We start from the raw sequence: 228999 nt of genomic DNA, 5'->3' as shown, positions 1-228999 counted from the left end.
TAAAATGTTTCATTTTTAGTCAAAAAAAATCTCATTACACTTAAAACAAGACTTATCACTGAAAAAAAACAACAATTTTCACCTGTTTCAAGTAGATTTTCACTTAAAATAAGTAGAAAAATCTGCCAGTGGAGATTTTTTTGCTTGTATGAGAAGATACATCTTGTCCCACTGGCATAATATTTTTCTTATTTCTAGTTAAAATGTCTAATTTTTAGTCAAAAAAAATCTCATTACACTTAAAACAAGACATATCAATGGAAAAAACAACAATTTTCACCTGTTTCAAGTAGATTTTCACTTAAATTAAGTAAAACAATCTAGTGGAACAATATTTTTTTTGCTTGTAATGAGAAGATAAATCTTGTCCCACTGGCAGATTTTTCTACTTATTTCAAGTGAAAATTTACTTGAAACAGGTGAAAATTGTCAAATAAGTAATTTTTCTGGTATTGACTCTTGTTTTAAGTGTAATGAGATTTTTTGACTAAAAAAAAAAGAGAGACATTTTAACTAGAAATAAAACAAATATTCCTGGTAAGATTGTGAGTTTTTGCAGTGCAGGAACAGGCTTGGAGGTGTCTTGGTTAACTGCGTGGCCTGCAGAGGCGCGCGGGTGCAGCGGCCACCCAGGTGGAGGCTGAAGTCTGATTTATGGTTCCGCGTTAAATCGACGCAGAGCCTACGCCGTAGGGTTACGCCGTAGCCTGTGCGTTGGGGTAAAAGCGGGACCATAAATCCGCCTTGAGCCGGCGCGCCGCCGGCAGCAAAAACACAACAATGAGCCATGTGACAAAGTTTGAGAAGCCGTTCAGTAAACAGAAAAAAGGCTTTTATTTGAACCCGTGTCAAGCCATGAATAAAAACTCATGTGACGAGTCATGTTATTTAAGTATTTTCCAGCGTCACATTAGATTCCTTTATATGCTGGTTTGCATTTCCACGCATTCCCAGACGAATTTGTTGAACATGCACTGTAAACAACGTATCCTTGATGTCGTTTTCTTAAATAGTGGAGAAAATCTGAATTTAAAGGTTCAGAAAATTCCTGTTTCACTCTTGAAAAAGTCTGGGCAGCCTGGCTTCTGTCCGGAATTTGTTGAAAATGGACTGTAAACAACATATCCTTGATGTGGTTTATTTTCTTTAACAGTAGGGAAAAATCTGAATTTAAAGGTTCAGGGTTCAAGTCCTGTTTGACTCCTGAAAAATTCTGGGCAGCCTTGCTTCTGTCCGGAGGTGCATCCAGTACAGTTGTCTGTACTGGATGTACTGTACTGGATGAAAACTACCCAACAAACTCAGAGGAATTTGTTGAGTTTTTTTTTTTTTTAAGAGAAAAAAAGATGGGTTTGAGAGTTTGTACAGGGGCTTTTGCTAAGAAGTCTGTGGAGGCGCAGATGCTTGACATCAAGTGATCAAGAAATGTGGTTTGTTCATTATTAGACAATCAATCATATCCCATGATTGTTTAATATTCCTCAGTACCACCAAGTGCAACTGGATTGGAGGAAAAACTGAGATAATTGTAAAGGATACCAAGGATTCATCATTTTCTAACTCAAAGTATTAAAATATCCATTTCACATTCGGAAAGTGGAATCTGGGGAAGTCAGAGAAACCTCTCATCTCCAATATCAGGATCCAACATGGCGGTTACTTGCGTCAACAAAGTAAACAGTTTCACTCTTTACAACAGTTCTGTCTCATGCTCTTCATGTTAAATCAGGCATAGCCTACACACAATAACAGTTTTGTTGATGTTGTTTTTTATGAGTGGACGTGTTGCTACACACTAGTAAGGGCTGACTGCCGTACAACATCTTTATGAAGTAGCATAGCTAGTAATGGCTAATGCTGGAAACCAGTCGGATGTTTGGAAACGTTCATTTTCTGACTTAAACTGGAACGTCATCATAGAGAAAGGATCTGAGGCATAAATGATACAGGATTAGTTAAGGTTTCATTTATCAGTTCATCACTGTGTCAAGACATTTTTAAATGTCTTTATTTTTCACTTCTTTTCCCTGTTCAACTGCAAATTCCCGACTGCCTTTTCCATCTCCCTAATGCTTGTACTCTTCAGAAAACCTGAAATATTTTCTATGTGCCAAGAAAAATAAAATAAAACACAAACTCATAATCACTTCTACCGCAATTGGCCGTCAAAGACATGTCTGATAGCAGTTTAAGTTTTGAAACATGTACAACTAACAAAGGGGTCGGTCCAGACCTTTGGTACCATCACTGTGTGCTGGGTTTATGGTCACATTTCAAGCTTTATGGGATTAAACCTGCTCTGTAATGACAGGAGGGCCCTTAAATTACCCAACCAAAGAGATTCAGATGGGACTGGTACCGAACCAAGACTGCATCCACAGGCTGTTATTTACAATCAGTGTCCATTTTCCAAGGCATTTTCTGGGAAATCGCTAATGAATTTGAGACAAAGACAAAACGCCGCCCATTTTTTTGTTTCTTGCATCCAATTCATGAACTAACTAACTAAATAAATACAGATAAAATATAAAAATTATTTCAGAACAGGCTTGGTGACAGCCTGGGGTTATTCCATGTTTTATATAAACTGTATATAATCATGAGGGACCAGGAGTGTGGGCAGTGGGCAAAATCAGAAATACATTCAGCATTGGGAATTGGCTCACAAAACACTGGGCATCTTTTTTTCTTAGTTTTTGTGAAGCACCCAGTGCCCTGCTGCGGGCGGTTTTACGTGAAAAGAGACGCTGCACAAGAGCCTTAAAATTGGGACACGCTCCTGGTAAAGCTGATAAAATTGAGAAAAAGCAGCATTTACAATACAGGTAACAATGAGACACGTAGGATGAGGAGCGTGAGCGAAAAGACTGGAACATTATCAGGATGTGCAGGATAACGGCATCTGGAACCGGCAGTACCGCAGGGAAACTAAAATAAAATACGAGCACAAAAACTTTCAGCAGTCAGGATTCCAAGAGAGATGCTCGGTGTTGTTTATTCAAACATTTCGGAAGTCAAATAAATGCATATTTTACCAGTGGAACTAGAAGTCAGATATAAAAGAGCATACACGATGAACCAATAATGAAGGGCAGCACAAAGGCCCCTTGTCTGTTTCACATGGAGGTGTAGTTTGTGTGTGAATGCTGCGGTAACCACGGCAACATAAACAAGATCATGCAGGAAAATTCATACCAAGTGGGAGGGACTCCAGACGTGGAAAAATGAAGTGTTTTCCCACAATTACAGCAACACGGGAAAAAAAAAAAATCATACAAAAAATAAAAATAAAACCATTTGCAGAAACACAAAAAAGATCTTAATTCAAAGCAAAGGTCATAACTAAAGTTAATAAAACATCACAGGTGCAGCTTTATTTCTGTACCCTGTTTTCTGTGAAACAACTGGTGCCAGGTGTTATATTTAATACATTTAAAAACATCCACAAGTGATGCAAAGAGTGATGACATGAAGGACCTTTGTTGAGGAAACTTCAAACTAAAGCAGTTTGTTTCACGTTGAACTTTCTAGTCCATCAATGGTTCCATCAAAGACAACTAGTACTGTAAGTTAAAAAGTTAAAGATGTCTTCAGCATGTGTCCTGTATAGAGGCCTAATGAGGCGAATCCTTATGAAAGGAGAGATAAAAACTACACCTCTGCTGTAGTTACCTACGGCCTCCCGTGTGTTCTGGTAAAATCACCCTGTTTCACATCTTAATATTCACTTTTTTCTCATTCGAGCTTTAACTAACGCCACCTGGTCTCTCGTTCTCCTCCGTTGTCACCGTCTACATGTCAGTCGTGTGAAGTCGTGCAGAGCCAGAACGTCCTCCTATATCTGTGGCCGTTCCCCTCAGGAGAGATTGACTCCACCGACTGAATTCAGATGAGTCGGATGCAGGAAAAGGCTGACCCCGTCTCGTCTATCCTCCCGGAGAAAGCGGGCAAACACGGCTCTCTGGCTGCCTCGCCGGATTTTTCAAGCAGCCACCACACACTATCAGAGGTGACAGCACGGGACTTTCGAGAAAACCAGATGACCGGCTTCATCTGCGAGACGGAAATCTCTAGGGACAACGCGAGTCGATGGTGCACGGGGGGCTGAAAAAGCAGGAGTATTGTGAGATTTTCAACGACGAGGCTCTGAACACCACGCATCTAATCAGGCACACTGACCTTTCTGCCAGATTCATAAAATATTCATTGCCACTGAACATATTATAGGATGCACACCCTACCCGCGTTGCCCTTTATGAAAAATAATCAGGTTCTCTGTAGGAACATGAAAAACTTTCTATTTGATCTGATATGATGGGAGTTTAAATCCATTTTCCCTCTGTGCAGTATATGCTGTCCTCGTGTGTCTCATTAAAACCCGCGGGGCAAGGAGGTGAGATGAGACGGAGGTGAATCTCCATCTCATCTAGAGCTGCACATGAGGTTTTAGTTCCAAACCTCTTCTGTTAATCGGAGTCAACTGCCCAGTGTTTTCAGAGACAAACCGCATCTGACAAAGTGTACGTGTGGTGTGGTTAATTAACTGTTTGGTGGCTGCCGACAGCTCAATCCCACGGTGTGAATAAAAACACGAGCACAACGCCGCAGTCGGTGGAGAGATTGAGCTTTTACTACAACAAAGGGTAAGTAATTGACGACATTTGCTAAATAAAGCAACAGCTTGTTTGTGGGTTTCTGAGAAAGGCAACAGTGTCGTCTGCTTGTAAAGCAGCACAAAGGAGGTTTTTCATGTTTAAATATCAGTTTCAGTTTGATTCAAATGAATATTTGATTAGTTCTAAGAAATGCTGTGCAGCTCTCTTTTGTCTCCCATCCTCCTTTTTCCTGGAAAAAGCTTTTTTGTCATGTCTGAGCTACATAATAAAAGGATGTAGACAAAAGGAAGGTCAGCACTGCAAGCTCCGCCGCTGCAGAACAGAACTCACGCTGCCACCTAGAGTTTGGTGGCGGAATTACAGAGCGACAGAAATAACAACGGACTACTATAAACATCATGGGCAGGCTACGTGTGTGGTGGATACGTAGAAACCATATATCAATCAACTACAACTTGGACATCTTCCTATATAAAAGCAACCTAACCTCAACCGCTATGAAGACTGTGTATATTTTCCATCTACAGCTGCATAGCTTTAGTTGTACAGCTGTCCCAAACAGGGACTGTGGATTGTCTTTGTTGTGGTTTCATACGCTGGACAATTTTCATAGTCCGGATCTGGTTCGGACTCAAACATGTACGGCTGGATTTCTGGACTTGTGTGATCTCTCCAAACTTTTTTGCTTATTGTAATTTGGTTTGGAGCGCTGCATTTGGTTCCCCGCCGGCCCAACCCCTAATCCCTACAAGATGCCATAATTCAACCAATTAAAAACACTTAAAACAGCATAATCTCGTTGTGAGGTGTGGCGTTAGTCATAATATTTCTTCTTTGACGTTCCAAAGTAATTGCAAGGTGGAACGGCGATGGGTGCGTGATTTACAAGTACTTAACACGAGCCAAAACGAGCTGAAAATGAACATGCGGCGTTCACTTTAAGCTTAAACTGAAAGATATTTTTTTTAGCTGGCTCTTATTTTTACAGATTCAGTAAACATTTCTTTTTCCGTTTTCTGAGGCAATTTTTCCAACACCCGGCCTGTAAAATATAAATAAAACGTTGATGTTGCATAAACAAATGATCATTATTCCGCTAGGGGCCACAGGCGTTAGAGATTTTTGCCAGCCCTGGCTGTTATGAAGACGCTCTGATGTCCACCAGCGCTCCGAGTCCTAATTATGCGTGGCTCCTTCCAGCTGGCCGGCGATGACTTCCCGTCCGCTCCTCTGCGGTGGCCTTCCCACCAGCATGTTGTTCTTTGGTGAGCAGCTCTCCGGCTCCATAGTAATCACCTGCACCGAGTACCCGTGAGTCTCTGCTGCCCACGAGCGATCCAAGTCCACCAAGCCCATACACTGCTTACCTGCAATGAGACCAACACAGAAATACCATCACTGTTCATCTATAATTCTGATTTAAATTCCGAAACAATTCAGATTTTAAATAATGAAAGCACAGAGGTGTCAGTGAATGATTTGATGAGAGTAAAAATCACAGTCGCAGTTCAGACCGGTGTTTGATCTGCTGCCCAGTATTTGGGAGGCAGATGAAGTCAAATGTCAAGCCTGCTTCTTTGTTTTATCTGTTATCTGTTCACGCCGCTTCTGCTCACAAATTTGAACTAATACGAGGAACGCAACGCATCAGTCAGGCTCTAATTTAGCTGCATCCTTTGCTGTGCCACTGGGCTGTTTTGACATTCAGGTTATGTTAATTTGGCTTCTCCCTGTTTATTCTCAGCTTTCATGTGTATCAGAACTCTACGGGAGCCACTTATTCATCAGCTCCTCGCGGATTATCTCACCTCTCCATAAGGTCTTCTTTTTTAAACACAGACTTTCAGCCTCTTTATGCAATTTTACAGTTTGGCAGCAGGTTGCAGTCACGCTGAATGTGAGATTTGGGCTCTCGCGCTGTCTCGGCAGTCACAGTCTGACTAGCAGGCTTAAAGAAATGGTGGTAAGAAAAAAGTGTTCATGAAAGAGCAGTAAAATGACAGAGAGCAGAAAGTACGGCGTGACAGGTGGTGTTAGGTGCACATGAAAAAGCTTCAGAGTGACGAGGCATTTGGGAGACTGCGCGGGTTCCGAGGGACGCTTTGATAAGCTGGAGAGCCATCAAGGTGATGAGAGTCCTCAGCATAATGAAGAGCTGTACGGAGGGGTGCAGGGGGCTTCGGCACAAAAAGAAAACCGGGGTTTTCACACCGACACCAATGTGGCAGCTGTTCACCGCAGCTGTTTTGTCACTTTACAATTTCATAAATTAACATGGTTTTAAAACATATCTCAAACGTCCGCCGTACTTTTTCAAACACTTTGTGAAATGGCTTTTTCTTCCCACACAGTGAACCAACCCATTCACTGCGTGGGAAGAAAAAGTCATTTCACAACGGTATTTAAAGCCTGATGTACCCGTTGCCGACGTTGTAGGCTGGTTCGGGTCAAACTGTCATCGTCACCCAGTCTTTATGTGTGAACAACTAAAAGACTAGTCAAAGATCCATCACCAACACATCTGTAAAGCGCATTAATACTTCTACGTCAAAGCTGCGCCGTAGCTACAGCGCAAGTGTAAACCTGACAGCAAAGACTGTGTAGTTCCTTTTAGAAAGAGTGCCTTTAGCCAAGCCACTTTTTCTGTTTGTGCTTCCCACACCTGGAATTCAATACCAAACACAATACGTGAACTCCCGAATCTGTCCTCTTTTACCAAACATCTTAAAGCTTGGCTATTGGAAGAACAACACTGTTGCCACAACCGTGCCTAAAACATGTATATTTGTTTAATGTCAGCTAATTGTTGGGGTACCATCTGCAACTTTTACTGAGTACACACATAAACATCACTGCTCTATTATCATTACTACAACTCCCTCTTCCTCCACTAATATTTTCGCTATTTTTTTATATCTTCATTGACTTTTTAAGTATTAGGGCTATGTGCAAGGCAAGACGCACTTTATATTCCTAAAATGGGTACTCCCAGTACCATAAAACTGTCATTGCTGGTATTTAATCAATGTAATATGTACTGAGTATTGTGCATTTAAAGCGACACTACGTAACTTTTCCACCTTAATATCATATTTCCAGAGTCATTGTGATGGTACATCAACTTCCAACAGGTTTAATGACACCTCTGTCATGGTCTGAGGGAGTCTGTATCGCCTTCACTGGCACTATGTAACTTTGAGGAGCATGGTAGGAACCCTGCCACACTAAAAAACTACAAATCGTTACGACTTTGACTGCTTTACGGCATACGTCACTTCCCCCTCCTTCCCGATTCGCAGTCGAGACGAAAATGGGCGGGGCGTGGAGCGCAGAGCTCCACAGAAGCTGGTAACCCGTTGCTGCTGCAGCAGCTCAACACAACAGACGTGGGGAAAAGATCCTAATGGTTTAACTTTTCAACGGTTTCCTGCTCGGAGGCAGAACCACGGAGACCGAGTATCTGACATAACAAAGTAAAAGAGTGAAAGAGTCGTCGGCTCGCTTTGGATCGCGGCGGTAACGACCAAACACCGGCTTCCACACAGTAAAGCCTGAATTATGGTTCTGCGTTAAATCGACGCACAACTACGGCGTAGGGTATGTGGCGACACTCAACGTACGGTGCGTGTCGCCGCGTAACCTACGCCGTAGGCTCTGCGTCGATTTAACGCAGAACCATAAATCAGCCTTAAACCACAAACACTCACACAGACCGGGTCGGATTAAAACACGGGTTTTATTCCCCACTTCGCCAACTAAACGCAGTTGCTGGCCAGCTCTCTGCGGTGCAATTAACCCCAATCTTCAGATAAAACTAGTTTGTTGAGGAAAAAATATTAACTCTTATTTGTAGCTGCAGAGGAAAAAAATAATCTCACGAGGAAAACAAAAATAATCACGCCTCGGAGCCTCACCATAATATAGCAGTCAAAAAAAAGAAAAGAGAAGTAAGAAGGATACAAAACGAGTACTGTATGTTGTACTATTATACAAATTTATTGAAACACATGGGTCTTCAGAAGGGATTTCATATGGATCCAGACCGTTAATAATCATTATTTTCTCCATATACTGCTCCCTGGCTTCCTTGTTTAAGGTATGTGGTAAATTCCAGTTCCTTTCCAGCAGTTTAACATCTTTTTTTTTGCGTTCTGTCTGTTACATCCATGGTCTGTTCACTTGGTGAAACAGAAAAGCATCCCGTCTCCTCTCATCAAAACAAATGCAGCGACGGGACAGGAGTTTTCCGGCAGTACGCGCTGGTGCTCATGGGAAACGTAGTGTTCTTTCTGGTAAAACAATACCGCTTTTGTCCAAAAGATGCCGCCAAACTCAGAAAAGCTCAAAGTTACGTTGTGCTGCTTTAAAATAGCACTTTATATTTACTGTGCAATCGGGCAATCTGCAATATAATTACGCACCTAACACTTTAACACTCCAGCACTCTGCACTTTAATCAGCCCTTTGATATCTAATTTTAGCATTTAATATTACTGAAATTCGTATGGTCCCCCGACCCTTGGCCTGTATGTTTCATGATCCACTATACTTTTCACTGTTTTTGCTTTTCTTTTCCTTTTCTGACCTATTGTGTTTTTAAGGACACGCTTTCTCTCTTGTAATTGCTCCTCCTGCCTACTGGCCATGGAAGCTAACTGTTCTACTTGTCGTTACTGTTGTTTTATTGATTTTATTATTTTATGTTGTTGACATTAACCTGCCGAAGGGACTAAAGATGAAAATTAGCCGTTGGCTATAATCTTGCATATTTACATGTATATGTTCATTAATATGTATTGTCCCTGTTATAAATAAAATAAACACAAACTCAAACTCAAAGTCTGACGTGAACTTTTCTTCAAATATAGCTACGTGTTGCATTTATGTGGACAGTAGGAAACGTGATTGGTGGAATTTCTCTTCTTCTTTTTCAAATTTCCGGGCGCTGTTTCATCTTGGCCGTTTTCCATTTGGATAGAACTGAAAAAATGACTGATGCTCAACATTTATCAGCTCCAACTTGCATAAAAAAACACGTTATTTGCTCCGCTGCTATTTCTGAGCGACATACAGGAAGTAAGCAGGAGTAAACTCGGCACTGCGAGCTCGGACGCTGCAGAAAAAGAAGCCACACTCCCATCTAGTAGTTGGTGGTGTAATTAAACGTGTGGCAAACAAAAATACAGCAAAATGGACGCTAGAGACACGAAGGGTATCCATGACAACGGAGAGTTGTTTGCACAAGGAAGCAGCAGAGTGAGCTATCCAAACAACACTAATGATCGAATAAAGATCCCCAGTGCAGATGAGTTAGAGAGGAGACGTCAAGGATGAAGAGGATTACGAAAAGGAAAAAGTTCTGACCGGTTTTCTTCCCCCCTTGATCATCATGAGGAGGATAAGATCCCGGGAGCTTTGACAGGTGAGTTTTTATCACTGATGGGAGACAGCGAGAGTATCATTTCATGCGAGTTGTGGGTGCATGAACACATTCTGGACTCCAGTATCTCTCCCCATGGACCTCTGATGGATACAGATGGACTAAATCTTCAGACAGACCAACAGCAGTGAGGTGGGAGTGCTCGCAGCGCTTGTTAACGATGGATCATGTTATTCTGGACATGCTACTGTGAAGGAGAACCTCTGCAACTCCAGATGGTGAACCGTTGACTTTAATAGCATAATGAGAGAGTTCCCTCCTGTTATTTGCACATGCTGAATGTGCTGTCATCACTTCAGCTGTTGCCAAGCGAAACACAACACTAATGCACTAACGATGAACTCTGGAGAGTTCAACCATGCCTACTATCTGACACTTTCTCACCTTGTTCTTATTGTAATTTACTTTCTAACAATATCATTTCACTCTGGAGATGAATTAGGTGTAATTAGATTAGATTACATTCAATTTGTTATGATTGGATTCAATTCAACTATTGTGGGTACATAAAACCATTTATTTATATATATAACACAACAACCCACCACCAGGTTACTATAGAAACGCAGTGTCGTGCCAGGATCTTCCATTTTTGTGTACCTATTTATATGATAATTAAATAATGACACAGCTGTGGTTAAAGGAGGAGGACGGCGTGAGGCAGGGCGTGTCCTCTCCGGGTAATATGACAAAGGTGAATCCTCGGAGTCAAAACAAGTCAGAAGATGTTTTATTCAGCGTGTCGGCTGTATGCTCTGGAATCAAATGAAAGTTAACAGCTACCTGAAAGCAACCTTTGAATTCATCCAACCTTTAATCGGAAATAATTAAAGACAGCGAGTCATCCGAGTGCTACAGGTATATAGAGGAAACTTACATGTTTTCCTTCAAGTTCAACACTTAAAGTTTACTTTTAAGTAACTTTCTATCAATAGGCTTTTTTTGAAGCTTTTATATAATGAAATGAACATTCTCATTTGGTTGAACAGTTGTGCTGGAACATCTATACGTGACTTATTTATCATATAATTGGAAAGGTTATTTTAGCTGGTTTTACCTTGAAAGGGCCAGCCATTGCAACTTATGTTAAAATAAAACCATGTTAACTTTTATTTGAACGCTCCGGAACACTAATAACTTTTCCACCAATCACATGAGGCTGGTGAGAAGAACAAAGTGGCTGGTAGGTTTTCCACATCAACCTGCCATTGTAGCAGGTGAATAAACAAAAAAAAAAGTTAATTTCTAACCCTGCAATGTACCACTGGCAGCTAATTTGTCATTCCTTAACCTATAACCTTTCCTTTGCAGTTTGCTGTTAACTCCGGAGAGCAACAGTGTTTTGCAATATGATACCTGATGAAGAGGTCCCTCCAGAGAAGCCGCAGCTGTCTGGAACAGACTTGTGTCTAGAGAAATGCCTTCTTTTTTTTTTGCATCCAACGTGAAATGAAATCATTTTCACCTCATCTATTGAATTCTTGGTGGGACACAGAAGGCGGCATTATCTGTCTCTCAAGGCCCATAGTGCCGCTCCCTGTCACGCCTGTAGCCTACTAACAGAAGGAAATAAAACACTTTTTCTTTGCTCCACTTCAGTTCAAATGACCCCTATCTCTGCGTCTGAAAACATTTTCTTCCTCTGCTCCTCTGCGCTTATTAACATCCGCCACGTCCACAGCTACACGTGCAGGTTGCTCCTTCAAACCTCTTCATATGATGGTCCCTGGACAGGGATTTATGCTGCTAAATGAGCTGGGGGAGCGTGCTGCCAAAAATAGTTTAAACTACCTTGTTACAACCAAAAACGTAATAACTGCCAATAATGTAATAATTTTGGCCATTTCAAATGTAATAAAGCCAATAGTGTAATAATGTGCCAATAATGTAAGTTGTATTACATTATTGGCAGTTATTACGTTATTGGTTGTAACAAGGAGGAACAGTTTTTATTTATTTTTTTCATGTTTTTGCTGTATGTATATTATATATTGCAGTTCAGATTTTTTGATTGGAAATAAACAGTAATAAAAACAAGAAGAAGAAGAGAGTTAACCAGTCAACAAATAGATCACTACTGAAACCAGCTGTTGGAGATCTAAAATTAATGCTCTGCAGGGTTCATATGTCTAACTTTGTTTTTCATGTTTGAAAATTAAAAACTACATCAACACATTGAGCTTACAGGCCCCATGTTGGCTAAAGTGACGTTTCAAAGTTGTTGTTGTTGTTTTTTTGTTTTTTTACAGTAATGATAAAGTAGCTGTGTAGATGTTTGTATTGCTCCATATTTTGTGAATATGAGTGAAAGCTACTTTTCATTTGAGAAGGAACAGTTTTAATTTATTTTGATTGTTCATGTTCTATCCTGTGTATTGTACACTGCAGTTCAGATTTTGGGATTGGAAATAAATAATAATGCAAGTCCAGGAAGATATATGGTGAATTAATTTGACACCTCAACACCCTCAACAAATGTTATGGTATATGCATGATGGTACACATGAAAAATTGCCTGTTTAGACAAGAACATCTATGAATATCTATTTGGCTAAAGAGGGGAAAGACCACACAATTATGAGAGAGAGAGAGGGACATATCTCTAGCTGCTGCTGTCATATTTATGTGTTATTACATTATCGGCACCAGTTATTACATTTTGAAAGGTTTTTTTTAATGCCAGGCCAATAACGTAATAACCAGCCAATAATGTAATGCCTTATTACATTATCGGCAAAAAGTTATTACGTTATTGGCTCAAAAGTTTTATTACATTATAGGCACATTATTACTCTATTGGCTTTATTACATTTGAAATGGCCAAAATGATTACGTTATTGGCAGTTATTACGTTATTGGCCGTTATTACGTTTTTGGTTGTAACATACCTCTCTATGTAAAGCTAATCTTATCACAATAGGGCTTCGGTGTTTCATTGTAGAAGCCGTAACTTCTTTTGAATGGGAGTCCACCACCAGAGGCCTTCGGTGGTGCTGCACCTCCACACTGTCTTCACTTTTTACAGCGAGTGACTCTTTTACACGCAGCCTCTGCCTTTAGGCTGAACATGCAGCGGGAGACATAGAAGACAATCTGTTGCAACAAGGAGGACAAGCAGTGCGCCCGATGACAAATCCATCAAGTTGTTTGGAAGTACCCAGAAATGCTGCGTCGAGCATGCTTCTGGGAACTCTTGAATAACTGAATAACATTAGCAACTCTTATTTTACTGAGTGTCTGAAAATGTTGGCACAGAACACATAATAATACACATGATGAGTATAAGGACGGAGATTGTAAACCGTACCGATGAGACGCCTCTCCGGCGAAAGCTGCACAGCAGTTTGGTCTGCGAAGCGGCATAGGATCATATGTTCCTGGAACAATAGCATAGGGAGAGTGTGAGAGCTGTTTGCTGCCTTTGGCAATATGTTTCTGGACGGCATATGTCCAGGCTCAGACCCAAATGTCTTTGCACCTGCAATTGCAATTAAAACACAATCAATTATATCAGACATTTAAATGAACTCCGTGAAACCGCGCTGAGATGAAGCCAACCTCATCCGGGATTGACTGAAAGGAAGAAAACCATTCTTAGCACATCACATGTCAAAATATTGAGTGTAGTAAACTCAGCAATCATCCCATCAGAGCAAATGAGCTCAAAAGGAGGCCACATATCATCGTTAACGTAGTGGTTAGTGAGATGCACAGCGGAGGAACACGGCTTTACAATCCCACTAAGGTGTTTGGCATTGATGGAACGAGCTTGAAAACGAAAACGGTTCTTTTTGATGCATCATAAAATCTGTCAGCTCCAAAAAAGTTTGACATCATCTCATATGATAATTTTTCTAAAGAGAGTCAAAGTCAGTGCTCCCGAACGTCTGGTAACATTAGCAGCCAGACTTTAACAAGCCTCCAGTGATATCTTCCATTTCGTTTCGATTCCAGCAGTAACCGCTCTGCCTGTCAGTCATTACAGTCGACAAACAGGAATCCCCACCTGCGCTCCTTTATTTATCATTCTTTTTAATATGCGGATCTACAAGGTAATTTTTTGTTACGGTTAGGTGCTACATAGAAAAAAAAACCCAGAAACTGATGTTCCCTCTCTGAAACACGTACGTCCCCGACAGCTCTCCAAACAAACCACATGAACTCGTGTAATTTATGTCCGAGCAAAGGACAAGCTCTTCCGTTCCGGTTCCACCTTGTTGTGGCTCGTGTACCGAGCGACTCGGGAGAGCGGTAAGTCATCTTCTAACCTGCCTCGGCTTTAATTGATCCCATTCTTCACTCTGCGGGGTGGACGCTGAATGCAAGGCCACAGAGCAGGTCCTTAAAGCTAGCGGTGAGCACCAATACCTCACACCATTAGCCCCTTCACACCGGCGCCGCTTTTCAGTTGACTCTCAGTCGATTTAATTACTTTAGTCGCGGCAGGACAACGACGCTTCGGCTGTAAAACAATGCAACGCAGCCTATATTTCTCCGAGTGTTGCCAGGGAGCACAAATGGTGAGATTTTCCACACAGAAGTTCAAGTAAGCAGCAGATTCCAAACATGGTTGTTGAAAGAAAAACAAATGGAAAAGCACAGAAGATTTAGAGCTTAGGCTTGAAGAGGTAGACAGTGTTTCCTCCTCCTGCTGCATAGCTCTATGTTTACCTTCTCACTTCTAGACCTTTATTATGAGACCTTCGTTTAAAAGGTTAACAATTCCCCGTTGCCCTATGAATGATAAACATCTTTTGTGCCTCTCAAGCCATGCAAATCTGTGCATCTTACACGCCCGCAAAGGAAAAGTGGTTAGAGGTGGTCCGATGTTGTGACATGTCAACTCGCGGTTGCTATGGTTAGGGCCTGCAGCTACTTCTGCACGGATTTTCCCCGGGGGCACTGACAGGCCCCATACATCACCGCGGGATAGGCCCTCCCAGAGTGAAATAGTGCGTCTGTGCTGAGCGATAAGGAGCGAGCAGCTGGAAGATGGGAGCATTTCCTCGTAAAGGACTGAGACGGTGCACACTGTTCACAGACAGTGAAGTTCAGAGTTCTCATTACTTTTGTTTTACTGTGAGAGAGGTAGGAGAGCAGTTTTTAACCCCAAATTCAATAACCCTGAGGTGTTTGGGGAAATGTGTTGCAACACCTAAACTATCAGACTTAAAACACAGTAAAAGCAATTAATTAATTACAGGCATATATAGCACATTATGTTTTTTAATCGCTTAATCTGTTTTTTAATCTCTAATTTTACCTTTTCTGTTTGCAAGTTGCCTTTATTATGAAATCTGTGTTTGTGCGGTGGAAGTGGACATTGATTGGCTGTCCCTGTGTTTGGGCTGGTTTAACAACGCTGGACAGGCATGTGAGTAGCGGAGAAGTGAAAATGGAGGAGCAGGTGAAAGTTGCAGGTCCAGTGACAATAATGTAATGAAGTTAAGGGAAAACACCTCAAATTGAGGGCTTTTCTCAACATTTTTTAGGTGAGATTAAAAAAGAGATTAATTAGATTAATTAATTACAGATGTTAATTAATTAATTAATCTAAATTTTTTAAACCGCTTGACAGCACTAATATACAGAGCCGTCTGGGAGATTTGCGAGGCCCTGTGCGAAATGGCTCGGGGGGGCCCTCGCACGTGAGCGTAGCGAGTGCGCGCGAAATTTTGGGGTTTTTTGGGTCGGATCGGGTGTCTATATGCGCAATTTTAACTCTCCAATTAGAAAAATACTGGATACCTTCCCCTGCCTCATCATCATTTGACTTGCCTCGACGCGGGGCCCCACGGCTGCTTGAGACCCGGTCGGATTGGTGATTTTTGTGACAAATTTATCAAACGAGCCTTTCAGAGAGGCATTAAACTCTTCCATTTTCTTTAGTTTTTTTCTTTTTTCATCCCCTGATGGAAATGTCCTGAATCTGTCTCGTTCTCTCGACATTGTGTGACAGTTTGTTCCAACTCCACCCGTCTGGATCAGAGCAGCTTGTGTCAATGCGCTTGGTCTGATCAGTTGTATTGAACAACAGACACATCATTGCACATATATTTTATTGATATGCACAGACTAGTACACATTTAGGTCTGTAATGGAATGTGACTGTTGATATTTATAAGGGAAAAAACGAAAACAAAAAACGAAAAAAAAAAATTTTTTTTTTTTTTTTTTTTTCAAAAACGGCCCATAGCGCGAGGCCCCTTGGGGCGCGAGGCCCCGTGCGGTCGCACGATTCGCACACCCCTTGCGGCGGCTCTGCTAATATATATATATATATATATATATATATATATATATATATATATATATATATATATATATATATATATATATATATATATATATATATATAGCCTCCTGCAGATCTCTGTGACCGTGAACAGGAATACGTAGGTATAGTTGATGGATGGATGGATGGATGGATGGATGGATGGATGGATACAACCACACCCAGCTGTGTTTCTCCTTGTAAATCTACTGCTCATTTGTCTCAGCAGCATCTGGCTTCTGTATTTGCTGTTGATAAATGCAGCATGAGAGAACCTTCACTTGTCAACAGGTCATTGAAATGTTCTTTAGGCATGTGAAACTATGAGTTATAAACTAACGACCTCAGATTGTGATATACTGCACTTGTAGTGGTATCTTAAAGAGGAAATGAATGGAGAGGAAAAATCAGAAGACCCTATACCCTATATATATATATATATATATATATATATATATATATATATATATATATATATATATATATATATACATACATACACACATATTATATATAAATAGGTATTAGTATTCAGTACTTGAAAACTTAAAAGCATACCTTATGTGTCAAAGTCTCCTGGAACCTTTTGCTGTAAAAATGGGTAGAAACACAAGAAATTATGTTAAAGTAGAGTCATTCAAAGTAAGACATAAAATGTATAAAGTACAGTGGGGGCGGGCTGTGTGTGATGACTCAGACAGGAGTGCCCAAGTGCTCAAAGCAACCAAGGTGGCTGCAGAAAGGCTAACAGCATGTTGGAACCGTCCCTCATGAGCGTTCCTACTGCACTGCACACCATTAGGACATCTTGTGTTGATCCTACTCTGGCCTTCGCTTTGTCACATACTTATCTTCTCCGGCCTAACCTGTGGCATCCGGGGACAGTTTCTTTTGTGCCTGCTGGTACTGTACCATTTCCAAGATTATCAATGTTCAATTCAGAGTAGCCAGACTCATTACATTTGTTTCGAAGAAGAAAATAATCAGGTTGGCTGGCCAGGCTATATTTTATTGCCGTAAAAATGTACTTATCATTTTCGACTGGTTACATAATTCCATTACGAGATGCCTACAACTCTGATTCTGATTCCTCTGAGGGAATAACAGGCTCTCCTCTGGAATATTCCTGCATTTAGCATCAACCACAATTCAATAACTTTTCCCAAGCCTTTTCAATGACACGCGGTCCCACAGCGTGATGGTGCCGCCGCCATGCTTCACTATGGGGATGGTGCTCACAGAATGATAAGCGGTGTTGGCTTTTTACAAGTAGCAGCAGTTTCCTCCCCCCAAACAAATCAATTCCCATCTGCAATTTGAACAATATTGTGCAGGTCTGTTACATAACATTCCAACAACAGATCCTTTACATTTAAAAGAAGCCAAGGGGATGAATATAAGGTACTGTATTAGGCATTGAATGTCACGCTTGATCAGGCCCGTGGGCCCGTGGGCGTGTGTGTGTGTGCGTGCGTGCGTGCGTGCGTGCGTGCGTGTGTGTGTGTGATTGTGTGCATGTGGGGGTGTATTTTGAAGCAGAAAAATATCTTTACAAATGGAGTGAGAACATAAGAGAAAGGCCGACGGCATGAAGTATCTGTGAGATAAATCGCACTCTCTGGGAACGAAGGTCTCTCATTAGTTCTGTTATGGCATGAAAACAAAGTCCGTTTGCCTGTGAAGGCTAGAAGTGGCTTAGTTTGGTTAATAGTTGATGTTAATTAAAAATCAACAAGAGGCAGGTCACGGGTAAGTGGCCAGTCAGGTCTCAGGGAGGAAGGTAGAATGTTTAACTTGGAAGTTTGAGATGTTAATTAAATGGGCAGTTAAGTTTGGCCGCTCATAAACACCTGGGAACTGCCTTGGAATGTCTCCACCTGAGGAATGCCCACACCAGTACCTGGAACATGGCCTTAGGGTAAAATATTAAGTGTCGAGACTGACGGAGTCAAGTGTGGAGGTCCTTCAGACATACTGCCCTGTAGAAACACCACCTCTCCTCCATTTCAGCTGCAAAGTCTTATTTCTGTCATTCTTCAATTTTTCATGAAGTGTTATAAGAGGAGTGACGAGTCAAGTTAAAACGAATGAAGAAAAAGTAAAAAAGTTTGTGAAAACTTTTAAATATTTATACTGTAGACTGGGATTGTCCCAGAGGCACAGCTTAAAAAAAAAAAAAGCTTTAATATAAGGCTTCTTAAGTTCTGCCTCACTAGTGGGGAGTTTGGGGTTTAGGAGCTGCTGTCGGACCATCCGTTTGTCTGAGCTGCTGAAATCAAGGGTTAGATAGATCAGTGTCTCCCAACCTGGGGTCCGGGCCCCCCCTGGGGGGGCGGCAGAGATCTATGGGGGGGCGCGAAACTTTGTCTGCTTTGAGGATATGCAGTTGTAAAAATTATATTTGCGCACGTTAAATAAATAAAAAATAATAACACACCTAATGGAATACTGTAATCCAAGTCTGTATAAACCCACGTAGTAATTTATAATGACCAAAATATATTTCTAAGTTATTTAGCAGGATAAAAACTTAATAACTTATTATTATATCATTATTCAACATTTAATCATACTACTACTCCGACAGGTTGTTAAAGGAAAAATGTTAAAAATGTTTGCGCTCATATTAAAAGAGACATTTTTCAGAAATTATTTTATGTCCTTGCAATTATTTTCTGTGTGTATTTTATACATTGGTGACACAAAATGAAGGTGAGAAAGACAAAGTCATATGTATACAGGGTAAACCAAAGAGAAATGTATCACAAAAACATCATTAATATTCATTTTTTCAATTAAAGATTTGTAACGAATCACTTTACTCTTTTGGTGCTAGTACGTACGGGTCGGGGGGCCCGGCTGGTCTTAGACAGAAGTAGGGGGGGCTCCAAGTAAAAAAGGATGAAGCAGAGGACGTGGTTGGAGAGGATGAAACAGAAGCAGAGAGGCCGAGTCTGTCCCGGCTGTGACGGGACTCATCCCGGGCATCGTGGGAGCCCTGCCTTAGTCATTTTACATTCACCCAAGTTGGAACGCTATTACACGCACCGATGCCCCTTGGCACGAAAACCCTTTGCATTATATTGATTCTTCTACTGGAAGCGATTTAATTATCATCATCCATCCATTTGCTAAATCAGCTCAAGCTGATGCAATGAAGCACGTCTGAATTATCCTGACCAAAAAGGTGCAGCCCACGTTGTATCAGACTCCTCAATCACCTCAACCTCAATGGGAGCCTACATTCATACTCACAGGCACAACACATGTAGTCCAACAACTAAAGTGGTTCGTGGAGGAGGAGTGTAGAGGAACCTGAAGCACCGGAGGGAACCTGAGTAATTAAAAAGATAAAGCATGCGTGGACTTCTATTTAAGCTGTACTCGCTGGGTCCCGTGTATGTGGGCCACGCTGGTTCCACAGATCTCCTTCAGACAGACGGACTCATGACTCTCAGGGTTTGGTTCAGACGTGATCACAAAGAGGATGGTAATTGTGATGATGGGTCCGGGGCACCAGCTGCAGTTATGCCACTCCTCAGTTCTGAAGAAGAGGCTGAGCTACTAGGAAAATGTAATTTATCAGTTGATTTTAAATCCATAGTCTTTCATATGGCCATGAACTCATGAAAGAAAGAGCAGGATTTTGATTTTGGCAGCTGGGCTTCATCTGGTGACAACTTTGGAGATTCAGGAGGTCAGGGCAAACTTGTTGGTCCTCCACGTCGAGAGGAACCAGCAGATGTGGAAGCTCCCTTGCTTCTTCACTTCAAATAAGATATTTTCCCTCAAGGCACACCACCCCATTTCAGCTGCTTGCTGACACTAATTTCTGTAAATTTCTAATGTTAAAATTAAGTTTGAGACCTTTAAAGAAAATAGCCAGTGAATGGAAAGGAAAAAATAATCATTGCAAGGTCCTCGAGGACCACAAACACTGAACTAAAGCTTTTCATTTTCTCTTTCAAAGGATCACATTAGCAGCAGAATCATTTGGGCATGTACAGTTAATTATCCCTTGGAAGACGTGTTACACATCAAAACATCAGGAATAATTCATTTCTGATGCTCCAAACAGATTTTCCCACTACTCTATTCGTAATATTCCCGAGTGTCTCATCACCGAACAGCCCGTTCTCGGGTTCTGACAGCGGTACAGAAAATGTGATGGATGGACCCCGCTGAGACGGTGATGTGACACTGCTGTCTCTCATTGTCAGCGGCGCCGATGAGAGACAAGAACTGAACAAAAAGTGGCAAAGAGACGGATTAGGTGCGTGTTACGGGGGAAAAGGAGAGAGAATTAGTGTGAAAATGATGGAAAGCCGGAGCCGTGGAGTGAAACTCGCTAACAGAACGGGAGAGAGAGAGAGGAGAAGCAGTCCTCCTTTGACAGGAAACTAACTAGGTCAAAAAACAACATGTCAAGAAGCAGAAGCCTAGACGGGTGACACTGGCGTGAGGAGCGGTGAACAGGTACAAACCTCTTGGGGAAGGTGAACTTGACTGCGTTCTGGATGAAGCCATAGCAACAGGGACTAATGACGAAGGCGGCTCCTGCCTGGATGCAATGCTCCAACACCATATCTGTCGCAACGCCACATGCATGGAGGGCAACCTGGGTTGAGACATTAAAACCATAGTGTGTTATATTTATCTCATGCAATCTAAACGTTCCTTTAGAAAACCATCCTCGTTCACGACTGCAAGACTGAAACTGAGAGCAGTCGAAAGCTTCCACACAGTCCTATCGATTCATTCGTAATAGCCGTTGCGATTAAGTACATCTCGGGGAGTGAAAGCAAACAAAATGTATAAGTGCTTTGGGAGCGGAGGCACGGATGCATCAGGATTCCCAGTGTGTGGGTAAGCTGTGCATGGTGATAAACACCTAGTTACACATTAGCGAGGCTGAGGCGAGTCAGAAAGACCTGACAGGGTAGGATGTCTCTCTTCCAACAATCCTTCTTACCTATTTGAAATAAATCAAATCCTCTGTGTATTATGAATTGTTGAAGGCAATAAGTTTAATATACAAGGTGGCACTAGTTGATTTGCTCTCAAGCGCAGAGGAGCTAAATGGATTATCCGTTAATGGGTTAAATATAATTTAGCACCGACATTGTGAAGCGACGATGGTCTCTAAGCTTCTCTGAAATCAACCTCGTGGAACTCGAGCAGCCACAACCATTTTCTATTCTTTTTTTCCCGAGAAGTTGGCATCCGTGAGGCAGAGCTGGCTGCACGTTGCTTTGACGGGAGTCTCACAGAAGAGGAGGTTCAGAGCCGATCAGGGAAAGATTAGGCCAACTGGCTGGAGTTTGGCTCGTGGGGACGAGATGACGCAGGCGCGGCTAAATCCACTCGTGAAGTCGCCGGGATTTTGAGGCGGGGGCTGCGTTCAAACTGTTCACGGAAGCTGCATCTCTAAATACACCATCTCAGCTGTGCTATGAAATGTGTTTGCAGAGCTTTACGTTTAAGAAAGCAGAATCAGTTGCTTGCACATTCAAACAACTTTCCTGTGAAAAAAGCGCCAGATTACCAGCAGAAACCCCTTTAAGCAGCACAGCATACAAACCAGGGTGGAAAAATACTTGAAAAATGTCTTTTTAATGGGAGATAATGACTAGAGCTTCTCCAACAAACATCCCAGGACATCTAGCATGCTGAAAACCTTCAAACAATTGAATTATATTAAAGTTTTTCTTCATAAATGGAATCAAAGAGGAGGTGCAACAAGCTTTCTGTAATTTGAGCTGATGAATTTACTGTTTTTACTCATTGTATTTGGTGACGTGTTCAATGATCAAAATGTTAATTCTTCAGACTTTTTAAACTTCAGATGCCCGCTAGATGCAACCTCACTCACTTTTCCAGGGTTCAGTGTTACATCCAGGGTCGCACTGTTGGAGAACAAATGGTCTCTAATCCCAACACCATGGAAACAAAACACTCAGTAATTCAGTACATGACATCAGTTAGTAACATTTGTTAGCAACTATTTGAGACGTGTTTATTCATGCCACTGGGAAAAAGCTCAGAAATAGCAGGTTTGAAACCGTATTTAATCGGAGGAGAAGCTGTGGAAGGTTGTTGGATGTTACAAGCCCTTCATCTAAAGGAAAGAATCCAGGAAACAAACAAATGCCGTCCGTTTTATTTACCTGCTTCGTGTTTTACATTAGTCATGCGAGGCTTGCTCCTCACGATGCTGCATAACCTTTGGCCTCAGTTTACCACAAACATGAAACCATTCAAGCAAAAGAAATGCAAACGAGCAAAAATAAGTGCGATAAACAACAATGCTGCACTGCTGTTTGTCTCTATAAAGCAGCATTAATAAAAGATTGCCAGAGCCAAATATGTTTGATGTCACTAATTAAATATGCATAATGAAAAAGCTAATTTGCAATCATTTGACATATTCTGCTAAGTATTACCACTGCAGAGCCTGGAAGAAGAAATCTTTAATTAATATGCTCCAACCATGACTTATTACATCCTTACTACATTCATTATTAAGATGTGTTATCAAGAGTGAGACTGCTGTTTCCATGTCAATTTTTCTCTCAATAATCACATCACGTGAATAACGAGGCCTCATTATTCACCCTTATTGAAGTAATCATTTTCCTATCCTAGTTTGTCAGAGCCTGACACGAGACAAATTCCTGCAATGCTTCCTCGTGATAATCAACCCTACCCTTCCAGGGAAATATTACCTGATGATGAAAAAAAAAAACGAAGAAACCAAAACTGAATGTCAGCAGAAGTCATCTGCAGTTCTGTTTAGTATTTATTATTAGACTTGCTACAGTTTACAAATACACAAAAATAGAGAGCATGCTCCAGTGAAATGTAATTAAAAGGAATCATTACATGAAGCCTTTCACTGGGGAAGATTAGAAACGAAAACACACGCACGTACACACACACACGCCAAACATCCTTAATGGAATTAGTATTGGAATTACATTCTATAAAGCCTTATAGCTCTTGATCAGTACTGGTTTTTGCATAATGCTTAAGGTAATATAACAAAGTTGTCTTTTTTTTACCCAAGGACAAAGAGATCAACTGACAGAATCGATTGCAAACAACCAGACCCTAAAGCAAAACCAGTAATAGCTCTTGAGCCAATAAAATCCCAACAAACTTCGAGCTCCCCAACTTTTGCTGCCACCCCACTGCCGTCTCTTGGCTCGATTTTATCGGATCGGAGAAAAGATGAGAGCTCAGTACACTTTGTGTAAAAGTTGGTACAAAAAGGCCCCAAAAAAAGAAGCAGTTTTGAGTAAACAATATACCTGCCTGCAGCACATACTGTAGCAGCGTAGCGTAGTATTTGGAGCAACGACCTCTGTAACATGGACTGTAAATTTAGACTCAACAATGTCATTCCACTTCAAGAAGCGCAAATGGACCGCAGCTATTTTGAGCTTGGTGGGTATGGCTGTAGGGGCATAGGCTAAGTTGCTTATACTATACTTTCCATGATGGTCATAGTGCCGTAAAGCTGCACAGTACAGAGACCACCGAGATGGGAATCTAAAATTACGCTGGCTGGTTTTTGCCGATAGCAGGGACGTGAGATGGTGAAAGTTAGAGCAAATATTCCTTCAGATGAAATTCCAACTGATATTTTTAACGTGAACTAAAGTCTTCTGTGGTGCTTCAAGCAATCGTGTATAGGTAGGAACTTTGTGAGTGTACAAAAATGGCGCTTTCACACTAGTACCTACTCAGCGTGACTCGACTTGCCACGCCCTGGTTTTGCACTTTTACACTACGGGTCCAGGTGGGTGGAGGCGGGTGGAGGCGTGCCGAGTTGCTGAGTTGTTCTGTATCTATTCTGCCGAGGTTCTAAGCGTGCTGAGTCGGCCCTGGATCTGACGTCATCACAATACACGTCACCGATTGGTCGGGGGGCCGTCAGACGTTTGAGTCAGGAAGCGGGAGTCAGCGAAAGAGCGACTCGCGGCTTCTTGTTCATTTTATTCGACCAGCAATGGCAGCGCAAAAGTCTGTTTCATGATCCAACTCTGAGGTGCAGATGTTCATAAACCTGGTGGCTGAGGAGAGGATTAAAAGGGATCTAGACGGGCGATAAGGAACGACCAGATCTACCAGGCACCCGGTGACTTCTCAGCCGCTCGCGGCTCCCAGCTGACTTTTCAGTAGCGCAGAGACAATCAAACAAAAAAAAAAAGCTTGAAGCTTCTCTCACTCTCATTTTTCAACTTGATATCGAACACAAGCCACATACCCAGCAGCACATCTTTCATCTCCTCCAGGTTCTACATCTTTAGTAGGGGTGGGTTAAAAATATCGATATATCGATATTTTATCGATATACATGTGTAGGAACGATTATCGATACATAAATCCAAGTATCGATTTAAAAAAATTTATTTATTTATTTATTTATTTTTTTTTTAAATCACGATTTTTTTCCCTCCCGTTTTATCACCCAGTGCTCCTTGCTAAATCAGTCCTGGGAATGGCTCCCTCTACCAACCCCGGGAGGCCCTACACTGAGCTCAAGTCTCCTCCTTAACCTGAGGAGTGAGCAGGCCGCTTCTTTCCACCAGTCAGGGTGAGGCTTCTCTGGCCGGACATAGCGATGGAAGGATCACGTTATTCCATTATTGTAATTAGAATATCGATATCGTATCGGAAATTGTATCGTCTTGGGACCTAGTGTATCGGAATCGTATCGTATCGGGAGGTCAGTGATGATACCCAGCTCTAATCTTTAGTGTTGTTGTCTTCTCCGTTTAGATCACACAATCAAATACGTCACAGCAGCTTCGCTCCAACCCGCCCACTCCTCATCTGGGTATTTAAAAACAAACGAGGACAAGGCGAGTGGAGACGAGCCGAGGCGCGCTGAGTAGGTACTAGTATAAAAGCGCCAAAAGTGGCTAAAAAAGGCCGGTTTGTACAGGAATCTCCTTCTGGCCGATGACCCTTTGTTATAAATCCGTACAAGTTGAAAGCTGTCAAGTGCTTAATGCTGGCTGTTTCTGAAGGGCCTTCATCATACTAATAAACAACTGATCAGATTACTTCCCTCTCATTACACAAGTAAGCCTCATCCATTTTCTCCACCGGCTGTAGCCGTGAGTTGATTGAGGACGCCGCCAACACGGTAATTGCAATTTTGCTTCAATTCATATTGTTGTGGTTCCTAGCAAAAGTCCCCCCCCCCTGCCATCTAATGACATACTCGGGGCTCTTTCAACACCTTTAAGACTTCGATCATACAAGATTATCGGGGAAGACTAGACACTGACCCAGTTGAGGAACTCTGCAGCATAATTACCTTGAATCAACCCTATCTCATACATACTGTATCTAGTGATGGGAGACTTGTTCAGAAAATGGTAGATGTGCAAGAGGAAGAATGACCTAAGTCTTTGGCAGTACAGGGGAGGACATGCCTGCTACATACGCATGTCATTTCATTGTATATTCATTTATCATACAAAGAGAATCCACTTCTGACTAGACAGCTGCATGTTGTTGAAAAGAATAAATTGCGCGGTTTGTGTCTTGTGCTAAGTGGAACAGGTCTCAGAGGAGTAATGATGCTGGAACAAAAGCTCTTTCTAATTACAGCAGGTACATATATATTCATGTTTGTCCCAGAGAAAGTTCAAGACTATGAGAACAGCTGGCTCTTTTGAGAGTGGGCTGCTTGCGACACACAAAAGCACATTTTCAACACACTTATGGTAAGACATCAGCTTGAGACACAGCTCGTATGTAACATCAAACCAAGAGTGAGAATAGTAAAGCTGTTAGGGGAAAAAAGAAACACGTGTATGGAAATAGAGGCTTAAAAAGACTACATAAGGTGAGAAAAAGAAAAAAAAATACTTTAAATCCATGGTTTTGTTATGTTTGTGCGCTCTAAATCCATATTCCAACGCTGACAGTTCATTTGCTCTGAATTTAAAGCGACTGTCATTTTAGGAGGTCAAGAGAAGTGTGAAGATGATTTGGGAGATTTAAAAAGAGCCGGGGAGGGTTTCGGCTTTGTCGAGTGCTACTTAATTTGCCAGGGTACTGAAGTGTATTTTTCCTGTTGTCACAGCTGCGCAGAATAAAACAAATGACTAAGAAATAACTTGGAGCTTAACAAACACAACAGGAAGAAGTACTGAAAATTAGGAATGGGCGATATTTTACCGTTCACGATAAACCCTCAAAAAAATTCCCCACAGTAAGAATTTGTCATGTCACGGTTAAAACGATAAATTGAGGAAATGAGAAAGAAAGAAAGAAAGAAAGAAAGAAAGAAAGAAAGAAAGAAAGAAAGAAAGAAATGAGCCAGAAAGAAAGAAAGAAAGAAAGAAAGAAAGAAAGAAAGAAAGAAAGAAAGAAAGAAAGAAATGAGCCAGAAAGAAAGAAAGAAAGAAAGAAAGAAAGAAATGAGCCAGAAAGAAAGAAAGAAAGAAAGAAAGAAAGAAAGAAAGAAAGAAAGAAAGAAAGAAAGAAAGAAAGAAAGAAAGAAAGAAAGAAAGAAAGAAAGAAAGAAAGAAAGAAAGAAAGAAAGAAAGAAAGAAGTGAAATTGTGACATTGTAAGTCAAATCTAAAAAATCCTGAATGCCGTTAGAAATCGCTATCAACTTCTAATGGGAGTAGGAATGATTTTAAATGTTTTTCTAATGATAATGCCCACTAAAAACATTCAATAAGAGCATAAATCATCCCAACACGCCTTCCGCAGAGGAAGCTGAGTCTGTGGGCTGAGCAGGGATCTTGAGTTCTCACGGTATCGTGAAGCAGCAGGGATGAGCATCGGCACCTACACATGTGAGACCGTGGTTCTCGGTCAGAAAAGGGTGGAACGTCAGGAGTGAGGTGCAAGCTTTAAGTGGAGGAGCCTCAGTAGTTTGGGATTATTTTCACGAGTGTTGGAAGATGGAGCAGGGAATTGACAGGTGGATCGGTGCAGCATCTTCAGTGGAGTGGATTCTCTATCAGTCTGTTACGATGAAGAGAGAGCTGATCTAAAAAGATGAGACTGTTTGCAAGATCAAAAGAGCTGAAATGAGTTTCCTCCACATGTCGGCTGGACTCTCTTTAGAGTGCTAGAGATAAGCTGAGAAGTTGAGTCATCCGTGAAGGACTCGGACGAGAGTCCCTGCTCCTCCATGAGGAGAGGAGTGAGTTGAGGTGGTTTGGGGATCTGGTTGTCTCTGGATGCCTCCGTGAGGTGGTTTTTTGGTCATATCCAACTGGGAGGAGGCCCTGAGGCAAACCCAGGACATGCTGGAGAGATTATATCTGCGTTTCTCACATGCAGATATAATTTAATAATAATTAAAATTGAATTTAATAAATAATTAATAATTGGCGGCATCTTTTGGACAAAATCGGTAGTGTTTTACCAGAAAGAACACTACGTTTCCCATGAGCACCAGCACGTACTGCCGGAAAACTCCTGTCCCGTCGCGTGCATTTGTTTTGAGAGAAGACGGGACGCTTTTCTGTTTCCCCAAGTGAACAGACGGAACGCAAAAAAAAAGATGTTAAACTGCTGGAAAGGGACTGGAATTTACCGGGATACCTTAAACAAGGAAGCCTGGGAGCGGTATATGGAGAAAATAATGATTATTAACGGTCTGGATCCATATGAAATCCCTACTAAAGAATGAAGCTCCTCGTCGGAGCTCCACTCTTTAGAAAGGATTTACTGCCGCAGTTCTGCACAACCCACATCTTAGGCTACCTTGTTTAGGAGTGTTTGGCAGCTGCTTTGGTAAATGTTTGACTCGCCATGTGTTTCAATAAATTTGTATAATAGTACAACATACAGTACATGTTTTGTATCCCTCTTACTTCTCTTTTCTTTTTTTTGACTGCTATATTATGTTGAAGAGGCTCCGAGGCGTGAGCAATATTTTAGTTTTCCTTGTGAGATTATTTTTTTCCTCTGCAGCTACAAATAAGAGTTAATATTTTTTCCTCAACAAACTAGTTTTATCTGAAGATTGTTGTTAATTGCACCGCAGAGAGCTGGCCAGCAACTGCGTTTAGCTGGCGAAGTGGGGAATAAAACCCGTGTTTTGATCCGACCCGGTCTGTGTGAGTGTTTGTGGTACTGTGTGGAAGGTTGTTTGGTCGTTACAGCCGCAATCCAAACTTTGTTATATCAGATACTTGGCCTCCGTGGTTCTGCCTCCGAGCAGGAAACCGATGAAAAGTTAAACCATTAGCGATCTTTTCCCCACGTCTGTTGTGTGGAGCTGCTGCAGCCACAACGCAGCAACGGGTTACCAGCTTCTGCGGAGCTCTGAGCTCCACGCCCCACCCATTTTCGTCTCGACTGCGAATCGGGAAGGAGGGGGAAGTGACGTATGCCGTAAAACAGTCAAGGCCGTAAAGATTTGTAGTTTTTTAGTGTGGCAGGGTTCCTACCATGCTCCTCAAAGTTACATAGTGCCAGTGAAGGCGATACAGACCCCTCAGACCATGACAGAGGTGTCATTAAACCTGTTGGAAGTTGATGTACCATCACAATGACTCTGGAAATATGATATTATGGTGGAAAAGTTACGTAGTGTCGCTTTAAGGGGTCTCCTTAATCGTGACGATAAAGGAGATTGTCAACAATTTTCTGGGCAAATGTTTTTCTGGGTCTCAAACAATTAGAGATAAAAGTCACGACAGGGAAGATCGGAGCACTAAAAGGGTTCGGATTAATAATAATAAAAAAGTTCCTGTTGAAAAGGCCAATCCTCTTCGTTCTGACCAAAATAATTACACGTTGGCCTTTTCAGTTTCTGTACAGAGGAAAGGCGGTGAATGTGATGTGTCTCTCCATGTAATGTGTGGTCGCGTTCTTGTTAAATATGGAAATGTGTCCGGAAATGTTTCGGTGAAGCTGAATAGACTGTGGGTGTCTGGGGTCTTGACCACACAGTGATGCATGATGACAGATTTCTTTTTTTCCAAACATCATGTTAGCTTTAAATTGCTTAAGTATGAAGAGTGAATTGTTTTCATATATCGCGACAGTGTCAGCTCAAGAAACCCATCTTGCATCATAACCCAACAAGATGACGATTAGTGGTAATGCAAAAACACTAAAAACATTAAATAAAGGAGAAGTATAATTATCGTTTTTTCATGGCTGATACAATTTCTTTAGGTCTTGATTAAAGGTATGTGACATTTTTTGGCCAACATATCACTGACATATTGTCATTAATCTAGATTTAACCAACAAACACAGATTTTACATCATCCAAAGGATCTGTGGGAGAATCCAAATAAAATCAAAACATTTCCACCCAAATGCAAAAAAAAGTCAGTGAACAAATAAGCCCCAGGAAAATAAGCCAAGCCAAGTTATTCCCAGCATGTCAACAACCATGCTGATGCTGGTGTTATCTTGCAGCTCTGTGTGTGTACTGCCTTTCTTGCTTTTTACAAAAACTATTTTAAATTGTCAAACCCATCTGTGAATGATCACCCAAAAACTGCAACAAAGTGGTGCTTAACCATGTTAACCATGTATGTTCTGTATCTGTGACAAGATGCTTACCCCAACGTGGAACGGTCCAGTGAAGTAATCTAAATTTGCCTGAATGAAGCCGAGGTTTTTCAAACCAAGCTCGGCACTTCGATTCTGGGCCCTGACCAGGGATTCCTCTTTGTTCTCTATGAGGATGACCTTGAATAAGAACAAAAGAAACTCACAGAAGGTGTGTTTTTTTCAAAGGATCAAAATAAGCAATGCACAATACGGTCAATGCACAATACAGAGAAAAAGACAAAGCAGATTAAGAGAGTTACAATGAGGAGAAAAAACTGTGAACTAAAACTCAAAGTGCAATTTTAATCTGCTTTCTTTCCTTTAGTCAGAAAACCCCACAGACACAGAGACAAATACACTCGCAAACATCTCCATGCACGCTTTACCTGGCAGTCTGGAAGTGTGTGAGCCAGAACGATCCCCACGTGGCCCTGAGAAACAGCATAAAGAAAATCAGAGAGACTGGAAATGCACCACAGGACAACAACACACATCAAAGTGTTATATGACCATGGCAGTCCTTTCAAAAGGACCTTTCAACTCTGCAGCACCTTTGTGAATGGAAGGCTCAGTCTGCCTGAAAGCACAGCCAAACGACCAAAGACGTTTAACAGACAGAGAAGAGTTTGAGAGCATGTGAAGACTTTTTCATTTCAGCTGGTCGCTAATGGAGCAGCAATCTGCTGTGGCCATGGTCAGACGGGCCGACGTGCAGTGACGGCGTAATGGATGAACTTCAGTTACCGTTCCGCTGCAGAAATCCACAATGGTGTCTCCTGGTCTGGCTAGCTCTGTAACCATGGCAACCAAGTTATTCAGCTGTTGCATCTTCCTGATGGCACGGATATTTGACATTTTCCCTGAAAAGGAAAAGAAGAAAGTACAGTATTATTGTTATTAAGTATATAAAAACAATACGTTTTTTTTTTTTTATTATTATTAATTTATGTTATTTGTGAAAGGGGCAGATCAGATAAGATTCTTCTTCTTTCTGCTCCCTTTTCATTCATAAGTTAGGAACATTTGTATTTGTGTTTGTATTAAATTGTTTTGTTTTTTGAATGAAATAAAGAATAAAATGAATGAAAATGAAATGAAACAAGAACAACAAAAAAAACAACCGTTGTTTTCCCAAATAATTAATGTTAAAAATCTCATGAAGCATTTAAAAAAATAAAAAATAAATAAAAAAATCAGAAAGAGAGCCCACAGGGTTTTATCCATCTATTAATTCATCTTTCGCTTATCCATGTGCAGGTGGTGGGGGCAGCAGTGTGGGCTGAGGACGCAGAGCTGCAGGACTTCAGGTGCTCCAAGGCCAGACAACATACTGCATAGAATCTTTCCAGCATGTCCTGAGTCTGGTTTAAAGCCTCCAGGGTGTCCTGGGTCTGCCTCAAGGACCCATTTTAATAAACCATTTCCCCAAGGAGGCTACCAGGAAGCATCCTAATCACATGCAGAGGTGGACAGAGTACTCGACCCCAGTACTTGAGTAAGAGTACAAATACTACTGGTCAAAATTTACTCCGTTACGAGTAAAAGTAGCTCAGTCAAAATATTACTCGATTAAGAGTAGAAAAGTACTTGCTTTTAAAAGGTACGGTACTTAAGTATCCAAAAGTAAATGCTTTTAAATTTACTTTAAGTAAAAGTAAGAGTAAGAGTAAGAGTAAATTTCTTATTTTCCACGTCAGTAAATTACTATATTTTATATTTTACATCGATCGACTTGTAAACGGAGTCTCTAAACTTTCTGGTACAGAGTCCAGACTTATGCATCTATATAGATACATAAATGTAAAAAAACAGAAAATAGTTCAAATCACGATCTACAACCATTTACTATAATGGTTATTGCACCAAGATGGTAAACGGCTCAACGCTCTCCACTTTCTCACCAGTGTGAATCTAATTGATAGCCAGGGACTGCAAACAACCTCTCAGCATAAAAAGGCGGCTTCCAAGCCCGAATCAAACTGAACTTTCTGCTTCTGTGTCAGTAGTGTGCAGTCCATTAACTCAGAGCGTACAGCGGACCCTCTGCATCCTCCGTCTCCTGGCGCACCGTGACGGCAGCGAGCCGTTGATGTGCAGCCTGGAAGCCATTTCTGCTTCATAAAATTTAGACTGATGAGACATTTACAGCAGGGTCACATGCTGATATTCAAGAACACAAATCCAACACTCCCCTGCTTTGTTTAAGACAACAGAAGAGCAGATATGCAAGATGATAATCTAATTTATGTTTTCGCTCCGAGCTATTACTGAGATGGTCAGACGACAATCAAGAGGTGGCAGATGAATTTTAATTTGAACAAGCAGCTCCAAGGTATCGACTCTGCTCTGTATTGGGCAGAGTAATACACATGGGCTGAGACATTTTCTTTATGTGCAAGACTCCACTGAGGCCTTGGTACGGAGGTTTTGTGACGCTTTTGAATGCTTTAAATTTTAAATTGCAGAGTCAAAGAGGATTGTGATAAAATCCAACAGTAAAGAAGATGGAATTTACTTAAAATATGCACCATCAGTGGTTTCATGAGTCTCTTAAAGCCATGGCATTCAGTTATTTGGACACTGGTCACGTTTGTGGTGAGGTTCCTCACTTTTCCTTCAGACCTGCTGTAAGGGAGATTGGACTCTCAATCGAGTGAGGCATAATAATAAACGTCATATGACCTTTATGTGCACGCTTTGCTGTGTTTAACAAAACAGCAAAGGATGGACTCACTTGAAAATATAACCAGAAGATTCAAGTTTCAGCTCAAGTGCTGAAACTGACCCATATTCTTCTTAAAAAAAAAAAGCTGTGGAGGTTACCGTCTTCGCTCCCAAGACACCATTCTTGCAAATGTGCCTGAAATTCAAACTGAGATGTTGGAAAAATGTATTTAAAACGTGTTGACCTCCACACTTGGAATGATGTCCAAAATCACCAGAAACGGATGATCTGGTCTTTTTTTTTTTGCATAGATTTCAACAAAACGTAAATATTATAATGAGTTTTATGTGTTTATGATATATTATTCTTAGCTGAGGCCCATCTTGATCAAGGAAACTCAAGAGTTTTTCCCTGTTTAAACAAAACCTGCTACATTAAAAGAATAAAACGTTTACAAATGTTTACGGGTAGATTTTTCGGGACCAGGGCCAGGCCGAGTTTCTTCATTATCAGGAAGAGCCCTGTAATGTGGCCTTCAGGAACCTTTACGGGTCCAAAAAATGGCCCTGTAGTAGGAGAGGGACGTCTTTGGGCCGAGAGGGGCTACCTGGTGGGGGGTTTCTGCTGATTCAAGAAATTACATTTAGCCCTCTCACGTGAACTTCAATCATGTGACCACAAATCATTTAATCATTTGATCAGAGACTTTCTAGGAGTATATTTAATGCAGTTAGAGTACCTGAAAAAAACGATGGATGGACCAATCAGGTCTTGCTGGCATATTACACCAATATAGTGGTCCGGCGGGGGGGGGGGGGGTTCTTTTAATATCAATCGCGACGATTGCGGTGTCAGGGCCGGTTTTTGCTATGGGCAATATGTGCGACTGCCCAGGGTGCAATCCACGTGAGGGCGCACGAGCGCTCTCAGAAAAAGAAAAAAAAAAATCCCTCTACTGCTTTCACATAGAAAGCAGCAGATTGCGCCACTCCTACCGCCGGGTAGGGCACAGACTCGGCGCAGAGCCTCCACCACCTTCTCTCCTATTGGACACAACTTTCTCTCTTCTCCCTTCTCCATTCTCTTCTATTGGACGCGCCAAGATATCGTCACAGCACACACAGCACAGCGGCATGGTGAAATAAAAAAAAAAGTTCAATTCGACAGGCAGGCGCGGCGCAAACGTAAAAGGGGCTGCCCCTTTCACGGAGGGCGCAAAATGGTGGCAGTTGCCGGCTTTCCCATTCATTGTGTATGTGCTACCGCGGCGCAAGAGTGGACTTATTCATTTATTTAGTAGCCAGGACCGCCTCTGTGCGGTGTAGCTATGTTTAAAAAAAGAAAGAAAGAAAAGGATCTGTTGTTTACGCGTTTCTTCTTCCTTTCATTCCCTCTGCTGGCCGTTTACCGCCACCGGTTATTTTTCAGTCAAAGGTTCTTGTGTGGCGCTACAGTGTAATGGAAACACGCCGGCTGAAGGGGCCGAAGTGACAGTCGGCCCCGTGAGAGGTTCCTGTCGAGCAGATTTACCCTGAATTCCTGCTAGTGGAAACGCACCTAATCTGTACACACGTTGTTCAGTTTCGCACCAAAACAAGGTAATAATGGGACAAATCCTGAGGGTTTATCCACTGGGGAACATGCATATCATATCTACTCCAAATTCCCAAACTTTGGAGTATACGCAATAGATGCATAGTTCTTTGGATGCACATTTGATAAAAATCTAGTGCTGATGAACAATTCATCTACAGTGAGTAGCGATTTATCTCGTGAAGCAATGACAGCATTGTGAAAATCCTGCAGCGACAAAGCTAACATTAATCGCTGGTGTCAGAAAGGACACCACTGCTTCTTGAACTATGGAAAGTGTCTGGGACACTCTGGGGGGTCACATTTATGAGTTAGTGGCCCAGAGAGCTTCGGATCAGAAAAGAAGAGGGAGAATAAGGGACACTGCTACTGTGTTGATCTTCCTCTGTGTATTCCCCATCATCCCACTGCCAAACATGGAGGCACTTCTGTTAATAAACGGGTTCAGGTTCATTTCATTTCTTAGACCTTCTGTCTATGAAGTGAATCATGTAAAAACAAAAATCATGTGAAAAATGACTAAAACAACTGCTGTACCTGAATAAAGCCTGACGGACTAAAACAGGACTGTTTTAAAGAAAATTGTTTCAAAAAAGCTTGAGAACTCAAAAGACAACTAATCAAAAACCATATTATTTTCACTGAGCTCCAAAAGACAAGAAATTAATTCATAAGATGACTTTCTTCTGCCTAGTTAGTAACTGCCAGCAACTACTTTCTACCCCTGCTGAAACACTGCACCGTTAACAAGAGCTGTCGGCAGGTGGACTTTAAACTTCCTTCTTCTGTCATTATTACTCAAGTGTTTCAGCAGTCAAGCAGGTGCTACTACACAGCATTAGGTAATACATGTAGCGTTAGAGAAAATAAATCAAATGGAGACTTGTGGAGAGAAGATGCAGAAAATATTAATCAACTATTTGCAGTCATTCTTTGTTTTGTTTTTTTACTGTTTATAAACACCAGTGATCTGAAAAGGAACAAACGCCTGAGTTCCACAGGCAAAACAGACTGCATGCATGAGCATATTAAGGCATCCTTTCCGGACCCATTTCCATATCTCAGCCAGTATTAATACAACCTTTAAATGCGCAGCACATATGCAATTCCCAAAACCACCCTCTGAAAGTGGAAGCGGTCCTGAGCCTCCCATGAGAAGATGAATATTTCACCTACATTTACAAATCACTTCTCTGTGTATATGCGTCCAACACAAACATGGATGGGTTGTTTTTTTTTTTTTTGAGAAATGATAATCATAATAAGAGTCATAATAAGAGTATGCCTCCATTTCTGACTTGCTGTATGAGGAGATTGAGGATTTGGCCTAGAAAAAAAATGCTCAGATAAATATGAGAGTATTGTACACAAAGTACAATGACCCAATTCTAAGGCTTTTTTTGTCCCTCTTATTTTAAAACCTCTGGCCCCATTGGTTTTATTTGATATTTATATTATACCCTGCCGCGTCTTACACACACACACACACACACACACATCACTACAAAGCATGCACTTCAAATGTGTGCATAACTGCAGTGAGTACAGAGGTATCCTCACCACTATCTTTAGATTTTTATAATTTTTTTTTCACACAACCTGTCTTTTCTTGTTGCACAGAGCAGCGTGTCTGAGCCTCACCAGCTGTATAACTTCCCTTCACAGAAATTCTCTGTCATCCACTGTCAACTTCACCTGTACAAAACATACTCAACCAATCACAACGGGGTGGGGGCGGGGTTTATGTGATGACTCACACAGCAGCATCACAGAGCCGCTAACAACCAAGACGACTGCAGAGTTGATCAATAACATTCATTTATTTTAAGAAAAAAAGTTTTAAGAACAAAAACAATTTAATTTGTGAGATTTTCAAGAAATTTAGACTCGCATGTATTGGTTAAAGTGCCCCTAATATTTGTTAGATTTGTTTATGTGTCTTTTTCAGTTGCTTTGGTGTTAACCCGCCCCCCCCTGCAAAATATACCGATGCTGGTGGATAATGTCAGAAGGTGCTCAGATTCTATCCACCACCCCACCAAAATGCCAGAGAGACTTTCTGTGTCAAAGAGACACTTTTCTTCAATAGGTAGAATCGGGTTTCGACATCTCTTAAAGCTCTGTGAGGAGAGAAACATGCTGTGGCAGCGTCTTCCGGGGACATTGAAGAGCCATTAGCCTGTGCATCCTCAGCTCAAAGGCGTCTGACACTGCTGCCGGAGCTGGCAGTGAGCCACGACCTCTCCTTTTCTCCCCGATGCTGTAGAGCTGCCCGTGACTTTATCAGGAAGGTTCAATCGCACAGATTAGGATGTACAGACACAACAGTGGGACAGGTGGGATCTGCAAGATCTGACAGCCATTGCTCTGTCCAGGACACGTAGGTTTCTAAAAGCAACTGCAAGCACAATTGGAATGAGATTAAAATTAAGATTATTAAACAAAGTACTTAAAGGGGACATACAATACATCCGGAAAGTATTCACAGCGCTTCACTTTTTCCACATTTTGCTATGTTACAGCCTTATTCTTAATTTGATTGAATTCTTTTAATACATTTTTGCAAATTTAATAAAAATAAAAAACAAAGAAATCATATGTACATAAGTATTCACAGCCTTTGCTCAATACTTTGTTGATGCACCTTTGGCAGCAATTACAGCCTCAAGTCTTTTTGAATATAATGCCACAAACTTGGCACACCTATCATTGGGCAGTTTTGCCCATTCCTCTTTGCAGCAGCTCTCAAGGTCCATAGGGTTGGATGGGAAGCGTGGGTGCACAGCCATTTTCAGATATCTCCAGAGATCGGATTCAAGTCTGGGCTCTGACTGGGCCACTCAAGGACATTCACAGAGATGCCCTGAAGCCACTGCTTTGAAATCTTGGCTGTGGGCTTAGGGTCGTTGTCCTGCTGAAAGATGAACCGTTGCCCCAGTCTGAGGTCAAGAGCGCTCTGGAGCAGGTTTTCATTCAGGATGTCTCTGTACATTGCTGCATTCATCTTTCCCTCTATCCTGACTAGTCGCCCATTTCCTGCCGCTGAAAAACATCCCCACAGCATGATGCTGCCACCACCATGCTTCACTGTAGGGTTGGTATTGGCCTGGTGATGAGCGCTAAGGAGTGGCTTCCGTCTGGCCACTCTACCATACAGGCCTGATTGGTGAACTGCTGCAGAGATGGTTGTCCTTCTGGAAGGTTCTCCTCTCTCCACAGAGGAACGCTGGAGCTCTGACAGGGTGACCATAGGGTTCTTGGTCACCTCCCTAACTCGGGCCTTTCTCCCCCGATCACTCAGTTTAGACGGCCGGCCAGCTCTAGGAAGAGTCCTGGTGGTTCCAAACCTTTTCCATTTACGGATGATGGAGGCCACTGTGCTCATTGGAATCATTGGAAAGCAGCAGAAATTTTTCTGTACCCTTCCCCAGATTTGTGCCTCGAGACAATCCTGTCTTGGAGGTCTACAGACAAGTCCTTGCAAGACCATTTGCAAGACATGCACTGTCCACTGTGGGACCATATAGACAGATGTGTGGCTTTCCAAATCATGTCCAATCAACTGAATTTACCAAAGGTGGACTCCAATTAAGCTGTAGAAACATCTCAAGGCTGATCAGTGGAAACAGCATGCGCCTTAGCTCAATTTTGAGCTTTATGGCAAAGGCTGTGAATACATATATGATTTCTTAGTTTTTTATTTTTATATATAACACTGGCTATGATTAAGACAATGATATCACGTCTTCAACAGTCCTTGTCATGCTACAAAGCAAAGAAAGTAATAGGCAGTTTATACTAATCCAGTGTTGGTTGAATGCTGCAAATTTCTGATTTTGCCACAGAAACCTGACAGCATCTGCTGGCAACTCTGCAACTCGTTCAGTGCAGATCGGCTGAAGGAGTTGGTAGCCACAACTACTGTAACTCTGATTATATACAGGGCATTACCGTCGGCTTCCCAGGCATCGTGGCGCTGTGCAGTACATGGAAAAGGTTTCAAAATGGCTCTTCGGGAAACCCATGGGTCACGACGCTGATGCTTCGCTCATTCTTTTCTACAGTTCATGGGACATCTGAGGGATGCTACCTGGACTGCTTCTGGTAGCAGCATCCTCCTTAAAATGAAGGAGCTTCACTTTGGATCCTTAAAAGTTGACGAACCAGATCACTACCTATTACTCGGTCACCTATGTTGACCCACAGGCAAACCTGACCAGCCTAAGCCACCTAGCAGCAAGTTAACCATAGGTCCAAACAGAGTAAGACAAGTTTATTTTCATAGCACAATTCAACAAGGTGATTCAAAGTGCTTTGCAGATATTAAAGCCCCGTTTCGACCAAGCAGTTCGGTACAGTCCTGTACAGTATTTTGTGTCTTTCCATTATAAAATGGTCCCATAAAACCGAACCGAACCGTACCATTTCTGGGCCGCAGTTGTTTGTAGGTCCATAGAAAAATGGTATAGTACGGTAAAGGCAGAGCAATTGGCGTCACATGATACAATCCGTTGATTGGCAGAAAACGCCGCTACCAATGACAAAAGCAAGCGCGAAGCTAGTGCGAGCACTTGTAGACACTCTTCGCTGCCCACAATCTCTCAAACAGCGTGGCATGGATTGTACATACAAAGTACCAGAAGCCAAGCATAACACAAACACGTTGCTGGATGACCTCAATTGTCACTGTTGGTAGCTTCTCTATGGGAGCTTTGCTTTTGTTGTCGTTGCACTACTATGACGCCACACTAGGTGTTTGGTCTACACCCCACATGCGCCCTGACTCGGCGGTCTGACATGCAGTGGAAATGCTCACCTGAATTGACTGGACCATTTTAAGCCATACTGAACCATAACCGACCGTATCGAACCACTTGGTGAAAACGGGGCTTCAGACATTGTCACATTGTAGAGAATTAAAAAAAAGAAGCACAATTTAAAATTGGAACAAAATGAAAGAAAGAAAAAAATTACAAAAAGGAATTAAAATATGATCAAGTTTTGAAAACTCAAGCTTAAAAATAACAGTGCAGAGTTGGAGCTTTATTCAAATACAGCTGAGAACAGGTGTGTCTTCAACCTGGATTTAAATAAAATTAGAATTTAAAGTGTATCCGCGGATCTGAGGCTTTCTGGCAGTTTGTTCCAGACGTGTGGAGCATAGAAGCTGAACGCGGCTTCTCCGTGTCTGGTTTCTGTTCAGTTCAGTTTCTGTGGAATTTTGACCGAAGCATGTCACAAATATTTGTCGAGATCTAGGGGATCTCTTATCTATTTATACCGCATTTTAATTAATTAATTTGGATCTCTAGTTGTTTGGGAAAATAATCGCTAACTCACTTTATTTCCATACTGTGAACGTACATCCAAAGGTCCGTGTACAGCTCATGATTTCTTTGATGCTCTTGTTTATAGAGAGAAGACGTTTCTTTTCAAGACTAGTTGGAAGGCTGGTCATTTGTAGCTCTTCCTGCATTTTCCACAACTTCATGTAAAACACAAGAGAGCTGCTGAGCTTGAGAAATGTACAAAACAAACCTCCTGGCTGATGCTATGTGTTTCACTACCTCCACGAAAATAAATCCTGAGAAGTGGAAAGTGTCTTCATTATTTATCTTTGAAGATGGTGCCCAGGAGGAATAGTTTTATTTAAAAATATACAAAACACACACACACACACACACAGAAACTCCTCATTTGAAGTGTTGGCTGGTTATATTACTCTTGATATAAATGCAAATGTTTTCAGCATTAACAACAGAGTTATTTTGCCTTTGTTCACCGCCTCAGTAGATTTCAAATAAAACAGTCGAGGTTTTTTTTCTTCATTTATTTTTTCAAATCATAGACTTTGAGCTTTAATGTATGATGTTCCACAAAAATATATTTACCATTAAGGACTTACAGCCAATAATACCTCTATTTTCGTATCCAAGTATTTGGATAAAGTTCAATAATTGCAAATATAATAATTTTTCATGCTTGGATGAAAATGCTTTATACTTTAAAGTTTAAAGTCTGGGCCTATAAACATCACAAAATAGACTACACCACCAAGTTTCCTCCCTGCCAGACCTTCACAGCAGCCACGTTCGTCTGCTGCTCGTTGGTGGGGCCTGTCTGCCTTCAGCTTGGCTTCAATGAAAAAAAATCAATGGAAATTTGGCTGAGATCAAGTAACAGACTTAAAGGAGCTTGAGGCCGGATTGTGGCAAGATTTATGAAAAAAATCCGTATACATTTTAAGTTTTCTAGTAATAATGTCAGATGAAGCGTTCCAAACCCAAAAGAATGAGCCCTCTAGTGCAGGGGTTCTTAACCTTTCTGACCTTGGGGCCCAATTTTTTCAGTACAGAGTGGCCCAGGGCCCATTAAATATAAACACTGTATAGCAGGGGTATTCAACTAAAACTTTAAGAGGTCCATTTAGAGAAAATGTACTCAAGCGAAGGTCCAGAACATCATTATATATATATATATATATATATATATATATATATATATATATATATATATATATATATATATATATATTAAAAAAAGTACATATTTGCCAATTAACATGTTTAACTTGAATTAAACATATTTTTTTCTCTTAAAAATAAAGTAGATTTTATTTTATTTTTCAAATGCTATCTTATTTTATTTCTCTACCAGCAGTTTGAATTTCCCCTTTTCTTTTTTAATTGTCTCAACACATTTTTATACTAAATTAATATAAACACATCTTAACAATTTAACAGTTTTGCAGTTTTTCTTTCTTCCCCTCTTATAATCTTATGCCCCCACTTTCTGTTGTTCAGTGAGAGAACTGAGCTCTAACTTCTCCTGTCAGGACTTTAAATCTGGGCTGGATGGTGTCAGGTTATCATGAGAAGGTGCTCATTGATGAGCCTGAAACGATATTTAGTTTTAATTATGTTCACTGTGGAGAAAGCTGCTTCACAGCTGTATCTGGACCCAAACATGGGCAGGATGTTTTAAGATGGTCAGTTTATTTTCTGTGACTTCAGTTCAGACTTGAGTGGATATGTTTGATGAAAAACTTTGTGTTTTGTTTCAGTGGCGTTTCACTTTCGCACTTTGAACGCCACAGTCTCTGAACGTATGAGACACTGGTTTTGTCCCAGTGGGAAGACTGAACAGGATGAATTTGTCCATGCCGGGTTGCATATTTAAAAATACAGCGAGGACAAAACTTAGTTTGATTTTACTTTAAGTTATTTACATTAATAAGTTGTCAGGACTCAGTGTGTCGAGTTCATCCGAGCCTGATCAGCTGCGACGGGCACAGCCCGCACCGCAGCTCTCTGGTCGCGCTGCAGCAGTTACTTTCCGATGCTTTTTCGAAAGCCCGAACAGTCCAGTCCAGCAGACACGACAGCCCACGCATCTACATCTACCATCCTTCAGCAGTAACGACGGAGCCCGCCGCCCGAGCGGCAGTCTCAGTCGCGCTCCCCGGCCGCGGGGACGCCCCGGGATAGATGATCACGCCGCGCTCGCTCGCTCTGGGCGCAGACCCAATTAATCGATCCCTGATCCTGGCGGATCTAAACCTACTCTGTGCAAAATGAAGGATTTTCTCTGTAAAGACACACCATTTCTCTTACTATTACACGTACAGCTAGCTGAGTGTCTTCTTCTCCTCATTTGGTTGGGAGTTGCTATGCAGTCCCGCGGCCCTCGCGGCCCACACGTACAAAACTGAATTATTTTTGGCGGCCCACTAGATGGCGCTCGCGGCCCAAGTGTGGGCCGCGGCCCTATGGTTAAGAATCACTGCTCTAGTGTATCTCTCCGTTGCCTTGAACAGGCTGTGTGCTGCAAAATGTGCTGCAATTCGGTCCCGAATTTCCCGCGCTGGGCTGCGGATGTGACGTCACATGACGCTGCATGTGCGTTCTCCCCGTTCTCCCGTGCCGGCTTCACTGTTGGCTGCAGTACCCCCAACGGCCGTCGTGGTGAAGGGTGGCGCTAGAGAGTCTCATTTCTTAAAATATCGGATAAACCATTCAGAAAAAGATCGCTAACTAGCGGCCGCGGGGGGTACTGCACCGCGACCAAATGGAGAGACGGAGAAGTCTGAAGGGTTCAGCACGGCGTCACGGCTGCGGCGTGTGCTCTGCGTTGGTGTGACGCAGAAGCATATTTCAGCCTTTAGTCAGTGAAGAATGTTTACCTTCAACAGTCTTCAGTTGCTTTGGAGTACGGTATGTTGCAAGGAGCTAATGGTTGGGCATTCGTTCCTGCTTGGGTCATTTTGACCCAAGCATAAGCGCCTTGCAGGGTTTAAGGTCATTATCCATGTGAAATGTGAAGCACCTTCCTTTGACTTTTGCAGAATTTGGCTGAATGGGAGTAATCGTGAACACCTACACGGATGTTTGTGTTTTTTGGTACTCCTGTCGAAAGTCACATCATCAATAAACACCAGTGAACCCGTTCCAGTGGCACTCAGACTCACACATACGTACCATAACACTGCCTCCACCGTGTTGGACACATAACACGGTCTGCTTTGGATCACAAGGTCTTTCTTTCCTTCTATATACCTTTTATTTCCCATCATTCTTATATTAGTTTATCTTGGTTTCATTCGTCCGAAGGATGCCATTTCAGAACATCTGCTTTTTTAGATGTTTTCTGGCAACTTCTGATCCGGATTTCCTGCTCTTGAACATTACCATGGTTTGTACCTCGGTTGGAAACCAACAAACATCTGTCAAACAGCTGCTAAATGCCATTTCAACACCTAATACGAACATCAGACCTTTTATCTGCTTTTTTGTCTTGACAGGAGAACAGATCGCACCCGGCCAATTAACTTATTTTTGGACATTTTGAAAATTGAGGTACTTCACTTAAAATGTTTTGTTCCCAAAAAGCTACACTTTGATCACATCTTGATTGTTTGATTTTATTTCCATTTTGCTGGTGTATAAAGACAAAATCTTGAAAAAAAAAAAACAGTTTTGTCCAATTAATTTTGCTCTTTTCTGTCACTAATTCTTTTATATGATCAATTAACAGTTTTTTTTAATGTTATATCATTTACTACCAATGGAAATCTAATATTTGTCATACATTTTACTCGGCAGAAAAAAATGCCTTGGCATTGTGTGCCTCCATGGGAAGGCAACTTAAATTGATTCCACTGTATATTAAAAAAGTTTGGGAAAAGAGAAACGGCAAAGTGTCATGGATCATATTCTTCAAATTCTGACTTCTGCAGCTCTTTTAGTCACTTTAGGAATAATTAAATCCAGCCCAAGCACCGCTAAGTATGCCAGTGGATCAGGTTGGCTGCCTTTGTCCTCTGTCCAGTGAATCAATAACATTGTTTTATTGTCTTGGCTGTTGCTCAGAGCGATCTGCTGTGTGTCGTGAAACTGAAATTATTTTTTAATCATTCTCCTGGGGGTTAGAAATATTAAACTGGCAGTAAACCAGAAGCCGAATCTGTTAAAATACCAGAGCTCTGCAGCTGCTCGGTGTTGTTCTAACCACTGAAGATAATATCGAATTCTTACAAGTGGTCTCTCTCTGTCATACAATATACAACAACAAAAGGAGGGTCTTTTGCATCCCTAATTCCTCTCACACCATGAAACATGAGAGACTGCTTTATATGTGACACTGGAAAAGACTAACCTGCTCATATCCTGAGTACTATGCAGTTCACACACCTGGGATTTTACCAAGACATCAATAACAAATAAGTAGTGCTGCTGACCACATAGTTAGTAAGAAAGTCAGAAGAAAGAAAGTAATTTAGAAAGTTTCTCACTTACAGCAAGCAGAAATATATTAGAGCTTTTCTCATATAAAACGATATAAAATGTGTAACAGTTTGCCAAGTAAAAATCAATTGTATATTATTTCGACATCTATATTGTTTATCATCAAAAGCAGGATTAGTTAAGGGCGGTACTTTTTGTTTTTAAAAACTCTGAACAGAACCGTTTCCAGAGCTGTTTAAATGTTCAGCGTGAGCTACACTGGTGATACAGTCAGGGTTAACGTTTTAACATGTCTCTCAGAACCGTCAGAATCATTATTCTCTCTTTTCTAGACATCCTTCGGTCAAAATGCCATTCGGAGTAGAACTGAAGAGCAATCAGAGTGGGAAGACCTCCACCGGTGATTGAGCCAGACACTGTAAAGTTCTGGGGTTTAGCCTGCTTACATCTCTACCGAGGGGGATCAAGAGGTAGCACCTGGAAGATTTTTTAAGAGAAAAAATCTAAACAACAAACAAACACTTTAAATAATAACGTCTGGTGAATTTTGTTGTTACTAATGGACAAATGTGAGACTAACTGTTAGGACTCAGCCTGAGAGTATGGTTACTGTTTCATGGAGTTTTCAGATTATCAGAGTGGTTTACCTGTTGAGAGTTTTTGCGTTGTTTTTCTTTTTTGTGGATTACCTGTTGAGACGTTTTTCGTTGTTTGTTCCCTGCCATTTAAGGAGGCAGTTTTTGTTATTCGGATTTTTCCGCTCCCTTAGTTGTACAATAAACTACGCCATGTTTTTTGGCTGAACTCGAACTCTGTCTGGTGTCGTGCACTTGGGGTCAGAGACAAACCCTAACACCCTAACCCTGAACATATTCCACCATGTGGGCTTATCCCTACCCTCCACTGTACTTCTGTAGACCCGAAACACTATAAGATTCCATTACATTACTATGTTATTTTTTCCCCCAAAATGCTTGAAGATTCCTATAATTCTTCGTGTTAGGGAAGTCTGAACACCGCCACCATCTGAGTTTTCTGCAGCCACTTTTGTTCCAGCTCACACAATCAGCTGTGAAATCACCAACCTGAGACGACGTCCAGCAGTTCACAGGTCGAGTCTCTGGATGGTGGTGTTATAAAATACTTTTTAATATCCTAATACCCAAGCTTTCAATATCCTGTTTCAGCTATCCAGGGCAACTTGATAACAGCGTTGAGCGCTGAGAGACTCACAGAGGTCAGTAGCCTTTTCAAAAAGTATGGCTGTTGGTAAAGTTGTATTATAGCGCCAAATTTCAGGCTGTGGTGCCCTAATCACGATGCAGGATGCTTGAATTTTTGAATATCCATGAACACAGTGGAACATATTCCCTTTTTAAGAGACAAGTATACCATTGTTTTCCTAAGAAAGGGCTTTTGGGACTTCAGCCTCAAAGTTACCCCCTCCCTCCACTCCTGCCCTCAAACACAGAACATACCTGCTTTTGACATTTTGTTGAAAATCATCTGGATCTGCATTAAATATGATTGTGTTCTCACAGCACTCATGTTCCATCTAAAGCTTCTCGAAATCTAACTTAGTTTATTGCTGGAGAGACAAACAGGCGCACAAAGCAGACAATTGTATACCTACTGAGAGATAATCCTGAGAGCTACAGCACCGCAGAACATAACTACAATTACGTTTTGAGATATTCAGAGAGGTTTGAGGCAAAACATTGAGAAGTAACTTGCTGTAATCTTCTTGCATTGACTTGAAAGGAAAAAAAAAACAACATTTGCCACAGTGAGAGCTTCCATTGTTGTCACAGTTATAACAGCAACAGTCGTTGTTGCCTTAGATTACGATGACAAGAAAAACAAAAGGTAATAAAGTCAAACAAAAGGGAAACAAACTTCTCACTGTGCATCCTTGAGCAGCTTTGGTGTGTCTGTCAAAACACGACCTGACATCGCTGTAGGCGTGAGGTCTGTATAATTACGGAACTCCACCGGTCCTTCTGACAGGTCACGACACATATCCAATTTGTCTATGCTGTTGTGTTTCAAAAAGAAACACAACGCCTCCAAATACACCCAATTACTGCATTTTTCTGATGCATGTGTAGAGTATCACATCCAAACATGCTTGAAAATAATCTAAATGCCAGTTTAGGCCTGAATATTTTCCAGCAGTTTAAAGCTTACCCATTCATCTCTGTTTTAAATATCTTCGGTATCAAAAAATGTGAATACTGCTAATGACTTTATAAAAATTAGAGCAATAAACTTTTGGCTAACAATGTGAAACCCTTGTTTTTAAAGACAACATGTCTAATATTGATTTGTGGAAGCTTTCTGGCCTCGATTTAGTTTCTCTGACGTCCAGCAACGCGGCTCCTAGCCCCATCAATTTATTGTAACAACATTCACATAGGGATCAAAACACAACTGATTGTGAAAAATATTGTGTGGTGAGAGAGTTAAAACCCAAATCACGACAAGCTTGTGATTATTTAATTTTTTTGTCCCAACAGCTATCAAGGCAAAATTGGAATTTGGCATCAAAAGTGGACTTTTGATATTTTAGTATTGCTGCCAAAAAACTAATCCTGTTTTGGCTGCCATTCTTTCTTCCAGTTAAATGTCAACTCGCGGTCAGCGTCTGGAACACTTCACTGTTTCAAGTGCGAGTTGCCTAAAAAAAATATCTTGTGCTTTATAACTTATGCTTATACTTCACTTTCAATATAGTATATTGGTGAACTCAGAAAGTAAGTGATGAGATTTTTTCAAAGCATCACTGGGTACATTTTTCACCTAAAAATGACAGTTTCAGTATCCCTGCGATGTTTCATTGACTTATATTGGGATGAATGGAACCCCTTTCACTTAGTAACTTAGTGGCTCAGCCCGAAAACTAGTGTTTTTCTGTGTTGGTTCCTGTATTGCTGGGAGGAGATAATGTGCTAAGCATGCTTCGTTCTCTGCCAGGTTTAGATTTTAGAAAAGAAATTCAGCTGACTGGCTGTTCTTTGTCCATTCCAATAATGGCTGTAGAAGTGTTCGTACACACTTGTTAGCCAGATGTTTGTGTTTTTGTTCGGTTATTGTTCTTTTTCACTGTTGCACTGTGTTTGCATAGTTTGACCAAAACATGACTTAAAAATTCCAAGAGGTTTGTAAAGATTTTAGATGGAGAATGTAAAATAAAACTCTATTTCATCTCCCATACTGGACCTCTAAGCCATTTCTAAAATCCAAATAACCATTTACCCACAGCCTCCGCAGGTTTACGTAATGTTGACATACAAGTTGAAGCCCACATCTAGTGTTTTATTTTGAAAATTGATTATATGGTGATCTTGCATCTGAATTCCTGTCAGTTCAGTCTGTTGCGAGTGCATTGATGCAGTTTAGCTGCAAATGAGTATCAAAAACAGACTTGATGCAAATCTTTATCACAGCATAGCAGAGCTTTGCTTTTGGGATGCTTCAAGGAGCACATTCACACCACCTCCGTTTGGTCTGTTTGAGTTTCGGGCCAAGATTGTTGCCGTGTGTCTCCATTATCTGGGACAGCACTGCCAAAGTGGCCTTCAGGAACATTTATGGGTCGAAAAACATCCCTGTAGTAGGAGAGGTACTCAGTTGGCCAACAGGATCAGCAGAGAACCCATTTCTAAATGTCTAAATAACATTAAGCATGCTCACATTAAACATCGATCATGAGACCGTAACACATTTTGCTAGGAGTACATTTGATGAAGTTGGAGACTACAAGAAAAAAACAATAGATGTTGGCGAGTCGGTTCTTGTCTTGTTGGCATATTAATGCCAATATAGAGGTCTGGTGGGGGGGGGGGGGCTTCTTTCATCTCCATCACTACGACCACGGTGAATGTAAAAAAAAAGATGCATCCATTATTAATCTGTTTATTCTTCTCTTTATTCTTTTTCATCTCCTTTTATGCTGCGGGTCATTTGCGAAGAGCAAAAAATGTGCATTATCTCCACTTCGTGGTCGGCTGTGCTATTTTTTCAGTCTGATGGGCTGCCTGATGGGGCTGAGAAGGGGGTCCGCCCTGTAGGAGGGTCCTGTCTGGTGGGTCTACCCTGAACTCCTGGTGGTGGAAAAGCATATTTAAGGTGCATTCACATCAACCCTGTTTGGTCTGCTTTAAACAGACGAGAGTTTGTTTGTTCTGAAAGTCTGGTTCATTTCGAGTGGTGTGAGTGCGCAATTGAACTCTGATGCGAATAATAGAAGCAAACTTGGGTCCCACTAAAAACGTAGGTTTGGTCCAGTTCAAACAAAACATGTGTATGAAGCAGAGTACAATAAAGGGCATTGTGGGTAAACACAACCCAAACAACGCCTGGGTGGAGCATTAGATTGGAGAAATGGCTTGTGCTCCGACGTGTAGTGAGGACAAGGTAAAAGTTCTGATAGAAGTATGGTCAGATTAAAGTATATCACCATTGCTGGTAGTCATTCACAAGAACAATGACATTTGCAAACTAGTGGGCAAGTAGCACTGCATCCACCAATCTAATGCGTTGATTTACCTATCTGAAAAGGAGCGGTAAGAATTAATACTTATTTAATCCCACCCCTTATCAATGAGTTAAGTATATACTATCATTAGGCTTCCTTATCAATATTGAATTATTTATTTAAAAAATTGTAACACTTCATCAGTTATATATACATATATACACCCTTTCATAGACACGTGCGTTCCTGCAGACAAAGACAGAGTGCTTTGATTCCAGATCAAGTCATTCAAGTGGTGTAGATCAGGGGTTCTTAACCTTTCTGACCTTGGGGCCCAATTTTTTCAGTACAGAGTGGCCCGGGGCCCGTTAAATATTAACACTGTATAGCAGGGGTATTCAACTTTAAGAGGTCCATTTAGAGATAATTTACTCAAGCGAAGGTCCAGAACATCATAATATATATATATATATATATATATATATATATATATATATATATATATATATATATATTCAAGTAGCCTCATAGTTGTATCAACATCTGCATCTGACTGTTATATTAAAAAAGTACATATTTGCCCATTAACATGTGTAACTTCAATTACACATATTTTTTTCTCTTAAAAATAAAATAGATTTTATTTTATTTTTCAAATGCTATCTTATTTTATTTCTTTACCAGCAGTTTGAATTTCCCCTTTTCTTTGTTAATTGTCTCAACACATTTTTATAATAAATGAATATAAACACATCTTAACAATTTAACAGTTTTGCAGTTTTTCTTTCTTCCCCTCTAATATTCTTATGCCCCCACTTTCTGTCATTCAGTGAGAGAACTGAGCTCTAATTTCTCCTGCCAGAACTTAAATCTGGGCTGGATGGTGTCAGGTTCTCATATGCATGATAAGGTGCTCATTGATGAGCCTGGAACGATATTTAGTTTTATTTAGCTTCTCATCTCTGTAAGAGTCAAGCTAATTACTTACTAAGTAATTTACTAAGTTCTATTTACATTAATAAGTTGTCAGGACTGCGCGTGTCGGATTTAATCCGAGCCTGATCAGCTAAGACGGGCAGACCCCGCAGCTCTCTGGCCGCTGCAGCCGTGTCACTTTCCGATGCTTTTGCGAGACCGAACAACAGTCCAGCCCACACATCTACATCTACAATCCTTCAGCAGTAACGACGGAGCCGCGGCCCGAGCAGCACCGACCTCCCCGGCCGCGGGGACGCGTCAGGATAAATGATCCCGCCGCGCGCGCTCGCTCGCTCTGGGCGCAGACCCAAGTAATCGATCCCTGATCCTGGCGGATCTAAACCTACTCTGTGCAAAATGAAGGATTTTCTCTATAAATAAACACCATTTATCTTACTATTACACGTACAGCTAGCTGAGGGTCTTCTTCTCCTCATTTGGTTGGGAGTTGCTATGCAGTCCCGCGGCCCCCGCGGCCCACACGTACAAAACTGATTTTTTTTCGCGGCCCACTAGATGGCGCTCGCGGCCCAAGTGTGGGCCGCGGCCCTATGGTTAAGAATCACTGGTGTAGATGTTAACCTTGACAGCCTCTGCAATTCACTTGTTTTCACTATACGAGCCCACTGGATTTTTCATGGAAGATGAAGGCATAGTCATTCTTTCAATCACATCCCTAGTTTAGTTTTCGAAGGACGATGCAGAAACTGAAAAATGAATGAGGTTTCTCTGTAAGTCTACATTGTGAAAACTTAACAATAATAGACTGCACAGCTCTTGAGAATAAGCTATTTCACAGAATACTGTGACCAAATTTAAAGCTTCAGTTGTATCACTGCTTACTTCAATGTCATGCCCCAACAAAAATGGAGGCAGTTATCTAAATCTGACTGCATTTGACACTTTACATGGTTGCTTCTCTGATAATGAAGGTAACCAATAAAACTATGACAGTACCTTGGTATAGTTTGGTATCAAGTTGGGTTTTTTTCTATTTGCACTTTACATATAGCAACCGACTAGTTTTTGAGTAGGGGCTGTACAAATAAGGCTATCTGGAAACACAGGGTGATTGTGACCCCACTGCTCATGGTTTCCTTACAGAAATGCTGAACTGTTAACGGTTACCTCCACTGAGATACATGAAAGGATACTGCTTTTGACTTGGGAAGTTCAATGGGTCACCACAATCAACTCTTTCAGCTTGAAGCAAAGATTTGAACAAAGCACAACTTTTTGACACAGTGAGGACCATTTTCGCTTCACACAGATTTTCATTGTAATATAAAACATTATTTGTCACAATAAATTTCAAATGTATCCCTGCCCTCATTATATCTGCACTTGTCTTGGCAGTCCACAAAAATCATTTTTTAGAAAAGTGTGGCAGGAGCCAAGGGACTGCGCCTGGCCCTAAACAATGCACATGCCCTTTTGGATAATTAGACTAGGATTTAAATAAATCATTATTCTGCTTCAATAAGCCACCTGCACACCAAGAATCACAAGGTACATGCTAATGTTAAACTTGGCACACTCACAAAATACAAACCAAGATAATGCTCACATAAGGGGACATTTTGGGGATACAAGTCCTGGTTTAAATTTGACAGCCAGATTTGCACATTCCAAAAAAAGATAATTGCCAGAATAAATGTCCATGGTGGCTCCTGTCAATGTGATAGCTTGTGTTTATTGTTAAAATATCTGCAGATATGCAGACAGACAAAACACACTGGAATGAAAGTGCACCCCTAGACCATAATCTAGCCGAATCCATGAGGGTGTAAAAAACATGAGGGAGAACTTAGCTTAGCAGAGACATTCATACCAACACCTATACACAATTCTGTTTTGATCAAATAAGATCTGGGTAATGTGGAGATCCCCCCCACGTACAAGAGGAGCATATCTCAAAATTTAACCAGAGACCAAATATGACACTTCCTCTATTGGAGTTCACACTTTACTAGACATAATAAAAGGGTTTGGATGTCTTCAGCCACTACTAAAAAATGAGGTATTTCATAAAGCAGACTTTAGTGTTGGAGGGGGAAATACACAAGGGACACTGAGCTGCAAAAAGTTAAATTTTTCTGGCAGGAGTTTTTGAATCTAGAAGCTTAAAAAGAAAAAACAACAACAACACAAAGTGGGATAAAATCCAATAGAAGTAGATAAGAACTGATCAACCGGGTGAATTATGATTGTTATTTTTAATAATTGGCATCAGTTATCACCTGAGAATTACTCGCTAATTAACAGGCTGGAACATCTTCAGGCTATCCTGTGTTGATAAATCAATAACTTCTGATAGATGAAAAAAACGTTTCATCTTTTCAAAGTTGTATATATTTACTTTGTTCAACAGGACATTTCAGGTAATTGGTGTTACCTTACATTCATTCAGAGTCCTAGCTCCATTGAGCCGTATATTCTTGTAACTCTCAGCAGTGACAACTTCCTGAACTTCTCCACCAATACTATTATTTTTATCAGAGAGAACATTTGTGAAATCCAGCTACTGGTACCAGTGTATCAAGTTTAGCAGTCTCAGAAGTAGAACCGGATTTGTGCCTAAACTGTTTCTGTTCAACTGAGCTCTCTGAGCTAACAGGAACCTCAGCTTCATCCAAACCAAGCAGCGTGTATTTTAGACCCTATTCCAACCAGATTATTCAAGGTTTTTCCTTTAATTAACACCTTTATATTGGATGTGATCAATCAACCATTGTCTACTGGCTGTGTGCCACAGAGCTTTACAGCTGCTGTAATTTAACCTTTACTAAAGAAACCTACCCTTGATCCAGGACTGTTAGCTTATTATAGGCCTATATCCTTTTATGTCTTAAATTCCTGAAAAATAGTTGCAAGTCAACTCTGTGATTATTTCCACAGAAATAATATGCTTAAAAAATTACACTCAGGATTTAGAGTACATCTATGGAGCTAGAACAGTCTCATAATTCGCAAATGCAAACCGTTTCACAAATGCATAGGACAAAATTCACAAATGCACAGACCGATCCGCAAATGCACACACCGTTTCACAAATGCACAGGACAAGTTTCACAAATGCACTCCCCTGACGTGACTCGATCCACAAATATGTTATTTTTTAACACGGAAGGATCTGCAACCAATCAGATATCTTCCTTTGTTTCAGCCAATCATAAGAGCGCACCCCACGTGGTGGACGCAGAGCAGTGGATAAAACACGACTTACTCGTAAACCAATCAGATTAAAGGGGCAGATACACCTGCTGTTTGACTCCGTTTGTAATATTACCAAAAGTACAAACATCCCGTCTCAGAGTCACACAGAGAAACCGATCGATTTATTTGTTCCTTCAAGATTGGATAATTATAATTATTTATTATTGGGTTGTCCAAATATTTCTAAAAAAAAAAAAAAAAAAAAACACACACACAACCTCCATCTCACCCAAAATGCTGCAACCAAGATTCTGACGAGAACCAGGAGGAGAGATCATATCTCTACAGTTTTCGCTTCTCTTCACTGGCTAACTATAAAACCCAAAATATAATTTAAAAGTCTTCTTCCGGCATATAATGGTTTTCATGACCAAACTCCATCTTATCTTAAAGAGCTCATAGTGCCATATTTTCCAGGCAGAGTACTTCTCTCTCAGACGCAGGTTTACTTGTGGTTCCTAAAGTTCATAAAAGTGGAATAGGAAGTAGAGCCTTTATTTATCAGGTTCCTCTCCTGTGGAACCAGCTGCTAGTTTGTGTTTGGGATACAAACAGACACCCTATCTATCTTTAAGATTAAACTAAAAACTTAGAGCCAGGGATGCCTCAGGTGACTGAAACATCCCTAATGGCGCTTTTGCACTAGTCCCGCCTCCGCCCGGCTCGGCTCGGTGCGGCTCGTCGCGGCTCCACCCGTTTTGTCCCCGTTTGTTTTTCCACAGCCAGATGAGAAGTGGGGGGGTGGGGTGAATCTGCTGTGACGTACTCAATGCAACACCTTTGTTTGTGTCGGCGCAGATGAGAAATCAGCTGGAGCCGAGAGCGGCTGAGAGTAAAACAGCCCGTCTACATCGCTTTTTTAATTTTCTCGACAGCCACCAGGTTTATGAACATCTGCACCTCAGAGTTGGATCACCAAACAGACGTTTGTGCTTTATAATAAAATCGCCGCGAGTCGCGAGTCGCCTCGCGCTGACTCCCGCTTCCTGATTCAAACGTTTGACGGCCCGCCCCCCGACCAATCAGGGGCCTGTAGTTTGATGACGGCCCCGCCCCCTGACCAATCGGTGGCGAGGAGGGTGGTGACCTCAGAAATAGTCCCGGCTCAGCCCGGATAGAACCTCGCCAGAATGGTTACAGAAATAGTATCGGCTTGGAGCGGCTCTACCCGTCTCAGCCCCTAGTGCAAAAGCGCAAGACGGGGCCGTGGCGGGTAGAAGCGAGTTGAAGTGGGACTAGTGCAAAAGGGCCATTAGTTACTGTATGCTGCTATAAGCCTAAACTGCTGGGGAACCCCCCGTTATACCTTTCCTCACCCTTTTCTCTTCTACTTCAACTCTATTTATGAAATCATTGTTGTTGTTATTAACTTGTTTTCTTTCTTCCCAGCAGGTGTTCCTGATCTGTTGTTCTTGCTGTTCTCTCCTCTTTCTGTCCTCTTAACCCCCAACTGGTCAAGGCAGATGGCCACACTTTTTGAGTCACGTTCTGCCAGAGTCTTTTCCAGAGTCGCCTGGTGCTTGCTCGGGACAGGGGATTGTATCAAAGAAAGGTTTTGATGCAATCTGTTGGTTCCCTTAGTGAAGCAATAATTATTATTATCGTTCATTTGTTGGGTTTTCATCAATTGGACAAATTTGGAATGAGTTAAACTGTGTTGTTGTGTGATTTGTTGTGATTTAGTGCTAGAAAAATAAAGAGGAATTGAACTGAATTGAATTTCATTTCAACTGAATTTGTCCATTAGTCCTCGTTTCTGTTGTTCTTACCAAAACAACTTTGACATGTAAACTGCTGAAGCTAAAACAAAGACTAGAGAAGCTCCAATCAAGCACCAGCAGGACCCTTGATGAACTGAAGTTTGGCTAATTGACTAAGGTTTTGGAACCTCTGTGCTCTGATTGGGCAAAGTTAGTCCAAAAGAGCATGGGCCATCATACTTGCAGTGAAGGAAGAATGTAACTACAGATTGACAAGTGGATTGTGGCGGTATCTGCAATAATCTGGACTTTGCACTGGTCTAAGAGGGAGCTGAGCCAAAACGCAAGGTTCCCTGCAGCTGAAATTAGTTTCCTCCAAAGGGTGGTGAGACTCCCTTAGAGAGAGGGTGAAATGTTTATTCATCTGGGAGAGACTTGGACTAGAGTTGCTGCTCCTTCACATCAACAAGAGCCAGCTGCGGTAGTTTGGGATTCTGGTGAGGATGCAACCACCAGGAGCTGGTTTGAGCATGTCTAACTGGGAGGAGACCCAGAGGAAAACCTAGGATGCATGAGAAGGCTTTGCTATTCCCCAGAAGAGTTGAAGAGGGTGATCTGGTAAAGAAGTCAGGGCCTCTTTGCTTAGGCTGCTGCCACAGCAACCCATTGGGGGGTGACTTTGCTGTAGGAGATGGCTGTTTGAGCTGCGGCAACAACAAGCGGTCAACGAGCCATAGGCCGTTTGTTGGTAGCTGCTGAACTAAGGCCCCGTTTACACGTAGCCGGGTATTTACAAAAACGGAGGCGTTTTCATGCGTTTTGGCCGTTCGTTTACACGGAAACGGCGGTCAAAGTCACCAAAAACGATCATTTCGGAAAACTCCGGCCAAAGTGGAGATTTTCAAAAACTCCGTTTTCCCGTTTGCGTCTAAACGGAGGAAAACGGAGGAAAACGGAGATTTAAGCTTCAGAACGTCTCATTATGCACCAGAAACTCACCAGCGTCATGTGTGCGACCTGTGTTTACAATTAGTTTGGCTACCGTCAATATTTTCTTGTATTTTACCTGTTTAATATTCTAAAGTCACACTTAAAAGTAACTCTCCCCCCCCCCCCGTCCAGCCTCCTGCTCATTCAAGCCTGTGAGCGCGTCAGCCAGCAGCATGAAGCCTGAATTATGGTTCCTCGTTAAATCGACGGCGTAGGGTACGCGGCGACGCGCAAGGTACGTGCGCGTCGCCGCGTACCCTACGCCGTAGGCTCTGCGTTAATGTAACGCGGAACCATAAATCAGCCTTAACTGGAAGTTACACACGTGTCATTTGTTGATGTTTTTCCAGGATTCTGATTGGCTTGCATGACGTTAAGAGCGTTTTCATGCGGGTCCGTGTAAACGAGGATTTTTTTGAAAACGTAGAGGGGAAAATATCCGTTTTTGTAAATACCCGGCTACGTGTAAACGTGGCCTAAGACTCATCCTTGGATCATTTGAAGCCATCTCATAGCCAGTTGCAGCGGTCTCTAAAGGCACAACATAGATCCTTTATCTTTAAAAATAAGCAGAAATTCATTTTCAACTGTTTTATTAGGTTTGCTGGCTTAGTGGCCCTATCCAGGGCCTCAATTAAAAGCAACTGAACAGAAATTTGGGGCATTTGTACATAATGTGTTATTACTGTTATAAGATAACTGGCCCCAAAAAACAAATCATTAAAAAAAATGAAAGAAAGAAATCTGCTTCATAAATGGGCAATAAGCTTCCCTAATTTATAAAACTTGATATAGGCCTCAGTAAAACATTACAGATGAAACAAAATAGTTGTATACAATTAGAAGCCTTTTTCACAAATAATGAGTTGACATCTAAACACACACACACACACACACACACACACACACACACACACACACACACACACACACACACACACACACACACACACACACACACACACACACACACACACACACACACACACACACACACACACACACAGGTAAAAATAATAATAAAAATGATAATCAGTAATCAGTATTGTGAAATTCCTGTAATGGCATGAGGAACGCTGATCCAAAAATTTTGGAAATCTAGCTGACAGTTAGGCAAATTACCCCCCCTGCACCCAAGCAGCACCACACTGCTTCAGCAGAGATTTTTGGAGAAAACAAATCTATAGAGAAAAATGAATATTCATGGATTTGGCATTTACAAGAAGCTTATCGTGGAGGCAGCCAGTGGCTCTGCATTTAAATTGGCGCAGCTCAAACTTCAATGTAACTGTTGAAAGTCTGCTGCAACTCCCCCAGGGAGTCTAGATGTGTCTGAACTTGAATTGTAAGAATAAAGTGCCAATTACCCCTCTAATTGGGAGTAACAACGCTGGTTGCCTGTTGTGCTGAGTCCCATGTTTATTGCATATCTTTAAATCTCCAATTTAAAGGCTGTAATGAGTTCAATTAATTGAGAATGAGAGGCGTGATTTGAGAGTCACAGCCTGTGGTTTGAAGCTATAAGGCTGAAAGAATTAATAAACCCAATGCAAGCACAGTACCAATATCGTCAGTAACACTCAATACGAAAGTGCTACATACCTGTATGTGTGCTAAAACACACCGATTTGTCTTCATTTGTCCATAACCATACCTTAATATTTAACCTACCTGAAAAACCTACTGTTTTTTTTTTTTTTGAAGCAAGCTGAGATCATACTTCTGACATCATTACAAAGACAAACCCTCAAAGACTTGTTTTTAATATTAGTCCCTAAAATAAAATAAAAAAAATGAAATAAAAAAAACAACAGTGTGTCTCTGGGTTTGTATAAAACAGAGTGAGTATGATTGTGACTTTGACTTATGTCCATGTTTTAATGACCCGGCCCAGTTCAACATGATGATTGCACCTCGAAGAAGCATCGGCCCTGATTGTCCATGACAGACTTTAAGTAAGGAAAATTTAAGCATTGGGGAATAAAAATTGCTTGTCAAGTATTCCTCTATAATATTGGTGTGTGGTTGTGACAACTTGGTTCGCTGTGTTTTTCTGGTATAAGCAATCAGGCTAGGTACTATATGATCTCTCATACCAATATGAGTGCTTCAAAGGTTATTGAGTGTAATCTAGGTCCAAATTTACATTTATATGAAAGCACAAAGCAGTACACAATCTAAAAACAATCACACCCCTGAGAAGCGAGAATGTCAACTGAGTCAAATGACTCATTTCACAACTGAACTCTGGCGGCTTAGAGCAAAGCTGTAAAAGACATCGTTATACTGTACATGTTATAATGGATCCCCAAAGTATTTTGATCAAAGCCTGTATGAGAAAACTCATTAAGACGTTAGGGAATTGTACCAACTTGAAAAAGGGGAAAACTCTCTTCTTCAAATCCTTGTGTCAAACTCCAGGGGATGTGAACATCTGAATTTGTGATAAGGCTTTGCAATATAATGAAAATCGATCGTCATCTCTATGTCAACATGTGCAATATCGATCTCTCAAAAGAAAGAAAATACAGCAGTAAATAAATTTTAACTGTGAGAAGACATTGACTCCGAATAATGACGTCAATTTTTATATACACATTTCCTTAAACCGGTGACAGTAAAACAAGTAAACATCTATAGGTTTAAGTGGATTTAGAGGAGAGCAAAAAGAAGTTATAAACTGTGAAACTCATGAAACTGATGAGCCAGAACAAGTCCAGTGTTTTTAATTTATTTTTTAAGAAATGCATTTGTTTGACATTAAGCACACAGTAGGGCTGGATGATATTAGGCAAAGAAAAATACGGTATCTTAGTTGAAGACTTTTGAGTCATATGACTTGCTACATTTTTTTTGCCGACATAATTAGCAGTGGTGTCGTAAAATATATAAATAGAGATATTTAAAAAAAAAAGGAAAACATTGATTATTAACACCATTTCACGACTTTGGCTTGTTAAGAGTCGTCAGTAAAATACCTTGTCCCTGATAACATTTATCTCTCATGAGATTCTTTATTGCATAAATTATTAAAACAAATACTTCTTAAAAAAAATAAATGAATAAATAAAAACTGGTCTGAATAATCCATGGTTCACTTCTGATTCATGAAACTTCCTCCAGGAGTATGTGACCTCTGCAAAAATGAGATAATCAATAACATAAACTAAGGCTTGTCTTGTAATAAAATGCACACAAGTGAGGAGTTGTAATCAGTGAAGCCAAAATTAAATGCTAATCATGTTATCATGGAAACTTTTAAAAAAACGAAACTTTTTTTTTTGCAGATTATGGAGGATTAATTTTTTAGATGGAAACAGTAATACGTCTCCCCATGCGCTAAATGCTGATAAGGCGTGGATGCCTTGTTGTTTTAATGAACATTTCACTGCCTCTTGCTCCTTTTTTGAAACTTTAAATATTAATCATGAGAATTTTTTTATTGGTTGCTCAGATGATTCTTAATCAAGTCATTCTTTTTGTTTAAACCCTGAGACTGTGTCAGAGGTGCAGAAAGTCCTCAGACTTTAAAACAACAGAATATCCGCTCGTCTGGATGATTCTGAGTGTTAATAACTTAAGTTCAGTGCTTTACCATTCTCTCCCGTCAAACAACAACATAGGTCTTAGAATCTGCAACGGATTCTAACGGACCATTTCAATTACGCTTTTTTGCAAAAGAAAAGCAAAACTCTGAATCTGCGATAAAGGTAGCCCTGCAGGGATCGGTGTTCCCATTGAACAGTGTTCTCAGCATGAACGTTACTTTCCCTCTCTGTAGCTCTCCGTATCTCGTCTTGCGAGACTTTTCTTCAAAACAACAAAACAGAAAACCTCAACTTTAGAGAAGATGGACAAAAACATCTTTAGTCAATTATTGCGATTGCCGCTATCGCTGTTGATAAAAATAGTCAGAGGAAGAAGGCAGCGGATGATCATTCAAATGATGATTCAGAGGCAAAGCCCGTATGTAATGCATAACGATTAAGCAGGGTTATCAGGCGACTGCACGGAATTAATGAGGCTAAAAATAGCTATAAACTGGATTTTTAGACTGTAGATTGACTGGCTACGTAAAAAATGTTTTCTATTACTCTTTTGCGATAAACTGGATTATCGAAATGCTTAAAAAATGTCTAAGCGTAAAAAGGTTTTTTTTTTCGCAATATTCAGGAGCTTTTTCGAATTAGAGGCATTTCCATAAGTTGTCCGTCCTTGTTGGGGTTCATGAATATTTTGTAACAGAGCAATGACTTGCTGTCAAAAAAACTAAAAACATCTCATCATAGTTTTAGTTTGGCTTTAGAAAAAGACAGTAAAAGTGCAGCAATTTAAAAAAAATAATAACTTATTTTCTCAAATCTTGAGACAAGAAGCAAAACTCTGCTACTCATTTTACCGATCTTTCAAAGGCTTATGACACGTTGTATTATAGAACAGGACTGTTTGATTATACCATTTCCTGCAAATACCAGAGAAAGGAAAAAAAACCTTAAATCCTTGGCTGGTTTAACTAAAGATCTATGGGTTTGTTATGTTACAGAGAATCAGGGGTTTAACCTTCACCCTTTGAAGACCTTCAAATCCACCACGAGCCATAACCACAAACATCACATGATAGAAACAGTTAAACCTTCACAGTCCAACCAAAGTAAAGCCAGAGAGAAGGACTCGGCATGTAACTCTAGTAGGGGGGGTGTAATCTTACATCCAGTGTTTTACAGATGAATGAATGATCCAATAACATAGATAAAACTATATAGTAAGTTATACAAAATATTTTATTGTTTATATATGTTCTTGTATAAGACGATAAAATAAAGTATATAACAACCTTTTAGCAGCAATACATTTTTTTAAATGGAAATGGGATATATAAGAAATAAAAAGAAGAAAAGGCAAATAAAAGCTCAAAATAGAAGCAGAGAATTTAGTTCAGTTCATTTTTTTTGTGATGATCAGACTTTAATGTGTCCTCAAAATCCATCCTGGTCGTGTTTACATTTGTGCTTATGTTTGTCCGCTAGTGATCACACCCCTCAGGATGGATATTAATACCAACTGTAAACAATTGGATCATTTCCTAATGCATTTTTTTTCCAGTTGACACGATTGCTTTGCCTGAAATCTCTTTAGCCTTCTTTACTAACGACACAGTGAGGTACAAGTTAATTACTTCTAAAGTTAGCTCCCAATTTCTAAAATAAAACTTCGAGCAACAAAAAAACTTTGCAATAAATACAGGAATAAGATCTGAAAAGGAACATTTATAAGTAAATTATATCAAGCTCTGACAAGGTGGAAAAATATTTTAATTTGGTTGGCAGTCAGGTGTAGACGAAAGAGAAATCTGTACACATCAGCCACCTGAAGGGAATACAAACTCCAGCTGGAAAACTTGACATTTGCTTTTGTCAGAAGCTGATACTGGTAAGCACCTTATAAAAATACTCTAACATGAAGACACAACATTTAAATTTAAAAATAAAAAACAATCATGTCTGATGCCTAAATTTGCTCTTTTCAATACTGAACTCTCAATGACCCTATAAGCACTCATTTGTCTCCATAAAACCACAGAAGTAGACAAAGAGAGACAATCAGTCAGCCCTATCTAAGAACTAAGCTGATGTGGTGATACGCTGGAAAACATTAACTGCCTCCTGGCACAGCTTCATTCAACATGACAGCTGGACAGAAAAAAGCAAAAATGTGTACGAATCTCAGATCAGATGACTGCTTTGAAAAAGGCACATTCATATTCAACCACTGGCAGATTAAACTCTTGCAGTGTAATGTTAGACTGTAGTATGACGGTAACATGAGCTATGTCATGGAGGGTGCAATTTAGAATGTTATTTGATTGGAATATCTATTTATCCAGTCGATATAATTCAACATACTCCGGGTGTCAAATCAATGTGTAGCTTAAAAGGTTAGTCATAAATCTGGACCTGAATCACATCTAGCTACTTATCAGACCTCACTTAAACGGGATGAGGAAAAACCATGGCCGTTTAAAGCATCAAAGCGTTGTTCACAGTAGAAAATTCCGTCATGTCTCAAAACATATTTTATATGTCAAAGTTTCGCTTGAGATATAAGACAGTATTTCAAAAACGGTGTTTAGCAATGTTGTGAAACCACTTCACGTTGCACGGATGTTAAACGTCCAACTACGCAATAACCCGTCACTTCAAAAATATTCTTTCTTATGAAATGTGTCTGGTGCCCCCTCGCATGTACAGCCAATTCCATCGGTACAAAACGAACCAAATCAATCACAACAGACTGAGGGCGGGCTTTCTCTACAAGTCTGCTTGTCCCTTGGAAATCAAAGTTTAATCCAGTGGAACCAGACTATGTCTATGTATCTAAGAGGAAATTAATTAGGATGGACAACCCGGGCTAACTCAACAACCCCAGAAAATCTATCACATGATTAATGCAACCGATACTGAGAGCTTGATTACGACAGAATTATATTCTGACCTAGCTAAATTTGGTTTGTGAGAGATAAATAATTAATACTTTAATAGTCCTCAGGACCTGTTGTCCTACATGATTAATATGTTACCCTTTCTCTAACACATCTAATTCAGATAATTAGATATCTCGTGTGTTTGTCAGCACAGGTCTGCTAATGACTCATTCATTTGAACCAGGTGTACTAAAGCAGGTAAACATCTTAATCATTAAATCATTATACAAAAAAATATTTATAAACAGGTATATGGAAGAGGAAATGTGTTAACGAGGAGTGTGAGAAACAAATAAAATAGGGAAAAAAGGTATATTATACTTGCTTAGATATGTTTAGATATTTATGTGGATATTTATGTAGTATATATTATATGTTGAGAGGGATAGTTATAATTGTGTAATATATGTTATATATTAGGTATGTAGCATATATATATATATTTATAGGGATATTTATGTAGTTTATATAGTGTATATTTATATAGATTTATATAATATTTGTATTTTCTATATATTGATATAATATTAATGTAATATTTATATTTTCTATATACTTATATGGGTAATTATGTAGTAATAGGCATGTTTACGTAGTATTTATATAGACTATATTTATATGGATATTGTGTAGATATAATATTAACAATAATGTAAATTCATAGTGTTATAAAGGGGTAGGAACTAGGAAAAAGTGTATACTTCTTCCTACTCTCTTTTTCGAACATATGTGAATATGAAGATGTTACCGTTTATTTTATTCTTATTTTAATTTTTTTATATACATGTTCAAAATAAAAATTCATTCATTCATTCATGCAATGCAGCAGGTCCTTAAGAACAAGGATGGGGAAGCACTGCTGTAATCTATACTTGTTTATCCCATCAGTCAATGACCTTGAGAATATTATCCTATATTTGACAATTTGATATCTTGATATTTTGCAAACAAACTTTGTGCAATTAAGTTTCTAATGGCTTGGCTCGAGTTCTGCACACTGAAAACATGCTCACCCGGCAGGCTCATGTGGACAGTCTGTTGTCGACTTTAGCAGAGATTACATTTCTTGAGAGCACGTGGTGTGAAGGATACAGGCATGGTATAGGAATCTATCTGTGCAATCCAAATCCCAACTGGCCCAACTGATAAAGACTGCCATGACAACTACAGGGAGATAGTTTTTTGTGTTTGTTTGTTTTTTCAAGATGATGCAACCAATGTCCTTCAATCCTACGCAGTATGAGCTTTTACCCCCGGGCAGAAGATAGAGCCCCTATGTGCAGACAGCCGTTTTAAAAACCTCATTTGTCCCCGTCTCCCTCAGCCAGCTCAATAAGAACTGATTACAACACTGAACGTTGTGGAGGCCTGAGTCTGAGAGCCTACATTTTGAATCAGGGCTGGGAATTGATAAGACTTTATCAATACCATTTCGGTTATCAATTCTACTTATAGAGCCGATTCTAAATTGACTCCCTTATCAATCCCAGCCAAGTTTAAATAAGTAAACAAATATGCCTGCCCAGGTTTCTAGTCTCAACACAAATGTTTTGTTGTCTCAAATTCCAAAAAGGTCAGTAATGTGAGAGCTCTGCAGGGCACAGCAGTATCTCCACTGCATCTACAACTACAGCACAGATACATTTCACTGAGAATCTGTCACTTATCACTGCACGGCATCAATAACAGGCTTCACAAGTTTATAGGTGCACGATTGCGATCCTTTATAAAGTTTGGAACTAGATCAGAAGTAGCTTTTTTTCAATTCTCACCCTAATCGTGTTATTTAATGAAGTCTTTCCATATTTATTGACTATCACCTGGGATTTATTGAAGGCTGATCAGATTTAAGTATTGTTTACTGAAATTATATTTTATCAGTTGTGGTTGTTTGTCGCTGGAGATTTAAGATGGTGGATAGGAGAAGGCAAAGAGAAATGACTAACATAACCGGTAAAGCAAACCTCCGTAGCTTTCCGTTGCCATGTGGAGACTGCTTCTGTTCTTCCTTCCTTCCCCTAATTCCTTCATCACTCTTCAGTTTGTTCTCTAGCAAATTGCAGGCAAGCTATACTGTCCACCAAGTTTTCAATATTGATTTATTTTCTGATTTATTACTCTATGCACCACCCCTATTCCCAAGATATTTCAGGCTAATTAAAGCATATTGTCTCATATCGTATTGTATCATTGTAAGCAGATGTTATGTTAGACATATTTTCATATGTCATCAAGCCACTATTCAAAACTATTTAAAGCCTTTACAAATTAGCGATTACAGACCAATATCTAATCATATTTTTTTCTTGAGACCCAACAACTATTTAAACATTTAAAAGCGTTCCATCAACACCACAGTAAGTACACTAAGACTGTCTAATCATACTGTGTTGTATTCACTGAAACACAGCAGCAGTGTTTCCGTCTAAATCTGACTTGATCTAGAGCTGTATTCAATATATCTAACCACAACATTTTGCTTAATGGTCTGAAAAGTTGGGTTGGGTTTTCTGCCGCAGTAGTAAAGTGGCCTGTATGTAATCAAATATCTCAATGGAAAACAAAAAATGAAATGTGGAGTTCCTCAGGGGTCTGTTGTGGAGGTCATTCTATTCAATTGCTACAGTAAATATTAGCTCCTCCTCAATTTGTGCCAAATAAAAAAATATGTTACCATGACATGAAAACAACACACAAATGTACTACTTGGACTTAATGAGTCAGTCACTTGAATAATAAAAAGCTGAGTGTTCCACATTTTCCTTTAATTTCACAAGGACAGAGAAGAGACAACTGTGTGCATGTTGTTGTGCATGAACAGCCTTCTGACTTTGCACTTGACTCTTTCATTAACTGCTCACGATAAAACAGTTAAGGATAATGAAAATAGTTATGTGATTGATTATCACTGTCATCATTCATATCTATTAAAAACTCAAATTCTATTTAAACTATTTAATACAATTATTAAGTCTATTTAAAGGGGACCTATTATAAAAAACAAATTTTCTCTTGCTTTAACATATATAAAGTGGTCTCCCCTCAGCCTGCCAACTCAGAGAAGGAAGAAAGCAACCAAATTCTGCAGTGTCTGTACAGCCGCCCGGATGAGCCATCCAGTGTGATGTGACTTCTACGACCCGTTCAGATTCTGCTCCCGTCGTTACGTAACCAAAATGCGATTTATGTAGGTTGGCCTCCGATGCGTGAAACCACGCCCTCAACTAACTCCGCCGGCCGGAGCTTCCGCCATTTTTTCGTAGCGGTCTATCGCGTCATTCAGGCAGCCAATCAGCACAGTGCCTCATTATTATAGCCCCGCCCACTCAGAATCCCTCATGGAGAATGAGGTTAGAGAATGGGATGATAAAGACATGGTTTAGAGGCTGAATTTCTAATTTATTTAGCAAAAACAATCAAAGCTTGTTTTTAAGACATTCAAGGCCTGTTTAAAATAGGTATTAGATGCCATAATAGGTCCCCTTTAAGAATCAGCACCTTTAAAACTTTTTGTAAATAAAAGTTGGAAATATAAGATCTCAAATTAGCCTGACTTACAAATAATTAATCTTTACAGAATTTCAACAGAATATTCCATTCCAGAGTTAAAGCTAAAATAATTCACTGTGACCTCCCCCTCCTGCAGTCAACATAATGATCCCACTGGGCTGCTCAAGGAAGTATTGTTCACAGTAGCCATGTTATATTACTTTTAATAATGCTCTTACCTCTGGTTCTTTTCCAAACACTTATAAGCGTGGCATTGGTCATATGCAGCTACAGAACCACCATTTGGACCTCTCATCTCTAAGGAAACATAGATCAATCTCCACTGTCCGGTTTTTATCCATGATTGAAAGGAATCTCTGCATAGTTGATATAATTTATTTATGATAATTTATTTGAACAGCTTTCAGGTTTAAGAGTGCTTTATAGAAGAGGAACACATATTTGATTGTTGATCTTGGAATGATTCTGGAGAGTATTTTAAAGATACAAGTATTGATATTTCTTATCAAAATTGGATTTGGAAGTACTCTGTACAACTTAAAACAAAACTTCAAAATATGACACAGATCTGAAAAATGTTTATAAACCATTACAACTAGATTGAAAGTTCTCCCTAAGACTTTTTTTAGAATAAAAACCCAGTAAAGAAAACTATTGGATCATATACGGCCTATTTGCCTTCAAACTTATTTTCATAACCTCAGACACATACTCTGCAGTTGTTATTTCCCTCTGCGTTAACTTGTTTTTACTGTACTTTAAAGTCCACACGGCTCCTTTTAATTTGCACTGTTCTGCTTGTGTGAGCAATTTTTTAGTTGCTATTTGAAAATGTCCCAGTGTTCACATTGTTCCCTCCTCCTGTGTATAAAACAATGTTAATTGAAGTATACAAGCAAGCACGGTATTTCTCTAACACAAAGCCAAACAATGTAAAATCCAACAAATAATGAAAGCACTAACAATAAGTTATAAATGATTAGTTATCCAAAGCTTTCAAGACAGATGTCAGACAATAGTCAAACGTGAGCTAATGAGCTTGGGTTTTATAAATAGGCAGCTACAGTGCATACCTAATACAACTAAAAAGTATTTGATTAAACAAAAAATTCACAATAAATGTGGAAACTCTGACTTTCATCTGTTTTTCCATCTCGCAATAGACGGTAGGGAGTGTTGAACTTCTGTAAAAGCTCAAATCTGAAATTACTGACACAGATTGTGATGTAATTTCAAACATGAATTGAATGAGTTTAATATGACCACTAGCCATATAAGAAATGAATAAGTGATCACTTAGCTTTGTAATAATTACAAGCATTGCCTTAAAGGAACATTACAAAGTAAACAGAAATCTCCAGGGTTTTGCATGAGCATGTGTCTGCAAAAAAATGGCAATTAAAAAGTTATCCCTGGGAGCCACGGACCTACATCTACGACCTACGGATAAATTGCTATTTTAAGCCTCAGAAAAAAATTACTCGAAAAATTCATTCCACTGAAGTGATACTTGATAGGTTCCCTACAGCACAATCATTTTAACTTTGTAAGTTTGTGCAGGCACCTCTGCATGGTTGCTTCAATCTACAAGTCTGCACAATCCTTCTACCACTGTCATGCAAAATAGGTCAATCGGCCCAAAAGTAGCGGAGTTGTGCGAACTGCTGTAGGTCACATTTCTTCACACACACAAAAACCACCGGTTGTAGATACCCATGGCTACCAAGGACCTAAAGCTGGGTGCAAGTGCTGGCGATGGCTTGATTTTAGTTATTTTAAGTGTCACCTTTGAATTTATTACTTTAGACGCCTTCTGCCATCATTTCGATTCCTGAACTTGAATTCATTCATACCTCTTTAACATTTTTTTGTAACAACCTCACCTCCCCAATGGCTCAGGTGAGTTGTTATGTAGCAAAGGGGGCAGTTCTAGGCCATTTCTGTTCTCAAATTATATGCCACCCCTTGGTCAGCTTGTCCAAAAGCAGAATGTTTCGTTGGTTTTGGATATATTTTTTCTTTTGCATTGCTTGTATTCACCTTCTGAATCACTTTGTGACTCATGTCTGTAAAAGTTGTAATATCGATAAAAAATAATATCGTACTTACTTAATGTACATTAAGATCTTTTACAATGATGATATTAAACTGCGCTAATAAAACCCTTATATATTTATCTGCCTAACAGTTTAATCAAACAGCTGCAGTTGATTCAGAATGATCCTCATTGAGTCTTTCCTAAACCAAAAAAGGGGATCCTTCGCTCAAACTACCGTCTCTACACTAAACTCCTTTCTGCTGAAACTCTTACATCTTCAGACAGAATCTTAAGGTTTTTTTCTCTGTCACTGAATTTGACTGATTAAACTAAACTGAAGGATATCACTGTAATTTACTTCTTATTCTGTTACTACTTTGATTGTTCCTTATTTTTTTTTAAAATTCTATGCATTTTTGTTTAAACCTTCAGTTTCAATGCATCTTATGTTTATGAAACCATTTTAAATGGGGTTACATAAATACATTTCCTAGCCATATCTTAAATTAAACTTGTTCCCTATAAGAGAAATATGACTGAGCTCATATGCAGCAACACTAACCATTTTTTATTAATTAAAAATGAAACATATGACAACTTGCATAACTAGGGCCACTTGTAATAGAGGGACTTTGAAAGGAGCACAGCTACAGGCAGTCATGAAGGGAGCCTGGCATTAGAGCACAGCCGTCACCATGGCACCATGGCAACTGCATCATGATGAATGAAGTCTTAAGCACTGACATACATAAATAAATATTACTGCAATGCTCAGTAGCCGGCAAATGATGTAGTTTGCTTCTATTCTGTGTCTTCAATTAATTAATAAAAAGCAGTTCTGTTTGTATTTGTTTAAATCAGAATTAGTTTGTAGTCTTTTCACACTGGGTATCATGTCCCCAGGTTACATTGACCACACATGACCAGCAAAGTATTTACAGTGGGCTAAAAAAGCATCCCCATATAAAGAATGTCTTGAAGGACCACTTGAGAGAAGAGGAAGAATATACAAGTAATTTTTAGCCTGATTGATCCGACCCAAATCTAGGAAGATGCAGGGTTTGAAAACAACCCATTGGCCCTCCCAATCCAAGGGCACCATGGATGTTTGATTATCAAAGTCCCTTTGCACGCAGTTTATTAGTGCTATGACCAATGAGCGCAAGAGACAAGGAGACATATTAAGAACAACAAAAATGAGTCAAGGGGAGAGTGAGCTGGTAGAAGAGTTTGATGAAGCAATGTAACCAAAATACAATCTAAAGAGAGTTGCCGTTTTTGCCAACAGAATTTGAGAATAACTGGTGTGCTCCAACACAACCTGTTACCATTCGTGAGGAAATACATCTACCTTGAAAAGGAATGATTTGAGGGCTGTCTTCTGGAACTTAAGTGTAGATGCCAAAGCCGATTCAAACTCCCGCTATTCACCAGCTGCAGCCATCTACACTATTACATCCAGAGTACGACACCACTCTGTTATCATGTTAAACCCACCCAGAATCTCTCTACAGGATATACTGATTTGATTCGCTTGCCTTGACTTCTGGGTATGGTTAATGCGCTCCAATGGATGGTAGCTAGACATGCCTGCAAAGTAAATTCAAATTTGCCCGCGGTATGTTTATATTTCTAGGCTAAATGATGATAGCAAAAACTCACAATGTGGCTCCAGAGTGGACTGCTACAGAAAACTGTTAATCACGCAAACCGGTGAGGTTCCTGCTACATATGTCGTAACAGCAGCACAGGAAGCTCTTAAAATGAATGCTTACATCAGTACTCAAGAAGTACATTTCTCATAAAATGCAGAAATCACTCAAAGCCAGAGTAAAAGGAGATTACCATGAAAATATATTCCTTATATCAGAAAAAACATTCTGAAAACGTGTGAAAACACAGAGCTATGTTGTAGTGAAGTGTGTAATTCTGAAACAAACAAGACCAAAACAAAACTCAGAAATCAGCCAAGAAAATTGTTATCAGCGCAGCTTGAATGTTAATGACAGGTCTGAACCATACGCTGTCAAACCCTTTTTGATATCACGGATAGAGATGTTTTTGGACCTCTGGATGGCAACATATTAGCAGGAAATGACTGCCCAACTTCAGTTAAACCAAATATACACAAGTAGGCGGCAACTAGTTTAAACATGTCCACATAACCTCAGTCACTGCAAGAAGTTATTTTAGCTTGGCTTTGCTGATATACGAGGAAAAGAAAAAACAAAGGTCATATAAACAATGCATACATTTGTGTCTTTATACAAATATGGCTTTCTCTAAATAAGGTTTTTTTTTTTTTTTTTTTTTTTTCCTTTTTGTGCCACACTGTAGTTATTTTTGTTTCTACTATAAAGCTGGCCATTTTAAGGTTGGAGTCAATGGAGATTAACCTGCTTTTAGGGCCCCTATAGTTCAGTCAAGGAACTTCCCAGTTTGCGTCAAATCAAAAAAACATTGTTTATACCATTAAAAAAATGTCAATCTAATCCATCGATAATAATCTATGTATATCGAAACAGAAAAAAATGAAAAAATAATACTCAGCTAAATCAGAACAAAAAAAAAAGAGAAATAATAGTTAATTTCTTAATCCGGGCCCAAGCCAACAAGGGAACAAAGTTGCACCGGGTCTTGGGAGAATTCAGTTCAGCTGAGCAACATAACTGAGTTACCATTTCTATAAAAAACCATGAGCTTTTTTTTCCCTGGACTGTTGCGTCTCTGAAGTTATAGAGAAAGAAGAAAGAGGAAAAAAAAAAAAAAAGACATCAGTCAACTGTGAAATTTGTGAAATCTCAATCACACCTCCGCTGCATTCACAGAAGAAAGACAAGCCAAGTTTTCATTCCAGCCGCTCAACTTCCGTCAAAAGCTTGCAACCACAGACACGGGGACGCATCTCATCTACTTGTACCAAAACAACTCTGAAAGACATAATAGCCGCACGTCTCAAGCATGACAACTATGCGGTACCCTCACTTGCCCTCCCTTTTTAAGCCTCATTGTCTCTTCCCCTGCCTTGTTTTTACCAGATAACCCTTGTCTCTTTCATGCTCTCACTTCTATTTCAATCTCCTGCTGTCACATACTCCATCATTCTATCTCAGTTTATTTTCTACCCGCCGTCTTACTTGTATTAAGTGAGATGCTGGAGACAAGATGCTGGCTGCTTTGAACAATGCCCCTTTTTTTGTTTACCTGTTTTCAGACAGCCCCTTGCTATGTTTAGTAGCAATCTTTGACACAAGAAGGACAAAAATCTTGCACTCACAAAGGCTCCTTTGTTTTTCCACAGACTTGAGTATTTGTAAGGATTTGTTACCGCTGAATGCAAATTAGTCTACAGACTAAAGCAGAATCTGGAGCAAAATTTCTGTCTTCAAAAAAGTATTTTTTTTTTATGTCCTTTTTAGAAGTCACTAGAAACGTTTAAGAATAAACATCTTATCCCTCTGTTTCAACTCTGTAACTGGGTGAACTAAACCTGCCTGAAATTTTAGTCACTGATTTGAGAGCTGCCAAATAACTGAAAAGCTTGTTACACCTTGTTTTCATTTGCGTCCCTGGACTGGGAACAAGTTCAGAAGTTTCGATTTTTCTTTTCTCAGTGATTTTTGTGGTGTAATTTGTCTTGTTTGTTTTGTGTGAACTTGTGCAATGTGTTTCAGCGAGATTGTGCTAAATGTTCGCCAGGACTGAATAAATGAGTAGCTAGCATGCCATTTCTCTGGGAAAAAGAAACTTCTTTCCCTTGTTGTTGTCACTGTATCTTAGCCAACTATAGCTAGAAGTTCATGCTTCTAACAAAATATTCCACAAAATAGTCCACTCACTGTTCAGGCCAATCTCTTCATTCATTATTCACCATTATCATTATTACAACATTCTGTTTTTCAGGGAATTCCTCCAGACACACTTCCTATATGACTGGATAACAAAAAACACCATCAGTTTCTCTCCCATGACTCCAGCAACGAGTTGGTATTTGCAACCACTCATGAATACAGAACTGTACTTCCTTGTATTAACGACTTATCTACCTCTAAATTAACCCTCTAATATGATCTGCATCCATACTAGTGTTTCAACTCTGTCCTGGAAAAGATTTTCAGTGTTGTCTTCCAGTGATGGTCATGATACAAACTAAATGAATCATGAATGGATACATAGTGACCCAGAAAATCAAATGACTTAACAAATCAACTTTGTAGTAATTTTTAAAAGCATCTGGCTTTGCCCATCCGCCGTATAACATGAAAGCTAAATTTACAAATTGAAATTAGATCCTATACAGATTAATTTTTTTTAGTTTTGCAGGAATAATCTTGCTGAAGTAGCACGTATAACCTAAGAAAAACATCAAGTTTCAAAATGATAATTGGCTGGTTTGGACGTTAAAATATCACACTTCCAGGAAGTTTTTGACAGCAGAACTATGACAACATAAATATTTGTGTCTATTGTCTAGATGTTTGGTCTAAATAATATTTCTGTCAACACATATCATTAGGACTAAAACCTAGAACTAGGAGTTCTTGTTTTTGTTATTGTACAGAATAAATACCAGGATGTGTTCTTGCTCTGCCCATTTCATTGAAGATGCCTCTAGTGGAGGCTTGTGTAGACTTGAGACGGCCAAGTATCCCAGCATGCATTTCGCTCCAACAAGGGAAAGTAATAGAGGATCCGAGAGGAGTAAATATAAAGTTATACTTTTATCGCTTCCTTTATATTTTTATAACTTCCTTTACGTAGCTCAGACATAGCAATGGAGCAAATGAAGCACATCTTATAACCATAAGTGTTGAGTAACAGTAATTTTATGTACTGACATTGCAGCAGTACATCCTTCTACCTGGCTTGATAACAACAAAGAAGAAGTAATAATTTTAAATGCCTAGAAGCAACTACAATTCCAACCAAGCGCACCAATCACAATTAATGGAGTCTTTGTCGACTTGATGCGTAGTTCCATTTCTGCAGAGGTGTATATTATTCTACAGTGATGGTTATTAGATTGGGTTCTCTACTACATCGTACACATGTTGTTGGTTTGGCATAGAACTTGTCAACCTGTCATATCAAGTACAGCCTGAGAGGAAATACTGCAATTCCCTGTCTACTCCTGTACATTAAGGCCTGTGTGCTGATATTATTGTGTACTATGTGAGCAAAAAAAGGTAATTTAATAAAAAACAGGCCACCTTTATCCCTACCTTTTTAAAAACACAATACTGAAACACAGGGGCTTCCTACTTGCTACTTAAATACAGAAGGAGGAACTTTAAGTATGCAGAGTTCTGACAAAAGTAGTGCAGCAAAATTCTGGTCTCCTATGATTTTCACTCTCACAATACCGTGCATATACTAACCACTTCATCAAGAGTACTTGTGTTTTGAGATCAGTGGGGGTTTTGGATGGAAGATATATATGTATAGATGTTAGTGGGGTTTGGGATAGAGATGATCTGTCAAGTTGCACAGTATCACTTCAAATGCAAAAAAGCAATAAAACATGCACGATTCACTCAAAGAGTAGGAGAATAACCACATATTCTTCTCAATGGTGAAAGTACAACACAATACTCAGCTAAATCAAAACAAAGTGGGACAATAATGGAAAGTGCAAATAAAAAATATGCAGCCGTTCTCTTTTATTTCTTTGCAGATCGCAAAGCTAAGACCTTATCAAGCCCTACATTATGGGCCACATTCACAAATGCAATTTAAAAAGAAAATGAAAAAAACTCTAGGTAACCTTGTCTAAAAGTAGAGTCAATGTCTTAAATTTGAGGGCGACAGTTACATAGTGAAAACGTGCAATGTGGTTAGACAGATCAGTATTCCACATGTCTCTTGGAAGAAATGGGTGCTATGTAGTCTGAACCACTGATCAAAAGAACCATCCAGACTGTTATCAGCAACAAGAACCAAAATCCAGGCTCTGAGATGGTAATGGGGTTGCATCAGAGTCCTTGGTAAAGGTCATTCAGACTTCTGTGATGGCAGCATTAACGCAGAAAATTACGCTCAGATTTTAGAGTAACATATGCTGCCTTCAAGATGGCATTTTCTTTCAGGGACGTATCTGCATGTTTCAAAAAGACAATAAAACATTAACCTCGGCATATATTACAAAGGCACGGATGAGGATGAACGGAGTATGGGCAATGGAGTGGCCTGCCTGCTGCCAGAATGAGTGGAAAGGTTTGAAACAAAAAATAAGACAACCATAACTCCTGTACTTTTATACGTGTTTGCAGGGAGAAAGGAACCAAAAAAACAATTAAAACGCTTCATCGCTTGGTATATCATCCCTCCCAAATTCTTTTTAAGTGTTGTGAAAATGTAATGGGACCATTACAAAGAGGTAAAAGCTTTACCGGTCCAACTTTTGTTTTGGAACAAAAAGCACACTAATAGATCCATATTAGCGAATGAAGCTGATGAGAATAAAACATGAGCCATTGCCTCGCATTTCATTCTATTTAGCAGAGGTTTTTTATCCAAAATAACTTACAAAAAAGGAGGATAAAAAAAAGAGTGGGACTTTTACTATGACAAAAGTGCAGTTTCTAAGAGATGAAGGTGTATGTGGAAAAAACTCAATGAAAAATACAGCTGGAGAATCACCTTTAATAGAGAAGTGAAATAGAGGGGCAGTTCTGCTCGCTCAGTTAGGTCATTTTCACACTTAATAGTCCAGAAGAGTCTTTACAATTGGGGACTCTTATCGATGGGAATTTGCTTTCACATTGCACTTTGTCAAATGAACCAAACCAAATATCGTATACTACCTTGTCCTCAACCTTAACCTCACAAGTAAAAAAATGTATCTGGTACGTCCTCTGAAAAAAACAAACAATAATATTTTATACCAACTTATATGTACATTTGCCCAATTTCAGTTATTACCTTATTATTTATTTATGACACTGTATTGTCCTGTAACAGTATTTTTAAAAGTCCTTTTGGAATAAAATGCAATTTTCATTGCATCTCATTGAAATCAAAAACACCAGGATAGGATAATTAAATGAAAGACGAGAACTGAGCAAACAAACAAGTGGAGGAAAAAAAGGAATGTAAATGACCACTAGACAATAAAAAATAGAAAATATCTAAGCAAAGTACAGGTACCTCTGTGCAATACCACATTAAGATCAAATGACTACAAATTATGTCACGTTAGTTAGAAATGCAATTCAGCAAACGTGAAGGTTCTCTTAATCGGTAACAGCCATTTAATAACCTATAACAGCTGAAGTAAAATTGAGAGCACATGTAATTTTCATTAAGCCTAACTGCAGGAACTGTAATATGATGTCAGGTCATAAAAGTACTTGTGTTAAGTGTCTACAGTAGCTGCATGTCTGCCTCAAGGCTCTACATGGAAAAGAATTATAAAACCAATTGTGAAGTCTGACTGTGATACTTCACAATGATGGATGATTTGTGACCATCTGACAATTAGTGAAACAGTTACTTGTCATGGTCACAGTTTCATAGGTTTTTTTTTACTGTGTGACTGACTCTCCTGTCATCTAGATCCTGCCACCCTCATCCGCCTCATTCCCTTCACCTGTGCTTCCCCGGCCCAGCTCCACACCTGGTTTCCCTCATCAGTTTCCCCTTCATATACCGGCCCATTTCCTCATACCTGTTGCCAGATTGTCGAGTGTTTTTGCTGTTCTGTTTCTGCCTGCCTGTGACCCTGCATGACTCCTGGTTTTTTGGATTTTGCCTGCCCCTTCGGATTGTTTGCCTGATCTGCCTGACTACCTGGTTTTGACCCCTGCCTGCCTTGGACCTGAATAAAGCCTCTTGGACTCTGATCTGCCTGGTGTTGTGCATTTGGGTTCTCTGTCCTGTCTGAGCCGTGACAGTTACTGTTACAATCAAAAAATATTAATGAGACATAATATCACTGAGAGCAGAACAGGCAGTCCTGTCAATTTGATGGAAAAAGACAGCCGACTGCATGTCTCATAACGCTGGAAAAAGAAGGCAGGCAAGCATTTCGAGTTGATCAAGAGTCTGTGAGAGCTCAGACAATGTGAAGGACGCTGTATGGATTCTCTCTATTAGAGGTAACAGTTAGAGAGATTTGTTCAGGAAGGTTGGATCCCGTCTAGCGTATCACTCGCAAACTACAAAGTCCCAACAGTCAAGCACGGGGGTGGGAGTGTGGTGTAATGTCAAAAAAATAAAATAACAACCACCAATACTTACAGAGCTTAAATAACTAATTTGCAGTATTAGTTTTGATATCAACAGTGCCGTTATCACGTCTTCTACATAAACGCATCATGGAGCACTTGTACGTAGAGGAACGTAGCCCGTCCCCCAAACAAGCAACTTAACGCACAAACAATGTGTTGGCTGCTATGTACAGCATTGCATATAGCATTGCTACCTGGAAAACTGGAGCTTGGGAGTCGGTTTTCTGTATGTTCGAATGTACTGGACAGATGTTCAGTTGAACACAAGTCAATGATTATTGTAAATGACTCGTAATCATTTGTAAATAAAAATATTCTCATAGAAAATTTCACACATTTACTTTGAAGAGAATAAATAAAAAGCTGTTTATTTGAATTCATGACATTTTTTTGGGGAAAGAAATTATTTTGTAATAAATCACATGATTTCTTTAAAAGAATTGGTGTTTATTCAGTGTTTCTCAATTATTGCCATAATTTTTCTTGTGACCATTTTTGGACACACGACAAAAACATTTTACAATTAGATGAACCATCACCATCATTTAATCATCATAAGTTGATCTAAATGTCAGGAGGAGGCAAGAATACGTGTGCATGTATCTGTGTCTTGCACGAGTAGCATAAACTGGACATAGCATAAACTTTATTATTAGTTCAGGCGGGCAAAATAATGCAACTATATAAGAGTACTACTAAATGCATGATGCTGGTAAGATTTTGAATTAACAAGTGATCTTAGGTTTAAAGATGGGAAAATTCTTCTCACTGAAAGTTATTAAGAAGAAATTGGTGTCCAGCTGAAGATCTGTCAGGTAAAACTAAGTCAAAGTTTGGACTTGAAACACTCGCGACAGAAGAGCTGCTATTCACTACATTTACAGGTAACATGTAAGTTTTAGGGAGAAAGAAATGACATCAGCTGATGTAATGGAAAATTTTGGTATAACACTGTCTGTTGCCTGTTTTCATTCCTATGCCGAGGTCATGTTCCTTTGACACAGTGGCCTGGCACGGTTGCCAGGGTGATGGGTGATGTTTTGTCTTTTCCAGCTCCCAAAGTATAAAATAACCTGTCTCTAATCTTCTTCAGCTCACTCAGGACTGACGGTTTGTGTGACCGGTTGGACTGTGTGGCTCCGTTCAATTGAATGTTTGTCCTCTTTTCATAAAATCTTCGAAAGACAGCTGAGGTGTCCTGACATTCTTTTTGAACAACAATTTTTGCCACCACAATTTGGCGACCACGAAGGGACTCCATCTGTGCCGGATTTTTTCCTTCTCTCCTCCGGAATCGAAGGTGTTTTAAGCATGCAACAACCTCGTACTCCCCCATCAAGTGAAGGTCGAGGAGAGGGCCTCTCGTCCGGAGGGGGTTGGGAAGGTCCCCGCACCGACTGGGGTCGAACGAACCCGGTGGCTTCAGAAACGCCTCGCTGTTCTTTCGGGTGAGTTTTGGAAAGAAAACGGCCGAAATAAGCTGCGCGCTAGCGTCTCCTCTCTACCTAATCAGCTGATGTTGCCAGGAGTGCTTGGAGCCGGAGAGGGCTGGTCCAGCCGGGGTCTGAGGACCTCTGCTGTTTAGTACTGACCTAGGAGTTAGTGACGTGTTAGACGTGGTTTGAGAGTGAGGTTTCCCTCAGGTTCAAGTCCTGAGGTGAGGTTTTCCCTCAGGTTCAAGTCCTGAGGTGAGGTGAGGCTCCCCCAGGTTCAAGTCCTGGGGTGAAGTTCCCTCAGGTTCAAGTCCTGAGGTGAGGTGTAGCTCCCCCAGGTTCAAGTCCTGGGGTGGAGTTCCCTCAGGTTCAAGTCCTGAGGTGAGGTGTAGCTCCCCCAGGTTCAAGTCCTGGGGTGGAGTTCCCTCAGGTTCAAGTCCTGAGGTGAGGTGAGGCTCCCCCAGGTTCAAGTCCTGGGGTGGAATTCCCTCAGGTTCAAGTCCTGAGGTGAGGTGTAGCTCCCCCAGGTTCGAGGCCTGGGGTGGAGTTCCCTCAGGTTCAAGTCCTGAGGTGAGGTGTAGCTCCCCCAGGTTCGAGGCCTGGGGTGGAGTTCCCTCAGGTTCAAGTCCTGAGGTGAGGTGAGGCTCCCCCAGGTTCAAGTCCTGGGGTGAAGTTCCCTCAGGTTCAAGTCCTGAGGTGAGGTTTCCCTCAGGTTCAAGTCCTGAGGTGAGGTTTCCCTCAGGTTCAAGTCCTGAGGTGAGGTGAAGGAGCTTTGTGTTTTTGCTCTGAGCTGTCTGTTAATGTCTGACTAACAATCTTGACTGTACGGGTGGATGACAAATCATTTTGAGAAATAATTGGAGTTGGAATGTTTTTCAGTTGATTAAGTCGTGGGTTTTTCCCCTGCTTCTGCGTCTAGAATCTGGTTCGAGTAAAGTGGGTAATCCGAAGTATACCTGGTAGAATTTAAAAGATGCAGCATTTGGAAGCAAACGGGTAATCCGAAGTACTGCTTCTGTAGGGTTTAAAAGATGCAGGACTCCAGTCAAATCTGAACCGTGACTTTTTCTAATATATTTTTGATCCAACTATGTCTGTGAGAGGGCTGCGCGAGTGTTTCCGGCTGTTGTGACGTCACAGACCCTGATAAGCGGAAGACCTTGGTTAGCCATTGTTTTTTTTTCTCTCCTTCTGAAAATTTAGACTTGCAACACGTCTGAGAGGATCATATAATCAGTTGTGGAGGCCAGTTTTTCAACAAGCCTTCTGGGAGTAATTTTTCCGAAGGACCAGATTTTTCAGCACTAAATGTGAGATATATGATGGTTAATTATGGAAAAGAATAGAACCCACAACCTTTGTCGGAACTGTGGGTCAGACAACTTAAATTCCCAAAATAAAGAAAACACAAGAAATAGAGAGCCTGAGCGTTAAGCAGCTGGAGGCTTTTATCACTCGCTAAAAAAGAAAAATGAAAAACAAATTTAGATAGATTTAGACGTTGCTGAGTGAGGCAGACACCCAAACAGACTGTGCCCCAGTGTGTGAAGCTGGACCCGGTCTGGACTCTGCGCCCCCCGCCCCACCCGCCCCCCCAACTAGCGCCAGGGCCTCAAGCAGAGCTCACCAGCGCCTGGACTTCAACCAGCTGCGTCTGTTTGCCCCCCACTGCCCCCAACTCCACCCGTGGGAGCACCCCTCCCCCATCTTCACCCGTTTCACCCATCGGAGAGATGAGGAAAAGTGCTGGGAAGACTGGCTGTCTAATGGACATTTTTGACTGGCAGAAAGCCTGCGTTTCGCCAGGAAAATTGTGAGACTATTGCTGCAAAAGGCTGAAAGAGTGCAACGGGAGGGGCAAAACACAGTGGGGCCCGCGCGAAAAGGGGGGCCGGACTGTCTAGGGGTGGCGAGGAGAGCCGGTGAGGTGTCCGGTGGACACGCGGAGGCCGATTGTGGGGTCTGCAGAACACGTGAGCACCTGAATACTAAATACACATTACGCACAAGAACCTTGTTTTTCATTTAATAGGTCTGGATTTTATGTTTAATGTCCGAAAGGAAGGGAAATCAGCACTTGTCTGTTTAAGATTAGGTTATGATTTAAGATTATAACGTAATTTATTAATAGACGTTGGAATTGAGTATTGTGTCAGGAGAGGTTATTCATGACGTGTGGGTACACACCCCAATGCTGTTGTAGCTGCTTTCCCGTGATTGGTATCTTCTCAGACGTGGTTATTAATAAGTACAGAACTTCAAGTTACGTGAAAACAATTGTAAAATTAAATAAGTATCGGTAATTTTACTCATGCCGAATTGTTGGTGAGTTAGAGGCTTCATTATAATACTTTCAGCTGTTAGAACAATGTTGCAGGGGCTGGTTTATACTTTTTGTTTATTCTGCAGCAGGAAAACTCTTGCATCACATGCCAGACTGGAACGCCTCATTCATGGTTAATTAAAGATGAGGTACAAATAAGATGAAGTGATATAAATGGACTAGGAGCGAAATGGATTCGACCTGAATTCACACATTTTTCTGTAGAACGTTTTAGTTTTATTTATATTTTCCTCTGCATTCCAGTCCATCCTAACAGTCAATTTTGTTTGCTGTTGTTTTGATGGTAAACTGTTACACGTTTGTTTTGATGGTAATATGTTATACGTTCACTCGTGTGGGGTCGGCTCGACCTGGGGTCGAGCAGCCGTGGTGACCAGGGAGGAGGGGTAGCTGACGTAAGAGTCACTCCTCTCGATGGATCTAGTGGAATGGGAATTTTTGTTTGCCTGTTTTGGCTAATGGTTCTCCTGTCCAATGTTTTTGTCTAGTGTTCATGACTGGAACTGTTTATTGAATTGGGATTCCTGTAAATGCATTAAAGTGGGTTTGAGTCCCGCTGAGGGGTTGAGTTGAAGGTCAGGGACCTTCGGGGGTCTGGGACCCCCCCTTTTTTTAGCTAGGGACTTGGATGTTGATGGCGTGGCTTCGTGAAGATACTATGTTGATACTTTACTATGTTGACATGGGCCTGAAAAACATAAACAGAGATGTTGAGGTTGTGAAATGTATGTGAAATTCAGCATTACCTGCTGATGCGCCTGCGCTCTGTGTGTGCGTGTGTAAATGTGTGGGTGTGTGTAAGCTCCGTGACGCTTGTCTGACTGCGCGTTCACGCAGGGAGCGTTCACGTGAGGCTGCGTGAATGGGAGAGAGATGTTGTCTCGTTTTCCTTTCTGTTGACATTTTTTTTTTGTTAAATTGATACGAGTAAAATAGTTTTTTACTCATTCTTTTCCCTGTGTGGGGAATTGATGATGTGGAATTGTCAGAATTGGGTTGATTTACTGTTCGAATGGTTGCAGGTTACTTTTGTGATACTGTATTTGAACCGGATTGTGGGTCAAGGACGTATAAGGCCTTTGAGTAGCCCATTTTTAAAATACTTAAAATAAAGATATTTTTGGCCATTTTCCAAACATTTGAAATGTAGTGTACACGTACATGTATGTGAAAGCTTCAAACAAAGGTATTTTATTGTTTTTAAACCTACATCTATAGGGCAACGACCCTGGTTTTTGTTGTATGGAAATTGGATTCTTGCCGTTGAGCTGTGTATGATTGTGAAAAGCATGTTACATATCAATCATTTTCCTTTATTTTGTCTGTCGTGAAGTCACATACTGTTGATTGACGGTTTCATCAGGAGTGGGTTTCGTCCCGTAAAATGAGTGCCCTGTGTTTTTTTTTGGATATGGGTCAATGACAAATAAGGCTTCCGCAGAAGGTATTTTTAAAAGAACTCTGTTGTATCTACAATATTTTAAGATTATTGCATTCCAGTGGCAAGGTATTTAGTATCTTTAGCATCCGATTTTACTTTTAAAGACGGAATAATAATTATACAAATATACAAATGAATGCATTTAATACAATATCTATTCACATCATAGTTGTCAACCAGTTCACTTTAACCTATTATTTGTTGGTTTAAATGGATGTTTTATGTGGTCGCACCACCTGACATCAGTTGTGCCACCTGACTTTTACAGCTAATTTTAAATTAGACGGGCTTCTACTTGGACACCTGTATTGGCTACCTTGGCTGTCAAGTTCATACTTATCATTTTTAAATAGAATGGAGAGTTTTATGATAAAATCACATTTTCCTAGTTTTACATTGGTTGTACCATTTGACATTTTGGGGGTTTGAGATGCCGAAATGTAAAGTAACATATATTATCTGAATGTACCTGGAAGGTATTCAAACTAAATAGGTTTTATAGAATAAAGTGATATATGTCATAAATTGATTAAAATTATTTTAAAGGGAAATAATGCACCCGGACACCAAAATATGCATGCCATGTCGTTGACCCATATAGTGTTCATGAGCCTACTGTCATTGGCTCTGAGAGGCAGTTTGGAAGTGCTTATTGCAGTATGTTGTTGTTATCTTGGTTGCGAGTGAGTCCTGAGACGAATGCGTTAAAGCTTCTCTGGACCTGTTGACCCATTTTGGCTGAACAGGGGCATCAAGCCGGCCTGTCCGAACTGCAGTTTGTTGCCACAAGGGTTGCGTTTCTGGGTCATGTCATTTCGGGGGAGGGCAGATCCCTCTCACCTGGCAGAATTACGGCCATTCAAAAGGAGAAACGCCAGAACTGGTCGTTAAGAAACAAATTATGTAAATTCTGGGCTCCACCAGTTTTTGTCGACAGTGGGTCTCGCATTATGCGGAAATTGAGGCACCATTGGCAGCAATTGCCCATGGAGAAGGCCTACAAGGCAAGCATCAGACCCTGGTACCTGGACTGACGAGGCTGACGACGCCTTCACTGACCTGAAACTGACGTTACAGACGCCTCCACTACCTGGACTGCCTGACTGTTCACGACTTTTCGTCCAGACTGTGGACGGAAAGGGGGGTTACATGACTTCAAGTGCTACAGCAAGTTCTTAACCCTTACCCTTTTGCCAACAGCGGATGATGGAGAACCACTCGCAACGCTAACATCCATTTGTTCCCCAAGACCTGAATTTGAGTGATGATGCTGTTGTAATGATGTTGTCTTTGTTCCCCAAGACCTGAATTTGAGTGAGGTTGCAATTGACAATGCTGACTTTGATCTTTTTTGTTGTTGGTTCTGCTTCCAGGGCTCCTGCTACGTGAGTTAACATTGCAGGTTTTGCTTTTGGGGCTTTTGTCCCCGATAAGTTTTTTTTATTTTTCCACAGGTAGACCCATAGCGCATCACGTGGATACAATGTTCCTGCCTACACAAATTGCTGTGTGTAAATGTGATGATCACACTAACAATCTGATTTTGTCTCTCAATGAAATGTTCAAGCTGACGCAGCTGCAAAGGAAACTGCGTCCAAACAACCTTTGTCTCTCAAAGTACGATCTGTCTCCCTGCTACTTCCGTCCTCGGCTCTGACCTCGGTTGAGATTGGTGAATTGTGACTAGGGCTTTGCACACTGAAATATGGTCCTGGGAGGATGCGGACTGCAGGGTAATTAACAGGGTGTGAATGGGGCCCGACGGCCGGCCATGTCTCCCCAAGAATTTTTTCCCTCACTTTGCTTAATTGACACAAGGTTTCATGTGTCAAGGGGTGGGGGATGGTGAGTGAAATTCGCAATTGTTTCGTTTCAACATTTGCAGATGGATTTCATTGAACTTACACCCAATGAAGGCAAAAAGTTTGTTTTGGTTATCATTTGCATGTTTTCTAAATGGATTGAAGCTTTTCCCACAACAAGACAGGACTCCGCCGCAGTGGCCAAGGCTTTGATGCACCTGATAATTCCCAGGGATTCCCGGGGGATTCTGGCGAAAAATCAGTTCAGACAATGGCGCTCCGTTTGTGAGCGCGGCACTGAAACAGGTCGGTGAGTACATGGGCATAGATATAAGACAACATTGCGCCTACCACCCAGCTTAATGTGGTACTAATGTGGCGCGCCAGAGAAGCAAAAATGGCCTGAGCCCCTTTGAAATCCTGTTTCAAGAGACCTTTAAACAGGGATTGGGCCCGTTTAAGAGGCAGCAGCAAGAGACTGGCCTTTGTGAAGACGAAATGTTACGATATTGTGCAACCTTGTCGTCTGTTTTGTCTGATATTAACAAGCAGGTTAAGGCGGCCCTCCCCAAACTGGCAGAGACGAAACTCCATGACCTCGGAGTGGAGACTACATCGTGGTCAAAGACTTCGGACGTGAACACTGGAAAGCTCGGAGGTGGAACAGACCGTTCCAAGTGCTTCTGGTGACGGAGACAGCAGTCGAGGTTGCAGAGAGACGTACCACGTGGATCCACGCCAGCCGCTGCCGACGGGTTCCTGATCCGCGCGCACGCCGTGCGCCTGATCGAGAGGCCACGGCCGTGGCATCCCCTTGGGCAGTTCGGATGCGGCCTAAGGGTGGCGACCAGCGTCCTGCTGGTCGTCTCCATAGGGGTGAGGTTGCTTCTGCTGCTGTTGGAGAGCCTGCACGATCACACGTCACAGACCAACTGCACGACAATCTCACCTCCCCCTGACCACGATTCTGAGGCGGCACCTACCCCTCTTTGGCTGGTGAGAAGGGCTGCTGTTTACACGAACAACATGACCAACACGGCGTTGCAGCTACAGGACAACATATGGTTCCGTACCATGACCACTGTGACGAGGCAGCTGACCAACGAGATCGATGTGACACATGTTGTCGGACACCTGAATGAATTGTTGCATTTGCAGAGGAGGTCCTTGTTTTCCATTTCAGGGTGGGAAACTGCACTGTTCAACCTCTCTGCCCCTGAACTGACTATTCTTTTGGGTTTGTGTGTTTTTCTGTGTTTTATTGTGCCATGGGTGAAGAAGCTAGTAGCTTCTGCCATTCCCACCGCACCTGGACGGTTTGCCCAGGAGATGGGCCACAATGATGAGTGGGTTCCTCCTTCCATGGAGGATCCAGAGCTACTTTAATTTACATTCTGCATTAATCCTTCCTCAGGTTGATGATGTTTTTTTTCATTTATGCTGTTTTGAACTGATTATGAGCTGTTATGTCCTGTTGACAGGTTGTGAGAGAATCAAGCATTAGCCCCGTGGTACGGTGGGTTAAAACATGGAGGGTTTTGCCAGGACATATGGAGAATTTTGTCATTTTTTGATTATTATTATTATTATTATTATTATTATTATTATTTTACATGTTATCTCATTTTATCCTTAACTGCTTAGTCACACAGTGCCTTTGATTCTTTTCTCTTCTCCTTTTATTGTTTGAAGTAGATTAGTTTATATTTCAGAATGGGTTTTTCCCCTACAGGGTTTTTTCCTTCCTTATCTATGATAGGGTAGCTAGACAGATTGAGTCTTTTGACTCTCCCCTTTGTCTAGTGGAGGGAGAGGTTTTGGCTCTTCTGTACCCGTGACCTATGATCCTCTGTCGGGGTTTCTGTAACTCCCGCGTTGGAGAAGGGGTGTGCTAGCGTTTGGCTGGTGCGCGACAGAGCATATTGGTCGCGGGATAGGTTATTGCAAAATTTCCTATTTTATTATGGTTTAGCATAAAAATGCTAAAAGGGGTGGATTGTAATGGAAAATTTTGGTATAACACTGTCTGTTGCCTGTTTTCATTCCTATGCCGAGGTCATGTTCCTTTGACACAGTGGCCTGGCACGGTTGCCAGGGTGATGGGTGATGTTTTGTCTTTTCCAGCTCCCAAAGTATAAAATAACCTGTCTCTAATCTTCTTCAGCTCACTCAGGACTGACGGTTTGTGTGACCGGTTGGACTGTGTGGCTCCGTTCAATTGAATGTTTGTCCTCTTTTCATAAAATCTTCGAAAGACAGCTGAGGTGTCCTGACATTCTTTTTGAACAACAATTTTTGCCACCACACTGATTCTAAATTTGACTTAATATGTCAAAATACAACTGAACACACAGAAATCGGACTGGACCCAAATACTCGGGTTTCCGGATATCGAAGGACTTTCAGTTTTCATTTTGGGCCTTCAGATTTTTTATTCTTTGCAAACAGCCGACTGAAAAATGTTGCGCACTGATTCGTGCCAGGGACCTCAGAGGGGTGACAATGCTTTCAAATCAAGAGGCAACCAGATGCAACAAGTTACTTTCCAGCTCGTGCACTTTCAGTGCACCCTCCCTCCTCTGTCTCATCCTCCTTCAACCCTGCAGGTTTTTATGAGAATAACATCAATACACTGCATCCTCTCTAACATGTGCATTAACATCTTTCAGCAATACTACAAACACATACATCCCACTAGGAAGAAGATGAACAATTCATGCATGAGATAGAGACAAAGAAACAGACATCTCCTCCCTCTGCTTCACCAACACCACCTGAGGAAGCAATCATCAATCCCTCCATTTCCCATTAGGAACTGCATTCACAGCAATCGAGACCCGCGAAGGCATCAGCGCAGGTTTGACACTGCACATTAGTCGTGTGCGAAGGTTTTAGCGTATTTATGTTGTGTTGGTTCTCTTTTCTGTCACAGACCTATTTCCCACTGTCACCCCACAACACAGGGAGGATAACACATGTAGATAAAGCCTCTTCAATTAATTAGTGGGCACCTCTCAGGGAAGCACATCCAACTAAGGATGAAGGGAAAGCTCTGGATGATGTCAGCACAAGACGGAGGCGAAAATCACCAAGTATGGGAGGGTTGGGCGCAAATATTTACACACGCTCCTCTCTCCGTGTACTTAACAACAGAATCTATTTTGACTTTCAGCAAACATTACGCTGAAAGACACGGGGAGTATACAGCACTGAAGGATAAAGAGGTAAAGAGATGGAGGAGCTAAAAACAAGTGTGAGGAGGGAGTTGGATGAACATGGAATGAACAAAGAACAAGAATATATATAAAGATTTAAAAAAGAAACAGACAAATGAAAAGAAAAAAAAACAGAAAAGAGTTCAAGGGTAGGATGGCAAAAAGGAAAATCACAAAACAAGATCTGACAGTACCTTCAGTGGGGTTGATAGCTTCTGGTAAACTGTCCCACGGGAGCGTCCAGGATGGGCAAGGATGAGAAGCAAAGACTGCTTCAATGCCATTTTCCTGGGGAAAGAACACACACACACACACACACACACGTTACAATAAAAGCCTCGGTACATTGGAGATCCGTTGTCCGAATAGTTAGAGTGGAGGAACGAGGTATGAAATATGAATGAGGGTAAATTATCACACAGGTTTCTAATGGTATTTTAACATTTGGAGGTTAAATTCAAAACTAAAATGATTATTTAAAAAGCTTGTATTAAAAATAGAAACTTTGCAAATCTTTAGCTCAACTACAACTAATGGTCTGTAGCACTCCTTTCTTCAGAGATGAGCTACACCCTCTGGTCTTCACGACGGCAGAGAAGAAGTAGAAGGAGATTGGGTAGACACACACCTCAACGCTTTCAAGGACCACTGGAGGGCCAGAAAAGACTCAAGCTACGTTCACACTGCAGGTCTTAATGCTCAAATACGATTTTTTTTTTTTTTTTTATTAAATCAGATTTTTTTGCGTTGTCATTCACGTCATCATTTTAATGCGACTTTCATCACACTTGAGTGTGAACACGCATAACCGGGGGAAAACACGATGCCACGTTATTTACGAATACTTGTGTTTGTAGTGTTTGTCTAGCAATTTGGAAGTACTTGCACAGTCGGATCCAACAAAATCATGCCCAAGTGATGAAGGAAAGGAGGGAAGTTTACACACACTGTGCAAAAAGACACATAACATTTTTTGTCTCACTGTTTGAAGTTAAATCAGACTAAACTTCTCCTATTTCAGGTCAGTCAGGATTACCAAAATTATTTCATTTTGCTAAATGCCACAATAATGAGAGAGAGAATTTCTTAGTACTTTTTGTGTATGTAAACTTTTGACCTCAAAGAAAGTAATATAAAATTATCTAAGAAATTCTCTCTTGCATTATTATGGCATTTAGAAAAATGTCTTTCAATATTTTAACATTAACATTTTTAACATTCCAACACACTGGGCTTGAACAGTTCCTGTCTTATGTTGCGTTTTGTAAATATTTTGTCGTACAAATGTACAAGAGTACAGGACAGAAGTGTACTGCATTCATGGGGGAAAAAATAAATAAAAAAGAGGGTGAAATTACTGAAAGATTATTAACAAAAACACATTGACAGGATTTTTCTTTCAAAAAGTTTTGGCTTTGTTCCTGAATCAGAGTAATACTTTAGCCTTTAGTGAATCTGTTTTTGTTTGTTTTTTCTCCATTATTCTGAATTAATGACATTTTTTAATATTCCTCTGTTTATTTGAATAAACAAGATCAGTTTTGTTTATCAAAACAATTTGGGGAATTAATGAGTTATGAGATACAAGGTCCTGCTAGATGATCTCAATTACACACACACACACACACACACACACACACACACACACACACACACACACACACACACACACACACACACACACACACACACACACACACACACACACACACACACACACACACACACACACACACACACACACACACACACACACACACACACACACACACACACACACACACACACACACACACACACACACACACACACACACACACACACACGGGCAAATTACGTCTCAATCAATGATGCAACACAAATATTTATGAAAGAAATGCATTTTCGGTAATTGAAAACTCTTTAAATTTCCATTTAACTTGACTGCACACTCACTGGACTAATAAAATAAAACTTTAAGATCTGAAAATATTTTCTAAATGACTATACATACATTAAGTATTATTTAACAGTTCATCAGTCACCATTTTCCAGCTGTACTCAACTAAAAGCTATCATTTAAGCTTGTTAAATAAAGCAATTCTTTATCTGGTGAACTATAAAAAAGGACAAATCTGCTGGTAAACTCAGATTACATTTTAATTACAATGACCCCAGCGTGACCCTTTGTCTACTTAATGCGAGCGCTATGGTACCAATTACTGCAAATTATGCAATTGGTATTATAAAGCTTGATAATGTAGCTACATTATTTCTATTTGCTACCATTTAATAAAGCTCCGCTGCGGGATTTTTTTTTATTATTTGGATTCTTTATAGAAAAATTGTTAATTTTAAGTGAAAACAATAGGCTCCCACAGAATGCACTCTAGTCTATTTAGACTATTCTAGTATTTAGATGCAAATATTTAAAAGTTAGAATAAAAACAATTTGAGATCACACAGCATTTAGCTCCAAAGAAGATCCAGGTTACCACTTTACTGACACGGTCCAACGCAAATAAATGTTATTAAACATCTCACCACCACCTCCACCTTTAAAACTAAACTCAAAACCTTCTGTTTAGTAAAGCCTACACTTAGTGTTTAGTAAACCTCTAGCTGGTGTTGGTAAATCTCTAGGTAGTGTAAACTCTAGTGTGTTAGAGTCAGTAGTCATAGTTGCAGCTATAGAACAAGACTATAATAGTTAGTCTCAAATATAGCTTTGCGGTAGCTATAGTGGCTGATAATGACCCCAATTGATCAATCAACCAGCAGGCTAAGCATGGGAGATACTAAAACTGTTCGACGCGCACATTAATATAATAATCCACTGTCCAAACAATAAACTCAAGTTTAAAAGGGGTTTACTATTTCAGTGCATCAATTATCACAATACAATCCAATACTTGTAATAAATAAGTGCAAAATAGCTTAAACAATGAGCAATCAATGAGTGTGAGTTGATATCATAATACAAAATGCGTAATGCGGTCAACAAAGTATTCTCTCTCCCAGCTCACCCCACCTTCATAATCCAGCCAGCCTCTCGACGCGAGCGGAAGAGAAGTCTTATTTGTAGACGCCCAAAGACCACCCACAGAGACACTCCTACGACAAGGAGCCACTGAGGTGCCTTCATTCATTAAACCCATCACCCAATCCAGTGCTCAATACTAATTCATTCGGCTCCTACAGTAGCTATGCTGCTATAGGCCTATGCTGCAGGGGGGCACCGACATGATCCACTGGGCGGTGCCTCTCACCCTTCTTCTCCTCTCCTCTTCCCTTCCTCTCTTCTCTGTTTCCATTTTTATTTATTATAAGTATCTCATAGCCATCATTTTTGTCCATCGTTCCTGTAGTTTCTTGTGCTGGCCCCCCTTTTTTCTTCTTTTGTGCTTGTTTGCAGGCCGGAGTTTCGGGAGCTGCGTGCTGGCCTGCGCCAACCGTCTAGAGACAACATCTGTTGTATTAGACGCTATACAAATAAAATTGAATTGAATCTCACAGCCATTAGCCTGCACGATATTAGGAAAACACATTATATGCCATATCATGGTTGAAAAATTGCACTGGCGATGTTATAATCAATACTTCAGTGAACAGTGTCAATGACTCTACTGCAGCTAAAACTGACCTTTGACAGTAAATAGCATATGTAGGCCACATGGTTTTATTCGGTTGCTTGATCAATTTGGTGGCCCATTGATTGAGTGATAGATAAAATTAGATTAAATTAGCAGTTACATGGGCGTCATAGGCAGCAAGGCTCCATCTGATTGGCCAAATGCATTAACGACATTGAGAAGATCTCTGGAGGCGACGAGTTACAGCGGTGAGGTGGAGCGGCTGTCAGTGTGGTGCAGGGAGAACAATCTGCTCCTCAACACCTCAAAGACAAAAGAGCCCATAATAGGGTCCTCAGAAAGTACAATATCAAGGAGAAACTGCTGGTGCCTTTCTACAAGTGCTCCATAGAGAGCATACTGACGTACTGCATGTGTGTGTGGTTCACCAGTAGCACGGTGGCTCAAAGGAAGGCTCTACAAAGGGTTGTGAATACAGCCCAAAAAATCATCGGCTGCCCTCTCCCCTCACCGGAGGACTTGCACAACAATAGCTGTAATACACTTCTAACCCTGGACACTCTCTGTTTGCAGTGTTGCCCTCAGGTAGACGGTACAGAGCAATAAAAACAAGAACAACCCGATTCAGAGACAGATTTTATCCTACAGCTGTAACAAAATCTACTCAAAAACAAACTGTAACTGATATGAGGGATTGTAGGCTATTTTTAATTATTTATTGGTTTAAATCAGTTATTTGTTTTATTTTATATTGTGTGTAAACGTTTCATATACTATAGAATTTATCTATTTATTTTTTACCACTGACTGATGGCACTTTTAATTTCGTTGTTATATAACAATGTCAATAAAGATCTAATCTGATCTAGGATGAACTAATATTCTTCCATTCGCTGTGATTTTTTTTATTTATTTATTTTTATTTTTCATTTTTATTTATATATTAGCCCCGCCAGGCCCGGGCATCGCGACCCACCTATCCCAGGCCGGCGAGGGAATGCGGGTGATGTGGGACCCCCTCCCGACCCTGGTGTTGAGTGCATGTGATTAATGCCATAAAAACAGGGAGGGGGAGGACAGGGTATCATACTGACAATGACCCCCCCCCCCCCCCCCCCCCCCCCCACCCAGAACAAAGTATCCTTGTTAAATGTATTTATTAAATGTTGAATGTGTCTACAGTGTTGTTAAAACCGTAAGGCAGGGAGTGCCGGGCCACGTGGGACAATGCCCCCCACGCCCCGGACCCCCCGCCCCTTCGCCTGTGTGCGTATGAATCGTGTAGGGGGGGAAGGAGGGGGAGCAGAGGCCGAAGCCAGGAGGCAGGGCCAGCGGAGTCGGCCCTGGTAAGACACCCACGTTCCCCCACCGGCCATCCAAGTTGACGGGGGCCGGTCCTTAGAGCCAGGCCAGGGCCCCACCAGCCTTACACAATAATATAATTCGTTTTAGAGAAATATTCCGTTGAATTGCATTGAACCTACAGGTTGTTGTTTTAATGTTGTTTTAATGTGTTGGTCACTACGTGAGGGTACTTAAAGCATCACAAGGAGTAAAATGAAACAGGAGTTCTAATCATCAAGACACCAACAAGTGATTCGGTGATCGTGAACTATTAAGAGCCTAACATCGACGCCACATCTTCACGTTGCACCATTTTAAGACAAACAGGTGTTACAAAGAAAATGCGTTTAGGTCCTAATGAGGACTAACAGCTTTAGCTGTAAATGTCGAGCTACAAAGCTTTAGGTCTCAGTGAACACGTTTACAACGTGAACACACGCAGCCTGTGCTAGTGAACCCTGTTTCTTGAACTGCGGCTTCCCTAAGAGACCAATTACTTTGATGTAAAATCAGACATTTCCCTGAGTTTTCATTGAAGTGATCGCATTAACAAAGCCTGATTAATCCCTGTTCTTTAGCGTTTCGGTTTAAGTTGCTGCCTGTTGTTAGGATGCTGCCTTTTATTTTTCTTGTTTTTTTCTCACTCTGGCATTGGGGCTCTCTTTGTTTGCATTTGGGTTTGCACAGGTTGTGCCTCTACAGCTCATTGCGTAAGGCACTTTGAGGAACATGCATCAGTGTGTGTTAGCTCAAGTGGGAAAATGGAGGAGTGAGAAGGTTTATGAGCCATTTATACTGTGGGTAACAGCGAGATGGGCTCGGTGCCTTAAGTCGGCAACAGTAAAGGATCGATTGTCAACACTTCGGATTGCAGACCTCTCTTTCCCTTCCACACACAGGGTCGGCCATGGGGGCGTCCGTGCTTGCACATAAACACCGCCGCATTGGCCAAGTCAACGCAACAGCTGCACTCCAGACATAACGGCGGCGACATGTATCCATCCTTATAATCCCTCTAAGCAGACAGAAAGAATGGTGGCCATTGTGCTTGCCTCTGTGCGTTCACGCATTCCTCTCGGTTTTAATGTGTGATTTCACCCCACCGTGAAAACTGTCATTGGTGCACATCTGGGCCCAACGGAAACTTTATCCAGCAACACGCCAAATATGAGACACGTCCCTTCCTGGCCACCCAGCTCACTCAGCCTCATCCAGACTCTCCAAACCCCTCTTTTTTTTAGAGCTTTCACCCTTCCCACTTCATTTCAAATTGTTCTAGACATATAGCCAGCAGGAAATCACGGAAATATCTGCACAGGGAGGAGACGAAGACTGCCAAGAGAACAGTCTGAAGGATGAGTGCTGAGGGGGTAAGTCAGGGTTGAGGAGACAGTCTCCTTCAGAACAGCTGATCCTGCTTATCTTTCGCTGCGAAAGCTAGCTCAAAGTTGGCAGGAGGTGATATCTGGGTTGCTGTGGAGCTGAGAAATCCATAAATGCATGCAGCTGTGTAAGTGTCTCGCCAATGCTTCCAGAGGGAAATGCTTTTTAGGAGTGTGGACCGTGGATTGCGCTGGCCTCGTCTCTTTATACTTAAGCTTTTCAACCATTGCTATAAACAACTGGCTATAAAACTTTCTTGTGTTCTGGAATGGATTCACAGTTTTTTGTTTGTTTGTTTGTTTTGGGTTGTTTGTTTTCTATTGACCCTGAAATGAGGGTACGCTGAATGTGTGGTGTTTGCATTACTGCGAGTGGGAACAGAGAACAATGCAATGCGCAATTTCAAAAGCTCCAAGGGCAGAACAGTTCTGATGTTGTTAACAAATTGCTTTGTTCTTGGAAATATCTGGGGGGGGTTATTATTATTATTCCTTAGTCCTTGTCTTATTACACTGTCTTCAGCTTATTGTACAGAAAGATAAGTTATTGTGTCTTTCAGCCTTACAAAAAGCAGCCTGGGCCAGACATGCTATCTATTGATGGATGGATGGATGGATGGATGGATGGATGGATGGATGGATGGAGGGATGGATGGATGGATGGATGGATGGATGGATGGATGGATGGATGGATGGATGGATGGATGGATGGATGGATGGATGGAGCCTAGAAATGACTCTGATTACTCCAGATTTCCAACCGGTCAGACAGGTGACCCAGTCAGAGCAGCAATGTCAAGAAGAGACTTTTGTGGGTTTTGCAGTTAAAACTTGTCAATCCAAGGTGTTACTAGTAATTCTGTCGCCCTCGTCATTGCAGAACCCCGGCCCTCGCGCCATTTTGGTTCGATTCTTTCTGTACCAGTGGAAATCATGGTGAATGGGAGGATTACCAGAGAGAGCTGGACAGACGAGTGGGTATGGCTGGCCAAGCAAGTCAAAAATGAAAAAAAAAAGCTCTATTGTTAAATTCTTGTCTAAAAGCAATTAAAAAGCTGCAAATGGACAAAGAATTGAACAATTAAAATGTTTGCCTCAAGCCAAAACGTTTAGAGCCACACTCTTTAAGGGGCAACTGGCAGATAAAGGTGTCATTAAATTGCAGGGAGACTAACAACCAGCGAGGCTGCAAATCCTCTACCTGGACTCTGCAGGGAAACCTTTCATTTTCTATCAGGACATTTGTGTTTTAATGGAAAAATAAAGAGGGAAAAAAATGTGCAGAAGAATAATTATTTACTTTGACTTTAGTCATTGTGGGCCTGGGTCCGCCAACGAAAGGAAGCTGCGTGGTCGTCTCCTGGCTGTCGTCTTGTGCCGGCAGGATTGCTGGGACGCCCTGGGATGGAGGCCCTGGGATGCTGGAGGTGGGAAGCTGGGGGACGGGCAGAAGGAACCCACAGTCTTTGGCAGCACGAAGGACACCGGGTACCTCCTGAACTCGGCTGTACCAGCGAAGCAGGTGGGGGAGCTGATGCAGAGCGCTCGCAGCGCGAGTTTGAAGGGAAACCTATCAAAGATGGTCGCAAAAGTGAAAGAGAGGGGAGAAAAAAAAACAAGCACATATTGATTGATGTGTTACGTCTGGTGAAGCTCCAGCTCCAGCACAAGTCACTCATCACAGTGGACGAGCACAAACAAGGAACCTGCAGGAGAAACATCAAAACAGAGCTGACAGCTGGGTAGTGTGAAGACTCAAACAGAGACATGATCAGAGAGGAAAAGTCACTGCATGTGACTTTGTGGGGAGGACAAACACGGGGGGAAGGAGCCACAGAGGCTGCATGTGTCGTGGACAGAGATGGCCGTTAAGAGGAGACACGCTACGCTGACTGTGAAACTGGAAACCACTGAAGCACAGCTGACCGCTAAAACCCTCGTTGTGAGAACTTTGCTTCATTCCCACAGTTACGGGATGTTGGGAGACAGCCGAGAGGTGAAACGGAGGTTGAGACTCGCATCAGTGTCTGGCAATACAGCATTCCGGATCAATAACAATACCGTCCTGCTCAGAATCACCGGCAACTCTAAACTGTATGTTCTGAGTAAATACAATAAATCAATGCTGAAATGACCGAGCAGTTAAATAACAACATCATCAATCTTTCACATTGTGAAATAAAAATCACAAACGCTTAATGTTTCCCTGATACATTTCTGCACAAGTTCGATTAAGTCATCAAATAAGGAGACATGCGAGACAAAAATGGACACATGCCTTTGGGATATTGCTTTATTGGACTCATAATTATTACTTTTTCATGTCAGTGATTGTTGCATCCCTTTACGCAAGAACCAGTTTGCTAAGAATGTGTTATGCCCTTCAATTATTTTTGTTCCTCCAAATTCTTTCTCCAATTTTCTCATTTCTATCATCCTTTACACAAACCTTACTCATAAATAGGCGTGAAAACATTAACGGCAAAGCAAAATGGTTGTTTTCAAGAAACTAAGTGAGAGACGTCCATTGATGTTTTTGTGGATTGTGAATAAAACATCATGACACCTGCAGAGATTCGGGCTGTTTAGAAATAATGTGGAGAGGTGGTTTTAAAACTGAACCAGGAAGTATCTACATGAGAAAAAAGCCAAGAGGGGCGACTCCAAAGAGAAAAGGGCTCAAAGACCCTCCAAATCCGAGACCACGGCCCTCAGCCGGAGAAGGATGGCGGCCCTCCCCGGGTCGGGGATCAAAGCCCCAATTCTTGTGAAACTCAGAAAAGTCATTACACTTGCATCTTTTCACTCAGAGTACAGTCTCATAGACTCACTATCCAAACGTGGTTACCCAAGTAAACATAATTAATATTGGCTAAAGGTTGTGCAATCAAATATTAATGCTGAATAAATATGCCCTGGAAACAATTTGTGTTTGAATGTAAGTAGGATTTAAAGTTTGAATGCACGACATCAGAAAACCAGCGAGTATCAGACACTTGGAGCGTCTCAAGCAGCTAAATAATCTCTCAATCTCAGGAAAACCAGACGAAGGATAACTCTGGTCTTATCGCTCTCTTTGTGAGGCTTTCTTTAAGAATGTGCTTTATTCATTGGAAGAACACGGAGGGAAAACAATACTATAGTGGGAAATCACTTGCACTAACATGCATGTGAGGCCAGCACAGTTGCCACAGCTCACAAGCATGGATGACATCACAGTCAGAGGGAGAAAAAAACCTGCACATGCACGTACTGTTGGTTGATGCATTCAAGTTCAGAATATCATTAATCCAACGCATTTATCGGATGTAAACATTTGACTGTGTTCACTTATTCAGCCACTGGTCAGTTTTCTATTAACGGTGGATCCTCGATTAACTTTAAGATTTTCTTGAACATTTACCAGTCAATCATTTGGTTTAAACAAAGGAAAACAAGTTTAACTGAGGCAACGGGGCCAGAAGTTGCAAGCTAAATCTTAAAGGTTTACATTTAAAAGCTACCTGCTAGATTAATAACGTAAATCAAGACTTTTTGTCGAGAAAAATGGGTCCGGCCGTGGGAAACTCTAGCTTGGCCGGTAACGACGATGCTGGGATGCCGAGATACCGGCGCACCAACTTCGCCACCCTGAGGGACCTCGCTCCATTCACTCTCTTCAAAAGAAAAAAGAAAAGAAAGCGAATGGAGCGAGGTTCAATATATTCCCCCCAATATTTTTAAGTTCGAATGATCCCACATCAAACATCCATTCGCTCATTTCATATTCAGTTTCGATTCCTCCGGCAGCCGTGTGGTCCTAGTGTGGCCCCCTGCTAGTAGCTTCAGAAAAGTGAAAGTCAGAGCATTGCTTCAAGACATCCTCCTTATCATGATCAAATTCCACATGATCGAAGAAAAATCTTAACAATCAGTTATCGATAATCGATTAATAATGCCCATCCCTGGCTTCATTCAAACATGCCTGTGTAAGTCCACATACAACAGTTTACAAACATGTGAGAATATCAACTAAAATAATATCTTAGTTGAGATTATATCCCCAGTCGTTCTCTCATAAATCTCATCCCCGATTCATATTGGCATGCCAAGTACACAGTGTTTGTGTAATGTTTAGCATCAGAGACCTGAAGCAGCCTGTCTTCACGCTAAAGCTTACTGAACAGCGGATGGGTGTCCTATTTGTTTCAAAGGTAGGGTAAGCAATTCTACATGATTTTAAAGCAGAAGCCTTTATTTTCACATTCAGGAAATGTTTCACCATCATCCCCCAGCTGTCCACCCATCGTGAGTTCGCTGTTTAAAAAAAGAAAAAGAAAATAGTCTAATCTGGAAATAGAGTGGGGGAAGCCTGCCTCACAGCCCATAACAAACATTGTTCCAGCCAATCACAGACAGGGGGAGGATTTACACTCATGTTGAGATGCAGGACTCAGTGGAGAGGAAGAAGGGTGGTATTGTAGATTTTTCGTTTAAAGGAGCATGAGGCAGGATTGAGGCAGGATTTATGAAAAAAATTCGTTTTAAAAAACGTTTTAAGTTTTCTAGTAATAAGGTCAGATGAAGTGTTCCAAACCAAAACGAATGAGCCCTCTAGCGTATCTCTCCGTTGCCTTGAACAGGCTGTGTGCTGCAAAATGTGCTGCAATTCGGGGGCCGAATTTCCCGCGCTGGGCTGCGGATGTGACGTCACATGACGCTGCATGCGCGTTCTCCCCGTTCTCCCGTGACGGCTTCGCTGTTGGCTGCAGTACCCCCAACGGCCGTCGTGGTGAAGGGTGGCGCTAGAGAGTCTCATTTCTTAAAAGGAGCCTCATGCTCCTTTAAATAAAACATCATTATAGCATCATTCAAAAATTGCTCACCCCACCTTTAACTGCGCTATTGTAACGATGTAGCTGTGACACAAAACAGAACTCTGAAAATCCTTGTCACTGCAGTTTTCGTTCTGAAAGATTTGTATCACATTAACAACTTTTATGTATTTCTAATCTAGCACAGCAGTTGTTAGCAGCAGTTCAAAAATGTTTGTCTCTTGTCAACAGAGAGCTCAGATCAGAAGCTTCGACTTGCCATAAAAAAAGTTTACTGACTCAAGCTATGTGAGGAAATGATTTAGTGCTGCAGATAATTGTGATGAGTAAAAACCAGCTGAAAGTAGGCTGAAGGGGACCGTAACGACATTCCAGTAAAAGAAAAGAGCAGCTGCATCTCCAAAACATGTCTTTGCAGCGCTTTCATCAAGAAAACACATCTGCCAACTCTACGTCATATTACCCGTGACGCTGCCTACTACATAACTGCTTCCATGTCATTTCAAATCTGAGCTAACCGTGTTGAGTTTGGGTCTTTTTAAAGTGAGCACAAACTTCCATCAACGCATCGCCGTTGATACAACCTTGCCCAGTTCTGCGGGGTGTTGCTGTTGCTTGTGTATAATAAACCATGTTTTAATGGTGAAGATGCAAATGAAAAGTCTCTTCAGTGTCAAAAGTAAAAGGGAGAGATGTCAACGCTTCCACAGTTAAACAGTCTTTCAGATGCTCCAATGGGATGTTTTTCCTTCCATTTTATACCAATTCCAATTCCTGGGTATCAAGCAATACTTAGATACCAATGTTATGTTTAATTCTTTTAAAATAACACTTTAAATAACATTTGTATAAGGAACATAAAACGAATTAAAGCTGCAAGCAGCGATGAACGGGCCCTCGCACTCACGGCCACCGCCCCCCATAAGCATATCAGAAAAGACACCACCCACAACTTCCTATGTCAAACCATTCAAAAGTTATAGCAGAAAAAAGGGACAACCAATCAGAAGAAGGGGCGGGGCTAATTCAGGCCAATGAAGGTCAAGGACTCCATACATAATCTGATGACACCACCCACGACTCTCTATGTCAAACCATTCCAAAGTTATAGCAGAAAATCGGGACAACCAATCAGAAGAAGGGGCGGGGCTAATTAAGGCCAACGAAGCTTAAGAACTCAGTACAAAGTCCCATGATACCACCCATGACTTCCTATGTCAAACCATTCAAAAGTTATAGCAGAAAAAAGGGACAACCAATCAGAAGAAGGGGCGGGGCTAATTAAGGCCAACGAAGCTTAAGGACTCATTACAGAGTCCCATGACACCACCCACAACTCTCTATGTCAAACCATTCAAAAGTTATAGCAGAAAAAAGGGACAACCAATCAGAAGAAGAGGCGGGGCTAATTCTGGCCAATGAAGGTCAAGGACTCCATAAAGAATCTGATGACACCACCCACGACTCTCTATGTCAAACCATTCCAATGTTATAGCAGGAAATCGGGACAACCAATCAGAAGAAGGGGTGGGGCTAATTAAGGCCAACGAAGCTTAAGGACTCATTACAGAGTCCCATGACACCACCCACGACTTCCTATGTCAAACCATTCAAAAGTTATGGCAGATAAAAGTATTCTAGGGGGCGCTGTTGAGCCGTTAGGCCACGCCCATTAATGCAAACCATGAAATATCAAATTTATCGCCAAGTCTGGCTTGCATGCAAAATTTGGTGACTTTTGGAGAACTATCAAATATGGACCAATCACATGAAGGGGGGGCGCGCCTTTTGGCGTCTAGCGTCGCCACGGTAATACTTTTGAAAGAGAAAAGTAATGCGTGGTGTCGCAGGATGTAGACGCACATTTTGATGTATAACACACCTGGGTGCACGTTACGGTTCGGGCTGAATTAACTGCCGAAGGAATGGCATAAATTGCGCCAAAATGACACAATTTATTCAAAATGGCCGACTTCCTGTTCGGTTTCGGCCATGGCGCCAAGAGACTTTTCTTTTAGTTGTGACATGATACAGGTGTGTAGCGATTTTCGTGCATGTACGTCAAACCGTATTGTGGGGCTTGAGGCACAAAGTTTTCCGGGGGGCGCTGTTGAGCCATTTTGCCACGCCCATTAATGCAAACCATGAAAGATCAAATTTATCGCCAGGCCTGGCTTGCATGCCAAATTTGGTGCCTTTTGGGGAACTATCAAATATGGACCAATCAGATGAAGGGGGGGTCCGCTTGTTGGCGTCTAGCGTCGCCACGGTAACACTTTTGAAAGAGAAAAGGAATGCGTGTAGTCGCAGGATGGAGACGCACATTTTGATGTATAACACATCTGGGTTCACGATACGGTTCGGGCTGAATTAACTCTCGAAGGAATGGCATATATTGCTCCAAAATTACGCAATTAATTCAGAATGTTCAAAATGGCTGACTTCCTGTTCGGTTTCGGCCATGGCGCCAAGAGACTTTTCTTTTAGTTGCGACATGATACAGGAGTGTACCGATTTTTGTTCATGTACGTCAAACCGTATTATGGGGCTTGAGGCGCAAAGTTTTTTCTGTCTGAACCAACCAGATGAAGGGTGGCCGCGCTTTTTGGCGTCTAGCATCGCCACGGTAACGCTTTTGAAAGAGAAAAGTAATGCGTGTAGTCGCAGGATGGAGACGCACATTTTGATGTATAACACACTTGGGTGCACGTTACGGTTCGGGCTGAATTAACTTTCGAAGGAATGGCATAAATTTCGCCAAAATGACACAACTAATTCAAAATGGCGACTTCCTGTTCGGTTTCGGGCATGACGCCAAGAGACTTTTCTTTCAGTTGCGCCATGATACAGGTGTGTACTGATTTTCGTGCGTGTACGACATACCGCATTCTGGGGCTTGAGGCACAAAGTTTTCAAGGGGGCGCTGTTGAGCCATTTTGCCACGCCCATTAATGCAAACCATTAAATATCAAATTTTTCGCAAGGCCTGACTTGCATGCAAAATTTGGGGACTTTTTGGGCACGTTTAGGGGGGCAAAAAGGCCCTCCTTTCGTCAGAAGAAAAAAGAAAGAAAGAAAGAAAAATTCCTACAGATACAATAGGGCCTTCGCACTGAAGGTGCTCGGGCCCTAATAAAGAAATCCAGGAGTGAAATGTAAAGTGGATATTTGACCATGTTGAACATGTCTGATGTTCGTTGCGCTGATTGCCTGCACTTCTTTCAGCTGACATGAAACATGCTTAGTCTGTTTGGAGAGAGCAGTTTCACGGATCTGTTTCTAACCTGGGAATCGCCACCACAGCCGCAGATATTCAATTACAAAGTGAAACCCAAAGCAAAGTTTTCCCGGTGCGATTTTCCAAGGGTCATTTGTAATTTCACCGTGTGAAATGGGATATTCCACTTGCAAACGTTTAGCGGCTGCTCTGCAGCTGTGGATCGGCTGGAAGCTGCAACTGGAGAGGAGGCCTCAACACCGCTCTTCAGAATCTTAGCTCTGCATGAGATTCAACCTAAAAGTTAGATAGTTAACTATTGGTTGGCACCAAACGCCGACCATCTAACTTCTGAAGTTCCTCCACTGGCCACTAGAGGCTGACTCCAAGAGTGAGTTAATCTCCATTGACTTTCATGTTAAAATGTCCACTTTTTGAGCAGAAATGACCACATTTACATGTTGTACCATGCCAGAAGCATTTATATAAAGCATTACATTCATTTCCAATATGATTGATTGACAGTTTGCTCAGCCAGTGGTTATTACTTGTTCATTGGTAATCTTCTTAGCTAAGCAACCACCCGTTTGTATTGACCCAGCATCGGCTAAACGTGACTGTCATTTTGGATTCCACCGTCGAGTCAACATGTTAAACGGTTTATTCCGCTGTAAACATCTGATGGCAGCTCTGCACATATTTTGGCGGGGTTCAGTTGAAGTAGCTGGGAGCCAAAGCTAGCTTTGATTGACGTATGGTGGGCATGATCCCATCGGCTTTGCCCCGTACGAAGAAAAACAGGCATAAAAACCGCTCTTCAGAAATAAATGAGTCAAGTGACTTTCCCCCGTGTTTTATACAGGCTATTGTTGGCTCTTGGGTATCTCTGGCTGCTCTGGAGCTCCCAGCCACAGGATACTAAAGTCCCTCCTGTTACAGTATATAACATTTTAAACACCATGGTCCACTAATTAGGTTCAAAGTTAACATTTTTTAAAACATCCAGTTAAAAAAATAAAGCCATCCATCTTTAAAACATGTCCAAAAGACAGCTGGACGCCTCACCTCTGTCAGCTGCCTTCAGGCAAAAAGCAGAACGCTACACCAATAAAGTTTTTCTCACTCGTTTGTTTCATTCAGCGACATGAGACAAATGGCTACGATAGACATGGCAGGAAATTAAATCTACCGTATTTTCTGGACTATAAGCCGCACCTGTATATAAGCCGCACCCACTCTATTTTTTAAAAAAATAATAAAAAAAAGATATACAAGCCGCACCTGTATATAAGCCGCATCCGCTCTATTTAAAAAAAAAAAAAAGATGTGCAAGTCGCAGATATTTATATTGTTAGATTAGATATTTACTACATGTGCAGAAGGATTTTAAACTGTAAATGATGTACATGTTTGTACGTAAATAGATCCTTTCATAACAGTGTCTTTTAACACGGCAGCAACTTTGCTGATTAAAACGGGACAGAACCAAGAGAAAATAACCGGTATTTATTTATCTGTTTGAAATCTGCTTCTACCTACTTCTATCTGCTAAAGAAGAAGTAGTGCATTCTTTTGCATTTATTTTGTCTTAGTTTTTATTCTAATTCCGGTTAAAGCGCCCCCTAGCGGTGGAAGAAAAATCCACAGAATAGCTGCACCTTTGTATAAGCCGCATGTTTCAAAACCTATGAAAAAAGTAGCGGCTTATAGTCCAGAAAATACGGTATATATTATCAATTTCTGGTTAAAGCAATAAAAAAAGAGAGTTTTGAAAGCACCAACATTTATTCACCGTATCCAGTAGCACAACCTGAATGATTAATCGACAGAAGATCAGAAACCATAGGCCACAGTGAATGTTTGTCTGACGTAAAGTGACATAGATTCACTCTGGATTCAACTTTGATTTCCAGGGATTTGATTTTCGGTTGTTGCTTTAACAGTTTAAAAAAAAAAAAAAGGGGGCCAGTCCATTTGAAAAATGGTACACAAAAGCACCGGGGAGGGGGTCACTCAGACACAACACATACACTCAGTTTCCAGCTAATTATTGAAAAACTCTGCACGGCCTCAAGGGGCCTTATCAAATAACTCAAGAATTCAAAATGTATTGACTTACTGTGTATTTAATAAAATATTCCAATAACATAAAAAAATGATCTAAACAGGATGAAGCTTCTACAGAGGATGTCTTGATTAAAACTTTGAATTCAATTCAAGACTTCTGACAATCCTGAGAAGCTCTCTTTACTATTGGCCCAGTCCCAGTTACTGCAGCTACTTCCGCTGCCTCCTGCCAAATGGACTGAAATCATTGAGTGCAATGAATATTCATCGTTTGTGTGAATCAAGTTCCCGTATTTTTTAAGTTGGAAATTTTGAGGTCAGTGTAACTTGACCTGTTATGGAGAGAAAAGTGCTCTTAAGTCATAAGCATTTGAATAGAAACCCTCCCGTTCGCAGTTATCAGTCTCTGCCAGGTGGCTCCTCCAGACCACCTGTGAGAGCAAACGTGTGCCAAGTCTGATGCAGCGAGTCTTCTTAAGTCAAGTTTCTGCTTGAATGCATCTAAAAAGGAGCCTGCTCACCCTAACCGGAGCACAGAAACCAAACGTCATGCATAATTTGATTATTAATCATAATAAAGGTATCAGAGAGACGGTGAACATATGCCACTGGAAATCTGGACCATGAATGGGGAAACGTAAAAGGTGACACTGCTGCAATTTATGCAGGGAGACAAAGTTTTGGATAATGGTTCTTGATGTATTGTGAAACAATATGAGGTTTTTGGTAATAATTAGACGATACAGTTTGTCAAAAGTATAAGGCTTGACTAGTGGTAATATAAAGAGCTGAGCATTTGATCTGCATTCATCAAGATAAATTAGGTGGTTACTAGAAATATAAAAAGAATTGTGACCTTAAAAAAATAAGAAAAGTTTAGTGTTTATTGCAGTCATACAAGTCTCGTACTGTAAATCCAAATTTCTTACCAGATACTGATGAACGCAGGGCAACAGCACCACATCCGTCAGAGTGAAGTACAGCCCCTCAGCAAACACATGCTCCAGCGGAGGCAAATCTGTCGTCTTCACTTTCCTGATCTCGGAGTTCTCTCTGGTGGCTGCAGCCGGAACTGGATCCACAGACAGCTTGGCCAGAGCCGTCCTCAGCTCAAGCCCGTCCGAGACCTGACGTGACTTTCCGGGACTGGAGGCAGACTCCTGGTCCCCCCGGCTCTTCTCGCTCCGCCTCTGCTCTTTGAGCTTCTGTCTCCGTATTTTGTCATCGTTGTGGACTTTGACGGGCTCCGCGAGCCGTCGCTCGAGGGTGAGGATCGAAAGCGGCAGCTGTCTGGCCTCATCGGTGGGATTCTGGAGGTGTTCCTCGACAGCACAGGGGATGCTGATTTCACACAGTCTGGTCCACTTGCTCACCTGAGAAGAGGAAAGGCAAGATTCTTTAAATTAAATACAGTATTATTTTTTTTAATGCACTCAAAATTGCTCCCAAAAATGAAAAAAAAAGAGTCAACTGAAGTAGCAAAACTTTCAGATTTACCATAAATTGTTTCTAACACTTATTAATCTTTAGAAATTGTAAAGTACAACTTCAACATAGTTATTTTTAACCTGGCAACGACACAATATTACCCAGGTGGGTCAGGTTGTAAGAGATGGAGATATGATGCCATTTAATGAGATTAAAGCACAGTTTGGTCTGGATGATTCTGCGTCTTTTCAATATTTTCAGTTAAAATCTATTCTTAAAAAATTTAATTTGAAAGGAATCAAGAAGGGAACTAATACTGTCCTTGATAGTAAATTAAGAGCTGCTTCCACTGGACGAGGAACAGTTTCAGTTATTTATAAATTACTATGCTCATCTCTGCCTGACAGCACTACCTCCACCAAATCACAATGGGAACGGGACATTGGTTCATCTCTCACTTCAGATCAGTGGAACTTAATATTAAAGAATTCAATATCTATGTGTAGTTGTGTGAGATATAAAATTATACAATTTAAAATTATACATCGAGCTTATATCACACCATACAAGTTAAAAAAAATGGACCCAAATGTCTCTGAACTGTGCTGGCATGGCTGCGGTGAGCTTGGTACATTAATACATCTGCTATGGTTCTGCCCAGTAGTCCAACAATTCTGGTCTGAAGTTATTGACATTTTGGAAGCTATGTTGAATATTCGTGTTCCTCAATGTCCTGTTGTGTGTTTATTGGGGAGTGCAGTGGAGAACGTGCATGGGAAGATTATACAACGTATCATTGCTCTCGCCTTCCTGTCTGTAAAGAGGTCAATACTCATGAACTGGAAGATTCGCAAACCAAACTGCTTTGACAAACACAACTGGCTGAATTACTTTCTGGACTTATTATCAATGGAAAAGGCAACCGCAATCCTCAAAGATAACGAAAATGACCAATTTGCCCCATGGGCTGTTATTAGACAACACTTGACAATAATGTGATAATGATATGACCTGATGTGTTAGTCACATCCTTCTTATTTTATTTGACTTACTCTTCTTTTAGAGCTGGACCTGATCTGACGCTAGAGGCACCATCATTTTTAAAGTTCATCTGTACCAACCCTTCCCCCCACCCTCTTTTTTTTTTTTTTTTTTTTTTTTTTTTTTTTTTTTTTTTTTTTTTAATTTTATTGTTATTGTAATGTCTCTTTTTTATTTATTGTCTTTGTCTTCACTTTGAAAAATAAAAAATTATAAATATAAAAATAAAAAAAATAAATTAAAAAAAAAAACATAGTTATTTTTAAAGAAGAATTTGAGTCTTAAAAGGACTGCCTGTAAAATTCCTTTTCATGGTCTTGAAATCCACCTGTTAAGCTCTTTTCGTCAGGTGACAGAAAGACACAGCTGGAATAGTAAACACTGCCTTGTTTTGAGACTTTCAGTGTCTCCAACAAGGTATTACAAGCACGCTTCCTGAAATAAAACTCAAAAACCAAAGCAACACCAACACAGATCGTCTGCTGTACGGACTATGACTGTCTCTTCATCAGCAACAACGGGTCCAACAAGAACATCAGAAACACTCTTGAAACTATGTCTTCGCTCTCCTGCATTTCTTTTTGTCCAAATATCTTTGGAAATGTTAATAGGAATTGGTTGCTGCCATCTACTGATTATCATGATTATTATCCAGTGGAAACATATTTAATGAAGTAAAAATGGAATTTGAACGCTAAATGTGCTTTTTTTTGTTAAAGCAATGAAAACCTTTACTAGCTCTCTTTTGGTTTTGATCTCAAACGTGACTATTTTTGATGCCAGAGTCCTTAAAAACACCAGGAAACTGGACCATTTTACACCGGTCATGAAATCGCTACACTGGCTTCCAGTGAGTCAAAGAGTTTAAAATCTTACTGCTGTTCTACAAAGACCTGAATGGTCTTGGACCAAAATACATGGTTGTTCTGTTAGTTCCTATGAAGCTCCCAGACCCCTGAGGTTCATCTGGATCTGGTTTGTTGTGTTTCCCAAGAAACAGAACCAAGCAAGGTGAGGCAGCGTTCAGTTATTCTGCTCCTCACCGGTGGAACAAACTTCCTGTAGACCTGAGGTCTGCTCCAACTGTAGATCCTTTAAATCAGGGTTAAAGACATTACTGTTTACTGAAGCGTACTCTTAAATTAAATACTTACCTGCTGTACTCTACTGCCCTTACTTTTTAACAACTTGTGCTTTTTAGTATTTTACCTCTTTTCTTATCATTTTATTTCATTGTATTTGTTATTTACTGTTTGTGTCTTGTTGCTTTTAATGTTGATGTAAAGCACTTTGAATTACCTTGTGTTGAATTGTGCTATATAAATAAAATTGTCTTGCCTTATTGAACCATTTTCATTTTTAAAAAAGTGTGAAAACAGGCATTGGTATTATTTGATTATGACCTTGCAAATATGGATATGCTAATATTTTCACATATTCATAATTTATGGGAAACACCAGAACCTCAACTTCAAATGTTTGCATCAAATATTCAACTTCAATATATTCTGCGCTTCCTTAAATGTTTATATAGAAAGTTTATCCTAATATTCTAATTCTAAAAGGGTTTCAAAACTGTATCTGCTCTGAAAAAACACCTTAAACCCTCAAACATCTATTTAATTTGAATTTTTTTACAACTCAATTTTTCGTTTCCCTGTTCTAGCTTTGTACATTTTCGTACCATCTTTTACATGTTCTCAATTTAATTTTGCAGAAGTAGTCTGCACAAGTGACAGACTAGAGAAAAGATACTTTTCATAAAGGCAGTCATGAGGAAATGCCAAGTGGGTCCGATATGACCTGAAACACTCTGACAGATGGCCTCTACAAATGACAGCTTCATCATCCAAATTACCACTCAAAAACAGACAACAATATAAAAGGAGACACATGAATGTCATTTTATATCGCCCTCATCTCTAACTTTACTCTAATCATGTTTGCAACCTCAGTAATACTGAGGACAAATATGCACAGGCAAATGTCTGAGATCAAAAGAAACACTGTATCGGCTCTCAAAAACTCCATCACCTTTATAATTATAGCATAAATAGACCAGATGTAACGATGATTATATTTCCTGTAAAATCGTGATGCCGACTGATGGAAATGAGATAACTGAATGTATTCCTGGTCAGAGTGACAGCAGAATGATCAGGCACAGCAGCAGAGTTAAGGACTCAGATTGACTGCAGAAAATAAATCTCCATGGTAACTTCTCCACCCCTGCTGGAGGCTGAGTTCTGCCAGGATAGCTGACATATTACAGCTGAATCTCTTCTCTTGCTCTCGTGCAGGAAAACTCCGATGTTTTTTACAATACACTCATGAGATGGGCAGCTATAGTGGACTGTGGTTACAGCTTACCCTACCTTTAAATGTTCAAAGTCAGTATGATCTTTGTTCTAAGGATGGTATTAAAATGCAATACATTTAAAATTAAAGGAGACCTAATATGAAAAACAAGTTTTTTCTTGCTTTAACATATATAAAGTGGTCTCCCCTCAGCCTGCCAACTCAGAGAAGGAGGAAAGCAACCAAATTCTGCAGTGTCTGTACAGCCGCCCGGATGAGCCGTCCAGTGTGATGTGGCTTCTACGAGCCCTTCGGATTCTGCTGATTTTCGTTACGTAACCAAAATGCAAACCACGCCCACAACTAAACACCGTCTCCTAACTGCATGCGAGCGTCCGACTTAGGGTTGCACGGTATACCGGTACCAGTATAGTACCGCGGTACTAGAGTTTTGAAAACGGTACTATACCAGCATTTAAAAACAAACGGTACTTTTATATATTTTTTCTATGCAAACGAATTGGTAAATTGGAGCCTGTCTCTTTAAGCACGGCGAGCTCAGCGAGTGTGACGTAGTTGCAGAAGCAGAGCCGCCTCCCCCTCCCACTCGCATGCGGAGGAGGAGAGAGAAACGAGAAGTCGCGTGTTAGACAGACAGAGCGGCTTGAAATAAAGTTGAAATAAATAGAGATGGCAGCTGCAGAAAAGCCCGTACTTGTGGACAAAATGGGGGCCCGAAGTACGGTGTGGAAATATTTCGGGGGGTTCAAACCGAGCGATAAGGGCGAGCCACTGAACCAGATGCACCGCAGTGCGAGCGCTGCTACAAAGTGAGTCTCGCTAAAGGAGGCAACACTTCAAACTTGTCCAAACGTTTAAAGGACAACCACGCGGACTTGTTCCAAGACTTCAGTCAAGAACGACAGCTGATAACTTTGTTCACCAGTTCACTGCACTGTCATGTCATGAAAAAAGTACAGAGCCTCTCCCAGCCCGTAGTAAACCTACAGCAGCCTACATACACAGTTAAAACATGTCCATGGTTAATAAATGCAATTTTTAAAATATAAAAAAAAAAAAACACATTCTTAAAATATTTAAATACATTCCACAGACTAGAATATAACTTAAATATATTTTTATATATTTTAATATTATTTAATGTTTAATATATATTATAAACCATTAAGGCAATTAATTATTATTATATTGAAACACTTTGGTAAAACATTCCATTAGCCTACAATATCTCAGAAAATTAGAATATTGTGATAAAGTTCCTTATTTTCTGTAATGCAATTTAAAAAAAACAAAAATGTCATACATTCTGGATTCATTACAAATCAACTGAAATATTTCAAGCCTTTTATTATTTTAATATTGCTGATTATAGTTTACAGTTTAAGATTAGATTCCCAGAATATATTTGAGTTTTCTTAAGCTGTAAGCCATGATCAGCAATATCAAAATAATAAAAGGCTTGCAATATTTCAGTTGATTTGTAATGAATCCAGAATGTATGACATTTTTGTTTTTGTAATTGCATTACAGAAAATAAAGAACTTTATCACAATATTCTAATTTTCTGAGACAGTCCTGTAGATGATAGAATGAGCCTCAATTTATTTTTCTAGTTATGCCCATTTAATGTTTCATGTGGCCTATAGTTTCAAAACACAAACCTTTTGAACAATGAGAACAAGTAAAATAAAGGAATGGCATTCAAATTAAAATGACCATGTTAATTAAAATACTGTACCCCATCCCTCCCCCAATTACAGAAGTCTAGTGCTCCTGGCAGTATCTGTGTATTCCAGCATCAAGCTGTGCATCTGAACGTGTCTTCAGCACATCTGGGAATATCTGCAGTCCAAGGCGTTCTAGACTGACCGAGGAAAATGTAGACATTCTTGTTTTCTTGGCTAGGAACCTGAAAAATGAAAAACAGCCAGCCACCCTAGGAGGTGTTTTTGCTGCTACAGTATTTTATTTAACATGGTGACTTTAATTTGAATGGCATTGCTTTATTTAACTTGTTCTCACTGTTCTAAAGGTTTGAAATTTTTAATATACCATGCCAATTATTTATTTTATTCATTGTTGTTATTGTTCACAAAGTCTGCTTTAAAATAAAGGAAAATATTGACATTTGAGAGTGTTCCACCTTTTTACAAAAAGTATCGAAAAGTATCGAAAAGTATCGAAATAGATATTGGTATCGGTATCGAAACAGAAATTTGGTATCGTGACAACCCTAGTCCGACTATCGCGTCACACTGCGTGACATCAGACGCTTTCTGTCCATCTCCCTCCAGCCAGCTGCCACTTTATTGAGGTTTTTGTAGTGAAATGAGGAGGTATCATAGAGATAACTTCTCATTTCAACTAACTGGATCAGCCGTTCCTCATCCATGACTGAAACAGACATGGATGAGGAACGGCTGATCCAGTTTTCAACCGGCTTTCAACGCGAACGACAGGAAGAAAATAGAAGCAGGGCGTCCGACAAATGTTCAGCTCAAAACGGTGCGCCGCGTCGCGCTGCATCACTCGCAGCCAGTTAGGACAGTCCAATAGAAAATAAAGCAATGGAATTGATTTTGTTGCCGACACTCGCATCGCATGCAGTTAGGACTGGCGCTTTTGCACTAGTACCTCCTCAGCTCACTTCTACCCGCCACGCCCCCGTCTTGTGCTTTTGCACTAGGGGCTGAGGCGGGTAGAGCCGCTCCAAGCAGATACTTTTTCTGTAACCATTCTGGCGAGGTTCTAACCGGGCTGAGCCGGGACTATTTCTGACGTCATCACCCTCCGCGCCACTGATTGGTGATCCAACTCTGAGGTGCAGATGTTCATAAACATGGTGGCTGACGAGAGAATTAAAAAAGGGATGTAGACGGGCTGTTTTACTCTCAGCCGCTTGGGCTCCAGCTGATTTCTGATCAGCGCTGACACGAACAAAGCGGTTGCGCAATCGAGTACGTCACAGCAGCTTCACCCCAACCCCCCTACTTCTCACCTGGCTGTGGAAAAACAAACGGGGACAAAACGGGTGGAGCCGCACCGAGCCGAGGAGGTACTAGTGCAAAAAAGCCAATAGTGTACACAACCGGCTGCGCTTCTGCCCAGAGCGAAGCTTTGTGCCCTCCCCTGCTACGCGTCATTCAGGCAGCCAATCAGCACAGAGGCTCATTATCATAGCCCCCCCGCCCATTCAGAATCCCACAAAGATAATGAGGTTAGAGAATGGGATGATAAAGACATGGTTTAGAGGCTGAATTTCTAATTTATTTAGAAAAAACAATCAAAAGCTTGTTTTTAAGACATTCAATGCCTGTTTAAAATAGATATTACATGCCATAATAGGTCCCCTTTAAAATGACCAAACAGAACACACACATTGTGCATGTGTCACTAACCTCTGCACATGCTTTCAAACATGTTTTCTTGAAACCCAGCAGCGCCAGGACATCATTTCTGGAAGGATCAGCCTCGATGCTCGTGTTGATGATGTGTCTGAGCAGCACAGCCAGCCCGGCCCTGCAGAGCCCGCCTGTCTCATCCAGAGCAGCGGGGAGCCGGCAGCCTCTCACCAGCGCTGGCAGACACTCAAACTGAACATCACAAACATCCAGAGAGTCTGGAAGCTGACTCCTCAGTGACTCTGAACTGCTGCTGCTGCTTTTGTTTTTATGGACCAGAAAAACTCTGAAAGACTTGCATTCGCAGTAAGACAGCAAGAACAGCACTATGGAAGTGTGGAGGGGAAGACGCAGCTCCTCGTTTTCACAAAAAACTTGTAAATAGAGAGAGGGAGGCTGCCCAGTGGATTTCATGGTAAAACAGGTCCAGTCTGTGAATTAAAAAGAGAAAAAGAAAAAATGTCTAGCTTCAGGTGTTCCACATTGACTTATTTTATCGGAAAATAAATGCGCCAAGGACGTGTCATGAGGAGATACTTACAATCACAAGAGATTTTGGGGGTGTTTAAGCCGCAGCGGAGACTCAAACAAAACCACGTTGTTGTTAGGGTTTACTATCACGGTGTCACCGTATCTCCTTCCTCTCCTCTAACTGTAGCCTCACATAGCCACACGCTCCTAATTTAGACTTGTTAAATTCATAAATATATTTAAAAAATAAGAATTTGTTCAATATCAAATGTTTCCTTTTTAGTAGGAGTTTGTGCTGGTTATGTACTTTTTTTTTAAAACCAAATTCCACTTTCTCAAAAGAACGTTCCTAGCGTAAGGATGTCGGACATATTTGGCTGTTGCACACGATCAAAGCCGCAGGAGACGCTGCGTCGCTGTCTTGTTTAACGTCCTTTAGTCGCCAAAACATTAATATCCGGATCATTTTGAGACTTTTGCTACGCACTGGGTGTGAGGTAAGATTTCCCAGACGAAGGCAATTCAGCTACGGTTTGTGATTGATACACGACATCTGTGGTAAAGGTAACTTTAACCATCATACTGTTCCGTGTTCCTGGTACCGACGTCACACAGCAACCACATCCATTGTAAAGTTATTTTATTTAAAAGACTTACAAAATCATATTAACCCAGAAGCCACGGTTGTTTATGATAATTACATCTGGAATCGGTATAATATGTTGGGGTTTTTTTAAAGGAAAAAGAAAGATGCCCCTGTGTAAATGAGGCTTCAGAAGCAAATGATTGTAAAAGCTTTACACAGTATTAACTGTTTTCTTACATTCGTACAGCAGATCTGCCAAAAGTCAAAATACCATACTGATACCATAGCCTGCATTTGATCAACAGTAGCAACAGAGCAGCAGTAACAGAGTCAGGTGCAAGATAAAAATCAATGATTATTATGTACAGGACTGTCTCAGAAAATTAGAATATTGTGCATAACACACATCAACTGAAATATTGCAAGCTTTTTATTATTTTAATATTGCTGATTATGTCTTACAGTTTAAGATTAAGATTCCCAGAATATTCTAATTTTTTGAGATAGGATATTTGAGTTTTCTTAAGCTGTAAGTAAGCCATGATCAGCAATATTAAAATAATAAAAGGCTTGCAATATTTCAGTTGATTTGTAATTAATCCAAAAAGTATGACATTCTAGTTTTTTTAATTGCATTACAGAAAATAAAGAACTTTATCACATATTCTAATTTTCTGAGACAGTATATGTGAATCTAGTAGCTGCACACACTTTTAGACGTAGCTTTCTTAATTATAAAAAGAATTATATTCTAGCACTGGCGTGAGAAATCATTATGAATAGGAGATTATTGAATCAAAAATCAACTTTGAATCGAATCATGGCCCCATGAATTCGAATCGAATCGTGACACAGTAAAAGATTCCCAACCCAACTCTGAAACACGTGTGAGGAAGCTTTACAAATCAAGTCAATGGCATTGGCAACTTCTGAAATGTTTTTGCCGATGGGCTGAAAATCTCTGCTATGAACTTAACTTACCTACTATCAAGAGCAAGCTAAAGACTGAGCTCAGTCTTTAAGGAGCACTTCTGCATCTAGTAAACTTCTCTGCCCCTCAGAATTAGTTAGAAGATCCAGCTCTTTGCAGTACTCAGCACTGAGTAACCTGTGTGCACTTATGACAAGATGGTGTCCTTTTAGACGTAGCTTTCTTGTATAAAGGGACTGTTGGGTTGGGCGAAGGATTCTAGCACTGGCATGGCAGCACCTGCGTCCAACTGGACTCTCAGCAGTCTGACCAGCACTGATCCAGCTGGACCCTCCTGTGTGGTTTTGTGCTTGTGTTGTTCTCTCAGATGTAAGTCGCTTTGGATAGAAGCATCTGCTAAATGACAGTAGTAGGAGTATATTATGTATTATGATGTGAAATTAGCATTTTGTTAGATTAGATTGTTGTAATAATAATAATAATAATAATAATAATAATAATAGATTTCATTTATAGAACATTCTTAATTCGGGTAATCTCAGAGTGCTTACAAGATTAAAACGAGTTAAAACAAGCACAGGAAAAGGTCAATATCAATAAAATGTAAAAACTCAGAGACTGAGAAGCGGCGAACAAACACACCAGCGTCCTCTCCTCTCTATTGTCCTTTAGTTCTCCCTCAATGGGGAAATTCGCTTTGTGCAGCAGCAATACACACAACACACATGCAGCGAAAGGGTAAAAAATATATAATTACAAAATATAAACAGTATATACATTGGAATAAAAATAAAAGTAGTGCAGTGCGGGAAAGAAAGAAAAACAGTGCAAAAAAAGCTGGTAGGATGTTTATGAGGTAGACAGATATTGCACATGTTGTTACTGTCCGTTGCTACTGTGATCAGCCCGGTTGTGGAGTCTGATGGCAGCGGGGAGGAAGGACCTGCGATGCCTCTCAGTGACGCATCGCGGGGGACGAAGCCGGTCGCTGATGGAGCTCTCCAGGGCTCTGACAGTGTCATGAAGGGGTGGGAGGGGGGTTGAGATATTCTGTGCTTTTTTGTTTCACTTATTTGACATAAAGAAATGTATCAGCTAAATAAATCTCCAAAAATAGCATTTATGTCACATTTGAAAACTAGTGTGAATTTTCTGCTGCATTATGTGAGTTGTTCCTGAAAGCCTGAAAAATGACGTTGTTTCAGTTGTCCTTGGATGTCAGCCATGGCCGGACCTGTCAGTTTGGACTTGGATCCCATCTTTCTGAAAGGACTGAGTTATTTGCATTCTAAGAGTAAAGATTCAGCGGAGAAACTCAAAGCTCTTCTTGATGAATCCCTTTCACGAGGAAGTGACTCATCCTACCGCTCTTTACAGAAAGTAAGAAATATGTTGATACATTCTGTAAATATATACAGTACTCTGTTTAATTGATGTGGGAATTATGTGCACCTGAGTACTAATACTTTGTTTTTCTTTGTATGTTTTTATCTATTTATCTTTAAATCTTGAGGATATGGAGATGCCAAAAAGCTCAGTGTCAAAACTAAGCTTGAATAAAGAGTCCAAGTCTTCAAGTTCTTCATCCTCAAGCAGCAACAGTGGAAGTAACAAATCCAGCTCAGAGAAAAGCAAGAAAGAAGCAGAGAAGAGGCCAGCGGAGAAGGTAATAGAAGCACTTTTTATCATTGGGATTAGCATAATTAAGTTTTGCAGGTTTGTTAGGACTCTATTGAGTTTTTTTGAAAGTTGAGACAGAGAAGAAATAGGGCTGAGAGAGAGTGGGCTGACATGCAGCAAAGGGTCACAGGTCAGAAGTCTGGACCAGCTGCTGTGAGGCCATATATCTTCTGTGTATGAGCTATCTACCTGTATTTTGAGCAACTGTGAAGTGTCAGTGTGCATATGTGAATCAGAGTCCTGCATATTTGTATAAAGAACACTATTGTAACACTGAAGTAAATTTGACCATCTGGATAGACACTAATATCATTACAAACTGTTTAAACTAATTCCATGTTTTTAACTGAACAGGTCAGAGTTGAGTTGTCTGAAATTGACCCTCCGAAAAAGCCTCGTTTGGAGAAACAGGAGAATCGCTCTTCTCCCATCACTGTGCAGACAAGCAAAGACCTCCTGCCAAACATAAATGACTATGATGAGACTAATGCTGATGACTTTGCCATGGAAATGGGCCTAGCTTGTGTGGTTTGCAGGTACGATCTAATTATTATATCCCTATACGGTGACCAGTTTAAGGTTGGTGACTTTTTTTATATGATCAAGTTTTTGTTGTGTTTCTCATATCCTTAGACAAATGACGGTAACCATGGGAAACCAGTTGGTGGAGTGCCAAGAGTGTCACAATCTGTACCACCAGGACTGTCACAAGCCCCAGGTGACGGACAAAGAAGTTAATGACCCACGGCTCGTCTGGTATTGTGCCCGCTGCACGAGGCAAATGAAGCGCATGGTGAGGAAAACTAGCTGTGTTCAAATATTTGCTGCACGTCAAAATGTGTTGATTGTAACTGATCAATGCACAGTCATGTTTAAAGGAGTTGGTGTTGTTTCTGCGTGAAACAAATTGTGTTTGTTTCTCCACAAGGCCCAGAAACCTCCCCAGAAGCCGTCGCCTGCATCGGCATCGTCCGCACCGGTTGTAAAAGACATACTGGTGAAAAAGGCGGAGCTGAAAATCAAAACTGAAACGGCCAACTCCTTCCAAGCCTTCAAGAGAACAGAAGTGAAGGTATGGTCTGACTTTGCTGGTGTGTTGCCACCTAAGCAAAAGCGATAATCACAATCTAAACTTATTTTTGGTTACAAGCAAGAGAAGAGCAGCAGGTGTCAGGGTGTACACATCCTGTAAAAGCAGTATTTATTCATCTCTACAGAGGAAATGAGTACTTAGGATGTGTTTATTTTCAAATTGCAGATAGTCTTCTAATTATAGTGTAATTTCTCCAGAGACGATGGGTGTAAAAGGTCTTAAACCGGGCATACACTGTGCAATTATCGGCTCGTTTTGAGCCGATTTTCCAGTCGTGCAACTTTTTTTTTGATTGGGCCCGATTTTGACCCAATCGTTGCTCGTGCCTCGTGCAGTGTACGTGGGGTAACGACGAGAGATTAACACCTCACGACGAGCTCCCGATCACGAATCGTGAGGTCGCAAGAAAATCAAGCGTGTTTGAAATCCTGGTCGCTCCTCGTGAAGGCATCGCACAGTTGAAGCAGTGCTGCGACCCGATTTGCCTCATCCTTTCACAGAGAGCATGCGCAATATCTGATGTCACGTCAAAAAACTATTATTTGTAGTTTAAGTGTTGCAAATTCACATTACAAATCATGTTTTAATAGCAATAAAAAGACCGCATTTCCACGTACGGTGCGGGTCGCCGCGTACCCTACACCATAGGCTCTGCGCTGGTGTAATGCGGAACCATAAATCAGCCTTTAGTGTGTGCGCTGTCTGCTGTTCGGAAAACCTCTTTTTTCTCTTCACTTTGCTGGGACGCCGGGTCCCTCCGCCGAGACACAACTTTTGCGGTACGCGTTCTTTGTTGTGTCTAAAAATGATGCGCAGTGCACACACCCAATCAGAAACGGTACAGATATTTTGGGATTTTTTTAATATATATATATAAAAAAATAAAATTATAAAAAAATAAAGGATCCCATAACCTTTGATCGGGTGGGCAGGACGCACGTTTGGGTGGACACAGCCCACCCCTGCCCCAAAACCGGCCTCGAGTTCCAGTACACAGAGGTCCGACGGGAGGATTATGATCGTATAGTGTGAGCACACGGGTCGCATCCGAGCATCGGCTCGTACAGTGTGAGACCATAAATCGTGGGCTGTGAACTTTTGAACTCCGCGATCTAGTCGTGCAGTGTGAGATGGGGCAGTCTCATACGATTTAAAATATCGCACAGTGTATGCCCAGCTTTAGGATACTTTTTCTCATTGGAAATATTTTGGCACCTCATATTCTGCCATGTGGTCACTAATTTGGTCCACTCAATATCATTTTCATTGCTACTAAAGCCTGATTTAGCAACTACACATGTGGCCTATGTATAGACTTTGTTGTTGGTGCTTAGGCTCTTCTGTTGTCGTTTGCGTAGCGCTGTAGTTCCATCATCAGACACTAGGTGGTGGTGTAGGTGGCGCAGGCTGTTTTCTGCAGCGCTGTAGCTTCCACTGCTGAGCTTCCTCACCTTCACTTACTGCATGTAGCTCAGACACAGCAGCAGAGCAAATAAAGCAGATCAGATTTGCCTGAAATTGCACAAATCTAGCTTTTTACTCTGTTTGAAAACAAACAAACCAAAAAAAAAGAACCTTAACTTAATGGCAAAAAAGAAACAAAGCCTCATGAGTGATCATTAGACATGCAGGAATAGTTTTGTGTAGGCTTCACAAAAAAGGTTTCTTAACTAGAGCAATTCAATAACATTATAGAAGCTGATGAATAGTATTGTGGTAACTTTTTTTCTTTTTTTTTCTCCTTGATTCATGCAGCCTCCCACCACATTAGCCAATACCACCACCGCAACATCGTCCTCCTCAAGCAGCGGCCTGACTGGGTGGGCTGCATTTGGTGCCAAAACCAACCCATCACTTCCTGCTAGCTCTAAACTCGCTTCTTCTGGTGCAAGTGGGAGCACCAAGACAACTCCTTCCGGTCAGAAACCCGCCGGGTTGTCGGGGCTCGCCGGAGCCAAGTCGGGACTTGGAGGCACGAAGGCCGCCGGGGGCAGCAATGGAAACGGCTCCAGCCAGGTAACTCTGAAGCCTCCTCCGCCCCTGACTCTGGGAAAACAGCCCCTCAACCGCTCGTCGAGCAGCGAGAGCCAGGGGAAGGTCTCCGCTTCGTCGGGGTCCAGCTCTCCGAGCAGCTCGCAGGCGGCGGCCGGAGGGAACGGAGGGAACAACGGAGGAGGGAACGGAAACAACGGGAACGGATCAAAGGCCGCACCGGGGGACAAAGCGCCAACCTCGCAAGAGTCCCAACTGAACGCCTTGAAACGGTTGCAGATGGTCAAGAAGAAAGCAGCACAGAAGAAAATGAAGAAATGAGGAAAAAGAAAAGCTAATAAAGAGGAGGGGTGGAGTAGAAAAATAAATGTGTGGATTTCATGCTAGAGCATTAAGTTTGTGCTTCAAGACTATCTGCACATGGAGCGACGAAAACAACTCACTTGAATTTCACTTAAATAAGAGCTGCTGGACTATGAGTCTAATCAGTAGAAAAGTGTCACATTTTATCATCACCATCATTAAAACGTCTTTTTATAAACTGTCTTTTCAGTCAATTTGTATTCACTGATTTTTCTGGAAATGAGTCAGCATATCCAAACAGGAAGATGAAGAGTGCCACGATGTGAAATTAATTACAGCATTGGTCATTTTTATTCAAGATGTAACTGATACAGTTTAAATGGTGACATTTTTCTTCATTTCAGGATAATTGGAGAACAAAATATCTTGTACAATTTCTGTCATATAGCCTATACATATATAGCCTTTACATATAATTCATTTCTTATATATTCTTCATAAATCTTTTCACATACTGGTATTTTTTAAAATCCAAAAAATCAATTCCAGCCTTCAATTTACTTCATTACTTAATCACTTCATCAAGAAACACTGAATTATAAAAAGTGCTCAGCACAGTGCACTGTATAATTATGGGATGTCCATATTTCCCATAAATCAACGGTAAGTGCTTCTTCGTGAGCTCCCGCGCTACGTTCAACAGGCAGAGCGGTTTCCTTTTGAACACTTTCTGATAACATCTTAACAATATAAAAGTAATGTGTTTTACAACCCCCTTTCAAATAATAAAAAAAAAAAGATGGGACACTTGAAATAGAATTAAGCAGTTTCCAAATACACATCATTAGATTTTTTTTTAAAGTGCAAAGACTTCATCAACTGTTGAAATGGAAATGTTATGGTTTCTTCAAAAAATAAATGCTCATTTTGAATATTCCGCACTTCATATTTCTGAACCAGACTGGTAAAAAGGAAAAAGGAATATTTTGGAGTCGGAACAAGCCTAGGTCTACGATTTGATGGTTAGGGGTCGAGGGGCTAAAACAACATGAATCAAAGCTGAGTCAGAAAAGGTAATGTGTTTGCAGCATTAAATGTTAGCAGCTGGAACAATCGAGCTGCATCAAAATAAACTGGTATTTTAAACCTCTGACGGGACAAAAAAATAGTTCTCCTTAAGTGATAGTGTGGATAAGCTCCTTATCCATGCTATTTTATATATTTTACCTTTGTTACTGAACAAAGGGCATCTTCTTCCAGTCACCACCTTGCCTGAGTCCTTACAAGTCGCCTTGAAAAGTCACATGCACTATTGTCCATAAACGCAAAAGGAGGAGAGTTCATGTCCTCTGCTTCTCCTGTTTGCCTTCTGTCATCAGTACCGTCAGTGCTGATACGGTTGTACTGAGGCGAGGCCATGACCTCTACTCGTTTTGTCTATTGACACTTGTACATTCCTGGACAGACTTTTTAATATTAGGTTTTTTTTGTATTCTAACAAAGATTTGGTTTATCTGCAGGGAGCCAATCCAGACCATTACATATATGGAATCACAGGTTTGAATCTTGTGAGAGGGTTAAAATAGGAATTGATTCTGAAATAAGTTGATTGCTCCAAATGCTGACATTAATTGCCAGTTTGCTACAAAAATTACTTCCTCCTTCAAAACTGCTTTATTTCTGTCTCTGAAAGTCGTCACCGTCTCATAATAGACCTGAGGTTGTTTTCACTCTGGTTTACACACTGTTATTTTTCTGTAAATTTCCGGAATTCGTCAACCCCTGTATTAGAAAGTTCAGATAAAATCTTCCCATTGGGAGAAACTCTGGAATAAATCATAAACCCTTCAACTGTAACACCTTCAGGAGACACTCTTTTTGTAAAAGACATGAAACCATTAATATTGGACGACATATATGGGCTTTTGAGCCCGTATATGTACTCTATGTTCCCATCCAAATTAATCTTCTTTTTTTTTAGAGGGGATTTACTTATTTAACTCTTTACAATATATACCACAACTACTAGAGCATGACTCCTTTGGAAAAAAAAAAAAAAATAAACTAACTCACTTTCCACATTTGTTATGTTTTCCTCATACTATTTTGAATAAATTTAAGGTTCTGTTTTCACTTGCATTTTGCAAAACGCATCTGTAAATGGGTGCAGGTTTCATGCCACATTAAAAAGCATTGGGCATTGCTTAAATTTCTAAGAAGTTAAAAAAATAAAATTTTGAGGATGAAAACATTTTGTTGCCCCTTTGTTTTTGTCTCTGACAGCATTGAAAGTCAGTCTCAGATTATGCATAGGACATTCTACCGAGGTAGTTGGCAGGGACGTATCCTTTGTGTCCGTTCGCCTCTGCCAGCCACCACTCTTTATTGCCTCCAAGGTCACAAAACTGGAGGATGCGGACGTGCTGGTACTCCTGCAAGGTCAGCTCCTGCTCACAGCGGGCTTGAAATGCATGCACGGCATAAAACTGTGGAAATAGACACAAGTCAAATGTAATGAAAGGCAAACACCCTTATGTTGACAATGATTAACTTTTCTTTGTCGTTCAAGAAAGCCCACACACTGTATAGCTGTGGAGATCCAGCAGGGGGCGCTGTTTACCAACCTTTACACTCATAAATACAGAATTAGGTTTTATTGGATTCTATCTGTTAAAACTTAAATGCACTCTCATTTAAGATGAAAAACTATTATGATGAAGAAGAGAGATAAATGAGACGCAGCCTGCGTAGGCTGTTGAGTGTCCATTGAATTTGAACGTGAGCTCAACAGGTGCCATGATAAAATACGTTTTTGCACACTGACCCATCCTCTACCGTTATAGTCTATAACTCTTACATGTTAATAATTTAGAAACAGATGAATCCTGTCTCGCGTGTGGTTCTGAAAACCCATTGCAAGTTTTTTTGCCTTTATTTTATCAAGTTTATTTCTTGTATTTTGTGTAACATCATTCTGTGAAAACACTTGATAAAGTCATCAATCTGTCTGAATACACAGCTGTCCTTTTGCAGCCTCCAAACTAAAAAGCAATATTGTGTTAAAATGATGGTGAATGAACGGAAGGACATGACACAACACACACACACACACACACACACACACACACACACACACACACACACACACACACACACACACACACACACCTGCTGAGCTTCTGTGTCCAGAGGGTCCTCCAGGTCGTCGGCGTTCTCCAGCTCACCCTGGAGACCCGAGAGCGTGGAGCTGCTGTCGGCGGTGTTGAGGTTGAAGCTGTGCAGGCTGCTGCTGCCGCTTCCTGACACGAACAGGCTGAGGTCATCAAAGTCCTCGTCCGCCATGGCAGGTGGCTGCTGCTGCTGCTGTTCTTTGGCCATCTGGCTGGCTCGCTGCGAGTCCCTCAGAGGGTTGTACTGCTTCAGGAATGTGGAGTAAACGTAGCCTTGTGTACCTAACACAGATACAGAGGCATAGTTTGTCAGAAGAACATTTGCAAGATTATATTTTAACCCACGTTTGAAAATAAAAAGCTTAACACAAAATAATAGCAATAAATGCCATTCTGGAGTCCTTAAAAAAAACATAACATTTTACGTACACTAGATTCTCGTCATATTTCGATGAAAACAGTGGTCTCATAGACATGTGAAGAACACATGCTCAATATGATGAACTTTTATCATTTCGTTAAAACCATTTAATGTAGAAATACCACTTCTGACCACATGGACAGACCAGTATGTCTGATAACACAAAGGGCCTGATTTACTAAAGGTTTGCGTGTGTAAAAACGTGTGCAAACTTGACAGCAGTGCAAAGAGGACTGCGCCTCTCAAATGAGAAAAATAGCACACGCTATTCATTTAGTACTTTTGCCCTGATGAATAATCAATATGGGGCGTACCCGCCAGAAATCAATAAAAATACTGGGAGGGGAAAATGCAAATATGTCCATTTACCACCCGCAATGAGATTTACCAAGCCTGAAAGTTTTTGCGGGGATTGTGATTGCGTCTGTATTTAATACGTTCGAAAGGAAGGTGCTAATCTCCACATGCAAAAGGAGAAATATTTTATTTTAATGTTAAATCGAGTATTATTCAGCAAAAGGTTGTCACAGGAGGCACATTCATTTTTTTATTTGTGATAATAAATAAATCACGTGTTTTCATGGAGAAAAAAGTGTTTCTTATTGTGCGCCTGTTCTGCAGTCATACCCCGGTGTTGTGCCGTATTCAGCACCCCTGCCGTGAGAAGAACCCCCTCGTCTGACAAAAATGATATTCTCATTCCGTGTCACGTTCTGTTTAGCGTCCAGTTTTGTGTTAATGATTCATGTTTAAATGCGCTCATGGATTCCACAATAATCATACTTTCCCACAATCACAGTCACAGATAACAAAAATCGGGTAAATGGTTATTGATGTCATTAATTAATAGCCTGCTTACTGTGTTGTCTTCCATAATATTTGTAAATATATATAATATAAACTCCTAAGTATGTGTTTGTGTGAGTGTGTATTAGGGGTGTAACGATACACTAATCTCACGATACGGTACGATACACGATATTGAGGTCACGATAACGATACGATACGATATTATAGCAGTATTTTTTAACAACCTTGAATGAGGAATATATGACTGGAAAAAATTGTCTTTTATTTGAAAGACACATAATACAAAACAATGCTGTGCGTTTGCCCTATTGTTACAGTTTGTAATGATTTATAACTGTTTAAGTTTTAAAGAGAAAGCCAGGCCAACCATTTTCCACAAACTGAACTAAAAGTAAATGTCAGGTTTGCATTATGCATCTTCAGTTTCATACAAGTACAAATATTTTGCCACAAACTGAATAGTTTCTCTCATGTATGATTTGACTTTTTTCTTTTCCAGAAATTTAACAACTAAAATTGAATAAATAAATACAAGTAAATAAATACATACAATTTTACATCATAAAAAAGATTGATTCATGCTCACCTTATAAGTGTAAGAGGAGATTTATTTTTGTTAAGAAGGTTATTTTGGTAATTCAGGGTTCATTATTTTATAAATGTATATATTCTTTATATTCTGTAAATCAGGGACTATAATTACATTAGTCAGTTAATCTGTAGTGATTAGTCTGTTTTAGATTGGGCGGAGTGATACAGCACTAGGTGCTGTGTTGATGTTCTAAGATCCTACGCTGTTGAGCGGACATTGAAGTACACGCAAACTCACGCAGAAGTTGTCCCCGTGTTTATCCTACTCACGACCCCAAAAAGGTTTAATTTAATAAGGTAAGGCTTAACTCTACACCAGCCTTACATAAGTAAAGGTTCAGAGCTCAAAACAGGACCGCAAAACGGGACTACTTTTTGTTCTGAGCGGAGTAAGATTTTGATCCGCGCGGTTGCGGTTGCGGCTGCGGCCGGATGCGCGTTTCTAGTCAACACAATAGATTAATATTAATAACCCAATATCGCGATACAGGTTGTCACCTCCACGACACGTATTGTGACGTTTTTGTATCGCGAAATTTCGTGGCACGATATATTGTTACACCCCTAGTGTGTATATATAAATACAGTATATTGAAGTGTCAGTGTGTTGTTTTTTTCTTGGTCTACTTATCATTGAATATACGAGGGGGTGCTTTTTACGGCAGGGGTGCTGAATACGGCACAACAATTTGCCTCTTCCACTAATATCTCTAACTCCATCTCGTCAAATTTCATTTTGCGCTCGCAAAAGACACGCAACACCTCATTTAAATACTTCTGTTTGCACCTGTTATCAATTGCGCACGCGATCTTAGTTGATCACCCGCAAAACACACAACAACAGCACGTGCAAACTTTTTCAGTGCACACGCAATTTAGTACTCTTTATTTAGGATCTTAGTAAATCGGGCCCAAAGACTATAAAAAACAATGGACAAAGCATCAAGTCACGTGACCCGGGAACCCGCCCATTATCTGTCAATCAAAGTCAGCTGGGGCTTTCAACTCCTTCAGTGGATCCCCACCAAATTATCTGCAGATGTACCAGCAGAAGTTCACAACCAAATATACCGATTAACACGTTGACTCGATGGAAAAACAAAAAATTACGTTTAGCCGATGCAGGGTTAATACAAAACCGATAGCGGGCTAGCCATTGGCTGAGCCAACTGTCAATCAATCATATTAAATATAAATGTTAAGCTTGATATAAACTCTCCTGGGGTGGTACAAAAGAATTCACCCCCCTCAGAGTTGTCATGGATGTGAAATCAAACGATTGGGACCAAAAAGTTTTTTTGAACTACACTGTAAATATGTTTATTTTTGCTCTAGAGTTGAACATTTTAACATTGGAGTCAATGAAGCAACAAATCTTAGTTCCCCTTGAGCCTCAACCCGGAAAGTTAGATGGTTGCTGCTTGGTTGTAATACCACATTATCCCACTAGAGGTGCACTTTGTTGTGTCTTATATCAGTGGCTTTAACATTTGCCTAACTGCACCGAAGTTCTTTGTTAGAAATGTCCTTTTTCTGTTCCCAAGACCCAACAACCCACTTGAAATTAAATTGATGTTATTTTTGGCGGATAGTTGTGTGCTTAATATTTATCAAAGTGCTGAAACGCTGCCTTCACAGTCTTAAATCCACTTACAGCAAGAGACTGAAGAACATATAAATATGAGACAAGCATATTTGTAATGTTGGAATCAACAGAGATATGAACAAAACTTCCAAGGATCGCTTGTTATCTCTGAGGAAAATAGAAGACTGTGCAGAAAATACTTCCTACCAAGAAATGTATACAAGCAGTTTTTGTTGCTGTTCTCACAAAAAATAACTTGTTATCACTGCCAACGGAGGAAAGCACAAGAGAAAATTCTCCATACTTGTTCACGGATACCCAGCGGGAAAGGCTCTCTACTCTAAGTAATGCTGCTAACAACATGCGCTGGTTTGTTCAAGAAAGACACCAGGATCCCAGCCGCCTCTGTGAGATGTAGAGGGGAGACGGAGAAATGCTACGGTTGCCCTGTTGTGAGGCAACCATCTCCAGAGGCAGCGGCAACCTTGACACTGCAGGAGCTTCTGGGATTCATTCTGCTGTGCTGACTTGTCAAAAAGTAAAGTTTAGTGTGTCATTAGAGCCTAGCTTTTTTTCTCGAAGATACCAACTCATTCATAGATAAATTCATCTTAGAGGACACTCATGCTGCAAATGATTCAGTCTGATAACCTTATTCACCTTGTGTTATTTTTGTTGGTATAACCTGAGAGTCACGTCAGCTTAAGAATACAGACGGGTCAATGATGAATAAGGATTTTCAACAGGTCAATTTTAAAATAATAAAAAAAAAAGAATATCTATTGCAGTAGTTCAAACATTAAGAATGTTGTGTACACATAAATTCATATAAACATTTTAAATTAAGTGATTTCAGAGTTTTTTGTCAAGATGAATTGGCACTAGCCTTAAAAAAAAGTCATGTGGTGCAACCATGATTCATATTAAAATAAATTAATTTCCTTAACATCTTGACATCTTTTTTTTACAAGTTTTCAGTATTATACAAAAATGGTTGTTTTTTTAATGGTCGCGCCACATGATATTTCATAAAATGGACATCATCAGTCAAACTTTGCTTGTATATTATGATGGAAATATAAATACAAATGGTCGGACGGTCGCACCACATGACATTTTAACGCTTAAAACAACAACAAAATCCCAAATAACTAGTATTTTTTGTAAAATTCAAGTGAGTCCATATGTGGGACAGGTAGTTCATATATGGTATTTTTCTATCCATTTAAACCTTTTTTGAATTAAAAAAAGTATGTTTTTCAGAAAATATAGGCGTCACGTCATTGACCCAGACACAGATAAACGTGAAGACAAACACACACTTGCCTCCGGTGTGCACCAGCCAGCGGCTGCTGCTGCCTAGCGGGTCCGTGTCCTCCAGCAGGGCCACCAGCTCGCCCTCCAGCAGGCTGAGGTCCTGCTCCTGGCAGCCGTTACACTTCCTCTTCAGCTGGTGCAGACGGCTCACCGGGTACTCTGCCAGCAGCCAGGCCCGCTGCTCCTCGGTCTGATGCTGCACCTCCGGGACCTGGGGGCCAGAGCAGCGCACAGTTAAGCCGCGTTTATACTTGCAGTTCAGAACGCGTTACGCGAGACGCAGGATACGCGTGACGTCACGTCTCGCGTATCCTGCGTATCCTGCGTACATTTGACGCGTCGACGTGCACGTTCTCAAAAAGACACTGAACGCGTACGCGACCTGCAGTTCTCGCTCTGGCCGCTAGTATCGCTGTTCCCGGTCTGATCCCAGCTGGCACGACTATGCTGCTCTCCCCTGGAGAAAGTTCCCCGTGCATATATTTATGCAATATTTAACTTCCCCCCAGGGTTTCCGTTGTCCGGTAAAATATGCCGAAGTCCGGTATTTTATAATCTCTCCGGTCAAAATACTCACTGGTGCTGCGGGACTAGAGTCCCCGGGAGTACCGCGGATGGCGAGCCCCGGCCGCCGAGCCCCGGCGACCGCGCCCCGGCGACCGAGCCCCGGCGGAGGTACGCGCCGAGCCTCGGTGCCTCCCGGAGCCGGGAGGAAGCGGAGCCGGGAGCCAGGAGTCAATTGACGGGACTTATTTTATTTTAAATACTCTGTTTTTCAATAAAAATACTATTGAATGACTTGGAATCATATTAGGAACAATACATTTTTTGACCATGTTAATCTTTCTTATATATTGACATCTACTTCTCCATATGAACCTAAAATTAACTGGATTTATTGTTTCGTCATTCTTGTTGAGATGGGTGAGGAGAATGCTGGATAAATTAGTCTGGAAAGACTATCCACTTTTGATAATAAGCAATAATAATAAGATAAGATAAAATAGTCCTTTATTACTCCCTCAACGGGGAAACTCACGTAGCAGAAGTACACACACACACACACAGGGAAGGGGGTAAAACAGTAATATAAATAAGTAATACACATTAAAAAAAGAGTAATAATAATAATAATAATGTTATGGTTTTCTTTAGCTTCCTTCTAGGCACCCAGAGCTTTACAGAGATCATTATTCATTCACACACATTCTCCCCGGTGGTAGCTCCGTCTGTAGCCGCAGCTGCCCTGCAGACTGACGGGAGCGTGGCTGCCATATCGCGCCAAACGGCCCCTCCGACCACCACAAACATTCATACACACTCATACACATTCACACGATGTTATAATCTCCTACATCATCCAATATTGTCCTGTAAAAGTGTTCGTTTTTCTAATCTGCTACCGCTGCTGCTGCTACTACTTCTGCTACTTAATATAAGTAGCTTTTCCAACTGTTGCTCTGCTTACTGCCCCCTATCGGTCACCATCGGTATGACAGGCTCTACTCGGGTGGTACGCGACGTACGCAGTGGAGCATGAACAGACACAAAGCAGGCTACGCAGGCTACGCAGGTTACGTGCGTAGAGTATATTTCCGGCTTTAGTGTCAATGCTTGACACAGGTACGTTTAATAAAGTTATTATGAATCCGTGTATGAAGGTTCTGTCAGGAAGGTCAAGAACCCTGAGGATATTAACTCTATACAGTCTAAATTTGAAGTCAGATGCCGAGGTACAGCTGCATCGTTTTAAACTCATTCTTTCAGATTGACAGATTTGCCATCCTAGTATATATTTGCTATTTTCTTTTTTCACCAATCTATGATTCTGACCACACGATCAGCTGTGTTGACAAGGTGACGTCCAGCATGTCTTTTAATAGCACTTTGTCAACATTGTTGTGACCACCGGTTGACACATGAACTGTCAAGGCTCTCGAGTTTTGAAGTTTGCTTGGACAGAGATTTTTAATTTTCTTTTGCAGGAGAAGAAAGAAAGAACAAATTCTACTTGATCAAATAGACTGTTTTATTTATTCCAAACAAAGGAAAACACTGTAGTGGCCATCGTCTCTTCACAATATGTTAAAGGTATATTAAATAATTGATGGATCGCGTGCTTGAAGCTGAAACGTCACCCAGCAACAAAAAATTCTATTATCTGATTGGTTGAGAAATTCTATTTTCTGATTAGCCGATAGGTTGCAAGGCAACACCGCTGCTCTGAGCCATATGAGCGCTCAGCGCACAGTAGCCGAGTCTGCCTTTGACTCGTTTGTAAGATGGGCTGCGCAAATTTCTGAAGCTAATCATTTCTCAACATGAAAAAATGCCATGTGGAGCGTGCAATCTTGTTAAAATCCGTGTCTCGCCCTCAGTGCGTGAGACTTGAGAGTCCTGAATGTTCTTGTAATATGCCCCTCCCTACATTGTGGTCAGAAGGTTGATTCATATGTAGAGCGTCTTTAAGAAAACCATTGTTCAGAGTCAAGCGTACCTTTTGGTTGTATATGTGAAATTAATTATGTCAGTCTGCTGTACCGGGGAAACCTTACTGCAAAACATCTCCCGTCGCCTGTCATGCATGCACCTCTCCAGAAATGTGACTACGCTTCAGGTCAATGCAGGCCCCAAGAAATGTGTTTGTTCAGCTTGGAAGCATTGCATTTCCTTTCATATATTAATATTTCACAAGTAAACTCACAAATAAACCCACAAATGCAGTTGAGAGGAACACAAACGAGGAACAAACGTGAAGTAAAAATGCCAACTAAAAAGGTCCCATACATAGGGCTATGTATGTGTGTAGTTGCAAGGTAGAAGCATAAGACGTGCTTTATAATGTGACAGATGTAAAGATACCTTTCAGTGGTTGTTTCATTGCTTTTATAATGTCTGAAGTTGGGTAAGAGGAGTCTGATAGCTCTGTCTCATGTTAAATGTAGATGTGCTACAAGATCTCAATCCATCCCCTGGGTTAACTACTGTAGATCACCATAGTGCAAATGTCGAGTTTATAGAAGTTTACTAACTGTGTTTGGAGAGATTTTAGTCTGTAAGTGTAAATATTAAATACGTATATTGCCAATTTCTTACTGTTATTTTCTTGTCTCGTTGTCTCTCAAAGCTGACTTTTCGTTCCATTAACTTCTGAGTATTATCCTTGACGAATGTCAGATTGTTGAGCTCATCCATGATGCTGTTCTGCACCTCAGCGATGTTGGACAGCGGAGCCTGCACAGGCAAACATAACACAGGTACGTGTCATTAAAAACACTCAAATTAAACTTGCAGTGTAATAGGATTCGTGTGTGGGATTCTCACCGGTAGCTGGTGGATCAACGGAGCACCGATGAGCGCATTTCCCATCATCCCTCTGAGAAGAGCCGCCAGACCCACCACGCTGTTTGTTAAGATGGTATAAGCAGCCATGTTGAACCTCTGCAGCTCCTCCACCAGCAAAGCATTGAGAGCTTCGTAATCCCTCCTGGCGGGACCGTGTGGGTCTTCCGACACCGGTGTCAGGGAGGAGGAAGCGGTGGATGATGAGGATGAAAGAGAAGATGAGCGCTCCAGGCGACAGCAGTAATCGAGTAGTTTGTCATAGCGTTTCTGGATGAGCTTCTGTGGGGCTGTGAACATGCCCTGCAGGGATGACAGCGGGGCCAGGACCAAATGCTCCATTTTGTCTCTCTGGTGTGGAAAAGAGACAAAAGCTTATTCCCAAAATTACTGTACATGCTAACTATTGCACTTATGTTGAACTTTTGTATTTATGTCTACGCTGACTCCATAAAGCTTATCAGAGCTAAAATGCTTCCAGTGAAGCAGAGAAAGATCATAGCAAGGTTACGTCAGGATCTAACAGCAAGGTTAGAGGCACAGAAGAAGCAGCTTTATATTTTGAAGAGAAGACAGGCAGCTATTGGCAAAGTGACAGATGACTCAGAGATTAAGGTGAATGAAAGGTCGGGGAGGGAGAGGACAGCCAAGCAAGGAGGGATACAAATGCCATTTATTCGGGGAAGAACATGGAGACCGGGGAAGCTGAACGGTAAAGTCAATTATATCCTGTATCAGTGATAACAGTTTATTGCAAAGTGCATCAAAAGCCATACTTACAAAGTGTTTGTATGGGTCCTTGCCATTATGATTTGAACCATTTGTGTCATTTTTGTTTGAATCCTTGATTATATTTTCCATGTTCGTCACATTCTGAACAGCTACACTCACCATCTCCTGCACAAAAGATATTAAAAACAAGAAAAAAAAAGAGCAGCAGAGTGTTGACAGGGATTATTACAGGAGACATAGAATGCATTTTTCTGCCTCTATACTTTTGTTTTTCTTCTGAATCGCTGGATTAGTTTTGAATATGCAAAATAATAATGATAATGATTATATATATATATATATATATATATATATATATATATATTTTTTTTTTCTTTTTTCTTTTTTCCCCTTGTCTGCATATATATTAATGGTTAATACCATCCTGGTAAGAACCTAAAAGCATACATATATATATATATATATATATATATATATATATATATATATATATATATATATATATATATATATGCATTTTTGATATAAAATATATATGATATATTTTTAAATATGTCACATATATTTATTTTATTAATATTAATTTATTAATATATATATATATATATATATATATATATATATATATATATATATATATATATATATATACATATACATTTTTTTTTAAATTACATAATAGTCCTTTTAGTAATAAAACTGGTTTCTTTCCAGGGTAGAAATTCAAAGTAAGGCCACGTTTACACGTAGCCGGGTATTTACAAAAACGGATATTTTCCCCTCTACGTTTTCAAAAAAATCCTCGTTTACACGGACCCGCATGAAAACGCTCTTAACGTCATGCAAGCCAATCAGAATCCTGGAAAAACATCAACAAATGACACGTGTGTAACTTCCAGTTAAGGCTGATTTATGGTTCCGCGTTACATTAACGCAGAGCCTACGGCGTAGGGTACGCGGCGACGCGCACGTACCTTGCGCGTCGCCGCGTACCCTACGCCGTCGATTTAACGCGGAACCATAATTCAGGCTTCATGCTGCTGGCTGACGCGCTCACAGGCTTGAATGAGCAGGAGGCTGGACGGGGGGGGGAGTTACTTTTAAGTGTGACTTTAGAATATTAAACAGGTAAAATACAAGAAAATATTGACGGTGGCCAAACTAATTGTAAACACAGGTCGCACACATGACGCTGGTGAGTTTCTGGTGCATAATGTGACGTTCTGAAGCTTAAATCTCCGTTTTCCTCCGTTTTCCTCCGTTTAGACGCAAACGGGAAAACGGAGTTTTTGAAAATCTCCACTTTGGCCGGAGTTTTCAGAAATGATCGTTTTTGGTGACTTTGACCGCCGTTTCCGTGTAAACGAACGGCCAAAACGCATGAAAACGCCTCCGTTTTTGTAAATACCCGGCTACGTGTAAACGGGGCCTAAGAGTAAAGCATGGCATCTTCTCAAACCCACCTCTACATGTTTGAGCCTAAATCTGATCCAAAATATGAGGAATGAGCACAAATGACAACAAAGACCATAGTGGACTATCATAATGGCTCACTGTGGATTTATTCTCAATTGAATTAAATAGAACAGATCTTAACCAAATTTAGTAGAAAAAACCTGAAGTGAATAGAGCTGAAATAACTTAATTGATTTGAATAAGTTTAACTAAAGTGAACTGAATGAATTCAATTGAACTGAACTGAGCTGAATTGACCTGAAGTAAATTCAACATTGACAAGTTTAGATATATTCTCAGTATTCCTAGTCAGATGTTTCAGCCTCACCTGAACATTTTGCATGTAACAGTGAATGTTCTTGACCAGTTGTCTCACAGCTTTCTCCAGACTCCTGAAAAGCTTTTCTTCTCTATCGAACACTTCATCTCTCACCTTCAGAAATAACAGTTGTCAATTGTCAATTGCTCATTAAGCGTGTTCATCTCATCTTTTTATGCAGCTGTAACGAGTACAGGATGTATTTCTTATATTTCACCTGTGGTTCGACACCCGTGAGGATCTTGAGATAACCAGCGAACCTGTCTCCTTTCTTCCGTATGGAGTGGATGTTTAACTTGTTTAGTTTGCCCCTCAGCGTGCCCTCATCTTCTAACTTCTTATACTTCATAACTGTAAACAGATGAGAACATGGCATCAGGACTGACATGGTTAGGCTGGCGTGCACAGAAAACAGCAGCGGCGACGTCACACCTATGTCTTTGCGCCTCTTGAACTCATTGATGTTCACGTTTATGATCCTGGCGGCAGTGAACGCCTCCTGCGCCGGCTGATGGTCAGGGTGGCCTTCCGGTGTGGCCTGCCACAGTTCCCTAAGCAGCAGCGGGTACTTCATGATCCTCTGGACGGGTTTGATGATCAATGAGCCCATGTCCAACAAATTAGGCTTTCCTCTGTGGAAACAATGGGAAACAATGATCAGGGGGAGAAATGAAATACGGTGGAAAAATCTCACAAAAGGCTGTACTTACTCTTGGTCATAGATTTTCCTGTGATGAGGTGGCCAAAGGAAGAAGAAAAAAAACATGAAGTTAAGATTGACATGGATAAACTTTATGATTGATAGGTTGTAAATAATTAAAAAAATATTGACTTCACTTACTTCAGCGCCAATACACATGTGGTAAAATGTTGCTTTATTTGTTCCTCTTTCTCATAGGATTTAAGTGACATGTTAGCATCGTCGTGGTGGTAACAGTAAATCTTATATACATCTTCTAGAGCTGCCTTTGCCTGGATAAATACTTCGCCTTGAAAAAAGGAAAAAAAAAAAAAATCAGGTTCAAAGATTGTTCAGTAACCACAACAGCGTAAATGAGTTAATCAGTACGTTTACATGCACCAACAGAAGTCGAATTGTTGCCTTAATCCAACTGATATAGAATTTTTAAAAGCCATGTATACACCTTAGTCGGGCTGTAATCGAACCGAACTGAAGCTCTTGAGATTGAGCTATTAGTGCCAGATAATGCGTCCTAATCCGAGTTATTCCGTCATGCATTCGCAACCCACACTTACCTGAAACTAGTGACTGCACCCAGACCCCCCTTGCGGAAGCCATGACACCGCAAAGGCCAGAATATCAACACAGTTGGAGAAGAAGAAGGCGACAACAAAGAACTAACTGTAAGAACGCCAATGCAAAAGTGCGTGTGCTGCCACCTAGCATCGCAGAGTTTAACGCACCTCACTCAATAATCGATTGTCTTCTCACGCATGTATACTCAGATTTCTCTGAAACTCCAGTTTAATCCTTAGCTAGATTGTTGCCAATAGCTTGGGTTAGATGTGCATGTAACCGCACTGAATTATTCTTGAATGAGAAGAGCAGCACCTATCACTACTGCTTCTGGATCCGGGTCAGCCATGGCAGCATTCAGTTGGTGAAGGAGAGCCGCAGACACCTCGCACACCGTCTCCATGTTGGTAAACAATCGATCTACATCTATAACCTGAGAAAAAACAAACAAGGAAACTGTGAGAGAAAATAGTTTGATCGTCTTTGTATCCACATTATCCATTTAAAAAGGCATTGTGTACTTATCCAATGTTCTCTGGGTACGTCCCAATATATCAATATTTACAGTAATTATATTAGTATTGTGTTAATGAAAATAAAATGTACATGATAACATTGTGATAATATCCAAACTGACAAAATCATCATGTTTATACATTATACGGCAATAATTAAGAATTTAATTTAGACGAGATTAAAAAAAAGCAGTTGAATGGTGTCAAAAAGGGATTAAAGAATCATAAACGAAGGGGGTGAACTACCACAACAAAACAGCAGATGCTCAGAGTAGCAACAAAGCAACCTTCTAGCAACCTTCTAATCCAAATACATTCATAGCTCCCAAGCAGATGGGAACAAAGACAATGACCTACAAAGAGTAAAGAAGATCCCGGGGAACCAGCTGAGTAAGATGAGCAAAGTCCAAAACATGAATACATAGACTCTGGTGCTAATCAGACCAGTTGGTATAATAACCCGGGTGCAGGTCGGGATGGAAACCACCAGTGGATGGACAAGAAAAGTCTTCACAGTGTGTTCCCCACTGAGAAGTCCAGCACACATGATGTACACTAAGCAGAAAGAGGTAGCCGAGGGGCTCGTGAGCATCAAAGCTACCATTCAGGCAGGCCCGGTTCTACGAGGGTGCATAAGCATTGCACCCTCAGTTTATGTGTTTGCATGCTCAGTTGAAAAGACGAAAAGAAAACTGACAAATGCGCGCGCGTTAAGCCTGATTTATGGTTCCAAGTTAAATCGACGGCGTAGCCTACGGCATAGGGTACGCGGCGACGCGCACCGTATGTTCGCGTCCCCGCGTATCCTATGCCGTAAGCTCTGCGTTGGTGTAACGCGGAACCATAAATCAGCCTTCAGTGTCCGTCACTCATCTGCGTCCAGAAGTTTCCTGCACCAGCAAGACGCTGCTCTCTGCTGCTCCGTTAACACAAAGTAACGATGGATATTCGGAAGTGATTCAAACAACCACGCCAGCAAGTTTATATTTATGGTAATATTTATTTTTGTTATTTATTTTTCTATGTTTTATTTTCTGTTGCTAGATTGTCTGATGGGTGAGGTAGCCCAGACTAAATGTAGCATTTTCTTTGTTCTGCAGCGATATTGCTGCAAAAATGCACTTGAAAGACACTTTAAATATTATTGTTTGACTGGTATCATTCAACTTGAAATGACTGTCATGTTTAGTGATGGTTTTGAGCTGTATAGATAAAATAAGTTTGAATTTCTATGTTTTATTTTCAGGGTAAGAAACATCTGTTGCTAGATTGTCTGATGGGTGAGGTAGCCCAGACTAAATGTAGCATTTTCTTTGTTCTGCAGCAATATTGCTCCAATAAAGCACTTGAAATACACTTTAAATATTCTTGTTTTGCTAGTATCATTCTGCTTGAAATTATGGGAAAATTGATAATTTAGTATTGAATAATGTGCCAGGCATGTGCACCCCCTCTGATCTGAGATGCAGCCCTGGTCATCATTTTCCAGAACCGGCCCTGCATCCAGGATGAAACAACAAACATAAAGAAATGAATCTGGAAGACGCCTCCCAATGATGAACAGCAACATTAATCCAACGAGGAAGAGGTGAAGGAGGAGAACCCCTTGCATGGTATGTTAAAGGTTAAAGCTGGTCTGAAATGTTACACCAAGACATGAATCAGAACAGCACAGGCTCTACCATACACGGTAAGGCCCCAAGTGAACTCTATGCAAAGATGCCCCTGAGAAATGTATGAGAAATGTAAGGTGTCAGATGCAGGCGGGTACAGTAAACATAAAACAACATAACCAAGTAGCTGGAATAGCAGGAAGATCTGCGCCGAGCACTCATTGGAAGGTGGTAGAGACTGAAGGAGCAAAGATCCTGTGGGATTCCCAATTCCAGGCTGATAAACCAGTGATGGGTAAGTTAAACCAGACATTGTTGTGGTTGAAAAACTCCTTAAAAAAAGCAACAGGGATTGATGTAGTAATCCCAAACAATGGCAACATCAAGCTGAGGGAACACGAGCAGCTGGAAAACTACCAAAGGTTGAAAGAAATAGTAGAAAACATGTGAAAAAGTAAAGCCAACAGCTCTGCCAGTGGTAACTGGATCATTTGGGGCGTGATGTAATAGGCACAGAGTAGGCTCGTATTCAGAAGGTGGGTTACATTGTCAAGTTGGTCAAGATGCATAAAATAAATAAGAAACAACACTGGACGTCAGCAGGCAGCTCGTAAAAGATAAACAGTGAATTTATTTACTGGATTTATGGTTAGAGCACGTATTCTGTCTCATATTCAGTCAACAAACATGTCTGGGGTTTCTGGATGGGGTCTACCTGCAGATTTCTTAAAGGCTGGACCACTTCTCTGATGCACAGTTCCAAGTCAGTGAGGTAGTCCTTTTCAGTCTGCACGAGCTCCTTTATGACCTTTGCCCTGCGGTTCATCTTCCTCAGTCGGACCTCCTCCGGCTCCAGTATCGGCGACGGGAGTGCGGACAGGTCATGTGGCATCAGCTTTTCTGAAGGAGAAAGGGTCATTTTAAGCATATCAGAGATGTAAACAAGATTTTATCTGATTTAATCACATGAAGCAATCAAAGAGCCCTATGACATGTTGGTGTAGGCAAGTCATGGTAACTCTCAAAGGCTTGAAACAATGTAGCTGGACATCCCTTTTTTGTTGGTGTTCAGGCCACATTTGCTGTCAGCACAAATGCCTCATAACACCTGTCAGGCACGGTGGTGGAAGGGTGATGATTTGGGCTTGTTTTTGCAGCCTTGTGACCTTGAATATCAGTTTAATCAGGAATTAGAGGCTGAAAGCAGTTCATGAAAAAGTCCAGTTATCCAAAAACACCAGCAAATCTACCGTCGAGAATCAAGATATTGCAATATTACCGACTGAAAGTCAGGCCTCCGACCATCTGAGATAATGTGGCATGACGTCAAGAGAGCTGAACAAATGCCTCCCTGATTTAAAGCAATATTGTAAAGAAAAATTAACCAGAATTCTTCCACAACGTGAGCCACTGATAACAACTTACAAAAAATTGTTATTTTAAGTTATTGCTGCTAAAAATTATTGAATTAGGGGGTGCACTTAGTTTTAGCCCAATGTTTTAGGATTCTGACTTGGTTTTATGATAATAATTACAAAATGTTACTAATCTTAAGTTGTTGATCATCAGGCAGCATTCATTTAATGTTCAAACCTGATAAGGACCAACTGATTTTCTCGTCCGCATTGAAAGGTAAAACATTTAAAGTGTGTACTTTATTTCTCTCGTGGTTATAGATGTCATCTAAAATCCACTTGACACCTGAGCTGTATTCCGTATTCACGGTGATCTAATTATTTTCAGCCAAAATGCCAAAAAGCTTCGCTTTACATGCCAGTCACTCTCCGTTTTCTCTCCCTCTCTTTCTTTTTTTTTTTTTCATTGCTCCGTTGCCTAATCAGTGAGAGGCTGCTCTGTGCTTTGCATGGCAGGCAGGAGTGCCTGTTCAGGGAAGAGGGATGCTTCCTCGCTGCCTAATCGATGCCAAGCACCGCTTCCTCCTCCTGAGGGAGAGAGTAATGAAGAGCAGAGACAGAGGTGAAGGGAGAGAGACAGAGGGCTGAGAGGCTCGTGTCAGGTTACGAAACTAATCATGCTGCTGATGTAATTCTGCTGGGTGCTCAGGCATTTCATCTGTTCCGACTCTGCGTGTGTTGAGGGGGTGGTGATGATGATGGTGGTTGTAAGGCGCGTTGGGGGGGCACACGAGTGCAAATGCAAGGACACTCACTGACACCGATTCACACACGAGTGCATGTGCACACAAACACAGAGTCAGGCATGCAGATTTAAACAAATTTGTGCAATCCATCTTCAATTTACACATTTCAAAAGCAGACAGATATACACACACACATTGAAACACATTGAAAATGAGTTCCATTTTTTATTTTATTGTCCTCTGTATCATGAGCTGCGTCAGAAATTATTTGATAGGTGTAAGAATCTGGATTTGATGTGGGTAAGTGATGCTGAGAGACTCAAATGGATTTTTGATCATAAAGTATTTGCACTTGCTGACTATTTGGAGAAAGCGTGATAGGTGAAGAAAAGTAACATAAATGTAAAAATATCCATTCTGGTTTTTGATTTATTTATTTTGTTTTTCCGGTGTACATTGTGCAGCTCCCAATTAAGTGCGTGTGATATTGTACATTGATGATTTTCTGTTTCTGGTGTCTTATAATCCTGTAAGGGATGGGTCTTCGGACATGACACAAAAATTAATTAATTAATTCATTCATTCATTCATTCATTCATTCATTCATTCATTCATTCATTCATTCATTCATTCATTCATTCATTCATTCATTCATTCATCCATTTCCTATACCCGTTTTATCCGTTGCAGGGTCACAGGAGTCTGCTTGAACCTATCCCAGCTCCAAAGTACCATTTGGGAACAAAATCTTCTCCTGTTATCCTGTATGTGACCCAATTCTGGCTAAACTTCGGTTGTCGGACCTGCAGCTTTACATCTGACCACAGACGCAAAGGAGTTGATCATTTAGGATGACTGAAAGGTGCTCCGGTCCTGTGGGTGACAAAACAAGCCTAAGAACTGCAAGGTCGGTTGTGAGGTGAAGTTGCTGCTATTTACGTTGCTGAGTCTTTTGAATACATTCCAATGGTGAATCATTTTTTCATTGTATAGTAACGGGATTATTATGACGACTGTTGATGTCTGTCTTTCTTGTCATGGCATCAGCATATCCTGCAGAATAGCAAAGTGACAAAATGTCACTTTCATGGAGAAGGTGCATTTCATTCGGAGAGAGTGGGTTCTGTTTGCCGTCTTAAGTTCTGTATGAAATGAAGAAGTGTGCTTGGATCTGCTCTCGCTGCGTGGCTCACTGTAATTTACTTCATCTCATTCATGAGAGTACTTAAGGAGCAAGAGTTGCTTTCTTTTGTCTCTCACTCACCAAGTATAGTCCAAGAAGGGTTTGATTTATTTTTTACAATCCCAGAAGCAGCTGCTGAAATCCCAAATGCCCCAAACTGGGCCTGCTGTCACCAAACAGTGAGAGGACGAGAACACACAGCCCTCGCACCATCTTCAGCTCTCAGAGCTGTTTCCACTACCGTTTTTGGTGAAAAAAAACCAACAACCCACAAGCAATGATTGCATTTCCATCATGCTCTCTTGCAGCAAGTCCTTTCATGAATAATGGAGATGGATGCTCAGAACCTCAGCCAGGTCTACCAAGTATTGCTTTCATGCAGGAAAAAAGTCCAAAACCAAAACGAGTACAGAAATGAGCCTCGTCTCTCTTCTCAGTTTTCTTCTTGACACTTGATTTTCCAGACTTCAGTGTGGCCTCCTTTCTATCACGTGCAGCCCACATCTGTCTTGTGGAGATCAATGTAGGCTTTTTTTTTAGAGAGCAGTATAACTATTTTGAGAATTGTGCCACCAAAATGTTCAAAGAATCTGAATATATTTGTAAAGCTTTGACGTTTCCATTAGCCAACCTTTTGCAGTTATGAATACGAAGAAGCCATAGACTTAACCAGCCACTTGAAGTCTGAAACCTTGGTAACCGAGCCCAAATCATTGGAATCGTCCAAACTTTTCCATGAGCCAATGTGTCCTTCCTTTTAAAATGTATTAAGATGTATGTAAATTTATCAATAATGACATGCCACAGTGAATCTATCAGAAATTTTTGGAATAGTGGACATGGTTTCTAAAAGGCATCCTATTCTTCAACCGTGTCATTAAGTATCATGTGTCAATACTGGCTGTTAGTGTGTTAAAAGACCCCAGGATACTGGAAAACCTCCTCCCATGAGAAAAGTCCTGTCAGACCAAAGCTATATTGTACTTGTTCAAATGTCCGATCTTGTTACCATCCTGCCATTATTTTAATATCTTTCTGGAAGTCCCAATGAGAGAAATTATGCACTGGGTTGGAGTGAGACGATAAACTCTCAGGACAGCAGCAGATCCCAAACTGAACTGACCCCGTCCTTCCGCCAGCATAAAGTTTGGTGATGTATGGCCTGTGGTGCAGGAGTTCCCATGAAAGTGGATACAGGGCTTTTCTCTGTTCAGCCCAGTGAAACGGATCCAAAAGACTACCCCGGAAAGAACACAAAGCAAAGTGTATCATGTAGCACTAGACAGAGAAAGGACTTGGCCACGCTGCAAATGGTACAAAGGGAATTTATTGCTTAGAACAACAGCAAAAAAATTAAAGTTGGAATATGCATCTGTTGAAGAAAAACAGAAAATATGTAACCTATAAAAAAAAACAAAAAAAAAACATATAGCCGCATAAAGAGTTATGTTTAGATAAGGAACCTGTTCATCATCTATAATAAAAGAATGCTTGCAAATATTGGGAGTTTTTATTGCAGGGCGGTGGGCTCTTAAGTGGTACTTCAAAACACCAACAAAGTGACTTGCCGCATCATTTATAACTGAGCAAACATGCCTTTTTTATGTTGGCGATGTGCTGGTAAATCATTATCTGGACGATTACATTGAGTTGCTGTAAATAATTAGATGCACTGATGTCATGTTACCATGGCTCTACGGCTTGACCGACCTGTCTGACAAGCAGATGAGAACATACTGTCGGGCAGCAACTCACGTGTTTCCTCCTTCAGTGAAGTCATCATTCTGTCAATATTTGCATTGGTAATACCGCTGTAAATATGCAATACTGCTCATCAGGTGTGAGGCTGGAGTCGGAGGGGCTGGCTGTTGTTTTACTGAAAACACCTTTGTGTTTTTGACAACTCTGCCATCAAAGATGCCGGTTGGAGGGGAAAACAAGAATTGCAAAAGTAGTAGTGAGCGGTTCTGTATCAGATAAACAGGCCTGCTGTTGCTGATAAGACACAAGTGTGTGGGGGAATCTATCTGTTATCTTCATAAAAGTGAAAAGTAGGTTACACTTTGATATTTTAAAAAAAGATGTCCTCGGTTATTGGAGCATGTGATGATGCAATGTTTAAGGAAGAGGAAACCAAGGAACGAGTGGTACAGGAAAGCCGACATATTTTGCGGCGCTCTTACCTAAAAACTGCCCCCCCACCCACTGAAAATGAAAATGATGTCATTTTGCCTGAAGTACAACATTCCCAGACTTTGTTGGCACTCGGGGACAGGTGGAGCCAGTTTTTCTGAAACACTGATGCGTAAAGTTTGTGTCAGCTGTTGTGATGAAGCAGCGTTCTATTTTATTTATTCTATTCATTTTACAACCATTTCTGACTGGATCATACAGTTAAAAGCTGGTTAAAAGCGGAGTTTTTTTTTTTTTTAATTAAACCTTTTTAAAACATTGTGAAACAAAAGGCTGGTGACTTGCTGATTTTTTTTTAATAATCAGGTAAAAGAACCCCTCTGTGCTGCTGTCCAGGTCTTGTTTACCCGCTGGTCTGGAACACTTCTAAAGCCACTCCTCTGCGTCTGAGTTTGGGCCACAGTTTGCATATGTGGCTTCATCCCTCAGGGAGTATCATGCTCAGCACATAGTAACACAACAGGTGCCCAGCAAAGAGTGCTGCTTTTTCTTTTTCTCATTTTAACCCACCAAAGTTACAGTTTGTGCTATTTGCTTAAAAGAGACAACTCAAACTTTTATAGCTCACTCGTGTTTAAATTGTTACCATAGTTTTGAGCCCAGGGAACATCGTTAACTGCTGTACCTTTAAGTTTAGCGCTGTACTCCGTCTTATCAGACTGGCTCCTCCTCACCAGCGTCCCCAGGTTGATGTCACCTTTGGCCATGTCGTCCGCTACAATAGTGTCCGTTTTTCTCCTTTCCAGGTAACGCAGGAACACAGGCCGGTTCCTCCTTTTCACCACTTTCTCCTTCTCTTTTTCCTTCTCCCTCTCACTCCCATTGCCGGCCTCCTTGGGGTCCATGGCGAGGCCCGTCAGCTCCTCCTGTGCACTCAGGCCGGTGAAGGGGGAAAAGGAAGGGAAGAGAGAAACAGCCTGGGAAGTGCAACAGGTGTACTGTTCTCTGTGCCCTGACTGCCAGCCCTGCACAGGTGACGCAGCTCCTCCCCGTGTCTACCTGTCATGAGGGCTGCATGGCCACACCTCTCCACTGCCGGGCTATGCGTTTACTCTCTAGGACATCACATCTATCCAGGGACAGATGCAGCGTCTTCATCTGAAGGATGTGAAAACGGAGCAGGAGAACTGAGCTGTTCTTTCTCGCTCCTTCAACAAAAATTTAAAATGTGTCTTCCAAGCGAAACACATCTCAGATATGACAAATTATGCAAATGTTGAAGAGGAACTAAAAAAAAGATAGTCATGTGAATCACCCCCGATCACAAATCACACCTGGCAACACAGATAGCTTTATACTTGGACAATACTGAATGAGTTTTCTGAACAAGTATTTTGGTGTTTCACTTTTGTGACGTTTAATGCTAAAGCATGTTGGATTTAATGTTTCTGCATCAGGTGAGTGAATGAAGCAAACGTAGCATGTGTTGAACACTATGTGAATAAATAAACAACATAAAAGAAAAATGCTTTGATTCAATGCGTAGCATGCATCTACCTGCTAAACAAGTTGGTCATCAACCAACCATGCAGCCACTCATGCACCTCCCCGTGAGCAGAAATGTACGTCTACAGCCATCCAACACCTCTGGGAAGCTGATTGGGTTATTGTCTATGGACCGCACTCATTAATGTTTCAAGTGATGATCTCCCTGGCACCCCCTGATAAATCTGCAGTGTTACTTAACATGTGACTCTCTCGTGTTGCCTGCTTAGTAATGATCACAGTTTGCCTTTTTATGCCTCTACTTTCACACATTTTGCTCCGCCAACCCAGAGAAGCTAAGGCGCTAACAAATACCTGGGATCCCCTATAGGATACATGTTACCAACCTGCTGCCTACCTCACTGCACTGAGCAAGCAGGTTGGAACATTTTGTTTGTTTCTGCTCATAGGCAGGTTTCTACCCATCCTCCCGTGGGATGGGGAAGTCCCATTTCTATATGTTGCTCTGGTCCAGCAGACCTGCTAATAAGAAAAGTATGGAAATTGTGGGTGATAAAATAAAAATCTAAAGCACTTTCAAACTTCTCTATTTTCTTTCTTCAATTGAAAAAACAAACAAACAAACAGAGATTTGTGGGAAGGGAAACTGAATAACAGACAATTAAGTGGAGAAGCTGAGCAAATACTACATTCAGGGATGCAAGCATTCCGTCTGCCCACGCTAAAGAATCACCAGTGAGAGCATGTTTTTGTTTTCTGTTCCCACTTGGTCGGATATGAAGTTCCGTATGTGTGCATATGTGAGAAATGCCTCAAGCCCATTTGCTCTCTCTGTTCATATGAAATATTTAGAAACCACCTTAGTTTTCAACGTGGAGAAGTACAGTTCTTCATGGATGGGTTGGCTCAATGCTAACCATGCTAAAGCTGCTAACACCAACTCATTGCTGCTACGAGAGAAACTTATTCTCTAGTTTCTTACAAACAGGCTACATTTCGTTACAAAGTCAAAGAACTGAAAGAATATTGTTTTTCAAAAGCCTTCTAGGTTGCTGCGCTACGTATTACTTGTGCTAACGCAGCGTATATGATCTCTCCAATCCAGAGGGAAGGAGCAGTTTTGCAACTACATCAGAGATTATGAAGGTTTCCCGTCAAAATTGATGGATTCAAGAACATAAAGACACAGAGGCAAGTGGAAATAAGGGCCTACACTTTTCATTTTAAGAGCAGGACAGAAAAACAATTACACAAGACACAGAGAAGTGAAGAACAATATTTTATTTTAAAAAAGGTATTTGAAATTGAGAAAAGGGTATACATGTAATAGTTGTGTTGTCCTCGAAATCCTCGAAGTCCTAGAAATGTGAATATTGTAAGTCACATGGAAACCAAACAGGGGCTAGACAGTCACTGCATGTATTTTCTTCCATTACGTAGTTAAATGTTTGTCAAGGATACATGGAAATATTATTACGTAACCAAGTGGACCTGGTAAAACATATTGAACAATCACATACCATGTGGGAGAGTAAACAGTGTTATCTGTAAGCACAGCAGTAATAGTGGCTCTGCCCTGAGGGAGCTCATGGAGCATCTCGTAACTCAGGGTGTGGCTTATTTGACCTGCTGAGACAGAGAGGAACGTTATTTCAAATTAATTTACACATCAAAAGATATTGAACTGAAACATTCATAAAAAATGTATTCGGTCCACAGAAGAGATTTTAGCTTCAAATCAAGTGACACGCTAGTTAAAAAAAGTAGTTTCCAGTCTATCAGTCCATGGTGCTGGCTATATGTTTCACCTGTCTCACTTCTCTCTTTTTTACACTCTCCCTTCATTTTTTGAAAAAATGATCAATTCCTCAATGGAATGCTGCAGCAGCTCAGTGCACATCTTCAAATCGTTGTGGAAATGATATTGCATGAAAGTCCAACTACTACTTTTCAGCAGGTTCAAAGCAATAAATATTTTCTACTACAATGTCACTCGTGAAAACTGAACTGTTGGCTGAAAAAGCAAAACAAACAAAAAGAACAATGTGGACAGCAGATGAAGCTCTTTGGTGACACTATTTTTCGAAAAACCACAGAAGTGGCTGTGTGTTGGTCCTTTGTTTGAACAGAGACAATCGCTAAAACAGGCCCATCAGGGTGAGTGGGATGGGTGTTTGTTGGTGGTATAATGAATACTACGGACTTTGATCTTATGGCGCATTGTGGAAATTACCCCCACAGGAAAATGTATGAGGAAACCTTTGTGAAAGTCGTATCTTTGTGACAATGTTATGGATGGGAAAAGCTGCAGTTCCACCACTTATAGAACAGCCCACTGTGGAAGCTCTGTGTGCATGAGTAAAGTGGGAAGTCTTGCATGAATGGGTGTTGACATAATTAGATTACCAACATAACCTTTCAATTTAACTGTAAAGTTTTTTTTGTCATTAAATAAAAAAGCCATCACAAATTGTAAAGAAATATTGTTTTAAGGAAGCTGTCTGACAAATATAAATGTTAGCTAGGCCACAGTAACAAACAACCAAACAAAAAAAGCTATTGGCTATGAAGCACCTGCTCCTTATTACACAGGAAACAAGTACAAAGTTAACCTTAAAATAGTGACTTCCTGTGAAAAATCTTTTTTCAAAATAAAAACATAATGTAAGAAGGAAATAGAAAAAAGTGTTCCAGGGTCATATTTGTAGAGTAAAAGTTGGTTAATTGTGTATTATAGCCTTTTCGTTCAGGAAGGTAGCTACAGTCAATAACAGGGAAGCTATGGCTCCAACATGAGGACCGTCTTGTTTCCAAAACATACCGGTCTTCTTGTAACTACAGCCACAACAATATACAAAAGGGACATCATTTTCTTTGACTACAGGTTCAAAAAGGTCACCCAATTTTTGTAGTATTACAAAGGGCCTGTTACAGTATGGTTTTAAAGTACTATATAGGGCTGTTTATCTACATATAAATAAAGATTGTTGAAATGCGCTCAGTTGATTTTTGAAAATGTTTTTTATTTTTTATTTTTATAATTTATTTAGTTTGGTTTTTTTGAGAAAGTACCTCTCAGATTTTCATTCAAGTTCCAAACATATTTTATACTGATATGACAGAGTTACTCATATTCATGTGTTAAAACTACAATTCTAGCAAATTGCAGTAATGCTGGAGCTTTTAGCTTATATTTTGGAAATGTTATAGCTCAAAAGTTGGGAGTGACGATATACAAACATCTGTATTTTGTCTTGTCCTTTAGGAGATAGATATTTCTTTGGTCATTTAGCTCTTAGGCTTCCTCTGACTAGCTCTAGCATCCCTCCACCATTTGAAATGTAACTAAATCAGTCCTCAACTTCTCCAGTCCTTTCGATCCCCAACTTATTGTAAAATACTTTCTCCATTATTGCTGCTTGTGAAATGAAAAAGTCCTAAAATTACAATTCATAACCTGACAAGTACCCTTCAAGTCAAACTTATGAGCTTTTAATCAAATATTCTAATAACACTCATGCTCATTTGTGCATGAGTGTTATTCCTGTTCTTCCCTGTATCTTCTTCTCCTTTCGGCTTTTCCCTTCAGGGGTCGCCACAGCGAATAAGTTGCCTCCATCTGAGCCTGTCTTCTGCATCCTCTTTTCTTACCCCAACTACCTTCATGTCCTCTTTCACTATATCTATAAAACTCCTCTTTGGTCTCCTCTGGGCCTCCTGCCTGGCAGTTCAAAACTCAGCATCCTTCTGCCAATATATTCCCTATCTCTCCTCTGGACATGTCCGAACCATCTCAGTCTGGCCTCCCTGACTTTATCTCCAAAGCCTCTAACATGTGCTGTCCCTCTGATGTTCTCATTCCTGATCCTATCCAGTCTGGTCACTCCTATAGAGAACCTCAGCATCTTCATCTCTGCTACCTCCAGCTCTGCCTCCTGTCGTTTTCCTCAGTGACACTGTCACTGTCTTATCACATATTTTAGATCCTGTATAATACTTCTTAAATATTTTTTTAGAGGGGAACTATTATGAAAAACACGTTTTCTCTTGCTTTAACATTTATAAAGTGGTCTCCACTCAGCCTTCCAACTCAGAGAAAGAGGAAAGCAACTTCTATTCAAATTCTGCAGTGTCTGTACAGTCGCCCGGATGAGCCATCCAGTGTGATGGGGCTTCTACGAGCCGTTCAGATTCTGCTCCTTTTCGTTACGTAACCAAAATGCAAACCACGCCCACAACTAAACACCGTGTCCTAACTGCATGCGAGCGTCCGACTATCGCGTCGCACTGCGTGACATCGGACGCTCTCTGTCCATCTCCATCCTGCCAGCTGCCACTTTATTGAGGTTTTTGTAGTGAAATGAGGAGGTATCATAGAGATAACTTCTCATTTCAACTAACTGGACCAGCCGTTCCTCATCCATGACCGTTTCCTACAGCGCTTTCAACCGGCTTTCAACGCGAGCGACAGGAAGAAAATAGAAGCTGGGCGTCCAACAAATGTTCAGCTCAAAACGGCGCGCCGCGTCGCGCTGTGTCGCTCGCGGCCAGTTAGAACAATCCAATAGAAAATAAAGCAATGGAATTGATTTTGCTGCTGCTGACGCTCGCTCCCATCGCATGCAGTTAGGACACGGTGTAACTCCGCCGGCCAGAGCTTTCGCCATTTTTTCGTAGCGGTGTATCGCGTCATTCAGGCAGCAAATCAGCACAGTGCCTCATTATCATAGCCCCGCCCACTCAGAATCCCACATAGAGAATGAGGTTAGAGAATGGGAACATGGGCTGCATCCGAAATCCCATACTTCCACCCTAATGAGTATGCAAAATGAGTATGCGAAATTTTTTAGTGCGCCCGAAACATTAGAACGTACCCAATAGTATGCTCTATCCATACTCATACAGAATTTTATGAGTGTGGATTGAGGACACTAGCCGAGCAGAAACTTCCCACAATGCAATGCAGCAGCGTTTGGTTGCTAAGCGATACGTATAGTCATAAGTATAATATTAAGTATAATAATATTATTATATCATATTAATATTATAATATTTGTATATAATAATATTATATAATGTCATCTTATTTCAGCCAGAATAAACGGGAAAGAGCAGAGCGGAGTGCTGCTACTGCTGCTGTGACACGTCACTTCCTGACGTGATGTGTGCAGTCTTAATAGTACGTCCGAATTAATGCACACTACTGATATTTACTCAAAAGTGTGCCAAATTTAAGTATACTTTTTAGTATATACTGTTTAGTATGGCATTTCGGACGCACCGATGGTTTAGAGCAGTGTTTCCCAACCCTGGTCCTCGAGGCCCACTGTCCTGCATGTTTTAGATGTTACCCTGCTTCAGCACACTGTGATACAAGTGGCTGTGTCATCAACAGAATTGTGCAGGCCTTGATGACAAGCTAATTAGGACCATTAATTAGAATCAGGTGTGATGATGAAGGGAAACATCTAAAACGTGCAGGACAGTGGGCCTTGACGAGCAGGGTTGGGAAACACTGGTTGTATAGGCTGAATGTATAATTAATTTAGCAAAAACAATCAAAAGCTTGTTTTTAAGACATTCAAGGCCTGTTTAAAATAGGTATTAGATTTCATAATAGGTCCCCTAAGTATACGTATATGCTTTCAGAGGTATAGTTAGACGACACTTTTATTTTGAAAGTCATAGACCGGAAGCACGGAGGACTGGATGGGAAGCAGGAACCGACTCCACCAGACTGTACAATGAGCTCTCTGCTGCGGCGCTCCGCGCTCCGCTGCCTGGACACAGTTCTCACTCCATATTCAGCTTCTGCTAATAAAGTCGTGACACAAGCAACAACTTTGCCTCACCTGTATTACTTGAGAAAAACGATGCACTATCAAACGGAGCAGAGAGGACAGCCGAATTCTCCCGACTACCGCATTTATTTTAGTAAGTTAACCCCCGCCATTCTGACAGGGTTTATGTGTGTCCTGTACAACATTTAAAGGTTTAAATGTTACTAGCCGGCCAATGTCTCACTGGTGAAACCCAGGTAATCAAAGGTAGACGTTTGACCTTTGAATTGTTTAGTGCTGTCTTGAGGCTGATTTATGGTTCCGCGTAACAGCAACGAAGAGCCTACGGCGTAGGTTACGCGGAGACGCACACCGTACGAAGCGCGTCGCCGCGTACCATACGGCGTAGGCTCTGCGTCGATTTAACGCGGAACCATAATTTAGGCTTTGAATGGGCGTGTTTGTCTGTGTTCTCTCTCATTTTGTTTCATCTTCCGTTTTTCTTTTAAACCAATTAAGTTGAATATCTAAACTAAGTGCCAGACCTGAAGTTGGAGCGCATTGAACTGGTTTATAGGAAGAGGAAGAGGTGTTTCATCCCCACGTTGTGGTGCTGCTTCCTCTTTTCAGGAGTCACGTTTTTCACACACGCACACACAAAAAACCCCTGCTCATGTCAACTTTAGGAAAGTTTAAACATACTTTATGTTAAAATAATGGGAGAAGTCACAAGTGTCACCCAAGTGTGGTTTATTATTATTATTATTATTATTATTATTATTGTTAGAGAAAAACCAAATGGAGGTTCATTTTTATAATTCAGCTGGTGGAGAGAAGCAGAAGCAGAACCCTTTTAAAGTTTTTTTTTAATCAATTTTTATTTCTTTTTTCCCTTTTCTGAAAAAACAACATGGTGCATGTATTTGATATTTTAACAAACCAATACATAACAACAAATGAAGAGATACATGTAATAACAAAAAACAAATACAAAACAAAAACGAACGAAAAAAAAGAAGCAATGCCCATATTATTAAGTATAACTATGCAAAATTAACACATAAATTAAGGGCAAAAATATATAAATTAAAATAAAATCATATTAAAAGCCTTAACCCTTTAAAGTTATATGTTTCTATGGGTTTTAAAGACCCCTTAATCACTAAAACAACCTCAGGTTTATTAATAAATGGTAAGCTGTGAACATTTTTGTTAGTGAGTCCCTCTTAGTCGAGAGCTAAGGTCGCACAAACTGCTGCCTCTGGAGTTCCTGTCCTCTGCTGTCATGGACCTGGATCCCTACTACCAAAATAGGCAAGTTTTAGATTTCTAGATTTGTTTTTATTCACCCAATTCACACCAGCACTTAAAGAGGAATGACATTTAGTGAGTCAGAGACTTGGTTGGTTTCTATTTGACATAGGTCTGCTGCTGCCAGGGCTGACATTAAATTGCCATTTTGCTGCAAGTACAGCTCATGTTGAGAAAATGTTCTGTGTCAAGGAAAACTTTTGAATGTGATCAAAAGACATGCAGAAATCTGATTAGTGCCCTACACGGTTATGAAGATGACCCATAGTCCCTAGATGTCTGTCATTCTGTTGTGGATGCTAAAGTAGAGTATTTCTCATAATATTTGTTTTTCATTGACAAATATGTTTTTCTTATTCCTTCCTAGAAACCTTGGAAGGAAAATACATTTCACCATTCCACGATATCCCACTTGTTGTGGAGTCCGAACAGGTAACACCCTTTCACAACAGAGTTTTAAAACAGAGAAGCATCTCTGAAGCAGAGATTCATTTTTTTTTTTCTCTTAACAGGATAATGGCGTGCCCGCTAAAAAGCTCAAGAATGAAAATGAGGTATCGCTTAATTCAAAAGTCTTTTTTTCTGGCTGAAATTGCCCACTTCAGTGTACGCTGTTGCTGGCGGTCTTGTTTGCTTTCAGGTGCTCTATAACATGGTGGTGGAGGTACCTCGATGGTCAAATGCTAAAATGGAGGTAAATACAAATCTAAAATATTAATCTTTGTGAAGGCTGTTTTTCAAATCATTGAATAAAGATGATTCTTCTACTTCATTTTTGACATGTGATAGCGTGTTAAAGTTTGTCACGTATTGTATTGTCATGTTTCATTCAGCTATCATTTATATTCTGAAGTATTGGTGCCTTTATGATCCTTGATGGGCATTTGCCGAGCCAGCAGAATCACGTAGGGACCATAAAAATCCAGCATTCTTAAGTCTGGTTTTTCTGTATTTTCACTTTCTTCTATCTGGAAACTGATGGAATAAACATGCAACTGTCAAATAAAATTTAAAAAAAGCAGAGGGTAGCTTGGATCCTAGTCCTGACATTGTACAATTTGGTGACGTCAAATGTATTTAATAGTCGTGTTATTAATTTTTCTAGAATCTATTCTGTTATCAGTTGTTTGGTTTGTAGAAATGCCCCAAACCACTTTTTTTAGAATCATGATTTAATTGTAGTAAATACTCCTGAAAAATCAGAATATCAGAATCCTTAAAGAAATCCAATACTTATTCCAATATCAAAGTTTGTTTGTTCTTTTTGTCTTATGTTTTTGAATTAAATGTTTGATATAAAACTTCAACTGTAAAAAAACATCTACATAATCTAACCCGTCAAAAGAATTACAAACAACACTTCATCTGAACAGAATATATCAAGTAGGGCTTTTTCAACAGTAAAAACATAAAGGATTGAATTTTATTTATTTCAGTGGTATCATTCTGATTCCATTCGGTGAATTAAGTTTATCTTGGACCCAATATCTGTAGCAGATTGGATCAGTCCCATCTCTATTTGTAAATTAGATCTAATAGTCATTATCTGTTGAGTCCCATAATTACCCTATTTTCGGCATTATAAGGCACAAAAATCCTTAATTTTTCTAAAAAATTGGCAGTGCGCCCTATAATCAGGTGTACCTTATGTATGAATTTCATTGAGCTTTTTCTTTGTGTGGTGCACAACCACGTTGCTTCTAAGCCACAGAAACACCCACAATATGTCAATCAAAGTTAGCTTTGCTACCAGCTCCTTAAGCCAAACCCTGCCGAAATATCCAGACGTTGAAATCAAGAATGGCCGCTGCGTTTACCTGATGCTGTTCTTACAGGTGGTTGCTTCACTAAGTGCGGTAGCATGATGATTACAGATGAGGAAGTGATGGCAGCTAGCCACTGGTTGAGCCGACTGCCAATCAATCATATTAAAATTAGATTCAATACTTGATATGAACTCTCCTGGCGTGTAACAAATAAATTCACCCCCATTAGAGTTGTCATGGACGTGAAATCTAACGACTGATACCAAAACGTTTTTGTTATTTTTTAACCAGACTTCTGCTCTAAAGTTGGACATTTTATCATGGGAGTCAAAGGAGACTGACTCGCTTTTGCAACCAACCTTTAGTGGAAAAACTGCAATGACAGTCTTAGTTCCGGAGGAATTTTCATCTAGGGGTAGTGCACATATCGAGGGCTAGGGGGTATGAATCTAGCCCTTCAGAGCGCGGGTTTTCAGATGCTCACTAGCTTACCGAGGGCTAGAAAAATTTCCCAGAATGCTTTACGTCATCATTTTCAGACTGAATCAAAACAGGTGTTATTTGGATAAACTGAGCCCAGGTTGGGGATCTTAACGCCTTTTACTTTTACGCCTGAAAAAATATTAAAACTTAATAAAGTGGCATATTAACAGCGCTACAGCGGAAATTAAAACAGCTTCTAGCTTGCTTTTAGCTGTCGGCTTCCTGATATGGTGTGACGTATGTCCAAACGTAACTACGCAGTCGCTTACGTACCCGAACGTAAACCACGCAGTGAAGTAACGAGTGGTGTCCCAATCCCTAGGGAAGATTACAAGGGCCCTACGCCTGTGGCTTCATTTTTAGGGCTAGTGGTAGAAAGTAGGGGGTGTATTGGGATTGGCCCTAAAGCTCTGCACTGCACGAATGAACCTGCACCGCCACCTAGTGTTTGATGGTGTCAGTACAAGCAACAGTGAACGAACACAGACAGACAAAAATGAATTACTGTAGGACACAATGCCCACTGACATTTGTTGTGGTTCGTGCCAACGTGACGCAAAGTCGCATTTGTATGGAGGTGCACATCAGGCTACGGCGGCGGTTACAACATAGGGTCCCCTGATACAGTGAACATACATCATAGTTTTGGTATAGAAGAAGAAAACACTTAATAAACACTTAATGCAAACATAGAGTTAATCCATTTGTATGTGTTATAAAAGCAAAATAAAGTGGGGTTACAATTTAAATCCTAAACTTTTAATGCAGCAACAAAATGTCATGTATGAAAATTCCACTTTAAAATATTACAGCCACTTTAAATGAGAGAAATGTACACGCTAAATCAACTATCTAAAGTCAGTACCAGATGGATGTGACAGCAGTACCTCAACCAGTGTGTTTTCTTCTGTACCGCAAATGTTGTAAAATCTGCTCTAGATTAAGTCACTTTCCTAATCTCTTTATTTTTCAGATTGCAACAAAGGAACCGCTGAATCCCATCAAACAAGATATGAAGAAAGGAAAGCTGCGATATGTTGCCAACATTTTTCCCCATAAAGGTTACATTTGGAATTACGGAGCACTACCACAGGTAAGGTAACCGTTTGATCCCGGGGGGGTATTTTCAACACAGGTTTGATTTCATATTGATTGAAAACCTCCATAACTCAAATGTGTTTTCATTTTGTGACGTAAGAGGACATACCTGCAACAAAAAAATGACGTTTCTGTTTTGAATCGTTTCATCCCATATCTCCATATTATTCATGCCATATTTTTATCCTTGTCAGTACCTCACAAATAAGTCCATTTTAGTTAATAATTATTCAATTCAAGCAGTCATTTTCAGTGCTATACACCATAGGTGGGTGTCTTTGTTCCTGAGTCTGTTCATTGTGTATTTTGTCAAGAAGGCGTGAAGTGTTTTACAGAAAATGTAGATCCTTTATGCTTTTGAACTGTTCTTTATTCAAGACGTGGGAGGACCCAGGTCATGAAGATAAAGACACAAACTGCTGCGGTGACAATGATCCGATTGACGTTTGTGACATCGGAACCCAGGTAATACCGCTGCATGTTAGTATATGGGCTTCATATCGGTGCAGTATGTTTCTTGCAGACACCTTAGAAATGTCACTTTGGGGATTGTATTTCTGATAGTTTGTCATCTGTTGTTTTTTTCTTCAGGTGTGCTCCCCGGGCCAGGTGATCCAAGTTAAAGTGCTCGGCATCTTGGCCATGATCGACGAGGGAGAAATGGACTGGAAGGTCATCGCCATCAATGCTGAAGACCCTGATGCCAAGAACTTAAATAGTGGGTGTTTTAAAAGAATTATATCAAAAGTTATTATTCATTCATTCATTCATTCATTCATTCATTCATTCATTCATTCATTCATTCATTGTCTATACCCCGTTAATACTTGCAGGAGTACACTGCAAAATCAGCACCTCTAGAAATAAAATTCCATAAATCTAGTCAAAACTTTGCTTATTTTAAGCAAGAATTCTGTGCTAATGGGGTAAGAAAAAATTTCTAGAATAGAATTCTTTAAACTAGCAAAATTTTCAAAAGATATCCTCTAATTTTCTTGAAACAAGGCTTTATGACTTTCTTGAAAATGGGTTTTTGCAGTGTACATCCTAGAAAGGTCACCAGTCCTTCACAAACCATTATCATGATTTTGAATTAGCCCTTCTCATTCTCTAGCCTGAAAAACTCTGTTCAAGAATGATTTATATCTGCGTGGGAATTCATGTTTATATCTGCATGTTGTGGCCAAGAATGTCACGTGTAAGCGAAACGGCACACAGTAAAACAGCAGCGCTATCAGAAGTAATGCGTATCTTGACAGGATTAGATCTTGAAGCAGCCTTCACAGCTGTCAGATCTGCTCTTGACTGGATGAGACGAGTATTAAAGCAGCTACCGCTGCTTGAGATTTGGTTTGTAGTGTATTTGACTTATAAATACAAGGTTAAGATAAGGACAGTGGAAATTTTCATGTTTTTGGGGCGGGGTATTTGGGCTTTTTCTTAGTATTTTATACATGTATTGTTAAATAAAACCCCTCTTTTAGTTGTTTTATTTGGAAACCGCTATCCTATATCAATTATCGTACGTGCATTATCTGCTTAGATAGTTTATTTTGGTATCCTGTATTTTTTTTTCTCCACAATTTCTTAATAAAAACTACTGAAAACATTTGCTAAAATTGCAAAATTAAGACAAGGCAACATTTCTGTCATAATATGTGCTCCATGTAAACAAACACGCACAAAAAAAAGATTTATATCTAGATTGACAAACTGCTCATGGGTCCCCTAATTCTTTTGTCTTTTTTTTTCTCCTTCAGGTATAGAGGATGTCCGCAAGACCCGACCGGGTCATTTAGAGGCCACCGTTGACTGGTTTAGGAAATATAAGGTGCCTGATGGAAAGCCTGAAAACGAGTTTGGATTCAACAGCCAATTCAAGGACAAGGTCAGTATCTCGTTGTTTAGAGTTTTATCGGTAAAAACTGATGACTCCAAAGCCAAAACTCTTCTCTTCTGCCCCGATAGGACTTTGCACTCTCAATTATCAACTCCACCCACGAGCACTGGAGGGCCCTTGTGCAAAAGAAAACCAATGCTGGAGGGATTGAATGGTAAGTTAAACAAGATAAATCCTGTCTAACGTGTATCTGTATGACCTTCTTTTACAGTTGACTGTGGAATGTAAACCACTAATTTTTCGACTTTTTTGCCCAGCAAAAACCTCTCTTGCTGTGATAGCCCTCATAGATGCGGTGCAGATGATGCCAGAGATGTTGTCCAATCGGTAAGAATTTCCAAAGCAGTTTAACACAAAAACAACAGATAAATCTTCATTTAACATAGTGTGATATTTGACACGATGGCCATTTGATACGTCCAGGCGCCGGCTTTTGGCAATGCAAATCCTGTGTCTCCAGAAGGTGAGCAATTGCTGACTTTCATTAATTTATGGTTTTTAACTTCCCTACCTTATGTAATTCTAAATCTTTCTAAATTTTTCACAGTGGACAAGTGGCATTTCGTCTGACGCCCCCCAGAAGTGTTTGGAAAATGTCAGTACACCCTAAAATACTACATAATGAAATGGCATCAATCCTGCTGCATCTTTCTGTTTATTTTTGATAAAGGCTCAGTCTCGGCTGTGTAAAGTGCCATTTACTAATTCAGCCACTACAGATGGTAATCACTGTAACACTAAGTAAAGATAAAGAATTGAGATTTGTTTTTGGCCGTCAGATTCTTCAGAAAATGTTGGTACAATTTTTAATTTAGAAGTTTATCACAGAAATAATGTCGCCTCCTTAAACTGTACGTTATGTTGTTTATGTCTTGCACTATTTTTATGATTCATACCCAGGCTGAGCTTTCTATAAAACTTAAAGAGATGCCCTAATTTGAATCAATTTGATTTCTTCTTGCAGCCGTAAATATTTTGTATGTGACAAGAAAATGTTTCTCACGTTTGGGTTAATAAAAAAGAAATATGGTGTAAGCATTACCTCTGTCCAGTCTGACCTATCATTTCACATTTAACAAATTGATGACATAATCATTAACGTTATACGGATATTGACTTGGAATAAATTAAAAAAAGCCCAATTGCTTTAAATAAATATAAATTTTATTTAAAAAAAAAGGGGGGGAGAGAGAACACCCACATGTCGGCAACATCAGGAATGATATAATAAACAACTTTTCAAATAAACTGCATCCATTACATTACAATACTTACAGTATTACCCATCCTTAAATAATTTTTTGTAGCATACCAAACTTTGAGAGAACTAGGGAAGATTTAAAAAGTAAAATGTCAAAAAAAAAAAAAAAGTTGCACATTTTTATACCTTTAGTGTCTTAACTGCAAAAAGACCAAGTGTGTACAAACTGCTAGCTTAACCTTTGAGCTGAGCACATGAAATGCACAAGTCAAGCCAGGAAAGTCATTCAAGTAATGTTGACTCCCTCAGAAACACTCTGAAGCATCTTCAAGTATGGCTATGCTTTTAACCCGCTATGTCTTCCGGCACCGTGGCTTTCTGAACGACAACCTGCTACTGTAGCTGGGTCCTGTACAATGAAGTTCAACATTTTTGTGTGAAGATCTATTTTACAAAAGAAGTTAATAAAACTAGAACTTCTAACGACTGAGCTAGCATCATTCTATTAACTGTAAACATTGCTGTGACAGTGAGTAAAATATTTACAAAAAAAAAACAACAAACAAAAAAAGAAAGAAACTTCTTGGTTACCCCAGCCATAATCAACCTGAAAAAAACCTAAAGAATTTTTTTTTTGTTTGGTTTAGTTTATTTTTAATTTTTTTTATTATTTTTATTTTTTATTTTAAGATGATATATGAGGAGCTGTGGGTCAATTTGACAGAACAAAAATAACCTACATGAATATCAAAACGTGAGTTATACTCCCGCTATACAAATTCTTGGTATGTACAATATGACATAATTTATTTTTTATTTTTTTTAAACATATACAATTTGTTTAAATAAAGCATTTTGTAATTCTTTACTACATACTTTTCCTGAAAAATAAAGGAAGTGCTTTCAGAAAATTCATATGTGAAAGAATGGGGTGAGTCTTATAACTATAATGTAATGTCATTCAATTACATTGCATCAATTTTATGGAGCACAGAGGGAAGAAATCATTATAAAATTGCTTAGTGGTTATAAATAAATGGATATATACACAGGCACAAAGATGTGCTACTACATTAATCACAGCCCTGGTCTTGCCTCATAGCAAAAGCAAACAGATTGCCTTTGACTCATCATTCCCTTTAATCAGCTCAGTGCATATATGTTCAGATTACTTGTGAAAGAATGCCACCATCTTACTAGCTACAAATTTTTTGCTGAAATTTGCAGGACAGTATTTTTGTTTTTTTCCTTACAAAATACATATATTTGTTTTGTGTGTGAACTGTATCAGCCGAGAATGCTATTGGGATTCAGGATGCAATGGAAAGTCCCTGCATGTGGAAAAAGACAAGATGAATACAGGTGGTGAAGATGTACACAAAGTTAGTCGAAAATGTCCCTGATTTTGACAGTAACTCCAAAGTTCAAGTAGTACTTTCATAGCACCTTGAAAGTAAGAAATGAACTTTTATGCCTTTTGGTGGCCTAAACTTTTGCTGTTAATATTTTTGAAAATTATATATAAATGACAAAAGATATGTAAAAATCCTATTGCCTAACTAGGTTTGAGGTATATGACAAGTTTATACTGTACATTATTTAAAAGCCTTCTCACTGCCCAAAGACTCTCACATTGTATGTTTATAGTAGGTTGAATAGCACCTTATGAAATAAAAATCAGTTGATCAGAAGAAATACAATGAAACAGGCCGTCAGCACTTTTTACAACACAAACTCTCTAACAGTAAATTCAAAAAGAAAATTAATTTACTGTACAAATTTCACCTGTTTATCTTACAGTTAGATTACAATAAGTAAAAACCCCACAGCAAGCCAGCTGCCCTCCGAAACCGACACTGAGCTTACCCTGTTCTGTGTCCCTCAGTGTATAAAACCACATATACCGAGCACCGCATAAAACTACATGAAATATTCACTAAGCAAGTTTGATCTTTAAACCCGCTGTAAGGAACATTAACAACAGTTGCTGAGAACGTAATAAACCTGGTAAAAGTAAAACATGATGTTTTTCTCAAAATGTTTAAAAATGCACCATGAGATTGGTTCAGTTTTACAGTATAAACGACTTCGGTAAGTGATAAAAGCACCAAAGTAATGATAGTTTTAAAGATTATTTTGCATGTAATTGAAACGTTTCAGGATCTCATCTATGATCCATTGTTATTAATTCATGAAAGTTGCAACAATACAATATAATCCGTGTTTTTGATTTAAATAAATCATCAAAGTTTTTATTCTAATCATCAAAAAGTGCTTCAAGAAACACTGACTTTCCAAAAACTTTTGTGATGCTGATGGTCTTGTCAGTAATGGGATTTTTCAGTGTCCAGTACTCAGTTAACAGGTAATTATCGCTCTAATAATGTCTTGTGGTTTTAGTGTGAAGGCATTAGAATTAAAGTAATGGTAATAAGCACACACATTAGCACCGGGAAAAACGGTCATTTACAAAGTCAGTGTTTTATGCCAAGATTACATCTCCAAAGTTTTGTAACAAGTAAAGCCAGCAAAAATGAAACTTTGTTTTCAGCTAAAACAGATCCTTGTGTGTTAGACTGAAAGCACCAGAGATTCTTTTTTTTTTTTTTGTCTTTTTTGTATATTGCAAAAGTTACCTAACAAAAATAAATACATCCTTAGTTGGGTCAACTAGTAAAGCTCAGCTGTTAAAAGCGTGAAAGACCTGACGTGAAAGGTGATTTTCGTTTCTTATGATCACAGGTTCCTTTCATCACGCAGAACGAGGCTTTGGTGCCTGTGGTCTCTTGTGTCATCGCACCTTTAAGTTTTTAATCAGTTGTTCTCTATACAAACTGATTGTAAGGCCCTGTGACCTTGGTGAATGCATACGGAGTCGTGCTGACATATGTGTTAGATGTGCTTGATAACGATCCTTCCATTAGTGCCTTGATAAAACGCTTGTAGGGAGGCTCTCCTTGGGGCTCTGATGACTCGTGATGCTCACGCTTCACACCCTTCTTGTTGCTTTTGCTCGGTGTCCCTTCACCACCATTCCGTTCGGCCTCTTCCTCTTTCTCTCGAGCCTTCTCGGCCATCTTGGCTTCCCACAGTGCCAGCCCATGTTTCGCCTCATTCAGATTCTTGTGCTGGTAGAACACTAAGGAGATACGTGTTGGGTGGTTGCGGTCTGGATTTTTAAGTGGTGTTGTGGCATGGAGCTCCCGCTTTGCACACTCAATGAGGACTGAACCGTGACTTGGTGCCACAGCCACACCACCAATGTCAGGATCCAAGAAATTGTGCTCATTGTCCGACCACATCTCAGTCTTTTGTGGGGTTGTGGGTGTCTGTGGTGTTCCAGGCTCCTGCTTAATATTGCAGGCCATGACACCCCCATTGGGCAGACCTAGCACTGACTGTGTTTCAGGTTTTAAACACCCCCCACCCGGCTGAGTTGAGAGCACCTGCGGGCCAGAAATACCCATCTCTGTTTTGATTTGCATATGGAAAGGATCTTGGCCTGGGGATAGGATGTGAGGGCCCTGACGCAGATATGGATTGGGGTATTCTCCAAACTGATTGCCTTTGCTAACTGCGGGTGCATAATCTATGCCTCCATGGGCAGAGGGAGCTCTTGAAAGGGGATCAATAAACTGAGCATCAGGGGTTCTGTTAGGACCATAAGGGCTATAAGGTCTCATAGATTGACCTGGTCTCATGACATTGTAACCATTGACCTGTAAACCTGGCTCGCTATATCTTGGTGGATAATTGGCCTCATATCGTTGATGTACTCCATACGGTTGCTCCGAGTAGAGTGCTGGCTGCGGTTGTCGATACATGTTCAGTTGCTTTTGGTTTGGAGCATAGAATGGATGGTAATTATCAAGGGGCATTCCTCCGTTACACTGGTAACCTGGGTATGGACGATTTGACCCGTTCATGAAAGAGTTTGGTACATTAAGTGGGGAAGAGTAAGGGCTGGCTGGTGTTGTTGGCTGATGGGGATACATGCTGCCTGGATTGGAAGTGCTTGGAAAAGTCCCTGGATGGTTGGGGAATCTCACAAAAGCAGCATTTGTTGAGCCGGGATAAGGGTGCTGTCGTTGTAGTTGCTGTGTGTGGGCCCCAAGGGGGTGTGATGGATGACCTGACTGTAGGGCTGCTGCCACAGCACCTGAAGTTGGCCCTAAAAAAACAAAATAAAACAATAAAACCATATTTATTAGAAAAACCTTACATATCTCAATTCCTACAAAGCTTTGTAATAGCCCTGTATACTTCTGTGGGTCCCTACAAAGACATAACATATTGACAGAATAATTGCAAAAGGTATTAGAATACATGTTACCGTACCTGTCAATGGATTGCTCTGAGAAATATTTTCATAAGTGGCAGCTTTTGCTTTGGCCAGAAGAGCCTTTTCTGCCTTGTCAGAGTTTTCCTGCATGGCATTCTTGTTGGCAGCTGCCTTCTTTGCATCCAGTTTCTTTTGCCGGCAAGACTTGGCAGGTTCTGCAAGCATGCGCACCTGGCGGCGGAAGGCACTGAGGACTTGGATAGCCCCTGACTTAATTTTTTCCTGCTGACCCTCTTCACTGCCAAATTCATCAGTGTTGCAAGCCTTGTAAAGAGGTAAGACGTGGAGCTGTTCATCGTCTGGTATTCTTCCAATTTCTCGGTTATCCTCCCTCGTCAATGTACACACCTGAAAACAAAAAGAAATGACACAACCCTCTGAGTTAAATACATTTTGTTAGGGATTGTGCTGGCATTGGATGCAAGTCTACTTTTTTTATTTTTCCTTTTGAAGTTTTCGTTTGACTTGCAATCTGACTCTTGTTTCTGTATCTTTTCCATCCTCACAAATTGTCACACATTGTCCTCAATATGCTCACTGAGGTATAACTAAAGATAACAAGCTCTGTATACTGTACGTATAGTGAATATAGGCATTAATACATTTGTAGGGAAAAGAAATTACACCTTTATTTATATGATTTGTATATCAAGGCATCATAAAATTAAAATAATTTGGTCCTATAACAAGTTGTAAAATTAGTTAGGTACAACCTTAGAGTTACAACACAACATATAACGTGATTCAATTCTATTCAATTAAATCAAATTGACTCAGTAGCTTACAGTCACTTTTAGCAGCAATAACTTCAAATGATCAGTCCCTCACATAATTCTTTACAACATTTTTTTCGTTCATTGAGGTTTGCAGTAATTTTTTTATGCACAACTGTCTGAAAGTAAGATTAGTGAGTTTATTTGATCATTTTTAGGACACACAGTCTACATTTCACGACTGCAGGTTAAAAACCTGCCCAAATTTAGGATTTCACTCTCCATTGTTTTTTGTTGCAACAATTGTATTTATGGCACTTTGATGTATAAAAAAACAATAATAAAACTAAAGGCAAGGAAGAGAACATGAGATTGATGAAGACTAATCTGCTCTGCTTGTCAGTTACCGTGGTTTCCATCAGGCATAGCACTGTGCATCATGGACAAAACATCTTCACATTGATTTTGTCTGTATGCACATGACAACATTTTGGGTACATTTTTCAGCTTGTAAGCCTAAGCCTTTTGCCTTTTCCTGTTTCAGAGAAGAAGACGCTCTCTCTTATTAACCCTCCCAAACAAGCCTGTTCTGTGATTAACTTTATAAGAGAATTTTGGAGTTCAAGATGCAGCTCTCATCATTTTTAGTTTGAGAACTGCATTGTTTGACTTTAGGATGAACTGTTGATGACTCTTGAGAAGACTAGCAGAAACACTCTAGAGTAAAATTAGAAGGTCGGCCACCGCCATGATTATTCCCTCAGTTTTCAAATCTATCTCACTGCAGAATTATGTATTTCACATTTTTTGTGAAAAACACAGCTCAAGCCCCCAGATTAAGAAACTGCCCACTTCTGCTTTTAAGTTGGTAACAGTAATGCAAAAAGGAAGTTTGGCTTAGTTTTTGTTTTAAAAATAATAACACAACTGCTGGCACGCAGACACCCAAAAGAAATACTTTCATCATGTTGGTTTTTCCACCAGCTCCATCACCCATGTGGTGGAGAAACTCACACAACATACTGAGAAAAGTCTGTTTTGTCGGTTAATCTTACCACAGTGCTGCCACCCTGCATGTTGTGGAGGTCTCTGTGAGCATGGGCACAGAAGTCCATACAGGCCGTGACCCCAGAGAAGGGCCGACCGTCCTTGTGACCCAAACGACAATCTGGGGCCCTGTGTTCATGTTCCACCTATGACCGGGCAAAACAAGAAGCAAAAATAACGTTTTTCAAGAGTTAATAATTATCACGAAGCAATCTCAAATCACTGTGGGGGTTGGCATTTTTAACTGTACTTTCAGAACCGCCTGTATTTATATAGTGTTATATTTGTGAGATGCATTGATTGTTTGACTCGTGATGGGAATTAGTAAATTAGGTTTCCAGCTTTAGTTGGACATGGCCACTAACTTTCCAGTTAACCTCATGTCTGGCAGATTTACACAAAAACTGCACGATGGTACCTGTCATCTGAATATCAGTACTATATATAGGCTGACAAGTTGTTTACATGCTATGAAATTTGTATTTGTGTACTTGATGTTCATGTGGAGTTAAAACAGAAAAGAAGCAGAGGTGTGCCGCTCTTCCCTCAGTACGTTCAAAGATTTGAAGTTTCTGGATCAATGACTCACATATCAATGACAAATATTATATTAATAACACCCTCCTCTAAAGATTTGTCTGTCTGGCTGACTAATTAATGGAATTTGTTTCATGTATCTTTCAATACTAACACTCTATAAAGTTGTTTTTAATGGCTTTTTTTTTCATGAAAAAAAACTTTTTTTTTTTGTGTTAAATCAGATAGCATCTAGCCTGGCCGGCCATACCTATTCACTTCATGGAAATTCTCTGTTGTGAAATGGAACTGGTTGCCCCTGCCATCAGTACAGAAGGTACCAAACCAGTCACAACAGGGCAGGGGTGGGCTTTGTGCAATAACTCATACAAGATTAGAGTTAGAGAACTTATTGCTAATAACACCTCGGCTCTACAACTTTTAACTGCAAAAGCGGCAAAAGTTTATAATATTCAGATAGACTCACCTGGTTTGCATAGGCTTCAGGTGCCATCTTATTATACAAGGGACCCAATAAAGTTGCCATACTTTGAAAGTTTTTTTCCAGTCTCTCCTCCTGAAAAAATGTAAAGTTCCAACATCAACTTTCCTATCATATATTGTGATATTGTATTTTACTATGATTCATGCTTGAAATTGTACTTTTATTGTACTTAAAATACCTCTTTCACATCATCTACTTGTAGCTTGAATTTCCTCGGGATTTTGCTACGAGCAAACTTGCAGCCGTTATAATACATGCTCCAAGAGCAGCCAAAGGAAAACGATGCTCCACAGGCTTCAGGATCTAATCCCTGGCAAGCGCAAGTCCTCCTGAAAGTGCACATAAAGTTGAAATGTGTGATTTCTGCCCAGACTCCAGATCAAATGGTGGACTTTATGTGAACAAAAGACACAATTATCAGAAATTGAAACTCTTAAAACACAAGCTATGAATGTATTTTCTCTTTATGCATGCAAAATAATTAAAATGTGTCAAACAATTGTCAAAAGGGGTTGAGTTCTGTTGTGCGGGGACTTACTCTTCATTGAAAGCACAGCGTCTCTGCGTAAGGGCTCCATGTTTTGTTAGAGTTTCACTTAGCTCGAGGTAGAGGCGGTCAGCCACATTGGCCTGTATGCCCTCCCACACCAGGATCACAACAATAATGCAGGCGGTGTCACATTTGTGACCGGTGCGTTCACGCACCAATACCAGTAGTTTTTCTTCCACACTGGATCGACGAATCACCTGAGACATGGCAGGTACAGGAGATCACACAGAGATGTTAGAGGGAAGGTAAAGACCAGCTAATTGGTCTACATTTCAAATTATATGCACAAAAATGGTTTATACCCATTTGGCTATAGGGCAGCCTTGTGTACTTTTCCCTTCCTTGCCGGTGTAAATCACTTTCTCAATCCTGATGGTGCGGCCAGTTAGACCAGACCTTTTGAGAGGAATAAAGGCATAAAAATAAGCACTGGAAATGTATTTTAGGTGCTTTAGGTTAGGTTCTTTTAAATAAATTGCATCTTAAATGTATGGTTAACCTTTTCTCCATCAGCTCCCGTATACCAGCAACACTAGGTGCTGACCCCAAGTGAGTGTAGTATGGACCCTCGTCCTTCTCAACAATTTGTTCTAAAACATAACAAATTAAATTGAGTTAATATTTATATTCCAAATACGGTAATGAATAATTTTCATTTTTACCAAAATGGTGAGACTCACCAACACAGTGGCAGGATGGAATGTCATACTGAGTTTTCATGGGAGTATCTAAAAGATTCTTTATGGGGGTGTCCAGTAGCTTGAGAGGAGAGTCTACAAAGGTCTGAAGGAGCTCCTTCTTAGGGGTGAAATCCATGCTTTTTTTCAGACCAAAGGCAGCTGCTGAGGATGCAGCCCCACTCACATCTGTGTTAGTTGACAGAATTGTGACAGGCCCTGAGGATTCCAGTTTGATTTTATTTGATGAATTGATAACGAGGGATTTCTTCTCAAAAACCGGTGAAATCTGGTACTGCCTCAGACTTTGTTCCATAGAGTTTAGAATGCTCCCCTTCCTCTTGCTTTGATCACACAGGGATTGTTGATTTTCTTGCTTGACTTGCATTCCACCCATGGCTGCCTCCCGCGCCTGTAACAGCTGCTCCTGCTGTCGTAAAGCAGGGAGCTCAAATCTTGGCTCATTTTCCATTTTCACAGCTCTCAGATTTTGTTTGGGGTCATTAAAACTCTGAGAGTGAAGAGGAAGGCCCTGGCGTTCTTGCCTCTGCAGCAGGTGCATACGCAGAGCTGCATGCCTCTGAAAGTCAACATTGGGGCCCACAGGTCCCGGAGGTAGTTGAAGTCCCCTTTGGAACTGAGTGCAAGAAGGCTTCAGCTGCTGCTCAGCTTTTAGATGCATCTGGATTGTTGTGTGTTGGTTTATCACACCTTGTGGTAAGTGAGGTTGTGACTGTGTAGATGACTGGGGGAAGTCCACTTGGTTGGGCTCCTGGCAGTGGTTGTTAGGCTGCTGTGGTTGAAGTTGCTTGAGGTTTCTGCTGCCTGAGTTTGGTTGATATTGTCTTTCATGTTGTGGTTGTTGCATGTCTGCTCTATTGTTGTGAATAAATGTTGCATGGTCAATATGCAGAATGTCTTGATTGCAGGGTTGGGCTGAATGATTTCTAAGAAGATGGTTGAGTTGAGGCTGGTCTATACCTGGTGGAGGTTGACTGTGAGGTCTATAATTGGGACTATTCAGTTGCTCCCCTTCAGATTGTGGTGGATGTGACAGTGGACGTTGAAGAAGACAGTGCTGTTGTTGATGCTTATTCTTTGTTGTTACAAACCCAGGTGAGAGTATATCCTGCAAGTCGGTATCCTTGCGTAAGTGCTCTGAATCTATCTGGGAGTGGTAGCGGTTTTCTGCTTGCTGATCTTGTGGAAAGTTTTGCTGTTCAGGCATTTTCTGGGATAAAGTCTGCTGCATTTGAGCTGCATTACAATTTGACTGCTGCCACTTAGTGGCAGTGTTGTGCTGGGCCGAAACGAATTGCATTTGGGTTGTTCGACAGTCCTGCTGTTGGATGCTATTAGACCCGCGGCTCCCATCTGTGAAAACTGCCTGTGACTGAAATCTTTGCATTGTATTTGGTTCCAATATCTGGCCATGGACCTGGGGGCTAATTGTTTGCTGTTCCGGCTGAGGCTTAGCAGGGAAGCCTCTCCACATTTCTTGCTCTTGAGACTGAGACGATGAGCCACTTGTTAGTTGCTGCTGGGAATGTGAAGGATTCTGCTCTAACCACCCTCTCTGGCTGGGAGCTGAACATGATATGTTAGGGATCTGCTGGGGTGCGTTCTCCATACCATTTTCCATACCAGTGTGATGTGGCTGTCGGGGACCAGGTCCTATGTGTCCCGTACCATCATCTCTATGCGGCTCTCCAGCATTTTCTTGAAAAGTTGGAGTATGATTCCCATACTGGAAGCCCTTATCAGTGCCCTGGTGTGGATGTTGACCAGATCCAGGTGTCTCACTTGGATCCATTCTGGAATCAGGAAAGGATCCATATCCTCCTGCCTCTGCAGTCTGTGGAGGATTACTACACTTCACAAAAGAGCTGTGATTAAACTCCTGCTGGTTTGTCATATATATACCTTGAGCGTTTCTGTTATCTGGAAAACACTGTGCACCATTCAAATGTTGACGTGTACTATTGACATTATTTATAGGTGACTGTCTCAGAGCTGGCTCCTGACCGGTGTAAGACAGTGGTTGTTGTTGATGATGCTGCTGTTGGTGCTTGTGGTCTCCTCCAAAACTGTTAGAGTATCCATTCGCTTGATAGTTGACAGAGTTATAATTGTTGCCACCCTCAGGCTGCTGTGTCTGAGAGTTGGGGATCTGAGCTGAACTATGCAGTCCTGAGGTTAGAGCAGGGTTTTGAGCACCTTCACTGGACAACTGGTTGCCCAGTGAATCATTGACAGTATCTAGCTGTGACCCTGATGTTTGTGGCGCAATTGATACTTCCTCAGGAAAATACTGAGACAAAGTCTTTTCTAACAGATCCCCTGGAGTGCTTTCTATGGTTGAGGGGGATGGCACACCTCCATTTGAAACTTGTTTATTTCGTGGCAGGTAGAAAATATCACCATTTGGAAAATGACAGTTTCTTTTATCTAGGTTAACCTCTGTCCGTGGAGAATGGCATTCGAATTCATTAGGCTTTGATAGCTCAGGGAAGTTGGCCATAACATTAGGATCTGTGTCATCATTTCCTTTAATTTCAAGATCTACTTTCATTTTCTTGGGCTGGTGGGCGGATAAGGACTGCGCAGTAAGTGCATGCTTCAACTCTCCATTCATCAAATCTCCATTCATCTTGTAGGATCCTTGATCAAACAGCCCTTGTTCCGATGCAGGGTTGTTGCAGTTCTCCCTGAACCTCTTCATGGAGTTGGCAACTTTGCTCGACTTGTAATGTGCTGGGTTCTTAATCCAGTTCGCATCCCCAGAGACTTGAAGAGAATCTCCTTCTGAAGACTGACTTCCATTCTGGAGTTTGTGAGAGATGTTGTGAGATGTGCCAAATTGTGAAATAATCAGACTTTCTTCCGTCTCATGTTTGGCCTGTTCTGTTTCCATCTGGCCTGCTCAGAGTCCATACACGGGGCTGCCCTCTGTCCGTCCTGCAAGGCAGAAAAAAAGTAGAAAGCATTTGGTCATTCTTTTGATGTTTTCAAATACACCAGTACATACTAATAAGTACACATAGCTGAAAATATTTGGTCATGATGCATGAGTAAACTAAGGTAGGTGTTCATAAACATGTTGAAGAACCAAACACTTACGTTTCTATTGTAAATATAGCCCCAGTACATACAAATACAACATTATTGTTGCAGCACTCTGTTAGATCATTTGTATTATTGTGCAATTTTGCTGCTTAGATTGACAACCATTATCAGCAAGTTCCGTGCAGGTTCTTCAGCTTGCTTCTCTAATGTTTTGACAGTGAGACAATATACACAGTGTGTGTATATATATACTGTGTATATATATGTATATATATATATATATATGTATATATATATGTATATATATATATATATATATATATATATATATATATATATATATATATATATATATATATATATATATACAGTACAGACCAAAAGTTTGGACACACTTCCCCATTTCTTTGAATGAGAAGCTGTGTCCAAACTTTTGGTCTGTACTGTATATATATTGTCTACAATTGTTTTTGTATTTCTTACCCTCTAAAGAAAATATACACTACATATAAAATGAAAATAGAGAGATTAAACTTAATAGATATTTGGAAGTTGCATCCTGTTGCATGCAGATTTTAGCATCTATGCGTGTATGATGGGTTGTACTAGAGCACCTGATGGGTTATACCAAGAAAAATGTATCAGATGGCAACACATAACTGTCGTAAAATGTACAAACAATCTGGCCGCATCCCTTAAAAACCATGCTAGGCAAAAGTGAGTGAGGGAAGGGGGCCAGTGTTGAGGCTTTGTGGTGGGCTACTGAGTCACTATTCTGAATTAACCACTTCAGTGTGTTCCAGGGGAGGGGGGGAGGGAGAGAGAGAGGAAGAAAAAAATCCTGATGTAGCAATAAAGGCAATTTTAACTGATGTGGAGAAAAGAAAAATGCTTTATTTTTGCTCCGTTATGACAGGCATGGGGGGGCATGGGTCTGGAAAGAGCTGACTAATGAAATGAATGTCATGTCTTTGGTCTATGATGAAAAATAAAATGCATTTCTATGCTTAAAAAAACAACAACCTCTGGTTGCAGTGAGGTTTTTTGAGGGGCGTTCCAAAGCAAACTGTCTGCAGAAGACAACCACCCTGCTTTTATAAATCTCTTTATCAGCAATCGTAGCTGATGGAGACAGCGATAAAGCACCAAAATGAATCAACAGCAAACTCTGAAGGTGTTCTTCCTATTTGAAAGAAACATAATCTGAAGCTTAAATTTGCAAAGTGTCAATTTAGATACATGTTTATGTGGACTCCTGATATACGCAAGCTCTAAGTGTGGTTGGTGGCAGGAGTACATTTGTCCGTACTTACAAAAAGTTCTGAACAACTAAGATTTTCATCAGTGTCCGAAGGCGTAAATTTTGCTGTGCATACAATTAATGCACAAATTCATTCTGCTCACGTATCATAAATGCCTGGTAACATTGATAGATCCCCAGGTTAAGTATTATAAATCACAAGTGAGTACATGCTCTCACGAAGTTCTCCGTTTGGTTTCATGATTAAGTCCTTATTACTCACCGTCCACAAGCTATATTTGACACCCTTCTCTTCACATTCTGAAAACTAAAGAAAAGGTTTCTGAATGGTGTGAATGTGCTAATATGAATATGTCTCCAATTTTGAGACCATTACACCATTTGTCTCCAGTGCTAAACTTAGGGAACTTTCTGGCTTGAAGGTGTAATAATAAGGTCTTCTTAGGGATAAAGGATAAACTTGTTCTCTCGAGCAAACATAGTTTCAAGTCACAGTCCAATGATTCCAGTAGAATATTGATTTCTGTCTGCTCTTCTCAATTATCAATGCATGTCACAGCCACAGCATCTGCAGAAATCATTGCAGCGCGCAGGTATCGAGCGCCGCAGTCTAATCCATCATAATTACGAGCAATTCTGTTGCAGATGCCAAATAAACGGGTGGCTGATGAGCACCAGGAGGCGTCCTGATTAAAAGTGCTGATCATAAAATCCAGGTGCTAAAAGAGAGAAAGTGGTTGTACTAATCACACAGCATAGTTTGATCTATCACTCTCTATCTTGGATTAAGTTAATATACTTTCTTATGACTTACTTTACTGACTGTATTTACATATAGGAATAAACCATGGCAAGAACCATCATAAAAACTGGAAAATAGTTTAAGAAAATATGAATTATATTTTTTTAGACTCAACAGTTTGCTTGGGTTTTTTTTTTCAGTCCCATGCGGCAGAACCAAGGTATGCAGAAGAAACTACCTCCGGATGCCATTGTATCGGTGCACAACAAATCCCAGAAATGAAGCATGTGACATAGGCAGAGTGACAACCAGACTAATATCAGCAAAAGGCATCCCCAGTGGTGTGAAGTGCAGCAGGAATGTCAGTGAACAACTTATTTAGGGTTGTCCTGGATACCATTGTACTGGTCCCAGATCTTCAGGAGAATATTGCAATGAATACTTGAATCTTTATTTTCTTAATAAAGTAATTGCATACTGTATAAAAGGTTGACCATGCATGACCAAATTAATGTGACCAACCCACATTAGAGTGTGGTTCACATGTGTAACGCCCAGTGACGGAGGCCCACACGGTCGTGCGCTAACGGTCTGAAGAGGAACGACTAACCAAGGGGTGCGCTAGATGAAAAATAGCTCATGGCAGTGGAATTGTTATCTTTTTTTGTGAGTAAATTTCATGTAATTTGTCAACTCTTCAATCAGTTTAAAATGTGCAACTAATCTGAGGTTTCTGTAAGGCTGTCATTTATTTAACCCTAACCCAGATGAGCTGGAACATTACTGCAGGTGACGTTCCTCGCCACCAGTGAGTGAGAGCAATGCAAATTGGAAACAAAACCTCTGCCGAACAAACAAATATCTGGATTCCCACATATTTGGCTACGGGTACGGCTGATCAGGCTAAAAAATACTGCCTTTGGAGAGTTATGATTATTTTTTTCAAATAGATTATTCTACTACATTATATTAGATTAGATTACATACTTTAAAAGTGAAACATTATGCAAAATAAAGCAATTATTATTTTATTACTATATATGAAATACAGATACCTTAACATTGAGCAGCATTTTATGTGATTACATGCCTCTAAGAAGTTAATTGAAAATCTTAAATCATCTTTTGGCACAACTTCCAGCTGTGTTCAGCTTCTTTTTTTTTTTTTTTTTTTTTTATAAAACGGACCAACCTATGGAAACTGTACAAGCATAATTGGATCCATCTTTGGATGTCATCCAAAGCTTTTGTGTTGGAATACACCTATCGCTTCACCTTACTGTAGGTCCCTTCTGGCAGATGTTTGCATATAATATTATTATGGGATGTTTCATTTGGCATGATTTTGCTGCACTGGTGACAATTATATACACATCTGGAACTTGTTACGGCTACTCATGTTTCTATATTAACAGCTGTTTCCTTCATAGGACTTGGTTTACCCAAATCTCGATGACCCATGTCTCTGAATGTCAAAGTGTCAATTTTTGCTAAAATAATCACAATACCATAAAAAGTAAAGAAATAAATACATTTTAAAAATCCATTCATGATGCTTAGCATATTTGATGTGAGATATTTAGGAGTGATTCTACAGATGGATAATACACATTGGGAAAAAAACAACCTCTTTGCAATCTAAATTACATAGCTTCAGTCAGACAGTCGAGCATTTTTCCCATTTTAAAAGTTAGTTGAGCTGATCAGGATTTTAGATTAATTTATATTTCAACCAGAAACGTTCAAGCAGTCATTCAAGACCCCAGTAAATCATGCACAGAAACAATACCTAGATTCTTGCAATGCTTGTGTGGACCAAGACAATAAGGAACGGGGCAAGCTGGCTGACTTAATGATCTCCGTCTCTGTGTCAGTCACCCTTCCACGACAGTAGCAGCCCTCCGGTCCTCCAAAGTTTGAGTACTAAATCTTCCACTAATGAGCCAAGCTGTTACAAGGCAGTCTGGAAGCTCCAAACGTTGTCACAACAGATCAGCCAGCTGCTTGTTAGCAGGTGGAGAACGGAAGCAGCAAAAACAAAGACGGCTCTCAGGTCAGTGGCAGCAGAGCCTTGATGGTTTTTATTCATCTCGACTCACTGAAACAAGGCCATCTTGAATATATAATATTGACCATTTCTTTCAGAAATACTTTAAGCCATGATCTAGACATAGGAAGAAAACCCATAAATTATAAAGAAAATATTTGAAGCAGTACATATGTTCTCTACATTTTACAAAATGTTTGGGCATTCATGTTTCTGAACCCTCACATGAGAAGCTATTGTGTCAAGCACTCAAATTAAACGACCACTATAATGCAGACGTCTTAACATGTCAAACTCTTATGTCAAACTGTGTGGGTGAAGAATGGGACTTGAAGACAAAGACTGATTAGCTAATCGGAGCGCGTGTAAAGTGCCCCCACAGAAGACCAGCCGGGCATATTAACCAGTAGTGATCCTGAATCTCATCTAAAATATTCTCCAAACATGTGGAGTTAGTATTTATGTATATATACCGTATATATATATATATATATATATATATATATATATATATATATATATATATATATATAGAGAGAGAGAGAGAGAGAGAGAGAGAGAGAGAGAGAGAGAGAGAGAGAGAGAGAGAGAGAGAGAGAGAGAGAGAGAGAGAGAGAGAGAGAGAGAGAGAGATAAATATATGTGTGTATGTATGTGTGTGGGTATAGAAAGCTTCCACATAATGACGCATTCAGGAGCCCAAATGAGGGAATCCCAGTTCCCGACCCCATGTGAGAACCTCATTGTTTTTTATCCCTCAGCACTGTCTGTAAATCAGTAACAATGTCAAGAGGTGAAGACTGGTGCTAAGCTGCTTTCAGGAGAGCTCCATTCCTCAGGGACACTCCAGAGTTTACAAAGCACCGACTGGAGCCAAGCAGCTTGTCACAGTTGGATACACCCACATTGACAAAAAAAAAAAAAAATCTTTGCACACCCAGAACAAAGCCAGAGATCCCAGCTGTGTGCACGTCTATCCAGGACTCCTACAAATATACAAACACACACACACCAATTATGCAGTGATTTCAGTCCAGCTTTAAATGAGTGCTTTAAGACATTTAACTCCAGTCTGTTTATTACCTTCTGGATATGATTCACAGAAATCTATTTTTGCAGAGCAAGTGGAGCGCTATGCTAAGCCATGGCACAACACTTTAGTTGCTGTAATGTGGATGACTGCTGGAGATTACAATGCTTTGATCTATTCTGGTTTTCTTTCTGGTGGTTAATAACCATCAGGGAGTGAGCGCTCTGTAACGGTTTAAATAATGCTTTAATTTTCTTGGATTGAAATGACTTCCCATCTTCCCATCTGTTGAATCTTTTGTTTTCCTCCAAAAGTCAGTTTCTTTGTGTCTGTGCGCTGTTTTTTTGCATCCCTCCCTCCCTCTCTCTCCCAACCTCACCTCTGCCCTGTAATTACACATAATGTTCATCTCAACTTACGCCTGCCATTCATCTATTCTCATTGTTTAGTGTACCGTCTAACCTGGGCAATTTTTAACCTGTTTAGACAATTCTTGCCAACAGTTGCTCTGAAGCCACGGTCAGTTGCAGCTGGAAGCTAAGTGTTGTAACTTTTCACAATTTCCGAGTGAAAGAAGAGGACAGCTAAGACAGACGTCTACCCCCCTCCCCGTAATCCTTTACAGGATACAGCAGATTTGGAAAATAAGTGGTTGGTAAGTACAAGAGGGAGTATCTTGCAACGGTTGGCAACCCCTAAAGATTTGAGCTCTTAAGCAACATTTATCAAGGCCTCAGACATTAACTTGTTAGATATTAACTGTCTGAACTTTAAAACTACTGATGCTCACAAAACAGAGGAAGACTGCAGCAAGATAACAGTGTTTTCACCAAACTGTTTCTTCAGTTTCACATGCAAAATAGTACCCAAAAAAACGGTTTGAGGTCGCACTGATGAGCTGAAAATTCCGAAAAAAATACACTGGATCGCATGAAAGACAAATTTGCAAAAGACCCTCAGGGAAATCTAGTCAAAACTACAATACAGTTGACAGTTTTACTGGTTTGTGTCACCTGTACAAATATGACCTGTACAGAAGAGTCATCAGAGGACCACAAAATTCAGGTTAAGTTGTTTGCATATTAATTTCTAGACTACGGTGATTCATTTTGGTAAAATGCACTGGTGAAGTTAAAATTGAACATCACAATGATGTTGGTAGGAAAATGTTACAAAGGGAACACTTTTCCCACCGTTAAGCATAAGGGTGGCTTGATCATGCTTTAATCATGCTTTAGTCAGCAGCACTCGCAGAGGGAAAACTGTTTTACTTTCAATCAAAAATCAGCAAATTCAGGAAAGCATCTGTTTAGAAAGCTCAACGTGAAAAGATACATTTTCCTTTGACTGGATAAAGACTCAAAATCCACATCAACTAACTTGTGAGGGAAAGTTTCACCAAGGCCCTCAAAGTTAGACTCTTTTTTTTTTTTTTAAGTCACTCAAGAACTCAAACCCTTTGCAGGCAATGAAGTTGATACTCTTAAGGGGTTTCATTATTGTAAACACCACTGGACAGGAAATGTTATTTTTTTAAATGTTTTCTTTAGTTTTTAACTTTTAGAGATGAAGTTATGTATTTCTTGCTTTTGATCTTCCCATTAAAACAACAGCTACTTTTGAACAAGTGTGCACAGACCTTTGCATGGGACTGTACTCACTGCCATTTACAGATGGTCATTTGTTTAATTCCTTTGAAGCCCGAGGCCAAAGATGGACACAGTATGAGCAGTGTTGGGATATAACGGAAACTTCTTCATAGTAGTCTTGGAAAATTTGTCCCCTGATATTTCTGAAAATTATCTAAATTATCTAAAAATGTCTCCAAAATGGAATGGCATTTTTGTCGTCAAGGGTAAGTAAACTCCTTTGTCTCAGTAAGAATGTACACATTTACCTACATTTGCTCGGCTTATAAACTGCTCTAACATTTTAAGACTGATCTACCTCACACAATTGCACATTTTGATACTGCGCCAATTCTGAAGATTTGGAGAAAGGGACCATTTTTTAAGTTAAAAGGTAGTGGAGTATATTATATCGAATTATTGAGGGAGGTGCTTTCCACTCTGTGATGCTACGTGGCGCTAAACATCCTTTCGCGTTGGCATTCTTCCGGTTAGTTAGAACAATTAGTAAACAAACACGGCAGATTTGAAGCAGACGTATAAGGAGGACAAATGCCAGAATCGTTCGAATTAGACCGCATTATCTGGTACTAATAGCTTGATTTCAAGAGCTCCAGTAAGGTTCAACTGCAGCCCGACTAAGGTTTAAACTTGGCTTTTAAAACTTCGTTATCAGTGGGCAATAATTCAACTTTCTGTTAGTGCGTGTTAACATACTGACTGTCTAGCTCTTGCACTATTCTGACAGCAACCCCCCCCCAAAAGAAACTGCCAAAGTAACCTTTGACTCCTGTCTTGTTCATCTTTTGCAACAGCAACAACAATTAGGTATTGCTCTATGTTACTCGTACAAATAAGAGGATAAATCTATCTCACAGAGCTACAGTTGATATCATGGTAGAAGTGACTGACTCAAGACTGTAATGGCAAAGGAGTGTCTCAGCCGAACGAGTGAAAATTTTGGACGGTGTGGTAAAAGTGGCTTAGTCTCCACACCTATAGGCGAACCCTCTGAGCTCAAAATAAAAACAAACAAAAAAACCTGTAAATGTTTTTTTGGTGCTGTATTAAGTAATTGGTCTAAGCATTTGCTTAAGATTCCCCCTGAATATCACCCAGGGAGGTGTTCTTGTCATGTTCAACTGGAAGGAGACCCAGGACACACTGAAGAGATTATACCTCCTGTCTGACTCGGGACTGCCTCAGTATTCCCCAGGTAGTCCTGGAGGGAAGGACAGTCTCTTGCTCAGTTACTCTCGTTTTCTCTTCCTTACTTTTTCAATTATTATTTTTTTGTTAAATTTTGTTACATGCAAGCTGGCTTCATCTGTAACCCATCTTTCCTGATATGTGCCATAAAGTGTTACGCAGATGCTGCGAGAGACGGTCAAAACAGAGGTCTATTGTTATTTTGCCAATAGTAGGGATGGAAGACCATGAGATTTTGACATGCTTCCTAAAAATACAGGAATATTCCATAAAATGAAATTGAAAGAGATAATTTGGCATGAAAAAACTCTTTGGTGTTGCTTTAAAATTCATTATTTGGGTTATGGAAGATTCAACCACTGTCAGAGTTCTTTACAGGAGGAAGTAATACTGACACATTTAAGTTTCAGTTCCTCCATCAAGGTAAAATCTAAGGCATTGGTGAGATATCAGTGCCATATGTTCATGTTTTAGCAGGATCACGCCCAAACTATGTAGCTGAACTTCTTGAAACTTGAGGAGGATGTAGATACAGGAAAGAGATTATTTATTTTGTCGATTTGTGAGTATTGTTCTTGAGGTCGGGGATGGACTGTGAAATTTTATAAAATGTTATTTTTTGGAGTAATATTGAATGTTATTATATGTTTTTAAAATAGGCATTGTTGAGGAGAACCATGGTTTGGACTGAAAAACGTTTAAGAGTTTTCAAAAATAGTTTTGTATGCACTAGTTTATAAATGATCTGCAACAAATATAGGTGTTGAGAATATTCTACCCAATTTCTGCGTGTGAAGCAATGATTTGTCTTGCGCTGGCCCCACATTCAAACATTTTTTGTAACTCCCAGAGAGAGCTTGTGAAATATGAGAACTGCTACAGTAGATGTGGACTGTTTGGCGTGACTTGGCAGCCTCATGAGACATTCACTACCACAACAGCTGCTCGGAGACTCCGGTCTCCGTACGATCAGGTGGAAGCCTATATCCAGCTAAGTCAAAGAGCCTTGCTGCTAAAAAAAAAACCCAAAACAGATAAAGTGAGATGTTGTGCAGACTTGTAAATCTAACCCACACCTACTAAGCCCCACCAGTATTTGGTAGAATAGTCCCAAGAATAGACCATACTCTCAAGTGCATACTTCCTTTTCTTCGCTGAAAGGGGCCAGTTGTATTTTCCTGTTTGAAAGATAAGAAAAGAAAAGCACGCACAGAGTCTAGAGACTATAAATTTCCAGAGAGCTCAGTAAAAGTAACGTGCAGATGCCTTTGCAGCTAAGTCACATGGAAGTCTAATCTTTAATACTATTATCAGCAGTCGTATTACTTGACAAGATTTTCTGTGACTGCACTCTTATCACTCAGTTTGTCTGCTATAACTGCCCTAACATAGCAAGCTTAACCCAGAAAAGGCAGACTACAGGAACAGCCTTTAGTATCAGCAACTTTGCTTGTCATGTTTCTGCTGTTGCTGGAGTATTGCTTAGATACCGTACTCTCTTTTTACTTAAAACAACATAACAACAAAATGGAGAGTGAATGTTAGGTCAGTTTTAATTCTCATTTGTAGCATACCTTTTTTATATGTCAAAAAGTAGATATAGGGTGTTGTGTTCTGGCTGACTAGAGTTGCCAGTCTGCTAGACAGCTGAGCTGCCAGTGAAACCTCATCCTTAGCAACGCTTTACTAGTGTAATTAGGTCAAATGACTTGCATGACAGTGTTTTAATTCCCCCTTGTAAAAATAGAGCTGAACTCAGAGCTCCACAAACCTAATGACCTCTGCCGGCATTGTCACAACTCTGCATTCCTGCCGACTATGTGAAGAAAACAAACACTAATAAACAGTTCTCAGTCTCCCGATGATCATCCCTCATAACACTGAGGTTTCTCTGTTAATACACTTTAACATCCCTCAGTCTGATGGATTAGAGTTGTAGTTTCGGATGCCATGTCAGTGCATTGGAGTAGTGGGAAGAGTAGGTTGCCTTCCAACCCGAGGGTCGTTAGATTGATTTCCAGCCCTATCACATGCCAATGTGTCCCTGGGACAGGACACTCAACCCTACATTCCCCTGCAATGTAAAAACATAGCCACCAAGGGGTCACAAGGCAGTGTTCAAAAAGTCTGGGGAGGGTCATGTCAGAGAGAGCATCTGACATAAAACCTATCCCAAATCAATAAGCGGAACACTAAAAACTATTGTCATGACCCTTCAAATGGAAAAAAGCCTGAAGACGTTGCTGGTTTTTGTACAATAATTCAGTAGACCGCCTGAGCCTGCTATGTCGACATCAACAAGGGAACTCGTGAACAGTCAGGATTGACTCCACTGGAGAGAAATGTTTGGAGAAAAGTTAAAGGAGTGCACCATGTGAAGCAGTTGTTTCACGTGTCGTCAGGGACGGCCAGCCGCTCAACAAGCACAAAAGGACAGATGTTCATTCATGTTCCACAGCTCACTGGGTCTCTTTATCGGGCACCTCACACTTGTGATTCATGTCACATGGCATACTCGAGCAGTGTGCCCGTGGTCGGTTGTACATTCTGACTTTTTCTACGAGTCTGACCATATGACGCTAGCTGCCTATGAAACAAAAGATCCCTGTGTCTTCAGTCAGCTTTAAACACAGGGCAGAGGGTTGTAACCTTTTCTCCTCAGTTCTTGTATGTTGTTACACATGTGGCCACTTTTTGGACAAACATGGCCTTATAGATGTAAAATGAAATTCATTGTTACATTGTATCACAGGGAAATATTGTACCACTGGGAATCTACAAGGAAACAGCCCTCAGATACTTACCAAAAGGGTCAAAAGGGAAAGTGACAATGGTGATAAAATTGTAAATGAAAAAGAACACATCTCTCATCCAAGAAATAGCCTCACAGTCAACTCACTGTACAACTTTTCATTTATTTTATTCTTTATAAAAAAGGAAATAATGAAGTGTGTCATTGTTTTACACTATCCACATTTCAAAAAATCCTTCTCATAGGTTTTGATGTAAATATCTGCTTTTTTGCAAGTGTAAAGCTTCTGTTTTCTATTAAAATGGAGATCCTTTGTGTCGAATACTGCTAAGAAGCAGATACACATGAAGGTTATTACCTGGAATGCAGAGCTTGACATTCAGAGTTACTCACGTGACACATGTTGGTTCCATTAATAACAGAGGTTTCTGCAGAACGGGTTTGACTCTGCATTGCACAACCTCAGGTCTAGTTTTTCTGTCAGTTAGAGCAGAGCAGTTACCTGTTTTTAGCTGTTTGTGGTTTAAACACTATATTGTGACGTGATAATGGTTGTGTCACATGGCGGCCTGGAGCAACAGACGCGTTTGTTCTCCCCCCCTCCCCCTTCAATGGTTGGTCAAAACTAGAGCAGAACTGCAGTTAGAAACAGCTTCCTGAGCAACTGAACCTACACATTCTTCCAATTAAATATGATCAAAAAATGGATTTGTGGAAAGACATATGCATGCAAAGAAGAAAAATTAAATCCAACTCAGAGACTTGATTTCTTTTCTTTGTGTCGGATGAACAAAGTAAAAGACTACACAGAGACAAAGAGGACACCAACTTCTGTTTGTAATTTCTTCCCTAGAGAGCCTCCTCCCCCTCCATATGATGAAGGGATGTGTATAATCGACATTGTTCTTTATGTCTAATGTAAGACAGATGTGGCTGACATTTGGAGGTCCCCAATGCAGTCTCTGTGCTCCCGCAGCTTTTTGTCACATTGCCTGTTCTGATCCTATTTTGACATTAATGCAAACTGCAGCATTATTTGAGGTAAGCAATTATGAAACGGCTTGAACTTATGGTAGTTACGGTGTTTGAAATCATTCCTGCACATTTTTGATTATCAGTCTTTTTATAAATGCATCTTTCTGGAAAATGCTACACAAGAAAACACTTGCTTTTTTCTTAAATCAGCCAGGATTGGATGAATAGGTAATGGGTGACTGGTTGAAGTCACCAAGAGACAATTTCCAGAGGTTTTCATTACAGCCTGCACAACCTGCCATCAAGTGAATGACTTACAACAACAAATTCTTGCAATGGTTGGCTCAGAACAGAAATCAGGAGCATTTCGAGGTGAAACATTTACATGGAAGCACAAACACTTGAACAGATTAGCAAGTTCCAAGTTAACAGTTAGATGTCTTGTGGACTTTCCTTGTAGTCAAAAACAATGAACGTGGAGAGCACTCCATTTTCAACTTAAACGTTTTAATAACTGCATTTTGCCAGAGCAAGGCTCAAAATTGCAAAAATAGTTACACTACCTGAGCGACACATCATGCTAGGTCATGCTAGGTCTTGTACAACATAAGACTGTCCCACAATGTGTTCCAAAATGTTACATACCTAAAGTACATATTAATTTGCTTACATTTTACATTTGTTTTGAATTGCAAATTTATGTTTTGTGAAATTGTGACAAAAGTTATATTGCATAGCATTTTAAAAACGGATGATAATGTGGGAGGAGAGGCCAAAAGGAGGACTAACCCTCAAGTTACACCAAACACAAAAAAAAAACAGTTTGAGTTTGAGTCCAACCATTTATTGTTGAAGGGCTTTCTACCTTTATTTGTGGTTTGTTAGGGTTTGGAATTAAAAGTAAAAATAAAATACATGGATAGCCTAAGAGTGAAATACACATTGTTTAGCTTAAATTCTGATAAATACACAGTTACAAGTTGGCATCATGTCATATGAATACTGCCTCATGTAAAACAGTAGGTAAATAAAAAGGATCTGCGTTTCTTTATTTTCTTTGTAAGACCAATATGTTTAAGTCAGGTGGATAAATACGCCTGTTGCATGTTTTCTTTTGGGGAAGGCAGAGAGAGGTAACATTTTTAACTGGCAGCATTATAATAATTCTAAAGCACTATTTCACTGATCAATTTTACAGAAACATTTCAGAGGCAAATCTACCCTAGGTCTATTATAAGAAAAAAAAATTTAATTAAAGCAGTTTAGAGTTGGAATGAAATATACATTTGCACCAAAATAGTAATGTTAGAGGGTACTGGAGTTGTGCCTGAATAAACTGCTATTTTAAGCCTCTGACAAGTTCAGTGTACAAAAAGCATATAAAAAGCACTTTATGTACAGGAAGATCTCCTTCTGGTCAACACCATCTTGTTATATGTCCCTACTATAAGTTGACTACCAAATGTTGTGCAAACTACTCTCAACAGACACAAATGAATGTAGTTCATGGGCTCTAGTCCATGAAACTGAATCAATACTTTCATATTTTTAACAAATAGGCACCAGAGGCTCCCTTTGTTTCTGTTGAGTGGTTTGTGTGACATTTGGCAGTAAATACGTACAGACTTAGAACGAGGCGACAACAATCAGAAGTAGATCTGCCTTCGCAAATAGTCCTTTTTATATACACTTAGTGTAGATTTACAGAATTACAATTACATCGGTTTCTCTGTAGGGACCTTATTGCCACTTAAGTAGAATGACATTTTAAAGTCATGTCAGAAATGTGAAATAGCTGTTTATTTTGTTGTGGGTCTAATGCCCTAGATGCAACCATTAATTGCAATTGTCCTGCAAATGTGTACTCCATTCTCTCTCAAAACCGCTTTGATTCGATGTTGATTTGAGAAAAAAAGGATTCTTTAACACATAAGAGTCACATGGGGAAAGTAGTGGTTGGTTCATACTGTATTTGATCATTAAAAGTCACACAAACCTCTTTGAGAAAATGGATGAATATTTTGTGGTTTGTTTGAGCAATCCTTTCTGGGTTTTTTTAATGTGCGAGGGACAAGAAGCTAAGTTGTTTTTTTAGTATCTATACTTATTTACACTATTTGATTCAAATCCTGTACAGTTACTAATAAACCCTTCAGGATCATTGCCAGCATGTCACACATTTAGACTACAGCTCACGTTCTTGAAAACAAGCTGATAGATGGCTCTATGTGACACTTTTATACACTTCAAAATTTGGAGTAAATGTTTGAGTTTCACCCCATGATTCAACAAATGTGAAGCAACCACATCAATGGAAAAGGTTAGTTCTGAAAAAAAGGTTTCCCTGTAGACAACAATCATGTGAGTAACTCAACGTCTTTTGGTGAGGGACAAACCCCACCTCTGTACATTTCTGATACAACTTGTTTAGCAGGTATTCTGGGAAAACAGATAACTCGCTCACACATAACATCCTGCTAGCGTGTGCTGCTGTCGCCTACTTAAGTCACTCTGATCTGTTCTGCATTATGAGTCATTTAAATAATTTAAACAGCTTAAATAATTTGTTTAATTTGATTACTTGGTTAACTCTGAAACTGCCACAGTGAGTGCTCATATCAGACCAGAATACCATAGATCCAGTCTGTTAACCATCAGCTGTCAGTAAAACATTGCCTTTGCACACATTTACATTCATTTCACCAGTGAGCGTTTCACAGAACAGGTCAACCCAGATGATAAACAGCAGTTGAACATTATCTAACATCTAACTTAAACCTGTTGGTCTTGGATTTCTTTGTCCTCTTCAAGCACCACAGTCTGATATACAGCCTGCCTTGCTGTCTTGGAAGTTTCCTCAGCAAAGCTCACGCAGAGAGTCTAAACCTTCTTTGTGCCTTCAAGCTGCATCACATGGAGACTTAAGAAATGAGCTCCTGTGCATACAAACCCAGTGACCTGCCCCCCTCCCCTGCACCCTCAAAGTGCAACGCTTCCCCGTCCGAACTGTCTCTCTCTCTTTTCCCTGCAACCCTTTGTCCATGCAACAGTCAATATATCTGACTAACATGATGAACTGTGCACAGAGCAAAGTTAATTTCTTTCTGAGTGCACAGTAGCCATGGCGACCATCTTATGAGCGCTTGAAAGCCCATCTGGTCAAAACATTAGCCCAGCGCGGCTGACTGCAGAATAGGCTTTGCTGCGGTGTGCACATGTGCTTTATGCATTGATCCTGCCAGTTATTCAGTAGTGCCACATATTCAGAAACCTGTATTTTTACCCCCGCCAGACAGGACCTTCAAAGTTGCAGTTCACAAATGTAATGCAATCAAACTTGTGTAGCATACATATATATATATATATATATATATATATATATATATATATATATATATATATATATATATATATATATATATATATATATATATATATATATACTATGTAATGATGAAGGGTTGTTGGGGTCGGGTTTTGAGTTTGTTATACCTTTGTCATACATGGTTCTGGTGTTTTTCTGGTGGGATCTGGGTTCAGTTTGATGTTTTATGTTCTTGGTTCTTTTCTTGTTTTTCTCTTCTCTGAGCCTGTCTGTTTCTGCCATTTTCACTTCCTGTTTTACTTTGAAGGTCTGGTTTTTTTTTTCTTGTTTTCTGTTTCCTTGGCCTCATCGCCCTGATTCTTTGCACCTGTGGCCCGCCGGTTCCATCTGTGTTTCTACCTGTCTGTTTTGGCATCCCGTCTGTTTTTTCAACCCCTGTTCGTCATACCGGTCTGTTTGACTCCCTGGTCTGTTTAGCTCCCTGGCAGTGTTGTCTGTTTTTCTTGATTCATTTGTTTTTTTCCTTGAGCTTTGGAAGTGGAGGTATTTCTTTCTTTTTTTTTTTTCCTGGATTCCTGACTGAGCAGTGCTTTGCGTTATAATAAAGGACTTTGTTTGTACTCCTGCCACCTCATTTCCTCCACTTGGGTCCTCACCACAACGTTACCACAAAACATACTCCTAAATGAAATCTATGAGAAAATAAACACATCCTACACAATTCAGTTCTTTCCCCACTGAACACAACCAGGAATGAGACCAAAAGCTAATTTGCAAATCCAAATGATGACCAAATGGTTCTTGGTTTGGCATCTAATTAGCTTATATAAATATATATTTAGCAAACACCCCACCTGTGAAAAGTAAACACGGCACAGGGAAACTCAAACTATTCTAACAGAAGTGAGATAGGACTCACAAATGACTGCCAGTAAAGTTTAAGTGGACAGATTTCAATGCATTCAAAAACCTGTGTTTGTTTTCTTAGCTGCACTCCCATTTTAACAGGGGTCCAGGGTAAAAAACGTAGAAGGCTGGACATAAGCAAATGTTTGCATATACTGCAAAGCAATGGTGATGAAGAATGAGTAGTGACAACTTTCGCTTGAGGAGGACACTGAGTCGGGCGAACCTCATCTTCTTCCCACATTAAATCCAATCAGTTTTTCAGATCTAACCCACCTTGTTGTTGGGTTGTTCCTGGGAACGGAGATATGCTTCAACAATTTAGACCCCGTATAATTACCGTAGACCCCACTAATGGAGACGGGCCTTTTCAACAGTTCATGGTAGTCATACCCACAATAACTTATTCTATTCAGTTTCAATTTGGTTCAGTTGAATTGACCTGTGTTTTTATAGCCCATACTTCCATATGGTGCAAATCAATTCTGTCATTTCTCAAAGGTTAAGAAATAAATGGGAAATAACTATTTAATCAATTCTGTCATTTCTCAAAGGTTAAGAAATAAATGGGAAATAACTATAACCTGTGTAGAAAGTTTCCCATCTGTCATCCATCTCAAAGTGACTTTCCAGCCACTCCACTTTTTTAGACAGACTCCAGCTGGTTCACTTATACATTCCGATAATGAAACTTTATATTGAGCTTAGTAGGCTAAATTAGTGATGTCATTGGAGGCCCTCAGTCGCCTATATTTCTAACGACAGTCGAGGCCAGCTGTGTCCTGACTGGCCTTGTGTCCACAACAGCACCCAATGGGTCCAAACCTTTTCATTGGCAGTTAACTTTACAGTTTATATTTAAGAGCCATAACAGAAGGGGGGGAAACTAAACAGAAATATTCTTGAAGATTGCTTTGGGTCCTTTTAGGTCACACTGTCATGACAGTTTTGCAGGTCATGATAAAGAGATTACTCATGATTTGATCAGGCATTTATTTACTTTTTTATTTTCAGTAATAATGTATTTTGACAGTTCCCTAAAAGTAAGTTTTCCCAATGAATGTTTTTTTTAATATTAAGCCCTTATCACTGTGGCTTGTTTAATTGGATCCAATAGATTTCTATACATTTTGACATTAAAGTCTCATTGAGGGTGAGATCTTAACATGAGGTGAGGTTACTTTCAAATATTTGGAAGGCCAGTTTATATATAGTCTGTGTATTTTGTCACCTCGATGAAGTCGTGTTTGAAAAGCCACATCCTGCCATGTCTTCGGCTGATAATTACAGTTTTTTTCAATATAGAGTCTCCTTGAAGAGATCGATCTTATACATGCGTTCAAAGAGGAAGATTTCCAGTTCCGTAGTCAGAAAAGGTCCATAAGAATCAGTTCCAACCCGGTTCCTTCAACATATGAATAATTCATGTAATGCATTTCAGCGCAGTGGTAAGTACCACTTTGTGTCATCTTTGGAATTGATATGCCCCGTGCTTATGGGTTTTCTGCTTGAAATCATGCAAATGTTGCAATTTTGGTTGTCGCCGACACAAAAGCAAGCGAGCAGCGACTATCGCATCCAAGGAGATTGGCCACGCGTAGGAGGGGCGGCCTGGCGAGAAGCGGGAAGAGATGCTATTCGCTTTGGGGGCGGTTATGTAACGACTCACTCGCCGCTCTCTGAGCGGAATTCCAGGATAGTGTTTGTAAACAGAACGGCCATGTGCGTAGACTCACGTGGAGGAAGCTTTTGCCCTCGCTGTCTCACCCCTGAGGTAAACCCTGACATCGATACATGCTTGCAGGGCCAGCAGCACTCTCTCCAGCTCTGTGCCACTCAAACACAGCCTTATCACTCTCACTCCATAATTACGCCTCGGCTCGGCTAACAACGCACAGATTGGTGGAAGGAAGGGGAAGGCCACAAGTTACATTCGGAGTTCATGGTTTACAGCATGTGGTGTGGCGATTACAAATCCCACTTTTGCATCTTAGACTCATAAAAGCATTATTACTAGCTTACAGTACAAACTCACTACCAGACCTCTCCCAGTGTCTTTAACAAGGGAGGGCCTCTGCGAGACGGGGCGCTGAGATTCTTCGTGGATTCTGGATCTGGTTTGGCTCATTTTTACACGAGATATTGTGTGATATGGCTTCTGGTAAAAAGACATTCTCATAAACATGTACCGTACTCCCTCCAACCCACAATAAGTTTGTGCAGAGCTGGTGCGTTCATCAGTCTCCAGAACAGCAAAGTAGATAGTAAAAACAATGCAAATGTAATGGGAAATAAAATAGCATTAAGGCATTTGCAAACATAACATTTTTGTGTTTTTGCCTTTCGTCAGTAGGAAAAATCTCACAGCTGTGCACTCTGACTGATGAATTTTGGGCAAATGTGTGTAAACAATATGTTACCACTGTGATTCCTTTTCGGGAGCGCTAGAGTGTGGTTTGGTGCTTTGCAGGAAAAAAAAAAATCCACCAGCACACAAGAGGGAAATCAATATTGCAGAAATCAATACCATTCTCTGTAGCTCTCCATTTTGTCTAGAGATAGCAGTTGAGCTATGGCCAGCTAGAAGAATGTGCAATCTATAATGTCTAACCTACAGCCTGTTTCTGTGTCGTTTGCGCAACAGCCTCTGGGTGGAAAAATGATACGTGGGCTGTGCAGAGCCGGGTCAGAGGTGAAGGCTTGGGTAAGGGCTTGGGCATTGTAAGTGGACAGCATTGTTGTAGAACGCTATGGCAACTAGACATTCTTCCCAAAGGTGATATTGTCTTTGCCCTGGGAGTGACTTAGAGGGGGCTTATGGCCATGACGAAGGAGCAATCCAACCGCGCGGCTTTATCTGTAGGTGTGGATAGATGAGAGGAGCTATGTGCATGTGATTGATCTGCACGGCCCTTCCCCCACTTTGCCCCCTGTAGCCCTCAATGCTCTGGTACCTTTCAGCTACTGACTTAACAGCAGCCACGCAAAGACCAGATTTAGAATATCCAAACAGTGTGGTGGATACAGTCTCTCATCCCACTTTCATGAGATACAATGTGGAATTGGCTGTGTTTTAATGTATTTTTGTGAGCCAGCTCTTACAGACAGTTATCTAATGTGCTCATTTAAACTTTCATTTATAGACATCATAGTCAATAACAATGTGTGCCATATCAAACATAGTTATGCCATTGCATCACATAGGTTCACCACATAATGTGTGTAAAAGGTTTCGTGAGAGCTTGTTACTAAAATGGGATACTCTCCCACTACAAGCTTTTTTTGAGTGTAAAGTATGTGTGTATGTGTGTGGGGGGTGTGGGGGTGGGGTGGGGGTCATGCTCTGCAGAGGTGACCACAGAAAAATGGGAATGGGAATGTTTTCCAGAAAATAGTATTCTGTTTTGTACGCTTGCATGAAAGCTTGTGTCACACGTATAGTCACATTACAAGCAGCTGACTTTTTCTCTCTCTTTTTTTTTAACTTCACAGCTTCCTTCACTTCTTTAAAGCCTCCTTTATCCATGCAGCTCCAGTGTCAAAACATCTCTGGTAGTTGTAAGTACCTGCATACATGTAAATGTGGAGGTCCTCACACAACCCTCAAGTTACAATACGATTAAAAGTCAGTCATTATCCTTCACATTGCAGACTTGCTTTACTCTGTGACCTGAGGCCATACCCCGGCTACATTATAGCTGTAGTTGGAATACACAAGCACAATAAACAAACTCTCCCTCTTATTCTAATGAGCTATTCAGATGTTAATCTCAGAGACACCCATAGCGAATTCAGGAGAAAAAAACAACTAACAAACAGTTAGATATTCACTAATTGAAGAGAGGCGCGAGGTCCTACAGCAACTCGGAATTAACATGTTGCTATCACGTAGTTGTTATCATGTGAAAGTGTCAGAGGATAGAGGTGATTATCTCCATGCTATGATGCTATTATTGGAAGTGGATTTTCTATTTATGTAAGCATGTTTTCAAAAAATACTTACACTAAACAAACATTTGAAGAAAAATCAAATGTTCTACTTTTAATTGCCAGTAATTTGCCAATAGCTCACTTTTCAAATAAGCACATCAGTTTAGTTATTGTTAGACTTAACTGTTTGTGAAATGTTACATCAGTATCAGTTTAAGTTAAATTTGCTCTTTTTTAAATCCATTTTATTTTTTAAAAATATATTTCTTGGTGTTTTCTGGCAAGCAGCCCATTGTTTAGCTTCAAAAAAAAAAGGAAAAAAGGGCAAATCTGCTCCAACATTAACATTCTTGTGTCCCTCACTTAATGGTGCAGTGGGATTGGGTTTCATTTCCTTCAGAGGATTCTGACCTTGCCTGCCTCCTGGACGCTCTGCCACCACAATTCTCCCCTCCTCTGGTTTTTTTTTTCCTTTCTTTTTTTTTTCTTTTTTGGTTTCTCAGAGGGATTTGCCTTTGTGTGTCTCTGTCATTCAGTGGTGAAAGCAATGAAAGCCGACTCACGGAGATACACTAAGCCAGAAGCCGATCCTGCCTTACTGCCGAGCAGACGCTATGCACTCAGAGCTAGACAGTGTCCATGTTGAATTTTTTTTTTTTTTTAAACTCTGCTACATACATTCCTGTTGAACAGAACAAACAAGGACAGACAGAGCACTAGATATAAAAACAGGGACATACACTTCCTGCATCTGAACACATTTGATGAAACATCCTTGTTTCTGTCACAGCCACTGATTACTCATAAATGTTCAAAGTATGCCCAGTTTGATAAAACTCACAAATATGAAAGGAAATATATTTCTATCCCTTCCCCTGAAACATATTCAAAAGACCAGGCTGATAACAAAGCAAGGTTGAAATGTTCAGGAACAGCCATTTAAATTATGCCTCCAGAAGAAAAGTCCTGGACAAGCAGAGGCTAGAAACATTTAATGTGATACATTCAAAAACAGCATGACTGTGGAGTGAACACAGGACACACAGCACAAGACAGACACTCTCAGTCTTTCCATTTCTGCCGGCAAAAACAAAAGGAAAATGTCAGCCATGTTGGAGTAGCTTTATCTAATATCCCCTCCTTATTATGTTGGCTCTTGCTTTCTACACTGGGGGACATCTGTTATGCTTCACCTGATTAAACAAAAAAATTAAAATAAAATACAACCAACAGAGATACACTTAAGGTTACAGAGGGAAAGGGGTCAAGAGAGGATTAACATATTGAGCAAATTCTCACCTTCTTTTTATGTCCCTCCACTTTGTAGAAATCCCAACAAAATGTCTCGATCTCCTCTTTAACAAATCCTAAAGGGCAGCCATCTTGCCTCCTTCTGTTCTATGAAAGAGTCTATCCTCCACATCAATATTCATGGAAACCACTCTGACGTTGGCTCTCATCATCAGGAGAAGCCCGGGTGTCGCTGTTTTGCCGGCCTGAGAAGCACACTCATGTCTGACTCTCGCGTAAGGCAGCCGTGACACACAAAGTGGAAAAATGATGTGTTTGCAGCTTGGAGGGAAGAGCCTTGCTTTGGTGACAAGCTGAAATAATCACAAAAACACTTTCTGACTGAGTCCCTCTCACACAAAGACACAGTTTTTTTCCTCCCCTCAGCTCCCTCTTTTTTTTCTCTTCTTCCCCTCAGCCGTACACAGTAGTGAACACTAAGCACTGGACTGGATTCAGTGAAAAGACAGGACTCCACCCCCCGGTGCACTTTTTTTTGTTGAATATTGCACTGGTCTCAACTGTCTGTGGCAGAGGAGAAGCTTCCTCCACCCACTTCCTTTTTTCAGACAGGAAACCATGTGACTCAGGGTTTTTCCCTCCTTTTTCTGTTTGCCTATCTTGACATTTTTCTTTTTTCTTTCTGTCAGAGGTTACAGAACTTCCCCTCTGATGCAATAAGTGCCTACGTTTTCAGAGCATTTCAGCAACAATCACATGCAAGCCGGTGCGGAGTCACGTCCAACGGCTGCGTCTTAATTTGGCACTTCTCTGCAGGCTGGTTCATTTTTAGAGCGGTGCTGAGAGACAGCTCTGCAGCCTGCATGCAGGCAGTGTACTTTGCTTCATGCCTCTGCCAAGACTCCCCTCCTGTTGACACTGGCCACGTGGGCTTGAAAGAGATAGAGAGAGCAGTGTGAGAGAGCAAAGAGCTGAGGGGGATTTAAAAGACAATTTCAGCTCAGGAATGTAGCGAGAACATAGTTATAAATGTGTTATATGTGTGAGATGTCGTGCACAGCTGATAGTTTTACTATGACTGGCTTTGTTTTTGTATATCTGGTGTTAAAAGGGCTCTGGCATGCTCCACGTGTGCTCAAACCACTTTCATTTAACCATTTAACTCCTCACTAACAGGTGTGTCTTCACTGAAAATGATCTGCTTTTAGCTGCTTTTCAGGCTTAAAAAAAGGAGCCCCCACCTCTTTCCCAGCAGCCCCTGCCTAGCCACAGTGACATTTGTTGACTCAATACTTTCAGGCTCAGAGCAGAAAAGGAGATTTGTTTTTACACAGAATGGGGGATGGGGGATGTAAGACAAGGAGGAGGAGCCGCTCTCGTCTATAACACAGAGCCTGCAGGGACAGAATTGGCCCTTTAAAATCTGTGTCTGTGGACAACTATCTGGGAGCAAAGGTGCTCACATGTTCACATATTGAAAGAGGAATGCCATTAAACCACTTTATGTAAAGGCGGTTTGGCCATTCTTGAAGTTTGTGAGATTAGCAGACTGGTCAAAGTTTGCAATTAAAATAACTGTTAGACAACTACTAGCTCCAAATTTACACCCCAGGAGGAGTTATCTTCAGAGCGAATAAATGACAAGCTGTCTCTCCCCTGTCTTGAACTGCCATCTACTCTGCCCCAAGCAAGGCAGTAAACCTGCCACTACCACCACCCTTGAAGTGGATCTTCAATCTGCGCTGCAAGGACTTCAGTGTTAGTTTGGAGGGCTATGTTTCCTTCAGCCTCCCTGTTCCCTCAGGCAGATTTTGAAAGCAACAATGTGACCTCAGCACGTTTTCCCAATAACAGTGAAGAAACCCGACTTGATAAGATGTCCCGATGATCAATTATTTGGAGCAATGTCCAATATACAGATAACCTTTAAACATCCTTATGCAACAAGTTTATTTATCTTTCTTTTTTGAATGAATGAAATAGGATTACAGCAATATAAAAACAACATGGGGCTCTTGAAATGACAGTGAAGTTACAGCTGACTGTTTTAATTTAAGGTGCAAAAATCTACTTTGGATGAGTCTTGTAACCTTTCTGCACTGCCTTTGCAGCACCAAACCGACAGAGTTAACAAATACACACACAAACACTAACAACAGGGTCATGCAGTTTAATAGGACGCTGTTGCCATGGCAGCTTAATCTAATTACATCAAAACTGTGGCTGCGGACGTTAATAAGAGGAGGAATTTTTTGATTATTGCAGCATTCTTCTACGGCCAGTAGATGGGATTTTTATAAAGAAAATTGCCTCGGCTTTGCTGTTCATTTCATTCGTCTCTTGTGGACAAAATATTTACAGATATGACATGCATTTGGTAAAGTTTTCTGAGTTTAAAGCTTTGACAATTTCAATGAAACTGTATCAAAATGTCTTTTGGTAAAATCGTATGCGGATGTTACATCAGTTGGGTTGACATATAACCTTGTAACCCTGACAAACTGAACTGAGAGATATGGCCTCACTTCCTGTCTCAGAGCCCCACTGTCACTTTTGATTGGCAGTTATGGAGGAATGCTTAACAAAATAAAAAAAATAAATAGCCAATAACTAAAATTGTTGCATGAAAAGTTCTTAAATTCTAAACCCAGCACTGGGAACTGGATCGCCGTGGTGTCCTCAGTCTGCCCTCGTGTCCCACCGGGAGCGTTTAGCGAGTGCTGCCTGCTTGGTCATAGTGTTTTAGTTTGATATTAGATCAGATTCTCTATCCCATTCTCATGTGTGTGAGTCTTTGGTCACTTCTGGGACCCAGTGGGCCCCCGAGGGGACCCATCTGTATCATAGTAGAGAAATAAAAACTGAGGTCATAGGGTGCTTCAAGTCAACACGTCACCTCAGGGTGCACTGACATTATATAGTCTGCACCGTAGTACCATAGACTGGTTTGTTTGGATAATGTGTGTGCAATAAGACTCTTATGTACCAAAGAGGGGCCCAGCAGAAAAGGTTTGGGAATCACTGGTATATTTTCTACTGATTCTTATAGACTGTGCACATTATACACAGCTTAATGTCACAACATAATGATGTAATACATGCAGCAATCATGCTGCATAGGACTTGGAGATTGAGAGTAATATGAGAGTAGGTAGGAGATATCCTACCTTGGTCTAATGTGCAGCCGCCTTCGTTCACATTCATCTGACCACAAATACATACTGTTTTATAGTTTTTAAAGTGTTTGTAAAGTGTAAAGTTTACTGAATGTTACAAAAGTGTTGTGTTAGAAATCTCTTGGATGTCTTGTCACTTATGTTAACATAGTGACCAACCAATACCCCCAGACCATGTAAAGCAGCTGATTTTTATTGTGTCTCTGTAAAGGAATTCCCACAAAATTCTGTCTCATTCGGGAGCTTCGTTTTGGTTTTGTATTGCAATGCTTTGAAACATGCTCACACGTTCGGCCAAGGCAGGACGTTTAGATGAATCGGACGTCTCGTCAGAACAGCTGAGGAATCTTTCGCGAGAGGATCGACCATAACTTGACAGCTTGTTGCTGGAGGGAACCATTAGTAGCTGGCTGTTGCTACATGGGAGCCTCTGCGGGGATCCAGCGTGTGTCGCAGCGACACGCAACAGTAAATGATGCTCGAACAGCCAGGTTAATTCTGGTAGAACACTGTTTTCAGAGTTTGTCATCAGCCCCCTCCGGTGCCAGGTGTCACTGTTTAAATAGAGATGTTAGTAGGCTAAGTCATGACAGCTGGTCCACCTGCTGCTGCCGCAATCACCTGAACCACTGCCACGCAGCCCCTCCTACAGCTGAGCCAATACCACACCCCACCACCACATGCCGAAAAAGTTTCAATGCTTTTTTTCTCCCTCTGATGTCATCGAAAGGAAATATGACAAGGGAGGAAAGTATATGGATACATGTTCTACACAACATCCCTCCTTGGTCCATGACTATCCCGTACGTATACCCTTCCATCTTATCTGTATCCGCTTAATCCTGCTCAGACTCTTTGAGATCTCTCCTGGAGCCTATCCCAGCTCTCCTCGGACGAATGGTAGAGGTTCACTCTAGACAGGTCACCGACTAGTCGCAAACTAGTTGGTGATTATTTATCAACAAGAGTTGGTTTTCTGAAGAAAATGGTGGCTATCCCACAAGGTTTTGGAAGAATGAATACTTAGGACATAATATGTCAATACTAATTTTAAGGTGCGTACGCAACCCTTAAGAAACGACTTGATGTGCAGAAACGTATCTTCGTCAGTGCAGTAAGTGCACTCACTAATGCTTTTTTTTCTTTCTTTCTTGTACTTCACCAGCAGTCCAGCAAAAGATGCCCTACTGGGCTGCTTCCTTTGACAGCTACTGTTACGTGTAAATCATCGATTATCTTGTCATTCCCCCTCACTCTGTCACATTTCAAAGGGATGGAGGCATGTGCCGTCACCTCGTCTGTAAACACAGAGAGGTGACCTCCAGCTGACCCCAGGGCAATCAAAATTTAGGCACATGTGTCACTTGACTGCTTTCACACCTAAAAATCAATTAGCAGGGTGTTTTAACTGTTTTCACCCTTTTTTGATTTATACCAGACTCACCTAACATTTGGGCTTTTGGTTGGAGATTTGTGTTTCGAGAAAAGTCGTGTGTTTTTGGTGTTGCAATTCTCCCTCAATGGGCTTTTTCTTTTTTTGTAATTAACGGTTAGGGAGCAATGCAGCATTCACAAATAAATGTAATGGGTTTGTATTATCAATACTGTGACTGAATTATAATTAAAAAAAGTACAATTATCTTTTTTAACTAAATCAAATTTCAGATTATCAAAACAATCCAGATGTAAAAACGGGTTACATATGTAGTATTTACATATTATACAGATGTGGCCCCACTTGAACAAGTTTTTGTTTTGCTTTGGGTTTCTTTATATTTGGTGTGAATCATTTGGTCCTAATGAGGTGGAGACTTGAAACACCAGAGACTGATTTGTGATGATTTACAGCTTTTGTCTTCAAGTGGGAGGACATGTGAAGTTGGGCTGAGAACTGCCAGGGCTACCAGGGCTCATCATGAAGCTGAGAAAAGCAGCACCTCTCACAATTACTTGTGGTATTGCGCACATCTCACCTGGGGCAATCTAAACACACAGGTCTTTGTGTAGGGTAATAACTAGGTATCCTCTGCTTGAGCCAATACACAAAACCAGTGAGCACAGGATTCACCCCCTAACAACATGTCACCCACAGCTGCCCCTCCTCCTGCAGTTATCTTAAAAGACAAGGGAGAGTCGTTAGTGCGGCTCTCACATGGCCTAATTGTTTAAGTCCCAGCAGGGGTTGTGGTGCAGGGTGGTGGAGATGTGGAGCACAAAAACAAGGGAGAGCAACTGGAAAAATGACTATTTCAAATTCTTTTCATTACAAAACTGATCACATTTATAGTTTTCTTTCTGTTATTTTTTCTTTTATATCACATCTTACACACTTTTGAGTAGGATTTGTTTTCCCTGCTCCTCAATACCTTTCTATCCAGGATTTGTGTGTGTGTCCGTGTGACTGAGTGTGCCATCCAAAGACCGACATAGTTTCTCCCTGGGCACAGCAGGGTTGGACAAGGCCAATCATGGCTCACCGCTGTTCCCGTGGAGACCAACTCAATCCGTGAGTTTAAAAAAAATGACTCCCTCACACCGCCCCCGGTACAAACTTATGTAGCCATGACCCGCTTTTAGCTGCGGGAAAGACCTTTTTACCCACATGTGACGGGATCTCCTTCTGTTCTTGGCCGGCTATTGATCCCAGACAGAAATTACAACTTAATCCCTATTGTTATGTTCAATTACGTCACCTCAAATAATCATCTTAAATTAAAGGGAAAAAAAATGATTTTGAAACTTCATTAACATCACGAATTTCACTTTAAAGGAACATGCAGAGTGAAATTTTAATCTCGTAGATGGCTAGAAATGTTATTTTATTATTTAACTATTTATGGTTATTTCTATTTTAAATTTTTTGTATAAAGCGTGTGTGTGTTTTGGCTGCTGCACGACTGAATTTCTCCTCTGGGAGATAAATAAAGTCTACTCTATTCTATTCTATTCTAAATAATCACGGTTTTCTCATCTTAAAAAAAAAAAACAAAAAAAAAAAACACAATCTGCTGTAAATCAGTGGAATTTTTTTTTTTTAATTATGGAAAGTGTAACAATTCAAGTTTTTTTTTTTTTTTTTTTAATGTAGGTAAGCCAAACTTCTACTACAACTACTATTGCATGCATTCCCATTGAAATTATGAAGTACCAGTAAGTACATGCAACGGTGTGGAGCAGAGGATGACCCCTGCTGGTGGAGCATGATGACCCAAATTCAAATTTATGCCTATTTTCAAGAGATGGAATAGTTCCAGTTTCCTTCACTCAGCATCATGGACAAGCATCCAGTATCAAATGGTCATGCAGATTCTGAAATTAATAATAAAGTAGTACAAATAAAATTCCTAAATACATTTTACTTATGTTTTTCTTCTTTTAAATTGTACTGATGTACTCTGACCCCCTCCTGTTCCTACATGCCTAACTACATTTACAAAATGTACAGTTTTTGCAGACCCCGAGTCAAATTTAGATAATTTTTACCACCCAACCCTCTTTTGGATAAATTGAACTATACATACATACATACATATATATATATATATATATATATATATATATATATATATATATATATATATATATATAAAATGTATGAATATATATATATATATATATATATATATATATATATACATATGTATATATATATGTATGTATATATATCCTCCATTGGCGCCTTATAAAAACTACGGTGCCAACCGTGTCAACCGAAGTCAAATTCCCTGTTTGATGTATTCAAACTTTGTCAATAAAGCTGATTCTGATTCAGATATAATTTAAAATGATTCATTATTCATGTGTTCATGCAGGGAGCGTCTCCGCATAGATTAGATTAGCTCAAACTTTATTGATCCCACAGCAGGTTAATTCAACTGTTAAAGCAGCTCACAAGATCAATATAAAATACAAAAAATAGCAATTAGAAAAGAAACTGTTTATTTAAGAATAAAAATAGTAAAATGACTCTTTGAACATTGTTCCAATCCTTAATTTTCACCCGGTCCTGGATAAACATTGCTGCAGTGCTATCAATCATTACCTGTACCATGTCGACTTTCAGCATGAACTACATCATATCAAAAACTACTAGAAGAAAACATGAGGCCATCTGCCAGAAGTGTTTTTTCTGTTTTTTTAATTGAGATTGTGTGAAATACTGATGACGTGTAATTGTCTCACCCTGTTGGACACCAGTCTCAGTTTGGACAATCAGGGAGGAGGACTGAGATACGAGCCAACCAGGGATAACAGAATGGCCAGTTTTAGATGTCTAACGGCAGCTGCACACTACTTCACTTTTGATGAGGGCATTTTAACAACTGCTGTACTTCATAGACTGAAAAATGTTATGATTGGGAGTCTTGTGAAGCTGTGATGTTCACACTATGTGACTGATTGATAACAAGAGGTTTCACACAAGAGTCATTTGAATCTCCAAACCACAATTTGTACAGACATTTGATTCAATGAGGAGCTATCATCACTGTAGCTATGTTTACTGCTGCCTTGAAATTTGAGCAGAGTCATTCTTATTATGAAGATAGCGCAATACCTTTAGCTGAACTTGCTGAGCTTTATTTTAAGACAGACCACCATGGCTGGCTGTAGGTTGGTGTGGAAGGGTCAGAGATGAAACGTAGCACAACCCAAACTTGTGCAGATTAGAGGAGATTGTCTTCACATGCTGTTGGCCTCTGGGTAGGCTCTGATAAGTTTTATCCTCACCTTTCCATCAACTCTGGAGGGTTTTCCTGGCCTTTGCAATCTCCCTTTAGTGCCAGATTTTTTGTGCGCATTTGGTTATAGTTTGACAGTGTTCCATGGTACATTCAGTGCCTTTGATATTTTATATTTCTCTCCTCATTGGTACCTTTTTAATAATTTAATCTTGCAGTTTCTTAGACAACTCTTTGTAGCCCATGGCACTCAGCTGAATGTTTCCCCAAACCTTCAAACAAATACAAAAGCAGAAGCTGACTCTTATCTGATTTTTATCAGAATCCCCATGACAGATGGCAGGTGTATGACATTTACGTTTTTACATCATTATAGTTACATACAGGCCTAATTTTGAATGTGATGGTCAACCGTGAAGACTGTTAAAGCCCCCATTATGAAAGGGTGTTCTGATAATTATTTTTTTCCCCAACTGAAAATATCTCAATTATTAAATATTTATTTTTTCTCCTGGATTTGTTCTTTGTTGGAAGATCCCATTAAAGATATGACAATTCTAACATTTATGTGGTTGTCATTTCTATCTTCATATTTTAAAAGACTTTTTAAAATATCTACTGTATTTACTGTCCTTATTTCTTAACGTTAGGACAACTATGTTATTATAAATCATTGCTTTTGTGGTGGTATTACAATTAAAACCTCGCCAATCTTGCCAAATTCATTTCTCATGATTTCATTTTTTTCTATTCCATACTGTTTACTACTGACAAACAATAGTGTATATTTAGTTTGTACTAAGTTATGAATTTAAACATTTTCCTTTTCCTTGGTTATGAATCAGAGTAATAGCAGTATTGTATACTTACTTTCAGCCCTGCGCATGGTTGATTCCAGTTACATCTCGTTCAAAGGCCTAGAGGTTTTTGTCTCTCACATGATTTCTGACACCTCTCAAACAGCCAGCTTACTGCTGCTCTTAAAATCCCCCAAACTTTTTATTTCCTTTTCATATTCACACTTTCAAATGAATTCATGCTTCAATATTATATTTTTTAACGGTAAGAATTTTTCTTATTCCTGCCACTCTTCCACCAGTCAGAAAGTCAAAGTCTCTTTCTGATTTTGCACACCTGCCTTTTGTCACAGCAGCTTCAAGAGCTATTCTCAGATTTTGTGGTTAAATATTTTGGATTTGTGGAGACTTGCTCTTGCATTGGTAGAAATACACAGTTGTTCATTCACCAGAGATGAGGTTTGCTTATGTTTGAAGAACCAGAAATGAGATGCAGACAGTCGGGGTACAGACAGCTGAGACATAACACTTGTGCCATGCCACACAGCACCAGTCTTATATGTTCTCCAAGCTGTCTAAAGAAAAGAACACCCTGATTCACTGTCCTCACACAAGTGGATTCACCCCCACCTACCTAACAACTGTCCCAGCGCTTGGCAGCTGTGGTAGGCTGGTAAACGTTTAGTCAGAAGATTGGCAGTAAGGAGATCGCTGGCTTGATCCCCAGCTCCTCTACATGCTTCAGCGTCCTTGAGCAAGACACTCAACCACGACATATGCGTGTTATTGTTATTTTCATTTCATTTTAGTACAGAAACATGTCTTGTTTTGTCAGTTATGAATTTCACAAAGTTTTTTATTGTGTTTTCACCTATAAGTTAAGAGTCAAACGAGTTCCTGACCGGAAAAAGCTTCATACCGTTGGCACATTGTTCATACTTGTAAATACAATCCATTGGGGTCAGGAAGTGTGTCACATTTCAGAAATAGTCACATAAAATGTTTGTTTCTCTAAATGGTATGTATTTAAATGCTTAGGGCCAGACATGACAACCTCAGTCTTATCTGGGTTTAGTGACAGGAAAGTAACAGTCATCCAGGTCTTATGCCATTAAGTCATGTTTGTAGTCCAGTTTGTTTACAGATCTTATGTGGCTTCATGGATAGGCATAGCTGACAATTGTCTGCATAGTATTGGCAATTTATGCCATGCTGTCAAATTATATTATATAATAGAAGCATATGTTGGGGGCAAAGTAATGCCCCGAGTACAGAACCCTGTGGAACACCATGGCACCATGACTCTGGTGTATGAGGAAGAAGACTGCATACTGGAATAGATAAATATGTTTTAAAGGAAACACATTTGCATAGTTTAATACCAATAACATGCTAAAAAGCCTTTGTAAAAGAATGTTGGGATCAACTATATCAAATGCACCACTGATCAAATAGACATGTGCAAACACAAGTCCATACAGATACAACATTTAATTGTTTAACTTCTTATTATTTCATAAAATTACACAACAGTACTCTCCTGAAACAGTCTAGTGACTTTCTGTTTGAGTTTTCACAATTAAATTAATTTGTTAGGTTCAGGAAAAGATCCCAATTAAAGCCAAAAATAAGTTCTTTCTACAACTCATCTTAATAAACACCATGTTGACACACGTGTATAACTATTAGGGACTGCAAATTCCTAAAATGTAATAAAGAGTTGTAATTCGTTGCATGAATGGAAGACAGTTAGAAGTTTTACTGGTTTTCATTTCATAAATACTTTTCCTTTTGTAATAGGAGAGTAAAATCTTGGAACTGACAAAGGGTTATAGAGTAGATGTAACACTGAACAATGCACCTGTTTAATATTCTTGCTAAACTGTCTGGCCGGAATGGTGCACAACCAGTTTTTAGGCCAAACAGCTCACAGCTGTACTACACAGAAGCAGAAAATGCCTCCCCTGGGTTCATCTAAGCTTTTCCAGCTGAGGCGGCCTTTCTAGATGGCACAGACAAGATATCCCTTTATCGGCTCAGAACCTAAATCAGCAATATGAGCACCCTATGCAACGACTGCCAGCTGCCCACATTGTCTTTCAGCAGACAAACCTTCCTCCCTCCGAGTTTTATGCAACCTTAAAGCACTTGCACTTTGCAGGAAATGAAAAGGATAAAGACAGCAAAGACAATGCCGTATGAGAACATGGGTAACATTACCTTTAGATAAAGGCACCTTCCAAACGAGCATATTACGTGTGACTACAAGGCAATTAAGGTGATGTTTTTCAGTAGGAAAACAAGTGCTTATGACTCAGAAAGTAGCGTGACATATTTTCCATGACTCATAAGCCCCCACTGCAGTCTACTGAGTGTGGCAAGTCCTTGGTGTTGACCTTGCTCTTACTCTGCCATGTTGCTCAACAGGAGACAGTTGACAATCAATTTCAGTTGCAATGCAGAGGACAACAGCATATGGCTAGACATGATATACACACAGACACGAGCTGTCCCTGACTTACCCCTCCCTCGCCAATCACAAACAAACAAACAAGAACTTACTTAAATTATTTTCATCCATGCTGCTAATGGCATTCCTGAAGAACCTATCATGCTGCTTTCATGAGGCTCAATTATGAACATTTTCTTTACATTTTAAATTTAACTTACGGTCATTTCAGGAAGTGTGTACTAAATTACAAGATACATTTTAAGAAAATGATAAACACACCGTGATCATGGCCAGGTCAGCCCATTTACTTGAGGAAAATTCTCTCTCATGAAATAGATCTGTTAACCCTTCATTTACAGCCATTTCCACCAGTAACAAATTAACAAACTAGTTGTAATGGGGTTGGGGCAAATTGTATGCGCTGATGTCTAGAGGACAGTCCAAGAGCCACTATCCAACACAAGCATGACGGCTGCAGAATTGCTAATAATAACTTGAATTGACAAGTTTTTACTGCAAAATAAACAGTCATTCTTACTTATCATTCTTACTCCGCTGCAAGCCACTTTGGAGGTCTTTTATCAATACTAATCTAGCTGTCACTCTGCCTATGCCTGTTTCTTATATTGGTTGTTTGGTGTCCAGTGACATCCAGTGGCAATTTCTTCTGCATAATTTGGTGCTGCTTGTGGAAATCGAATTTCAATCCAAATGAAGAGGAGTAATTCCTTGTTCTTGTTTTGTTGTGTCGGTCCATTGTGCACTGTATTTAGTTTTGCTTTTCAGCCTTGTGTCACACCAGATTCAAGTTTCTCACTGCTACACATCTGTGTTTTATCATTGGAACAAGTCCTATAAGGATTATGGTGGGGAGCATTAAACCGTTGGAATGGTGCAAGCAACCCTAGTGGGAGGGGTTATTGCTGTGGATTTGGGGCCTATTGCATTTTGAAACCAAAGAGCTAAGCTGTTAAAGAAGCATCTGCTAACTGAGAATTTTTAATTCCACAACCTTAATTTACAAACACAAATAGAGTTTGATGAGGTACAGCAAAGATGCTATGGGGGGATATATCAGCATCCCTATAGTCCTAAAACTGCTACCCTTATCAAGGCTAAGTGACGAAGTAGTGCCTTCTGAAAGTCTGCTAGAAGATGTGAATGTAGCGGTGTAGCTCCAGGAACCATCACAGAGACCAAAAGTTCATGTAACAGTTATCCTAAAGATGCTATAAGAACTCTACACCATAGAAAAAAGGCTGGTTTCCAGACCGTCCTGTCCTAAGTGGACAGAGCAGTCACAAATTTTTTGCTTTGAAATTCTGATAGAACAGAGCTTATTATTTTTGGTCCCAAGCATTTTAGGAAGGGATTAGATGGTGTTGCGATAGCCTCCAGTGCTACTGTGCGAAACCTTGGTGTTATTTTCAAACAGGATTTATCATTTAAACAGCATATTAATCAGGTTTGTGAAACAGCCTTTTTCCTTCTCCGTAATAGCGCATAAATACTAATTCACGCGTTTGTATCTTCTAGGCTAGATTACCGTAATGTATTATTAGCAGGATGTCCAAGTATTTCTCTGAATAACTTCCAGCTAATCCAAAATGCAGCACCGCGAGTTCTGACAGGAATCAACAAGAGAAACCACATCTCTCCAGTGTTAGCCTCCCTCCATTGGATCCGCCTAAAACTTAGAATCCAATTCAAAATTTTATTACTTGCACGTAAAGCCCAAAACGGCTTAGCTCTGTGATATTTGCAAGACCTGATAGTACCTTATGTTCCTAACAAAGAGGGCAGGTTTACTCGTAGTTCCTAGAGTATCCAAATGTAGATTTGGAGGACGGGCCTTCTGCTATCAGGCACCGTTACTATGGAGACAACTTCCAATTTGGGTTAAGGAGGCTGACACCACCTCCACCTTTAAAACCAAACTTAAAACCTTTCTGTTTAGTAAAGCCTAAAGTTAGTGTTTAGTAAACCTCTAGCTAGTGTTTAGTACACCTCTAGTTAGTGTAAACTTTAGTGTGTGAGGGCTGGTAGTCATAGCTGCAGCTACAGGACAAGACTAAAACAGTTTATCTTAAATATAGCTTTTTGTAGATATGCTGCTATAGGTCTATGCTACAGGATGACACCAACATGATCTACTGGGCCCCCTCCTTTTCTCTTCTGTACATGTTTGCAGGCCAGACCTTCAGGAGCTGCATGATGACCTGCAGTCCCGCCCTATCCCACTGTTTGCTTCCACCTGTCTATATGGATGCCTGGTAGATGCCTGCTGGCATCCTTACCTGGAGTCCCGCTTTCTGACCACCTCAGTGTCTGCTGTCTACACCTGCTTATATAGTCATCCCTGTAAGTGCACCAACTTACCATTGTGTCTATGTCTCTCCTCTCTGTTCTTTATTCGCTCTGTCTGTTCTCTCCTTTTCCTGCTCTGCCCCGCTGGCCTTCAGCAGGAGGGTCCCCCCTTATGATCCCGGTCCTGCTCAAGGTTTCAGGGCAACACACGGCCAAAGTTCCGGGGGCCGTCCTCGGGACCGGGCAGACCGGCGAGACAGTTCCGGGGGTCGCCCACGAGGCCGGGCAGACCGGCGAGACAGCTCGGGGGGGTCGTCCTCGAGGCCGGGCAGACCGGCGAGACAGCTCGGGGGGTCGTCCACGAGGCCTAGGCTTGGGCCGTGGCGTGAGGCTTAGACGACTTGGCGTGGGGCTTGGACGACTCGGCGGCGGGGAACTTTGACTCGGCGGGGAACCCAGGATACGAGGAGCCGGCTGAGTGGGAACCCGGGTCCGTGGCGCTGGCTGCGGGGGAAACCAGGTCTGGGGCGCTGGCTGTGGGGGGTCCGGGACCATCACCGGAGCAGGGGCTGATGCATCCGGGACCACCGCCGACGATGCGCCCAGGACCACCGCCGGAACAGCGGCTAGCTGGGGCTGGCGCCGACGCCGTCGTTCCTGAGCCTGAATGCTCCTGGGCCCACCCCGAGCCAGGCGTGTTCCCCAGAAGGGAGATTCCTCCTCCTCCTGGTCAGTCCGTTCTGTCACGGATGGTTGTATGAGGACCCAGACGCAGAAGAGCGGGAGGCAGGAGTTCACAAAAACTGAGTTTATTCCTACAAAAACAAAACCAAAGCGCTGCTGGGCAAGATCAAAAAAGAGAACAAAACAGGGATCCAAAAAACTAGGCGTGGAAACATGGAGGGAGCAAACAGTACAGACTGACAGAGAGCAGGGGAAAGACCAGATATACACAGGGGGTAACGAGACACAGGTGTGAACAATCAGGGCAGATGGAAAACAGGCGGGGCAGAACAGAAACACAAACTGGGGGAAATGTCAAACACTGACACAACTTCTGTTGTAATAGACGCTATATTAATACAATTAAATTGAATTGAAAATCTGTCAGACTACAGCAAAACATTAATGACATTTACATTAATTGACAAACTACTGACTAAAATTTGAGCGTTTTCAGAAGCACAACATATATGAGAGACAGCCTCTGAGTGCAGATTGTAAAAGGTGGCCGCCCACTCCTGGCGGCGACAGAGGGAAGCCCCGGGCGGGGCCCCCATCACCACGGGAGGAGGCAGCCAGGGAACCAATGGTGATGGACCGGGACCCAGCCGAGCACCAACCACCCGGCATGGGCCGATCATGGGGCCAGGAGGCCCACGACCCCCACCCGGCCAGCCTGCCCGGAGAGACAGGGCCACCCCGACCGTCGACGCCGGCGGCCCGGCACCCAACCCTACGAAAGCGGCCCCCCAGAGCCAAAGGAGCATCCAGCTGCAAGGGCAGCTGGGGGACCGGAGACGGGCCCGGAGAGAGGGAACCCCCCGATAAGGCGACACCCACGCGGGCCCGACGATGGAGGGCCCCAGACGCAGGCATATCCATCCATCCATCCATCCATCCATCCATCCATCCATCCATCCATCCATCCATCCATCCATCCATCCATCCATCCATCCATCCATTCATTCATCAATCCATCCACCCACCCATTAACTTCCATTTATTCAAGGTTGGGTTGTGGGAGCAGCAGCCGAAGCAGAGAGACCCAGGCCTCCTTCCCTCTCCTCGTCCACCTACTCTAGCTCCTCTGGTGGATCAATTCTGCCATAATTACATGATACAAAAATAAATCAAGTAAACGTAAGAATCACATCATTTATTTAATAATTAAACGTTTCTCCACATCTGTCTAGAAATCCTTTTTTTTTTCATTTGGGTTGTAACAAATTTATCAGATAAGAAAATATTAATATTAATTTATAAATCATATATACACATAACATTTCTCTAAACATTAAAAAACCTATTATTAAAGACCTAAAATGTTATTGTTCACCTCTGTAAAATGATTTAAATTAACCAACAAAACAACAATAGCACCTTCTTTAAAATGTATGCTAGTGGTTAATGGGAAATGAATTGTTCTTATACAATGTCTTTTTAACCTTGTCTAGCTCCCACAAACGCTTTACGATGCGTTGCTCATTCAGTGTTTCCCAGACTCATACTGTATCGCGCATCTTAAAATTTATATCCTCGATAAGCCTTTATAGACTCTTGTGCAATTCAAAAACAAGTGCAGAGGCTTGCACATCTGTGTCGTTTCCCTGAGATGAGTTGTTCCCCTATATTTTATTCAAGAAACGTGTGTGATAATAGATAAGAATTAGGACTCCATATGCTACTCATATTGAGTCACGTGTCAAGTAATGGCTGTGCTAAAGTAGATTAGAGGCAGGAAATCATCTCAGGTGAGGATATTCATATGAGCAAAACAATTGTACCGTATTGGTCCACTACCACTCTTGTCATTAAACTAACTTTAACACAGCAGCGTTGCCCAGAACAACGTACGACATGGTCAATACTATGCACCCATTCTCTTAAAAACCATACTGCAAATATCACAAGTCAAGTAAATATATATATATATATATATATATATATATATATATGTAGTATATCTCTGTTGAATATTATGTACACATGAATAATCCACCATTGCTATGATGTTAAGTGATAAGATGTGAGCAGAAGATAATTTAAACCAACAATAGCTGAAGAATAAATATGTTGCTTTTTTTTTTATTTCATCTGCCCCGTAAAGTTCTGGTGTCAACCTAGACTGATATAAATACAAATCACACACTGACCCCTGCTCACAGATAACAGTACGTGCCTTTATTTACCAACAGAAGACAACCAAAGAGACAACCAAAAAAATAACAATTGTAGTTTCCAACCATGGGTGGCAAAATCCTAGTTTTAAATGCAAAAAAACAGTAAAATTACTGAACATGATTTCATCCGCTGGTTTTCTGAGGAGCGGTTTTGAAGCCTTGTTTTCCTCATACTGCATGGCGCTATGTTACAAATAGCCAGAATAGTTTTGACACACCCACCTTATGTCAATCAAAGTGGGTTTTGGATTCTTCAGTCGATGCTGGAGTAGCAGCGGAGTTTATGACGAGCGTTTGCAGTTGAATATCCTGTTTCAAATGTGGTTTCGTTGTCAACATTAGACATAGCTTTTGCGTAGGGTGAGCACAAGCTGCTGATTGCTTAGCTAAGCTTTGTAGCATGACAATGACTGATGAGGAAGTGACAGTGGCTAGCCATTTCCTAAGCCGACCACCAACCATCACGCCCCTAATTATTGCTTTTAACTTACCTGATGTGGTACAAAACATAAACAAAACTTGGAGACAGCTTCCAGTGGTCATTCCATGAACTGCAACTTCTCCCAGGGTCCCATTTGCATCAATTTGGAATTCAGCTTGCAATGTAACTAGCTGCAATGTATCCTTTAGGCTTTATATTTACTAATAAACATGCATCCTCTGATATAGTGTTTTCATCTAGCAAACAATTCTTATGTACCAAAGGGGCGCCCAGGGCTAAGACAACAAAGTTACACACTGCATTTCCAACCCTGTCCACCCTAATACAAGTAAAGAAAGTGTCAGAAGAACTTTGAAATCGTACTTTCAAGGTGAAAAAGATATAGTGTTGATTTGAAGCAGAAACTGACAACAGCTGGTAGCATTATAGCAAATTGGTCTTTTGGCAGGCTCTCTTTATCTTATTCATTTATTTAAATAATAACTTGAGTTATGAGTTAATAATCACAGTTTATGATGATTTCTATTATTGTATGTTAGCTTGTAAGCTAACAAGCAAACCCAAATCAAATCGTGGATAGCAAACACTTGGACCTAATCTGGACTACTTTTGGCCCATATGGTTCTGTGACAACAGTGACAGGCGTCATGTGGGCCAGACATGTTCCAAAGTTCATGAAGTGGGCCAGATTTGGGTTTTGACATATGTTGTTTAAACTAGTTTTGACATGAAATATGGCAAGTACCAGAGGCTCAAGGAAAATTAAAAATAGGACCATGTCTGATACACATGCAATCAAGTTTTGGCAGTCACACTTACCTTAAGTCAATGTCGTCAGTTAGAGCCGAATGTAGGCCAAAAGAAAATAAACAAAAACAATAAAAACTTCAGATATGGGCCAGGTTTGGGCCAAACATTTTGTGCTATGTTGAGTAACATAACATCTTTTTTTTTTTTGTATAATGTCACAAGTGCATAACAGTTGTCATCAGTATGTGGAATTACTGTTGCTATCGTGGCCAACTTAGTATTTTTCACATACTGCATGTTATGAAACTGTTTAGATATTGCACACAATGAAATATTTTTAAATATTAAAAAAAAAGGGTTTTCTTCAATTAAAGCTTGTCTCTTGCTGTTTTCACATTTAATGAAGGTTCTTGGTCACTTGGTTGAAGATGAAAAATAAAACACTTCAGAGCAAAAGGTCCGTTCAGATTCCATGCGCACATTTAATACTTCACCTGACATTTGGTCTAATTTTAACAGATCATTACACTGGTCTATTTTCATGGATAATAGTTATTTACTTGAAAACAGCTGGGAGATGTTTGACCTGTGGTTCAATGTTTTTATTCCTGCACATCTGTGATAATCTTTAATAGTCCTTCAGTCAACTGCAAGGACAACAGGTCCCAAATCAAGTCCAGACCCAGTTCCCAATATGCCTCATGCCAAAAAGACATAATCAAAGAGATGCCTCTTCTCTGATGTTTTAAGTTAAGATGATGCAAACAACTCTCCTTGTTATTGGAGAAGGGAAGAAGGTATACTCGGAAAAACTCCATTAGTGTTTGCTTGTGTTTTGTATCTCATTAGCCATTATTAATTATCCTTAGGCATGGAGGACATTTAATTTGCTTGGAACTAATAACAAAAGTCACCTAGGTTGGATTTATTCCAGTGAGTATACAAAACTTTAAAAATGTTTTCCAAAGTAGGAATAGCAAGCAAATTGACTCATTAATCTCTGAGTTTTAAAACATTAATTTTGGCCTTTCACGTTATCTTTATTTTTTACCCTTTTTTTAAAACCAATTCAAACTGAACGAGAGGATCCAAAACACATAATGCCTCATTCTTTCCGTTCTGTAACATGACTAATATTTCGATTTTCTTTTTTTAAATTATTATTATTATTTATTGTAATTTTTTGGTGTGTCTCGCTGTGATGTGCATTACTTATGTACATCAAACATCCACTAGAGGGCAATGTGTCCAATGCATTCAGTCGGATGTCACACGTTTCATAAGAGCGACAAACCACACAAAGAAACATGACAAAGAGTCACTCATTACACCACGTGCAGACTGGAGGAGTAAATCACCACAAAATCTGATCATTACCTTGAAACAAAGCCATATATTTTCTTCAACTGCTTACCCTGAATCTCAACTATTGAATATGCAATTTTGCAGCCACTGCTCTTTTCATGGGATTTTGTGTGTGTCTTCTTCATAGCCTACTGTGATCTGAAATTAAATGATGCTGTTATTTTCTCAATTTTAAAGATGTGGGAGAAGTACATAAAACCTGGCTCATTTTGTTTATTTCTTTCCCCCCACTTTGTGCATTTAACACAAGGTATAAATGTATTTTTGAAAAACAAAAGAATACTATATAAGGTGTCTAACAAACAAAATACAGCAAAAAAATGATTGATACGTTAACAAATAGTGCCATAAATCTCTATATTTTATTTAAATGTTTTGTCTGAAACAAAGAGGAAGCAGCCTGCCTCTTCATCCAATATGTTTTTCCGTTCCTCTCTCTCTCTCTCTCTCTCTCTCTCTCTCTCTGTCCCCTTCATTCCCCCTCTTGCTATCTGTTCTCCCTCCTGTGGGATCATGGGAATTGTGCAAGTAGCGTGGCGTTCCACGCTCTGCCCGCAGCGCTCCAGGAGGAGGCGTGCAGTAATGACCTGCTCCTCGGCTCGCTCGCCACCATCACCCTCACAATTAATTCCCGCCTCGCGTTCCTCCGTGGTGGCGGAGGGTGAGAGCGTGGGCTCCCTCATTAGAGCTTCTTGTAATGTGTCTGGCAGCAGTTCCCATCCTGCCACTTCTGCCCTTCCACTGCTGCTGCTGTGTTTGTATAATGGATGCTTCCCTCCAGGATTTTCTGCCTCACAGAATGACTGACAAAGAGTGTGAACGCGCATCGGGTCTATGTTCTTATCCATCAGGGTTGTTGGAAACACATGAATACACCTTTCTCGTGCATAACGTGAAGGGAAATATTTGGAGCAGGTTATTTATCCTAAGTCTATCCCACTGTCACCTGAGCCTTTTTACAGCACATTTCATAGAAATCTCCAGTGCATCCTTGCACTGTTATTAGTATAATTAAGTAATTAAGTGATTTAATAACAGGAATAATATGGAGTAATTGATAGTCATATACCTTTTCCACGCGTTTTCGGATTTTCAAGCTTTCTTTTCCTTGTACTGTGTGCTGCCACGATGCCCAGGAATCTGACGGGAACAAACCCACCTTAAAGCCGGGCATACACTGTGCGATATTTTAAATCGTATGAGACTGCTCCATCTCACACTGCACGACTAGATCGCGGAGTTCAAAAGTTCAGAGCCCACGATTTATGTTCTCACACTGTACGAGCCGATGCTCTGATGCGACCCGTCTTGCTCACACTATACGATCATAATCCTCCCGTCGGACCTCTGTGTACTGGAACTCGAGGCCGGTTTTGGGGCAGGGGTAGGCTGTTCCAACCCAAACGTACGTCCTGCCCACCTGATCAAAGGTTATGGGGATCCTTTATTTTTTTATAATTATATATAAATATATAATAAAAAAAATCCCAAAATATCTGTACCGTTTCTGATTGGGTGTGTGCACTGCGCATCATTTTTTGACACAACAAAGAATGCATACCGCAAAAGTTGTGTCTCGGCGGAGGAACCAACGTCCCAGCAAAATGAGAAGAGAAAAAAGAGTTGTTCCAAACAGCAGACAGCGCACACACTAAAGGCGGATTTATGGTTCCACGATACACCAACGCAGAGCCTACGGCGCAGGGTACGCGGCGACCCGCACCATACGTGGAAATGCAGTCTTTTTTTGCTATTAAAACATGATTTGTAATGTGAATTTGCAACACTTAAACTGCAAATAATAGTTTTTGACGTGACATCAGAGATTGCGCATGCTCTCTGCGAAAGGATGAGGCCAATCGGGTCACAGCACTGCTTCAACTGTGCGATGCCTTCACGAGGAGCGACCAGGATTTCAAACATGCTTGATTTTCTTGCGACCTCACGATTTGTGATCGGGAGCTCGTCGTGAGGTGTTAATCTCTCATCGTTACCCCACGTACACTGCACGAGGCACAAGCAACGATTGGGTCAAAATCGGGCCCGATCAAAAAAAAGTCGCACGACTGGAAAATCAGCTCAAAACGAGCCGATAATCGCACAGTGTATGCCCGGCTTAAGTCAATCAAAGTTAGCTGTGGCAATCAGCTTCTCGAGCCAATCCCTGCTGACCCTTCCATTTACAGAGGAATATCCCGTTTTAGATGTTGTTTCAGTGGTGAAAGCCGACGCTGGTTAGTGAAAACTACCAATTACTTAGCTTAGTTTCGTTGCATGACAATGAAGTGATAATGGATAACCACTGGCCACCGACAGCCAATCAAAAGGCTATACTTTATGCAAATTCAGTTGACATGGTACGAAAAAATTCCCCGTCAGACTTGTCATGCATGTGAAATCAAAGATAGAGACTAAAATGGTATTTTTGATTCAGGTTTATTTCTGCTTTAAAGTTGGACATTTTAATATGGGAGACAATGGAGACTGACTTGCCTTCAGCAGCCAGTTGAGGAACTGCAACAAATTGTAGTTCTGTTTAAGACTGAACCCGGAAGTTTGATGCCAGGTGCTTGCTGCTTCCTCGTCTCTTAGCTAGAGGCTGCGAGCGTTAAGGACCCTTGCAGTGGTCTGTTAGTACAATTAACAGCACAGGAAGCCATAATCTTTAAAATAAGAGTGATTATGCTCTCTTAGCCATATACAGCTCATATGCCTAATTCACAGAAAAGTAGCTAAAGTGCTGACAGGTAGCTTTGAGCTTTTAATGAAAAAAAAACCCCCCTCCAAATTATGCATAAATGTGTGGCTTTATGTACTTATATCTAATGAGGTAGATAAAAATGCACCACCCGCACAGTTGTCATGGATGAAAAGAATAGCTTTGGAGACCAAAGGCCTTTTTTGAAGCAGGGTATACATAGCCCATTTTGTATCAACATGACCAGTCCTGTAGTGGCTCATTGCATTAACAGATATCAGGTAGACTGTTCAGTTGCACAGAGGAAACTTTTCCGGAAGTACCACGTCATCCAGGTATTTGGTGCAAACTGCAGATTGTGTACTTGTCCTAAAGCTGCATAGTACATTTTGCCAAAATCAGTATCTAGTAATGATGTATTCGGTGTTGAAAACGGCACAAATGTTGCTGTGTAAAATATAATCTTGGGACAGGAAGTTTGGTTATCTTCACATTATCCTAAAAAGGGCCTTTTTTGCATGTTTCATTATGTTTATATTCTTTAAAAAGTCAGTTATGCAATTTCTGATGACATTACGAGAATTCAATTGCCTCTTTTAGCAGATAATTTTTGTACTATAACAGGTAAAATTATATAAAGCAACAAATGTCAAACAGTGACGTGCCGGGTGATCCGAGCTGAGCAGTTGACTGCGGTCACCTGTAGTCTCCTGAGGTGATGAGCCAGACATAAATATGCATAATGATGTTTGGGTCAGGTTCGGCCGGGCTGGTTAGAATAATTATTGCACTTTGAAAATGAATATTAAAACCCAATTTTATAGCATATAAAAATGCAAAAGCTATATAAGTCATAAATACTAAGACGTCATTGAATGATAGCCTGGAAGATGTAGCACAAGGTTTCCACGCAGGCACAGGCGTGCTTGACACGAGGCAAGTGATGGAGACGGTCAGGGAGAAGTTGAAGATGGGGGAATTAAAATTATTCCTAGCATCATCATTTTTTTCTTCTTTTAAAATCAAATGCCAGGGCCCCTTGTTGCTTTAATGTAACCAAGCCTCCTAGAAGGTCTTTTGTGTTTGTATTCATTATTATTATTTTTATTATTTATAATAATAATTATTATAATAATAATAATAATTATTATTATTATTATTATTATTATTATTATTATTATTAATAATTCAGCTATAATTCATGCTCCATTTGTTGGAACGAATCCATGTTTGAAAGTTCTGATTAATAAAGAAGTTTCTCAACAATGGCTGATTTTATCTACGGTTAACAGCAACAATAGATATATCCAAGAATTGGTCACAGATGGGAAAATCCTTTTTAAAGTCTGGGCAATAGGTTATAGCTAACCTATATTTATTTTCTTTTTGAAAGATAGAAAATGGGGGTCACGTATTATTTTGTGTTACCAAACTTTGTGGTTCCAGATGTGGTCGGGTTGGCTGAAAATGTCAGGTTATTGCGGGCCTTTTTCCCCCCCGAAAAATGCCACTTTATTATCACTTTATTATCACCGCTGTCATATCAACGTCATCATAATTGTTTTACCGTTTATTTTTACTATATATTACTTTTTTATTTTTTATTTTATTTGCTGTATATACTTTTCTTTTTTGTTGGTGCTTGCTCTGGGACCAGGGAAACAAATTTAATTCCATGTCATCTCTAACGTGCTAGAATGACAATAAAAACTCATTGAATCCTACACGTGTATCAATGATGTCTAATAATGGGTGTTGTTTTTTTTCTTTAATTAATGGCTGGTTATAACCAAGGCGGGGATTACACTTTACCAAGTATAGGTAAAGTTATCAAATTGAGTCATTGTATGTCTCAGAAACACCAAACTGAGCATAGTCATTTTCATTGTGAAAATAGCACAAATTGTTGCTCAACTGCATTCTGGTGTGTTGTTCCCAGACCACTGTGAAGCAATCTGTAGTGCAAAAGCACCCCAACCTTGAATTTTTAAACAAAAGGCTAAAAAGGTTTCCATAGACAACTAGGTAGTGTGTTGTGGAATGTGAAGAAGCACATAAATAAACATGGTAAAAGGAAGTGATGCTAGCAGTCTAAAATAAACGAAACATTTCAATTACAAACTGTTTTGGTTGCCTAGTGTTGTACATTTGGCATCTCTGGGTCAGAATCATTGACTCTAAAACAATGGACAAAGCATCAAGTCCATTGATTTCTGAAGAGCGGTTTTGAAGTGTCTTTTTCTTCATAAGGGGCGCATGCATGTTGCTTGAGAAGCCAACAGGAACACTCCCACCGCATGTCAATCAAAGTTAGCTCCTTCAACCGATCCCTGCTGAAATATCTGAGGAGCTGCCGTCAGACATTTACAGCAGAATATACCGTTCAACTCGACAGTTGACCTTTATCTGAGGCTGGGTCACAATACAAACGGCTGGTTGCTTCGCAAAGCAAGATAGCATGATGATTATGGATGAGGAAGTGACAGTGGCTAGGCATTAACTGAGCTGTCAGTCAGTAACATTGGAAATAAATGTAATGCTTTATATAAATTCTCTTGGCATTGTACAAAAAATTCCACTGGAAGTGAGATGGTTGGTGCTTAGTCAGAATGTTGTTGGGTCGTCTATTTTTGTGCGATCTGGTTTGATATTGATCCAATACCAAACAAATAAAAGGCCAATGTTGTCGATACCAATATGATACCAACTTTTCAATGATAAATAAAAGTGGATACATAATTAAAATTGCAAATCAGATACATTTTTGTGACCTTTAAGGCTTTTTGTGACTTTTGTCCTTTGGATTATAAATTAAATAAAATCCAAGTTTGTATTAGTTTTTGTAAAACACATTTTTCCACCCATACAATGTCATGCCTGGATTTATTTCTTAAAGGGGACCTATTATGGCATTTAATACCTATTTTAAACAGTCGTTGAATGTCTTAAAAACAAGCTTTTGATTGTTTTTGCAAAATAAATTAGAAATTCAGCCTCTGAGCCATGTGTTTATCATCCCAGTCTCTAACCTCATTATCTATGCCGGATTCTGAGTGGGCGGGGAGGCTATGATAATGAGGCACTGTAATGATTGGCTGCCTGAATGATGCGATACACCGCTACGAAAAAATGGCTGAAGCTCCGGCCGGCGGAGTTAGTTGTGGGCGTGGTTTCACGCATCGGAGGCTAACCTATGTAAATCGCATTTTGGTTACGTAGCGAAAGGGAGCAGAATGGCTCGTAGAAGCCACATCAGGTTGCTTTCCTCTTTCTCTGAGTTGGCTGGCTGAGGGGAGACCACTTTATATATGTTAAAGCAAGAGAAAACGTGTTTTTCATAATAGGTCCCCTTTAAATAAACAAGTGCACAAAATTATCACTATAAAACAAAATTAAAAAGTGAAATGATAGAATATTTGAGTCTGTGGCCCATATTCTTGTACACTGTAGTTACAATGTCATTCTCATACAGTTTTCCTTTCACACTTAATTTTATTCAGTCAAAGCTGAGCCATGACTTACAGGACAGTTTACAATAGGATACATGTTTCCCTCCTCTGTTTTTGCTATTCTGTGTTTTCTTTCATATAACTTTTCATATGCTTACATGAATATGTTCATTACTACTGTATCTTCCAACCTTTTACAATTTATACACCTTGTCGTTGTTTCATTTTCAGCCTGAAAATGTATCCACACGGCGCTCCACTTCTTCCGCTGATCCTGGTTGTTTGTTTGCCGAGTGCCATTTTATCAGTGGCCAATGGTTGGTCATTGTCATGTCCTTAGTCATAGTTTTCATTATTTATGTCGCTATCAAGTCAACATGTTAAACAGTGTATTCCACTTTAAATGTTTGCCAGCAGCAGTTATTTCGGTGGGGATCGGCTGAAGGAGCTAGTAGCGACTAACTTTGACTGATCATAGCAGTAGAACATTTGTTATTTCTCTCATATGATGTGCTTTAAGATGGTGGGAACCTTCATGATTCTTATAAATAATCCAGGATGGTCCCCTACTTTCCTTTGAAAGAACTATAATTGATTGATTCATTATTAGAATAAATATTTGTTAACTGCTTTCTTTCAACAGAGTTTGAAAAGATTTATGCTAGTTTATTTAAAAAAAAAAAACAAAAAAACAACTAAATTCATGGGCTCTTTTTTAACTCCATCTTTTGAGCACAAACATCCACAACACGATGGAAACCAATGTGTGACAATGTGATTTTGACAAGAGCACCTGGCTGCAGCCTGCTCCACTGATTTCCCCTCGGGACTGGAACTATTTGACCTCCCGAGTGGTTAGAATTAGGGGTTATGTATCAGGGACAAGTGCTCCGTTGGCTGGCTCATTTGGTCCCAGTCCATAGTGGAGCTCTCCCCTCTCCACAAAGTCTGTACCCAGGTCCTTCTTCATTTTCACTAGTCTACTACCAGCCAGCTACGGTTTACATAACTTCCTATCTCTAGTGTGAATCCCAAATTAGAAAAAATGGCAATGAAGATATTTCAAAGATCTCTGACGGTCCCCATTACCCTCAGCTTGATCCAAGGACATTTACCAAGGAGCAAAATCTTACATTTGCTCTTAGACTTTATTTTACATTGAAAAATTACATAAATAAGAAGGAATTGAAACCAACGAACCCTTTTACCACTCCATCTATTTTAAAACTTCTTTTAAAGCAAAAACATTTTCACTCAACTTCAAATTTTCAGTAATGTTGACTGCATGAAGAACTTTCTAGGTAAAATCCTTTAGGATTTCCGTGCGAGTGTCAGGTGTAGATACTGTCATCTGCAACAGACTGCGCCAGAAGTTAGCTCTCTTTTATGAGAGATACTAACTGGATAATTAAGGGGTGCTCTCTACACTCCAATTAGCATCCAATGGTTAAAATAAGGGAAGATAGCTGAACACATCTGAGGCAACCAGAGAGAAACTGTGTGATGCATGTCAGTTCATGGCAACAGGCTAATGTGTGCTAGGTGAGGGCATCATAGATGAAAAAAGGAAAAATGGAAATGAGGCAGGTTTTTAAAAGAAATGCTGCCAAAGCTGCTTCTAAAAGGTGGTACATCACTGCCAAACCTATAATCTCATAGTTTATCTCCCAAAGAGAAATGCTGTTTAGCACACCAGTCACACCTGCCCCCCCCCAGGTTTGAGTTCAGTTGAAACAACGGATTCACAACATGACACACAGACGTCCCACAACGTCACTCTCTGATTCGGTTCCCGTCAACAAAACGCAAGCGATATTTAAATGGCAGATCATGGTAATTAATTACTCCTCCAAGTTTAGTTGAAAGCCTCTGGAGACGAGGGAGAAGTAGGTGCACAGGAAGCGACGCTGGAGCACGCAGATAAGAACAAAGACCTGCCACAAAGGTTCATGCCTCCCACCGTGAGAGATCCACTCACTCTCGTGGCTTTGCTGACAGAGGTTAGGACCACCTTGGCAGATTTCCCTCGGGAGCTATTATTGCTTGGAAGATAAAATTATTTTTCAGGCAGAAGAGCTTCCACATGCAGATGCACGGAGTCGGATACAGACAACACTAATGAAATTAGCACTTCAGGAGAGGTTTTTTTTCTCTTACATTTGTCAATCATGTCTCATGTTTAAGAAGAAATTCTGTGAATTTCGTTTTTGGGGAAACTGTCAAGCTGTGTTTAAAAATACTTCTTTATTTATATTACATAAAATATTTTTACGTGAAATTTCAAAACATGTTGAAGTATTTGCTTCTTCTCTGACCTGTCTCTTACTAGGTCTAAATATGTTCATCAAAGTGTAGCCGTTAGCAGGTTATAGGCCTGTGTCACACAGCTCCACTGGAAAGGCTGTACGACTTAGAAATGTGTCAGTACAGCTGTCAGTTTGTTTACTCACGCATAAGTTTTTCTCAGAGTAGTCTTGGTGCAGGGATTGGTGCAGGGATTGTTTATTCCTCTACAACATGCTACCATTTTTAGTGATCATTTGATAATATTCTGTCTTTTTATTGGACCTCTGAAGCCTCTGACAAACAACAGTATACAATGTGTTGGCGTCCTGCTGCTGTTACTCTCATCAGCTGCTCAAGTGTTTCCTTACTTTATAAAATAATAATAATAATACTTTTTTTTGTTTAAACTTCCCTGGTGGGCTGTACTCAGGTTACGTGATAAAGAAATCCCTCCCACGACCCGCCACCCCGTGTTAGTCCTGTTAACATTTGACCTGAGCCGCCGTTAAGACTACCATCGGAGCCAAGTTATTCGTGGGGCAACTCGCGTTAAACGCGGGGTATTCGCCAATGTAAAAGGGGCTAGAGAGAGCAACACTCTGACTCAACTTGCTTGGGTGTTTAGATGACAGGTAAGAGACACAATAATTATGACATATGCACACAAGAGGAGTATGCAGATGTCATTAATGAAGTAATCTCTAACTAAGCTTTATCAATGAGAGGAAGTTCTAAGCCTAATATTAAAAGTAAATCTTCGCAAACACTATGTGGGATTTGGTTCCACAAGAGAGAAGGTTGATTATTGAAGGCTTTTCCTCCTATTCTACTTTTAGGAATTCTAGGAACCACAAGTAAGCCTGCAATTTGAGAGCAAATTGCTCTGTTGGGGTGAGATGGACCTACCGGTATATGTTCCTTAATAGATGAGGGGGGCTCGGTCCTTAAGGTCTTTATGTATGAGGAGAAGAATTTTAAATTCCATTGTGGATTTAACAGGTAATATATGAAGGGAAGCTAAGATTGGGGAAATATGACCTCTCCTGCTAATCCTCATCCAAACTCTGTATAAAGCATTTTGATTAAACTGAAGGCAGATCAGTCATTTTAGGACTAGGCTGGACTATTTTGTTGTAATGAATCAATACAAAAAACTAATCAACCAGATAGCTACAGAAAAATAATAATATTTTAATCTCATTGAAATATTGACCTGGGATAAATCAAGCAAACACTTAATGGATAAAATGTTTTGCAATATGTTATGTGTACCATAATGTAACCCAGTGGTCCTCAACCTTTTTTCAGTGATGTACCCCCTGTGAAATATTTTTTCAGCGAAGTACCCCCTAACCAGCGCAAAGCACTTTTAGTTGTGATAAAAATACCTAAAACAGAGCACTGTGCCATCAGTAACTGATTTATTAAACATAAAAATATTGCTGCTTTGCTTCAACCACAACTCCCCAAGGTCCCCGGTTCGACTCCCAGGCCCAGCAGCGGCCTTTACGTGTGAAGTTTGCATGTTCTCCCCGTGCTTGCGTGGGTTCTCTCCGGGTACTCCGGCTTCCTCCCACAGTCCAAAAACATGCATATTAGGTTAATTGGTGATTCTAAATTGCCCGTAGGTGTGAGCGTGAGTGTGCATGGTTTGTATGTATATATGTGGCCCTGCGATGGACTGGTGACCTGTCCAGGGTGTAACCCCTGCCTCTCACCTGAAAGGAGCTGGGATAGGCTTCAGCAGACCCCCGTGACCCTGCAAAGTATAAAGCGGGTATAGATAACGGATGGGTGGATGGATAGTCGAGTCGGGATGGGGTCTAACATACATGTGGTTGACTTAGCTCTATTGGTAGGTCTATAGGATGAAAACAGTCTAGAGTCAAGTCAGAGCCTAGGGAAGTCGCTAAAGCTGAAGAAACACCTACAACCGGCTGGTTGATTTCGTCTCTAATTCTCGTGATTTTACTGTTGAAGAAGCTCATAAAGTCCTCACTACTGAGATCTGCAGGAATGCACGGCTCAACAAAGTTGTGACTCTTTGTCAGCCTGGCTACAGTGCTGAACAGAAAACGTGGGTTACTTTTGTTATCCTCTATCAATGTTGAATAATAAGCTGTTCTGGCTTTGCGAATGGCTTTTTTATATACTATTAGAATATCTTTCCATTCACGATAAAAGTCTACAGACTTACAAGAGTACCACTTCCTTTCCATTTTACGCACGTTTTGTTTCAACATGCGGATATCTGAATTATACCAGGGAGTTAAGCTCCCCTCCTTTTCAAAGGAGCAACTTCATCTAAAGCTGAATGCAACAAATCAGCAGTGTTACTAGCAAGGAAATCGACATCTGCAGAGGTAGAACCCAAGTCACTGGCCTCGACTACATCACTATCACTATTTCGCACTGGAAATGAATGGAATCTGATGTGAGCGATTTGTTGCGTGCAGTAGACATCTGCCTAGGGTACTGCAGTTGTCAGATCTTGAAGGGAAAAATGTGTGGACTAGGTTTTCTGTATAACTTTGAGAAGAACATTTTTACCTATTAGAATTTTACTTTTTTTTAAATAATTTTAGAAAGACAAAAAAAAAACACATGTTGAAATTCAATGGATATCCTGGTTATAATTAAAGATTCATCACATTAGTACTAGATGCCAATATATTACTATCCACAGTTGCCAAATACTGTTTCTGAAGTGCTCAGGTCCAAAGACAACAACGTCCTATTTGTTTAGTAACAGGAAATTAACAGTCATCTAGGTCTTGAAGACATATCTGTAGTCAACTTAGTTTCCAAGTAAACTTAGTCAATTTGCAGGTCTGGCTTCATGGATAGTTACGTATAACTGAATATCATCTGTATAGCATTGAATATTATCTAATGGTTGTACCTAATGGAAGCATACACTGTAAAAACCCCAACTACTAATTAGTTACTTGAACATTTATTTATGAGTTAGGTGAGCAAATAATTAAAAGAAGAGCTGAGCAAACTAAAAATTTAAAGTTTGCTGATCATTCGGGTAGTGAAATGAAATTCTTGAGTTCAGAAAACTTCAGATAGTGTGTTATCCAAATATGCAACTAAGGGGTGATGTCACTATGTCCAAGCTGCTGTCACACAACGCGCATGTGCAGTTCTTCACATCAACACTACGGGAAGAAACCAAACTCGATCATTCAGCACTTTTTCTTTGTCCTGTGCCTCAACAGCAGTTAGCAGGTAAGCCTGCTAACTGCTAAAAGAAAATGTGTTTGCATTAGCGGTTACCATAGGAACTATTAACAACTTGTCAGTTTTTCACTACCACCAAGGTTTTAACATTCACTTATTTTGAACTTCAGGTGTTGATCAAGCTAGCAACAGCTAATTTTACATGTTTGAATGAATGTACTTATGCTTTTTTTTAATACTAGCTTACTACTAAATGTTTGTTCATTTCAAATTTTACATAAAAGCTTGTAGAGTTAAGTTGAATTTACCAATCCTAAAACTAGGTCAGAGAGTCAGTCTTCTAACCGTTACCCCTCTTCACGTCTCTTTCAGCGTGCAGCCGTAGCATGAAATGTAGGCCTACCGCGTTGGAATCATAAACAAGTTTCATTTAGGAACTAGCTCCTGATTTTTCACACCATTGTGGGGCTTCTAGCTTATTGGTTCTTATGTCAGTGCCGATATGTGCATAATGATAGAAGCTGTAATGTTGACTTGAAAGACTAATAATTATGACATATCAAAGGACAGAGCTTTATCCTTGCGCGGAGGGATCTAAAGCCTAATCACTACTCTGTTCCCTCTTCTCCCTGACAATCCAACAGGGGAGAAGGCTGAGTCTCTTGAAAGAGAGAGGCAGACATTGAAATTTGAAAAACTAGAAAAAAAGATTCCTAACAAGGCCTTGATCAATTTCAGACAGGAAGTGACATTTCCTGCCAGGAGGATTGAAATAGTGGATGAAGAGCCCCTTGTTGCTGACATCATGAATAGATAGCCTGGACTGTTTGTCCAAGAACAGGTTAGTTATTGGGATTTCCAGTGTTTAACTTCATATTGAAATTCTCACACTTTTTTAGACTGCAACAACTTAAGTCAATTGTACATTTCTTTCTAACATTTCAAAACCACAAATGAAACACGAAACCGACACGGAGCCGACCAAAACACGAGCAGCAATCGACCCAAATTTCGAGATCCAATCACAGTCTGAGCTAGGCTACCGCGACTAACTAACCCCAAAAACTACAGAGCAAGCATGCAGGTGAACAAGCCAATGTGTATGTCTATGTGTGTGTGTACGTGTATGTATATTTCTGTGTGGCTGTGTGTATGTGTATATGTATGTGTGTGTGTATGTATATATCTATGTGTCACAATGTCCCCTACACCCCGGACCCCCCGCCCCTTCGCCTATGTGCGTATGAATTGTGTTGCGGGGGCAAGAGGGGGAGCGGAGGCCGAAGCCAGGAGGCAGGGCCGGTAGAGCCTGCCCTGGAAAGGCGCCCACGCTCCCCCGCCAGCCATCCAAGTAGACGGGGGCCGGCCCTCCAAGCCAGGCCAGGGCCCCACCGTACCTCCATGGGCGCCCCCGGCGCCGTCGGAGGCCCCAGGCGGAGAGGGAAATGGCCCAACATCCCTCCATTCATACTGACGACATAAGACATAGACACCTGAGAATGACTCCACCCTGCCGCCGCGCCCACCCGCGCACCCCCCGCGCACCCCCCGCGCACCCCCCGGCCAGGGGAAGCCCGATTCCCGGACCCGACCCCCCCCCGGCGGACACCCCAAAGGTCACGGAGTCCCCACAGACGAAGGGGCATGCGGTCCCCGCCCAGCGACGGAGGGCCAAGGCAGCAATGCTGCTTTTACTCAAAATAAATTTTAAAAGCTGCTGAGCAGGAATGACAAAAAACAAGAGCATGAACATGAAAAAATGCAAAGAACCTGACATGACAAGTGGAGCGTAGATACAGTACGGACCAGCAGGGAGCAAGGGGGAGACGAGACAAGATTTACACCGAAGGCTTGACAAGACACAGGGGCAAATGATCAGGGCATATTATTGTTCTTCTACGTTCGGAGTATTAAATTGAATTTTATTTAGTTAATTAATTTTTTTTTTTTTTTTTTCTTTTTGGGACTGCAGGAGGAAGCCGAAGTACCTACGAGAAAACCCACGCAAGCACGAGGAGAACATACTCCACACTCCACACAGAAAGACTCCTACCAGGCCCGGGTGTCAAACCAGGAACCTTTTTGCTGTGAGGCAACAATGCTAACCACTAAGTGACCCTACTGCCCTTAAAGGTGACCTATTATGGCATTTAATGTATATTTTAAACAGGCCTTGAATGTCTTAAAAACAATCTAAAGCTTGTTTTTTCTACATAAATCATAAATCCAGCCTGTCACTAGTTTTACCGCTTCTAACCCCTTTTTCTGCGCCTCATTTTTAGGGAAGGGGGGGGTATGATAATGAGGCTCTGTGCTGATTGGCTCCCTGAATGACGTGTAGCAGGGGAGGAGCATAAACCTCCTCCGCCAGAGCAGCCCGAGCCTGTAAATAAATACAACACTGAATTTTCACAAATGGAAACTTTATTGTTAAAAAAATAAAATATGAGTTGTATATAAATAACATTTATGCACTATTTAAGCCGGATCTACCCGGCGGATGCTGAACGCTGGCCCCGGAGCCACGCCGGGCGCCCGGGAGCAGCGCTGCTGGAGCAGCGCGCATCACCGCGGCTTTAACGGGGGAATCTGACCGGTTCCGACGGTGCCGGGGCCGCAGGAACCGGCCTGGACTGGTAGCAGGGACTCCCGGGGACCGACCAGCGGAATTTCAGCCGGATCTGCCCGGCGGATGCTGCGCGACGGGCGCTGCAACTCCACAGCGGGCGCACAGAGCGGCTCCGGGGCGCATCCTGTGTGCATCGTCGGTTACCGGTGATCAAACCGACAGATTTGCCTGAAAATATCGGAGGGTGAAGCTGGTCCAGCCTGGGACAGACCCCCGAGGACCCAGCTCCCAAACCACCCGGGAACCTGGATGATTTAACCCGGATCCGCGGCGCCGTCCGACTGGCTGAAGGAAGGACCGCTCCAGCAGCGGAGAGAGCTGGTTGTGGGCGTGGTTTCAGCAGCGGAGGCTGAACCTATGGAAATCTGCTCCCGTCGTTACGTAACGACGGGAGCAGATTCTAATCGGCTCAAAAAAAACCACGTGACACTGGGGGACTCTGTCCGGCGGGGGTCAGAGACCTTGCAGAAATTCATGGTATTTTGTCTCCCCTGTGCTGGCAGGGTGAGGGGAGACCACTTTATGTATGTTAAAACAAGAAAAAAAACGTGTTTTTCATAATAGGTCCCCTTTAAAGTGGAATCTATCAGATTAGTATGACTAAAATTACTTAAATACCACATGATATGTTAAGTTTCTACAATACATTGTTGTGATCAACGGTACGAAATACAGTACCTAGAACACTGGCCTATGGAGAATTTACTTACAAATTTAAAATGTAATTTGTAAGAATTTGGCTTTCATGCTCAGTGCTGTTTGGCAAAACCCCAAAATAGCATTTAAGTAGAAATCCCTCATAGTCACCGTCAAGGAACTTACATACACCAGAAAATCTATATGAGAATGTTTGAAAAGTAAAACAATCAAGGTTTTACTCAGAGTCCAGATCTCAGCCTAACTAAAATGCTGCAGTCAGATCTTAGATGCGCATGCCCTAAACCTTGATGAACTGAAGCAATGTGTAAAAGAAGAATAGGCCAGTATTCCTCCACAATAGTGCAGGAAATGATAGTCATATGTTTTCTGCCTCAAATCATTTCTGGACCTTTCTAAGCTGACTACGTAGGGGGCCCACAGGTTTGCTCGACCCACAGGCAATTGCTACTGGCCTGGGTCCATGAGTGACGGTGGGTCCCAGTGGAGTTCCTCGTTTCAGCTATGCCAGTATGTGTTTTGGGTGTTACATCAGTGAGTTGTAATGATGATGTTCTGACAGATTTTATCAGAATACTGGGGGATTTATCCAATTCTCCTTATCTAGTCTACCATTTCATCTAGGGACACGGCTGAGAATTTAAAGTTTATTTACCTCTTTTCATGTCTTTCTAAAGATTTATAACAAACAGACAAGGTCAGCTGGATATGCAGTGTTATTTCTTTGCAGCCTTTTCTCTATTTTTTCATGTAATAATGTTAAACTTGAGCCATTAAACACAAGCGATAGAAATGCTTCAGCCTGAATCTAGATTTGCGTGAAAAACCGAAATATCGCAAAGGAATACCTGTAAGAGAAACACCTAAAAAAAAAACTGTCAAATATCTAAAACACATTTTACATTTTCACAAAATGTTGTTTTTTTTTTTAAATGGATGTGTTGTTTATTGCAAATGTTTAATGGAAATGCTTTTTGCGCCTTTAAACGTCCGTGGCAGCACTGCATTTGATGAAGCTGGTCAAAGTATTCAATCTCTAGTTTTCAGCTGTTTTTTGCCTCCTTAATATGATGAAATTGTGCTATACAACTACTTAATTATTATGCATTACTGCATTACATAAGGGCTTTGCCTTTGAATAATTACTTGAATGATCAATTGCTGCCTTCATCCTTTGTTAACAATTGTTGCTACAGCACTAACAACAATCGCAATATATTGTCAAAGACTAAACATTTTTTTGTCCATCTTCTTTATAGTTGAGATGTTCTTTTTCATCTTTGTCAGAAAAACACTGTTCAATGGAAACAGACCCTCAGCAGCAGTACCTTTGTCGCAAATTCTGAATTTTGCTTTTCTTCCCCAAAGAAGTTAAATGGAAACGCAATTACTATCAAAGCAATTTGCAGCAAAATGCCATCCTTGTCTAGGCCTTGTTGGTATATTTCACCAATGAGGAGGTCCAGCAGGGGGTTAGTTTTTAATTTCAATCACCACCTTGAAGTTTATGTTAAAAAAGCAAGAAACATCTGTCTCTCTTTGTTTCTTCTTCCTCTTCTTTTGCTGCTGCATTCCTCTGTTATATCTTTTTTTTCTGCTGGCTGTTTGCAAAAAGCAAAAAATTCTTATTACCGCCATCACATGGTGAGCTGTATTGTTTATTCGGTCTATGGTTCTTGTGTGACGCCAAAGTGTAATGGAGACACCGTGGCTGAAGGAGCTGAGGAAGGAGTTGGCCATGTTTGAAGTTCCTGTCTGGCAGGTTTATCCTGAACCCTGGCTAATGGAAATGCACCTTGTGTGACTAATTACCCGCAGAAATGGTAATTATAATAATAGCGTCACTATGAAATGAAATACCGGATAATTGATTTTTGTAAATTTTGTGTAGGTCCTAAACCTCTTTCCGGAACTATATCTTAACTAGGGGTGCAAAATGATTAGTCAACATTGTAGACAATAACCGGTCATAAAATTAGTCACCAATGAATTTAATTATTGACTATAGTGAGGCATCTTCTTCCTTCCTTCCTTCCTTCCTTCCTTCCTTCCTTCCTTCCTTCCTTCCTTCCTTCCTTCCTTCCTTCCTTCCTTCCTTCCTTCCTTCCTTCCTTCCTTCCTTCCTTCCTTCCTTCCTTCCTTCCTTCCTTCCTTCCTTCCTTCCTTCCTATCTCTGCTCAGAGTTGCACATGCAATAGAGTACAGTGCCAGGTAAACAATATGGCAGCTAGTTGCAACAAAGTTCATAAAATATATATTTTTGAATGTAGTGTCCATCTTTCTGTTTTTTTTATTTTGAATTAGCACATAATTTAAACAACCTCATGCACAATTTAAAAGATGAGAACTGAATAAAAGCCATTTAATAATTATGAGATTCATAATCCAATTAGTCATCTAATCGTTTAATAGTCGATAACTAATCGACTATCAGAATAGTTGTTAATTGCAGCCCTAATCTTAACAACAACTGATTTATGAATTGCTAACCATAAAACTTTTAGGGATTACGGTTCATTGGTTCATTGGATTTGCACAGCAAGAAAGCTGCTTTGGATCATCAAAGTGTCAGAGGGAAACACAGTTATGATGCTATCTGTGCAGAAACTGTACAGATCCATTCATTTCATGTAATTTTTACCAAGTGATGGCCACTATTACTGATAATGGATGAAGATTTGTCAAAGCATTTAAACTGTACTACCATGTTGATTCTGACCATGAGGAGGACGATGCTCCAATGATTGAAGATGAGAGTCACTTTCAAATGAGTGTGATGGTTGTCACTTTTACAGATTCACAGTTCCAGAGGTAAAAAAAAAAAAAAAAAAAACTGCACCAGTGTTATTTGTCGAAAAAGGCTTTCTCATCACAACTGTACCCGTCCACATCTGGTTTCATAATATTCATCATTCAAAGTGCCTCAATTTTATATATTATACTAAATCTATGCAAATAGGGCTTTTGCTGCACACACACGCAGGTCGAAAATTTGAGGAGAAAGGATGCGATTATCAATTTTTATGTTGAACAAGAGGAAATAAAATAGCAAGAGATATAATAAATTGCTTCTGGCACAGCATAATAATGAGAGGCTGCTAATATTAATTCTGCAAAGACTAACGAGTGATAAAGAATGTGTGATCATTTTATGAGTAGCAACTTCAACACTGACCAAAAGACACCTAAGGCTACCGAAGGGCTATTTAGTCAAGAAGAAGGGAAGGAGTGCTACATCACATGACCTCACCTCTTCAATCACGCAAATGAGATGCTTTGAGATGAGTTGGACTGCAAAGTGAAAGAAAAGTAACCAACAAGTGCCCAGCAATCAGAGAACTCCATCAAAAGAGTTGGAAAAGCACTACAAGTGATTACTTCATGAATATATCTACATAAAGGGTTTCAGTTATGTTTAAAGGGAAAACTGATGGAGTCCTTGCTTATTCTTACCAGAAATCTGTTCCACAAACTAGCTAGCAGACTACTGTGAACTCATCGCTTGACACTGCTTCACTGAATACTAATTTATGCCATGTGCTGCAGTCATTGACACAAAACTATCAAGACACTAATTTGTACAAAATGTTATATACATTTATTAAGGAGTCCGTTTCACCAAAAAGTTTACACCACTTTGTTAATTATTAATCCACTTGTAAAACTGTAGACATGATGTATTTTAAGAGTTATATTAAAGGGGACCTATTATGAAAAACACGTTTTTTCTTGTTCTAACATATATAATTCAATTCAATTTTCAATTCAATTTTATTTATATAGCGTCTAATACAACAATAGTTGTCTCTAGACGCTTTCCAGAGACCCATACCCAGAACATGACCCCCGAGCAGTTATTACATAAACAATGGCAGGTAAAAACTCCCCTAGTGGGAGAAAAACCTTAAGCCAAACAGTGGCAAGGAAAAACTCCCCTTTAGGAGGGAAGAAACCTTGAGCAGGACCAGGCTCATAAGGGGGGGCCCTCCTGCCGAGGGCCAGACTGGTGGGTCAGGGACGGCAGCAGCACAGCAGGCAGGTGGAAGCAGCAACGGGATGACCAGGGGTGGGGACCGCAGGCCAGCATGCAGCTCCCGAAGCTCCGGCCCAATCATCAAGTCCCAGGTTGGGGTGCAGGGTCGGGGAAAGGTTGAGAAGGGGCAGGGCCAGGGAGAGTCTTGACGGACAAACCTCTCCCCCGCCTGCCCGGGCCGTTACCCTGCCCCTCTCACTCCCACGCTGCAGGTTCCGGTGTCCGGCAAAGGATGCTGCAACATGGACAAAAGAGAGAAAAGGGAGGAGAAGGGGGGGGCCAGCACAAGAAACTACAGGAACGACTCTGGCACACTAGAGTTTACACTACCTAGAGATTTACCAACACCAGTTAGAGGTTTACTAAACACTAACTATAGGCTTTACTAAACAGAAATGTTTTAAGTTTAGTTTTAAAGGTGGAGGTGATGTCAGCCTCCTTAACCCAGATTGGAAGTTGGTTCCATAGTAGTGGTGCCTGATAGCAGAACGCCCGCCCTCCAAATCTACATTTGGATACTCTAGGAACTACGAGTAAACCTGCACTCTGAGAAAAGAGAGCTCTGACAGGAACATAAGGCACTATCAGGTCTTGCAAATAATGCGGAGCTAAGCCGTTTTGGGCTTTATACGCAAGTAATAAAATTTTAAATTGGATTCTGAATTTTACGGGTAACCAATGGAGCGACGCTAACACTGGAGAGACGTGGTCTCTCCTGCTAATTCATGTCAGTACCCGTGCTGCTGCATTTTGGATCTGCTGGAGCCTATTCAGCAAATTACTTGGACATCCTGCTAACAACACATTACAGTAATCTAGTCTAGAAGATACAAATGCATGAACTAGTTTTTCTGCATCACTCTGCGAGAGGATTTTCCTAATCTTTGCAATATTACGGAGATGGAAAAATGCTATTTTACAAACCTGATTGACATATGGTTTAAACGACAAATCCTGATCGAAAACAACACCAAGGTTTCTCACAGTTGCACTGGAAGCCATCGCAACACCATCTAATCCCTTCCTAAGATGCTCTGGACCAAGAATGATAACCTCTGTTTTATCTGAATTTAGAAGCAAGAAATTTCTGGACATCCAGTCCTTGATGTCCCTAAGACATGCCTGAAGTTTAAAGGAGCTTGCGGCTGCTTTTAAGAAATGAGACTCTCTATCGCCACCCTTCACCACGACGGCCGTTGGGGGTACTGCAGCCAACAGTGAAGCCGGCACAGGAGAACGGGGAGAACGTGCATGCAGCGTCATGTGACGTCACATCCGCAGCCCAGCGCGGGAAAATCGGGACCGAATTGCAGCCCATTTTGCAAATAAAAAAAACAGCCTCAAGCTCCTTTAACTAACGGTTCTGTTTCATCCGGCTTCATAGACAAGTAGAGCTGCGTATCATCAGCATAACAATGAAAGTGTATGCCGTGATTCTGGATTATACTTCCCAATGGCTGCATGTATAAACTGAACAAGATTGGCCCTAGCACTGAACCCTGCGGAACACCATAACAGACCCTTGACTGTTCTGAAGAAACCTCATGTACATGAACAAACTGGAACCTGTCAGATAGATATGATTTAAACCAACGTAGAGCTTTCCCTTTAATCCCAACAACATGCTCTAACCTGTGCAGTAAAATGCCATGATCTATAGTGTCAAAAGCAGCACTGAGGTCCAGTAGAACCAGTATGGACACTAATCCCTTATCTGAGGCCATAAGAAGGTCATTCGTGACTCGAACCAGTGCTGTCTCTGTGCTATGATGCATTCTGAACCCTGACTGAAAGACTTCAAACAGATCATTTCAATACAAATAGTCACATAGCTGGCTTGAAACTGCCTTTTCCAGAATTTTAGATACAAATGGAAGGTTGGAAATTGGTCTATAATTAGCTAAGGTGTCTGGGTCAAGAGAAGGTTTTTTTAAGTAAAGGTTTAATTACTGCGACTTTGAAAACCTGTGGTACATATCCTAAACTTAGGGATAGGTTAATCCCTATATAAAGTGGTCTCCCCTCACCCTGCCAACACAGAAAAGATGCAAGGTCTGCTCCCCCCCGCCCGACTGAATCCCCCAGTGTCATGTGGTTTCTACGGGCCGTTTGGATTTGTGCATTTTCTTTACGTGACCAAAATGCTGAAACCTACGCCCACTGTGACATTAATTAGGGCCCGGCGCACTTACAGTGCGAAGGCCCTATTGTATCTGTAGGAATTTTTTTTTTCTCGTTTTTCTTCCGACGAAATGAGGGCCGTTTTGCCCCCCTAAAAGTGCCCCAAAAGTCACCAAACTTTGCACGCAAGCCAGGCCTGGCGAGTAATTTGATATTTAATGGTTTGCATTAATGGGCGTGGCAAAATGACTCAACAGCGCCCCCTAGAAAACTTCGTGCCTCAAGCCCCACAATACGGTTTGACGTACATGCACGAAAATCGGTACACTCCTGTATCATGTCGCTACTTAAAGAAAAGTCTCTTGGCGCCATGGCCTGTAACCGAACAGGAAGTCGGCCATTTTGAATTAATTGTGTAATTTTGGCGCAATTTATGCCATTTCTTTGGCCGTTAATGCGGCCCGAACCGTAACGTGCACCCAGGTGTGTTATACAGTACATCAAAATGGTTGAGATTCTGGCTTTAGAGTGCCTCTCTGTTGAAACTTCTAACTAAGAACTCAGAAATTCTGACTTATGAGTACAAAGAGAACATTTGTAACTTGTAAATGGGAATGATGTCACACTTGTCACGCTTGTTGTGGTTGCTGAAGAGGTTTTCATTTGTTCCATTTACCCCCAAAGTCGGAAATCAGAAGGACACCACAGTCACAGTGAAACTTGTTCCAGTTGCAAAGTCGGAAAATGAACATTTCCAAAAGTCGGACTAGATGTTTTCACAACTAACAATGCTAGCACTACTAATTAATAACAATCCCCTGTAGTAATACGTCCACTAATGAAAATAGCATCATGAGTAGTTCCAATGTTATGTGATTAAAATAAGACACAGATGTTAACGGTAAATGTAGCAGAGTGTTTTGTCGATGTATGGTAAGCAGCAGCCATGTTGGACTCTTAATCTGAAGATAATGTTTCTCTGACTTTCTGAGTGGGATTCCAACTTCAGGCAATGTTTCTGGAAATCCTGACTTCCCGGTACAAATGGAAAACAATTACTGTGTTGTTGGTTGGTTATATCCTATGTAGAGACTACAGATGAAAATTAGCTTTTTTGCTAAGTTTGGCATATTTACATTTTAAAACTGAGATGTTGATGTCCCTTAAAAATGAATTTAAAAAAAATACAAATAAATAAACAAAATATTGATAAATATATATAAAATGTATATATAAAATGTTTTAATTTTGTAGCTATGTTTTCCACCTTACTATACTGTATCAAAACAACAAACAAAAAAATTTAAATAAGGCTGATGTGTTTTTACATTTTCATTCGTCCTTGCTGTAAAGTTTTGTGCGCAGAAACCATTGGGCTAATTCGACAAAAGCTCATTTTAAGGAGTGAAAAAATAATAGTAATTGTCAATCTATGAAACCACAGATGTGATGATAGACGCTTTCTCTACCCCTAAACTACAGCCCGAAGCTCAGGATAAAGGATGAGTGGGGGGAAATCCGAGACTTTGAGTCATGATTTAAAGCTAATAAGAATCAACATGAAAGAACTTGCATATCTCACATGGGGAAGTCGCAGAATAAATGTGCGGCGCGAGCTCCTGCTGTCAG

The 228999-nt window shown here is 40.6% G+C and overlaps 5 protein-coding genes across 6 annotated transcripts; 2 read left to right on the top strand and 3 right to left on the bottom strand.

The window, feature by feature from the left end:
• Positions 1-2987: 2987 nt before the first annotated feature.
• On the bottom strand, positions 2988-110943 carry gstcd (glutathione S-transferase, C-terminal domain containing). The gene is made up of 12 exons (XM_061717323.1): positions 110864-110943; positions 110320-110753; positions 103063-103506; positions 93336-93605; positions 85932-86025; positions 30628-30743; positions 30270-30314; positions 29893-30021; positions 20815-20948; positions 16889-16919; positions 13364-13433; positions 2988-5983 (listed from the first exon to the last, which is right to left on the bottom strand). The coding sequence occupies exons 2-12, from the start codon at positions 110734-110736 to the stop codon at positions 5793-5795; spliced, it is 1941 nt and encodes a 646-aa protein (XP_061573307.1). The 5' UTR covers positions 110737-110753; positions 110864-110943; the 3' UTR covers positions 2988-5792.
• Positions 110944-111178: 235 nt separating this feature from the next.
• On the top strand, positions 111179-117622 carry ints12 (integrator complex subunit 12). The gene is made up of 7 exons (XM_061717427.1): positions 111179-111290; positions 113516-113690; positions 113824-113976; positions 114345-114526; positions 114624-114783; positions 114919-115062; positions 116839-117622. The coding sequence occupies exons 2-7, from the start codon at positions 113526-113528 to the stop codon at positions 117394-117396; spliced, it is 1362 nt and encodes a 453-aa protein (XP_061573411.1). The 5' UTR covers positions 111179-111290; positions 113516-113525; the 3' UTR covers positions 117397-117622.
• A 79-nt stretch (positions 117623-117701) lies between these two features.
• On the bottom strand, positions 117702-140939 carry arhgef38 (Rho guanine nucleotide exchange factor (GEF) 38). Of its 2 annotated transcripts, XM_061717404.1 has the most exons (14): positions 140609-140939; positions 135222-135406; positions 132694-132811; positions 131962-132109; positions 131831-131848; positions 131553-131752; positions 131338-131471; positions 131130-131234; positions 129395-129511; positions 128597-128965; positions 128369-128506; positions 125282-125483; positions 120547-120830; positions 117702-119864 (listed from the first exon to the last, which is right to left on the bottom strand). In XM_061717404.1, the coding sequence occupies exons 1-14, from the start codon at positions 140826-140828 to the stop codon at positions 119682-119684; spliced, it is 2421 nt and encodes an 806-aa protein (XP_061573388.1). In that variant the 5' UTR covers positions 140829-140939; the 3' UTR covers positions 117702-119681. The 2 variants fall into 2 exon arrangements, with proteins under 2 accessions (XP_061573388.1, XP_061573397.1); XM_061717413.1 differs by lacking the exon at positions 117702-119864 and having other exon boundaries at positions 120566-120830; positions 125278-125483.
• Positions 140940-147140: 6201 nt separating this feature from the next.
• ppa2 (inorganic pyrophosphatase 2) lies at positions 147141-154808 on the top strand. The gene is made up of 12 exons (XM_061717311.1): positions 147141-147363; positions 148888-148952; positions 149033-149074; positions 149161-149214; positions 151743-151862; positions 152246-152332; positions 152459-152585; positions 153628-153755; positions 153836-153921; positions 154025-154094; positions 154191-154230; positions 154315-154808. The coding sequence occupies exons 1-12, from the start codon at positions 147174-147176 to the stop codon at positions 154335-154337; spliced, it is 1032 nt and encodes a 343-aa protein (XP_061573295.1). The 5' UTR covers positions 147141-147173; the 3' UTR covers positions 154338-154808.
• A 119-nt stretch (positions 154809-154927) lies between these two features.
• On the bottom strand, positions 154928-187892 carry tet2 (tet methylcytosine dioxygenase 2). Its single transcript, XM_061717295.1, has 10 exons — positions 187489-187892; positions 163322-166276; positions 163141-163231; positions 162944-163037; positions 162630-162838; positions 162270-162420; positions 162074-162163; positions 161079-161216; positions 159307-159658; positions 154928-159139 (listed from the first exon to the last, which is right to left on the bottom strand). Exons 2-10 carry the CDS (start codon positions 166230-166232, stop codon positions 157794-157796), a joined length of 5382 nt encoding a protein of 1793 aa, XP_061573279.1. The 5' UTR covers positions 166233-166276; positions 187489-187892; the 3' UTR covers positions 154928-157793.
• Positions 187893-228999: the final 41107 nt, after the last annotated feature.

This window comes from Cololabis saira, chromosome 1 (genome assembly GCF_033807715.1).
Source record: "Cololabis saira isolate AMF1-May2022 chromosome 1, fColSai1.1, whole genome shotgun sequence".
Classification (NCBI taxonomy): Eukaryota; Metazoa; Chordata; class Actinopteri; order Beloniformes; family Belonidae; genus Cololabis; species Cololabis saira.
The sequence above is the reverse complement of the archived record's forward strand: the minus strand, read 5'-3'. Positions and strand labels throughout refer to the sequence as shown.

Excerpts from the sequence above, each read along its gene's own strand:
- ints12 (XM_061717427.1), top strand. The coding sequence starts at position 113,526 with ATGTCAGCCATGGCCGGACCTGTCAGTTTGGACTTGGATCCCATCTTT. Across the intron at positions 114,527-114,623 it reads CTAGCTTGTGTGGTTTGCAG|ACAAATGACGGTAACCATGG; the intron begins GTACGATCTAAT and ends TCATATCCTTAG. Across the intron at positions 114,784-114,918 it reads CGAGGCAAATGAAGCGCATG|GCCCAGAAACCTCCCCAGAA; the intron begins GTGAGGAAAACT and ends TTTCTCCACAAG.
- arhgef38 (XM_061717404.1), bottom strand. The coding sequence starts at position 140,828 with ATGGACCCCAAGGAGGCCGGCAATGGGAGTGAGAGGGAGAAGGAAAAA. Across the intron at positions 131,472-131,552 it reads CAAGAGGCGCAAAGACATAG|TTATGAAGTATAAGAAGTTA; the intron begins GTGTGACGTCGC and ends ATCTGTTTACAG. Across the intron at positions 129,512-131,129 it reads GTTACATGCAAAATGTTCAG|GAGATGGTGAGTGTAGCTGT; the intron begins GTGAGGCTGAAA and ends TCTTTTGTGCAG.
- gstcd (XM_061717323.1), bottom strand. The coding sequence starts at position 110,736 with ATGAAATCCACTGGGCAGCCTCCCTCTCTCTATTTACAAGTTTTTTGT. Across the intron at positions 13,434-16,888 it reads AGGAGACTTTGACACATAAG|GAACATATGATCCTATGCCG; the intron begins GTATGCTTTTAA and ends CTATTGTTCCAG. Across the intron at positions 5,984-13,363 it reads GCCGGAGAGGCGTCTCATCG|GTAAGCAGTGTATGGGCTTG; the intron begins GTACGGTTTACA and ends GTCTCATTGCAG.
- ppa2 (XM_061717311.1), top strand. The coding sequence starts at position 147,174 with ATGAGCTCTCTGCTGCGGCGCTCCGCGCTCCGCTGCCTGGACACAGTT. Across the intron at positions 152,333-152,458 it reads TTTGTGACATCGGAACCCAG|GTGTGCTCCCCGGGCCAGGT; the intron begins GTAATACCGCTG and ends TTTTTTCTTCAG. Across the intron at positions 153,922-154,024 it reads AATGCTGGAGGGATTGAATG|CAAAAACCTCTCTTGCTGTG; the intron begins GTAAGTTAAACA and ends TTTTTTGCCCAG.
- tet2 (XM_061717295.1), bottom strand. The coding sequence starts at position 166,232 with ATGGAAACAGAACAGGCCAAACATGAGACGGAAGAAAGTCTGATTATT. Across the intron at positions 162,839-162,943 it reads GCTGCCCTATAGCCAAATGG|GTGATTCGTCGATCCAGTGT; the intron begins GTATAAACCATT and ends GCCATGTCTCAG. Across the intron at positions 159,659-161,078 it reads TGCAGGGTGGCAGCACTGTG|GTGTGTACATTGACGAGGGA; the intron begins GTAAGATTAACC and ends TTTTGTTTTCAG.